The 221880-nt window shown below is 45.9% G+C and overlaps 1 protein-coding gene and 1 long non-coding RNA gene across 10 annotated transcripts; one reads left to right on the top strand and one right to left on the bottom strand.

Annotated features, from left to right (window-relative positions):
* Positions 1-50772: 50772 nt before the first annotated feature.
* On the bottom strand, positions 50773-157535 carry LOC140598490 (solute carrier family 13 member 1-like). Of its 9 annotated transcripts, XM_072755158.1 has the most exons (17): positions 157397-157530; positions 138180-138308; positions 129502-129638; positions 127240-127427; positions 126641-126698; positions 126511-126559; positions 108326-108477; positions 96157-96276; positions 91468-91566; positions 91037-91138; positions 87629-87735; positions 85057-85166; positions 83580-83700; positions 82823-82984; positions 81286-81423; positions 78987-79151; positions 60254-60866 (listed from the first exon to the last, which is right to left on the bottom strand). In XM_072755158.1, exons 1-13 carry the CDS (start codon positions 157493-157495, stop codon positions 83644-83646), a joined length of 1407 nt encoding a protein of 468 aa, XP_072611259.1. In that variant the 5' UTR covers positions 157496-157530; the 3' UTR covers positions 60254-60866; positions 78987-79151; positions 81286-81423; positions 82823-82984; positions 83580-83643. The 9 variants fall into 9 exon arrangements, with proteins under 9 accessions (XP_072611263.1, XP_072611266.1, XP_072611261.1 ...); XM_072755162.1 differs by lacking the exons at positions 60254-60866; positions 83580-83700 and adding an exon at positions 50773-50983; XM_072755165.1 differs by lacking the exon at positions 83580-83700 and having other exon boundaries at positions 60034-60866; positions 87108-87735.
* LOC140598491 (uncharacterized) lies at positions 98327-104710 on the top strand. Its single transcript, XR_012000905.1, has 3 exons — positions 98327-98484; positions 98574-98709; positions 100274-104710. It is a non-coding gene; the product is annotated as an uncharacterized lncRNA (long non-coding RNA).
* Positions 157536-221880: the final 64345 nt, after the last annotated feature.

Below are 221880 nucleotides of genomic sequence, written 5' to 3'. Positions count from 1 at the left end.
CAAACATCCGGGTCGGTCCCGGTGGAACAAGGGGATAAGTAGTTCTCCTTTTCTTTGCTGTGCCTGTGGGGTCTAACAAGGCACCACAGTGTCTTGTTTCTTTGTAATGAGGTGGCGGAGGGGTGTATCTCGATCACCACCATTCCAGGGCCCACAAACTGTGACGGGAGCACAGCGCATCCCACCGCCCACCCCAACCCCAACGGGGGTGGGGGTGGGTGGGGGCAAAGCTGGTCATCCGTATGAAGTGTGACGGTGATAGCTCCCAGGACACGTCTTTTTACAGGAAACCCACAGGGACCGCGGATACGCAGAGATGACTGAGGCCGATGTAAATCCGAAGGCCTACCCCGTGGCAGATGCCCACCTCACCAAGAAACTCCTGGACGCTTGTTCAGCAGTCCTGTAACTACAAGCAGCTTCGGAAAGGAGCTCACGGAGCCACCAAAACCCTCCACGGAGGCATCCCTGAGTTCATCCTGATGGCTGGCTGTGGACGCCGAGCCCCTGGAGGTCATCCCGCACCTTCCGCTGCCTGCCGCGCTGCGCCGCATGAAGAGAAGAGAAGAACGTGCCCTACGTGTGTTCGTGCGCTCCAAGCAGGCCCTCGGGCGGGCCTGCGGGGTGTCCGGGTGTCCTAGTGTCATTTGCCAATAGGCTCCTGCCGTCTGCTTCGGTAACGTGACGTCGTTCCCCTTCCCCCCCCAAATCCCAACCCATGCCCCTGAGGGTGGCAGGGCAGCAGCCTACCAAAGAGATGTGCTGCAGAATTCGAGGCTACCTGGGTGAGTCAGACAGGCGGCAGCTGACGTAAGGAGTTGAGAAGTGGCTAGGGAAAAAAAAGAAAAGGAAAAGAAAGAAAGAAAGAAAGAAAGAAAGAAAGAAAGAAAGAAAGCAAGAAAGAAAGAAAGAAAGAAAGAAAGAAAGAAAGAAAGAAAGAGAGGGTCCACTGATGATGCCGGAATGAAGTCTGAGCAAGTCACGGAGACGTGACCGGAAGCTACAGCAGAGACCTCGGAATCAAGGAAACATGCTCTCTGGTGAATGGAGTCGTCTTTCACGGACGCTCGGTACCAGGTCTGAGAGGCCTTATGCCTGTTTCCTGCCAGAATCGGATCAGATGTATGTATCCTTTATCACATCAGACGGACAGTGCCAGCCTGTCATTCTGGTGAGCATCCTAATAAAGAAATATCTTCAAACTCCACCGCACCCCCCCTCCAAAAAATAAAGGAAACCAACAACCATGCATTGGCTCCAAAGGCGTAGATGTCGCCCCAGCCGCCCCCCCCCCGCCGCCCCTCCGCCCCGCCGCCCCGCGTCCTCTAAAAACTCAATCTATGTGTTCCCCACTCCCACTGTCAGGCTCCCGTGGTGGCCCAATGGCTCGGGTGATTTTTGCTCCTTACAGGGGGGCGGCGGGATGAGGAGGGGGGCGGCGATGGCGTTGGAGGCACCCGGGATGATGGCAGAGGAGTTGACCACTCCATCCACAGGAGTGTTGCAGAACCGGGGGGGGGGGTGAGGGGGCCGCGGGGGAGGCGGAGGCGCAGAGGCGGCAAGGCAGTCCCCACCCCCGCCAGGACTGAGACAGATTTAAAGGTTTTTATTTTATTCCTTTTTTTTTTTTTAATGATTTCTTTATTTACTCCTGAGAGACACAGAGAGAGGCAGACAGAGACACAGGCAGAGGGAGAAGCAGGCTCCCCGCAGGCAGGGAACCGGATGCGGGCACAGGACCCCAGGGTATCCCTTCCACCTCCCCAACCCCCCCCCCCTCGCATCACACCCTGAGAGGAAGGCAGCCGCCCAACCACTGAGCCACCCAGGTGTCCACCCGTCCCTCTTGTCCCTCTTTTCCTTTCTCTATCCGTCAACCTTCCAGCCTTCCGCCTCCAACGCCGCCTGTTCCTTCATGTCGGCTTCCTCCTGGAAAACAGGCCTTGTCCGTGGTTGCCTTTCAGCCCTCTGAGAGAGGTGGAGGCGCAGGCAGTGGGTTGGGCATCGGTTCTGGTGCTCGTGCGTGGGTGCGTGCGGACTTCGGATTTCTGGCGTCTGCCTGCCTGGCCTGCTTTCCCCGTCTTCTTCATGATTTGGACTCATGGGAAGTGTGTGTGTGTGGGGGCGGGGGGGAGTCGGGTCCTTATTTCTCTGGACCACCTCTTGGGTCCCATCCCACGAGGCATCTTTCTGATGGGGTGACCTGGAAGTCGGAACGTAGGGAATTTTATTTTCTTTCTTTCTTTCTTTCTTTCTTTCTTTCTTTCTTTCTTTCTTTCTTTCTTTCTTTCTTTCTTTCTTTCTTTCTTTCTTTCTTTCTTTCTTTCTTTCCTTCCTTTCTATTTTTACCGGATTTTGAGAGAGAGAGAGAGAGAGAGAGAGAGAAAGGGGCAGAGACCTAGGCAGAGGGAGAAGCAGGCTCCAATGCAAGGAGCTCGATGTGGGGCTGGATCCCCGGACCCTGTGAAAACGACGTGCCCCTAAGGCAGATGCTCCACACGGAGCCACCCAGGCGTCCCCGGTTCTGTATTATAAGGGAGACAGACAGGCAACGTGTGTTCAGAGGGACGGAAACAGAGCCCGTGTGCTGAGGTTTCTCGGAGCCCTTTGGACCTTTGGCCGGTGCGAAAGCCAAGGGAGCGGGGCCCAGAAACGTTCAAGGCTGAGAATTCCCTTGCTCAATATTCATTTCGCAGATGCCTGATTGCAAGTGGTATGGTATGGAATGGAATGGAATGGAATGGCATGGAATGGAATGGCATGGCATGGCATGGCATGGCATGGCATGGCAAACGTGTCTGTCTGTTTGGGTTAGTAGCAGGACCCAGAGAGCCGAAGGTCTCGACCTCAGGGACTTGAAGTTGCAAGTTGGATGCCAGAGATAGAGAGGTAGGCTCAGGCAGGCAGGGCCAGAAAGCTGGCTCGCCCGCCCGGGGAGTCCAGGTGTGAGGCATATGGGATCGCAGGGCAGCTGGGACACAGCCTGGTCCGGATCCACCCAGGTCCAGTAGCGTTTCCCGACTCAGGAAAACGTCGGGCGCCCAAGCGGGGCCTTCCTTAGGGATGTTTCGCTCCCCCTCCCCCTCCCCGGGACGGGGACATCTGCACCGCTAGGGGGCGCACCGGCCGCCGCCGGTGGCGGCAGCGTCTGCCGAACTACCCATGGCGCCCCGGTTCCGGTTCCGGTTCCAGCCCCCGGGAAGGGCGCACTTGGAAACGTCATCCGAGGCGTCCTGGAGCCTTCACCCCCAAAGATCCGGGACACCGGACGGCGGGCGTCGTTCCCGATCGGTTGTAGAAATGTCCGCAAGGGGATCCCTGGGTGGCTCAGCGGTTTAGCGCCTGCTTTTGGCCCAGAGCGCGATCCTGGAGTCCCGGGATCGAGTCCTACATCGGGGGTTCCTGCAGGGAGCCCGCTTCTCCCTCTGCCTGTGTCTCTGCCTGTGTGTGTGTGTGTGTGTGTGTGTGTGTATGTATGTCTCATGAATTGTGAATTAAAATTTAAAAAAAAGAGGAAGGAAAAAAGAAACAAACAAACCTGAAACACGTTTACGAACACACCCAGGTATCGGCAGGTTTCCTGAATCAGACAAAAGAGAAACACAAAAACTGAGGTGGGGGGAGGGGGGGAAGGAAGAAAAGGGCAAGGGGTGGAGGAGGAAAACACAACACCACCAAACAAAAAAAACCACCTTGGGTGTCTCATTGACTCACACTCTAGTATTTTACCTTCTGTTGGAAAGACAGACGCCAGGTATCCGGTGAACTGAACCCAATTTATCAATTAAGCTAGTTACACCTTCAAAGTTCCAGGTCACCAAAGATTTGGGAAGGTATTGTAAAAGTTTAACCTATAGACCTTTTTTCATCTTTTTCTTTCTTTCTTTCTTTCTTTCTTTCTTTCTTTCTTTCTTTCTTTCTTTCTTTCTTTCTTTCACCTGCTTGCTCGTAACAAGGAAAAGTACACGAGACAGACAAAATCGATCATTTGGAGTAGTTTCCGTGGACAAATCCTCAGAGGCACAACTTAACTAATCCGTTGAGTTCACAGCAAAAGTTGAGTACGCCCGTCCCTCGGGGCCTGGACCCTCGGGCAAACATCCGGGTCGGTCCCGGTGGAACAAGGGGATAAGTAGTTCTCCTTTTCTTTGCTGTGCCTGTGGGGTCTAACAAGGCACCACAGTGTCTTGTTTCTTTGTAATGAGGTGGCGGAGGGGTGTATCTCGATCACCACCATTCCAGGGCCCACAAACTGTGACGGGAGCACAGCGCATCCCACCGCCCACCCCAACCCCAACGGCGGCGGGGGTGGGGGTGGGTGGGGGCAAAGCTGGTCATCCGTATGAAGTGTGACGGTGATAGCTCCCAGGACACGTCTTTTTACAGGAAACCCACAGGGACCGCGGATACGCAGAGATGACTGAGGCCGATGTAAATCCGAAGGCCTACCCCGTGGCAGATGCCCACCTCACCAAGAAACTCCTGGACGCTTGTTCAGCAGTCCTGTAACTACAAGCAGCTTCGGAAAGGAGCTCACGGAGCCACCAAAACCCTCCACGGAGGCATCCCTGAGTTCATCCTGATGGCTGGCTGCAGACGCCGAGCCCCTGGAGGTCATCCCGCACCTTCCGCTGCCTGCCGCGCTGCGCCGCATGAAGAGAAGAGAAGAACGTGCCCTACGTGTGTTCGTGCGCTCCAAGAAGGCCCTCGGGCGGGCCTGCGGGGTGTCCGGGTGTCCTAGTGTCATTTGCCAATAGGCTCCTGCCGTCTGCTTCGGTAACGTGACGTCGTTCCCCTTCCCCCCCCAAATCCCAACCCATGCCCCTGAGGGTGGCAGGGCAGCAGCCTACCAAAGAGATGTGCTGCAGAATTCGAGGCTACCTGGGTGAGTCAGACAGGCGGCAGCTGACGTAAGGAGTTGAGAAGTGGCTAGGGAAAAAAAAGAAAAGGAAAAGAAAGAAAGAAAGAAAGAAAGAAAGAAAGAAAGAAAGCAAGAAAGAAAGAAAGAAAGAAAGAAAGAAAGAAAGAAAGAAAGAGAGGGTCCACTGATGATGCCGGAATGAAGTCTGAGCAAGTCACGGAGACGTGACCGGAAGCTACAGCAGAGACCTCGGAATCAAGGAAACATGCTCTCTGGTGAATGGAGTCGTCTTTCACGGACGCTCGGTACCAGGTCTGAGAGGCCTTATGCCTGTTTCCTGCCAGAATCGGATCAGATGTATGTATCCTTTATCACATCAGACGGACAGTGCCAGCCTGTCATTCTGGTGAGCATCCTAATAAAGAAATATCTTCAAACTCCACCGCACCCCCCCTCCAAAAAATAAAGGAAACCAACAACCATGCATTGGCTCCAAAGGCGTAGATGTCGCCCCAGCCGCCCCCCCCCGCCGCCCCTCCGCCCCGCCGCCCCGCGTCCTCTAAAAACTCAATCTATGTGTTCCCCACTCCCACTGTCAGGCTCCCGTGGTGGCCCAATGGCTCGGGTGATTTTTGCTCCTTACAGGGGGGCGGCGGGATGAGGAGGGGGGCGGCGATGGCGTTGGAGGCACCCGGGATGATGGCAGAGGAGTTGACCACTCCATCCACAGGAGTGTTGCAGAACCGGGGGGGGGGGGTGAGGGGGCCGCGGGGGAGGCGGAGGCGCAGAGGCGGCAAGGCAGTCCCCACCCCCGCCAGGACTGAGACAGATTTAAAGGTTTTTATTTTATTCCTTTTTTTTTTTTTAATGATTTCTTTATTTACTCCTGAGAGACACAGAGAGAGGCAGACAGAGACACAGGCAGAGGGAGAAGCAGGCTCCCCGCAGGCAGGGAACCGGATGCGGGCACAGGACCCCAGGGTATCCCTTCCACCTCCCCAACCCCCCCCCCCCTCGCATCACACCCTGAGAGGAAGGCAGCCGCCCAACCACTGAGCCACCCAGGTGTCCACCCGTCCCTCTTGTCCCTCTTTTCCTTTCTCTATCCGTCAACCTTCCAGCCTTCCGCCTCCAACGCCGCCTGTTCCTTCATGTCGGCTTCCTCCTGGAAAACAGGCCTTGTCCGTGGTTGCCTTTCAGCCCTCTGAGAGAGGTGGAGGCGCAGGCAGTGGGTTGGGCATCGGTTCTGGTGCTCGTGCGTGGGTGCGTGCGGACTTCGGATTTCTGGCGTCTGCCTGCCTGGCCTGCTTTCCCCGTCTTCTTCATGATTTGGACTCATGGGAAGTGTGTGTGTGTGGGGGCGGGGGGGAGTCGGGTCCTTATTTCTCTGGACCACCTCTTGGGTCCCATCCCACGAGGCATCTTTCTGATGGGGTGACCTGGAAGTCGGAACGTAGGGAATTTTATTTTCTTTCTTTCTTTCTTTCTTTCTTTCTTTCTTTCTTTCTTTCTTTCTTTCTTTCTTCTTTCTTTCTTTCTTTCTTTCTTTCTTTCTTTCTTTCTTTCTTTCTTTCCTTCCTTTCTATTTTTACCGGATTTTGAGAGAGAGAGAGAGAGAGAGAGAGAGAAAGGGGCAGAGACCTAGGCAGAGGGAGAAGCAGGCTCCAATGCAAGGAGCTCGATGTGGGGCTGGATCCCCGGACCCTGTGAAAACGACGTGCCCCTAAGGCAGATGCTCCACACGGAGCCACCCAGGCGTCCCCGGTTCTGTATTATAAGGGAGACAGACAGGCAACGTGTGTTCAGAGGGACGGAAACAGAGCCCGTGTGCTGAGGTTTCTCGGAGCCCTTTGGACCTTTGGCCGGTGCGAAAGCCAAGGGAGCGGGGCCCAGAAACGTTCAAGGCTGAGAATTCCCTTGCTCAATATTCATTTCGCAGATGCCTGATTGCAAGTGGTATGGTATGGAATGGAATGGAATGGAATGGCATGGAATGGAATGGCATGGCATGGCATGGCATGGCATGGCATGGCAAACGTGTCTGTCTGTTTGGGTTAGTAGCAGGACCCAGAGAGCCGAAGGTCTCGACCTCAGGGACTTGAAGTTGCAAGTTGGATGCCAGAGATAGAGAGGTAGGCTCAGGCAGGCAGGGCCAGAAAGCTGGCTCGCCCGCCCGGGGAGTCCAGGTGTGAGGCATATGGGATCGCAGGGCAGCTGGGACACAGCCTGGTCCGGATCCACCCAGGTCCAGTAGCGTTTCCCGACTCAGGAAAACGTCGGGCGCCCAAGCGGGGCCTTCCTTAGGGATGTTTCGCTCCCCCTCCCCCTCCCCGGGACGGGGACATCTGCACCGCTAGGGGGCGCACCGGCCGCCGCCGGTGGCGGCAGCGTCTGCCGAACTACCCATGCCGCCCCGGTTCCGGTTCCGGTTCCAGCCCCCGGGAAGGGCGCACTTGGAAACGTCATCCGAGGCGTCCTGGAGCCTTCACCCCCAAAGATCCGGGACACCGGACGGCGGGCGTCGTTCCCGATCGGTTGTAGAAATGTCCGCAAGGGGATCCCTGGGTGGCTCAGCGGTTTAGCGCCTGCTTTTGGCCCAGAGCGCGATCCTGGAGTCCCGGGATCGAGTCCTACATCGGGGGTTCCTGCAGGGAGCCCGCTTCTCCCTCTGCCTGTGTCTCTGCCTGTGTGTGTGTGTGTGTGTGTGTGTGTGTATGTATGTCTCATGAATTGTGAATTAAAATTTAAAAAAAAGAGGAAGGAAAAAAGAAACAAACAAACCTGAAACACGTTTACGAACACACCCAGGTATCGGCAGGTTTCCTGAATCAGACAAAAGAGAAACACAAAAACTGAGGTGGGGGGAGGGGGGGAAGGAAGAAAAGGGCAAGGGGTGGAGGAGGAAAACACAACACCACCAAACAAAAAAAACCACCTTGGGTGTCTCATTGACTCACACTCTAGTATTTTACCTTCTGTTGGAAAGACAGACGCCAGGTATCCGGTGAACTGAACCCAATTTATCAATTAAGCTAGTTACACCTTCAAAGTTCCAGGTCACCAAAGATTTGGGAAGGTATTGTAAAAGTTTAACCTATAGACCTTTTTTCATCTTTTTCTTTCTTTCTTTCTCTCTTTCTTTCTTTCTTTCTTTCTTTCTTTCTTTCTTTCTTTCTTTCTTTCTTTCTTTCTTTTACCTGCTTGCTCGTAACAAGGAAAAGTACACGAGACAGACAAAATCGATCATTTGGAGTAGTTTCCGTGGACAAATCCTCAGAGGCACAACTTAACTAATCCGTTGAGTTCACAGCAAAAGTTGAGTACGCCCGTCCCTCGGGGCCTGGACCCTCGGGCAAACATCCGGGTCGGTCCCGGTGGAACAAGGGGATAAGTAGTTCTCCTTTTCTTTGCTGTGCCTGTGGGGTCTAACAAGCACCACAGTGTCTTGTTTCTTTGTAATGAGGTGGCGGAGGGGTGTATCTCGATCACCACCATTCCAGGGCCCACAAACTGTGACGGGAGCACAGCGCATCCCACCGCCCACCCCAACCCCAACGGCGGCGGGGGTGGGGGTGGGTGGGGGCAAAGCTGGTCATCCGTATGAAGTGTGACGGTGATAGCTCCCAGGACACGTCTTTTTACAGGAAACCCACAGGGACCGCGGATACGCAGAGATGACTGAGGCCGATGTAAATCCGAAGGCCTACCCCGTGGCAGATGCCCACCTCACCAAGAAACTCCTGGACGCTTGTTCAGCAGTCCTGTAACTACAAGCAGCTTCGGAAAGGAGCTCACGGAGCCACCAAAACCCTCCACGGAGGCATCCCTGAGTTCATCCTGATGGCTGGCTGTGGACGCCGAGCCCCTGGAGGTCATCCCGCACCTTCCGCTGCCTGCCGCGCTGCGCCGCATGAAGAGAAGAGAAGAACGTGCCCTACGTGTGTTCGTGCGCTCCAAGAAGGCCCTCGGGCGGGCCTGCGGGGTGTCCGGGTGTCCTAGTGTCATTTGCCAATAGGCTCCTGCCGTCTGCTTCGGTAACGTGACGTCGTTCCCCTTCCCCCCCCAAATCCCAACCCATGCCCCTGAGGGTGGCAGGGCAGCAGCCTACCAAAGAGATGTGCTGCAGAATTCGAGGCTACCTGGGTGAGTCAGACAGGCGGCAGCTGACGTAAGGAGTTGAGAAGTGGCTAGGGAAAAAAAAGAAAAGGAAAAGAAAGAAAGAAAGAAAGAAAGAAAGAAAGAAAGAAAGCAAGAAAGAAAGAAAGAAAGAAAGAAAGAAAGAAAGAAAGAGAGGGTCCACTGATGATGCCGGAATGAAGTCTGAGCAAGTCACGGAGACGTGACCGGAAGCTACAGCAGAGACCTCGGAATCAAGGAAACATGCTCTCTGGTGAATGGAGTCGTCTTTCACGGACGCTCGGTACCAGGTCTGAGAGGCCTTATGCCTGTTTCCTGCCAGAATCGGATCAGATGTATGTATCCTTTATCACATCAGACGGACAGTGCCAGCCTGTCATTCTGGTGAGCATCCTAATAAAGAAATATCTTCAAACTCCACCGCACCCCCCCTCCAAAAAATAAAGGAAACCAACAACCATGCATTGGCTCCAAAGGCGTAGATGTCGCCCCAGCCGCCCCCCCCCGCCGCCCCTCCGCCCCGCCGCCCCGCGTCCTCTAAAAACTCAATCTATGTGTTCCCCACTCCCACTGTCAGGCTCCCGTGGTGGCCCAATGGCTCGGGTGATTTTTGCTCCTTACAGGGGGGCGGCGGGATGAGGAGGGGGGCGGCGATGGCGTTGGAGGCACCCGGGATGATGGCAGAGGAGTTGACCACTCCATCCACAGGAGTGTTGCAGAACCGGGGGGGGGGGTGAGGGGGCCGCGGGGGAGGCGGAGGCGCAGAGGCGGCAAGGCAGTCCCCACCCCCGCCAGGACTGAGACAGATTTAAAGGTTTTTATTTTATTCCTTTTTTTTTTTTTTAATGATTTCTTTATTTACTCCTGAGAGACACAGAGAGAGGCAGACAGAGACACAGGCAGAGGGAGAAGCAGGCTCCCCGCAGGCAGGGAACCGGATGCGGGCACAGGACCCCAGGGTATCCCTTCCACCTCCCCAACCCCCCCCCCCTCGCATCACACCCTGAGAGGAAGGCAGCCGCCCAACCACTGAGCCACCCAGGTGTCCACCCGTCCCTCTTGTCCCTCTTTTCCTTTCTCTATCCGTCAACCTTCCAGCCTTCCGCCTCCAACGCCGCCTGTTCCTTCATGTCGGCTTCCTCCTGGAAAACAGGCCTTGTCCGTGGTTGCCTTTCAGCCCTCTGAGAGAGGTGGAGGCGCAGGCAGTGGGTTGGGCATCGGTTCTGGTGCTCGTGCGTGGGTGCGTGCGGACTTCGGATTTCTGGCGTCTGCCTGCCTGGCCTGCTTTCCCCGTCTTCTTCATGATTTGGACTCATGGGAAGTGTGTGTGTGTGGGGGCGGGGGGGAGTCGGGTCCTTATTTCTCTGGACCACCTCTTGGGTCCCATCCCACGAGGCATCTTTCTGATGGGGTGACCTGGAAGTCGGAACGTAGGGAATTTTATTTTCTTTCTTTCTTTCTTTCTTTCTTTCTTTCTTTCTTTCTTTCTTTCTTTCTTCTTTCTTTCTTTCTTTCTTTCTTTCTTTCTTTCTTTCTTTCCTTCCTTTCTATTTTTACCGGATTTTGAGAGAGAGAGAGAGAGAGAGAGAGAGAGAAAGGGGCAGAGACCTAGGCAGAGGGAGAAGCAGGCTCCAATGCAAGGAGCTCGATGTGGGGCTGGATCCCCGGACCCTGTGAAAACGACGTGCCCCTAAGGCAGATGCTCCACACGGAGCCACCCAGGCGTCCCCGGTTCTGTATTATAAGGGAGACAGACAGGCAACGTGTGTTCAGAGGGACGGAAACAGAGCCCGTGTGCTGAGGTTTCTCGGAGCCCTTTGGACCTTTGGCCGGTGCGAAAGCCAAGGGAGCGGGGCCCAGAAACGTTCAAGGCTGAGAATTCCCTTGCTCAATATTCATTTCGCAGATGCCTGATTGCAAGTGGTATGGTATGGAATGGCATGGAATGGCATGGAATGGCATGGCATGGCATGGCATGGCATGGCATGGCATGGCAAACGTGTCTGTCTGTTTGGGTTAGTAGCAGGACCCAGAGAGCCGAAGGTCTCGATCTCAGGGACTTGAAGTTGCAAGTTGGATGCCAGAGATAGAGAGGCAGGCTCAGGCAGGCAGGGCCAGAAAGCTGGCTCGCCCGCCCGGGGAGTCCAGGTGTGAGGCATATGGGATCGCAGGGCAGCTGGGACACAGCCTGGTCCGGATCCACCCAGGTCCAGTAGCGTTTCCCGACTCAGGAAAACGTCGGGCGCCCAAGCGGGGCCTTCCTTAGGGATGTTTCGCTCCCCCTCCCCCTCCCCGGGACGGGGACATCTGCACCGCTAGGGGGCGCACCGGCCGCCGCCGGTGGCGGCAGCGTCTGCCGAACTACCCATGCCGCCCCGGTTCCGGTTCCGGTTCCAGCCCCCGGGAAGGGCGCACTTGGAAACGTCATCCGAGGCGTCCTGGAGCCCTCACCCCCAAAGATCCGGGACACCGGACGGCGGGCGTCGTTCCCGATCGGTTGTAGAAATGTCCGCAAGGGGATCCCTGGGTGGCTCAGCGGTTTAGCGCCTGCTTTTGGCCCAGAGCGCGATCCTGGAGTCCCGGGATCGAGTCCTACATCGGGGGTTCCTGCAGGGAGCCCGCTTCTCCCTCTGCCTGTGTCTCTGCCTGTGTGTGTGTGTGTGTGTGTGTGTGTGTATGTATGTCTCATGAATTGTGAATTAAAATTTAAAAAAAAGAGGAAGGAAAAAAGAAACAAACAAACCTGAAACACGTTTACGAACACACCCAGGTATCGGCAGGTTTCCTGAATCAGACAAAAGAGAAACACAAAAACTGAGGTGGGGGGAGGGGGGGAAGGAAGAAAAGGGCAAGGGGTGGAGGAGGAAAACACAACACCACCAAACAAAAAAAACCACCTTGGGTGTCTCATTGACTCACACTCTAGTATTTTACCTTCTGTTGGAAAGACAGACGCCAGGTATCCGGTGAACTGAACCCAATTTATCAATTAAGCTAGTTACACCTTCAAGTTCCAGGTCACCAAAGATTTGGGAAGGTATTGTAAAAGTTTAACCTATAGACCTTTTTTCATCTTTTTCTTTCTTTCTTTCTCTCTTTCTTTCTTTCTTTCTTTCTTTCTTTCTTTCTTTCTTTCTTTCTTTCTTTCTTTCTTTCTTTCTTTCTTTTACCTGCTTGCTCGTAACAAGGAAAAGTACACGAGACAGACAAAATCGATCATTTGGAGTAGTTTCCGTGGACAAATCCTCAGAGGCACAACTTAACTAATCCGTTGAGTTCACAGCAAAAGTTGAGTACGCCCGTCCCTCGGGGCCTGGACCCTCGGGCAAACATCCGGGTCGGTCCCGGTGGAACAAGGGGATAAGTAGTTCTCCTTTTCTTTGCTGTGCCTGTGGGGTCTAACAAGGCACCACAGTGTCTTGTTTCTTTGTAATGAGGTGGCGGAGGGGTGTATCTCGATCACCACCATTCCAGGGCCCACAAACTGTGACGGGAGCACAGCGCATCCCACCGCCCACCCCAACCCCAACGGCGGCGGGGGTGGGGGTGGGTGGGGGCAAAGCTGGTCATCCGTATGAAGTGTGACGGTGATAGCTCCCAGGACACGTCTTTTTACAGGAAACCCACAGGGACCGCGGATACGCAGAGATGACTGAGGCCGATGTAAATCCGAAGGCCTACCCCGTGGCAGATGCCCACCTCACCAAGAAACTCCTGGACGCTTGTTCAGCAGTCCTGTAACTACAAGCAGCTTCGGAAAGGAGCTCACGGAGCCACCAAAACCCTCCACGGAGGCATCCCTGAGTTCATCCTGATGGCTGGCTGTGGACGCCGAGCCCCTGGAGGTCATCCCGCACCTTCCGCTGCCTGCCGCGCTGCGCCGCATGAAGAGAAGAGAAGAACGTGCCCTACGTGTGTTCGTGCGCTCCAAGAAGGCCCTCGGGCGGGCCTGCGGGGTGTCCGGGTGTCCTAGTGTCATTTGCCAATAGGCTCCTGCCGTCTGCTTCGGTAACGTGACGTCGTTCCCCTTCCCCCCCCAAATCCCAACCCATGCCCCTGAGGGTGGCAGGGCAGCAGCCTACCAAAGAGATGTGCTGCAGAATTCGAGGCTACCTGGGTGAGTCAGACAGGCGGCAGCTGACGTAAGGAGTTGAGAAGTGGCTAGGGAAAAAAAAGAAAAGGAAAAGAAAGAAAGAAAGAAAGAAAGAAAGAAAGAAAGAAAGAGAGGGTCCACTGATGATGCCGGAATGAAGTCTGAGCAAGTCACGGAGACGTGACCGGAAGCTACAGCAGAGACCTCGGAATCAAGGAAACATGCTCTCTGGTGAATGGAGTCGTCTTTCACGGACGCTCGGTACCAGGTCTGAGAGGCCTTACGCCTGTTTCCTGCCAGAATCGGATCAGATGTATGTATCCTTTATCACATCAGACGGACAGTGCCAGCCTGTCATTCTGGTGAGCATCCTAATAAAGAAATATCTTCAAACTCCACCGCACCCCCCCTCCAAAAAATAAAGGAAACCAACAACCATGCATTGGCTCCAAAGGCGTAGATGTCGCCCCAGCCGCCCCCCCCCCCCCCCGCCGCCGCTCCGCCCCGCCTCCCCGTGACTTCTAAAAACTCAATCTATGTGTTCCCCACTCCCACTGTCAGGCTCCCGTGGTGGCCCAATGGCTCGGATGATTTTTGCTCCTTACAGGGGGGCGGCGGGATGAGGAGGGGGGGCGGCGATGGCGTTGGAGGCACCCGGGATGATGGCAGAGGAGTTGACCACTCCATCCACAGGAGTGTTGCAGAAACGGGGGGGGGGTGAGGGGGCCGCGGGGGAGGCGGAGGCGCAGAGGCGGCAAGGCAGTCCCCGCCCCCGCCAGGACTGAGACAGATTTAAAGGTTTTTATTTTATTCCTTTTTTTTTTTTTAAGGATTTCTTTATTTACTCCTGAGAGACACAGAGAGAGGCAGACAGAGACACAGGCAGAGGGAGAAGCAGGCTCCCCGCAGGCAGGGAACCGGATGCGGGCACAGGACCCCAGGGTATCCCTTCCACCTCCCCAACCCCCCCCCTCGCATCACACCCTGAGAGGAAGGCAGCCGCCCAACCACTGAGCCACCCAGGTGTCCACCCGTCCCTCTTGTCCCTCTTTTCCTTTCTCTATCCGTCAACCTTCCAGCCTTCCGCCTCCAAAGCCGCCTGTTCCTTCATGTCGGCTTCCTCCTGGAAAACAGGCCTTGTCCGTGGTTGCCTTTCAGCCCTCTGAGAGAGGTGGAGGCGCAGGCAGTGGGTTGGGCATCGGTTCTGGTGCTCGTGCGTGGGTGCGTGCGGACTTCGGATTTCTGGCGTCTGCCTGCCTGGCCTGCTTTCCCCGTCTTCTTCATGATTTGGACTCATGGGAAGTGTGTGTGTGGGGGGGCGGGGGGGAGTCGGGTCCTTATTTCTCTGGACCACCTCTTGGGTCCCATCCCACGAGGCATCTTTCTGATGGGGTGACCTGGAAGTCGGAACGTAGGGAATTTTATTTTCTTTCTTTCTTTCTTTCTTTCTTTCTTTCTTTCTTTCTTTCTTTCTTTCTTTCTTTCTTTCTTCTTTCTTTCTTTCTTTCTTTCTTTCTTTCTTTCTTTCCTTTCTATTTTTACCGGATTTTGAGAGAGAGAGAGAGAGAGAGAGAGAGAAAGGGGCAGAGACCTAGGCAGAGGGAGAAGCAGGCTCCAATGCAAGGAGCTCGATGTGGGGCTGGATCCCCGGACCCTGTGAAAACGACGTGCCCCTAAGGCAGATGCTCCACACGGAGCCACCCAGGCGTCCCCGGTTCTGTATTATAAGGGAGACAGACAGGCAACGTGTGTTCAGAGGGACGGAAACAGAGCCCGTGTGCTGAGGTTTCTCGGAGCCCTTTGGACCTTTGGCCGGTGCGAAAGCCAAGGGAGCGGGGCCCAGAAACGTTCAAGGCTGAGAATTCCCTTGCTCAATATTCATTTCGCAGATGCCTGATTGCAAGTGGTATGGTATGGAATGGAATGGAATGGAATGGCATGGAATGGAATGGCATGGCATGGCATGGCATGGCATGGCATGGCAAACGTGTCTGTCTGTTTGGGTTAGTAGCAGGACCCAGAGAGCCGAAGGTCTCGACCTCAGGGACTTGAAGTTGCAAGTTGGATGCCAGAGATAGAGAGGTAGGCTCAGGCAGGCAGGGCCAGAAAGCTGGCTCGCCCGCCCGGGGAGTCCAGGTGTGAGGCATATGGGATCGCAGGGCAGCTGGGACACAGCCTGGTCCGGATCCACCCAGGTCCAGTAGCGTTTCCCGACTCAGGAAAACGTCGGGCGCCCAAGCGGGGCCTTCCTTAGGGATGTTTCGCTCCCCCTCCCCCTCCCCGGGACGGGGACATCTGCACCGCTAGGGGGCGCACCGGCCGCCGCCGGTGGCGGCAGCGTCTGCCGAACTACCCATGGCGCCCCGGTTCCGGTTCCGGTTCCAGCCCCCGGGAAGGGCGCACTTGGAAACGTCATCCGAGGCGTCCTGGAGCCTTCACCCCCAAAGATCCGGGACACCGGACGGCGGGCGTCGTTCCCGATCGGTTGTAGAAATGTCCGCAAGGGGATCCCTGGGTGGCTCAGCGGTTTAGCGCCTGCTTTTGGCCCAGAGCGCGATCCTGGAGTCCCGGGATCGAGTCCTACATCGGGGGTTCCTGCAGGGAGCCCGCTTCTCCCTCTGCCTGTGTCTCTGCCTGTGTGTGTGTGTGTGTGTGTGTGTGTGTATGTATGTCTCATGAATTGTGAATTAAAATTTAAAAAAAAGAGGAAGGAAAAAAGAAACAAACAAACCTGAAACACGTTTACGAACACACCCAGGTATCGGCAGGTTTCCTGAATCAGACAAAAGAGAAACACAAAAACTGAGGTGGGGGGAGGGGGGGAAGGAAGAAAAGGGCAAGGGGTGGAGGAGGAAAACACAACACCACCGAACAAAAAAAACCACCTTGGGTGTCTCATTGACTCACACTCTAGTATTTTACCTTCTGTTGGAAAGACAGACGCCAGGTATCCGGTGAACTGAACCCAATTTATCAATTAAGCTAGTTACACCTTCAAAGTTCCAGGTCACCAAAGATTTGGGAAGGTATTGTAAAAGTTTAACCTATAGACCTTTTTTCATCTTTTTCTTTCTTTCTTTCTCTCTTTCTCTCTCTCTCTCTCTCTTTCTTTCTTTCTTTCTTTCTTTTCTTTCTTTCTTTCTTTCTTTCTTTTTTTTACCTGCCTGCTCGTAACAAGGAAAAGTACACGAGACAGACAAAATCGATCATTTGGAGTAGTTTCCGTGGACAAATCCTCAGAGGCACAACTTAACTAATCCGTTGAGTTCACAGCAAAAGTTGAGTACGCCCGTCCCTCGGGGCCTGGACCCTCGGGCATCCATCCGGGTCGGTCCCGGTGGAACAAGGGGATAAGTAGTTCTCCTTTTCTTTGCTGTGCCTGTGGGGTCTAACAAGACACCACAGTGTCTTGTTTCTTTGTAATGAGGTGGCGGAGGGGTGTATCTCGATCACCACCATTCCAGGGCCCACAAACTGTGACGGGAGCACAGCGCATCCCACCTCCCACCCCAACCCCAAGGGCGGCGGGGGTGGGGGTGGGTGGGGGCAAAGCTGGTCATCCGTATGAAGTGTGACGGTGATAGCTCCCAGGACACGTCTTTTTACAGGAAACCCACAGGGACCGCGGATACGCAGAGATGACTGAGGCCGATGTAAATCCGAAGGCCTACCCCGTGGCAGATGCCCACCTCACCAAGAAACTCCTGGACGCTTGTTCAGCAGTCCTGTAACTACAAGCAGCTTCGGAAAGGAGCTCACGGAGCCACCAAAACCCTCCACGGAGGCATCCCTGAGTTCATCCTGATGGCTGGCTGCAGACGCCGAGCCCCTGGAGGTCATCCCGCACCTTCCGCTGCCTGCCGCGCCGGGCCGCGTGAAGAGAAGAACGTGCCCTACGTGTGTTCGTGCGCTCCAAGCAGGCCCTCGGGCGGGCCTGCGGGGTGTCCGGGTGTCCTAGTGTCATTTGCCAATACGCTCCTGCCGTCTGCTTCGGTAACGTGACGTCGTTCCCCTTCCCCCCCCCCAAATCCCAACCCATGCCCCTGAGGGTGGCAGGGCAGCAGCCTACCAAAGAGATGTGCTGCAGAATTCGAGGCTACCTGGGTGAGTCAGACAGGCGGCAGCTGACGTAAGGAGTTGAGAAGTGGCTAGGGAAAAAAAAGAAAAGGAAAAGAAAGAAAGAAAGAAAGAAAGAAAGAAAGAAAGAAAGAAAGAAAGAAAGGGTCCACTGAGGATGCCGGAATGAAGTCTGAGCAAGTCACGGAGACGTGACCGGAAGCTACAGCAGAGACCTCGGAATCAAGGAAACATGCTCTCTGGTGAATGGAGTCGTCTTTCACGGACGCTCGGTACCAGGTCTGAGAGGCCTTACGCCTGTTTCCTGCCAGAATCGGATCAGATGTATGTATCCTTTATCACATCAGACGGACAGTGCCAGCCTGTCATTCTGGTGAGCATCCTAATAAAGAAATATCTTCAAACTCCACCGCACCCCCCCTCCAACAAATAAAGGAAACCAACAACCATGCATTGGCTCCAAAGGCGTAGATGTCGCCCCAGCCGCCCCCCCCCCCCCCCCCGGCGCCGCTCCGCCCTGCCGCCCCGCGTCCTCTAAAAACTCAATCTATGTGTTCCCCACTCCCACTGTCAGGCTCCCGTGGTGGCCCAATGGCTCGGGTGATTTTTGCTCCTTACAGGGGGGCGGCGGGATGAGGAGGGGGGCGGCGATGGCGTTGGAGGCACCCGGGATGATGGCAGAGGAGTTGACCACTCCATCCACAGGAGTGTTGCAGAAACGGGGGGGTGGTGCGGGGGCCGCGGGGGAGGCGGAGGCGCAGAGGCGGCAAGGCAGTCCCCGCCCCCGCCAGGACTGAGACAGACTTAAAGGTTTTTATTTTTTTCCTTTTTTTTTTTTTTTAAGGATTTCTTTATTTACTCCTGAGAGACACAGAGAGAGGCAGACAGAGACACAGGCAGAGGGAGAAGCAGGCTCCCCGCAGGCAGGGAACCGGATGGGGGCACAGGACCCCAGGGTATCCCTTCCACCTCCCCAACCCCCCACCCCCGCATCACACCCTGAGAGGAAGGCAGCCGCCCAACCACTGAGCCACCCAGGTGTCCACCCGTCCCTCTTGTCCCTCTTTTCCTTTCTCTATCTGTCAACCTTCCAGCCTTCCGCCTCCAACGCCGCCTGTTCCTTCATGTCGGTTTCCTCCTGGAAAACAGGCCTTGTCCGTGGTTGCCTTTCAGCCCTCTGAGAGAGGTGGAGGCGCAGGCAGTGGGTTGGGCATCGGTTCTGGTGCTCTTGCGTGCGTGCGTGCGTGTGTGTGGACTTCGGATTTCTGGCGTCTGCCTGCCTGGCCTGCTTTCCCCGTCTTCTTCATGATTTGGACTCATGGGAAGTGTGTGTGTGTGTGGGGGGGGGGGAGTAGGGTCCTTATTTCTCTGGACCACCTCTTGGGTCCCATCCCACGAGGCATCTTTCTGATGGGGTGACCTGGAAGTGCGAATTTTAAATGTCCTTGTCTGATATAAATCCAGAGATAATCCAGCTTTGGAGGTGACTTAAACCTACTCTTGCTCCTATTTGTAGTAGGAGAAGCTTCTTTTCAGCCTGTGATGCTCTCATTTTTCCTGGAATTTATTTGCTCTGTGAAGGAAGATGCATCCGTCCTTAATGACTGTAGGAAAATGACTTCATCTTCACCCCAAAATGAACAGCACGCTCTGTTTACCTGCCTTCTTCATAACTCCCGTTCTTGAAAAATAGAACTCCCGTCATAGGCCTGTCATGGAGCCTTGTGCCTTTGACCCTGTTAGAGCAATCCCAGATTTGTCAAAACAAACACACAAACAAACAAACAGACAGTGAATTTAGATACTTCCCAATTGGTCAAATACATTTTCTTCCTTATTTTACTAGTATGCAGGAATAATCAGAATTAACCTTTTTCATTTGAAAGTGAAAATTAATCATTTTCATTTGAAAACGGTCAGCAGTGAAAGATTATCTAATAGTAACTGATGTCCATGCAGAAGGTTAGGGAGCTTTTTCCCTCCTATTTCTAAATCTGCCACTAACCTTTCTGGCCTGAAGCAAGTAATGTTTTTCTTTGCTTTTTTATCTCATTCTTTAAATAAGAATCATAGTGTTAATCTGTTTAGTCTCTAATTTATTGGATGTACACATTATTGGAACCCTGGGAGCATGTACCCAGTCAATTGGCAAATTGCAAATTATAGAAAGTGCAAGAACTATAATTTAATACTAAAATGATGCCACTCAAAGGCCTTAGGCAAAACTCTGACCAAAGGGAGTTGGACTCCACCACCACCATCAGCAGCAGAACAACCGTGTTTCGGGGGACGTACGTGCTGCACTGAGGCACTGCCTCTGTTTCATCGCCCTGACCGGGCACGACCCGTGATGCCTCAGAACCTTTGAACACTCAAGGTGTAGGGCTCTGGTGATCTGTGGGGCCGTGGATGAGAACAACCTCCCCCTTCTTCCGTCATATTCAATTCGAAATGTACCAAAGCCAAACACTCCAGAGCCTCAGAGACGTTTCATTTGCTTTGTCCCCGTCTCCTAGGACGTCGTGTAGATCCATGAGGCTGGAAGGGGCTGGGACAGAGCAGTAACACTGCCCTCAGAGACCCTCCTCTCCCGCAGCGTCTAAAGCCATGGTGCCCACCGATTAACAGCATCGTTAACACCTGGAAAATGCTTAGAAATGCCGATTCGGGGGCCTTACCCAGACCTACTGAATCAGTGATTCTGAGAGTGGACTTAATAATCTGAATTTTAACAAGGCTTTTAGGTGATTTTGATGGCTGATAAAGTTGGAGAATTATTGAAATGAACACATCATATCTGATTCCTTCTAACCTTGGAAGGAGTTAGGACCTTGTACCTTGTGGCTACCTTGTGGCCAGTCCTCAGGGTGTTCCTGTTATAAATAAATTCATAATAATTTAATAAATAAAGATAAATAAATTTATCTTGACTCTAAAGGAAGACACACTTTGGCCCAAGCTGAGACTCTCCACACATATAAAAAAGTGTGGTTTTGCTTTTGTTTTTAACAAACAACATCCCACTATGAAAGTATCCTTGTTCTAATGTGGGGCAGTATAACCTTTTCAGAGGTGGAGTACCTTAGGGAGAGGTTTTGGAATAAATCTTAATGATATATCATGAAAAAGAGTAAGAGACAGATGAGCTACTGAAGAGCTATGAGACCTTCCCTTGGTTTCCTTCTATATTTTTTCTCAACTACAAGGTCAGTAACTCATCAGCCAGCCCTGGATGCAGACAATGGTGGCAACCGTCGTGGAAAACTTGGATACCTCTGTACTACTCAAAGGATTTGAGTAGGAACAAAAGCAACAAGAGGAATGAAAATGCAAGAGGAGAAGACAGTAAGGTGAAAAAAATGAAAGGATTAATAAAGAGGACAAGAGTTCTCAAGCATCCTGGTTTTTGTCTTACCCCAGAATTCAGAGTTGTTCAGTCTGCCTGGACCCTCTTTGCAGAGGCAAGGAAGGCTCTGCTGGGCCTATGTTCCTGGAGTTTGGAAACAATCATTTCTCAAGAGTAGAGATGCCAACTACATGCCATTATCCTGCTGGGACCAGGCCCTACTTTCACGCCTATGCACACACAGAACAGAGGAATAAAAGCTGTTAATTGCCACTGGGGTCACAGACAGAGGGGTGTTGGTAGTGTCAACCGCCTTTAATCAAATCATAGCTGGTAAATATTTGTCACATTTTGTCTTAGAATTTCTGATGCTGGAAATATCAGGTGAATGTCCAATCTGACTCAATGTCTTTAAATCCAGTATTATGCTGAGTGAAGTACGTCAATCGGAGAAGGACAAACATTATATGGTCTCATTTATTTGGGGAATATAAATAATAGTGAAAGAGAATAGAAGGGAAGGGAGAAGAAATGGGTAGGAAATATCAGAAAGGGAGACAGAACATAAAGACTCCTAACTCTGGGAAACGAACTAGGGGTGGTGGAAGGGAAGGAGGGCAGGGGGTGGGGGTGACTGGGTGATGGGCACTGAGGGGGGCACTTGACGGGATGAGCACTGCATGTTATTCTGTATGTTGGAAAATTGAACACCAATAAAAAATTTATTATTAAAAAAATAAATCCAGTCCCTCCACCCTTCACGTGACTTAAAGTCAGTAAAAAACTACACCGCACCACTTTGACAGGGAAAAGTGCATGAGGCAGAAGCGTGTCCATAGGGTTAGAACTCCCCATGTAAGCTTTTCCATGAAAACTCTATATCAAATGCAAAAATAGGAGATACAACTTTCAAAATAATTTTTTTAAGATTTTATTTATTTATTCACGAGAGACACAGAGAGAGGCAGAGACACAGGCAGAGGGAGAGGCAGGCTCCCTGCAGGGAGCCCGATGCGGGACTTGATCCCGGGACCTGAGCCAAAGGCAGACGCTCAACTGCTGAGCCACACAGGAATCCCCAAAAGAATTTTTTTATATAAAGATTAAATTCTAAGCTTAACCTGAAGATTCATTAAAGCAATCTTCCTGTGAGTAAAGAGCATCTTATTCTTTCCTGTTATCTCAATTTTACAAACTAGCGAAGGAAGCAGTCATAGTTTAGCAGGTCATAGTTTACTTCACGAATGAGAGAATTTCCTCCCAAAAGATAAAACAATGCTAGTTAGGTTTGTGTTCACTCATTCATTCATTAGCAAATATTTATTAAACATCTATTATGAGCCAGGCTTTCTTCTGGGCCCTGGGAAAGGAGAAGGAGTTTGGGTATATCAAGTTAGAGAGGGTGATTTTAGGTACTGTCTTGGTGGTAATGAGTGGGCAGCTGAGCACGCCCATCTAGGGTTCAAGGACATAGTCTGGGCTGAAGATAAAAATTTGGGAGTCCTCAGTATAAAGATGTTATTTGAAAATCAGGGACTATACAGTATCACCTGGTGAATGAGCTCTGAGGACTGCGCTCTGGAGCATCCCGATCTTTAGTGATCAAGCTGACGAGGAATTGGCAAAGGAGAGCAAACAGAACCAGTGAGCAAGAAAATGAAAGTGTTTTAAAAAAATAAATAAATGAAAGAAAAGAAAGAAGAAAGAAGATGAAAGTGTTTCAAAATAAGTAAATAAAAGACAAGAAAGAAGAAAGAAGATGAAAGTGTTTCGAAATAAATAAATAAAAGAAAAGAAAGAAGAAAGAAGATGAAAGTGTTTCAAAATAAATAAATAAAAGAAAGAAGATGAAAGTGTTTCAAAAAATAAATAAAAGAAAAGAAAGAAGATGAAAGTGTTTCAAAAATAAAGAAAAGAAAAGAAATAAGATGAAAGTGTTTCAAAAAAATAAATAAAAGAAAGAAGATGAAAGTGTTTCAAAAAAATAAATAAAAGAAAAAAGAAAGAAGATGAAAGTGTTTCAAAAAATGAAAAGAAATAAGATGAAAGTGTTTCAAAAAAAATAAATAAAAGAAAACAAAGAAGATAAAAGTGTTTCAAAAAAATAAATAAAGAAAAAAGAAAGAAAGAAGATGAAAGTGTTTCAAAGAGGGTTGAGTTCTGAACTGTATAGTCTTGTTGACTGATGAAGTGAGGTGACCACTGAGAAGTGAGCGTTGAGTGTCAGCAACATGGAGCTTGTAGGTGGCCGTGTGGTGTGGGCTGGATGGGGTCTCTCAGAATTCATGGGGAGTCCTAACCCCTAGCTCCCCCGGAATGTACCTGTGTTTGGCGATAAGTCTTTAAAACAGGAATGAAATTAAGATGAAAAATAAATAAATTAATTAATTAATTAAAAATTAAAAAATTAAAAAAATTAAAAAAAAATTAAGACGGGGCTATGATAGTGGGCCCTAATCTGATATGGCGGGTGTTTTGATAAAAAGAAGAAATAGTGATATAGATGTGTAGGTGCACAGAGGGAAGACACCAGAGGGTGGCCACCCGGAGGCAAGAGGACAGGTCTTCAAAGAGAGGAATCCTGCAGACGCCTTGATTTCAGACTTTTAGGCTCCAGAACCATGAGAAAATAAATATTTGTTGTTCGAGTCACCTAGTTTGCGGTACTTGGTTATGGCAACCCCAGCATAACCCTTATGGTAATACACCGGGTTAAGAAGCGTTTTGATAGAATTGTGGGGAAAAATAATCTGATTGGCTCAAGACAGAAGGTGAAGAGAGGAACCGGAGAGAGTGTCGGTGTCCAGGGAAGCAGATACTCTGACTAGTACCTGGGGGCGACCGGGGTGGGGGGGGCGGAATGAGAACTTCAAAGGCAAATAATAGCATATTTTTGTATGATGCGATGATCTCGTGGAGGAGGGAAACTGAGGCAGAGGAGACACTGAGAGACAGAACTTCTGGAGCTTTGTGTTTAGTGCCCCAGAGGTTACGGGCCCTGTAGCCAGGTGGACGGGTCGGCTCCGCTGCAGGCAAGGACGTCTTCCCCAGGAGCAGGAAGGGGAGAAGTGAACACACGGTGATGGCCATAACTCGTACGAGGTCCTTTCCTATATTTTCAGCGAGGTAGGGAACAAGGCCTTGCAGCTGAGGACGAGGAGGGGACGGTTTGTGGAGCAGGTGCTGAGGCGGCAGAGGCACGGGGTCGCACCTTGCAGAGCCTGGGGCGCAGCATTCCTGGACGGGCCAGCAAGGAGCTGCAGGGGCAGCGGCTAGGGCAGCGTCGCTGGGCTTCCAGCCGCGGGACCTACCTGAGCCCCCGCCCAGGCAGGGAAGAAAGAGAAATAACGCAGGCAGGTCCCCCAGAGCTGAGGGACCCTGGTCGTGTGGCTCCGGCTCCGACGCCTCCCAGGCTGGCCAGGCCTTGCCGAGAGCTGCCGAGCCCCCGGATGCCCACACTGTACCCCCCGCCTGCTCACCTCCCTCGCGGTCGACCTGCAGCTCCTCCAGCTCCACCCTCGAGGGGCTCAGGTGCCTGCAGCAAACCCGGGGCGCTGCCTGCTTTCGGGAGGCCGGGGTAGCACGAGGGCTGGAGGAGCCGTCGGAGGGCCAGGGGGCAGGATGGCATCTGGGGACCCACTCCCTTCCCTCCCAGCAGGCAGAGGACCTCAGCGTGAGTGTGGTCCGGGGACACGTGGCCCCTGGTCAGCACGGCCTGGCAGCCGGAGGCCCCCAAGGTGACCTGGGAAACACGTCAGTGGAACCCACTGCCCGTGGGTGTGATGGTGGGTCACTGGGAGGGTAGCGGGGAACCGTGCGCCCCAGGTCGCGGCCGCCTGGCAAGGGGTGGGGACTCTGAGATCACGGACATGCGGGTAAGAGCCTGGCGTGGAAGCCAGAGGCACGTGCAGCAGCGCGCCTGTCACCAGGCCTCACCCACACAGCGGGGCTGGTGGCGGCTGAGCAGCCGGGGACCCGAGAGGGTGGCAGCCCCAGGACCACGAGCATGCATGGCCCAGACAGGTCCGAGGGGCCAGAGGCCAGGCCCTGCCAGGACGGGCGGTGGGAGCCATCAAGGGTCGGCGCCGGGACTTGGCGCTGCAGACACCAAGGGCCCGGCCCCCCCCGCAGGAGCTGCTGCACCTGCCAAGCTGCTGGCTGCACAGGCGCCTTCCGGAAGGCCCGGGATGCAGCCCTCAGGGCCTGGCCCGTGTCCCCTCCCACCACCAGGCTGTGAACAAGCTTAGGTCCCCAGCAGGGCCCCGACGGCCATGAGACGAGCTGACGGCAGAGCAGGGGACCTGCACCGGCTGGACAGAGCAATCACAGGGCTCAGAGGCCCGGGGACGGGCCAGCGAGTCACCCCGCGCCCGCCGGTGCCCAGAGGCGAGGAGCACAGTGCTGGCACGGCCACCAGGGACGCAGCGTGCAGGTTCCTCGAGAAACTAAAAGCAGAGCTGCCATGGGGCCTGGCAGTCCGCCTCCGGGTGTGTCTCCAAGGGGAAGGAAACCTCTTCCCAGAGACACATGCGCACCCCCAGGCCCGTCGCTGTGCTAGTCACACTGGCCAAGACGTGGGAACGGTCCACGCGGCTGCTGCCGACTGGAGGCCCAAGAGGGTGCGGGTCAGGTGGAGCGACGACGGATGAGGACCGTGAGGACGTTGCCGAAGGCAGAGGACGCATCTGCAGTGTCCACTTACACGTGAGCGTTAGAAAGCCGAAGTCACAGGAATGAGGAGCAGGACGGTAGTCGCCCGGGGCGGGAAGGGGAAGCGGCACCTGCTGCTCGGTGCGCGCAGGCTCCCGGCCACAAGCTGAGTAAGCTCTGCGGGTCCCACGTCACAGCGACTACGAACCCAACTGCGTGACCCACCTGAACGTTGTCAGGAGGGCAGGCTGTGAGCATCACCGCGGGGGCCCAGCTGGCGCCGTAGTGGGCCCAGCTCTGGATTTCAGGTCACGATCGCAGACTTGTGGGACTGAGCCCCCCGGCCCCGTGGGCTCCGTGCTCGGCCCGGAGTCTGCTGCGAGTCCCTCTCCCTCTCCGGCTGCCCCGCTCCAGCTTTCGCATGATCACGTGCCTCTCTCCCTCGCGACACAAGTAAATAAAAACATTTAGAAATAAATGAGCAAATGTCATCACCACACACACCGACAGGTTTATATGACGGGAGGCGGCGTCAGCTGCTCTGCTGGGCTGCTCACTGCACGATCCGGGTGGCGCCCAGTCACCGCGGTGCCCGCGGAAAACCCGCTTATGCTGCTCCCTGTCAACAGCATCTCAGTGGAGCTGGAAAAATAGATTCAACCCTGCAGATGAAAGAGTCGTGAACTTGGGGAAATAACGGGAGATAAATGCTACGACATCTTTATGAGTGACGAGGAGCTGAGGCTCGTGGAACAGAAGTCTGGAGACTGCGTCCAGTTAACGACGTATTTCGACTCTCAGCGGGCGGCCACACGTTTTCACATTCCCGTATCCTCTCCCGACTTGTGTGTGTCCATTTGCAAGTGAGTCTCCTGCACCTTCTCTTAATCACCTTCTGGAGAAAGTTATGGGGCTACAAAAAGGCTCAAGTGACTTAAAATATTAGCACATACATGTAACGTAGACGCATTAGAGTAAAACATATGGCACAGCAGTTGCAATGTCCCTTCCCAGGTTTTCACAATATGATCAGCTTTGGGTTTTTTTTTTTTTATTTATTTTATTTATTTTTTTATTTTTTGATCAGCTTTGGATGTGTTTCATTGGCTTGTGTCCTTCCTTTGTGGCCAAGTGACCATATAAAGCGCCCTCCCAGGCAATGAGGGAAGACGATTGTGACTTCGGTGACCAGCTGGTCACCCCGTGTGGCTGACGGAGACCCTGACCTGAGGGCGGCAGACACGGGGCTGCTAAGGGATCTGGGCCCAGACCAGGGTCTTCAGGCTCTGTGTGGCCCAGAGCTCGTCCCCGGGGACATCGCACAGCTGGAGGGCGGTGAGGCCACGGGGAATGGAGCACGCTGCGAACGTGACGGCCAAACTTTTCCATGTTGTCTTTGTTTTTGTTTTTGGCTTTTACTTTTTGTAGGATGTTTTAAAGACTGTCTTGCCTCCTAAAGGGGGGAAACAGGGAACCAGAAAAGGTCAAGCCTATTCAGGCTGGTCCTATTGCACTTGGGGCAAAGAGAAGAACATACGACTTTCACGGGGCCGTGAAGGCTTTGTTCCACAGTCACTTCACTTCACAAAGTGAGAGGATGCAGTCGGTCCTAAGGGGAAAATTACCCCGAGGTGCGCGATTTCCCTTGGGAATCAATAAGCAAAATAGAAGGAGCCCCTGCTCTTAGGGGTGGAACAGGCCTGGGGGGCAGCCTGGCCGGTGGGGTGCAGGGCCCTGCGACGCCGAGGCAGGAGGAAGCAGGGATGAACGGACACACAGCCCTGCAGCCTGCTCCCGGGCCCTGGCTCGTCGTTCCTGCAGCAACGCACCTGAGCCCACTCCAGCTCTCAGTTCTCAGCCTCTTTGTCGCTACAACAATGTCACCAGATGTCCCCACTGATGGCCAGGGGCCGCCAGCCTTACTGCGTTGCCTCTGTCCCCAGCCCAGAGGACACGCTGGCCAGGGTGGGGGGCTTCTCCTCGGACTCCAGGTGACAGGTAGGAGGACACAAGGGCTGAGGTCGCCCCCCACTGCGGGGTTTTTGGAGCGAGACAGTTGACCCTGGCCGTGTGTCTCTAGGTTTGGGTCCAGGTTGCCTGGGGCCACCGTCCTCCGCCCCAGTGCCCCTGGAGGTTGGCCCATGGGGAGAGGGCAGTGAGGTCTCCCTCTGCGTCCCACCACCCTCGAACCCCCAGGGTGACCGCCTTGCCCTGTGCACCTGCTCAGATGGCGACGCTGTCCCAGCCTGTCACCCGGCTGCTTCTGCTCCCCTGTGGACCCCATGTCCAAGTGGCCCCCACCACCACCTGCCCTCGACTCTCAGCCCGGCGTCCACAGCGACCCTCTGACCTGTGAGCCCAGTGGAACCCCCTGAGGTCCCCCGGGGTGTGGGGGTCTGTGAGGCCTTGGGTCCCCACCTGGTCACTCCCCCGACTGCGCAGCCCCCACCTCAGGGACTTGGGGCTCCTCGGGTACCCCATTCCTGGCCTCTCGTGGGCACCCAGGCACGTGGCTCAGCTCCGGGCTCGGTGTCCCCTCCCCAGGCAAGGCTGCTAATCCCTCGGGGACACCGGACACCGCCTCGGGCCACGCTCCGCTCTTGCGACCCACCTCGCTGCCCTTCCCCCATCCTCCTCTGTCCGGGCACTTGTCCCAACCCACGGACCATGAACCCAGTCCCTGCCCTTGCAGCTCCCTCTCCTCCCCTCCCCTCCCCTCCCCTCTCCTCTCCTCTCTTCTCCTCCCCTCCCGTCTCCTCTTCTCCCTCCCTTCCCCTCTCCTTCCTCTCCTCTCCTCCTGTCCCCTCCCCTCCCCTCTCCTCTCCTCCCCTCTCCTCTCCCCTCCTCTCCTCCCCTCCCCTCTTTCCCCTCCCCTCTCCTCTCCCCTCCTTTCCTCCCCTCTTTTCCCCTCCCCTCTCCTCTCCCCTCCTCCCCTCCCCTCTTTTCCCCTCCCCTCTCCTCTCCCCTCCTTTCCTCCCCTCTTTTCCCCTCCCCTCTCCTCTCCCCTCCTCCCCTCCCCTCTTTTCCCCTCCCCTCTCCTCTCCCCTCCTCTCCTCCCCTCCCTTCCCCTCCTCTCTCCTCTTCTCCCTCCCTTCCCCTCTCCTTCCTCTCCTCTCCTCCCCTCCCCTCCCCTCTTTTCCCCTCCCCTCTCCTCTCCCCTCCTCTCCTCCCCTCCCTTCCCCTCCTCTCTCCTCTTCTCCCTCCCTTCCCCTCTCCTTCCTCTCCTCTCCTCCCCTCCCCTCCCCTCTTTTCCCCTCCCCTCTCCTCTCCCCTCCTCTCCTCCCCTCCCTTCCCCTCCTCTCTCCTCTTCTCCCTCCCTTCCCCTCTCCTTCCTCTCCTCTCCTCCCCTCCCCTCCCCTCCCCACCTCCCCTCCCCTCCTCTCTCCTCTCCTCTTCCTTGGAGGTTACCTTTGCATGTTGTCCTCTGCTTTACAAACCTGATCTTTCACCTCATTTCCCCAGACGCTTTATACCTCAAACATTCTCAACCTTCCCAGATGTTAAAATCGAAATAAACAAAAACCAAACGATCAGAACCAAAATTGCACGAAATCCTGCTAAGCCTTGTGACCTTCTTTAACCTCTACTCTTGTAATGTAATGCAGAACCTAAGGGTATAGACTCACCCAACATTGCCTGCTTTCTTTTTCTGATCACAGTTTATTTTTTTTTTTGAGATTTATTTATTTATTTTAGAGGGAGGAAGAGACAGAGGGGGAGGGCAGGCAGGAGGGGCAGAGGGAGAGGGAGAGAGGAGCTCTAAGCTGACTCTGAGCCGAGTGCACAGCCCCATGGGAGGTTCCATGTCACGACCCTGAGATCACGACTCGAGCCCAAACCAAGAGTTGGGCACTTAACCGACTGAGCCATCCAGGCGCCCTGCCCACACCTCATAGTCTAATTCTCCCTCCACCATTCGGCTGACACCACTCGCCAGTACATTACCCATCGCTTTTTTCTAGCCCTCTCGTTCGCTGCCCCTAATTATTTAGTGAGCACCTACTTTACGCAAAGGACTATATCAGGCAAGATAGGACAGTGAAGACACTAACTAACCCTTCTTAGTAGAAAAGCTACGTTATTTACTGTTTTTTTTTTCAAAAATGAGTAGAAAAGGTAATTGGATATAAAAAGCAGAAGTCAAGAGAGATAGGAATTGGATGTACAAGTAGCATAAGAGACAAATGAGGATCACAGCCAGTGAATGGTGCCACCGTATAGCGAGAACGGAATTCCCTGCCGACTTGAGAGGGTTAGTCTTGGCTACACCACTTAATGGTTCCATGACTTTGGTCCAATCACTTACCTCCTTAAATTTGTTTTCTATAAAATGAGAATAAACTATAACCATTTTGAAAGTTTGGCTTGAGAGTTTTAAAATTTAGCTCATGGGATGCCCAGAGGGCTCAGCGGTGGAGCGTCTGCCTTGGGCTCAGGTCGTGACCCCGGGTCCTGGGATCGAATCCCGCATCGGGCTCCCCGCAGGGAGTCTGCTTCTCCCTCTGCCTCTCTCTGTGTGTCCCTCATGAATAAATAAAAACACGATCCTAAAAAAAATTCAGTCTTCTCTAATTTATATATATTCTCATCTAAGATTTCTAAAATTTACTTACAAAGGGCATCAGGCTCTCCAAATGAATTACATCTCCGTTTTCAAAATATGTTCTACTATTTAGTTTAGTGTTATAATGTTCTATTAATTTGGTAGCACCGCTTCATTGTTTTCTATATTACATTAATCCGTTCATTCCCCTGGAGGTAAAACAAACAAACAAATAATATTTTTTCTGGACGGGAAGGTGGAGAAGTGGATGATTAGCTGAACAGTGGAGAGAACTGTGAAGGAATAACACTGGTGAGAGAGGCTAAAAGGATGTTACTTTCCTCAAAGTGTAATCTGAAAAGGGGCTCAGTTATTTTAGTGTGGACTTTGTCATGAGAAGTGAGAAATACCGAAAAAAGTGGTGTTTGTGTTCAGATGCTTCAATCACAATGTAGGAAGGCTGCCCCCTTAGAAGCTATTGTGGTGTGTAGGTAAGAGGCCCCCACGGATGGAACATAGTAATCAAGATTTAATAAGCACGGGTCACAGAGGTAGCGCAAGCCATTGAGGCTGAATCCGGAAGATGAACAACACAGACCCGTAACCATGGAAACACGACGGGCCAAGGATAATTCTCAACCTCTGCTCGGCTTTTGTTTAGTATTAAATGCCACTTGGAAAAGAAGGAAAATGAAGTGCTGGAAATACCCAGATGTACACTTCACAAACCTTTTAAAACCAAATAAGCAGAGGGATATTGAATGTTTGCCGTGACTGAAGGCAAAGCTCATCCACCGACACTCGTCTAATCAGACACGGGCATGGATCCTCACAGAGGACTGCAACAGGACCAGCGAAGTTTGCATTTTCTCACTGGTATAAAAGATGAGAAAATCAAAGTTCCCAGCGACACATGGCCAGATATGTGATGCCATTGATAGAAATAAAGTCACGTGAACACTTACAGACCACGTAGGCTGTACCACCTTTATACGGAGGAGGACTGGGCATCATGCTACTGTTCCCACTTATTTCTGTTTCATTTAATTAGCGACCGTTACTGGCGTTTTTTATGTGTAGTTGGCAGGTGTAACCCACTTGAGACTCAGTTCTTACGGGGAAATATCGCGGAGGCAAGAGGCATGGGAAGGTGGTGGAACGGCTCTCAGTCCCTCACGCACAATATGTTTATTCTTATTTTATACACAATTGAGTTAAAAAAAATTTAAAGCCACAATTGAGTTAAATTCGCATCTCTGACTACCAAGCGTGTCAGCAGCCTAGAAGCAAAATCGAGGAAGAAAGAAACACAGTCGCAGATCCTCTGGTGGCGAGGATGCGTGCGACCATCAAAATGGTGAATAACGACACAAAAGAGGTTCTGAAATATTCTTAAAAGGATGATGAACACCTTGGGGACAATCGCCGGAATTATTAGCTTTAGGAATCGATAACTCTACGTACTTCATCAGCCATGAAATTATCGTACGTAACGGAGAACCACAGTTGACTCCAGCGAAAATTCGTTGTGTTCTTGGTATGTGTCAGGCACTGGGCGGACACTCTTAAATACATTTATTACCTCATTTCAGTCTTGTAACGACCGTATCCATTTACCACAGATATCGTAGTTGCCCTTGTACAGATGAGGGAAGTCTCAGCCATTTCAATTACTTTGCAGCAGGTCAGTAAGCTTCGGGGCTTGAATGGGATTCAAACCCTGGTCTGTAGGGCGGCGCGGCCCACGCTTTCTGAATATCCTCACGGCACTCTTCACTATCCTGTGCTGCCACTTAAAAGAGAAATGTTGTTTTTAACCCATTTTTCTTTCATCTTGAAGAAAAATGAGCTAGTGAAGTTATATTTGTAATAGCCAGATTTGCTGAGGGCTTAATGCCGGCCGCGGAGCTGGAATCCCACGCGTTGTTTCATTCGCTAGCCCAGCTATGGCAGGGAGCACAGTTAGTCCCCACGTTCCACTACCAAAGAGACTAAGTCTTGGAGAACGTTCATCTGTCCACATGTGCACACTTTTTAAACGGTGGAGTGAGGCTGGGAGTCAAGACTGGGGATTCCTATTTCCAGAGCGTGGTGTCTCTGGCTGCCTGGAGAAAACGGACCCTCTCCTTCACTTGACATCAGGCTTTCACCTCAATGTTTCCTAAGGTTCTCCAGCATCTTCTTTATTCCATCCACAAAGGCACTTCCCATATTACAGTCCTTGCACATTTGCTGCCATCTTGACGTCTGCTTCTCAGAAAACCTGGACCTAACATAGTTATTTGGTGTCTGCTCAAAATTTTGAGAACAGGAGACTCACCGGTAAAGGGTGGAATGTTATTTCAACAACAGTAGGTGTTGGAAGGTGTAGGTTGACACTCACTTTAACAGAATTCCATTGTTTGGTGTCCAAAAGTTTCCATCTCGTTGTTTGTTTAAAAAGTCAATTAAATTGGGACTTTCGTGAAATAAGTCAATTGGAGAAGGACAAACATTATATGGTCTCATTCAATTGGGGAATATAAAAAATAGTGAAAGAGAATAAAGGAGAAAGGAGAAAAAATGAGTGGGAAACATCAGAAAGGGAGACAGAAAGGAAGATAGACAAATGAGAGACTCCGAACTCTGGGAAATGAACTAGGGGTGGTGGAAGGGGAGGAGGGCAGGGGGGGGGTGACTGGGTGGCGGGCACTGAGGGGGGCACTTGACAGGGTGAGCCCTGGGTGTTATTCTATATGTGGGCAAATTGAACACCAATAAAAAATAAATTTTTAAAAAATATAAAAATAATACATTGGGACTATTCAAAGTGGGGTGTCATTCCCATTTCGACAGGGTCCTAAAAGAAGTTGGTTCAGGGCACTGCAGGGCACTGATTGATTGCAAAGGAGTATCTGCTCTGCAGAGGAGCGGGTCCGGGTGCCGGGGTGCAGCACGCAGTGTCTGTGCAATAGGGGCTGGACACCGTAGAGATACAATCCCTATGTCCTTTCTGTTTTGTGAGGAAAGCTTAGAAAGTACTGGTTGTTGCCTTCCCCCATCAGTTACGGAGTGTGACTTTTTTTTTCTAGGTTCCGAGTGGTTCCCCTACTTGTATTGTTGGGAGATTCTTTGATGATCTTTTTTCTGTTTTCATGCCTATAGAGCAGGTGATTGTGATTCTCGCCGTGACTTTGAATTAAAGTTAAGTGAAATGAAACTGTCACCTACTTGTGCATCACTTCTTCAAAACCTTAAAGTACCCCTCATGAGTAAAAAGATCTAGTTTTTGTGGGACTCCATATTGCCTAAACCCCCTTGGAGAGCTAATGGTCTTTGAGTCTACCTACACATCAAGGATGTAATGAAACCTACTTCTCCCATTGATGTAAGACCTATAATTCTATTCACTTGGGTAACACCAAATGGTCTCTGAATGCTGTCAAGTATTTTTTATGTTCATGAAAGCAAAAGCAAAAAAAAAAGACAATATTTTTATAGCCTAAAAGATGACCTGCAATAATTGAACAATAACCACAACCAATGAAAGCAGCTGTGTTAGCTTCTATTGCTGTCATAACACGTTACCACGAGTTCAGTAGTTTTGTTTTGTTTTTGAGTTCAGTAGTTTAAAACAACACAAGCTTATTATCTTATAGTTCTGGAGGTCAGAAGGGCCGTGTTCCTGCGTCCTAAGGTTCTAGGGAAGAATCTGTATCCTTGCCTTTTGAGCTTCTCAAAGACTATCTGCATTTTTTGGATTGTCGTCCCTCTCTCCATCTTTAGGGCCAATAGTGCCGCATCTTTCTCTCTCTCCCTCTCTGTCCTCTATTTCGGTCACCCCATCTTCTCTGCCTCTGCTGCCACACTGCCTTCTCTGACTTCTTGAGGCCACCTCCCCCTTGTAAGGATTCTTGTGACTCCATTGAGCTCATTAGGATAATCCGAGATGATCTTGACCCCCTCGGTGGAGTCTCTTTGGCCATGTCAGAGAATATATTCACGGGTTTTGGAGATGTGGACAAGGACATCTTTAGGGGACTGTTTGGGATCCTAGTTATTGGTAAATAAATCCTATTTACCACAATAATTTTGTTAGTAATAATGAGAGGTGCAAGTTAAAACAATGAGTTAAAAAAAATAGAGGAATTCCATATTTGTCTGGTGGGAGTACAAATCATTAAATTCTGTGAGGTGTTTTAGTAACGTGCACCAAAAAACTTTAAAATAGCTATATCCTTATGCCACCCCATATATATGTGTATATATGTATATAAAACATACATATATACATAATATTATTTACCGGAAAGAAATTTGATACAATAAATGGAAACAACATGATGCATAATAGGAGAACTAAACACATTTTGTATATCCATAATAATGTCTTGACAGTATTTTTAGTAAAATCATTTTTTAAGGATATTAAAAGATACAGAGAAGTCTTTATGGTATTTTCATAAGTGAAAAAAAAGTTACACTCCATTATATGTCACATGACCCCACTATTTCAAATTTATATGTTATGATATTTACATCTAGGCAAAAATAAAGGCTAAATGAATAAATGGCAGATTTGTCACTGATCTCCTTTGAGTAATGGAGTTGTTAATTTTAATTTTTGTAGATATGCTTCCTTATATTTCCCAGTTTTCTAAGTTGAATATTATTATCATAAAAAAAAGAAGAAGAAATGTGTTTTTTAGAAATTTCAGTGATCTTAATCCATTGGTAATAAATATTTTTTAGAAGTAAGCTTTAATTATGTAAGCATGTAAATCAGAGTTTCTAAGATGATAAAGCAGGGACAGATGGACAGACTTCAGCATTTTAATTCTGACCACCACAAATACTTTTTAAGCCTCTGGTTTTTCTTAGAAACACCTCAGACTAGGCAGCCCAGGTGGCTCAGCGGTTTAGCGTCGCCTTCAGCCCAGGGTGTGACCCCGGGGTCCGAGGATCGAGTCCCACGTCGGGCTCCCTGCATGGAGCCTGCTTCTCCCTCTGCCTCTCTCTCTCTCTCTGTCTCTGTCTCTCATGAATAAATAAATAAAGTCTTTAAAAAAAATAAACTCCTCGGACTTCTTATTTTTGTGATTTAAAAAAATTTAATTTTATTATTACATATTCCTTAAGCTTTTTACTTATGTAAAGTTTAGATGATTTATTTTTCCCGTGTGCCTACTTAAACTCCATTTATTATTTAAGGTCTTATTTTTTTATATGACACAGAGAGAAAGCGAGCGAGAGCACAGGCTGGGGGAGCCAGGGAGAGGGAGAACCAGGCTTCTAGGTTATCTTGTCATCATACCTTAGTTGTAGAATCACCGTATTTATTTTTCTTAATTTTAATTCCAGGGTAGCTAGGACAGTGGTAATTAGCTTCAGGTGTATAATATCGTGGTTCAACAAGGACAAGTGTACTCTTGGGGCACCTGGGGGCTCAGTGGGTCAGGCGTCTGCCTCTGGCTCAGGTCATGATCCCGGGGTCCTGGGATGGAGCCCCACATCTGGCTCCCTGCTCAGTGGGGAGCCTGCTTCTCCCTCTCCCTCCGCCCACCCCCCAGCTTGTGCTCACTCTCTCGCTATATCTCTCAAATCCATAAATAAAGTCTTTTTAAAAAAAAGACGAGTGTACTCTTAGTCTCCTTCACCTACTTCACCCAACTGCCCACCTACCTCCTCTATGGTTACCACCTTCTTTATTTTTTTTAAAGATTTATTATTTATTTATTATTATTTATTTATTTATTCATGATAGAGAGAGAGAGAGAGAGAGGCAGAGACACAGGCAGAGGGAGAAGCAGGCTCCATGCAGGGAGCCCAATGTGGGACTCAATCCTGGGTCTCCAGGATAGTGCCCTGGGCCGAAGGCAGGCGCTGAAGCACTGAGCCACCCAGGGATCCCACCCCCTGCTTTAAAACACATTGTTTAAAAATAAGAGCAAACAATTACACACACAGCATTTCTGTTGCAAATCTTTGCATTTCCCCAGCAATTTTACTACGTGAGGAGATGAATGCTCAGTTAGCCAGAGAGCTCGAGAAGTGATAAAAACCATCTATTCCTTGATTATACCAGCTAATGAATATTTGTATATTTAATACTTCCTTGTACCAAGACCTTAGAAATATACTGTAAGCATATGATACTCTTTTTTCTAGCATCCCCAGGTAGACTAATTTTAGTAACTGGGAGACACGAAGACATTTCTTCAGTCCTCCAGATGGTCAGCAACAGAGATTCAGTGATAGTCTTGGAGGTAATTTTCCCTGGAAGTGAGATGCACGATGTCATTCGACCCTTGGGTGTTAGAGCTACAATGGCTGGGGGTGACTTTCCGTGAGCGTGCAAGGGTTGCTTCTGCGGGAGCCCTGACAGTTCTCAGGGGTTAGCCCGAAGAAACAGGGACAAAAATGACTGGTTTAGTGCAGAATCACCTGAGAACATTCCTTTGGTGACTGTTTTTAACATTCCAGTGACTTTAGCGTTTCATATTTGTGGATCTAAGAAGAGAAAATCATTCGTACCATGATAATAATAGAATAATATTAGTGGATATTGTGAAGGAGCCCTGTGTTGACTTCTGTGTCCTTAGATAAGTTCCTCAGCTCTCTGAGGTTTTCTCATCCCTTGATGGAGGGCAGGAGTTTTAAACGTGGCTCTTCCAATGTCTTATAGAGAAGGGAGCTGGAATTTCAACTGGATGCTCCTTTGACAATTAGGAAATGTTAAAAAAAAAAAAAAAAAAAACAGATGCTGAGGCTAGAAAGGAAGCAGGTAAATGTCTTGTATCAGGATTTGGGGAAATGTACCTAACAGAAGACAGAATAGAGAGGAAGCTTGGGATAAAATGTGTGCAGAGCCAGCACACAGTAGGTGTCCGGGGGGCCACGGTAAAAGCCCTTTTTTTTTTCCTTGTGTGACTGCTTTATTCACATACCATTTTTTTAAAAAATTTACTTTTTCTTCGTGTTCAATTTGCCAACATATAGAATAACACCCAGTGCTCATCCCATTAAGTGCACCCCTCAGTGCCCGCCACCCAGTCACCCCCAGCACCCGCCCTCCTCCCCTTCCACCACCCCTTGGTCATTTCCCAGAGTTAGGAGTCTTTATGTTCTGTCTCCCTTTCTGATATTTCCCACTCAGTTTTTCTCCTTTCCCCTTTATTCCCTTTCACTATTTTTTATATTCCCCAAATGAATGAGACCATATACTGTTTGTCCTTCTCCGATTGACTTACTTCACTCAGCATCATACCCTCCAGGTCCATCCACGTCGAAGCACATGGGGGGTATTTGTCGTTTCTAATGGCTGAGGAATATCCCACTGTATACAGAGACCACAGCTTCTCTATCCATCATCTGTCCATGGACACCAAGGCTCCTTCCACAGTTTGGCTGTTGTGGACATTGCTGCTAGAAACATCGGGGTGCAGGTGTCCCGGCATTTCACTGCATCTGTATCTTTGGGGTAAATCCCCAGCAGTGCAATTGCTGGGTCGTAGGGCAGGTCTATTTTAACTCTTTGAGGAGCCTCCACACAGCTTCCCAGAGTGGCTGCACCAGGTCACATTCCCACCAACAGTGCAGGAGGGTTCCCTTTTCTCCACATCCTCTCCAACATGTGTGGTTTCCTGCCTTGTAATTTTCCCCATTCTCACTGGTGTGAGGTGGGATCTCATGGTGGTTTTGATGTGTATTTCCCTGATGGCCAGTGATGCGGGGCATTTCCTCATGTGCTTGTTGGCCATGTCTATGTCCCGTGAAATGTCTGTTCATGTCTTTCACCCATTTCGTGATTGGATTGTTTGTTTCTTTGTTGCTGAGTTTAGTAAGTTCTTTATAGATCTTGGATACTAGCCCTTGATCTGATACGTCATTTGCAAATATCCTCTCCCATTCTGTAGGTTGTCTTTGAAGAACATAGGCAACCACCCGGCGGTGGAAGGACAGAGGGAAGAGGTGCTTAGCAGAAGAGGGCAAGGAATAGTTGGTTCCACCCAGGACAGGGCTACTCAGGAAGGGAACAGGCTGCGTATATAGGTGGGATGCTCCCGGACACTGGCGTTTCAGAGGAATCTAGAGGATTTGAGATGTCATGAAAGAGATTTATGGATAGAGGGAAAGACTGGAATACCAGACTTTTCTCATTTTTAGAGTCTGCTTTTCAATGACAAATGTTCAGTTGTTTCTCAGAACAATAGTATTTCATGAATGAAGATAAACAGACTTTAATTGTTTTGGAATGCATAGAAAGGCAGTCTGGGGAGTGGGACCAGATGGCCTCGTTTATCAGCCGTTTGATTCCTCCAAGGTGTGTGACTTCGACCAAGTCGCTTGAATTGTCAAACTTCCTACACCCGTGATGTCCACTAGCGACCTGGAGCCCGAGGTGGTTTTGAGGGCGAATTAACCCCCCAGCGTGTGAAACCAGCCACGCTGCCAGTGCTAGGCAACCGTTGACTTCGTGTTAGTTTTATTCTCTCTTCTTTTTTTTGCCCATGTGGTGGGACCTTCTTCCAATCTCACGACCTCTCTAAAAGGATTATTTATCCCTCTATTTTATGTATCCCTCTATTCAGCTTTACAATTGAAAACTGAGACTGAGAGCAGATTAAATTATTAGTGATATCTAAGCCCAGAATGGGACGCGTGTTTTCTTCTCAGCACAGAAATGAAGATGCTCTCTTCAGGCACAGGAGACCTTGCTCTGAGCTTCTTCTTTTCAACTTTCCGTGCATGAAGTTGGTGTTCAGAGTTCCCAGTGTCTGACGTGTAATTTAGTCTGCAAATGGGTGAAAGCAAGTCACGGAGCCAAAACTAGGAGTCATTCACCCTGGTGAAAGGGAGGGAGCGGCAGGTCTGGGGGGCTCAGGCCCCCGCAGAGCAGTGGCGGGAGGGGCTCGCCTACTCTGACGGGCTTTTATCACACTTTCAGCTGCCTCCCTCCCTCCCTCCCTCCCTCCCTCCCTCCCTCCCTCCCTCCGTCTTTTCGAAAGGTCACAGTTTCAATTTCTCCAGTGGGTGAAGGAAAAATTGCCTTTCATTAACTTCAGACGTTTTCCTCTACTTTTGTGAAGGCCTCAAAGTCTGAGAATGAAAGTAAAAGACACGTTCGCGGTTTCCTGGCTGTCGGACACGGGAGAAGAAACTAGGAGGCAGGAGGAACAGAGGAGCCCCAAAAGGGTGACGCAAGTCCTGCCGAAAGTAGGAAAAACAATCTGAAAAGTCACCTGAGCTGCCAAGAATATTTATCACTTCAAAACCCGCAATCATACTGTTAAGGGACCACAGAAAGCCACGGGGTGTGAGGCCCCCAGGACCCCGGGGTGCCAGCCGCGGGCAGTGGGCGAGCCCGGGGGGGGCCACCGCGTACCCCCCACCTCCTGAACCACTGCGGCTCCTGACCCATCAAATGTCCTTTCTCAGGACGTGAACACAACTCGCACAACGGAGGTTAAGGAAAATAAAAGGCTTAAAGGTCTCCTGTGGGCTTATTTCCATAACATCGTCAGAGCCTTTTCCACTAAGTGTTAACCTAAAGGGAAAGCAGGATGGTGATAGACAGGGGAGCGTGGGCGTCGCAAGAGGACACCTGCCGGAGGGAGCCGGGTGACTGGCGGGCGTGATACGCCCACGGCAGGGACGTCAGAAGCCCACCTGTTCAGGTAAAGTCCAGGTGCATAAGTGCTCTTTCATCGAAGGGCCAACGGCTCGGACAAGGGCTGCCAGGCGGGGTCTGGGGGGAGCCCAGGGCCCCACGCTGGCGGCCGTGGGCCACGGGCACACCGGGAGTCACCTGCGAGGCCGACCGCGGCTGACAGGTACCGCAGGTGCAGGCGGGGGGAGCATCCGTGGGAGGAAGGCCCCCGAGCACCCTGTGGGGGGCGGCCCTGCCCCCGGGTCCTGGCAGGTGGCCCCGGCTTCCCCGGTAGGCTCACCGCAGCGGCCTCCCGGCCCCAGGCCTGGAGTGGCCGGTCGAGGTCGCTGGCCTGCCCGTGTGCCCTCGCCTCCGCCTGCACCTGCTGCCCCACGCCCGGCCTGTGCTTCGCACCCGAGGGCCGTGCACCTGCTGCAGCCGCCCGGAGCCTTCTCCCCCAAAGGAAGACAAACGCTTCATTCGAAAGAGTTCTCGAGCCATTTTGGCCTCCGCACTCCGGGCAGAGACGTGGCCCTCACGTGTGAGCTTTTAAACCAGGTGGTTCTTGCACAGAAACAGAGGTTCAGCTCGGGGATTGCTATTTTCACAAGTGACTTTTGCTGCTGAACACATTTATCACTGGACGGAGATCGAGTTTGCTGGAACACAGGATGCACCCCCCACCCCGGGTCCAGTAGCTCGGCCTCATGTGTGACAGGACGTGGGTGCCCGGGTGGCCCCTGGACATGGCCCGCGCTCACCAAAGCGGAGAATAGCTAAATGTTCCTTACGGGGCTCGGGTGGAGTGCGCTCGGTCCGTCCCCCCCTTACACGGACCGCACGGAGATACCAGAACGACTCCAAGTTACGTTTTTAGTGAATAACACAAAAATGTATGCTGCATTTGTCACAAACGGCAGAGCATTAGTGCCGTTTGTGAAGCCGCAACATTTGTCTAGGAAGATACACAAGAAGCTGGGTGAAGTGCTGCCCGGCAGCCGGGGGGCTGCTGACCCGAGAGGGAAGAAGAGATCGAGACCCACCTTTCGCCGTTTGGGTGTCGGACCCTTTGTGTGTCATACCAAATGCCTTCGTCACCCATCAAACAAATAAACAGGAACATATCTCAAAAAAAAAAACCATGTTCTTATTTCAAAAAGGGTGGAATTCACGTGTCCATAACGGGATCTCAGCGACTCAGTTGTGCGGAGCTGCATGGAGATTTTTTTTTTTTAACATGGAGATTTTTATGGCAAAAGACTAAGGACACAAAGTCTATCTCTGAACAGTTCCTGACCAGGGGTCTAGACGCTGGTGTAAGTGTGAAGTACGTGCTTTTTAGACATTTCGTATTTCCATAGCTTCACAAATCTACAAACCTGCAGCCCCGTGTATGGCCTTGTATTTATTCGTAGACACACGGTTTCCTTTCCAAACCAACCACCTTCAGGTCAGTGACTTTTTATTTTTATTTTTATTTTTATTTTTATTTTTATTTTTATTTTTATTTTTTTTTATTTTTTTTAGTGACTTCATTTTTATTTTTATTTTTTTAATGCATCAAAATACCTAACATAGTGTCTTACGTATGGCTAGACGTTGGAAATGCGTTTCCTGATTGTGCAAGGTAAAGATTGGCCACGGGACTTAGCATCTCCCGTAATTCCTACCCCTGGCTGCGTGGAATCAAAATGTAGGAATTTATGTCAGCGCCTGCAGATAAAAACGTAGCATGGGCCACCTTCTTTAGCAATTGAGTGACCTTAGAGCATTAGTAGCTCTTAACTGGATTTATCGAGTGTGCCCCTCAGACAGGCCTCTGGATATATTCATAAGACTATGAAATGCAGGTGGAACTGTTGCCGTTAAGGTTTATAATGAAAGTGACGCAGAAGCAGCTCGTCGAAGCGGGTACGGATACGACCACACACGTGCGCCCGCTGCTCCTTCAAGCTCCGCTTCCTTCCGTGAACTCACCTGTCTTAACGTCCTGTCACTGCCCTGCGTCCTGTGTAGCTTTTCTTTTTTTTTTAAGTGATCCACCAGAAATTCGGAAAGGTCTCCATAAAGGTCACGCGAAGGCAGGAATGTGTAGGAGCTCGGGTCATGGCCTCGGGGTTGCGGGTTTGAGTCCAGGTAGGGCTCCATCTCCGCACAGAGTCGGCGTGAGATTCCCTCGGGGCCTCGGACCCGAGGGTCGCCTGCCATCTGGTTTGGGAAGGGGACCGTGTGTATTCAAGCAGATACAAGGGGGGCCCCGCGCTGTGTCCCTGGTCCTTCCTGTGACTTGAGGTTCAGACGGGCCTGGAGGGATTGATCTTCTGAGGGACTGAGTGGCCCGAGGCATTTGCTCAGGCCCGGACGGGACGGGGAAGGAGGCTCGCAGGGAAGGAAGCCAGAGGCGGGGGCGGAGGGGACCGAGGGGAGGTCTTATTTATTTATTTATTTACGTGAGAGGGAGGCAGCGTGTGCACAAAGGCGAGGGCGAGGGGCCGGGAGAGGGGAGGGGACCTCAAGCAGGCGCTGCACCCAGCTCGGGACCCTGCCCGGCTCGATCCCATGACCCAGGGACCGTGACCCGAGCCAAAAGCAAGAGTCGGAGCTTGACCGCTGAGCCCCCCGGGCGCCCCTTCCCTAGAGCTTTCTTAATGACATTTCCTTTCGAACAGTATTGTAGGAAGAGAGGACATAACACACGCAAAACGCGTGCTCACGGGGCCCGACGGCACCGGCAAGGCCTCTGCTGGCCTCCGGGCCGTGAGCGGCCGAGCCTTGGAGGCGCCCACGTCCCTGCAGATGTGCAGCTGCCGGGGGCGGCCGCTCACGTGTCCGTGATGTCAGCCCCTCATCGTAGAGCAGCTGCGGGGCCGGACTCGAGGCCCCCCCACCCCGGGCATCACCTTGGCCCCATGCGCGTCACAGCTCTCAGAGCACGGGGCAAAGTCTCAGGAGGCTGAGCAGTGGACGAGCCCAGTGCTGGGCCCCGGCCGCCCTCGCTTCCTGGGGGAGGGGGGTGCTCCCCCCGACAGGGGCCGCCTGGGCACAGCCTGGCAGTTTGCTGCCCAAGTCCTCTCCCTTTCAGGGAGCGGGACCAACTCCAGGCCTTGCAGGCTTCCCTGGTCCGGGTGCACCTGCCGCAGGGGGTTTCGGGGGCATCTGCTCTCCGCTGCAGAGTTCCTGGCTGCTTACGTCACAGGGGACCGGGGTCACCGCCTGACCGAGCGACTTCATCGTACTCTGCATCGTTCAGGGGTCGACTGCACCATAATATGCCAAAACCATTTTTTTTCGGAATCAAAAAACATTAGACTGTTGTCCTGGCACGGAATCCGGATGGGCCCACTCGTGTGCAGTCAGGTCATGAAGAAGCATCATCTCCGCTATGAAACTTCATGGTATTTTCCTACTAAGAGTATTTTTGGGTTCACCGATGTAGTGATAAGAGATCCCGAGGTTTCTTTAGGTTCTTCTCATTAAAAAATCCTGCCCCTAGAACGCACGCGCACACAATCCACAAAATGGGAATATGTAGCATTTATGATCTATGATGGGTTCTTGGGGAAACTCCTTTTGATAATGAGAAAGGAGTGTCTTTATTTAAAAAAAAAACATTTATTTATTTATTCATGATAGATATAGAGAGAGAAAGAGAGAGGCAGAGACCCAGGAAGAGGGAGAAGCAGGCTCCATACAAGGAGCCCGACATGGGACTCGATCCCAGGACTCCGGGGTCATGACCTGGGCCAAAGCAGGTGCCAAACCACTGAGCCACCCAGGGACCCCCTAGGAGTGTCTTTCAAAGCAATGTTGTATTTTTAAAATATTTTTTCTTATTTAACCATCAGGTATTCAGTTTGCTTGAATCATCAAAAACCTTATTTCAGACGACAACTGACATTTTCTCATATTAAAAAAAATAAATCCTTGAGTTGACAGACATTCAGCAGTAGGAGGGAAGGCCCGAGCTGACAGCTGCTTCCTGGCACGGGCTTTTAATTACAGAGTCAGCACGCGAGCCCCAGAAGCCCCGGGAGCAGAGCGAACGCTGACTGGCAGCCCGGCCGCGGGGAGAAGCGAACGGGAAGGGGGGCAGCTCCCGGCTTCGGGGGGGGCATGAGGAGGGTGCATCTGCTCTAGGGCCGGGAGCCTCGGCGTCCTCTAGGGAAGACAAAGACCGTCGTTGCATCCGTGTAGCTTTATCAGAAAATAAATGGTTTCCCATAATTAAAATTTTGTGCTGCTGAGGTTTAGAATTTTTTTTTTTAGGTTTAGAATTTATTCAGTAACATTTAAGCTTTTCAGATATTTATGTCAAGTCTTTTCAACTTATGTCAGGCACTTTCTCGTCCTGTTAAGTACAATATCCTGAACAGAACGGAAAGTTCTCTCGTGCAGCCGGAGTGATAAATCGCAATTCTTTCAATTTTACTGCGGATGCGGCGAGACCCCATTTTTTCCAGCTCTGGGTTTTATATCAGCTCTTCTTGCTCAGCATCAGCTTCTGGCTCAACAGCCAAATTGACCTTTCTAAGAGGTTGTTTAATATCTAGGGGCACAGATGACCAAGTTTGTTAAATTAAAAAATAAAAAAATAAATCATTTCTTCATCATTGTAAATCAGTGGGCTTTTATCTGAGGCCCCAAAGAAGACTTCTTTTCCTGTGGATTTTCCTGTGCATTCAAGCATTTTATTATTTCCATTTTTCTAATCAATTCGCAAATGATTTTCAGAGCATCTGTTATGCCAGCGGTGGGAGAGTTTGCCAGAAATGTGTCCTTTGGGTGAGCAAAAGGCCACTGAAGTCCGCCACTGGGGGTTGGCGGGGGTGGGCTGCGGGTCTCCGCATTCCTGCCCAGGCCTTCACGCGTCCACGCATCGCCCGCTTTTTCAGACCTTCCGTCTTCTGAATCAGCAGGAGGAGGGGACGTGACCTCTCTGGCCTTTCCATCTTGGGGTCAAAAGCATAGGCCTCCTGTGGGGCCGCCCGTTACGGCCCAGGGCCCCGGGAAGCACAAGGGCAGCAGGCCAGACCCCACGGCACCAGGTAGCGGCCTGCAGCTCCGCGTGAAGGTGACACGGTTCGTCCGCAGTTTCTCTGTGCCCTTGGTCTCCCCCATAGGCTTGCTCGAGAATGAAGGGTGAGCCCCATGTAAGAGAATCTACGGGGAGAGGGGCCTGGGTGGCTCAGTCGGTGAAGCGTCCCACACTTGCTTTCACCTCCTGTCGTGACCTCAGGGTCACGAGATCGGGGCCCACGTTGGGCCCACATCTAGCGGGGAGTCTGCTGGGGACCCTCTCCGTGTCTCTCTGCCCCTCCTGCTCTCTCTCTCTCTCTCTAAAATAAATAAAACAATCTTTAAAAAAAAAAAAAGGAAATCTATAGAGATAGCAAACAGGGAAGTAGGTCGGGGTCTTTGCACCATTGGCTGGTCTTCAATCCTTCGTGGGTAAGGATGTACACTAATGCACAGACTCCTGGTCCTACAGTTTCTCCTGACCTGTCAATTGTCCCTGTCAGGGAAAATCAGTCGTTCAGATCTTGGCTCCTTTTAGAAGCCTCACTCTAGTTGAATTAAATTAAAATCTGTAGGCTCTTCCATTAATAATACAAAAAAAAATTAGATCTTCCCAGGCAACTCTAACGTACGGCAGCGAGTTCAGTTGATTTAAAACACACGATGAATAGACTTTGCTTCTTCAAAGTCCTGTTCCAAACAGGCATTTGCTATTTTAGCCGATCTGAGTTCTTTTTTTCTTTTTAAAGATTTTGTTTATTCATGAGAGACACAGAGAGAGAAAGAGAGGCAGAGACACAGGCAGAGGGAGAAGCAGCCTCCCTGCAGGGAGCCCGACGCGGGACTCGATCCCGGGACCTGAGGTCAGCCCCGGGCTGCAGGCGGCGCTAACCATTGAGCCACCCAGGGATCCTCGCCAATCTGATTTCTGGGACAATGTCACTTAAACAGAAAGTTGGAACAAATATGATTTAAAACAATCTTTGGAAAATTTGTAAGTCAAAGGCAACATATCAGAGCTTTTCTCAAATTAGCTAATCACAGAGTAAATCACAGGTGTGAACGGAGTGTGTCATATTTTGACACATCAATAATGGCTATTAATTATAGCCTTATATTTTACTATTGAAAAATGGCCATTTAAATGCCACTTGTGAATGATGCATTTTTGGCAGTCTCTCCGTACATGACCTAAGGGTGCAGGGAGTTCACAGCCTATCTTGAATTATGCATCCAATTGAAAAAAAACTTTTGCTAGAAAAATTCAGGAATAGGAAAGATACTGTGCTAGGCACCAAAAATGTTTGCTCTGAAAAGAAAAATAGGTGAGCTAGCTTCTGCTTATTTGGATTTTTTTCTTTACCAAGTCTTTATATAATTAAAAGGACGATTTATAAAAAAAAAAAAAAGGAAATAAGAAAGTTATATTCGTTCCTTTTGACTAATCTGGCAACTTTAAATGAAAGTGACACGACTTCCTCCTCAAGGTTGCCTGGAGTTCCTTAAAGAATAACATTTTAAAACCGTTGGAATTGAGAGCAAATCACTTTCTAGCTTCTTTAAAGAGATCTAGACTGTATCCTTAAATTGAAGAAAATTACATTATTTTCAGGATAATCATCATTATTTTCAGGATAGTTTCTTTCTTTCTTTTCTTTTCACGCATTCTAGAAGGTACAGATTCAATTCAGAAAGGTCCCGACCGGAGTATTCCCCTGAGTCATCGGCCCAAACTCTTCTGAAAGCCCCATGGTCACCTCATCTCCGGGTGGTGATGGGTGGGAGCAGACGGGGTGTGTGTGTGTGTGCAGGTCGGGGAGGTGAGGTGCCCCTGGGGCAGGTGGAGGGGTGGGGGTGGGGGTGCCCCCGGGGCAGGTGCAGGTGTGGGGGGGTACAGGTGTGGGTGGGGGGTGCAAGTCAGGGAGGTGAGGTGCCCCTGGGGCAGTTGCAGGTGTGGGCATGGGGGGTGCAGGTCGGGGCGGTGAGGTGCCCCTGGGGCAGTTGCAGGTGTGGGCATGGGGGGTGCAGGTCGGGGAGGTGAGGTGCCCCTGGGGCAGTTGCAGGTGTGGGCATGGGGGGTGCAGGTCGGGGAGGTGAGGTGCCCCTGGGGCAGTTGCAGGTGTGGGCATGGGGGGTGCAGGTCGGGGCGGTGAGGTGCCCCTGGGGCAGTTGCAGGTGTGGGCATGGGGGGTGCAGGTCGGGGAGGTGAGGTGCCCCTGGGGCAGTTGCAGGTGTGGGCATGGGGGGTGCAGGTCGGGGAGGTGAGGTGCCCCTGGGGCAGTTGCAGGTGTGGGCATGGGGGGTGCAGGTCGGGGAGGTGAGGTGCCCCCAGGGCAGGGGCAGGTGCCCTGGGAACCCCCCGTCCTTGCTTCCGGTGCGGGCCCGCGGCCTTGTAGAAGGGCAGGGCCGGGCCTGCGTGCTGGGTGAGGGAGGCCCCCGCCCCTGAGGGGACCCCACGCGACCAGCTCTCTCGTCCTCAGCGTGTCCCAGGGGGGTGCAAGCGAGCTTCAAGGTAACAGGTTTATTTACTCGGTCTTTCGTCTCCCTGAACGTCAGCAAGGTGAGAGCTCTCACAGGGATGCAGTATTTCGAGGTGCCAGTGAGACCGGGGCGCCGCTCGTGGAGTCCATCTCCGAGTCTGGGGAGATGCAACTGAAGGAATAAGGTAGCGCAAGGTAACAACAGCTGTGATGGAAGCGTGCGGGCGGAGCAGGTGAGCGAGGTGGGCCGAGACACCCAAGGCGTTCACAACCCGTCCTTTCCTCCAGCTCCTCCTCCACGCGTGTCCGTGCGTGTCCACGGGGAGCAGGGCGGGGAGGCCCCGGCGCCCAGGGCTTCCCTTCCCGCTGCTCCTGGAGTGGGGCCGGGCCGCGGCGGGCGGGGTGGGCCGCAGGCCGCCAGCAGCATCAGCCAAGGAAACGCACCTGCGAGAGGTGAGCCCCTTCCAGCTCCTCTCTGCTCCCAGACAATAGCGCGGTTAGAGACCCACGGAGGGTCACGCACAGAAAATCGTTCCTCGAGCCCTGTGGGGACAGGGGTTCCAGGGCCGAGGGCGGGCCTGGGCTGTCGCTCAGAAGCAGCTCACCGCCTTCCAGGCGCTGGCTTGAGCCCGACCCCAGATGCGGTCAGTGTTATTTATGTGACGTCTTCCGGCTTCCCGGCACCTAGAGAACGTAAAGTATATTCCAGAAGCAGGTGGTGAACAAGCTTCTCCACTTCCAAACAAAAACAAACCAGAAGTGCCCGGGCTGGGAGCTGGGGAGGGTTGGGGGGAGGAACGAGAATCAAAGTCCTTGACTCTTGGTGGGAAAGGTCACCCTGTGACCGTGGAAGTGGGCACGAACCAGCCGTCCCGTCACCGCCCGTCGTTAAACGCAGGAAAAGTGTCTAAGGCTTTGTCTCCCGCGCCGAGCACGAAGCGACAATTACGCGGACAGTAGTTGCTGCTCCTCGGGTCACTGGGGCCGTAGCGTAACTTGATGGCACTTGAAAATCAGTTTTGTGTTTTGATCACAATAGTCAGAGCACACCGGGAAGCATCCTGACACCGCATGGTCTTCAGCTATTGGGTGGAGACGCGACTCCCGACGAGGCCACCGGGGCCGCCCCTCCTCGTGCTGCTAGAATAAGGCATTTCCCACCCGATTTCATTCCGTGGAGGCCGTCCGGTGAGGGACGCTGTGGGTCGGCCGTGAGCCAAGCACACCCGCCCCGGCCCCGGACAGCCTGCCCCCTGGCGCGCTCCGGGCCCCCGCAGCACCTGCTCGAGGAGGCATCACGTTGCTCCTCTGGCCTCGAGGCCGAAGCCCTGGGGCGGCCCCGGCAGTGCTGCAGGCACCTGCGTGTCCGGGAGCAGGAGGTGGCCGCCTTGGGCCAGGCCGCAGCTTCTGTCGGGGCAGCTCCCGGGGACCCGGAGGGCCACGGCCACCGACTCGGGAGGGCTGGACCGGGCCCGGGGCTCCCCACCCTCGCGTCCCCGCTGTGCCCTTTGCCCGTTGTGAGCGCCCTGCATGGACCCTCCTCCTCTCGTGTGACATGACTGGTGGGGTGGCCGCGCCAACGTGGGGACACAGGCCCAGGCCCCTCCATTACCCAGTGTGACCACAGGGGCCTTGGCAGAGGCGGGGACGGGCCTGGACGAGGGAGGAGCTTATCTGCTGCAGTGACAGGTCTCTACCCTTCGTCCACTCGATCTGAACGAAAACCACAGAAGAAAGCCCCCGGGTCATTCCCCGGCGTGGGGACTCTCCACCGCCGCGGCTTTACCGCCCCTGGCGCTACAGATTCATCGTGTTGGGGATGTCGCCGGCTGGAGCAGGGGGTGTCGACAGCCTGGGTTGCCCACCCGGGTCCCTGCACACCTGGAGGGGAGCGGCCCGGACTCACGGAGCCCCCGAGGCCAGGCCGCAGCCACAGCGAGGGACGCCGCCAGCCCCGGGGCTCTCTGTCCCCGAGCCAGCCGCCCCAGCCTGGGGGTCGTGCCCTTACACCTGCCGGGGGACAGCAGGCGGCCGTCCGTGATGAACGAACTCCAGGGGATCCTTCAGAACTAAGGGGTTAGGGAGACGCTAAATACAGCATGACTGAAGCTGCTTTTTCTTGAGCTCTTGGTCTCACTGCTTGTCTCACAAACCGTCCCAGCAGGTATGACCCAAGCTGTGAAGACGGAGGCCGCGGAGGCCGTGGAGGTGCGAGGCACCGGCGTGGGGCGAGCCGCGGGGCTGACAGCAGTGCGGGGGAAAGCAGACGGCACAGGGGCCCTCGCCCTCCTCGCCTGGCTAGGCTGGGCTCTGACACGGTTCCGCGCGGGACACGTCAGACGGCTCTGGGACGTAGCTAGCAGGCGGCCTGCAGCCCTGGAGCCCCCGTGAGTGGCCCAGTTAGAGGCCGGCCTCCTGCTGGTGAAGCCCCTGTGCTGTGAGCCGGTCCGGGCAGCGAGACACGACAGGCTGCTGCTTGGGACAAAATCCAACTCTGATGCCCGAGGAAAAGGGTTTTCTCTGAATCAATAGCAAGTCAGGCCCAGACCGTGGCCGACTTCCTTCCGAGGAGCTCTAGCCGTCGGGGGGACGGTCCGGGCGCCTGCAGCTCCCGGCCGCTCACAGGCTCTCTTTAAAGAGCTGCTCCGGCACTGGGGGGGGGCGGGCACTTGCTGGGATGAGCACTGGGTGCTATTCTGTATGTTGGCAAACTGAACACCAATAAAAAATAAATATATTTTTAAAAAAAGAAAAAAAATAAAGGACAATGCTTTTACATTAAAAATAAATAAATAAATAAAGCAGGAAAACAAACAAACAAAAAAATTAAAATAAAGAGCTGCTCGGAAGCACTTGCTTCGCCTTTGGGAGGGTCCTCGGACCCCCGAGCCTGACCTCACGCGGACTCTGCCTGACGCCTGCACTGCTTGCAGCTCCGAGGCCTCACGCCACTTCAGGGTCTCGGAGCAAGTTCCTCCCCGGAGGCCCACGGACCGGGCACCTTCCTGCCGGGCCGCCCCCCAGAGGCGAGGGTGGAAGGTCGGGGCGCGCAGGCAGCTCCTGCGGGGTCTCTGTCAACCTCCTTCTGAATCACCGTTTCCACAAGGCCAGGCTTTAGCTTCCTGGTGCAGAAGCCCAGCCCCAGCGCGTGTTTCCAGGGAAGGGGGAGCACGGAGCTTCCTCTGCTCGGGTTGCTCCCGAGGGAAGTCTCCAGCTGCCGAGGAGCCCACTAAGCGCTCACAGAAGCCCTAAGAACCCCACATTGTCAACCCGTCGGGATTTAGATTCCCACCTAAATAAGCCCGGGTGGCTCAGTGCTTGAGCATCTGCCTTTGGCTCAGGGTGTGATCCTGGAGACCCGGGATCGAGTCCCATATCGGGCTCCCTGCACAGAGCCTGCTTCTCCCTCTGCCTGTGTCTCTGCCTGTCTCTGTGTGTCTCTCATGAACAAATAAATAAAATCTTAAAAAAATAAATAAGCATTAGAGAAAATGTCTTCAAAACACTGATTGATGATACTCTACGTTCTCGAACTGTCAGTCATTTAGAAAATATTTTCACAAGCATTATCTCAGTCTATGGATCTCGTGATTACCACCCACCCCTCCATTCTTATATTTATTCATCAATAATTTTGAGTCATTTTAAACCACCAGACAGACCTGTATGAGCTACATAGTAACAAATTTATTTCTGAATTGAGGAAATTGAAGGTGAGGTTGATTAAATGACTAGTTCAGCATCACAAGAGAGTAAATCCAGGGGGTGCACAGAGTCAGGCAAATCCAGTACCGTCCTCATGACTTTCAGAGTTGAAAACCAGTTTACTCGAGCAGAGCAGATGACTAAGACCAGTGACTATTGCTGCTGAGATAAGTTTGAGCTTTAAGTATTTTTCTTCTTTCTTCTTCTTCTTCTTCTTCTTCTTCTTCTTCTTCTTCTTCTTCTTCTTCTCCTCCTCCTCCTTCTCTTCCTCCTCCTCCTCCTCCTCCTCCTCCTTCTTCTTCTTCTTCTTCTTCTTCTTCTTCTTCTTCTTCTTCTTCTTCTTCTTCTTCTTCTTCTTCTTCTTCTCCTTTTCCTGATCCACATAGGTGGGAAGTCAAGCTCAGGAACCAGAAAAACATTCATTGTGATATCTATGTTCCATCATTTCTAGAAGGAGAAGAAGTAGAAGAGAGAGTCTATCAATCTCCAGCTCCTGATGATAGAGATTAACGATGATGGTACATTAATGGGTCTAAAATTACGTAATCACTCTTCTTTGATTTGTACGTGCCTGGAATGTTAGCCTTAGATGACACTTGTGCTGATATTTGTGAAATGTGTTTCTCTGAGAAGCTCACGACGTTAAAAAACTAGCCATCTTCCTAAGTTTTATGTCACCGTGGTAAGGAAGCCGTGGTACCTGAGATGAGTTGGACGATGTCAGAAAAACTGTGAGACATAAACTGATTCAAATACATTTGAATTTAGTCAGAGTATCAGTTAATATGGTGGTGCTAATTTTAGAACTTTATTAATTCTTGATTATATTGTGTTCATTCTGGGTTCACCTTATTATCCCTTTAGAGACTGTGACCATGTTCCAGAAGGGAATAGTCACAATCAACTTTTCTCCTAGTATTTCTGTTGGGCCCGCAGGAAGCACGGCACGTGTATTGGTCAGGACAAACGAGGCCACGCCCGGGCAACCTACTAGCCGTGAATTCCAGCGGTTAAAGACCATAAAGGTTTATTTCTGCGTCAGGGCCAGACAGAGGCGGGCTCTGCTCCACAGAATCACTCGAGGATCCTGGTTAAGGGAGGCGCGGACAACTCAGCGACAGGTCTCGGGGTTTGCTGTAGGAGGCGTAGAGAGCCTGAGGACCGCCTCGAACTGGAAGCGACCCGGTCATTTCCATTCACATTCCTTTAGCCAAGACCAGTCCCACTGGCCTGCCTAATTGCAAGAACTCCTAGGAAATCCAGTTTCCCTTATGTTCAAGGGCAGGAGAACTGCATGTACAGTATTTGTCTCAGCAAGTCTGCGATACTCACAGCACGTTGATGGGATCTGAGAGTAGAGAAGACGAAAAGGTGTGTAAACCAGTTGTCTAAATAAAAGAAAATACAGCTGGCTACTTGATACAGTGTATAATTCCTTTTATTCAAAGTATATGTCTCTCAAGCCATCTTCCTTCATATTGTTGATCATAATAAAGAATTTTTTAAAAGAATTTCATGACATACTGTATTACTCAGAGTTTTGTAGAGAAACAGAACCAATAGGGTGTGTGTATTTGTGTGTGTGCGGAAAGATACCTATTTTAAGGAATTGACTCATATGATTATTGAGGCTGGCAAATCTGAAACCTGCAGGGTGGGATGGCAGGCAGGAGATCCAGGAAGAGCCAACGCCGCACTTCAAGGACACAGGCCATCTGCCGCAGAATAATTCCCTCTTGCTAGGAGGTCAGCCTACAGTTCTCAGGAATTTACCTGATGAGGCCCATCACCGTAAGGAGGGTAATCAACTTTATTCTAAATTCCTATTTTAAATGCTGATCTCACCCAAAACAATGATTATCACAGAATTATCCAGAATAATGTTTGACCACATACTGGGCACCGTGGCTCAACGTAGTTGACACATAAAGTCAATCATCACACACACGGAAGTATAATCCCACCAGCTGGGGGAGCAAGGAGGATGGACTTGCCCTCATGACCAGCGCCTTCAGCATGAAATACTCTTTTCTAGCCACTTACAGATTTATAATTCCCTAAGAATCACTGTGTTTAGTAATAATCCCTTAGAATTACTGAAGATCACTTTACTTTCAAATATTAAGCTTTATAAATCAAGTGTAAAACCTAACAGCATTGCTTATCCTCATTAGTTCAGTAAATTCCTTTTTTTTTAAAGATATTATTTCTTCATTCATGATAGACATGAGAGAGAGAGAGAGAGAGAGAGAGGCAGAGACACAGGCAGAGGAAGAAGCAGGCCCCATGCAGGGAGCCCATACATGGGACTCGATCCCGGGACTCCAGGGTCACGCCCTGGTCCGAAGGTAGGTGCTAAACCGCTGGGCCATCCAGGGATCCCAGTTCAGTAAATTCCTTTACAGCATCTGCTCTTTTCAGATTCTTTTTTTTTATTATTATTAATTTTTATTGGTGTTCAATTTACCAACATACAGAAAAATACCCAGTGTTCATCCCGTCAAGTGTCCACCTCAGTGCCCGTCACCCATTCCCCTCCAACACCCGCCCTCCTCCCCTTCCACCACCCCTAGTTCGTTTCCCCGAGTTAGGAGTCTTTATGTTCTGTCTCCCTTCCTGATATTTCCCAACATTTCTTTTCCCTTCCTTTATATTCCCTTTCACTATTATTCATATTCCCCAAATGAATGAGAACATACACTGTTTGTCCTTCTCCGATTGACTTATTTCACTCAGCATAATACCCCAGATTCTTAATCACTAAACCATTACAATCTTTTATAAAAGCTTTCCTTAGATTTTTTTTCTTCAAGTATGAAAATATTTCTACCCACCCAGATCAAGTTTTTAAATGTGTATTAAAATCAGACTCCTTTTCTATGTTAAGAATTAGGTACTTACAGTTCAATAGCATGTTGAAAAGTAGGAAGTGTATTGTTGCCTGAAGAAAAGTCATCCAAACCACAATGAGATCCCACCTCACACCAGTGAGAATGGGGAAAATTAACAAGGCAGGAAACCACACATGTTGGAGAGGATGTGGAGAAAAGGGAACCCTCCTGCACTGTTGGTGGGAATGTGACCTGGTGCAGCCACTCTGGGAAGCTGTGTGGAGGCTCCTCAAAGAGTTAAAATAGACCTGCCCTACGACCCAGCAATTGCACTGCTGGGCGATTACCCCAAAGATTCAGATGCAGTGAAATGCCGGGACACCTGCACCCCGATGTTTCTAGCAGCAATGTCCACAATAGCCAAACTGTGGAAGGAGCCTCGGTGTCCATTGAAAGATGATGGATGGAGAAGATGTGGTCTCTGTATACAGTGGGATATTCCTCAGCCATTAGAAACGACAAATACCCACCATTTGCTTCAATGTGGATGGACCTGGAGGGTATGATGCTGAGTGAAGTAAGTCAATCGGAGAAGGACAAACAGTATATGGTCTCAATCATTTGGGGAATATAAAAAATAGTGAAAGGGAATAAAGGGGAAGGGAGAAAAATGAGTGGGAAATATCAGAGAGGGAGACAGAACAGGAGAGACTCCTAACTCTGGGAAACGAACTAGGGGTGGTGGAAGGGGAGGTGGGCGGGGGGTGGGGGTGACTGGGTGACGGGCACTGAGGGGGGCACTTGGTGGGATGAGCACTGGCTGTTATTCTATACATTGGCAAATTGAACACTAATAAAAAATAAATTTATGAAAAAAAAAAAGAAAAGTCATCCAACGTTCATAAGCAGAAGAAAGGAAGAAACTATCAACTATCACATAATAGCCAAAACAGAGGACTTCATGGAACATGTTTTTCAATAGTTTTCCTTTTTTAAGGAGCACTGGTAAGGCACTTAATCTGTGTCTCTGAATTAACAAAGCCAGTGGAATCGTGGTGTCACCTATTTGTAGAGCACCGGGTGGGGATTAACACGATCTTGTTGGTAAATCGCTCGGAGAATCTCAGCTGAAGGCAGTGGGTGAGAAAGTGGTCAGCTAAGCACTGATTACAATACACTCACGTGTGTGCAAATAAGTACACACACTTCTGATGTACACTTGTGTGTAGGGTGTGTCATGACGGCTTCTACATGTTCCTGTGTCGTCTGGAACAGGGTTCTCAACCTTCGCACTAGTGACATTTGGGGTCAGACAATCTGTTGTGGGGGCTGCCCTGGGCACCCCTGGTCTCTACTCACTAGATGCCAGGGGCACCCCTCACTTCAGCTGTGACAACCAAAAAATGTCTCCGGACATCATCCAATGTCCCTTGGAGGGCAGAAATCACTTCTGGTCTAGAACCACTGACATAGAGACTAAGGTAGAACTAATGGTGGGAAGTTAAAATATGAGAAAATTCATAAATTAGGCTAAAAGGGAGCTTTTAAATTAAAAAGAGAATGAAACAGTTTTTATTCAAAGTGATAGCTCAAAGGAGACTTTTTTTTTTTTAACTTGCTACTCTGGCCCCACAAATTTATACTGGAAGAAAAAAAGGACAAAAATAACGAAGATGATTTTGGATAAAATTGGCAGGAGAATTGCCCTTTTGATTAATTATTATATTAATTAAGGCAGAATTTTTTTTTCCGGGAGGGCAAAAACTAAGGTTTTATTTGCGTGAAGGAATGTGCAATTATACATGCAAATTTTGAAATGTCTAGTATGAAAATTAGGAATTTCAACACATTGAACTCTGCAAAGACATTTACATTTAAATATATATCCACTTACTAGTTAGGTAGTAAACAAAATTTTACATGTCTAAGCACAAATACTTTATATAAATATCCTAAATGTTGAAAAGATATGGGCACACATATGCAACCACTACATACCAACAAGTAATTAAACCATATATTCTGAATTCTTTTCCCCAAATACCTAAATGGTATTTTTATGGAATTTTTATGTTAAAAAACTCACTACTTAACAGTCAAGACCTTAAAAATAAACACTTTATGTATATTTGTTTGAACATTTAATGTTCATTTTAATAGCCTGAGTTCTTTTTTCTTTGTTTCTTTTTTCTTTATTTTTTTTTAATATCCCAAATTCTTAAGTAGTTATCTAGGGAATTGTTTTTTGAAATTTATTATTTTTTTAATAAATTTATTTTTTATTGGTGTTCAATTTGCCAACATATAGAATAACACCCAGTGCTCATCCCATCAAGTGCCTCCCTCAGTGCCCGTCACCCAGACACCCCCACTTCCCCTTCCACCACCCCTAGTTCATTTCCCAGAGTTCGGAGTCTCTCATGTTCTGTCTCCCTTTCTGATATTTCCCACTCATTTTTTCTAATGAAGGCAGAATGTTATTGATACAGGACTAGACAAATGGTCCAATGGAACATGATTAAGAACCTAGAAATATACACAAACACAAGATGCCCCTTAACCTTTGTAGGGTCTCGGGCAAGAGTGCAAACGAAAGCCCATATGCCATTTAATCAAGCTAGCAAACAATGAAGCGAAATATGTCTTACCTTTTCATTTTGATATATGCACATTTATATGTATATATATTTGGAAGGCAAGATCTGAATTTATAATTCTTGGATTCCTGGAGTTCTGTCTCAGGATGTGGTGCTATGGAAGGAGCAGACCTCAGCTCCAGCTCCCGAGTCTCAGCCTAACCCTGTTCTCTTTTCATCCCCGAGGGTCTCATGCACACCTGTGTGTGGACGCCGGGACCGTGGCCTGCACATCCAGGCTCCTGCCGTGGACAGCACAGCCCCCATGCTTACTGCGGTGTGGTCTGCCCTTGGGGCTCCCTGCAGCCACACCAGTGCACCCACAGTTGTCTGGGCATAAGATTCTGGGATCCCGGGTGTCTATCGCTGGCTAGGTCTAAAGCTGGGACACGGGCTCCAGGTGGGTAAGTCTCTTGCGTCGCTGTCTCCTCTCTGCATGAGAAGGGGTGTGGCTGGAGGGGAACAACAGCAGACCCCCTGAAGCACAGGGCCTAAGCTGGAGGCTCCCCCTTCTAGAAGTCTGTGGTGGCATCGCACAACCGTACATGGAAATATTTTATATGGCAGAGTCTTTCAAACTAGTGGGGTAAAATAGGGGCATTCAACAACCAGTTTTAGAATAGTTGGTCATTTATATAGAAAAAATTAAGTTGTATCCTGTCCTTATAGCAGCACAAAATAAATTCAAAGCTGTATCAAATACCAAAATATTAGAAGGAAAGCTTTAAAGCTTTTGCTTTTTCTTTTCTCCTTCTTTTTAATATAAGAAAATGCCCACAGTCCCAGAGAGAGTATCATGTGGAGCCACAGGGGAAAGTCAGACAGACGCAACATAAAATCTATCACCACAGGTTCATAATTGATATCCTGGTGAGAAGTTTAAAAGAATATTTAGTTGCTCTGTAAACATTCACCAGAATACAGTTTAGGGCCTCAATTCAAAGATCTTAATTTGTTTTAATGAACAACAGTAACCGTGATGGGCACCCTGCTGAGGCAGGATTGCTGGTCTCCCCTCCCCCTCAGACTTAGTTCCTATGTCAGGCTAATAAGCTACACAAGCACCAAGACGGTACGAAATGTTGTATTACTCACATAATGAAACTTTCTGGGGAGAGCAGGGCAGGCACCCAAGCAGATCAAAATACCTAGAGGCCCAGTCTAATCATGAGAAAAAAAAAACATTAGAAAAACCCCAATAGAAATATCAGAAAGGGAGACCGAACATGAGAGACTCCTAACTCTGGGAAACGAACTAGGGGGGGTGGAAGGGGAGGGGACAGGGGGGTGGGGGTGACTGGGTGACGGACACTGAAGGGGGCACCTGGTGGGATGAGCACTGGGTGTTATTCTGTATGTTGGCAAATTGAACATCAATAAAAAATAAATTTATATTAAAAAATAAAATAAAATAAATAAAATAGAAAAGAAAAACCCCAGTAGAGTGACATTCTACAAACTACCTGACCAGGACCTCTCAACATCGTCAAGATGGTTAAAACAAAGAGTGTCTGAGAAACTGTTGGGAGAGCCTAAGGAGATATGACACCTGAAGGTGGTCTTATCCTGGAGCAGAAAAAGGACATTAGGTAAAAGTAAGAAAACAGGATTAAAGAAAGTACTTTATTTAATAATAATATTCCAATATTGGTTCCTTAATTGCAATGCATCTTACCAATTAAGATATCAATAATAGGGGAAATTGGGTGCAAGACATAAATATTATCTGTCTTTGCAACTTTCTGTAAATCTAAAATTATCTGAAAAAAATCTTATTTAAAATTTATATTAAAACTTTATTTTTTAAAAAATAGAACCAATAGGTCAACGAAAGAGATGAAAATGCTAGCATGGGGATTATCCTAAGGGAGTTTGGCACGGGAGAAGACAGTCTTGCCAATCGCCTGGGAAAATATTAGACTTCTCAACTTATATTACCAGGGCAATAGGTTTATTCATACTGAAAGCTTAAACATAGGTGCTTATTCTCAGTGTTTACCAAAATACATTTTAAATGGATTAAAAACAAATGTGAAAAGCAAAACAAATATTTTAAAAGAAACTGTAGAAAATAACTTTCTAACTGGAGAAGGGAAGGCTCTTCTTAAATAAGATATGTATAGAATAAAAAAGAAAGGAGACATTAGTTTGATAAAAACTTAATGAGGATTAAAAGCTAATTTGATGAGGGTTTAAACCTAAAAACTTCTATTTAAAAAAAAAACAAAATAAACAAAGGCAAAGACGGTCGTTTATCAGGACAATTGGACGCGGCTTCAAGTGTCAAAGGATTACAAACAAGAAGGTACAAGGAGATGGTAGTTTGACGAACAGAAGCCCAACAGCTCAACAGAAACATAAATGGGAAAACATGAAGAAGCAATTCAGAGAAGAAATTAAAAATATTCTCATTATCAATCAGGGAAATGCAGACTCAAATCATCAAATACTGATTATCCATTCACCAAGTGGGCCGAGATTATAGGAAAGTTGCAAATATCAATTTTGGGGGGAAAAATGAGGGTAAGTGAAAATGGTCGGTCATCCCGGTGGGAGCGGAGTGTGGCTACTTCAGGGGTCACCCGTTGGCCGGGGGCTCTCACTCCCTAGCACCGTGGGCCCGGGCACTGCCGGCGTCCACAGGTGCCCCAGCGCAGGTGCCCCCAGCAGTGCCGCGTGGGCTCGTCGTGCACAGACGTTCTCTGCCGCGGTTGGGAACTCAGGGAACAGGCATGTCATGGTGTGTCGTATTATGAATATATATTAAGGGAAACACATATACGGACGAAGCACGAACATAAACAAGACAAAATTTAGAGTGAGACTCTCATTCCAGGTCGACCTCCCACTATCACATCCTTGAATCTGCTGGGATCATATCCCCCCAGTGGTGTGTGGCGGAGGGCGGTGGAGACAGGGCCTGGGGCTGGGCGTCAGCCCCCCGGGGGTCCCAGTATCGGGGACGGTGTCGCTGCACAAGGCTGGTGGCTGTGCTGTCGCCACCACGGCTCCGAAGGCCTCAGGCCACTTGGTCACAGCCACGTCACCCGTTCCTGAACCCTGCACTATCCGTGTCTCTTCTGCTCAGGGAAAACGGATTCTTTTCTTTTCTTTCTTTTCTTTTCTTTTCTTTTTTTTAAGATTTATTTATTTATTCATAGAGACACAGAGAGAGAGAGAGAGAGAGAGGCAGAGACCCAGGCAGAGGGAGAAGCAGGCTCCATGCAGGGAGCCCAACGCAGGACTCGATCCCGGAACCCTGGGGTCACGCCCTGGGCCCCAGGGAGGTGATGCTAAACTTCTGAGCCCCCCAGAGATCCCCAGAAAAAAGGATTCTATTTGCTTTTGTCCACATAGGATCTTAGACCTCGTGTCGCTAGGACAGCCTCCCTGCTCCCCGCCATCACGTCTCCTGCAGATTAGGAGCAAGACAGGTGTCACTCTGGGTCCGGGCAACAGGTGCTGGTGGCTGCCCCAGGTCCCCATGACCCCAGGGCCCCTCCCCAGGGATGCTCTGGCCCCGCACCCCCAGGCTCCTTCCCCAGGGATGCTCTGGCCCAGTGCCCCCCAGGGCCTCTGAGGCTGGAGGCCACGCTTGGGGCTCCTGGAGGGCTGCTCGGGGCACTGCTGCCAGGTCGGCGGGTGGGGGGGGCGACCACAGGCAGCGAGCAGCACCCCGGGATGGGCGGCGTCCAGGCCCAAGGAGGGCCACTGTCTGCGCGTCTGTCCCGCCTGAGTCCGGGGGCCTCCCTCCTGGGCCCCCCTGGCTTTGCAGCACCCAGACCCGTGGCCAGCAGATGGGGCAGGCCTGGCGCAGCCTCAGCAGATGGCCGTGGAGGGGGGGCTCAGTGCCAGGAAGACACAGGTCAGGTGCTCCCCGCGGCGGCTGGGGGGCCGTGCAGGTTCTGCCCCTCATCTATGTGAACCCCGCCGAACACCGCGGGATAAGTGTGCAAAGGCAGTGAGCGAGGCTTTAGAAAATAGCACCAAACGAATGAAGAAGGGAAAAAATAGCAACAACAAAATCCTGTGAGGATCATTTAGAATCTTCTATTGTCACCGGCGTGATTTTAGGCGTGTAATTCCAAATAATGAATTCTGTCCGGCTGCCTTTGCGTGTTTTTGCACAGGCAGGCGGTGCTGGCTGGCGCCCTGCTGACCCACCCTGCCTGGTGGCGCCGGCTGCACCCTACCGGGAAGGGCAGGAGGGAAATGCTGAGGATGCGTCCCCCACTGATCCTGCTGCCGCTGAATCGGAGTTAAACTAATTTTCCACCTTTAACAAAGCGGTGAGGTGACAGGGAATGGGCCCAGTGTAGGAAGCCCAAAGTGCCCTTAGGGCTGCCACCCCGAGTGGCGAGTGGGAGCCCGAGAGCCGTGGGGCCAGGCCTGCGCCCAGGAGGATGCTGGCCCTGTCATGGGAGCCGGGCCCAGGCCAGCCCCGAGTGCCCGCTGTCCCCCGCTACTGGAGAAGGGGTGGGGAGCGGCCCTGGCCCCCAAGTCCTCAGGGCCGGTGCCCGACACCGGGGTGTCTGGGGCCTGGGACACACACCAGGAGCAGCCGGGGCTCCACTGCTCTTCTCTGTGTGCAGCCAGTGTTCTTCGGGCAGCGCCTGGGCCCGGTCGCCAAAGGGTGACGGCCTAACCTGACTAGGAGCAGAGATCCAAGTCAGGAAAGCGGTGACACAGGCTGCATCCGACAGGAACGGGGGAGACAGCAGCTTCTCCCACAGTGCACAAGTGACAGGAGCAGGACGGATTACAGTGAATCGCTGGGCATCGTGTGGAATCCATGGGCGCGGCAGCTCGCGGAACAGGTGCTTGTTCTGACCACGACGTCGACAACATAAAATCCGCGGGGACCTATGAGGAGAAGACTGGAATCTTATGAAAGCACACACAGCAGGATCTCAACAGCCGTAGCACAGGGGAAAGTGCACAGGGCATACGAGCACAAATCACTCGGTAGCGACACGCTGACAGCACCGAGATGCTACTGGAAGCAACTTATGGAACATACGTAACAAACACACCAGCATGACTTACAATTCACGCCGTATGATCATTTATTAGAGATGTTTTTAAAACGTGTAACGCTTGAGGTTATTTTGAACTATCTTTATATTATTAGCTACTAATTTTATTACATTGTGGTCACAGAACATTGTCTCAAGTTGATTTGTTGTGATGTATTGAGAGGTTTTGTGAAATAGTTCATGATCAGCCAATTTGTAAAAAAAAATATAATGGAGAGATGGGCACAGTTACAGATATAATAGACAAAATAATAGGATCATAACAAAAACTTTATTCTGATAATACTGAAAACTGAGGTGAAAGTCATTCATAATAAAGTTTTTTAAATTCCGAATTGGTTTATTATATCAAGGCAGAATCAAATCTATTTACCCCCAAGAGTCTAGTTGGGCAGAGAGTTGGAGAGATGGACAGATCCGTGATAAAGCAAGTACAGTAAAATGTTAGTGGTACAATCTAGGTAGTAGGTACGGGGACCTTCACTTAAACTCATTTGACTTTGCTATATGAGAACTTTCACAGTAAAATTTTGTGGGAAAATTCTAGATACTTATGTAGTCAATTTCTCTCGACTCTTGGAAGAAAGATAGTCTATAGCAAACAGAAATGACTTCAGGGAGTAGAAAAAGTGGGAAAGATATTTAACTCACATGATGAGTATCATAACTTTGATAAGGAAATTGGACAAAGACAAAGAAAGAAAAATTATAAACTAATATGATAGATGAGATTGCTGCAAAACATAAGAAAATAGCTTTATGCCATTGGGGCACAAGGATGGGTTTCCTAAATGCATAGAGTATATCCATAAGGGCAAAAAGGACAGAAACCACAAAATGCTAAAGAAAACAACTCATAAGTTTTACTACATTAAAATTAACAAATTGGTTCAAAGATAATCCGTCATGAAAAACAACAACAACAACCTGCCAACCAGCATGAAGACTGTTATTTAAAATATAAATTAAAAAAAAGAATTACTATGAATTAATAAAAAGAAATAGCAAAACATTAAGGAAACCCAATTTATAGACACGTCAAAGAACATGAAATTCTGAGGGCTGGCTAATAAATATATGGAAAAATGGTCAACCTCAGAACATATTAGAAAAATGTTAAAGCAATATCAAGACAGAATTCCTATGAGAATGGCGAGAATTGAAATATCTAACAACAAACGTTGAAAAGGATGTGGGCAAGTGAGAACTCCTGTACGTTGTGGGCAAGTGAGAACTCCTGTACGTCGCTGCCGGGAGGATAGATGCGCACGGTCACTCCCGAAAGCCGGCTCGGTGATGCCTAGTAAAACCGGAGGTGTCCGTACTCTGGAACTGAGCAATTTCAATGGTACCGATCTTCTCTGGAGAAATTCATACGTGCGCACAATGAGCCATGGGCAAGAATATTACAAGGGAAAAAAATATTGTCCACAACTAGAGGAGTTGATAAGATTGTCTTTTAACATAAGATCTAATGCTATACAGAAATTAAAATGAATAAACTAGGTCTATCAATACAGTTATTATAATAGTTATCTGTTAATATCTAATAATACACATTGATACAGTTCCTAAGAAAAATATATTGTAAAAATACACTGATAGAATGAGAAAAGTTATATAAAACTTAAAAAAACCCACTCTCAACATAGCACTATAAATTGCTTATGGATACACACAGATGTTGAGGACGTATGGCATCGTGGATGGATGGCAGTGAAGCCAGTGATTACCTCTAGTGGAAATAATGAGTTTTGGGGGGCTTTAGATTTTATTTGGAATATTTATTTCTTTTTGGAAAATATACATGGAATGAGCATCATACATTGTTATTAATTTTAAAGATCTGCATCATGGATTCATGGGATAGTGGGTGTACTGGTATTGTTACTAATATTTTCTGTGCTTTTCTATATATTTGAAGTCTTTCATAGTAAAAATAAAAAAATAGATAAAAACAATTGATTAACATGGAATATGTTTCAAAGACAATGATGAGATGAGCATTGGGTGTTATGCTATATGTTGGCAAATTGAACTGCAATTAAAAAAAAAGACAATGATAGTCATTCTTTAGATAAAATATTGAGTCAAGCCAGTAGGATACCAAACACCTGAACTAAATGAAAGTGTGTCATTCCCCCTCCATCTGTCCTCCCCACCTCAACTCACCCCCACTGCCCACCCGGTTGTAACAAGACTTGCTTTTCCTGAGTGATATCTTGTGATTATTTTATAGGATTTTATTACAGAGCATTCTAAGAAACAGCTCAGGAGCTTCACTATTATATTAATGTCATGAAGGCTGGGATCCTCTTTAGCACCAAGGTAAAAAGACACCTGACTCTGTGCGACATTATCTTAAATGCACTGTAATGCATTTAGCTTCAACTGATATTCCTGTATTTATTTTCCCTATACTCTTTCTTCCTCTATTTTTAAAAAAATTATCTTAGATTGCAATATCTATAATCCAATCACAGTCCTTTTTGGAAGGAAGTCCAGGGTAAAAGTTTAAAAATAAACAGAGTAAAAGAAATTATCAAGAGGATTCAACAGGAGTTGATTTTCTGACCCTACTCTTGTATAAGAGCTGCGATCCATATAGGCAAAAACGTATTTTTTAAGGAATAATAAAATAGTGAGGACGATTTTAAAGTGCTTCCTAAAAACTAAATACAAGCACTATATCTTGTACTCTGAATAGTATGACATTTTACAGGGGCGAGTGGCAGAGACAAAGGGAGAAGCAGACTCCCCCTGAGCAGGGAGCCTAACTCAGGGCTTGATCCCAGGACCCTGAGATCACGATCTGAGCGGAAGGCAGACACTTTACGACTGAGCCACCCAGGCGCCCCAGGCCTTGGGATTTCCTACTCTCAAACCAGGTTCTTAACTCATATATATATATATATATATATATATATATGAATAAACTAGGTGTATTAATACAGTTATATATATATATATATATATATATATATATATATATATATATATTTTTTTTTTTTTTTTTTACTTTCCTAATCTTAAATTAGACAACGGTACTCTGGCAAATAATCTAAATCCAAGGCATCTCGATAGTGTTTGTTTATTTTAAGGATTTATTTATTTATTTTAGAGAGAGAGGGGGCGCATGAGGGCTTGCACGTGGGCAAGAGTGGGGCGGAGGGAATCTTCCAGCAGGCTCCTCACTGAGCGCAGAGCCCTTCTCATGACCCTGAGGTCACGGCCTGAGCAGAAACCAAGTCGGTGACGGAACCAATTGAGCCCAGGTGCCCTGGATGATACTTAAATATTATACAAACATGGTCCTACCTTATCTTGTACTTCCCCACCTCAGGCTTTCATATTCCACTCACTCGTTCAAAACAACTTGGTCACACCTTCCTTAAAATCAGCTGGTCAACGAGCTCTTCATATCAAAGATCTTTGAGCACCCACATTTACACAAAAAATGAGAATGTGGACTAAGTGATCTTTTCCGGATGATCATTGTTTATTCTGATTTTTTTTCCCCTAAGAGTGACAGAAATATTTATTACAATGATATGTTCTCACAAAGAATTCCTAGAACCGATTGCAAGGTCTTGCTTGAAAATAACGCTTTGCACAACAGGCTGAATCAGCCCCCAACTAATTCTAGCCTCTGAACGGGAGTGGCTGTGCGTGTGTGTGCGTGCGTGTGTGTGAGTGTGTGTGTAGGGGACGTGGCTGATTTCCCAACTCTTCCTGGAATGTTCGCACGTAAAGCTGATAGGAATTAAGAACAACACTGGGGAAACAGAGAGCAGCTCTTGTTATATTTTTTTTCTGAGGGAATTAAAAAAGGGGATAGAAAATGTCAACAAGAAAATTTTGGAAAGTCTAATTCACAAGCTGACATTTTCCCACAAGCCGGAGTCAGAGGATGAGCCGATGGTTGCGTTGATGGTTCAGCTCCTGCTGCTTCGCCTCGCACGTGGCACGTCCCTGGACTCCGCTGAGAACGAACAATGCGAAGGTTCGTGGAAAACAAGAGGTCACGGGGGGATGCGTCTTCCAACTCACACAGACATTCTGCGGGCTTGAAGGAAAGGTGTCAGCCCCCAGATAGGAAGAATGAGAACAGACGGGTCGTGAAGGATGACACTGGGAAGGGAAGAGGAGGCCCAGAGCTGCTCCCTCCAGGGTCACTGGGTCACTGCGGTGCCTGCGCAGCCCAGGCGTCTGCACCTCTGGGTGCCCCACTGCCCCGGCACCTTGCAGCGCAGCCTCGGGCCCCACACCCCTGCTCACCGCGATCTCCCGTTGGCGGTGGGGGGACTCAGAGCCACGTCAGCAGCAGGTGTTTACAGGGACTCCCGCTAATCTCCTAGCACCTCGGGAAGTGCGACCCCACGACCCTGAGAGGCGCCTGGGCCTTTCCACTGGGCGGCCACGGACACTCAGGGGCTTAGGCCCTACAAGGCCCCAGCTCGGTGCAAAGCAGTTGTTCTTTTTCAGTGCTGAGTGATGTTCCCTGGCACGAGTGTGTGGCTCTGCTCCACCAGACGTGTCTGAGGGTCAGCAAGGCTGTTTCCAAGGTCTGACCTTCGCTCCTATATAGGTTTTTGTAAGAACATACATTCTCATTTCCCCCAGAATAAATGTCCACAATTGCAATTTTTGGGTCATATGGCAGTATTGTGTCCAATTTTTTGTTGAGAAGCTGCCGCTTAGTTTTCCAGGGCAGCACCTGTACGCGTGGCCGCCTTCCTCCGCTCCTCGCCAGCATTTTGTGCCGTCATTATTCTTTATTTTAGCCATTCTGTTGCAGGGCTGGTAATATCTCACTGTGGTTTTAATTTGCATTTATCTAACGGATCATGATGTTGAAGTTTTTTCCTGTGCTTATTTAACATCCGCAGGCGCGCCTCTGGGAAGAGTATCTTCCTATGTTTTGCCCACTTTCTCATTGGATTGTCTGTTACTGTTTAGGCGTCCTTCATCCATTATCAGTATTATTCCCTGTGGTTTGCAAATATTTTCTCATTTCGTGGCTTGTTTTTTTGTTCTCTTAATGGGATATTTGTTGAGCAAATTCAAATTTTAAATTATTAAGTTTTGCTTTTGCGGACTATACTTTTGGTGTTAAGTCTAAGAACTCTTTGCTAAGCCCTAGATCCATAAAGATTATCTTCCATATTTTTCTCTAGATGTTTTAGAATTTTATGTTTTTCCAGTTTATGCATTTAAGTTCACGATCAATCTTGAGCTAAATTTCATACAAAGTATGAAGCTTAGGTCAAAGTTTTGTTTGTTTTGTTTTCTGTTTTTGTCCATGGATGTTCACTTCTCTAACACCATTTGCTGGAACGGCTATTTTTCCTTCATTAGATTACTTTTGTAGCTTTGTCAAAAATAAGCATAGTTATGTGAGACTACTTATGGGTTTTCATTTCGTGTCAACCCTACTTGTCCATCTCTTTCTCAAGAGCACATAGTCTTGATTACTATATCTATTTAATAAGTCTTGAACTTGGGTAAACTATCTAGTCTGGTTTTGTCCTCTGTCATGACATTCAAAAATCTAAATTTAAAGTCTATTTTGAATTTCTTTGAATGTTTTTTGTTGGATATACTGAGCCACTTTACTACTGATTCAATATCCATAATCTTTAGAGAATAGATTCAGAGGAGATTGCATGAGATGCAATAGTAATACTAGAATCACCGGTACTTGTGTGTTTAGTTATCATCTCTGCTTTCCATATAGGTTTTCCCAGGAAAACTCATCAAGGATTACTAGTTAGAACGGCTCTTTCTTGGAAACTTGCTTTATATTTTGCAAAGTACTTGGCTAATGACAGATTTTTAAAAAGCAAGAAATGCTCAAAAGTGCTTTAGGGAATTGCATACAATTGCGTTTTTTTTTTTGTTTATATTCTTTAGTCAAATGAATATGTGAAGATAAAGGAGATAGATATAGGGGATGGTATGTACACAGAGGCCAGTGGGACTTCTGTCTCCATGAGAAGACTGAGGTTCTTTATAACCTTCAGAGTTCTGGTTTTACAAAAGAAAAAGAGGGGGGAGGGAAGCAAGCACAAGGAACAATAGCCCTCAGTAATATATTAACTACAAAGCTGCTTTAAGGGACACCTGGGTGGCTCAGTGGTTGAGCATCTGCCTCTGGTTCAGGTCATGATCCTGGGGTCCTGGGATCAGAATCCCACATCAGGGTCCCCCGCAGGGAGCTTGCTTCTCCCTCAGCCTGTGTCTTTGCCTCTCTCTCTCTCTGTGTCTCTCAAGAATCAATAAATAAAAATCTTCAAAAAAATAATGAAGCTGTTTTTAACTCAAAGTACAAAATATCTAGCACATTAAATCATGCATACAGTCCTGACTACAGATGCAATAAAAGAATTCGAATTCCAGTTCTGATGATGGATTCTGGCCTTGTTCAAATTCTAGGGAGGGCCCATGAGTAGGTTCTGTATGGGGGAGGATGAGGACCCTACTAGATTCTGTGAGGAAAGGACTGCTTGCTCCTGTGAACCCCCAGCTCTGGCCAGAAGCAATTACTTTCCCAGCTGAGATGGAGATGAAAAGTTTATGGAGAGCAATATCAAGGACTGCAGTCAAAAATGCCTTCCCAGACCCTGAGGAATAACCTGCCATTATTTATTATTCATTTAACATTTGTTAGATGATCTACCCAGAAAGCCCCATGGCTGTGAAGATACAATTTTCTTGCCAGACCACAATCTCTGTCAGAGACCTAATCTTCTCAGGTTGAACTTACTTTGGGGCTGAATTGTTCTCTGAACAATTTCCCCAGGATTTTAAACTTGCTTATTCCTTAATTATTTTTACATAAAAATAACAACAACAACAAACACGAGTTACATTTAAGTAATATTGTACAATTATATTTCAAGTATGGCCATAAAATCTTCAGTTTTGTATTAAGATAATAATTAAAAATATATCAAACAACTTAGGACATTAGTATTAAGTAGCTGTCATAGTATTGAAGTTGATGAAAAAACAGAAAGGTTGTTCCTACACATTTTTTCTATTTTCTAGACTCCATCTTATATTTTAAACTAGAATGCAGGTCCGACCATTATTCTGCATTTCACATTTGGATTATTTAAGTGCCCATTAGTTATCTCTTCTTGAGTCTCTCATGAGTGGTGAATAAATCTCAAACTCAACAAATTCAGAATTGCATTCCTGAGGTAATAGGAGGAGTAGGCTCCTCATCCAGGGTTTGCTCTTACTTAAGAGCTGCATTATACACCAGTGATTAAAATTGGAGACTTCATAACCATCCAATTAACTCAACTTGTTCTGATTCCAACCTTACTAGGAAAAATAAAAATAAAAAAAGACTGTAATGAAATCTGACTCTTCTAGATACTTCTACTTTCAGCAAAATGCAGCATGAGGAACAGGAATACCCTCTGCCTGAAACAACTACAATAGGAGAAATTATTTGAAATGGCAGTTTTCAGACATTGGACATCAGGCAACATAGGCAGTGATCGCTGAAAGAGAAAAAATAGTTGAGTCCTCTGATTATTCCAACTTACAACAAGGAAGAGTTTCCAGGCAGCAGTTCAAAAAAGGAGGAATCCAGGCAGATGCTGATGATCATGTGTTGAATAGTTGGAGCTGGGAGTCTGAGGAGAGGTGGTGGCTACAGTTTTCAGGCAGAGAATCAGAAAGGAAAAACAGGCACGGACATGGGACATGTGCATAAAGATCTGTGGGCATCCTGTCCACTATTCTGCAGACTACTGATCAACACAAGTCCCAGAGGAAACTACCTGAGGGTGAAGAAAGAACTAATCAAAATTATTAAATGGAACAAAGTCCAAAAGCTAACACAGGGCTGGGAATAATTCATGTTCCCACCAGCCACAATGGAAAACCTTAAATTTAATGGAGCATTAAGTACAATGCTCAAAAGGGCATTGTCTTAGTAGTGAGGCAAGTGTAGCTGTAGACTAAAGAGTGTTCTAGTCTCACTCGATAAATCTGAAGAGCAGGACAGCCCGGGTGGCTCAGCAGTTTAGCACCACCTTCAGCCCAGGGCGTGATCCTGGAGACCCGGGATCGAGTCCCACGTTGGGGTCCCTGCATGGAGCCTGCTTCTCCCTCTGCCTGTGTCTCTGCCTCTCTCTCTCTTTCTCTCGCTCTCTCTCTCTCCCTCTCTGCATGTGTGTGTCAAAAATAAATAAAATCTTTAAAAAAAATCTGAAGAACAAACCTCAAAAGGATCAAATTGTTTCCAAATAATGCAACTGTGTCCCAGAATAACATTCAAGTATATAGGAATAAAAATATATCTGGTATTAAACAAAGCAAAATAAGCAATGTCTTTCTTTCAATTGAAAAAACATATCAGGCAGAAAAAGCAGGAAAATCTGATTCTTGAAAGAGAGAAAAATCAAGCAATAGACAGAAAGGCAGGAATGAATATGTGATAGAATTAGTAGACAAGAATATTAAAAGTTATTAAAACTATACTATGTATGTTCAGGAAGGTAGAGAAAAATATACATATGCTCAGTAATGACAGGAAAAATATAAAAGACCTAAGTCAAATTTCTAGAGTTGAAAATTACATTTCCATTAAATGGAAAATACACTTGATGGATTTAATAGACGATTCAGCAGTGCAAAAGAAAGAATTGGTGAACTGAAAGATGTAGCAATAGAAACTATTCAAAATAATACAGAGAAAATGGTGGAAAAAACAAAGAACAAAAACAGAACCATTCCAGCAAGTGTACTTTGGGATAATTTCAAGTGACCAAATATGTTTGTAATTGTAGTCTCTGAAATAAAAGGTGTAGAGAGAATATTTTAAGGGATAGTAGATGAAGATTTTCTAGATTTGATTAAAAAACAAACAAACCTATAAATACTTCAAAGCCTAATGAACCCTGAACACTAGAAACAAAGAAAATGACATCAAGGTACCTCACAATTAGTTTACACAAAATCAGTAATAAAGAAAAATATCTTAAAGGCAACCAGAAGAAAAAAAATACACATTACACTAAAAAGAATGGAGTTAGGAATTAAAGTACATTTCCCATCAAAAAGGATATAAATCAGAAGAAATAGAATTAGAAAAAAATAGCAAAATGGTAGACTTAAGTGCAATTATACCAGTAATCACATTAAATATAAATGACCTAAACACCCAAATTAAAAGACAGAATCTGTCACTTTTTATTAAAACATAAGAAAGCAAGATTCAATTATATTTCCTACAAGAAACTCACTTTAAAGACTCAAGTAGGTTAAAAATAAAAGGCTGGAGAAAGATAACTCATGCTAAAACTAATTTAAAAAGTTGAAATACCTATATTAATATCAATGTATTTCAGAGTGAAGAATACCAACATTGATAAAAGAGCATTACATGGGGATAAAGGCATAATGTGCAACTTTAAACATTGGCACATTAACCAAAAAATACAGCTTTGAAAAACATAAAGCAAAACCTGATAAAAATGCAAGAATTGGTGAATCCACAATTATAGGCAAGGATTTTAACATTCCTCTCTCAATATATCACTGATAGAACAAGTAGGGGAAAAAATCAGTCAGAATATAGAATATGAAAAAAAGTAGCAACCAAGTGGACCCAATTAACACTTTAGAAGACTCTGCCCAATAATAGCAGAATACATATCTTTTTCAAGGCAGAATATCAGAATGTAAATTTCATAAACAAATCTCAGTAAGTTCAAAAGGATTTAAATTCTACAACTCTTGTAGACAACTGAAGAGAAGAAATGCTTTCTAGCTCATTCTCCAAGGCAAGCATTACCTTAATACAACAACAAGGTCTGAAAGCTTCAGACCAATGTCCCTCCTGAACATTGGTGCAAAAATTCTTAATGACATTTTAGTAAATAAAATATAACAATATATATAAAAATACAAAATATCATGTTCAAAGTTTGTTTAATTCAATGTAATTTAGCATACTAACAGACTTATAAAGAAAATCATAAGATCAGCTCCAAAGATATAGAAAAAGCATTTGACAAATTCCAACATCCATTCTTGGTTAAAAAACAAACAAAACCTCTCAGCAAACTAGCAATAGAAGTTTCCTCAATCTGATAAAGAGGCTCTGAAAATTCTACAGCCAACATTCATGATTAACGGTTAAAAAAAATGCTTTGCTACTAAGGGAAGAAAAAAGACAAGGATATCTTAAGATAAAATGTGAAATAAAAATATCTAGATTGGAATGGATAAATTTCACTGAGTTTATTCACAGAAGATATTATTAGGTACAAAGTGTTATGAAATCTATTAAAAAAAAAACCCAAGTAGAAATAATAAGTTAACTTAGTGCAGGTGCAGATACAAAATCAGTTTATTAAAATGTGCGGCATTTCTAAATCCTGGTAACTGTCAATCAGAAATTGGTGCCAAAAAACAGACCACTTACAATAACGTCAAAAAATGAAATACAGTGATATCAAAAACATGAAGCACTTAGGGATAAATGTGTTTAAAGATGAACAAGACTGCATTGAAAGCTCTATGGCATTGCCCAGAGAAGTTGAATACCTAAATAGAGAGATACAGTGTGCTCCTGGGTCAGGAGGCTCAGAAATTTTGTGATGTCAATTCTTCCTGAGTTGATTTATCTGTTACGACTAGAGTTCATTGGGCTCCTGTGCTAGTCTCAAATTTTTTTTGCGACTGGTACCTGCTTATTTTCATTGTCTAAGGTGGTAAAATCCCTAAACATCATCAAGAGTGTTAAGGAAGGACCCTGGAAGCTAGTCTGGAGGGCTGACGTCTAACAGATACAAGAGTGTTTGAAGAATCAACGTCTTTTGTCAAACTGGAAGCCAATTTCATGGCAGTCGTGTGAGGATAAATCAAACTTGCTTTATTCAAAACATCTCGTCTCTTCTTTCCTAGCTTTTCCAGCAAACATTTCCCTCACTCTCTATCAAGATGATTTGGAGTTTGAAAGCCATTGCACAGAATATAAGGTAGGTAATTTTCAAGCTTTATTTGAAAATTTATCCATAGGCCACAACAGAGGTTGGAATACATGGATGAAGTGATCTATTTGTAATTTTTTTGTGTGGAAATGCCGTCAGAGACCAGTATTCTTAGAGATTCTAACAAACGTAGCATCCGACTTTCCGAGAAGTCCAATCGCATTTGCTTAAATAAAAATAAAAGACAATATGTTGAGAAAGACAGCTGTGCTGATAAAAAAAGGATAGAATGAAGCAATTAGAATAAATAAGGAAAAATAATGGAAATGCTGGCTGTTGCAAATGGAGGCAAGAGCACATACATTTTCTGGGAACGAAGGAGGAGGCTGCGTGACATTTCCGATGCTTGGTCCATCTTCCGGTCATACTTTTTACAGAACTGTAGCCACAAAGGCAGGTGTGGACTCCACGGCCACCGGGGGTCAGAGGGCACGCGGGCCCCAGCAGGTGCGCTACAGGTGGGCTACAGGTGTCAGGATCCATCAACACCCCGCGGGCAAGCTCTGGGGGTACCAGCAGCAGGGCGCGGGGGGGGGGGGTGAACTATCTGAACATCCCTGAAGTGAGAACAGTGATGAGAATCATTTCATGGAGGGAGAGGCTCATTCGACACCAACATGCCACTATTATTATTTCACTAAGTTATTGAACTTGGGTTGCAGCATCGCATGTGGGGTGGAAACCCTCCTAGACTCTCTCCCTGAGCCGGGCTCTGTAAGTGGGGGCCCGTCTAAAAAGATACATGCTTCGTTCACCCTTTGACCTCCAGGGCTCTCTCTCAACCGAGGACTGATTTTGTAAAAATGAGATTTTCTGGAAATCTGCACTTAGGCGTTATAAACAGGAGTCGCCCTTCTACCGTAAATCCCAGGCTCCGGGGAGACCCGGCTAGCGTCTTCCAAAGCAGGGCTTTGACCCAGGTGGTGGGTGCGACTCCTGGGGGGACCTGGGGCTGACCCCACTGCGCCTGCATGAGCCCAGGGAGGGGCCTCCGCGACCCCTCGTCTCATCCCTGCGGCCCTAGAGGCAGTGCCCAGCCACTCCAGGTGAGGACCGCGCAGGTGAGGGCTGGGGGCGGGGCCTCCTGCGGTGCGAGGCTCCCCTCCAGGGCACAAGGTCACACTCCTTATTTTTGCTGTGAACCCCTTGCTACTAGGACTCAGGGCAGAAGCAGTGAGTACTTCCTGGGGCGGGGAGGGGCCGGGCTTCTGGGTGCAGGTGGGGCTCCATCCTGGAGACCGGGGGCCGGGGTGCAGAAAGCACGAGGCTGGCTCTGCAGAGGTGGAGCGACGGCGCGGATGAGGCGCGGGAGGCACAGTCTGGGGTCAGAAGCTCCAGCCAGCCTCCCAGGGGGCTGCGGACGCACCCACTACACAGTTTAGATAAAACCCCTAAGCGAAATCAATAAGAGAGAGGCTCTAAAAACCTAAGGCCGAGTTGACTAAATTAAACTCTGACATCCGTTAAAACACAGACATGGTGAATTCGACTTGGATTCAACTAGATTAAGTGTTCTGCCGCCAAGAAAAATGGGGGCTTCAGAGAAAATTAGAATGTTTTGCCTCCTTTGAACTGTATGTTACACTTTTGCAGGATTTTAATTCTAGTCGGTTTTTTAAACCCACGTATAATGTGTCACATTATCTTCTTTGTTGGATTATCTTTTCCTTTGTTATAGACGTTGGAAGTAACTTTGGAGCTTTGGTTGGTGGTAAACTCCCTTAGTTTCTGCGAGTTTGAAAATTCTTGAGTTTCCTTTTATTCTTAAAATGTAGATTTTCTAGATGTATGATTCTAGGTTGACAGTTCCTTGTTTTCGCACTTGCGATACTTGTTTCCAGTTGCTCTGGAGAAGGTAGCCTTAGGCTAAGCCTTAATTTCTCTGTTAAGATCTTGTCCTTCCTTTGGGGGTTCCACTATTCCACAATCATGGAGGTGAGTGTACATTTACTTTTTTTTTTTTTCTTTTTAAATCCCGCTTTGGATTCTTTATGCTTCCTGAAAAATCCTGTTTCACTTATTAGTATTGGAAAATTATTACTCATTGTGTTCAATGATTGTCGTCTCCCTTGTTTTTTAATCTAGTCTTGGAATTTCAATTAAACATATGTTATATTTATCATCCTGGCTTGTATTTTCCTTAATGTCCCTTTCAGAGTTCCTTTTGTCTATCTCTGTGTTGCGTTCTAATTAATTTTTTTGGAATGTGTCCTCAAGTTCACACACATTTTTTTCCTAGTTGGTGTAATGTGCTATTTAATCATTTCATTACATTTTTAATTTAAATTATCATGCTTTTCATATCTAAAATTCCTATTCAATACTTTTTCAGATATGGTCACTTTTCACAGTCTCTCATTCTTTATTATATTTGATTTCTACTGTTGTCATGAAAAAAATTACCATAAATTTAGTGGCCTAAAACAATAGTCATTACTATCTTAAAGCTCTGTAGATGAACAGGCCGGTCCAAACAAGTCTCATAGGACCAAGATCGAGGCCTCCCTCTGCTGTCCTCCTTAATGGAGGCTCTTAAGGAGAAGCTACTCCCAGGCTTCCCACGTGTTGGCAGAGTTCAGTTCCATGCGCCTGTAGGACTGACGACTCTGTTTCCTTGCTGGGTTTCAACCAGGGATCATTCTCAGCTTCCAGAGGCTTTCTGCATTCCCTGGTTTATAAATCCTTTCAACTTCAAAACCGCCAATATTGGGTCCATCCTGCTCATGCTTTCAATCTCCCTGATTTCCCCTTGTCTCATCTTACCCCCTTGATCCTTCGACCTTCCTCTTTTGCTTCTTAAGGCTCATAGGATCACACTAGGACCACCTGAATAATCCAGGATAATCTCCATCGTTTAAGGCTGGTTGAGTCCATGTGTAAAACCTCTTCACAGCAGTACCTAGATTGGGGTCTGACTGAGTAACCAGGAGCCAGAAGTCTTAGAAGACATTTTCAGCATTCTTCCTACCACAATTACATTTACAATACCCTCTTTTATATTCTCAAACATATTTCCTCATCTTATATTCTCTATCTGATAATTAGAGTATCTGTTGTCTTTGCACTCGGATTGTTTCTTTTGTTCATGTGGCTCTTGAACAGTAATGTTTTCTGTCTTGGCATAATTGACAAGTTTCTATCATAATCTCTTGCTGAGCTTTAATCTTAGTAATATGTTGAGCCCCAGGTTGAAGAAAGTGTTCCTTTTTTTGCCAGGTACTTAGGCACACTATCAACCCAGAATTGTTTTAAAATAAAGTTTGGGATTAAGGGTTTGGTCTCCCCCTACCCCCACCCCCACACTGGTATTGGCCCATAACCTGCACATTGTGAATTCTCCGGGGAGATTCCTTCACCCAGTGCATAGGCCAAGACATCAAGGTTCCCTTGAGGTTTCCCTTTATAAGATGGGATTTTGTCCTAGCTCACATCTTTTCAGAGAACACAGTCCTTTGAGATCCTCACTCATAGTTTTTCACTCAACCCACAACTTGCTTGGGTCCTGGCTTTGTCTCCCATCCCTTGTTCCTTGTGTTTCTGTTAAAGAAAATGTTGAGCTCTCTAGGGATTAGCAGTTGCCATGTCTGCATTCTTGCTGATGCTCCATCATCTTTCTCTTTGGAGGATTTCCATTATTTTCTTGCTGACACAGAATGCACGTAATGCAATATTTTATTATTATTATTATTATTTGGCTTTAAGATCTACTCCCCTCAAAACTGCCCCCAGTATCTCTACCACTATACTATAAGTAAGAAAAGTCCCTTTGTTTCTTTTTAAATGCTGTGTCTTTTTCTTCCAAGGTAAATGAAGATCCCCATATTTGGAAAAACCCTTTAGCTTCTGCTTTGGTTATGTGCTGTTTCACTGTTTGCTCTTGGGCTAGTCTGGCCTCGCTTCTACAATGGGGACCTGTGTTTTTGATATGTGTGTTTTCAAAACTTACCTAGCAAATTTTTCCTTTGACTAAAGTGCTTCATTTTTGAATAGCATGGCTAATGGTGTCCTAGACTAACAATTTTAACCTTTCCTTTTTAGATTATGTTAGAGTACTAAAACTGACCCAGTTTGTTTGAGTTTATTCTTTTGTTCTTAGTACAACCCTCCCCGTCCTAAAAATTAAAAAAAAAATTTTAATTTGGTGAAATTCACATAGTCGAGCAAAGATAGTCATTCATTAACTGAATCAGTAAAATTTTGGAATAAAAGGATGGATGACACAGATCTTTATCATATATTTAGTCATGGCAGAGATAGAATAATATATTTAATAACAAATCTTTGAAATATAATCCTATGCAGTACACATGTCAAGAAACAGTTCAGGTATCAGGATAATTTTTTTAAGTCAATTTTGGCTAATAGGATTAATTAGTACCATTGGCAAAAAGCATACTTTCCTAATGTCCAGGCTGAAAGGAGAGAACAAAGCCTTGGATACCAAGTGAGGTGGAAAGAGTGCAGACATTTGAAAGGAAGGAAGTCTGAGTTCTGGAGATGCTGACATGCTCAGAGGCGGTTGGGGTGAGTGAGGGATCCACACATGTCGGTGGAGTCTTCCAAGCACTTGCATGAACAGACAGTAAATAGGCACTTAGTGAAATTGCTACTATTATCTAGACAAGATCCAACCCTAAGTGAGATACTGGGATTTAAAGTGACAAAGATTTCTCATTAACCTTTAAGTAAGGATGAGGATAATGACAAAAACACTATCTACCATAGAGTGGGAGGACAGAGATTTGTTTGATCATCTTTCCAACTAAAAGAGCTTGAGAACGTTGATGTAAATGGAACAAATGTGAAATGGATGAGTTAAGTCATTTTTGATATATCAACTAAACAGAAAGATGTAGCAAGAGAATGATATGGCTCACTTAAACAAATTTTGACTAAGTATTACTTTTCCTGTACTCAGCTGGCAGCTGTTGGAAGTAATTCATTAAAATGATTCAAGTTGAAATGTTTATATTATTTTCTTGAGAGCAAAACTTACTCATTCTAATTTGAAAAGTCATTTCATTTTTCATAATTAAAATGTATTCATCACATAATTCAGCAGTGATAAATTGAATGACTAGAGAAAAGCCCAAAAGAAATACTATTGATCTTAAGTAAATATGTAACATATGATAGGGAAAGAAACAAATGAATAGAGGGGGAACTTAGAAGATATACATAAAGCGGCAGTATATTTTAAGGTTTAAATTGACAAATTTTTAAAAAATGACAAATTGTGCATTGACTAATTAATAAATAGATAATAGACAATGTATCATGTATGCTTTTTAAAGAAATGTCTTCCTTTTTAAAAATACTTTTTACTATATTTAATTTTTAAGAACTTTATAAATACCATCATTTGCAAAAACAAACAAACAAACAAACAAAAAACAAAAAACAAAAACAAAACAAAACAAAAAAACCCCAAACCAGGTCTGATGACTTCTATGAAGATTAAAAATACCAAAGATATTTTCTTGGCCTCTCTTCCTTTTTATTTTTAGAATGAAATTTGTTATGTTTTAACTTCTCCATCTTTTCCTAACTGCACATTATTTTGTTTTTGATTGTCATTTTTCCCCTTGTAGTCTGATTTTGGAATGTCAATAGATCTTATTACTCTTCACATCCCTCATATTAGGAGACTATTCTCTTCCACTTTTTGTTTGAATGTTTAGATCTCCTTTTTTGTTTGTTTGCCCATGAATAATTCATTTTCTTTTTGTAAATTTTTCAAGAGTTTTATTCTTATTTTCCATCTGATATTTCATCTCAATGTTGATAATAATGGAGTTGTGTGACCTTTTTCTGTCTCTATACATAGTGATAATTCATTTAAATTTCTGAGTCTTTTTACATGACATTATGTATTTCTATTTCTAAACTTTTAAAAATTCATTTTATTGTTTACTTATTTATTTTTAGACAGAAAGAGAGAGAGAAAACAGAGGGAGAATGAAAGAGAGAATCTTAAGCAGGATCCAGGCCAGGGCTCAATCTCATGACTGTGAGACCATGACCTGAGCCGAAATCGAGAGTCAGATGCTTAACTGACTGAGCTCTCCAGACACCCCTAACTTTGTGTATTTCTGAAGTAAGATAAACACTAAAGCAAAATTGCTATACAGCTACATAAATGTGTTAATAGTTTTATAGTGTTTAGCTTTCTTTTATAACTATGCTGTGCTAACAGTGCATCTCACAGCAAGCATTAGTCACAGCCCTACAAAATGCATTTCTTAGCACACTGAGATATTAAAGGTATGAATTACATTAATCTAACCACAGGGTCAAGTAGAAATTAATCCTTATCTACAAGTTTTCTGTTGTTTAGTTGATTCAATTATAATTTTGAAACTACTACTTCAATTTCAATTTTTCATGCCATATCTATACATGAAGAATAATCTGGCATTTTCTAAATGGGAGGATGCACATTTCATTTAGACTAAAACGTTTTTCTGCAATACAGTGCAGATAACCACAGTGTTGGTTTTTCAACAAATTCCCTTCAACAACACAACAGGAATGATTTATCCATGTATTAACTAACTGGTATGTTTTATTTCCTATTTCTAACTTTACGGGAAGTTTTTGAGATAATAAATTGATGTTTGAAATGTTACACCAAACCCAAAATGTAAAATGAAGTAGATCGCCTAATCTTTTTGCAGGTCATGTTATAAATTATTCTTATGATGAAGCAGGATGCATATGGTCCATGAGCAGAATCTCAGCTGTGGGCTTCTTGATAAAGGGACATGGTCGCTCTTTGGTTGCGTCTCAAAGGAATTGTGAACTCTAGGTTACGACGGCAGGTTTTGGGTGTCTACTGGAACCACAGCAGCTACAACAGGACTAATTTAAATGAGTCACCAATTTTCCAATGCCGTATCTGCAGTGAATTCTCAATGGTTTCCAAAACTCACCAAAGGATAGTCATAGCATCCAGCTTGTCATGGCATGGTCTCATTACTGACTGGAGGAGCCCAGGAAGGGTAAGTAGAGAGGTCAAATAGAGCCCAAATCCAGGTGGACATGCCAAGCATCACCACAGCAACACCCACAATATTAACGCCAAGTCCAGCTTTAACCTTGAATAGGGAAGAGCATAAATGTCAGTTTCCTGAAAAGAAAACCTATAGGAGGATCCGAATACTACCGCAGAAAGCAGATGTCAGACTTACATACGTCATAAATGATTAGCATAAGTTGCTGTTACTTCACAAAACAATGAGCTCTCCATTCGTATCAAAACAGAATCTATCCTCAACTAAATGACATTTAGTTGCAAATTCTATGAGGTTCCTTTTAGGAATATACTGGAATCACTCTGATTCAAGAAAAATCCCTTTAAAAATTTCCCATTTCATGTTAAATCAGAATATGAGTTTTGAGGTCTTGTATTTCAGTGGATAAGGTTCAGGTCACTATATGATAACTGGATCTTTCAAATTCACTCAATACCATTATTAGTTTAGCCTTCAGTATTCTCTTTTTGAGATTTAATGAAATGCCACTTCTATTCATCTTCTTTAGAGTTCTCATTTTTCTAGCTCTTGTGTCATCATCCTGGTGTCCACTAAAAATTTCAAAGTTGCTTTTAATCCATTAAAACAGAGGTTGGCAAACCCCTGCTCATGATCTGTTTTGGCAATTAAGTTTTATGGGACCACAACCATGGTGGTTACATATTTTGGCTGCATTCATGTACAATGGTGGAACGAGCAGTTGTGACAGAGAGCATATGGCCCAGAGAGCATTAAATATTTACTATCTGACTCTCTACAGAGAAAGCTTATCTCTGCATTCTCTGTATTAAAACATGGAGCAACAAAGCAAAAGGGGATACCTAGCAATGTTTATTATAGAGGCCCCCTTTTCTGTCCATGCAAGCCACTCATTTAATCCAGAATCCTGTTTTTTGTTTGTTTTTTTATAAATATATTTTTTATTGGTGTTCATTTTGCCAACATATAGAATAACACCCAGTGTTCATCCCGTCAAGTGCCCCCCTCAGTGCCCGTCACCCAGTCACCCCCACCCCCCGCCCACCTCCCCTTCCACCACCCCTAGTTCGTTTCCCAGAGTTAGGAGTCTTTCATGTTCTGTCCCCCTTTCTGATATTTCCCACTCAAGAATCCTGTTTTTATTTTTTAAATTCACATACACCCAACACTGGTTGTATTCTATTATGCACATTTTCTTTTCCAAAAGGATATTATGTGACTTCTGCATAGAGACCTTTCCAGAGTTTTTACATTGCAGGGTTGTATGGACAGCACTGTGTGTGGGAGGAGGCAACTGAGACCTTGGAACTGAATTTTCATAGTAAGCTCATTGAGTTTACTTTGGTTATATTCTTTTTTTTTTTTCCTTGTTTGGTTTGGAAGTTGGTAATCAAGGTTAGGGGGAGACTAGAATATTCTCAAACTAGTCCTTGACAATCACTACTTTTGTATTTGGGAAAAATGACCATGTTTTATCACTTGAATGTCTCATTATTGCTTGTGCTTTTATGTCAGGTGCCACCATTAGAATCAGAGCAAGAAAGATGACCTTTCATCAGCAGGTACTGAGTCCAGTGTATTATGTGAAGCAAGTATTTGCTGCAAAATATTTGTGGTAGAAAACCACAGCGTGGGGATCCCTGGGTGGCTCAGCAGTTTAGCACCTGCCTTCAGCCCAGGGCGTGATCCTGGAGTCCGGGATGGAGTCCCACGACAGGCTCCCTGCGTGGGGCCTGCTTCTCCCTCTGCCTGTGTCTCTGCCTCTCTCTCTGTGTGTCTCTATGAATAAATAAATTGAAAGAAGAAGAAAAGAAAAGAAAAGAAAAGAAAAGAAAAGAAAGGAAAAGAAAAGAAAACCACAGCGTGTAATTGCTGAATTTCATTAACCCTATTTCTTCCTTTTGACTAGGTCAAGTTGGATCCTGATCCTGATATGCGAGTTTAAGCCATTGTGTTGCACATACTCTGTGCTCTTCAGTTTTCAAGTACATTACTGATGCGTTCAGTATCTCTGTGTTTGTGACTGCAAATCCTAATGGTAAGTTTGCTTCTAGTTACCATTTTTAAAAACAGTTCTGTGACCAATCATGCACTCACCTTCAGAAGCAGAACTAAAGCCTGGCTTTTCCTGGCAGTTGATAGTGTGTAAAAAGAGCGATAACCCAGGACATCACACACACACAAAGATGTCTATTGGACCTCATTTCAGCTCACTCACCATGTCCATAACTTTTAGATGTCCATAGGAAAAAACAATAGCATTGGGTGGATTTGCTACTGGTAGGAGGAATGCAAATGAAGTACACAGAGTAGAAGGTATCAAAATATAAAGAGGGTTCACTTGAATGGCTTCAGCCTGTTGGAAAAGATAAGAAGGAGTTTAAGTAAAATTTTGAGGTAGGCACCAAGCATCAAAATGAACAAGATTATTATGATAAGCTTTCCCAGAAGCAGGTTAAAATCTAAAGACCTAATACTATATACATAAATGCAGTTATCACTTGAAGAATATTTTCCTCTTGTTTTTATATGGTAATTAGTGCTATTTAAGTGCTATAGCTCAGTTCATATAGAAAATAAAGTATCATTTACTTCAAGAACCATATAAAAACAAAAATAGTTTTTACTTATATAGCGCCAGGTGCTCTGTGTGTGTGTGGGGTGTGTGTGCATTTATATAAAATAACTGAATTTTCCCAGTGACCTATGAGATGGCTACTATAGCCCCAAATAACAGATGAATAAATTAAGGCACGGAAAGGCAAAAGTAACTTGTCCAGACACAAAGCTGGCAAGCAGTAGAGTGTATGTAGGGTCTCAGGTCCCTCTGGCTTCAAAGCTTCTCATTATTCCATTAATTGTCTGCCCCTGTGCCATATATAATTTAAAATTGCTTAGGGATCATCATAGAAGAAGAGTTACTACTACCCTTAATTCATCACATAATTTTCTAACTGTGCCTTGTTGAGAAGCAAAAAAGAGAAAAACCAAAATGATATTTTACCAATCAAAACTGCCTACATTTCTTCTCTAATTTGAAGCAGCACCTCAAGAAGGCCAACATATGCCCCTTGAGTTGTGGCAGAACAATCCCAGAAGGGCGATCCTTCTTAATTTGAAGTGCTATCCTTTCACCAAACTCAGCTGTCCCCATAAAAAACACTTTACTTAAGGCTATTTCTTGTAATTGCTAGCTAGGTGGGGAGACAGAAGTAAAGCTGTCTTTTCCTCTCTCTCTCTCCTTGCAAATCTGCTTTTTTACTTCTCTTTAAAAACTATTCCCTGGGCCGCAGAGAACTGTGTCTAAGATATTTTAGCTTAAAGCCTGAAGTGTAAGCCTAGGTTTTCATTCATTTGCAAATCACTTATATGAACCACTTCTCAGAAATTGAAGAATAATCCGAAGAGAGAAGTGTTAGTGTCAGAGCCAGAGTTGCCAGGAAACATGGATTCCCAAAGTCTTACAGCTAGAAAGGATTCAAGCTGACCCTCCCGATGATCTGCAAATATAAAATCCGGGGAGACAGAAGAAGGTAAGTGCTTTTCTTAAGATCCTTCTACTTGAATGTGGAAGAAAAGAGTTCTCTGGATTTAAGGTCTCCTAAAAATGTATTCATGCAAATAAAGACCACCCTATAAGTTACTTACAGGAAGATCATTCACACCCGAAATGATTCTATACCACAATATGAGAACAAGCAGAGTGGAACACTCTTCTTTTGATGAATATAAAAGCAGATGAATGAGATACTCACCAATGGAGATAATATAGGGAGAAGGAGGGTAATGGTAGCTGGATTGCTGGCTACCTCTGTTAAAGATGTGACGAGCAAAGAAGATATCAGAATTATCAGCCAAACTGGTAATGAACCTAGAGGAGATCATTTATTTCCTATCCACTTAGATAATCCTGACTCCTAAAAAAAAATTGCAATATTATTCATTAACAATCATTTTAATCAGACACAATTTAAATGCATAAGATGTCAGTTGCTCTAAGAACTTGGTTTCTAAAATACAATTTTAATCTTTCCTATTTTCCCATGGTTTGGTGGATCTAGGCGGCTTTGACACAGAGAAACTCAATTATTCTTATTTCAAAACTACTGACATGCTTTAGGAAATTCGAATTGTCTTCCCACATTGTTTCAATTGAAACTTAATTTTATCTAATTAATATATGTGAATAGGTTAACAAGTCATGTGGCACTATACGGCTTTAGGAAAATGGCAGCCTCTGATCTACCTCTCTCCCCTCCTAAGTTGTGTTCCTCAGACACAATTTTCAAGCCATATTAGCTATATATAGTTTTTAAAATATGCTTTTTCCTAATTTTCACATTTAGACATTGTTTACTAACTTTCTAACATGTTACATAAGGATTTAGTTTTCTTACATCATCAACCATATATATATATTGTGTCCCCCTATTTCTTTTACTCTTGTATCCGCATTTTTATTAAGTCAATGTTTAAAGTTTGCCATTATGATTATATCAATATTGCTCGTACCTGAATCACTTAGTGTACTGTGAAGAATAAAGTTGCTACTTCTTTGTCCTATGATCTATCCAGTTTATATAAAGTACAAGTCTGGGGAGGCCTTTGTCACTTGAAAGTCATTGTAGGACTCCTAGAAGGAAAGTATCTTCTCAAAACGTCCATGAAAATTTTTTACTCCTTTGACTAATTAAAAACCTCTCATTTCTGGATTTTGAAGCCTTCTGTGAAACATTTAAAGCTCATGGCTGTTCCATTTCCTTATCCAGTCATCAAAGTAAAAAGGTTGGTGAGAGAGATGTGTTGTATCCACCCTTTTAGCTTCTGGAGAGTTAAATTTTTATTCTTCTCAAGACAAATAACTATCAGCTATTTTCTTAACAGCCTATAGGGAGGGTTTTTTTTTGTTTCTGACTTTATTGTCATTTTTTTTTATTTGGACACAACTCTCAGCAATACGATTTAGTAATGGGTGAAAATCTTAGAAATTGTCTCAATTCTGAGTGCCACTTACAATGTTGTTTGATGTCTAGATTTGGCTTGCTTCATAGACCACTCAAGTTTAAATGATAGAAATATAAGACAAATACACTTTTCTACTATTTCAGCAAGACTGAGATCTGGCTTCTCAGAATCAATAACTTCCATTCTTTTGACAGATACTTTGAATTGTGAGGGAATCAGAATCAGCAATTGCAACCTTGACATGAATTTTATTCCTTATGTTGGTTTTATTTCTCTTTAAAATTGGACATAATATATTAGCCACGGTTATATAAAATTCTGACTTCATTCAATAAACATGTACAAAGCACCTTTAACATACTTAATATGTAATAAATAAATGATGTAATAAAGTACTATTATATTTCTCCTTCTCTTTCTCTGACAGCCTTAGGACTATGATATATTGAAAAGAGGTCCGTGAGCTACTCAAATTCATCATGAAGTAAGATAAGGTTATAAACAGAATGTTTTATGAGGAGTCATTGTATATATGATTTTTATATTTTTTCTTTTTAGTCAAGTTTCTAATACTATTTCATGGATTAAGAATTCTAATCTTCAGGGTCCTGCGTTGGATAAGGGTCTGACTTTTGATTTTGGCCCAGGTCATGATTGCAGGGTGGTGAGACTGAGCCCCATATCAGGCTCTGTGCTCAGTGGGGAGTCTGCTTGAGAATCTCTCTCTCTCCCTCTCCTTCTGCCCCTCTTTACCCCCTTCCTGCAGAAGGGGGGTAAATTCTAATTTTCTCTGCTTTATCCCTTTCAACATACTGAGACATCATTTAAAAACAATGTTTAATGCCTGCAGCCTGCCAAAATTATTAAACTCACTTCATCTGTGTGGTATACTTACTGCATGGCTATTAAAATCTGCATCATTAAAATGATAGGATAAAGTTGAATATGCCAAAGCTTGAATGTCTCCTGTTTTTCTTTTAAAAAGTCTAGTTAATTGTTAAATATCTTAGTCACAGCATATTACCTCACAGCCATCTGCCAAGGCAAACCCTCCACCAACAAGAATGGCTATATCCCAGGGCATGAATGACTGGAATTCTTTCCAAGTAATCAGTGGAGAATAATCAAAAGCAACTGCAAAACACAAGCCCAATAGTTATACATTGCTTGATTATGACCATATTACATTTTTTTTCTATTATCCTAAATCACCATCTCAGGAGAAGTTTTTAATATCCCTATCTTGAGGTGGAACACTGCATTACAAAAAAAGAAAAAAAAAAAGCCATATCTTGGAAAAATCCTTTGGATCATATTACAGAGTAAACTTAGAAAGACTATATCATTGTCCTTTATAATGTCATTCATTCATTCCACTAACATCTTTGCCTACTATGAGCGACACAGTGCATTGGACTGTACTCTTCTTTGCTATACAAAATGTGTATAATATGCCATTGGTTCTAACATCATCAGTGTGACATTATACTTTTATTCATTAATATTTACTTGAATCTTTACTGTTTTTTTTTTTTCCAAATCATGAGGAAGGTCATAATAGATTCATCAGGATTTCAGTTTAAAACAAAGCTCAGATTAAATAATTGAAGTATCATTTATAAGACTCTTAAAATTCTTATAAAGCAATTATCATGAAGATTTCTCTTGATATTTGGGTCATAATGGCCCATTTGATTTATTGAAAAAAAAGTCATCCATGAATATATTATTAACATTTAACATTTGTGTGTAACAAGCAGCCTTCTACGGTAAGATTTTAGAGTTACTGATAAGATCCCTTCCTATTTCTTTCCCACAAACCTAAGCCAAACCTACCATCACTATTGATGGAAATTTTGTTATTTCTTACTTGAATTAAGGCATATTCCTGTTATTATGCAAACATCTCTGAAATGTACCTCTCATGTAAAATTTAACATATGATATCATTTTTAAACCTAGCGTGAGTGGGTTTTCAGGGAGAACAAGAGTTGAAGAATGAGAAGAGAGAGAATTATGGATAGGGGTGTGGGGTCTAAGGGCAGGCTGTCCCAAGATGGGCCTCTTTGGCATGAACATTATTTTGAGTTAAAAGCAATCAACACCCAGCAGATTCAGAAAAAGCTCTTGGCCTCCCCCTCAACTACCCAACTACCCTCTTGTACCAAGAAGAGAGATTAATACAGATTCCTTTTTATCTAAGAACCTTATCTTCATAATTAGGCAGCCTTTGTTTTACAAATATCTCCTTTCACCTTCCTGCTCATGGTCTTTCTCCTCTTTGTATCCTCAGACCCCTACCCTTCTTCGCAGCCCATCAAAGTGTCATGTTGCCTCACTGTCTTTGGAACTTCCACGTCTATGTGGATTCCTTGCCTGCACACTATTAAATTTGATTTTCTACCATTAATCTGTCTCATGTCAACTTGATTCTTAGTCCAGCTACAAGAATCTTGAAGGGCAAAGAAAATTCTTTCTTCACAACAGAAGCAAGGCTCTTTCTCAGTGGGTGATTCAGATATGGGAGCCAGGAAAGTTAAGCCAAGCATTGGTTCTTCAACATTTGCCACCGACAGGCCTTAGGGCTTTGTGCAATGGTCAGTACTCAGGGTCTCATAGAAATCGTTACTCTGTACTTTAATATCTCCTTCTAACACGCTTTGAGATGTTCTAGTGTCAAGTAAAGAACAAAAGGCACTTATATCTATGCTGTGGTATTTACATATATCATGTCCTAGACATCTGACTCTAGTCATTTATCAGTTTGGACTCAGGGAGTCAGAAGGGCCCACCCAACTACATGAATCCCAGTTCCATCTAAGTAAAAAAAAAAATGGAAAAAGAGAAATAAAAGAAAAGCCATCAAGAAAAAAGCCCACAACTATACTAGACTATTTTCAAACAATTTTAAGCTCTTTGTCCCACAATAATAACATAGAAATCTGACTACCCAAAACATACTGTATTAGTACACAGCATAGATGCAGATGAACCCTATGTTTAAAAGGTGTGTGTGTGTGTCAGGCAAAGGAAGGGTAGGTTCACATAAATGTGGGTACTTCTTTATTCACGTACCACAAAGACAACGAATGATCCCACGGAATACCTCATCTTTCATTTGTGACACTAGGTTCCGGCTAAGTGTGGGCTGGATTTGCATTCCCTCCAGGATTACTGTGAGGCTGTAATAGTAGTTTCCCTTGAAACTCCTCATCTTTTTAGATCCTTAGCACTTATTACCAAGGGCTCCTCATGAAGTGTGCCTTCCAAGTTCTTGTTCCTATGTTTGCCAATAGTAAGATTAATTCTGATTATGGCAGGGGAAGTGGGTTTATTGTGGACCAAATAGTATCACTCGTAATGGAATCCTAACCATGGTACATAAGGAAATGTACTTCTCACTTCTGCCAAGAAAGATGATCCTTCTTGTAGGGGGAGAACATGTGCTGGCTGAATCAGGGTTGCGATGTGCACACAGGGCATGCCCAGACAGGGTGAGCACGTCCATTCTTTCTAAGTACTAACTGAAACCAATGGAATTTTGTAATTTTTTTCTCTTCTGTCAAATTCATTCAGAATTATAAATAATACTCAACCAATTTCTCCTGTAGGTGTAGTTTTAGTCAACCTCTTAGCTGGGATAATAAAAAATAGGATTCCTATAAGCAAGGCAACAGTTGAATCTGTAGCAAAACCAGGATACCTGAAAAAGGACAGATGGATACATTAAAAGATTGCATCAAGAATTTGCATGAACTGAACAACAATTGACTATGCTAATAAGCATACAAATAGTAGTGATGTTATAGGTTCTTCATTCTGGATAATCTGGTCTAACATCTATGGATTTCCAACCAAATATTAAAACTTAGTAAAGCCAAAAATCTCAGACCATGTTCCCATTGTTTCCATATGTTTCCAACATATAATGTTTCCTTATTTTCAAAACCATGAATACACATGCTGACATACAAGGGCGACATGGCAAATTCCTTTTAAGGTAAAGCTTAAGGATTTGATACACAAGTTTTTCTTTGAATTATTTCTTTTAATTATATTGGCAGAGAATTGAGGCCAAAACAATTGCTAGCCCAGGTTAAACCCTGTATGATTGTTGTATAACATCCTACTATTGCATTGTGGCAAGGAAAGGGTATTTCTGGAGTCCTCTAAAATTCTTCTGAAAAGAAATTGATCTGTTTTTCTAAGATGCAACATCTGCTACTGTGATTATAGGCCCTAGCCATATCATACAAATGAAATCAACCCATTTAATGCTTTGCACCCTATGAAACTCAATCAAGAATATTAATTATTAGAATGGTTTATGAGATGCTCATAAATGATCACTGTGCAAATTAAGAGTGATTCAGGAACAGATGGGGTCTTAGAATCACCAGGCCATTCCAGCAAATAAGACAGGCTCCCAGAAGCCTCAACAGTTAAGAAGCACCTGGAAACCAGATATGAATGAAACCGACGTAAATAATTAGAATTCAGTTCTAAGACTCAGCAATATTAGCTAGTGAATATTTGCAGTCTGAGAAGAGCTATGTACACCCCGGAGATTATTTTGCTCTCCTGTGACTCAGCAACGTGTCCACAGTATAGAGGCGTCTACATCTGTGGTTTACTTGAGCAGTCTAAACAATCAAGGAAATGGACTATTTTATTCAACCTGACAAAGGATAAAGGAGTCTGGTAAAGGAGTCTGTTTTCCTTAAATATAGATTTTATTTATTTCTTTGCTGAATAAAAAGCTATCTTGGTGTAATTCATTCAACAAATGTAACCAATATTTATTATGTTGTTGTTCCTTATTTCTTTTATTTGAGCTGTAATTTTTTACGGTATTTTTGCCAAATTAGGTCAGGCATCATGTAATCTGATTTTGTTTTATATGAAAAGACACATTGAATTCAGTCCAGGTTCAAACAGATGGAATGAAAACATTAGGTGGTAGCCATAAATCTTGATATATCATTCTAGCTTTGGAAATTCGAAATGCTTAAAATCTCTATAATGTACATTCTACAGATTATACTTTAAATAAAATCAAGCTATAAATACTGACGTAATTTTGTTCCAAAAGACTTTTAACACTATAATTATTTTATTGTTATTTTCATTTTATTTTTAGTTTATTAGGAACAAAGGTTGTCTCACCATTACAAAATATTAGGCTTACACAAATTTTATTTGCTTTGGCAATTTATGAATCAAAGTTGATTAGATTTGTATCCTCAAATCCCCTTTTCTCTCAAACCTTTGTTCCTTTTCCTATTGTTCTCTCAGAATTCTAGGTAACCTGAGCACCTGCCCATAGCAAATATACTCTGTTCTCCTGCTGCAAACAAAGTGTCTCCTGAATTACACTCTCCTTCAGGAAGGAATAGAAATTAGAAACTGATTATATTGAATTTTCTACTGGGATTTCTTCCTGGTTTTTATTAGCTACTGTCTGATTTCATTTGGTTTTTACACCCTGGTGTTTAGAGAAGACTCTCCCTTCCTAAGGTAATAGGACTAGGATTTTATTTTATTTTATTTTTAAAGATTTTATTTATTGATTCATGAGAGACACAGAGAGAGGCAGAGATGCAGGCAGAGGGAGAAGCCGCTCCCTGTGGGAAGCCTGACGCGGGACTCGATCCCGGGACCCCGGGGTCACGCCCTGGGCCGAAGGCAGATGCTCCACCTCCGAGCCCCCCAGGTGGCCCAGGAGTAAGATTTTAAAAGGATAATAATCACTTTATGTTGGTTTAGGACCTATTACAAGACCAAAAAGTAATACTCAACGCGTTAAGTGCCAATTTGCTATGAACAGCCTGCTTAGCACAACCGGATGCTGCCTCGTGTTTGGACTTTGCAAAGTGACAAGTCTTAGTTCGAAACACGAAGTTCACCGTCTGAAGCCGACCCCGTGGAACCCGCCCTCCCGCGGCACCGCTGCGCCCGGAGGGGACCTGCGCCCCTGTGGAGCTCCCAACAGCCGTGGCAGGGCCCACGCAGTCGAAGGTTCTGGCTCCGGGGTCGGGGAATTCTTTACCCCACGTGGGCCGGGTACTTCTAACCCCAACAATTTTGGTTTCTGTCCCCACAAACGTGGATTCCCGCTGTGGGGTGTGAGGCAGGAAGTCCCCACCAGGGATCTGCTCAATTTAAGAACCCGAGCACCTCAGTGAGAGATGGATTAACAGCACAAATCCCAAAAACCCAAGTATTTATATTGATATGTAGGCTGGTCCTTAATTTAGAAATCACAGTCTCGTCGTCCCCCTCACTTCATGTGACTCAGCATGACTGCTGGCCTGGGAGATGCGAGGAGGTAAAATTAACGTGACCCAGCTTCCAGCTCCCAACGTCAGTTTGTAGAATCGGTGCAATTATTTACTTGGAAATTCCCGGTCACAAAATAGGGGCAGGGATGGAGTCATAGGGAACTAGAGTGCAGGTGAGCACGATGAGAGGACAAGACGAGATACTGAACTGAATAATAAGCTGAAGAATCCCAGAATGTGAGCCTCTCTCGGGGGCCAGCGAGGACAGGGTGGCATTCATGTCACCTAAGAAACACGTGTCTCGCCCCCCCCATCGTGGAGCGACCATCGCCAGTGTCCCTTCCAGGCCCGAAATGTGGGGGACTCGCCCCAAGCGAGGAGCCCGGTGAGACCCAGAGGGGCCCCGGAGCTCTGCTCCCACCCGGGGCTCTGCTCCCACCCGGGGCTCTGCTCCCACCGGCACCCACAGGCCCGTTACGGCCTCACCCCTGGGGGACCAGCAGGGCCTGTTCAGAGGAGCCGGCTGGGCATAGACCTCTCGTCTGCGGTCACCCCTATCGTTTCACTCCTTCCCACCTCTTGTCCCGAAAAGATTAGAACCGAGCCAATCGAGCCACTTCCCAGCAGAGAGAGGAGTCCCTCCGACCCTCCAGTTGTGGGGCCACCGAGGAGAGAAACGGGGCGAGACGGAAGGGTCACGCCGGGGCACGGAACGATGCTTACTTGGAGAACAGCGCCGACCAGCCGGGCACAAACCCAGGATCCCGGCTGAACCAGAGCAGAGCCATCACGATGAAGAGGATCAGGGTCACGATCTCCTGGTACCTGCGGGAGGAGTCGGTGCCTAGTCGGCCCGGGCCAGGACGCCCGCAGGCACCCGGAGCCCGGCCGAGCCCACACCGTGGCCAGGTGACCGCGACCAGCAGCTGAGGGCGACCGTCGGGTGAGAGGGCCCCGGCTCCCTTCCACTCTGCCTGGGAAATGTTTGTATGTGCTTTGTCGTGTCGAGTCCTATCTACAAGGGTCAGCGGGCTCCAGGCCCCCGTTACGTGTTCCAACACGTTAAATCACGTTAAGGTGCACGTCACCTTAAACACGGGCCGCATAGGCCTCTGCGCGTGGAAGGTTTGCACGTGCGCCCACGCGTGTCTCACCTCATTGGCCCGAGTTTCTGGTATTCCTGTTTGATCACCTCGGCACAAGCTTTTTGTTTGGCTGTTTTGGTCTTGCCGCATTTGAACATCTCCTTGAAGCTGCAAACAACAATAATGGGGCCCGTTAAGCAGAGGATCCGCCCTAAAGAGGAGATTTGCGCCAAAGCTTCACAAATACCAACCTCCCGCCAGCCTCAGAGATCTGGGCGCAACGCCGATGCCCCCGGGTCCTTCTTTGAACGTCCTCTCCCCTTTTCCCGTCTTGCCTGGTTTGCTCCGTTTTCAAGGCCTAATATTTTTAATTTTTTTTTTTTAAATTTTTATTTATTTATGATAGTCACAGAGAGAGAGAGAGAGGCAGAGACACAGGCGAGGGAGAAGCAGGCTCCATGCACCGGGAGCCTGACGTGGGATTCGATCCCGGGTCTCCAGGATCGCGCCCTGGGCCAAAGGCAGGCGCCAAACCGCTGCGCCACCCAGGGATCCCTCAAGGCCTAATATTTGTTCCGTATTTCACACATCCTGCCCCGATCGCCTCCTTCTCGAAGTGTTCACATCACTGGAATTTTGCCACGTGCTGCTCATCTCCGACCTAATGGGTTATTCCGTACCTGAGTGTTAGATTTTGATTTCTCTATTGTCTACCTTGAGTGTCACTGGCTGCACATGTGTAGGCCTTATCCCTGTAGGTGATGAAGGCTTGGAAGGCCGGGCAGCGCCGCTGGTGTTTGCCCCGGTGCAGGAACTCTCAGCGCTGGCACGCACAACAAATACTTGACTCGTCAACTCAGCAGAACCTTCCTCAAACTTATGGGACAGCTGGTTGTCAGACCCATCAGTTTGCACAAAATATACCAGACTCGAGCCATTCTCTAGGGCAGAGAAGTCGTGTACGCTGATTGTCAGGCGAGTCGAAGCTAGGGCTCTTACGCTCAGGACGCACACCAACTCTATTACATTTTCTTTTCTTCAAGTTTCTTTCATCCTTTATGTCCTAATAGAATCCACTAGTTTCCCATCTTCTGCCAATGGTAACTGCCAGTCTCCGTTTTTTACTGACACTTTCCCTTGTGACTAATTTTGCTTTCCTGAAGTCTCAGATCTTCAAAACTTTTTTTTTTTTTTTTTAGGTGAAGTACTGCTCTAGGCCTAGATTTAAAAAAAAAAACTCCTCCAGTGGAACAAACAAATGAGCAAATGGTTAGATTCTTATGGCTTTTTTTTCCTTTCTTTTTTTGTTTTTTTTTTAAGATTCTTATGTTCTATCTTTTGGAATGTCTATAAGTAGCTCAGTTAGATCACATTATGTGTGGGTAGGGAAGGTATTTCTGAGTGGAGGATTAAGGAATTGAAATCTGGATCTTGAAGAGATACCTGCATTCACGTGTTCACGGCAACATGACTCACGATAGCCAAGGTGTGGAAACAACTCAGATGTCCGTCGACAAACAGGTCGATAGAGAAAAAGCGGTATAGAAAGAAAAGAAAAGGTGGTATAAACATACACTGGAATATTAGCCTTAAAGAAGCAGGAAATCCTGCCATTTGTGATAACGCAGATGGACTTGGAGGACCTTGCGCTAAGTGAAATAAGCCAGACACAGAAAAACCGAATATTGTATGGTCTCCCCTATAGGTAGAGTCTAAAATAGTCAAACACCTGAAAGCAGAGAGTAAAACAGTTGTTTGTCAGGGAATGTAAGGAGACAGAAATGGTGAGGTGTCAGTCAAAGGGTGCAAAGTTTCAGTCACCAGAAATAAGTCCTGGAGATCCACCGCACAAAGTAAGGCCGATAATTCATGACACTCTACTGTCACTTAAAAATTTACTGAGAGCTTAGCTCTTACATTAAGTGCTTTGACTATAAAAGGAGAAAAAGAAGAAAAAGAACCTCAAAAAGCAAAGGGGGCAACAGGAAACTTTGGGAGGTGATGGGAAAGTTTATGGGCTTCACATTGATGATGGTTCACGAGTGTCCACGTATCTCCAAAGACATCAAGTCGTATACGTTAATTATCTACGGCTTTTTGTATGCCAAGGGAGCCTCAGCAAAAGCAGTTTTAGAAAAAAGAATGAGTGCAGAAGCATGTTCTCCTATAAAATTGCTGGGCTAAAAATAAATAAATAAATAAGTAGATAAATAAATAAATAAATAAATAAATAAATAAAATTGCTGAGCTAAACATGGATATATATGAGGGAAAAAATAAGAAGTCTAAGATGGTGTGACCGTAACCATCACACACATTTTTATTTACTTATTTTTTCCGTAGCTCTGCTATTCAGATATGTTTAAACTCTTATTCCCTTTGAATGAACAGATTTTCCTCAATTCTACATCCATCGTACGTATTGAAAATCATTCTCCTGGACACACTCCAACCACTGGACAGAATTACATGGATGTTGTCATATTTAAGATCGATGAGGTAATATTTAACTTTTATGATCTCAACTAAACTACTGACCAGTGCCAATCTTGAAATTTTACCCCTTGCCACAATTTAAATAAGAGTATTGTGAGAAACGGATCCACGGACCACTTTGAGATCCACCTAGAGAACAGAAAGTAGAATTTTAAAAATTCTCAGGGTGCCCGGGTGGCTCAGCGGTTAAGCGTCTGACTCTTGGTTTCGGCTCAGGCCATGATCTTGGGGTTGTGAGATTGAGCCCCTCGTTGGGTTCCGTGTAGGCTGTGGAGCCTGCTTAGGATTCTCTCTCCCTCACCCTCTGCCCCTCCTGACGCTCTCTCCCTCTCTCTCTAAAAAAAAAAGAAAAAAAGAAAAGAAAAAGAAAAAGAAAAAAAAGGTGAGTCTCCTTAAAAAATGTTTTTCGCCCAGTGGACTGCATGCGTACTTGGGCTTTTTGGTTGAAGATGATAAACAGTGAAGACAAATGAAGTTGGTGCCTTCGAGCGGCCGGTGACAGGGCGGCAAGCTCTTGCTTTGAGTAGGTTCAGGGCGCTGACGGACGAGCTGCTCCCGCCAGGTGTGCTGGGGCCACTTATAACGGGGCGTCAGCCGTGTCGCCCCCAGCCCCGAGCAGCCCCGTTGTCCGGGGAGGGGCTGATCATTTCTGGTTGTCGCTCTTAGGCCTCCGGAGGTGAAGACCCTGCCGCCCTGAGGCGGACACTGCAAACTTAGCAGAGGCAAAGCCGTGAGCGGCCTAAGGCACACGGCGGCGGCGGGGGCTGCCCCAAGGTGCCCGGGACCGTGGGTCAGGGCCTTGCCTAGCGCAGGCACCTCCCCGCATTCTCGACCTACACAACCCCCTTCAGTGCGCCTGCCCTCTATTTTCTTGGTTTTCCCTTCAAGCACGGTGGGCCACTTCAAAATAATGACCATGGTCGCGTACGTTTTTTATAAAGTCCTTGTACGTAGTCAAAGGGAAGGACAGCGCTGTGGGTCTGGGCCTGGGCGCTGTCCCACGGCTGGCACTGCCGCCCTTCGCCTCCTGCTTTGCCACCCGTGCGGTTGAAGCCACCCCAACGGCGTGCGTCTCCAGGAAGGGGTGTTAGGATGCAGCTGGCCTCCCCGGGCCCCTGCTGGGGTCCGTGACCTGCCACACATTTGCTTCAGCGGGAGACGGCCGCATGCTGGTCCCACAATCTGCACAGAGTGGGCTGTTTCGTTTTGTTTGTTTTAGAGCCATCAGTACCGTCTTCCGACTACGAACAAAACTGTGGCCGTTCTGGAGAAGACCCGGGAAGGGGAAAGGAGGGGGAGGAGCACCTTCCTGGTGGGGCTCGGAGGGCGGCAGGGAGCACCACCTGGTCACTGCGCTTTGCTTTGCAGAGCGAGGCTGCGGAGCTGACCGCGGCCCCCTGCCCGGCAGAGAGCGTGTGGCTTTGCTCACAGGTCCTTGAAATTATTTGAATACAAGACAGTAAAGATGAATTTGAATTATTTTGTTTTTTTTTTTTTCAGGAAAAGATCCTCAGGGATTGATTTATAGTCATTTCCCTGGTCTTTCGGGGGTTTTGTTATATGTGCTCCAGGTATAGGCTGCATTCGGATCTGCCGTGGAGCCCTTCGGGATTTTAGACGCTGCCCGTCACTGAGGTCATTTAAGTAGCTCATTAGCTCCAGCCACAGCCGAGGTAATATTTGCAGATTCTCCTTGAACACAGAGATTTGACCTTTTTTCAGCTGGCACCCATGTGCGTTAGAACCGCAGCGTGGGAAGCGGGCTTACTCATCTTCCAGTTAAATTCCATCGTTTTATGATGGAAACACTGAGACCGAGACAGATGGCTCGTCGCGAAGAGCCACAGCTCTGTCCCCGGTCTTCCGGCTCCTCGTCCCGGACACACAGGGCGCGCTCTCGCTCTCCCTGCGGCTCTTCAAGGACGTGCCAGTCTTGGCGGCGGCCACGGGCACTGGACGGCGCAGGCGATGCCCGTGTACACGAGGGGACAAACGTCTCGGAGCCCCCCCGGACGGGCTGGCCTGGCCCATCAGGAGGAGGCCTCAGGCCCGCCGGCGCTCGGTGAATCACTGCGTGGGACCGAAGGACGGCAGGACGGGCGGGGTTCTACGGGCCCCGTCCTCCGCCGACCTCGTGTGGGGACTTGCTAGGGGCCTTCAGCTGGGCCGGGGGCTCTGGGAGTCCGGGCACCGCGGGGCTCCGGCGGCTCTCGGGGAGCCCAGGCAGCCTCGTCCCGTCATCAGCATGGGGGCTCTACTTACTTGAACCCTAGGAAAAGCCACTGGAGCCAGATCCAGGACAAGAGCAGAATGATCACAGCAGCCGGGAAGGAAAGCAGAAACCAGGATCCGAAGTTAATGCAGCGGCAGTCAGGGTAGCGCCTGTGGAGACACGGAGGGTCACGGGGGTGCGCCCGGAACCCGGCCTGGGGCCTGGGGGGTCTGGGGGTCTGGGGGTCTGGGGGCCCGGGGGCCTGGGGGGTCTGGGGGCCTGGGGGGTCTGGGGGCCTGGGGGCCTGGGGGCCTGGGGGTCTGAGGGCCTGGGGGGTCTGGGGATCTGGGGACCTGGGGGGTCTGGGGGTCTGGGGCCCTGGGTGGTCTGGGGGCCTGGGGGCCTGGGGGGCCTGGGGGGTCTGGGGGCCTGGGGGCCTGGGGGCCTGGGGGCCTGGGGGGTCTGGGGGCCTGGGGGGCCTGGGGGCCTGGGGGGCCTGGGGGTCTGGGGGCCTGGGGGGCCTGGGGGCCTGGGGGGCCTGGGGGTCTGGGGGCCTGTGGGCCTGGGGGCCTGGGGCAGTGGCCCGCATCTCCCCGCGGCCCAGCCAGCAGGAGGACATACAGCGGTCGGTCTGACTCTGCCCTTGGGTCCCGATTCCGTGAGTGCTCCCTTGTGGCTGCTCCCCTCCAAGGACGGTGGGAGCTGGGGCTCGGGGTCTCCTGTCGATCTGTGAGGCGGCGCGGCCGAGCCGGCTCAGGCCCGGCCGTCACCCAAGGCCAGGGGATGGGAGTGCGGCCTCCGGGGGCCTTGCCCTGGTCCCGGCCACCAGAACGGCCACCGGAACGAGCCCCAGGATCCGACCGGTGCTGCCACCACGGGGCGCACCTGCCCCGCGGCCCCCGTGGCTCTCCCCCTCCAGGTCGCCCGCCCTGAAGCAGCCGTCACCACCAGGCGGGCCGAGGCTAGCCCTGGGCTCGCTTGAACACTGAGACCAGTTAAAAACAATCCAAAGTTCTGTGGAGAGCGTGAGCTCGGCCGTCACTCCTCCTACTTGCAGGTGTTCAGGCCACAGTCACGAGCAGTAACAGGACACTTGGGGGGCGTCAGACACCAGCATAGTTTCTTTGGTAACCTCACACTTATTTTTGCGAAATGTAGTATAAATTCCAAGTAAAATCTCATATAGTTATCTATTTTGTGACAGAAGAGGGAAAAACAGGTAGTTCGAGAGACAATTGTCCTTGATTTTGTTTCTTGACACAAGGACACAAAGAGTTGGAACTTTGGAAAGTATAGGAAATATTCAGAAGCAATAAAAACACCATTAACGTACTTTTATTATTTTTGAAATTACAAAATATAGAGAACTTTCTAGGAATGATAGATTTTTAAATTGTTATTCTATTGAAATCACACCTTGTATTTTTCCATTTAAAAAATTCATGTAAATAAATGAAACGTTTCATACCACGTGCATCAGCAGAAGCCACATCTTTTTGTACTATATGAATCGTTTCTTCTTCCATTTTAGGATGGTTGCTAAGTAATGCAAAGACTTTTTAAAAAAAACAACAATGGGTTTTTAAAACTCTAGGTTTGTAATGTTTTCTAAGATTTCTTTGAGGTTATAAGAAGTTGTCGTGGATTCTAGAGTTATCATTATCAAGTTGAGGGCGATTATTATCGACCACGAAGAGATCTAAAGCTTAATTTACGTATTATGCAATTAGAAGCGACAAATGAAAATAAATAAATAAATAATAAATAAATAAATAAATAAATAAATAAATAAATAAATAAAAGAAGCGACAAATGATGAATAAGACATGCTAGAGAACACAGAAAATTGATGAATGGAAAAATGCTTTATCACGTCCACAAGACTGTATTGGGAATGCTCACTTAAAAAAAAAATGTTTGTTGTCTTTAGTTGGAAAATGCAGTAAGGAGGAAATGCTTAAGCTTTTTTCCCATCAATTTATTAGACTTGGATTACAGGTCGATGACCTAGTTACTCTGTCCAGCCTAAAGGCATTGAGAGATGCTGCGGTTCGCCCGCCCAGCTGCAGCTGTCACCACTGCGGCTCATACCTTGAGATCAGGTTCTCTCCACCCAACCCTGTTTAACCGAATGGGGGTTTTATTTGGAATTTTTGCCTGGAGGGATAGTTCAGGTAGAAAAATGAAAGCCTGCAAAAGCAAAATTCTGTTTTGTGTTAGTTTCTTTCTTTAGTAAGGAAGTGAACACCGCGCAGGACAGTGGCCTCCATGATCACAACCTTTACGCTTCCATCTGCAGTGACTGTTTTGAACGATAATGGAACGAATAACTGTGAGGGATTGGTTTCACCGTTTCTTTTCCCACTTCCTCGTACCCTGTAAGAATCTGCCCAAAGTGAATACAGAATTCTTTCATCATGAATTATGTGAAGTACGATTAATTCTGATAGACTCTTTCGCCCAACAGCATATTTTGAGCGTCTACCATGTGGACACCTACCAGGCGCTCTTCCAGATAATGAGGAAATAGTGGTGAAGTCGATGGATGCAGTCCAGCCTCTCATAAAGTTTACATTTAAATGAGGAGCACAGGCAGTAAATAGGTAAGCATAAAAAGAATCAGAAAATATACCAAAATAATATAATAGAAGGTTGCTAGGGGGAAGGAGAGATTTTACATAGTGTGGTTAAAGAGGGTAAGATTCGGAATGGGATCTAAATGGCAAGAAGGAGCCAGTCATGTAAGTAACTGGGAAACAGCATTCCAGGCGGAGGAAATAGCAAGTCCAAAGGCCCTAGGGTAGGAATAAGAGGAGCATGTTTGAGGATCAGAAGGCCGTGAGGCTGTGAGGTGAGCTAACATCAGTGAAATCGAGTCTACGGAGTAGCCAGTAGGGATCAGACCATATAAAACCTTGTAGGCCGTCAGAAGAAATGTGAATTTTAGTATGAATGCAACTAGGCGTGATCGAAACAGGAAATACGTTAGTGACATGATTTAGAGTCTGTAAATTTGTGATTTACTCAAAACATCCTGGCTGGATGATCCTCAGGATTGAAGGCCACGGAGTAGAAGCCACAGTGCGATAGGTGACCCCCTATCTGGCTCTGGTATAAATTTTTGTATAATCCTCCCTCCTTCTGTGCAGGCGGAGTCTGATTAGGTTCTTTCATGGGAAAGGTGAAGGGATTTTGTTGCGGAACCAAGGTCCCCATTGAGATAGACTCCGGTTACTCAAAAGGGAGACTTGGACGGGTCTGACTTCATCAGGCGAGCGCTCAAAGGACAGCCTTTCCCGCTGGCCTAAGGAAGCGAGCTTTCCTGTTGTCAGCGGAGGGCTCAGGTGGCGAGGATCGAGGCACAGCCTCTGGAAGCAGGGAGTGACCCCAGGCCACCTACAGTGGGCACCTCCGTAGTTGAGCCCCCGGGGAACTGAATTCAGCCAGTGGGTGATCTGAGAACAGGGCCCTGGCTTCTGTGGGATTCGAGGCCCCAGCTGCCACCTCGATTTCCATCTAACGAGATCCTAAGCAGCAGACTCACGTAACCCGGGCCTAGAATTCCTGACCTGGGGAATTATGAAGTCATAAACTCATGCTTTTTTAAGCCACTAAGTTAATGGTAGTTTGTACAACAGTCACATAAAACAAATACGCAAGGAAATTCATTAGAGGACAAGGAAGCTTGGCAGAGGAGGAGGGTGCGATGGCGTAGGAAGTAGAGCAGATTTGGCCGGAGGCGGATTGGTGGCGGTGAAGGTGAAGAGAAGACCATTGGTTTCCAATATACTTGGGACAAAATGTGGAGAAGCGGGGAATAGGTGCCATTTATTGAAATGAAGTCTGAGGGAAGAACAGGTTGGCAGACGGGGAGGGAGCAGCTGGGCACACACCTGAGGTGGGAACGTCCGCAGGCTCCTAAGTGCTCACGTGGGTCTGGTCCCGAGGGCAGAGGGCAGGTTACATATAAGATGGGTAGGTAGCGACAGGTAGGTGACACCGCAAACCAGAGGAATGGGTGTGATGGTTTCAAGAGTAAATGGAGGCAGGAGGAAGGGGGCGCGCACCCCGGGCGTCCGGCCACAGGTCACACCGACGGTTAGGACGAGCCGGTGAGCCACGCACACTACGCTCTAACCGTGTCCAGCATCTTTCCACTTTCCGCAGGATGACACCATCTCCCGAGCTTCGGTGGACTCTTCAAGGTCGCAGACTGTGCAGAATTCTCGCCCCAGGGGAGCGCTTCAAGCGCAGCGTGTTTGCATCGAAGCCCACGTCCTCAGCTCCAGCCCCGGTGAGAACACACGGTTCCGTGTGCTGCGGGACGTGCCCGGGCCGGCCCGGACCTGGTGTCCTCAGGACGCGGGAGAGCCCGTGGAGATGCTCTCCCCGCCACGAAGGCCAGCCCCGGCAGCTGGGGGAGGCCTTGCTGCCCTCCTCGGCCCACGGCCCGGCCCACGCGCCACGGCCTCCCGCGGGCAGCTGGGGAGGTTTGCGGCCTTGAGACCACGTTTGGCCTTTCGGGCGCCGAAGCCGCGGCCACGCTCATCCGAGCCCTTTTGATTACGGGCTGCCCTGGTGACTCCTGAGCCCGAGCCACTCGTTCGGGTCCGTGCAGACGGTTCTCTGCGAATGTCAGCTCCTCCCGCTCACGAGCCAGCGTGTCTCCGGGCAAAGGCCTAGAGGGCAGCCGGCGGCTCGGTGCCGGGCGGGGTCCCGCAGGCCAGGCCCCTCGCCAAGGCCCACGCGCGTCCTCCAGGCTGTCCTCGCAGTCCTCTGACATTGCCCCGTTCGGCAGAAGGAGCGACGTTCACAGACGTCAAGCTCACATATGGCAGGACTGAAACCTGAGCCAGTCTGAGTCCAAACTCTGCAATGCCCAAATCTCCCCTGTGGTGTTTGCCAGAGAAATTATTTCTGAGAAGTAGAATTGCTCGTCCCTGCAGGGGAAAATCGGGGTGACCTCTGACGGCAGCTGCTGCTCGGTAAGCGCTTCGCCCTCCCCTCTGCAGGGCGCCAAGAAGAAAGGGCGGGAAGGTGGGCTCTGAGTTGGCGCCCCTACGAACACATTTATTTTGCCATTTCTTAGTTTGTGAACCTAGAGTAGTCATAATTTAACACGTAATTAGTAACAGTGGTTGCGCTAATTATTGATAACAAAACTTCCTTCTGTGCTTCTGGTATACCCACAAGCTGACACCTGAAGCTGAATCATACTCTGACCATTAGCCAGCTAGGAGAGGTTTCTCGGGATAATCTTCCATTTTAATCCGGTAGATTTGTTTTTTGAGTCTAATAGCTATTCTGTTTGTTAACTGCTATCGATGCACCCGAACTACCTGCTGTGAAAGCAGTCATTGTCTCTAATAATATTTCCCTCAATAGCACAATTTTAATATCAAAAGATCATTTCGTTGTTTAGGTGATTCCCAAGAACAGTAAACGCTTCATGTAGGTCTTGGACGGTCCATCTCAGACAGCGCTTAGTGGTCGCCCTTGGTGTGATGAAAGGATGAGACCGGTCCCTGCGCCCTCGACGAGATTTCAAATCATTAGGGGTGATGGCGTGAGCGTGGGTGAGACAGGTTTGTAGAAACGCGAACATCTTCATGGCAAGAGGAGCTGGGAAAGGTGGCAGAGCAGCACCTGAGCAGAGGCAGACGAAACAGCACTACACAGGCCGAGGAGGACGTTGGAGCGTCGGCCCACGCTCCGGGAGCCGGAGTGGGAGGAAAGGGCTTAGGGACAGCGTGGTGGAAGGCGGGGGCTGGGTGATGACTGGGGGCGTTATCCCTGGAGCAGGAGGGAGTGGGGCCAGGCAGAGGGCACCCAGCAAGCAGGATTTATCCACTGGAGGCGCCAATAAAAACCTAACAAAGCAGCAAGTCGTAACAGGAGGCGAGAGAACAAAAAATATTTCCAGAATGCTCTGTTCCAAGGATTAATTAAGGCCAACGATGAATTAATGTCAGGTAAGTCGGCGCTTAGGTACCTCTGGAGCTCGCTTCCAGGATTAAGAACGTGAGAAATGTCACCCTTAGAGTTGAGTTGGACACGTCGCTCCGTCTTGATAGTATCACCCTGAAAATCACCTCCCGAGCTGGGTATGGGCTCATGACCAGGGGATGGTTCAGTCTAACTCGGAGCTAACTGAGCTTTGCAACTACTTCACATAAGACGCGCATGTTTGCAGGCTCACGTTTTATAGGAAGGAAATGCGACCCATGAATGTGAACACGGATGTAGCCCTTGCTACTGGCAGCAAACTCACTTGTTTTTCTAGAACTTTACAGACTGGCACCTTCTCCATGGTCTGCGAGGCAGGCCGTGGGGTCGAGGGAGCCTGGGACTCGGCCGTCTGCCCTCAGCTGGCAGTCCCTTCGCTGACTAGGGGTCATTACAGAGTGTCTGAGCCATGGGGCCCCAGGCTCACTCAGTGGAGCATCAGACTCTTGGTTTGGGCTCAGATCATGGCCTCAGGGGCTTGTGAGGTGGAGCCGAGTGGGGCCTGGCGCCCAGGGCAGACTCAGCCTCAGATTCTCTCCCCTGCCCACCCCCCCCACTATCTGCTCTCTCTCAAATTAATAAATAAATAAATACATCTTTAAAGTCTCTGTGCCTCAGTTTCCTCATCTGTGAAATGAGGGAATCGTATACGTAACCTGAAGTTTCTGCGTCTTCCCATTTTTCTACTTCCCCCCATTAGTCCTCAGGACGACACGTCCTTCTTTTCCAAGACCGACATTTCCACGCTTGTTTCTATTATCTTTCTGCTTCTACCTGACACTTAGCCACTCATTTCCTTCTCTCTCTCTCTCTTTCTCAAAACGTCACGTATCTGTTTTACAGTTTCCTTCCTGAGCGTAACACAAAACTGACGTCCTCCTTGTCCGCGAGGGCTCTCCGCCTCTGGGCACACCACGCTCTGCTCTTTTCTTCTTTGCTTCCTCAGCGTCTCAGGAAATCATTCCAATTAGCTGTTTCCCTCCCTACTGCTCACATCTTCCCTCTCCCAGGCCTGGCTCTGCCCCACCTCCCACGTCTTACGGGAGGGCGCCCATGAGAAAGGAGCCTTCCCTTAGCCACGGTCCCCCTTGACCCTTCTACCGCGCGGCTTGTTCCAACTCATCCTCCATCCTGAAAAAGGTCTCATTTAGCCCTCAGAACACCCCATGCCCGTGGTTCTCCACCCACTTTGATAAACTTTTCTCATCTTCTTTCTTGTCAATAGTTCCCAAGAATCTATTTATGTCTTGGTTCTTTCAACTTTCTTCTCTCTATGTGACCATTTCTACATTCAAGACGCTAATTTCTGGGTTTATATATACATAGCCCTCAAAGTTTTCCACTCCATTTGCAAATGCCTACTAAAAACCCCGTGCAACACAAAGATAAACTCAAAATGGATGAAAGATCTCAATGTGAGACAGGATTCCATCAAAATCCTAGAGGAGAACACAGTCAACATCCTTTTTGAACTCGGCCACAGTAACTTCTTGCAAGATACATCCACGAAGGCAAAAGAAACAAAAGCAAAAATGAACTATTGGGACTTCATCAAGATAAGAAGCTTCTGCACAGCAAAAGGATACAGTCAACAAAACTCAAAGACAACCTACAGAATGGGAGAAGATATTCACAAATGACCTATCAGATAAAGGGCTAGTATCGAAGATCTGTAAAGAACTTATTCAACTCAACAGCACAGAAACCAACAATCCAATCATGAAATGGGCAGAAGACATGAAGAGAAATCTCACAGAGGAAGACATGGACATGGCCAACAAGCACATGAGAAAATGCTCCGCATCACTGGCCATCAGGGAAATACAAATCAAAACCACAATGAGATCCCACCTCACACCAGTGAGAATGGGGAAAACTAACAAGGCAGGAAACCACAAATGTTGGAGAGGATGCGGAGAGAGGGGAACCCTCTTACACTGTTGGTGGGAATGTGAACTGGTGCAGCCACTCTGGAAAACTGCGTGGAGGTTCCTCAAAGAGTTAAAAATAGACCTGCCCTACGACCCAGCAATTGCACTGTTGGGGATTTACCCCAAAGATTCAGATGCAATGAAACGCCGGGACACCTGCACCCCGATGTTTCTAGCAGCAATGGCCACAATAGCCAAACTGTGGAAGGAGCCTCGGTGTCCATGGACAGATGATGGATAAAGAAGCTGTGGTCTCTGTATACAATGGAATATTCCTCAGCCATTAGAAACGACAAACACCCACCATTTGCTTCAACATGGATGGACCTGGAGGGTATGATGCTGAGTGAAGTAAGTCAATCGGAGAAGGACAAACAGTATATGGTCTCATTCATTTGGGGAATATAAAAAATAGTGCAAGGGAATAAAGGGGAAAGGAGAAAAAATGAGTGGGAAATATCAGAGAGGGAGACAGATCATGAGAGACTCTTAACTCTGGGAAACGAACTAGGGGGGTGGAAGGGGAGGTGGGCGGGGGGTGGGGGTGACTGGGTGGCGGGCACTGAGGGGGGCACTTGACGGGATGAGCACTGGGTGTTATTCTATACGTTGGCAAATTGAACACCAATAAAAAATAAATTTATAAAAAAATTAAAAAAAATAAAAACCCATGCATAGGCTCTGAGCAGCCATCCCGAGATATCTAAAATCAAATTTGTTAATTTCTTCAATGAACCTAAAAGTTCTTGGCATCACCATCTATCTAGCTGGATCGGCAAAAATCCCAGACTTGCCCTAACGCCTCATGGCCCTTAAATCCTCACACCTGATTACTCACCACCTTCTGCCTGTACATTATCTTGAGTCTAAATCCTATCACTTCATAACTAGTTTAGTTCTGCCCCTTGTCACTTGTCAGCACTTTGGTAGCAGACTCCTAAATGGTCTCCTATCCCCAGACTCTTGGAATGCCAATCAATCTGCACATTGTTATTTAAACAGTGCAAAACAAGGTAAAGGAAAAAAAAAAAGAAAGAAAGAAAAGAAAATCCACAGGCTCTTTTACTGCCTTGAGGGAAAAAAAAAAAGAAATGATTACAAACTTTTTGTGCTTTCATTTTATGAATATTTGCATTCACTTTCTCCATAAATGTGGTGTTTACCTCTTAGGATTGAGCCATGTTGCACAAATCTCTAGTGTTTGAAGGGTGCTGCATACAGCTACAGTCCCCTTTTGGGGTGTATATTCAATTATGTTTCTAAGGAGGTGATTTTTTAGGGAGACAGACTTTGGGGTTTGAATGACCATAGTCCGAACTTCAGTCTGCTAGACGAACATCAACTTTCTCAAATCTCATAGTAATAACCAACATTTACTGAGCATATTCTCTGAGATAGGTACGATTTTAAAGTGCTATTTATTTTTTAATAAAAACTTTAAACAATTCTCTAAAAGAGAGTTATTAATATTCCATTTTTCTGGCAAGGTAAGAAGCTTAAAGAGAGTAAGTAGTGTAAGATCACCCAGCTTGGAAATGGAAGAGCTGGGATTTGAACAAAGGCAGTTAAGCCCAGAATCTGTGCTTTACTCACCTCCATATGCTGCCCTCACAGCAAGGGCATATAGAGTAAGTGTGTACTGCGGAGCAGGTGGAATCCAACACATACCACCTACCTACTGGCCTCCATGTGAAAAACCAAACGTTATTATGTTTTAAAATTTTTAATGGTTTTCACAGATGTACATTTTGTCTAGAACCCAGAGAGAATCTCAAAGCTTCCTGGCAAGTTTCATTTTTTCATTCTCCAAAAGAATTCACAACAGTGCCTTGCTTGCACATCATCAGTCCTAGAACAAATGTTTATTCTGAGGAAGCTAAATTTTATTCAGTGCAAATAAAAATAAACCTTTACCCATTCACTCGGTCAATAAACATGATACATTTTATATCTGCAAGTGATAGGTGAATAGATGGATAAACAAAGGCTTTGAAATCCGTTCCCCTCTTCCCACTGTTTGTAAGATAGCACCTTTCCCTAGATGTCAAGTCACTGATTCTTAGGATTCATGCACCCATGGAGTTAGGCAAGATCCAAATGAAATTATACAAAATGACTCTTGATACTGCTTTAAAAAGGATGGCAAGCAGTGTCAAGAGGAAAAGGTGGACGTGCATAAGATTTGGAAACAAAGGGCAATTTCTTTCCAGGTCCAAACATCTTGACAAAGAGTATAAATATTTTTTCCCTGTATTTCTAAGTTCTTGGCACATTTTCCAATGAAATTGAATGCATTTCATTCCACTGTTGCTTTGAGATGTGGTTGTATCTTGGGGCCAATGTTTAATAAAAAGTGGGTTAAATATCTGGCTTGTTTAATAGGATCAATCATATTTCCTCATATAAGTTTGTTTTCCCCCTCTATTCTAGTATTTTCTATCAGGAAGGGATACTTTGAGTTTCTTTCTGTTTGTGTATAATTCTCTAATGTTAAAGCAAACTTTTGAAGAAAAAACTTCACTAAATTTCAAGTACATATTAAGCATTTTCTAAATTAAAGAATATTTGGCCAAATTCCCATGAATAGGAGAATTGGAAGATTAGATAATTAGGGAAAATAGTTACTGAAACATTTTGCTTAAAGTGCTGCAATGCTCCCAATCTGTCATTGCAAATGGATTACTGCATACAAAGAATCAAGGGAACAGATAAATAAAAGAAAGAAAATTTGGTTGATACATTGTGCAAGACCGCAGACAAAGGGCAAGTCAGCATGGATTACTGCAACAACATCGATCTCATGAGAATGGTGGAAACCATCAGTTCTCTAACACCAAGAGTAAAACAATAAAATTTTGGTCTACATTTTAGAAAAAGATTTTCAGAGAAGACCAAAATGTGGAATCTCTTTCTGGGGGAACTCATGGAAAAGGATGGAAGTCTAGTTTTCAGAAAGAGATCAAGTACATCTCCTGTCTTGAATTAGGAGACACATTAGATAAATCCTCTCTGACACAGAGAGCTTCAGAAGTCTCCCACTTAATAAACCAGATGCCATTTTAAGGTTCCTATCGACGTTGGCCGCTGGAGCATGCGTGATGGACGTGCAATCGTGGAAACAATAAATACACATGGAGGTCTGTATTAGACGGTCTTCAGCTGCTAGCCCACTGCTCTTTGCACACAGTTCTTGTTCTTTTTAGGACAATGGAGTGTGACTTTTTTTTTTTGTCTTAGGTTCCCGAGAAAAGCTATGCATGCACAACATTTTGCAAATAATTTTAGAAAGGTCATAAAATCTGTGAATCTGCTTTGAAGAATGTAGTCTTCCTGACTCTGAACCCTAGTCTTTTTGTGAAAAGACGTACATCCTGTTCCAGGGCATCCTTAATGTGGCCCACCTTGCTGGAACTCTGATCATCTGTCCTGTTAGTATTTGAAAACACACCGCGGGTGTAGAATTCAGTTTGAGTCCTCACGTGAACGCATGGACTTTCAAACTATTATATCAGTAATTCTTACAATAGCTCTCAGAAATAGCATCAAGTATTTTTACATGGTTTACTTCATTTAAGTCTCACAATAAACATCTGAATTGTGACTGTTTTAGATATGAAAAATTTAAGTCTTGGGAGAGTAATTCACTTTTTGTTGTTCAAATTCACAAAGTAAGTGGCTGAAAATTACAGATTTTTTAACCCAAGTTATTTGACTCTACCCACAGATTCCCCATGTTCTCTAATAGATGAATATCATGGTTGCAAACTTATATTTAGAGTCCTATGTCTGTCCTTAGAATACTTTATCACTGACATTTCTTGCAATTGCCCAATCCTTCAAATCTTTTTGAATTCTAGGCAAGACTTCTGTAATAAGCACCTTTGTGCGCAATTCTCATCTTTTATGTTTAAATGCTAGTTCCCGAACCCTACATAAATTTTCCTACCCAGATAATCCCTATTCACATTAGTTAACTATCATTCACAGTATTATTTGTAACAAGAGAAGTCTTCCCATTTGATTAGAATGGTCCGCCAGACATAACTATCTATTGTGAGCTGATTTGGGGAATCTTAAGGCACCTGTTAATTCACTACACCCTCCATATTTAACTCTTAGTGGAAGGGAAGGTCTCTAGACCTATAGATGTCCTGATGAAAAAAAAAAAAAGGTTAACTCAGTACAGCAATTTCCGTTCCTGATTCTCTGAATCAGTGAAGAATAAGCCTCGTAAGTTATGTGCTGCCTATTTATTTAATCAACGATCCAATCATTTACTTACGTATTGAAATGCTCAGAGAAGATCAAGTTGGTAGAAGTGCCTGTGATCGTTGTGAGTCCACCAATGGTAGAAGAGTAAGCGATACACAAGCACATAAGTTTACACATCATGTGGTCCTTCTTTGTTCGGTACTTGGTTCCTGTGTCTGAGTTCTGTTCAACAAGAAAAAAGTTTACACATCATGTGGTCCTTTGCTTAATATTTGGCTTCATGCCACCAACATTTCATCATTTTCAAGTCATCTTTACAAAAGAGAAAATGGCGGCCTTCGTTACCTTCTTCTCAATTAAACCACGGCCCTACCTCACCTCCATTTTCACAAACTACGCAAAAGAGTCGTCTACATTCACTGACTCTGTTCCTTTAACCACTCCAATCTGGCTTCCGTCCCTTCAGGCCACCCCAACCGCACTTGCTTTGATTATCAATGTACTACTAAACCCAACACATACTTCTCAGTCTCAGTCTTGTAGACCTCTTGACAGTACCCAGAAGAGTTAACCACTTCTTCCTGCTGTAAAACTCTTCTTGGGGCTTCTGTGATATCTCACTCTTCTGGTTTTTCTCCCACATCTCTGCTTGTTTCTCTATTTACCTTGCCAATTCATTTTCATTTATCCTTCCTGAAAACTGGAGTTTCATGAAACTCTGTCACGGCTACCTCTTTTTTCTGAAGTATTTACCCTTAGGAAATCTCATATATTTTCACTGATTTAATGCCTGTAGATACACCATACCATCAATTCTGGTCTTCAGCCCAGACTTCTCCTTTTAGACCTATATATCCAATTGACTATTTAACATAACTTGAATATCTTAAATAAAACTCCACTCCCAAAATGTTCAAGACCAAACCCACTATTTTCTTCCTCAAATGTAGTTCTTCTTTAGGATCACCTATATAAGCTAATAGCATCATCATCATTATAATTACAAACACAGTGTGCTCCGTATATAATAAACACTATTCTAAGTTCAAAGTAAATAAACAATTTAATCCATGTTATTCTTACAGTGGAATGAGGTTAGCGCTGTATTTATCACATTTTACACATGAAAACATGAGACAGAGTAAAGTTCAGGGGCTTGCCCAAGGTCACAGAGTCTGGAAATGGCAGACTTGGATTTTGAAACCATGTAGTCTTGCTTTAGAATTCATACCCTCAGCCACTATACTATATTGCTTGTCCTCCCTGAGAGCATTCTCTTCCTTCCCACCAAATTGGGTCAATTTTATCTATATAAATGTGTCTGGACTATTTCATGTTCATCTCCATCGCTATCACTTTGGAATAAATCAACATCACCTCTGATTTGGGTTACTGTAATAGCCTCCTTATATTTCTTCATGTATCAATTCTTGTCTATTTATGATCTGTCCTTATTTAAAAATATACAAATAGAAGAATCACCCTGTTTCATACAGAGAGGTATGCTGTCTGTGATATATACACTGAAGGATCTTTTTAAGAAATCATGGAAAGGAAGTATTTATTTATTTTTTTTTTATATTTTTTTTTGGAAAGGAAGTATTTAGTACTCACTGAAAGCCATCATGGATGTGGGAATGACCTAGCATAGTAGGGTCAGGTGCATTGGATTATAATTTGCCTTTTATGTTCTAATTAATTTAAAAGTTAGCTCCCTGGGGTGTCTACTCTTCACCCCAAACAAATTAATTTATAAATATCTTGTTTGTCTTATATTTTATACATGGGAATGTTTTATATTTTCCATGGTAACAGTTTCCATTGAAAACTTGAAAAACAAATGGTATGTAAATAAAATAGCAAAATAAGTTTAAAAATTCTTATAGTGTAGTACTAAGTGGCAACTGAAATTTGGGGCTTAAATATTAACTATTTTACTGTAGAAAAAAGCAACAGAAACCAGGAAGTGATATATAATTTGGATATTATTAAACTGAACATAAGAATGGGAACTTAAAGATGTAATGTACATTCTCACCACACTTAAACTTTCTTAATTGCAAATATATGCATATGCATATATATGTGTATATAAAACATAATGATTAAAAGGTATGGGTAGATACAAAATTAAAGAATCAAAATAAGAAAATACTAATATATTTGCCATGCTTTATCCTTTGTGGATTTCTCATACTTTTTCCTATGTATAGACCTTTAAGACATATATTAGGTGATATTTATGCAAATATTACAATTTAGAAACACATTAAAAGTTCAGGGTGAATTTAAATTCTGCAGTAAATTGTAATGCTAATATACCATAATACATGTTGAGGAGTAAGTGCAGGCGTTGGGAGGTGGGATCGAGGGCAATGTCTGTATTATCTTGCCAGTAAACATGAACGCCTTCTGGTCAGCTCTATTACGGTTTTTCGCTTAGGGCATGTGATTGCTGGGCTGGTTGAAGAGATGATGCTGTAGTAAGGGGTAAAGACCGAGGACCAGAGAGACAGTTGGGAAGGTCAATGGCAGAATAATAGAGCTCTTAGGAAAGCCTGAGATGAGCCGTTAATTGAGCCAACTATTAGTACAGAAACTACAAAAACAAAGGAAGGGTGGATCATCAACAGATTAGTCTTTTGCCTAAGACACTAGTTTCAACCTGAGACCAAGAGTTTGACCTAGGCCCAAAGGGATCTGGAATAAATCATTTGGAAAGTTAAGAGCATGTGTTTGCAGATATCAGGACAACAGAATAAACACGACATTTTTCCATAAGTGGAGGAGGAATTTGGTGTTTGTGTGTGTGTGTGTCTGTGTGTGTGCATGTGTGTGGTATATCTTTTCCCAAGAGTTTTGGAGAGAAAAAAAGATTCCTACCCAAGAAGGGAGGAGAAGCAAAACATCTAGAGGAATGAAGCTGTTGGGGATGAGGCAGTCGGGGATGGCATGGCTAGAGGGAACCTCCTGTGCTAAGGTGACCGAAGGGCATTGCCATGGACACACTGTGAATGGGAAAATGCTTGTTTTATACTGTTTCACAACAGAGGACTTATGTGAAATTAAATATACACAAGGATGTAGTTTTTATGATAAAAATATGTCCACACACATAAAATGCCCAGGAATAGACTAAACTGAAATATGTCAAAATATTAACAATGGGATTGGGGATATCTTCTGCCTTCTTGATACTTTTTGTATCTTCTACAACCATAAAAAGTCTTTCCAATATATGAAAGAATTGTAGACCCCTTAGTGCAGAAAGTATTCAGAAATTAATGTGGTACGAAGAACAGGGATGCCTCACTATTGCTACCTGGTGGTTAGGGGTGCAGACCCAGGGGCTTACTCAACACTCCATCCGTGAACCGCGGGGGCTAAGCCCGGGGTCTCCAACGCTGTACAAGACAACTCACTGGGGGGACAGTGGCATGAAACCGTTAGGGTTTCTATTTATGGTTGAATAATAATGTGAGACGACTTGTAAGAAATATCACTAATCATTTTCTGCTTGCCAAAAAGCCAGGTTAAAATCTAGCTCTTTTTGGATATTTACTTGCATTAGATCCATCTGGTATCACATATTGATTTCTCAGTTGTAGGCATTATGGTTAGATTTCCACTGTTAGATGATGAGGATTTAGCTTTCGTTGATACACTCGACCACCCAACACACTTAAACTTCATGTCCCCATCCTCCTCCTATTACAGCTACGTGATAATCCTACTTAGAGCGGAGTTCAACATTTAGAATGTTGTCGAGTAGAAATCCGTGAACTTCTGAGAAATATGACCTATATTATTTTTCCTGTTCCGTACTCCTGCTCTACCCCTCCTGGCTTGCTTGGTAAGTTTCGCTTGGTTTTCTGAATAACCACTAAATGACTCCAAACATTCCATGGTTGTTTAAATCTTCTCTCAGAACAATCAAGTAAGATACTTAATCTACATCAAATATTCTACCCATTTCATTGTCTTAGAGCCTGTCTTCCAGGACGTTCCTAACCTGTCCTAACTCCGAGCATTTTTCTCTCTGGATCTGCAAAGATTTATCTCAACTTCAGTCAGTCTTCCTACTTCATTGATAGCTTGGTTGGATATTGATTTCAAGTTTGAAAATAAACATCATGCCAAATGTTGAAGGCATCCTTTTCCGATTGTTTGAGTTTCCTGTGTTGCTATAGAGAAGTCTTTAAGCATTCATATTTTTTATCTTTTTTAATGAATCAGTGTTGTCATTTTTCTGAAAATTTTTAGGATTTTCTCTTTTCTCATAATATTCTGAACTATCAATAACCTTCTCAATGTGTGTTTCAACTCTTGGCTGGCACCCAGTGGGATTACATTCTTACACTATGGAAATTTCCTTCAATTTTTGATGTAGTCTCCTCAGTTTCCTCTATTCTTTTTCTGAAATTTCCTATGATTCTCTTACTTTGTTTCTTGACATTTTTCTACTAGATTTTCCATTTACGATATATTTTTATATCTTTTTAACTACATTTTATATATTTATTTTATTTATATTCATATTTCATTTTTTGTCTTCTTGGTCCTCTTTTAAAGAATGCCACTCATGGATAAATTCCTAGAGTCACACATTGTACCAACACTGAATCATGATGAAATAGAAAATGTGAACAGACAGATTACTAGTAAGGAGATTGAGTCAGTAATCCAAAGTCTCTCAACCAAAAAAGTCCAGGACTAAATGGCTTCATTGATAAATTCTACCAAACATTAAAAGAATAATCAATGCCAATCTTTCTCAAATTTCCAAAAAATAGAAGAGGAGAGAATCTTCCAAACTCATTTTACTAGGCCAGCATTACCCTAATACCAAGACCATTCAAGGACACTACAAAAAAAAAAAGATAATTACACATCACTATCCAAGATGAACATAGATGCAAAAATCCTCAACAAAATTGTAGCAAGCCAAATTAAAGAATACGTTAAAAAAATCATATACCATTATTAGGTAAAATTTATAAAAATAATATGATCATATCAATAAATGTAGAAAACATGTTTAACAAAATTCAACATCAATTCATGATAAAGTGGGTACAGAGGAAATATATCTCAACATCAAAAAGACCATATATGACAAGCCCACGGTTAACATCATACTCAAAGATAAAAAGCTTAAAGTCTTTCTCCTAAGATCAGGAACAAACAAGGTTGCCTGCTCTCACCATTTCTATTCAATATAGTATTGGAAATCCCAGCCAGGGGGATCCCTGGGTGGCGCAGCGGTTTGGCGCCTGCCTTTGGCCCAGGGCGCGATCCTGGAGACCCGGGATCGAATCCCACATCAGGCTCCTGGTGCATGGAGCCTGCTTCTCCCTCTGCCTGTGTCTCTGCCTCTCTCTCTCTCTCTCTGTGACTATCATAAATAAAAATTAAAAAAAAAAAAAAAGGAAATCCCAGCCAGAACAATTAAGTAAGGGAGAAAAAGCCATCCAAAATCAAAAAGAAGTAAAACTGTCACCATTTGTAGATGAAATGTTATTATATATAGAAAACCTTAAAGACTTCATCAAAACACTGTTAGAACTAATAAAAAAATTCAGCAACACTGCAGGATACAAAATCCATGTGCAAAAATCTGTTGCATTTCTATACACTAAAATGAAATGTCAGAAAGAGAAACAAAGAAAACTACATCATTTATAATTGCCCACAAAAATAAAATATCTAGAAATAAATTAAACCAAGGATGGGAAATATCTGTATATTGAAGACTATATATTGTTAAAATTGATACTACTCAAAACTATCTTTAGGACCCAAACTACCCAAAACAATCTACAGTTTTGATGAAAATTTGATATCAAAATTCCAATGACATTTTTCAAAAACAAGAGCAAACAATCCTAAAATTGTATGGAACCACACACAAAAAAAAAAAAAAAAACCTGAATAGTCACAGTAATCTTGAGAAAGAACAAAACTGGAGGCATCATGCTGCCTGATTTCAAACTATATTAAAAATCTACAGCAATTAAAATAGTATGCTATTTGCATACAAATAGACACAGATCAGTGTAACAGAATAGAGAGCCCCAAAATAAACCCACATAGATATAGCCAATTAATTTATGACAAAGGAGCCAAGAATATATAATGTGGAAAGGACAGACTCTCCAATAAATGGTGTTGGAAAAACTGGACAGCCACATGCAAAACAATAAAATTTTACCACAATCTTACAGCATACACAAAAATTAATTCCAAATAGATTAAAAACTTGAACATAAGACCTGAAACCATAAAACTCCTAGAAGAAAACATAGATGGTTAGTTATTTGACATAGGGCTTAGTGATAATTTCTTCAATCTGACACCAAAAGCAAAAACAACAAAAACAAAAATAAATAAGTAGGACTACATCATACTAAAAAGTTTCTGCACAGCAAAGGAAACCATAAAAAAAATGAAGACAACCTACTAAACGAGATAAAATATTTTCAAATTGTATTTCTGATAAAAGGCTATTTACCGAAACATATAAAGATTTCATACAGCTCAATAGCAAAAAACACCAATTTTATTTTTAAAATCAACAATTTGATTTTAAACTGGGCAGAAGGGGGCACCTGGGTGGCCCAGCGGTTGAGCATCTGCCTTTGGCTCAAGGCATGATCCTGGGGTCCTGGGATCGAGTCCTGCCTCAGGCTCCCCTCCTGTTTTTCCCTCTTCCTATGTCTCTTCCTCTCTCTCTCTCTCTCTCTCTCTCTGTGTGTGTGTCTCATGAATAAATAAATAAATTCTAAAAAAAAAAAAAAAGGGCAGGTCTGAACAGACATTTTCCCAAAGAAAACTTACAAATGGCCAATAGGCACATGAAAAGATGCTCCATATCATTAATTATCAGGGAAATACAAATCAAAACCACAATGAGCTATCACCTCATACCTTTTAGTATAACTATTATCAAAAAGACAAGAAATAATAAGTGTTGGTGAGGATGTGGAGAAGAAGGAACCCTTGTGCACTGACAGTGGGAACGTAAATTGGTGCAGCCACTATGGAAACCAGTATTCAAGATCCTCAAAAAATTAAAATAGAACTACAACATGACGTAGCAATTCTACTTTGGGGTATTTATCAAAAGAAAATGAAAACACTAACTCAAAAAGAAATATTATGCTTGTGTTCATTGCAACATTATTTGCCACAGCAATGATATGGGAACAACCTAAGTGTCCATTGGTGGGTAAATGGATAAAGAAATTGTGGTAAATGTACACAGTGGACTATTACTCAGCCACAAAAAAATGAACAAAATCTTGCCATTTGTGACAACACAGATGGAGATCAAGGGCATTGTGCTAACTGAAATAGGTCAGAGAAAGACAAATACATGATCTCTCTCACAAGTAGAATCTTTAAAAAAAAAAACCCCACAAATACAAAAACACACAAAAGAACAAGCTCATAGATGCAGAGAACAGATTAGTAGTTGCTGGAGGCAGCGGGTCAGATAAATACGTGAAGACGGTGTAAATTTATTAAAAAATTAAAATTAAAAAAATTAAAATTAAAAAAAGGAGTGTACAAGACAGCATATCGTATGCTACATTTGTTTGTAAAAAAAAAAAGCAAAAATAAAACAACATATCTATGTTATGAGAAATAAAAGGATATTCATATTCCATGAATGCAATTCCTTTGTTTTCCTCTGAATATATTAATGATAGTTTCCTTTCCTGTGTTTTCCTTCTTCTTGCATAGTCCCTGTTTCCTGCAGCTTTCTGCTTTCTTTTTGCTTCTTTGGAACTTTCATGCCCGAGGTTTTCTTCAGCTATCCAGGACCTTCTCGCTGTTTGCTTATATTTGAGACCATGAAAAGCTGTCTGGAAGCTCTGTACCCCTGCTTTGGGAGTTGTTGACTGTGGGCTTCGCTGCAGTACCTCTGACTGGGCCTCTTCTTTCTCTGAGAAAATCCAATTGTATATATTTTCACCTTTTCTTTTCTTTTTTTTATTTTCACCTTTCCTTTATGCTGATTATATTCCCCAGGAGAGGATCTCCTGACGTCCTGCCTGCTGACGCCTGGAAGGGACAGGCCTGGATCCTGGAACTAGTGGAGTAGAAGCAAGGTTTCCCCCATTCTGCAGGTAAACTGCCTCTCAACGCCCCCCCCTTCATCGTGAAACCCTCTGTGACCTGAACTGTGCCTGATTCTCCTTACTCTCTGCTTTACTGGTCTGAAGAGGACACTGGTGTTTGGTGGAAGAGAAGCAGTTGCATCTGTGTGGAGTTGAGGAAAAATCTGGGAATTCATCTGTTTTCATAAGCAGTTTTTTACCCCTGATTTTCAACATTTTAAAAACTTTGAAGGCTGCTGCTATGTAACCTGGATTGTTCATTGCCTCTCCTCACTGTTGATTTAGGATTCCACTTTTATGAGATAACTGAGTCATTTCATATCCATCCTTTTACTTTCCAGCTTCCAAAATGATTTTGCTGTCATCTCTTCTCTTGACATTTACATAATCATGACTTATGACTTAAAAGGTCTATTTGTTCCTGTTTTAATGGAGATTTAGGAGATACTGAAGGTAAATGGGTGTATTCAATCTAGCATCTTACTGGAAGATGCAACCTTTCTCTTACATTAAAAAATAGATTAATCTTAACTAATAATCATTGCACGGACTGACCTCCGTTCATGGTCTATATGTCAGCGGGTGATATAGGGAAAGATGGGGGGAGGAAAAGCTCAATAGTGTGAGGAGCGATTGACAGCGGGGCCCTATCTCCCTCTTTGCTCTCAGCATATTGAGTTTACATGTGCTTGGTTAAGTGAATAACAGTTACACTTTCTAGTTTTAATTAAAACAGCCCTCTCATAACGTGCATGTGGCTTTAAATGATTTCTATAGGAAATTATTCATGTAAAGAAAGCCCAGAATAAAGATAATACATAAGTGAACGGCAAGAAAATAGCAGGAGAGACCCTTCTCCTACTGTTGATATGAACTCATCATGAAGCTCTGGTAAGAATCTAGTCTGTAATAACCTGAAAAACTCAGAGCAGTTGGTAACAAAACTGAAGTTATCAATAAGACTCCTGGAAATATGATTTATATACACTGTAGTTAATAACGAATTATGCTGCATATTGTGAATTGGAATATTAGTTTACATAGTAATAGTATGATGAATAGAAAGGTCTTTAAAATTAAACACTTAAGACCTGAGGACTCTTTATAAAAATTCTATTTTTTCAGCAATATCAAAAATCATAATTAAATCAAAGATTTATTTTATAAAATGCTATTATCCTATATGTTAAATATTTAGAAGCTTCCTTTGTAATTTATTTGTGAATATCCAAAAATAAATATGTATTAGAAAAAAATCTTTTTCTTTCTATAGCAGTAAAAATGACTGACATAATATATAATAAATAATATAGTATTTTTCTTTTCCACAGCATGACAAATCAGATTTCCTGTTAAATAAAATGTTTAAAAAGCACGTTAAAAATGTATCTCAAAACTATGCAAAAATAGGGAATTTGCCTTGACCCTAAATCAAGTGAAAGTGGGAATCTTAAGTGAGTAACTAGGCAGCTTTTTGATCTGAGAATCTCAATCTTTTTTTTCCAGAAAGAGCTGGATATGGCAGATAATGCCTAAGGCCCATCATCTATGAGGAACCCTACAGGAAAATACGCATAAAGCTGGTGTCCTCTGCAAAAGTTGACAATAAGGAAATCTCATGCTGACTTACAGGAAAACAAAATGTAGCCTAAAAACTCCTAATCATGAGCATTTTTAGCCTAAATTAGTGTTACCTGTCTGTTAAAATAAAAACAATAATATAAAAGCTCTTCTAGGAAGCTGCAACTCAAGACTTAAGGAATTTCCAGAGAAGTCTCAAGGAAACCTACTATTTCAATACTTACATAGCTCAATATCTCAAAAGCAAACAATCCAGTTAAAAAAAAAAGGGCAGAACACATGAATAGATATTTTTCCAAAGAAGACATCCAGATGGCCAACAGACACATGGAAAGGTGCTCCACATCCCTCATCATCAGGGAAATGCAAATCAATACCACAAGGAGACACCACCTCACAGCCCTCAGAAGGGCTAAAATTAACACAGGAAACAATAGATGTCAGTGAAGATGTGGAGAAAGGGAAACCCTGTCGCACTGTGGGTGGGGATGAAAACTGGTATAGCCACTGTGGAGAGCAGTGGCGGGGGCGGGGGGGGCTCAAAGAGTTAGAAATAGAGCTACCCTGTGATTCAGCAATTGTACTACTGGGTATTTACCTAAAGGATACAAACATACTGATTCAAAGGCGCACCTGCACCCCGATGTTTACAGCAGCATTATCAGCAAGAGCCAAACTACACAAAGAGCCCAATGTCCATCAACTGATGAATGGATAAAGAAGATATGACATACGTATATGTGTGTGTGTGTGTGTGTGTGAATATTAGCAAAAAAAATGATATCTTGTCATTTGCAACAACATAGATAGATCTAAAGGGTATAATGCTAAGTGAAATAAGTCAGAGAAAGACAAATATTATACAATTTTACTCATACAGGGAACTTAAGAAACAAGACAAATGAACAAAGAAAAAAAAAAGACAAACCAAAAAATAATCTTAACCATAGAGAACAAGTTAGTTGTTACTATAGGGGAGGTGGGCAGAGGGATGGGCGAAATAGGTAAAATAGGTGACGGGAGCTAAGAATACACTGGTCATGATGAGCACTGACTAATATAGAGAACTGTTGAATCACTGTGTGGTACACCTGAGACTAATATAACACTGTATGTTAACTATATTGGAATGAAAATAAGTACCAAAAAAAAAGAAAAAGAAAAAGAAAGAAAGAAAGAAAGAAAGAAAGAAAGAAAGAAAGAAAAAAGCAAGCAAGCTGGCATTGCTTCATTAGCATCAGACAAATAAACTCTAAGACCCCAAAACATCGGGGCACTGAAAAATGTAAAAGCATTAATTAACCAGGAATATATAAACATTCTAAACTGGTAGGGACACAATAACATAATCTAAATAAGTCCAAAGTATATAGAAACCAAAATTGACAGAACTAGCAGGAGAAAGAGTCATATCCATAACCTAGAGGGAGATTTTTAACAAAACAGTTTCATTAACTGCTGGGTTAAGTAGACAAAAAATCAGGTCACAGACAATTTGAAAAACAACCAGCAAACTTGATTTAACAGACTTTTGGAAAATATTGCTCCCAGTAAGTTGAGAGTATACAATTCTTTTTAAGCACGACGAGACATTTATCACAATTGACCATGTGCTAGCCCATAAATCTGCCTCAACAAGAACTGATGTCATATAAACAATTTCTGAGCACAGTAAAATGAAGTCAGAAATAAAAACAGAAGAACAAAAAGTATCACAAAAGTCTCATTTATTTCAGATTTTAAAATGCACTTCTAAGCAACTCATGAAGGGAAGAATCTAGTATAACAGAAATCCAGAAGATACAAAGAACTGAAAAATATGTGATGGAGCTAAGTTAATGGGAGAAAATTCATCTCCTTAAATCCTTACTTTGGAAGAGAAGAAAAGCTCACGTTTCATAATGTGAATGTCTAATTTAAAAAGTAAAAGAAAAAAAAATAATAAAAAAATAAAAACTAAAAGAGCAGCAGAATGAATGTAAAGATAAAGTAAAACAAAATAATAAAGAGAGGAAATGAATAAATTAGAATACTTATAAAATATGATCAAAGAAACAAAAGTCAGTTCTTTGACAAGACTCGTAAGACTAATAAAACTAATTTTTGAAAGACTATTGAAAAAAAAAGCTTAAAAGATTAAGTAGAAATATTAGCAATGACAAAATCTATAACTAAAAATACTTTAGAAATTAAATTGGTCTTGGTGATATTATAAACACCATATGCTATTAGCCGCAGGACGGAAGGCATACGGATCCTGGAAAAATACAACTCAAGAAGAAATAGAAAATGTAATTAATCCTAAAGCCAGGAAAGTGATAGAGCAACTCCTGGGAGCCTCTGCCTTTTGCGTTCTCCTCTTCCTGTGAGCTGGAGTAGAGGATGGGGAGGGCGAGGGGAGGCAGCGATCTTGCCCCGAGGGGTTGTTGGTGATCTTGCCCCGGGGGGTTGTTGGTGCTGAGGCCTCGGAGCTGGGAGGCAGAGTCGGGCAGGTGATGTGGAGCCGCCCTGCCCGCTTACTTCTCTCTCGTTAAGACTCTTGCTATTTGGGGGCTCTGTGGTGATGAAGGGGTAACCAGGACGAGCAGAAACACCGAAAAGAGGACGAGAGAATGATTGTCACGACCCTCCGGCCTGTGTGTCTGGGCGAGGGGACCGGTGAGTGACTGAGCAGAGGAGGCGGAACCAGACAAGGCCCCGAGACTTTTCGGAATTAGTTAAGCTGGGGTGTGAGGTACACCATTTCGTGCATTTTTATATCCTTTAAATTCTTTCTGTTGCGTTTAATAAATGTGTGTCTATTTCACATATTTCATGATCAAGTGCAAAAGCCATTTGGGGACAAAGCAAAATGAATGTTTTCCTGCTTTAGGGAATGCTCTTGGAGGACGCTCGGAAACACGCTGCTGAGGGTGGAGAAGACAAGGTCCCCCGGAGAGCAGACGCGGCCGTGGGAGGCTCCCCCCGGCCCCCCGGCCCACCCTTAGCTCCAGATGCCAGGACTCCCATTTCGGGGACTCACAGATGGAAGACTCGTGGGACCAAAGCTCTTCTCAGCGGTCGTTTCAACAGCACAACGTTGTGTGGAAACAGGCCTGAGCGCAGACACCGAAGGAGCCGGGCCTTTGACCTTGACGACGACCGGGACCACGGGGAGGTCGTGGGCCCGGGCTGCTGCCGGGTCCCCTCTCCTCGTTACAGCGAATGTCAAAAAAATTCTTCACTCAGGAGTGAATTCACCTCACCCGCTTCCGTCCTGAATCGGGAAGTCCTCGGGGTGTGATTCCAGGCGGACCGGGCCGGCTGCTGCCCCACGCGCTCTCCACCGTGGCCGGACGAGCCCAGGCTTCTGCTACACACTGGGGGTGACAGGCACCCGGGTTCTGGACGGAAATGTGATCTCCCTGTTGGTCTAGGAAGTAAGGGGGCTACGGTTTCTTCTAGAAGCCCCACTTCTCCTCCCAGAGGCCGAGGACGCTGCCCCATCAGGAGAGACCACAGGGCACACGGGTGCACACGGCCCGCCCTGAGATGACCCGGCTGGCATCCGAGACCACGCTCGGCCACTGCAGGGGCCCGCACTGCCTGCCCGGCCGGAGGTGCCCAGAGCGCAGGCCCCACACACACACGTGCAAGAGCCAAACACGGGAAGTGGGTGAGCACCCAGGTGCTGCCGAAGGATAGGGGCGATCCTCTCACGGCCACACGGACACCCAGCCACCTGGCTGTGACCTGAGACATGTAGACATTACCCCAATCCAGCCAATCAGCACACCCTCCACGTCCCTCTCCGTCCTTCCTTCCTTCCTTCCTTCCTTCCTTGTCCTCCTCCTCCTCCTCCTCCTTCTCCTTCTCCTCCTTTTCTTCTTCTTCTTCTCCTTCTTCTCTTCTCTTCTTCTTCTTCTCTTTTTTTTCTTTCTTTCTTTCTTTCTTTCTTTCTTTCTTTCTTTCTTTCTTTCTTTCTTTCTTTCGTCAGACATTCAAGCACCATCACCCCACCTAACCAACTTCCACCATACAACACTGCCAAGTATACTTTAACTTTATACGCTTGGAGCTTATCCGTCTTACAGCCACAAGTTTGCACCCCATCCCTCAACCCTTGACAACCACTTCTTTACTCTTTGTTTTTATGAGTTTGACTTTTTATTTTCTTTAGATTCCACATATAAATGCTACCGCACTATATTTGTACTTTGCTGCCTGTCTTCTTTCACTTAGTCGAATGTCCTCAAATTTCATGCATGTTCTTACAAATGGCAGGATTTCCTTCTGTTTCCTTCTGTTCCATAACATTCCACTGAATACGCATAACGCATGTATCCATCCATCCGTCGGTGGACACGTTCTCCGTATTGTAGCTAATGCGAATAATGCTGCAATGAACATACGCGCAGATATCCCTCTGGGATCTTGTTTTCATTTCCTTTGGATCTATACCCAGAAGTGGGATTATCTATTATCATATGGTAATCCCATTTTTAATGTTTTAGTGAACCTCTGTACTGCCTTCTGTGGTGACTGCACCAGTTTACACCACCGAGAGTACACAGGGCTCCTGTTTCTCCACATCCTTGCCAACACCTGTTATCTACTGTCACTTCGATGCTGCTCTTTCTCTGTCATCATCTCTCTATAAACTACAGGACTTGGCTGGATGAGTGAAAGAAGACACGTAGGTTGTGTCAGGTGAGGACTGACATTGACCTTGCCACCCAATTTCACCCAGCATTGAATTGAAGCATAATCAAGGAGGATAAACTCCTGTTTACATTTGATAGACACCAGAAATTCTAGATTTGATATCCCCTAACTTGGCAGAACCAATGACCCTAGCCCATGATATTATGAACCGTGCTTATTACCGTTAATACGGCTCTTTGAATTCTTGGAGAACATTAAACAGTGTCCTTTAACATAATTCGGTTTTCAAAAATAAGGAATTTCACCCCCAAACTAAACACTCAATTAAAAAGCAATATTTAATTTGTTCAAAGAAATTTTTCCTTTGAACTTTTCCCTTTAGAGAACTACAAATTATATAAGATGAATGGAAAACAATTATCTTAGACCTTTCATTAAAAGCGAACCGATTCTCCGATTCCTTTCATTTGAAGATGCCTGGAGTTTAGAAATGGAGCTAGTATAAAAATCTGGGATATCTCTTTGAATGATACTGGTGCTTGTGAGGAAGGGAAAAATCTAGCAATTTCATTCTTCTTTTGGTATGTAAAAAAATGGAAATAATATGAGTGATGATGACTGGTCTCTCAGTTTTCTCACTGGAACCTGACAAATATATTTCTCCATGTACTGCCAGTGTCCTTTTAGTGTATTCCATTCTTTTTGTCCCTTTTCTTCTCAAAAAAATATTTTAACTTCTTTTGGAATCATGCAGGATTTACAGGCTAAGTATCTACCCACCACGTTTATTCTGGACACAAGTAGGAAGCTCTGCTAATCTTTGGGTCATGGCCTATGATAAGAACAGAACTTGGCGAGTCGTGGAAAACATCTATGTTTAGATATGCAGAATTGGAAGATGACTATTCTTTAATCAGTTTCTGGAATCTAAGGGACTAGTGACTATCCACCATCTTTAAAACCAACATGTAATCATCACCATCAGCAGCCAAAGTAATGGCAAAAATATCATCATCATCATCATCATCATCATCATCATCATCCTCATCATCTGCATCAGAAGTTTGCAGTTTTATTAACAAGAATTTTAGGGCTGATAAATTTTAGTTCCCAACCCTTGCTTTCTTTCCACCAAAAACGAAACTGATCTCCATAAATAGCCAAGACAATCCTGAGATAGAAGAACAAAGCTGAAGGTATCCCACTTCCTGGTTTCAAACTATATTACTAAGCTGTATAATCACAATACTCTGGAATTGGCATAAAAACAGACACACAGACCAATGCAAAAGGATTGAGAGCCCAGAAATAAATCCTCACGTATACAGTGAACCCACATGTGTCAAGGAGCCAAGATACCCAGTGAGGACATGTCTCTTCAATGAATGGTGTTGGGAAAATTCAATAACCACGTGCAGAAGAATAACATTGGATTCCTATCTTGTACTCCTCACAAATATTAACTTAAAATGAATTAAGGACCCCAAACTGTAGAGCTCCTAGAAGAAACCATAGGCACATACTCCTTAACATTGGTCTTGGCAACACTTTTTTAATGTGACACCAAAAGCAGGTAATACTTTCACGTATCTCTAATAAAGAACACTTTTGTAAAGTAAAAAGTCATCCTTTAATTTTTCTTTTACACGAAACTGAATTTTTATACCTTGAGTTCTAGAAAGACCATAGAATCATTGTTTAAAGGCCTTCCTTGCTCTCTTCCCCCAAACTCAGAAGTCAATCCTTATTGCCTATGATGTACCCAAATTGCCTTACTTTTGCCCCCCTGGAGAGTTATTCCTCCTTCTGCGTTCCCCTTCTCAAGCAGTGGCGTCACAGCCTACCTTTAGCGAGTTTATTCCAGCAAAGCGTCTTCTCTACGTTTCTCTCTCTTGTCTTCAAAGTCTGATTAATCAAAAAGTCCAGTTAGGTTCACACCCTCTGCCCTTCGAATTGTTGCCATGGTGAGTCTCTCAATGGCAGAACCTACCGTGCTGCTCTCTAGCTTCAGCGATTCCTAAGGTCTCTGAGACAAGCTCTGCGCTGTCGGCTGCCTTCACCAACCGTGTCTAACGCGGCCCGAGCTCTCCAGGCATCTCACTCACCACAACTCAGCCCTGGCACCTGCAGTACAGACGTTTCCTGAAGGAGCCCTGCTCTCTACATACTTGGGTCCTTGAATTCATTGTTTTTTCTAATTAGAATACCTCTTATCTTTCCACTCGTTAGTTAATTAACCAGGATAGGGATCTACTGAGCATCTACCCTGTGTTAGGGGACGAAGCGCGCCAGGGGATGAGGTGGTCAACGACGCAGACAAGGCGCCTGCATACACGGAGCCTGCACTCTGCTGCCGAAACGTGCTGTCTCCTCCTGGACTCACGTTCCTTTCGCTCGCACCCCATCCTGCGATACCCCGATTCAGTGAGTCCCTCCACCTTTGGAAGACTCAGCCGCTGTGCATGCTTTTGTCGTAGAATTTATTTATGTCACACATTTTTTTCTTTCTTTTTTTTTTAAGTCCATGTTCCCCACTAGACTCTGAGCTGCTTACAGTAAGGGCCAGGTCTTTTCACCAATGGACCCTCCTAAAATGCCGAGGACAGTGTTAGATGTCAGGTTGATTTGAAGGGGCTTGACCCAAAATTTAGGCATCGTGCCAGAAAAGTGGGTTTCTAAAGTTAACCGTGAGGAAGTTACTGTGTGCAAGGATATTCTTTCTGTTTATGCTTGCCAATTTTCATGATATTTAAAGCTCATTTGTAATGTATTCTTCTGTAATATACCTCACGTACTATTGATTTTCTGTTTTAAAAGAATTGTTTCTATTCCTAAAGATGATAATGTTCTCATAAATATATATTCAATACTCATCTTTAAAGCCCCTAACCCTTACACTGTAGCTAATGGCTTAAAACGTATCTTCGTTATTTGTATTCTGTTTACAAAGAAATCATTCTTTCCCTGAAGATTTCTGTAAATAGCAAGAAGGTTTTCTTTCTCCTAGTGAGTCGCAAGTAAATGCATTGTAGTCGAAGGAAGGACCATATGCCCCACTCCATTCCTAATGCCATGGTTACCAGAAAACCATTTCTATGCAGGATTATTTTTCAGTGGTCTCAAGATCTATTGCTCCCAATACAACTTAATATAGGATTTTTATATTGATTTATTGTGGGTGCAATGAATTCTATGCGATAGTTTACAAGAGTCTCCTTCCTTCCTTCAATAGCTAGAATGACTACGACTCCTTCATCTGTTTGACAAGAGCGATTCATAAATTCTGTACTGAATTTTTTACTGGGGACACTAAAGATAACTGGATTGTAATTAGGCAAATAAGAGTTGCTCTAAGTTTATGACCTGAAAGAAATAAGGATAGTTCTAGTGAAAATCAGGCTTTCGGGCTGATAAGATTTTACTAAGAAAATGAGACATTCTGAGACTGGAATTATATTTCTTTAAACTGCATATGCTAACTCCCATCACCATGAACTCAGTGGAAGGAGAAACTAATGATGCTAATCCTCAAACCCAAACATGTTTTCTACCAGAGTGTTGATTTTAGTCTATGTCTGCGAGGACTCATCAAACCATTACACCCGCTTTGACTTAGGCAAGGAAGGAAGTAACAGGTTTTAATGTGCATACATCTCAGGGCGCCCGGGGGGCTCGGCTGGTTGAGCATCTCGCTCTTGATTTCAACCCAGTCATGATTTCAGGGTCATGAGATCGAGCCCCGGGGATGGACTCCACACTGAGCTTGGATCCTGCTTAGGATTCTCTCTCTTTCTCTCCCCTTCCCTCCTCCCTTTCTAAAAATAAAAGAAAAAATGCATGCACCTCTAACGGCAGGTCTAAGATAATTTCACATATAATTATTTAGAAAGAATCACATTTAAGGTACCTTTTCTGGCTCCGTCTTGCTCGAAACTTTTCCTGCATCATTACCGTATCTGAAAAATAAATTGACCCAGTTTATAATTTTATTAAAATGTAATTTAGAAAATCCTGATCAAAATGTCAATATTCCTTACCCTGGAGCTGGTATTGTCTTCTCATTCCTCTCATTTGTTTCTTGTCCATTAACACTTTCTGCAAAGTAGTAAAGAAAAACAATTTAAAGGGTTATCAGCATGTGCCTGTGTGGGTGTGTAAAGATGCAGGCATTACTAGAAACTGAAAATAAATTCACCTGTACTGACATAACATTCATTTTAATAAAGCATTTTATAAATATAGATATCACCCCACCATTTTTCACTCCACCAGGGCAATTTATCAGAGCCAGAAATAACCACGGCCAAATGTAATAATACTCTTTCCAAATGGAATGTCGGAAGTAACGATTCCCACCATTATGCAGGAAGGTCGATTCTGTCTGAGAATCGGGGCCCATGAGAGGCGGGAGGGAGAGAGCTCCCTCAGGGGCTGGAGGCTCCGACGGGGATTCTCTCTCTATTTCCAGAGCATGTGGATTCAACCATTAGAGGAAGGTAAAATATGCGGCAATGCCGCTCCCTTGCATTAATACTGGGAACTACAGAAAGGAGAGAGTTAAATGCACGTCCTGCTGGTGTGGCCGGTGGAACCCACGCCAGGCCTCTTGAGCTTCTGCTGGGGCGCCATGTGATACCGTCGATCTCCAGTCCATGGTTGGTGGATCCACCGAGAGAGGTCATCTGAGTGGCCTCCACCTCCGCCTGGGCGCTGATGATCTGCTGGGCCACGGCCTCCACGATGGGCATCACCATGGCAGCGGTTGACGTGTTGCTGAGCCACATGGACAGGAAGGCGGTGCTGCTCATGAGCCCCAGCGTCAGCCTGGAACGAGAGGGCTTTTAGGGGGAAGGGCTCTCCAGCGTCCCCGCTCTGTGACTCTACTGGAAGGGACGCTGCTGCTGGGCTGGGGACAGTTTCAAGACACACGTCGGTTCGGGCTCCTCTCAGATGAGGAACCCGAGGATGGTGGAGCCAGGAGGGGACGGAAGCGGCATTTGGAAGAGGGATGTTCTTATGGGATGAGACTCTCTCACCCCAGGAGAGGGGTCAGTTATGACCAACTGCAAGTCAAACTGAGTGTATGACCGCTTACATGTCACGCCAATATCTGAAGGCCCTTGATGAGTGACACTTACCTTGAAATACTACTTAGATGAAATCAAATCAGTCTTTCAATTTAGGGCCCCTTACTCTTTCTTTGATCTTTTGGTCACATCTCTGTATTAGTATGTGTGCCAAGGAGGCACAAGGACAAGCGGAGAAATTAATATTTGTAAATCTACTTTTTACCTTTGCCTGCCCTGGTTCGATATACGGTAGGTGGAGGAGAATGGTTAAAATTGCCAGCTGAAACGCAGTGTCAGAATTTCCTGTAGATTCTATTATTTGTGCTTTCCCGAATTCGACACTCCTGCCTGTGGTCAAGAACTGGATGTGTGACATTGTCTTCTCTTATAAATAGAGTAGTTCTTCTCCCTTAAAAATAGCACCCCTCAGATTGTAGGGTTTTAAATCATATTTTTAAGCTTTCAAAATCACACTTGGGGAAAAAATATCCTCTCTTTTGAGTTGGAAATCCCAGAAAATCATTCAGAGGCAGATCTTTCCATATAGAGCCACTTATGAGATTCTGTGACTCCCTTTGTAGGTAGATCTACAAGACAAAGTCTGCACTCCAGGTTTCAACTTCAGATCAAGTGAATGATTTCTACATATAAAACTTTTTAGATACCTGTTTAAACAAGAAATGGTTCTCGATAAAAACTAAACTAGAAATACTTTTAATTTAAGACATTGGCAAGACGTGAAATCTTCCTGTAAAAAAAGATAGCGCGCAGATAAGCCTGCGTGGGGAGAATGCCTTCAAAGCCACGTAGTGGCACAACGGGGAGGACTCTGCTCCGCTGTGCAGCTCACTACCCCGTCCCTTGGGGTCACTGAACAGGTGGTCAAGGAAAAGATACACATGTCTATGGCACCCCAAGGGGCAGGAAACACCATTTCATCTCAAGAATGAAATTCTATTAATACATATATGTCATAAAAATTAAAGTAACGAATATTTTTTTTAAAAATTGGCTCATCTAAGTTATTTTTTGTATTTAACAAAACTGTTTGATTCATAAATGATAAATACAGATGAGGATATATTCTAGGAGGAATTATGCAACATGAATCAATACAATTTTCTTGTTTTCCAAGAAAAATGAGAAGGGAAGAACCACCTAAGGCTTTAGAGCTTAACGCTATGATGCAAGTGTTTATGACACTGGAAAATATTTTTTTTTAGCTCACATCCATGTTCTTAACAAGAGCTAGAATTAAAACTAAAATAGACAATGTAAAGGAAAAAAAAGTATTTCAGCGGGGAAAATCAGTCAACTGAGCGATTTCACACTCTGTAGATGAAATTTCTTAAGTTGGTTGTTTGGTTTCGCAGCGGTTCACTTAAAAAGAAGAATGTTCACCCTGGAATTTTCCTGCACACATCTGCATTTTGTCAGTCACGTCTTTGTCTTTGGTTCTGAACGTCCTCCCTGTGATCAGGGATGCTCTTGAACAAGCCTTGCATGTGAAATCGGCCAAATAAACGAGGTAGGCCTGAAATCTACTCTGAAGTCTCCTCCCGTCTGTTGGGGTTCAAGGCTGCTCACTGCGTGTGGAAGGCGCAGGGGTCCTGTGCACTTAGCCCAGCCTCCGTGTAATTAGACCTGGAAGCTCTTGCTGCTATTGTTTCCTCCTACAACACCAGGGCACTTTACATCCCTCTCATATTTGCAGAGGAAAAAAGGCATGAATTACACGGAGATATGAATGACTGCCTGGATGTGCATTACCTATTTAGCTATTTGCTCTGTTTGGAAAGCACACCTGGAACAGTACGGGGAGTACTTACCATGCTGGGTTCACACCCACTGTCATCACCATTCTCAGAGCAATCCTCTTGTGCAAGTTCCATTTTTCTATTGATGTTGCTAGACAGATGACTCCAATTAGCAGTAGGTGAAAGTCTTTGAAATAAGCAGATGCCACCTGAAATTATAAACCCATGATTATTTATTTATTTATTTATTTATTTATTTATTATTTTTTAATAAATTTATTTTTTATTGGTGTTCAATTTGTCAACATACAGAATAACACCCAGTGCTCATTCCGTCAAGTGCCCCCCTCAGTGCCCACCACCCGGTCACCCCCACTCCCCGCCCACCTCCCCTTCCACCACCCCTAGTTCGTTTCCCAGAGTCAGGAGTCTTTCATGTTCTGTCTCCCTTTCTGATATTTATTTATTTATATCGGTAGGAAAATAGTATTGCACAAGAAAGCATTGTCCACTTTGCTCTATTCAAACGTTACTACCTTGATGGAGCTCCTTCCTGCTTCTCGCACGGTTACTATTGGATCTGTGTCTTCCTATTCTGCCCCTTACCATTGTCACAGCTAGTTTTCTGAAGTGTAAATCTAATCACATCATTGTGCTCCTTGTACGCCTTCACTGGACTCCACGTCTTTTAAGACTTTATCCAAATTTCCCACCCAACATGTCTTCTTCTTCTTTTTTTTAAGATTTTATTTATTTATTCATGAGAGACACACAGAGAGAGGCAGAGACCCAGGCAGAGGGAGAAGCAGGCTCCATGCAGGGAGCCCAACGTCAGACTTGATCCCAGGTTTCCAGGATCACGCCCTGGGCTGAAGGTGGCGCTAAACCGCTGAGCCACCCGGGCTGCCCCCCAACATGTCTCCTAAGATTCTTCATCACCTAGTCCTATCTCACTTTTCCAGCTTAGTCTGTTAGTGCTCGGCCAACTTTTCCTACGTGTGACATTCTCTGGTCACAGAGATGCTCTAACACTTGCCTGTCATTTAACCTGGAATGACTCTCTTCTCTTTGGTGATCCAACATCTTCCTTCACGGATGAACTCAGGCGTCAGTTCTAAGATTCCTTCCCTGACTGTCCTCAACTTGGTTGGATGCTACTTCCTTTTGCCAGAGCACATCTTAATCTATACAGTGATCATTTATTTACTTAGTTATCCCCTTTATTAGACTAGACATATTTTAAAGGCAGAGATGTATCTTCCTAATCATTGAATTTGTGGACTTGGCCCATGCCCGACACACACTGGCACCCAGGAGAGATTGAATTACTAAGTCCCTAGACTCAAGCTTAGAGGTTATTAGGCGATAAAAACAAGTTAACAGACTGCAGTAAGGCATCATAGGTGGATGGGACATGTTTCTTCAAGGTAGAGTTGAGGCTCAAAGAGTAAGCGACCACCTTTTTCTAGGGGAATTGGCAAAGTCTTCTTAGAGGACCCGATACTCAAGTTGACTCTTAAAAGATGAATAGACATTTGAATTTTTCTCTTCTCATCTCTTTTACAGTTTTGCTCATGAAAATAAGACCCACTCACCCTATTATCACAGTCTGAGAATTCAATGAAAAAAATAAATGCAGAATGACTTCAAAAACACAAAGGAGCAGCAAGCCATTATTAGTAAGTACTTAAACACAGAAGGAAGGCCAGGACCATGAGACATTCTTATTGTGATCTCTTTAGATTATGCTAACAGTTGGCTGACTTGGTCTGTAAAAGGTCAGATAATAAATGTTTTAGACTTTGTGAGCCTTATTGTTTCTATTGCAACTACTCAACTTGTCTTTGTAGCAAAAAAAGCAGCCAAAGAAAATATGTAAATGGATGGCCATGGCTTTGTGTGTTTCCAATAAAATTTTATTTTAAAAGTTGGGTAGCGGGCTGGATTTGGCCCTCAGATTCATAGTGTGCCAATCTCTTAATAGACTATGTAAACAAAAAATGGCCTCTAGCCCAATTGTCTAAATGAAATCAATTGCAGTTTAAGGAGGAATTTTCACATTCTTTGCTTTTCATTGTATTACCCATTCTTTGGGTTTCATCAGGTTAGTGTATTTGTGGCACATTAGTCACAAGCATATGTGTTTCTTTATAGCCTACAGACATAGGAGGTAATAAGAGAAAATGCTACTGGTTTGAAAAGGCCACTGATATTTTTGAGGCAAAGTAGGCATGTCAAATAAAATTCCTAATGAAATTTGAAATCTATTTTTAAGATCAAGATAGTCCTATTTCTGTCTCAAAATGGGATTTCATAAAAAAAAAATTGCAGTTTTGCAATCACAGCACCTGGGTTCTCTCTTGGCTATAAAATGTACCAGTTCACAAGCTTTCTACAAGTCAATATGCTTGCCCATAAAAGTTTAATAATACTGCACATCAAGTTTGTGAATTAAATGAGATTTTTTAGAAAAGCTCTTAGTAATAATGCATATGATTAGAAATAATTCTATTATATCGTATATATTTTGCTGTTTTAAAAAATATTTATTTATGCTTTGTTACTAATTCCAATGGTCAAGTCCCAGTTTTCACATTAATTAACCTATTAGCAGATTTGACACATTTGATCATTGCCTCATCCTTTTTTTTTTTTTTTAATTTTTTTTTAAAATTTATTTATGATAGTCACAGAGAGAGAGAGAGAGAGGCAGAGACACAGGCAGAGGGAGAAACAGGCTCCATGCACTGGGAGCCCGACGTGGGATTCGATCCCGGGTCTCCAGGATCGCGCCCTGGGCCAAAGGCAGGCGCCAAACCGCTGCGCCACCCAGGGATCCCTGCCTCATCCTTAAAACATTTCTTCACTTGGATTCCAGGATTCCACACTCTCCTGGCCTTCCTCCTACCTCAATAACCTATCCTTCTCATTCTTCTTTGCTAGTACTACTCTTCTCATCAATCTCTTAATATTTTAGTTTTCCAGAGCTTGTTCTTTGACCTCTTTGATTTTTTTAAAGATTTATTTATTTATTCAGTTATGATAGACAGAGAAAGAGAGAGAGAGAGAGAGAGAGAGAGAGAGGCAGAGATCCAGGCAGAGGGAGAAGCAGGCTCCATGCCGGGAACCCGACGTGGGACTCGATCCCGGGACCCCAGGATCCAGGCGCTAAACCGCCGAGCCACCCAGGGATCCCCGTCCTCTTTGATTTTGTTTTGTTTTGTTTTAAATCTTCACTCACTCTCTAAATCACCTCATCAAATTTTAGGGCTTTCCATACCATCTATTTGCTTGACAATTCTCAAATCTGTATTTCCAGCTCAGGTCTATCACACAAACTCTGGACTCATTTGTATTTAACTGCCTAATCAACACCTTCACTTAGACATTAGTTATTTCAAACTTAGTGTCAAGCTTTGTACTCCCGGCGTCAGCCTCTCTTTTGCAGGAAGCCTACTCTGCTCATAGTTTTCCCCATTTCAACTGATGGCAACTCCATTTTTCCAGCTGCCAAGTCAAAGAGTTTTGAAGCATCCTCGAATCCTTTTTATCTTCCCTGTCATATGCCGTATCGAATCATACAGGAAATTTTGTTGGTTTTAATCTTAAAAATACATTAACAATAGATTCAATATCCCCATTACTATCCCTGCTCTGAATTACCACGGCCTCTCAACTGGATTATTGCAATAACCTGCTACCCGTTTCCTTCTTTCTGCCTTATTTCTCAACACAGCAGTCCAAATTATCCTTTTAAATAAAAGTCAAACTGATAATGTCACTCTTCTACTTAAAACTCACTAGAGGGTCTCATTTCATTGAGAGTCACACCTTTGAGGTGGCCTACCTTGGCCCTCGGGGGTCGAGGCCCTCTGCTAATGATCTCCCTGGAGATCAACACCTCCCTCCTGTCCTTACCTGCTCTCGTCACACCGCAGACACGTACCCGCCTCGACATCTTCATGGTGGGTGTTTGCCCTCAGCAATGGGTGTTCCCCCGATGGCCACACGACGAACTCCCTCATGTGTAAGTCTTTGTTCAAGTACTGACACCTTATCGAGGTCTACTCCGATCATCCTATTTAAAACTGAAACTCTCCTGATCTCCATTGTCCTGTTGCATTTTCTCATGACACCAATTACCTCCTAACTCACTGTAATTCACCTATACATTAAGGTATATTGTCTCTTCTCTCCTAGGAAGACGAGGACTCTTGTCTGTATTTACTCATTAATGTATTCCCAAGAGCCTAGCGCGTATTTATCAAACGACTGAGGAAATATGTGACATGACATCTGCATATGCATATGCACATATACCTCCACAGTTATGGGTGTAAAATTCATGTATAAACATATGGTCAATGACAATAATAATGATGTCTGTTTTGGAATATCTAACCGGGCACACTAAATATTTAGCATTTCAGATTTTATTCAACAGACACGAGAAAATTCAATACTTGTTGATATTCTTTGGTACAAGGTGCTCGGTAAGATATAGACATTTAGCATTGTCTTAATAAATACAGAAAGTGAGATTAAAACTATGGTGGCCAAAGAGGAGGCTGTGGAGGGCTCTGGGCTTAGGGGAGGATACCAAAGACTCACAATTGTCAATGGCTCTCAAGGAGCTGAGATTCAGTACGCTTCCGTGCGCTGGCATGAGAGTCCAACACCTTTGACTGTGGGTATTAAAATTCATAAGAACACTTGATGCATCGTACGCATTAGCATAACACATCTATATTGGCTTGACTCTCACAACCACCCCTGGATTGTGTGGCATTGTCATTCCCTACTCATACGTGGAAAAAAAGAAGCATTGCCGAGGGACAGATCAGGGTCATATAAGTAATTAGTGTGAATATTGGGTGGGTTTTTTATTATTATTTATTTATTTGACACAGAGAGAGAACATAAGCAGGGGAAGCAGCAGAGGAAGAGGGAGGAGCAGGCTCCCGGCCAAGTAGGGAGCCTGACGCAGGACTGGATCCCAGGGGCCTGAGATCACGACCTGAGCCGAAGGCTCAAGCGACTGAGCCCCCCGGGTGTCCTGAATATCAGGTTTTAGGCTCAGATCTTCTAACTCTCTAGACCTTTCCCTGTACCTTTGGTCAGATATTTCCTAGTAAAAGATCAGTCGTACTGTCTGAAAAGAGGATCACAAGGCTGAAGAGAAGTCGTCTACACTAAAAGACCTAAGGACTTTGATTTGCTGTAAATTCCCATTAAGCTTAAAAAATCACACGAAGTTTAAAATGAATTTAGGCTGAAATAGCGGAGGGGAGATAGACTCACTTAGCTTTGCAACAGTCCGAATGTGTCTAGAGTGGCCTATTCACTGCTGCCAGTGTGCAAATAATAGTGCTGACTCGTGTGCACCGAGCGCTCCCCACGTGACCCCCTACACTTATTAACTAGTTAATCTGTAAGCGTCACTGACGAACCAGAGGGGGTTCCAGGAAGGGGAGTGAAGATGCTGGTGATGCTGCAGGCAGAGGCCGTGGGGGTTGAGGAAGGGAGGCGAGGGCTGCGGACCATAGGACCGTGCAGACGAGCTGGGGAGGCGGCAGAAGGAAATGACAGCTATGGGCATCCAAGCAGCACTGCCCCGCGGAAGGCGAGGGGGCTTTTGTTGCTCTTGTTGGGTGTGTGCGTGCGTGTGCGTGACCTGGGATGTTTAGAGGAACGCTGAGCGTCAAAGTGACGGAGTTTCACACTTGAGCTCAATAAAGATAAGTGACTTGGGCCCCCGGGGGGCTCGGCGGCTGAGCATCTGCCTTGGGCTCAGGGTGTGACCCCAGGGTCCCGGGATCGAGTCCCGCATCAGGCCCCCTGCAGGGCAGCTGCTTCTCCCTCTGCCTGTGTCTCTGCATCTCTGCGTCTCTCATGAATAAATAAATAAAATCTTAAAAAAAATAAATACAGGTGAATGACTTAAATATTAAAAGTTTTGAAAAATAATACGCATTTTCGTGTGGGCTGTTGTAGGCCCCCACACAGGAAGCCTTATTTCCTGAGTGACCTCATCTGTCAGGAATCCTGGAGGGAAGTCCCCGCCTGGCGGCCAAGGTCCGGCTGGCCAGCGGGCGAGGCTGACGTCGGGGTGCCGGCCCGGCCTCCGCAGCCCGCGGGGCCAGGGCCAGGGTCCCTCTGGCAGCTGTCGTGCTCCCCGGCTCTGTCTCCTCTAACCTGTGGGCACGGAAGTGCCCCGACTCCGGGGAGCCGGTCTCTATCTCAGCCTCTCTCTAAACATTCACCCTCAGTTCTGAAGCCCGAAGAGCCAAGCATGTCCCCGCTGAACCTGAGGGGCCTCGGGGCGAACCCCCCAGGCCGCGGGGCGGGCCCCATAGGGACACGTCGTCCCCGAGAGCTCGCCAGGCCCTTCACCGGGAGCCCACGAGCACTCCCGGGGTTCCAGGGCCGGGCCCAGGCGCTGTGGGGTGGCGGCCGCAGCCCTGGAGACCCTGCCCCCCGCGAGCAGGCCGTGCAGGCCAGCGTGGAGGTCAGGAGGGAAGGGGAACGCAGTGAGGACAGTGAGGCGGATCTGAGATGCAGAGAGATGAAAGCAAAAGGAGGAAGGACGGCGTGAAAACGAGGGAAAACCCAGAAAGATTCTTGTCCTGCGTCACGGGTTGGTAAAAAGAAAAGTCTGCACCCCGTGGCCAGACAGGCGCCCCACGGCGTTGGGCTGTGGCCTAAGACCTGAGTCCACAGGCGCCGGACTGCGGGCCTGGTGCCCCAAGGACCTGGGCGCTGGGTGCTGGGCGCTGGGCATTGGGTGCTGGATGAGGGCACCCTGGGGCGGCTCCTCGAGCCGGGTGGCCAGGCCTGTGACGGGAGCCCCGAGGTCACCGGAGCCTCGGCCTGCGTCGGAGGTTGCACCTCCCGGCAGGACTAAAGTCCTTGCAGCAGAGCAGATGGGTCACACAGCAAAGTTCATTGGGCTTTGTCTCTGGAGGTGGCAGGAGCATGGACAAGAGAACACGGTGGCTTTGTCCTCATTAAACACAAACATTGCTTTTTTACATGGTGTAAAGCCAAACTGCTGAAAAGCAGCTGCTTATGCAGGATGTGAAAGGCTTGGTCCTGTCGCTGGGAGGTGGGTGCAGGTGGGTGCAGGCAGGTGGCAGGTGGGTGGAGGTGGGTGGAGGAGGGTGGAAGTGGGTGGAGGCAGGTGGCAGGTGGGTGGAGGTGGGTGGAGGAGGGTGGAGGTGGGTGGAGGCAGGTCGCAGGTAGGTGGAGGTGGTGGAGGCAAGTGGAGGCAGGTGGCAGGTGGGTGGAGGTGGGTGGAGGCAGGTGGAGGCCGGTGAAGGCAGGTGGCAGGCAGGTGGAGGTGGGTGGCAGGTAGATGGAGGTGGGTGGAGGCAGTGGCAGACAGATGGCAGGCAGGTGGAGGTGGGTGGCAGGTAGATGGAGGCGGGTGGAGGCAGATGGCAGACAGGTGGAAGTGTGTGGGTTCAGGTGGGTGGAGGTGGGTGCAGGTGGAGGCAGATGGAGGCAGGTAGAGGAGGGTGCAGGCAGGAAGATGGAGGCAGGTGCAGACAGGTGCAGGCAGGAAGGTGGAAGCAGGTGCAGACAGGTGCAGGCAGGTGCAGGCAGGTGGCAGGTAGGTGGAGGTGGGTGGGTGCAGGCGGATGGAGGCAGGTAGAGGCGGGTGCAGGCAGGAAGGTGGAGGCAGATGGAGACGGGTGCAGGCAGGTGCAGGTGGGTGCAGACAGGTGGAGGTGGGGGCAGGTGCAGGCAGGAAGGTGGAGGCAGCTGCAGGCAGCTGCAGGCAGGTGCAGGCAGGTGCAGGCAGGTGCTGGTGGTTGCAGGTGGGTGCAGGTGCAGGCAGGTACAGGCAGGTGCAGGCGGCTGCAGGCAGGTGCAGGCAGTTGCAGGCAGGTGCAGGCAGGTGGAGGCAGGTGCAGGCAGGTGCCGGTGGGTGGAGGTGGGTGCAGGTGCAGGCAGGTGCAGGCAGGTGCAGGCAGGTGCAGGCAGGTGCAGGCAGGAAGGTGCAGGCAGGTGCAGGCAGGTGCAGGCAGGTGGAGGCAGGTGCAGGCAGGTGGAGGCAGGTGCAGGCAGGTGCCGGTGGGTGGAGGTGGGTGCAGGTGCAGGCAGGTGCAGGCCGGTGCAGGCAGGTGCAGGCAGGAAGGTGCAGGCAGGTGCAGGCGGCTGCAGGCAGGTGCAGGCGGCTGCAGGCAGGTGCAGGCAGGTGCAGGCAGGTGGAGGCAGGTGCAGGCAGGTGCCAGTGGGTGGAGGTGGGTGCAGATGCAGACAGGTGCAGGCCGGTGCAGGCAGGTGCAGGCAGGAAGGTGCAGGCAGGTTCAGGCTGGTGCAGGCAGGTGCAGGCAGGAAGGTGCAGGCAGGTGCAGGCAATTGCAGGCAGGTGCAGGCAGGTGCAGGCAGGTGCAGGCCGGTGCAGGCAGGTGGAGGCAGGAAGGTGCAGGCAGGTGCAGGCAGGTGCAGGCAGGAAGGTGCAGGCAGGTGCAGGCAGTTGCAGGCAGGTGCAGGCCGGTGCAGGCGGATGCCAGTGGGTAGAGGTGGGTGCAGGTGCAGGCAGGTGCAGGCCGGTGCAGGCGGGTGGCCGCAGCCCTCCCACGCAGCCCTCCCGCCCCAGGGGCCGCAGCCCGGGGGGTGTGCGGCCGGGGGCGCCTGCGCTGCGGGTGCTGGGAGGGGGCGCGGGGGGCTCCGGGCTGGGTGTCGGGGTCCGGAAGCAGCCGTGGGGCCCCGGGTCCCGCGCGCTGTCCCCGGGGAGGACCCACCTCCTTGGAGGCCGTGATCCCGAAGAGCGGAAACAGGAGTCCGGGCAGCAGGGCGGTGACGGGCAGCGGCAGGGCCTCCGTGAGCCAGAGCGCGGCCACCACGGCCAGGGTGTAGGCGCATTCGGCCTCCTGCGGGCGGAGCGGGCGAGACAAGGTGAGGCGCGTGGCGCACCCGCACCCGCACCCGGACCCGCACCCGGACCCGGACCCGGACCCGCACCCGCACCCGCACCCGCACCCGCACCCGGACCCGCACCCGCACCCGCACCCGGACCCGCACCCGCACCCGCACCAGCACCCGCACCCGCACCCGCAACCGGACCCGCACCAGCACCTGCACCCGCACCCGCACCCGCACCCGCACCTGCACCCGCACCCGAACCCGGACCCGCACCCGGACCCGCACCCGCATCCGCACCCGCGCCCGCACCCGGACCCGCGCCCGCGCCCGGACCCGCACCCGAGCCCGCACCCGCACCTGCACCTGCACCCGCACCCGAGCCCGGACCCGCACCCGCACCCTGCCCCCACCCCCGCAGCAGCCCCGCCCCCCGCAAGCACTCCTGGCCTCCGCCCCAGCACCCCGCCCCCAAACCCCCCGGCCCCCCCCCAGCACCCCCCAAAAACGAGCCCAGAAGGCGGGAAGCTGCAGGACCCAAACCCTGGAGGCCGCGAGGAAGGCGACGCCAACCAGGTCCTCCTCCGCGGGGCTCCTTCACCTCCCCGTGGGGGGGGACCGCGCACAGCTCCGGCTCCCCCCGGAACGTGCGCCCCTGAGCCTGCCCCCCACGTGCACCCCCGGGCCCCAGAGTGTGCTCCCCTGAGCCTGCCCCCCACATGCACCCCGGTCCCGGAGCGTCTGTGCCCCTGAGCCTGCCCCCAACATGCACCCCCGGCCTAGAGCCTGTGCACCCCTGAGCCTGCCCCCCACATGCACCCCAGCTCCGGGCCTGCACCCGGTCACGGGCTGCCTCCCCCCCAGCCGGTCCCACGCGCTGCCAACTGCACCTCCCGGGCCCCGGGCCATGGCCCGCCTCTCGTGGGCCTCCCTGTCCTCCCATCACCAGGGAGATGTGGACCCAGAGAGAACTTTGCTGCTCATGGTCTCCGAGGAGGGAGGCCAGCACCCCACTGGGTGCCCAGGTGAGGGGATCAGGCCCTGAGGGGCCCCCAGGGTGAGGGCCTCCCGCGCCGCGTCCTGGGGGCTGAGCCCCTGGGCAAGCACAGGAGGCCCAACAGAAAGAAGATTCTTAGTAGTGTCTGTGAAGGGATCAAATTGTGCGTTTCTGTTTTAGGGCAATGATGGGAGAAGGTTGAGATCTGGATTCAGGGAGGGGGCGCGGCCTCACCCCCTCCCACAGACAGGACACACCCACAGCTACACGGGAGATCATTTCTCCTGAAAGACTCTACGAGTCGCCCAAGAAACTAAGAAATCCCCTAAGAAGCAGCTGAACGGCTTCCTTCGTCACAAAGGATGGAGGAGCCGCATCCAGAGGGACGGACAGACAGATGCGGTCCTACCAGACCCCCCATGTGCCTGCGGGGACCCAGCATTGGGAGGAACCTCGAGGTCTGAGGTTTCTTCCTGAGCAGTGGGAGGTTTTGCGCCCCACCCCAGGCGCCTGACTCCGGGATCTGCACCAGGGAGACCAGCTCCCCGAAGGTCTGGCTTTGAAAACCCATGAGGCTGAGGTTCCGGGGAACCGGGGGCTGTGGGCATGGAGAGTCCCCTCTGCTCCTGCCCCACTCGTGCCCCCGACACTGAGCCCCAACAGCAGTTTGAAGGTGCCTAGAGCACCCGGGCAGGGGCGGGGTCTGGGGGTGCAGGTGCCACTTGGCGCCCCTCCTTAGCCTTGCTAACGCTAGTGGGCCTGCCCCACTCCCATCCTGCCTGCACCCCGGGGTGGGAGGCCCAAAGCCCCGACTCCCAGGGGCGCCCAGGCCGGCGGGCACGCCAGTGCGGGACAGGCCCCTGGGCTCCGGGAGGACAGCGCTCCTAGGCCCTGGCGGCCCTGCGGGGGCCTGGCTGCACCCGATGCGGGGCGTCACCCACAGTTCAGAGTCGTGTGAGCACGTGTGGACGGAGATGGGATGCGTGTCACGTACACACGGACGCCGTGCGGGTTTTCTCCCTACGTATAAACACATGCACACGCAGTGGAATCCCCTCAGCCCTACAGAGTGCTAAGCTCGCCCAGCTGGGCACCACGCTGGCCCTCAAGGTCCTATGGTCAGCGACGTAAGTCACACAGAGAAACACAAGTGCCACACGACTTACTTATGTGTGGGAGCGAATAAGCACGGAAACAAAGGAAATCAAGCCAAGCCAAGCCCATGGACAAAGAGGACGGCCTGAGGCTGCTAGAGGGGAGCGCGTTGGGCAGGGCCCAAAGGCGCGGGAGGGGGTCAGACGTGCCAAGTTCCGCTTGTAAAATAACGAAGCCACAGGGATGCAACGTACAGTACAGTGACCGCGTCGATAATGACGCATTTCGAATTTGCGAGATGCTAGGAACGTGAATCTCGTAGGTTCCCATCATGAGGAAAAACATGCCGATTCTGCATGGCTGCAGGTGGCACCAGGGCTTCCCGCCGTGGTCGCTTCATGACGCAGACAAACGTGCCATCGTTAGGCTTCATCATACCTGAAACCAGCGCAGGGTCGGTATCGGTCACACGTCGATGCAAACGCTTGAAATGTTCCCTCTGTGTGGCTGACGGACACAGTTCTGAGGCAAGCACCTGGCCTGTCCTAAGGGGTCAACAAGTCGCATCTATTCTGTGGCTTCGTTTTGCTCTCTCGGGGCTTAATCTCTGCAAATTCTGAGCTGCCTGTGACAAATGTACAAAACTGCTCTGAGATTAATGAGGGGTTTTATTTGTGGTTTTCCCAGGGCAGCAAAATTTCTAGCTCTGCTCCCCTCAGACGCCCCCTCGTAGGGTGTTTGCTCACCCAGCAGCCCTGCACCTCCGGGCTCCCTTCCGAAGCTGCGACCACGCCACGTCCTCACTATCTTTTGAAAGGAGGAAGCAGAAAGGGGTTCGCAGGCTGACAGTTTTATGGAAAGTCCCGTAACCTTGACAATAAAGCAATGGAACAAAGCCGGGCCTTGACTGAAACTTCCTAATTTGCCCTGGAGAGAATTTGTGAATACGAGCTCAATTAGGTCATTAATTGATTTTTAAAAATATATTTAATTTATTTATTTTAAAGACAGAAAGAGGTGAGCAGGGGGAGGGGCAGAGGGGGAAGCAGATACCCTCCAGCAGATTCTGAGTTGAGCCCGGAGGCCGAGGCGGGGCTCCATCCACAACCCCGAGGTCATGGCCTGAGCGGGGACCCGATAGCCTGGGCCCCCGACAGCCCCCCGCGCCCCCACACCAGCCTAGCTGTGCATGCCCGGGCCTGTGGTCCCCCTGGCGGACACGCGGGGACTCCCCGAAGTGCCTCCTCCCGCCGGTGCTTCCCGTCCTGCTGATGAACCTGGGTCTCCAAGATGAGTGGACCCCGGCACCAGCCCGCCGCCCCGTCCTCTTCGTTCTCCCTCTCTGACCCGCCCCCCAACCTGCACCCCCTTCTTCCCAGGCCGCCCCACAGCCACCCCGTCTTCCAAGGATCCACTTGGAGTTTAAGGGACCGGCCGCCTGACGACGCTGGGAGCACCAGCTGCAGCTGAGCGCCGGAACAGACAAGTGAATAGGAAACCCGGTGCCAGCGGCCACCACCCCGGCCTCATCCCAACACGGGCCTCCTCAGCGGGACGTCACCGGCCGCTCATGCGTGGCCACTTTAAAGCACGATCAAAAGCAAAATTCCAAGTATTGAATTATTAGTTTCCCTAACAACGTCCCTATTTCACCTGGCCCTGCCCTGAAGCGAAATCAAGTCAGGGATTTTCAGTCGTTGATTGGAAATGATCTGAAATCCTCATCTTGTATTTGAGGCCCCGACCACTCTGACCGTACGAAGACCTAGCCCACGACCTCCTGGCATCACGTCTCTATTCCTACAGTTGATTTACATCCTTCTCGGTGTCTGGGCTCTGACCCCCGCTCCTTATCACGCAGCCTCCTCCTGAACTTGAGTTGGTAATGGTGAGCCAGGATCCTGCAGGGAAGTCCCCAGGGGCCCTTAGTCACGGCTCGACCTGCCCGTAACCGCACTCTGGACTCTTGGACCCTGCTCCACAATTTAGATGAAGCAGTTGCAAGCTGATGACCAAGCCCAACAGGAAAATATGACGTATTTGACTCACAATGGAATGTGTGTGAGTGTGTGTTTCCTTAGAATTATGATTTATGAACCAACACATTTCATATTAAAAATAAAATCGGAATTTCTGGCTTTCCTTGAAAAACTCAGGAATTTGGTAATGCTAGGACCATATTCTACGTCAACAGTTCTTTGCACTCAAGGGGAGCTCCCCCTTTAGAGACAGGCTTGTGCTTTTCAGTTGTGCATGGCTCCCCGTCACTTTTCCGGCTTCCCTGCTCGGGCTTTGTGGGCATTTGAATAAAATCTCTCATAGTAAAAATGCTGCCCAGATACCCTGCCTTGCGAGTAGATCTTGCCCTGCCGTTCCAGAATCAACACGCGGGCTGTCCGTTTGCACTTCTCTGCGCCCCCCCATGTGGCCCCTGGACCCGCAGCTCACGCAGGCAGACATCAGGCCCTCCCCAGACTGAATCAGGAGCAGGTTTCCCAGGTGACTCCTGCAAAGGTTGGAGTTTGAGAAGCACCGGGTTACCTCCTCCCCAGACCCTCCCCCTTATCTCTAACTCTGGGTCCAACTCGGAAACCAGACACTTGCTTCCAGGCCATGTCTTGCCTAAGTTCAATCCCTACACTCAGACCTTATTTTGAAAAGTTGCCCATCCCTCAGAGTTAAGGTTCAAATTTATATCTTGTCTATGGAGCTTCCTCCAAACACTCATGCAGATTATATATATATATTTTTAAAAGATCTTATATATTTATTCATGAGAGGCCCAGAGAGAGAGAGAGAGAGAGAGAGAGAGAGAGAGGCAGAGACCCAGGCAGAGGGAGAAGCAGGCTCCATGCAGGGAACCCGACGTGGGACTCGATCCCAGGTCTCCAGGATCACAGCCTGGGCTGAAGGCAGACGCTCACCTGCTGAGCCACCCAGGCGTCCCCACATTTTATATTTTTGCATATAAGTCCCAGGAGATTATAATTGTAGTTGGCTAAGGTACCACACCTGCATTGTCCTTAAAGAGATGCCTTCCCAGAATCTGTGGGAAGTGCCCCATTTTTCATAACTTAATGAAAAATCAAAGCATAGAAGAGAAGGAATCGGGGCTGAGTGGGTAGGAGGGCAATCTGCCTCAATTTGGGGGGATAGTGCTGGTTTACCCCTGTTGTATTGGTGTCTTTCCGATTAGCAACCCTCTTCATTCCTAAAGTGTCTGTCTTTGATAAACGACAGTCGTCCTACTGATGGGTCCACCATCCCAGGACGTCCACGTCCTACTGATGGGTCCACCATACCTCCTTCCAGCTTTCTGTCCTGTGATCCCTCTTGGTCAGGCTGGGAGACGTGGGCAGGAAAGTACTCTTTCCACCAACACTCTTCAGGCCTTTAACAACAGAAGGCCAATCCAGATACGATGCTTTTAAGACTCTAATATTAAAATATATAGAATCCTTTTTTAAAACCAAGATCTAAAAAAAATAAATAAATAAAAAACAAGATCTACAAATATCCTTAAGAAGAAGTAACAAGGGATCCCTGGGTGGCGCAGCGGTTTGGCGCCTGCCTTTGGCCCAGGGCGCGATCCTGGAGACCCGGGATCGAATCCCACATCAGGCTCCCAGTGCATGGAGCCTGCTTCTCCCTCTGCCTGTGTCTCTGCCTCTCTCTCTCTCTCTCTCTCTCTGTGTTACTATCATAAATAAATAAAAATTAAAAAAAAAAGAAGAAGTAACAAAAGATAAAGGAAAACATTCCATTGTTTTCTGTTATTAATATATATCCAAAAAAAACCCCACTAATATCAGGGTGAATAATTTTTGGCGAACACATTCTTCTGATGAAGGAGAAAACTTGTCAGTTGTCTGTGCTACCACTAGAATTGTGTCCTGGATAAAATTCCTTCATTCCGTCAGTGGAAATCCGGAGACTAACCCATTATCTGTAGCTATAGCATCTTTGTCTCCTGTGGATCCCTTTCATTTTTTTCTCTTCCCTCTCTTCACCTTCTCAGCAAGCGCCTTACTCCTAAAATAGAGCCTCTCTACCATCATCGCCGCTGTCCACCACGGCAACCGCGGCCACTACTGTGAACAATGGTAAAGCTACGGGAAAAGAAGGCCAGTTGTCAAGTCCCCCCCCCCCCTTCCAATTCCTCTTGGGTATGGGGAAGTACTGATGTCTTTATTAAAATGAACTCTGCAACCATAACAAGTAACAATTTGAGTAAAGTTTTGTTCTAGAAATAGCAAAGAGCTTTAGTATATGAGTTCTTGAGCTAAAGTAGAGCAACACGTTAATGTCTACTTCTTTTTTGTTTATTGTGATGGGAAATACAGAAAGAAAAGGAAGGTTCAAAATTCTAAGACCCATCTTACAAAAAATATTTTTTAAATCATGATTCATTCTAGGACACCTGGGTGGCTCAGAGGTTGGGCATCTGCCTTAGGCTCAGGGCATTACCTGGGGTCCTGAGATCGAGTTCCACATCAGGTATCCACAGGGAGCCTGTGTCTCCCTCTGCCTGTGTCTCTGCCTCTCTCTGGGTCTCTCATGAGTAAATAAATAAAATCTTTAAAAAAAGAAATAAAATCATGATTCATTCTCAAAATACCACACACATGAAACAAGGGGTGGAGGGAGCTGAGAGGGCTTCCCTAAATAAAAATACTTCAAAATAAAATAAAAGGACAAAATTTTCTGCTCAAAAATGTATACACTCCCTACCACTTCCAAAAATTACATGGACAGAGGTAGTCGTGCCAAATGCAGATGTTGCAAATTCGGTTACACAGGATGAGGCAGTGGCACTTAGCCATGGTTTCCCGCCTTGGTGGGTACAACATGCCTCCCTGGCTCCGGTGGGGCCACCTCCACCCGAGGGATGAAGCCAGGACGTGTAGACTGATTACCCATATGGATAGGAAATTCCTCTTCCCTGACAATAGAACAAAGTATTAGAACCCTTCTAGCCAAATGTCTTTTAAGGGTTTTTTTTTTTTCAAATTTTTATTTATTTATGATAGTCACACAGAGAGAGAGAGAGAGAGAGAGAGAGAGGCAGAGACACAGGCAGAGGGAGAAGCAGGCTCCATGCACCGGGAGCCTGATGTGGGATTCGATCCCGGGTCTCCAGGATCGTGCCCTGGGGCAAAGGAGGCGCTAAACCACTGCACCACCCAGGGATCCCTAAGGGTTTTTTAATGAAATACCAAGAACATATGAAAAATAATATAACACACTTTATGCTTCATATTTTTAAAATGTGGCAAATTTGGCCACATTTGCTTGAAACTTTTTAGGAAAATAAAACATTCCTCATATAGTTCAAGACATGTAAGCCACTTCTTCATTTCTTTCTCCTCTGTCAACCCCAAAGTCAGCCACCGTCTATGGTGCGGGTCGTATCCTTTCCATCCATGTTTTTGTGGTTTTCCTACATGTAGACATGAACACACTGACAAGCGACGCACGATTTTAAGACTAAATAAGGTTTACTGTATATGTTATTTTTCGGCTTGTTCTTCCACTTGTAAAAGAAGAAATATATTATTTTTCACTCTATCATTTTACTCATGTATTGCAAATGCATTCATAGTGATGCACATAGACGTAGTCATTCCTTTTAAATGGACATGGCATTTCTTTTTATGAACATATTACAATTCATTTGTCCATTTTCCTACTGAAGGCTATTTAGGGCTTTTCTCCCAATTGTTCATTATCATAAGGCTATGAACATCTTCGTACGTATCTTCGTGTGGATAAAGGAAAGAGATTTTCTAAGCTAGAGTATAAAAGTAGTGGTGAAGTTTCTGAGTGGAAGAGGAGTCCAACTGTAGGGATATTTGCCCATTTGGTATCCAAGATGGTTTATCAGTTTGTATCAGTAGGAATAATGGGAGAAAATTCCACCTCGCCAACTTTGGGTATATTGGGCTAATTTATTTATTTGACAATCTGTTGATATGGAAAGTTCCTCTTAATTTAATTTGTATTTGCTTGAATACCTTAAAGTATTTTTTCATGGTTATTGAAACATAATTGTTTCTCTCATACAAATTACCTTATTTATAGCCTCTTACCATTTTTCTGTTGCTTGTTTGCTTCTCTTTTTCATGAATTTGTAGAGTTACTTTTAGAATTCTTATCATTTCTTTATAACTTAAATATTTGCAAATATTTTTCTTGATCTCTGGCTCCTCTCTGAAATTTGCTTTATTCTATTTTTGGTTGTAGTGCAGTTATTGTCAAATTCTTTGCTATGTTTTTACTACCTTGTATGAGAAATTTTTCCTATATTATACACTCCCATGTTTTTTGTCTAAAGTTTATAAAGTTTCAAGTGTGGGGCCTTGATTTATTTGTATAGGAAACAGACACCTTATTTTTCATAAATGGGTAGCCAAAATGCCTGGCTTTTTAAATTAGATGGTCCATCTTTCCCCCATCACTTCCTATTGCTCTATATTTCCTGTGCCAAATTTCTACAAATGCAGGCAGATAGGTTACTGGGCTCTTTATTTTGTCCCTCAGTCATCACCACCTTTTGGAAATCACATTTCGCAAAATTATTAAACTCTTTTAATTATTACAGCTTTTCAACAAGTTCTGCAATCTGTGTCTCAAGCCGCCATCTTATATTTTTCTCAAACTTGCCTTGATTCCCCTTTGTTTTCATTCTATTTGGAGTGCTTTCATCACTGTGCTTCCATTCTCAGTCTTAATTGTCTTCTTGCATGTTGATATTTTATTTTTAATTTTTTTAAAAGATTCTATTTATTTATTCATGGAAGACACACAGAGAGAGAGAGAGAGAGAGGCAGAGACCCAGGCAGAGGGGTAAGCAGGCTCCATGCAGGGAGCCCGACGGGGGACTCAATCCTGGGTCTCCAGGATCATGCCCTGAGCTAAAGGCGGCGCTAAACCGCTGAACCACCCCAGCTGCCCGAGATTTTATTTTCATATTTATCCTGTGTGGTAGTTGTTTTATTTTTGTGCATATTCCTTCTGTATTTTTTATTCCTCATCTAGAATCTTTGCAGTTGCCTCCAGTTAAGTCCCTAGCTTCCCACCTAGAATGTCTTCTCCTGGCAGCCTGGGGTCCTGTCCGACCAGGACCATGCAAATCCACTCATCTAGCCGGACCCAGTAGCTTGAGTCATGTCCTAGCTGGGAAGCGCCTGCTTCCTGTGAATGCTGCACAGACAGTTGTCGATGTAGCTTTTTTTTTTTTTTTTTTTTTCCTGGTAGCTACAAGAAAATTACTCTCTGGCCCTTAGTTCAGGTCATTGAACTTGCCTGAACCCAGGATGATGGGAGAGCATTTTCAACCATAAGGTTCTCACCTTCACTACCCTTGTTTGCTTGTCTGACTCACTCTGGTCCACAGGAAACATGCATCTGTTTAGAGTGGAGGGTGGTTGGGGTGGAGGAGCCCTAACTGTGTGAGCTGAACTGCTGATCACAAGCTTTGTAGATGCAAGAACTTACTTAAAAGGTAAAGACATCTAACAAGTAAATAGACAACGCTGCTTTTCTGTCTTCTGAATAAGTAAAAGGATGCTTTATGAGGAGGCCACCACACACCAGGTACAGTACTTGGAGTTCCGCAGATTCCTCTTATTTAGTCTGCACCCAAACTCTTCGAGGTAGGCATTGCAATTCCCTGTTCAAATAGAGATCAATGACCACATTGCTAAGATGAGGTAGAGCCGGGCTTCAATCCAAGCAGAAACGCCACAAGAACATATATTTTGTCATTTATTGCTCTGTTCCCAGACCTTAAGGCAAGGCCTGGCGTGTAGTGAGCACCAGTAATATTTGTTGAGTTGTTTTCCTTTCACAGTTTTGCTGTGTTCTTCCTACGGTTGTTTCTATTTATATGTCTTGACCCCTATGTAAAAGTCTTAATCACTACCCTAGATATAAAATTCTTCAGCATAGGAGCCTTGCCTTCTTTTCTGCATCCTCTCCTACCTGCTGGCACTGGATATCGTAACCTCACCCCACAGGGGGAATGTTTCTCCGTGTTTCCCGGAGCTCTCATCTCTCTTGCCAGGAAACAAGAAGTAGAGCTAAAACTTTTCCTGCGTCGAACACTATCTTCCCTAGGCCCCACTTAACAATGATGCAGTCGTACCGCGTCTTCACCACCTCAACCGAGTGCAGCCGGGGCGCTCGCTGCAGAGGCAGGAAGGCACACGAAGCCATGACTGGGCAATTTGGATAATGGCTTCTCCCCCACAAATTCCGACTGTCAAACTGTCTTGGGAAGTGCGGCTGATTATATTTAAAAATCACCTTGTTTCTCTTTTAAATTATACCTCCAGACGGAATTGAAATAAAAATTAGTCTGTAAAACATAGGTTTTTTCACCCCTTCCCTCCATTTTTTAATGACACTCTGACGGATATTAGGGAGCAATTTGGCTGATGAATTAGTACACATGTGGGCACGATCGGTCAGCACAGCTTGAGAAAAGCAGGACCAATCACGGGCCTCACTCGCTGCAACTGATTTTCTAAAGAGAACGCAGAGCAATTAAGAAAGGAGAAAAATCATGCATTTTAAATCTGGGTGCTACGAGAAAAACACTATTATTATTTGACAGAGCCTGTAAAGGGCTTGCATCGTTTGTGATACACCTACCCCTTCTGCAGCAGGGATTTCTCAAGACTCAATCCATATTAATTGCAAGGCTTAAAATGATTAGAAATATTCTCCTGTCGGAAGATGAAGAGTAAGGAGGAGCTCAACTTACAAAGTCAAGGAAAAATAACTAGCATTTCTTGTTACTTTTTAGCCCAAATGGATGGCAAGGAAAGGCCATGGGTGGAGTCACTCTGCCAATTACTGGAGAATGTTTAACTCCCTCTTTCCATTTGACCCCTGCAGCTAGTTAGCGAGGGGGACGTGCTGTCCGCACCTGCTGTGCACACGGTGGCACCAGACGGGCGGCCCAGCTCACTAGCCCCGGCCTGGGGGCCAACGTGCAGGGTGCTCCACCGCCTCCGGACCCCGGGCCGCCGCGGCCTTCACACCCACAGCCGCCCACAGATGCCGCTGGAGGCTCCTCCAGGGCCTGGTCCACTTTACAGACGAGGGGGGCCTGGGTGGCTGCAGCCCCTGTCGCGGAGGGCCATCGGGGCCTGCAGCCGCTCCTACTCCTCCCGGGTTGTGGTCACCCTGCGGCCCAGGCAGGGGACGTTCCCTCCTCTCTCGCTTTGTGATTGAAACCCAGAGACGATGGAGGGAGGCAAACTGGGCACGAGCTCCTAAAGGTCGGACACAAATCCTAGTAAAGACGCAATGTCCCTGATGGGCTGCCCAGACTGCGTTTGAACCCCCTCCCTTCCTTCAGGAGGCGGTGAGCTGGGCAGATTGCTCCACCTGTCATCAAGTCTCTGCTCATTGGGGATGATGATGGGGATGATGGGGATGATGGGGTGATGGGGATGATGGATGATGGGGTGATGGGGATGATGGGGTGATGGGGTGATGGGGATGATGGATGATGGGGTGATGGGGTGATGGGGATGATGGGGATGATGAGGGTGATGGGGATGATGGGGGTGATGGGGATGATGGGGATGATGGGATGATGGGGATGATGGGAATGATGGGATGATGGGAGTGATGGGGTGATGGGGATGATGGGGTGATGGGGATGATGGGGTGATGGGATGATGGGGATGATGGGGATGATGGGGATGATGGGATGATGGGAATGATAGGATGATGGGGATGATGGGGATGATGGGGTGATGGGATGATGGGGATGATGGGGGTGATGGGGGTGATGGGGGTGATGGGGATGATGGGGGTGATGGGGGTGATGGGGATGATGGGGATGACGGAGTGTTGGGGATGATGGGATGATGGGGATGATGGGATGATGGGGATGATGGGGATGATGGGATGATGGGAATGATGGGAATGATAGGATGATGGGGATGATGGGGATGATGGGGGTGATGGGGATGATTGGAATGATGGGGATGATGGGGATGCTACTGAGGATTTCTCAGGTTGCTGTGAGGTGTAGAATGCACAGTCACCTTTATAACTGTTGCCAAGCCAGGCATAAAAATGGACCTCCTCATCCACCAGCACTTGCTGCGTCCCCTTGCTACACTTCCACTCTATCTGAACTCCCTTCCTTTCCCCATCTTTCTTCTCCTGTGCCCTATCTTTGCCTCTGAGGCTGGGGAAGCTCCCCATCCTTCTGCGGGGACAGGTCATCCTTCTGCGGGGACAGGCCATCAGCCCCCATCCCGCGGAGCTGCCAGCATCTGCTCTGCAACAGCTGACATCTCCAAAGCCTGTAGGCCCAGGGGAAGCACACTGTCCCCAGGCCCGGGCCGGGCACAAGGGAGTGGCAAGAGGACGCGAGGCCACGGCCACAGCCCCCTTGTCCGGGACAGAGCGAAGGAGAGGGTGCCCCAGGACCAGGGTGGAGCAGGTGGCCCCAAGACTCCAGGCAGCCGCCCAGAGACTTCATCCAGGGAGATGATGCTGGTGTGGGAGCTGTGAACGTGGGACCAGGTGCTGGGCTGGCGGGCTGGTTGTTAGGGCAAATGAATGGCAAGATCTTAAAGGCCCATCAGTGTAGACACGGCTTGTATAGACACTTTTTCCCCCGTAGGCAAAGGGAAATCACCGAAGAAGTTGGACCAGGGGCGCAATAGGACCAGGCTGATATTTTGGAAGTAGCGCTCGGGCAGGACCCTGGGGGAGAAGACTGTGAAATGGTCCATGGGAAAGAGAGGGGGCGGCCTGAGGAAAGCAGGGCCGGGGGAAGGCAGATGACGGAGCAGATGGGGCAGCCCGGGGGCCCAGCGTGGAGCACCGCCTTGGGCTCAGGGCGTGAGTGATCCTGGGGACCCGGTCGGGGCCCACGTTGCTCCCTGCAGGGAGCCTGCTCCTCCCTCTGCCTGGGTCTCTGCCTCTCCCTATCATGAATAAATAAATAAATAAAATCTTTAAAAAAAAAAAAGCAGATGGGAGGGGGTTGGATTTTGGAGATGAGGCAACACAGCCCGATGACCTGAAGCACCTGAGATGACACAGGTTTCAGGCCTGGGAAAGGGGTGAAGGCCAGCAGGTTCTCTGAGATAAAGAAAGGGGCAGCAGGTGGTGGGCAATGGGACTGGGTGTGGCTGGGGGCGTGGAGGGGCTGGAGGAGGATGACTCCCCGGAGATTAACTACCTTTTAATCACGCGTCTAGACACTAATGATTTGTTTAAATCACTTGGCACATATTTATATACAACCTTGTTTTGTGATAAATATTTGCCATAGCGTAGGTGGCAACTGTGCAAGCTGCTTGGAAGCTGAAGCATTCCTTTACACTTACGCCAATATCCCACAGTTCACTTAGCGCAGCACTTTGGGCTTAGCAAGTTCTCATAAGATATTCGTGGAGAATATACACCAAATCTGGATTTCCTGGTTTTGCTCATCGACCATATTTCTGTTACCATGATTTCTCTTTTTTCTTTTTCCTCACCCTCCATCATTCTGATGCTCTTTTGTGGCTAAAATGCTTACTTTCTTGGAGTTTACAGCATTTCCCCCTTATCTTAAACCCCTACCATATTTTAAAAGAACATTTAAAACAATATCAATTATTTCTGTTAATATGCTTAGTTGACTTGTCCCTTTCAAAGTTCATTATGTTTTGCTTGGAATTCCTCCCTTTCCTCTTCTTCCACTTGTAGTCTTTTTAAATTCTATCCCCTTCATTTTCATTTTCTCTGTCAGACTTCCCTCCTTTTAGCACATTCTTTATCACTTACAGGTTTGTATTTCTCTATGAGCACAATATTTCTCCCAGATTTTTTTTAGATTTGGCACCATAAGTCTCTCATTATAGATCATTTCTTCTATTTATTATTTCCATCATAACTTTGAAATTCATGATATGGGGACATCTGAGTGGCTCAAGTCATGATCCCAGGGTCCTAGGATAGAGCCCCACATTAGGCTCCCTGCTCAGGGATAGATAGAGCCTCCAGCCGATCAGGGAGCCTGCTTCTCCCTCTCCCTCCTTCTCATGCTGTCTCTCACTGACTCTCTCTCAAATAAATACATCTTTAAAAAAAGAAAAAGGAGGGATCCCTGGGTGGCGCAGCGGTTTGGCGCCTGCCTTTGGCCCAGGGCGTGATCCTGGAGACCCGGGATCGAATCCCACGTCAGGCTCCCGGTGCATGGAGCCTGCTTCTCCCTCTGCCTGTATCTCTGCCTCTCTCTCTCTCTCTCTGTGTGACTATCATAAATAAATAAAAATTAAAAAAAAAAAGAAAAAGGAAATTCATAATGAAACAGATGAATATATTGTGAAGGAAACACAGGTAGCACATGACAGCTGCAGAAGTACCGCCGGCCCTTCATGCTGTGGTTCCTCCCTCCCTCACCAGCGCTGTGCCTGTGCACTCACGCTCTGCTGTGTTGACTCTCCTGTCCTCTCTTCAAGCCTCTCCTCATGTAAAATATTTTGCAGAGAAATCCTGACATATCTGAGAAATAACTGAAATCTGGTTTTGGTTTTACAACCAATCAACTGAGGCAAGCAACTCAATATCCGTGTGCCTGTTTCCCTTCCCCTTATCTCAGGAAGGGGTCCTGGAGCACCACCTGGGTGGCTCAGTCAGTTAAGCAGCTTGAGGGTCAGACTTTTGGTTTTGGCTCAGGTCAAGAGCTCAGGGTCCTGAGATGGGATGGACTGGGCGTGGGGCTCTGCTCTCAGGGCAAAATCTGCTTGCAATTCCCTATCCCTCCCCCTTCACTTATGCTCACATGTGTATTCTCTCTCTCTCTCTCTCTCTCTCTCTCTCTCTCTCAAATAAAAAAATAAAATCTATAAAAAGGAGGGTCCTAATTAGAGACAAACCAGGGATAAGCCAGACAGAGTGAGACATACCTGGAAGAAATGCACTATACACACGGAAAATATTATTGCTCAATTTTCCCCACTTACAGCTCCTCAAAAAACCCGGGCCTTCTTTCTATCTCTTTGTTTTATTAATAGAGAGACAAAGAAAAGCCAAGAATTGAAAAAAATGAGTAAAGACACAGTACAGTGTACTGAGAAAAGCAAAAATTAACAAGATACTTGAAATAGTAAAAAAAAAAAAAGAAGAAGAAGAAAGTTGCAAGAGGATATCATTGGAACTATGGCATGTACTCTAGGCCAATTTTAACTTTTTTTCTGGGAATACTTAAGAAACTTCCTCTCCAAAGTGAGAAAAATTCAGTGCAATTATTAATTCCATTCAATTATTTACATTAGTAGGAATAATATTACAGGCTTGTTTAATTGATCACTAACAACTACTTGGAGAAAGACTAAGACTACCTCTGTGCTTATGTGACAATAAAAAAGACAGCATTCCTGATGTTTTAGTGTAAAGCAATGAGAAAACAGGATTCCTTTAGTAAAGTGATATTTATCCCAACGTATTATGGGTATACATATCACAACACCGTGGAAGCCATAAACACATAGATATTCAGTTGTGGTTGAAATCTTGGCTCTAGAGTCAGACAGATGCTGATCGGAAACATCTATATAGCCACATTTTGGCAAGGTATTTACTTGTTTCTGTCTCTGTTTCTAATCTGCAAAATTGGGCTAATAATAATAATACCCAATTTACAAAGATTAAATTAGAGCTTCTCTTTGACTTATGCCTGGGAGCATATTCTTCTTTGTAATAAAATATTTCCAGGAAAACACTGAAAACCACAATCTTAAAATTCCTTCCAACTAGAAGATAGGAAGATGCCAACCTAATGCTGTGACCCTGGTGGACATCTGGGCACAGGTGTGAAGGGGGGCAGCATATCCTGACAAGCCCACGTGACCTACTTGTGCAGCTGGGACTCTGGGACTTCAGCAAATGGCACAGACGACTGCTGCTTCGGTGCAGGCCCCTCCCCGTGGTTAGAATCACGGCAATGATCTACCTTCCAGACGTTGGGTAGCATGAGGTCAACTGAGGAAATGGCTGAGATATACCTCGCCTGGGGTTTGACCCGTCCGACGTATTAACTCAGAGAAACACCCGAGCTATTGATAGCGACTCTCCAGTCACACGTTATCTAACTCTGCAAAATAGGGGGTCAATCTTCAAAGTATAAGTACGGAAAAACATAACTACTGCTTAAGCATGAGCTCTGAGTTCTGACAGAATGTGGGTTTAAGTCCAGTTCCTACAGTATCTGGGTGGGCGACGTTTGTTGGGTCACATATCTGTGAGCATCAATTCTGATGATACGATATACGTGATTGTCTTATGATTAGTGATGAAGGTTAAATAAGATAATCACGCAGGATGCCGAGCAGAGAGGTGCGCTCCGCGAACTCTGAGTAACTCTCCTTCACTCTGAGTAATTCACTGTAAAACCACGGAGGGCTTCTTGTTGTTGACGCCACATTTCTGGACTGAGATGGAACTAAAGTAAGGGTTAAGGCCAGTCCATAGAAACAACCCAATAATCGGTAGAAAAATGGGGAAAAAGTCAGTCAGTAATTCATTGTTCATTCTACATTGTGTAGACTTATTGTGTCTTTACAAATCAAAATTGATTTTTTTGTTTTGTCTGGATTCTTTAGTTGTTCTATTACTGAATGTTTAGAAGCACTGAGTTCTCTAGTTCAGTAACCTAAAAGTCATAATAGGTTGATTTGCATCCTCGTCGCAGTAGCCTCTACTTTAGGTTCATACCCTCCCAAGGCCCATATTCTTTGGGGGAAAAAAAAAAAGTTCTGCTTTCATTGTAAGGAAGAGTTAAAATAATATTCTTTGAGTTTATTCAGCAGTTGATTGAATGATTGAATATGCATTTGAAGCAGCCAAAAATGAAATCATGTTATTGTACTAGGAAAAAACCCTCACATTAACATTGATTGAGTTTTAACAAATGAGTTGATTAGCGGAAACGGAAAGAGGAACAAAGTTCATCAAATGCAACTTGGTGCCAGGTCTCTGGTCTCTCCACAGGCCTAATGTACTCGTATCATAACACCTTGGGGAAAAAATCAGTGACTGCATTTCTTGGCAAGAAAACACTTTCTGATTAATGAATCATGCGCTGAAACCACCGCTTTTTATTTATTTAGTCGTTCTCCCTTTCAAAGAATTTATATTCACGGTCTCTGAAAATTACGGGAGATCATCAAAGTGTCATGTATGAGTATGTCAAGGAGCAGCACAGAAGATACGCAGCCGCAGCCTAAGCTTGCATCCACTTGTTTGGTTTCTCATTTTCTCCACCATAAGTAAGGACTCACACTGAAGCTAACCAGAAATATTAAAATATAGCAAGGTCCGGGTATGAACCAGGATGCAGTCATAGTAGAATGGCAGTAGTCACCAGATCGGGGGGGGGCCCAGGCCCAGGGCAGTTAAAAGGGAACCACCACACATGCTAGCCAGAGGAACAAGTCTATGAAGCGGGCTTGGGCCGAGCATGTGGATGAGAGCCCTGTGTCGTCTAGTGGCCACCGGAGACTCCTAGAGGAGTCCTCAGGAGTAGCTAGATTAGGAAGGGAAGAGGGGGGAGAGGGGAAGATTAGCCCCACAAAATTGGAAAAACAAAACCAACCAAACCAAAACAATGGACTGTGCCTGTTGCTATCACTAGACATTCTTTAGGGCTGTGAGGGTTCAGAAGGATGTTTGACCAAAAAGGGCTGGGGAAGGTCCCTTCTCCAACAGGGAACTGTGAGACATTAGTGGGAAGAGAGGCCCAGCCAGGGGCGCCGCTAGAGCTGGGTGGTTGGCAGGTAGCCAGGGCAGCAGGGGCCAGTCCCTTCTCCAGCTACCTTGGTAGCCTTTCCATTAGCTCACATGAATTCCTTCAGAGTCCCAGCCCAGGGGCGGACTGCCGAGGCGGCTGAGGATCCCCTGTATCGTGATTACTGTGATGCTATTTTAACCCAGACTGGTAAAACCCTGGTTGATGCTTGTTGGAAAAGAACATCAGAAAGGCACCATGGGATGGTGGGAATTGCCCCAGCTGTGGGTCAACACATTTAGGGAGACTCTTGCAGCCCAACTTACTATGTGCCAGCCGCGCTCCAAGGAAGTGAGAACTTCCTTGAACTTATGCATTTAATTCTCACAACAAGCCTGTTTCTACCCCAATCTTACATATAAGAAAATAGAAGCATAGGGAAGTTAGCTGGTGTGCCTGGGTCCCTCAGCTTGTGTACAAGTGGTGGCCCTGGGACCTGACGCAGAAAGCCTAGCTCCAGGGGTTGTCCTCGTGCCAACTGACAGTCATCATGCTCATGCCTGGCACAAAGAATGCTCACTGTTTGCTGATTCAAATCATTTTACCATGGAATTAAAAATGTCTTGGGTTTATTGTTCCTGACTAGTAGACTATTAAAAGTAAACAGAAAAATGCTTGTAAGGACACCAAAATGAAATAACACCTCAGATGATCAGAACATGGTGCAATAACTTAATTTTCTGATTAACCAAGGAAAATTGCTTCGTGCTTTCAATGTTGTCTCATCCCACAAGGAAACTATATTTCTCGGGGGGTGGTGGCCCACACCAGCCAGGGAGCTGACACGTAAATTAGTTTGTGCTAGACCCTGGGGCTCCCGGGTGCTTTTCCAGCTCTTCCCCGTATCGCTCGGCTGCCGGGGCGCGGGGCACGGGACGGTGCTAATCCAGGATCTCCTTGGAGATTGATGACCGGAATGGGAAGGTCCCAAGCGATGTGCTGCTTTTGCTCTTCCTCTCAACTACTTGCCAGGCAGAGAACAATTCTGACTGAGTATGTTATTTAATTATTCTAGTTAGTCATACTGAGAATCGATCAACATTAACCACGGAAAAGGAGAAAAACACAATGTATGACCATCGTGACTTCAGCTGGAAGCGACAGCTTCCCTTCAGCTCTGAACCGGGCCATCACACAGAAACAATAAGGGACAACGAAATAGCCCAGGAGCCATCAGCCTCCTCTCCAGGTTCACTCACCTTGGTGCGAACGATGATTGGCAGCGGCAGTAAAACCAACGGAGGGAGAACTATAAGGAGAAACCGGCGATAAACTAAAATATAACTGAAGATTTTCATTGTCCCGAGCAGGAGCCTTTGACAGTGCTCTCCTCAAAATAAGGCAGACGTTAAATAACCAATGTGGATTAATATTTCTCCAGCCCATCATCACCATTTCCTGCGCTAGACTGATCAACATGAGTTAAAATTAAATCTTGATTTTTATTGTTTTACTGTCACAATTAACATGGAGAGATAAGCCCAAGAGTATTTGCAAGAAATCACATGCTACTTGCTGGTGCGGCTTTTTGAAAGATACAGTTGTTCTTCCTTCATTTAATTTGTTCACATTGGCTAGAACACTTACCGGCCGTATCTAGGGGAAGGCAGCCTTGGGAGGTAAATTGGGTCTGTCTACACTGCGGCCCCTCTGCCCCTCTTGACATTCCCACTCTCGGTCTCTGCACTTGGATGGTACCTTGGGCGTCTCTACCGGCTGCCTCCGGTGCGCTTGCAGGGTGTGAATTGAAACAGCAATTCCCATACTAGGAGCTTCATGTATGGCAGCGTGAAAGGTAAGGGTCTTGGTACAGGTGGATTTTTCTAGGGCTTCTCAGATAACGCACTGAGCCAGCCCTCGACACTGCCTACGGGAAGCCTGGCTCAGAGAGGAGCTCCTGACCTCTCTCATTCAGGAATTCTCGGCTCTCGTTCAAGAGGTGGATAACACGGCTCCTGCTGTTGAGCAGCATTTCCTCCCCGGTGCCACTCTCCGCTGCAAAATGATTTATTCACCATTTAAAAGCCAAGTTCTGTGTATTTCTTGAACCCTATTGCCTCTTTTGACAGCAAACCAAAAGTTACCATCAAGCCTTTTTATTTTATTTAAGATTTTATTTATTCATGAGAGACACAGAGAGAGGGAGGCAGAGACCCAGGCAGAGGGAGAAGCAGGCTCCATGCAGGGAGCCCAACGCCCGACTGGATCCCGGGTCTCCAGGATCACGCCCTGGCCTGAAGGCAGGCACTAAACCGCTGAGCCACCCAGGGATCCCCTATCAAGCCTTTCAAAACCCTCCTTCGTTCTACTCCTTCAGGATTGAGCTGATGCTCTTGTGCTGATATGGACTAGATAATTAACGGGAAATCTGCACAGAGATGAGTCATGGGGGCCACCCACGGGGTGAGTCCGGGGTGGGGTGTACGTGTGTATAAGCACAACTGTGAAGATGGGGACGTTTATGATAGTGATATGGGGGATATATTTTAATAATTATATATATTAATTATCATATACTTTATATAATTAATTAATAATATAAGTAACATTAATATATTTTAATACATTTAATAAGGACTCTGGTTTGTTTCTCATTATAATGTAAATTAATAACCCAATACACTTCAACTAAGCAACTACTAAGCACCCAGTCCTAGGTGTCAACAGAACACATTTCTTTCTTTCTGTAATTTATAGTCACTTTCTCTTGGCATAAATAACCTTGCTCCGATGCAGTCTCTAGTTGGCTTCGAGACCTTATTTCTGATTCCACACTAATGGAACTCTGCTTTCTTTTCCTACAAAGAAAATAATTCTTTTGCCAACGCTTACTTTTTTTTAAATGTAGGTGAAGAAGCATTTTTTTCCCCTCTGTCTAAATTTCTAAAGATACATAACACATAGTGATTCAGGGAAATCAGCAGAGTAAACAGGAAAAAAGTCTCCAAACCAGAAAAGGCACATCATGTCTTGAATTTCTCAGGTGAAAAAAGAGAGGGGGGGGGGAGAGAGAGAGAGAGAGACGGTAATTAGAAATGATAGTAATAAATAGCAATAATACTAAAAAGTGTTAAAAAAAAACACACACACACGTTAAAGGAACAGAATTACTCAAGACCGTCTCAACACTTCTTTTTTTTCCTATGTAACACCCTGTACAGTTCACTGGATGCTTTTTTTTTTCTTTAAGAAACCATTTCTGGGGATCCCTGGGTGGTGCAGCGGTTTGGCGCCTGCCTTTGGCCCAGGGCGCGATCCTGGAGACCCGGGATCGAATCCCACATCGGGCTCCCGGTGCGTGGAGCCTGCTTCTCCCTCTGCCTGTGTCTCTGCCTCTCTCTCTTTCTCTCTGCATGACTATCATAAATAAATAAAATTTAAAAAAAAAAATTAAAAAAAAAAAAAAAAAGAAACCATTTCTGTTCTTAAATTCCCTTAGGCCACCTGGTAAGACCATTTGAGCCCCACTTTCTTACCTTAGAGGATTTTACTTTATGAGATGACACCCAAAATGAGAAGGCATTTGTGTGACAGTTAACAGAAATGAGGGGACAGAGGCACCCAACCCAGACAGGGATGAAGGGAAAACTCGACGTCGCTCGGTGCCTCCCTGCCGCCTTCTCTCTCTTGCTGCTGTTCTCACCAGGCTGGGGCTGCAGGGCGGTCCTGTGGGCGGAGGCCGGGCCCCCCCAGGGTTCTGCGGGGGCCCTTGATGCTAATGGCTCGGCCTTTCCCTTGTGTCTATCCGGTCTCCGTGCCCCCCACGCGGATCAGGGGGCGGCAGGGATAATTCACGCCCAGCATGTGTGTGCGGCACCCTCTGCCCCGGTCACCAGGGCACGACCCTCTTAATGGGAGACTCTGGGCCCCTTAGAAACATATCTGAGGGTGCCCTTCAAGCCACATTGCATTGCCACCTAGGCCTGCCATCGTCACACTGCACCCGCCTCCTTGGCACCTAAGCAAGAAAAACATGAGTCTCGCTTAATACATCACAGCTGTGCTGTTTTACCTGTTTGACCTAAGATGAATTACACCATGTGCAATCATGGATTAATTCTTAGAAAACATGCTCTTTACAAATATAAGACTATTATAAACATTATTCACTCATTTACAGTTGTCTGCTTTGTGCCGGGGAGTTTACTCACCACTGCATTTAATCTTCCAAACCCGATACAAGGTATTGATATGGTAGGTATCGTTATAATTAGTTCTCTTTTATAGATTTGGAAAATGAAATTCAAAGAGGCCAAGTAAAATGTTCCAGGTACTCTGTGATATTATGATGATTTAAATCCAGTTCTTTCTGGCTCTGAAGGCAATGATTTTCGTGTGTGTGCTAGTCATATGTCTACTATAATGACTGTCAACGTGACACTCAACACCAAATCATCCGATCTAGCATTTGTACAAAGGCACATGATTCGGTCAGCTTAGAAGTCGTAGCTCTAGGGTTTGCTTTTTTTTTTTATGTTTCTTGAGCCTTAGGATTGAACAAGACACATGAAACTCAGGTTCAAGTATACGGAGAAAGAAAGCCCCCTTCCTTATGTGCTCTGAGTAGCTTCGTAAAGAGGTTAGACTGTCCAGGATACGTAAATAAGTAAGTTGTGTAGACAGTCACCCTGAAGGGAGTGGAAACCAGCTTCTAGGTGGCTATCCTACATGCTTCCCCCAGCCTTGTTCTCTGGGTGTCTCTTACGCCATGTTTGCTCCCAAATTGGTGCTTTGCTTCAGGCCTTTCCCTCTTCCAAGAATAAGCTTCCCTTATCTATTTTTAAATCCCACCAATCCTCGAAGTGTGACTTGTCGACTCATCTCAAATCCGTGGCCTCTGTAGACCCATCCTGGCAATTCCTGACTCTCCATGCACCCACCCAAGAGCCTTACTGGGCCAGCTACATCCAAATAACCTGGAGCGCCTGACGAAGGTACAGACTTCCTGCCCTGTTGTGGCTTTATGTTTAGTTGGCTCCCTGCGTACTTTTCATGCACATTCATATTTGAGAACCATTGACTTAGTATCTGTAAGATATTTTCTGGCCTGGAGCAAACTGACTTACATTACTTACTCTTTTGATAATACATGTCAATCCTAAATCCTCAGTAAGACTGCAAACTCCTTGAGTACAGGAGACATGAATTCATTTCCCTCATGTCTCCAACAAGGTGCTAGGGACAAGTGAACACTCCGTGAGAACTTTCTCTAAGCTTAACTACAAATATAGATAAATGAGAGCCACTTAGCCTCATTGCTGACACAGGATGGTTTATAAGAGCAGTTCTTCAACAGAGTGTCAAGTTTGCCAAGAGATGTGGCTTGTTTAATGGAGGAATATTTGCTCCGTTGCAAATGTACCCATAAATGCTTAGATAAGAAAGTGTCTGTACTCAGTATAGACTTCGACAAGGAAAAAATAATGCTTTTATGGTGTGTTCCTATTTTCATTTTTAAAAATTTTAGAGTTCAAAGTGCATGATGGCACCTTTAGTCGACTGCTGTTCTTGAGACTATCGACTCAAGGAATGTAGGTCGGATTGTCTCCCCACAGTCATTTGTTTCTAAGCTTCACCTAATCCCTAATTCTGACACTGACTCATGGTGCGTCTCCATTTATATGTTCTGGTTACAGTATAAATTCCATAACTGCCACACATTGCACTGTGAAGCGTTTACTCCCTGGTGCCATATGTGAACTGTGCCCCCAAACCTTTTTAGATGCTGTGGAAACTAAGGTAATTTGTTCCTTCCTAACAGGCATCTAAAGATCATTTTCCCTAGTAATTTTTAATATTTTCAATTTCCTCTGGCCCTTTTTTATTCTTTAAGATGATGAATTCTCTTGATGAAAATGAAACATACAGATAATGTATATAGTATAATTTCCCAGCCCACATCAATTAACTGTGCCAGTTCTAATTTTTGTTTCCTGATATAAGGAATAAAGTCATTATCTGGGAAGGAAAATCTACCCTAGAAATTCCAGATTCCCATGCAATGGCTAAATACCTACATTGGTACACTGATTATTAACTACAACTTCACTAATCATTCCTCCACTGTCATGAAGTAAATGGTTGACTGAACAGTGAAGATTGAACTGTGTCCTGTGAGGTGAGGACCTGAAGTCCCATAAACTGAGAAGCAAAGCACATTCCAAAAAAAGGACCAATTCCCAGCAAAAAAAGCAGTTGCCAAAATACCTTAGTGCTCCAGACCAGACACAACTGGTCACACCCTCTACTGGGGAGGGAGGAATGTGTTTCCTTGACCAAGGCTGACCATATGTCTTTATCTTGGGCTCTCTGGGAGATAAGAGGGAAACATTGGGGGATGGAGGGAGGAAGAGGGAAGCGTTGAGAAGAAAGAAAGAGGAGAAAGGACTTTCTAGAATACTTAGCATAACCATCAGAGAAGAAAGGTGAATTGTCTAGAACTCTGTTTACTGCCCCTGCCCATCCCTCCCTGCCCTGCCAATCCCCTTACGTAACAGTCATGTTCCAGCAGTCTGCACACATGAGACGGTATTGTCACCCTCGTGATACTCTGTAGGGTATCCAGAGGTGAGCCCAGGACTCCTGGGTGTAGCAGGAGTCGGGATCTGGATGGGAAAGCAGACCAGGGCTTACTTGGGCTGCTCTGGTTAAAGAAGGGCCGCGTATGATGGATTCCAGGGCTCCCGGCCATGAAGCTGAGGAACCACAGAAGCACCACATGACCCCAGCTGATCCATGAGTCCAGGCTTCTCGTCGAGTCAGAAGGGTTTCTTAGGGTTCAAAGCAGGCGGTCAGAAACTGCCTTGGGGTATAGCTAGAGAGACCAGTTTAAAGAAACCAGTGAGGTAACAATTTTTCCCCTGGTTATCTCCATTCTGCTACGAATTCACTATTGCTCCACAGCCTCGTGTCTGGTCTTTTTTGTTTTTTTTTCTCTCTCTCTCAGAAAAAACATTGGTATTTCTCCCACCATTTTTAGCACCAAAAATATTGCCCATTTGAGGTTGGAACATCTCCTGTCCTTGATGACAGTGAAAAGAGAAAGGGTTAACATAGCTCCTAATGGTGATTTCATTTCAAGTGTAGTAAGCGGCACTGACATAATGCAGCTTACTGTCAAGCTGACCCATCTTCCTTGGGAGTTATTTTTTACCTAAGTGTAGGATATTTCACAATATGTCATTAACGTGAACACAGGAAGTTAGCCAGGCTGACCTGTCGCAGTAATTTTCTGTTGGCATAGCTACAGCATTCACTGGTCTTCACCCCATGGCTTTTGTTGTTTGGGTTTGGCAGTTTTGGGTTCAAAGTGGTTGCTTATAGAAAAAATTCATTGTTTAGAGGAAGTTAATATGTGCCTTGTACCAACTGAAGACCTTATGAAGAAACATAACCAACATTTATTCCGACAAGTTATATATACTTACGTTTTCGTCCATTTTTTTAAACCACAGATTCACAGAGGTACATTTTCAGAACAACATTTTCCTCTCAATTTATATGAGTGTGCAGTTAAACCACATTCATGTACAGACCATGAGGACACAGCTTAATTTAGGTGTTTGGCCTGGATAAGCATGATATAAAATGACAGTGGTGAGTAGTTTGAATTCTGGGAGATTTTAAAAGAAATGAGGCTAATAAAATGGACCCTTCTAGCAAGTGAATTGATGTGAATAAGATACTGTGCCTCCGCAAGAGCTTACATCAAATGGGGAAGACACCATGCACATGGCGAAGACCACCTCATGGCTCGGAGCATGAGACACACGCTGTGGGAGGGCGACTACCGCCGACTGGTCTGTTGTCTTTCACAACAGCCTCCCTGTTCATAGTCCCTAAAATAACTACTTAGAAATTCTCACAGCAAGAGTCTTGACCTAACGTGGTTTCCTCTACATGTGGAGAATCATAGTATCTCTGGTTTGGAAAATTGTTTAGGCCCCTGTGACACACCGGTGCTGAAAAAAAGCCCTTGTTTGCTTGTTCATTTGAGCCCATTTTACGAAGTAGATAGGTTCTACAAATATGTATTGTATCTGGGTTATTACTGCAAGTTTTAAAGTTCCTTCCATTTTTCGGCTCTTTCAAGACCTTAGCTATAGTCTCCTACCATCTTTCCTCCGTGCCTGGTTACTGCTCTGTGGACGTTCCCCAAATAGATAAGGCTTCCGGCTTCATAATAAGGCTTGTAGGCCTCATTATTCTACCTTTAAAAATTAAGGATTTATATGATCTCATAGCTCTTACATTCTATATTTCTAAAACTGACTTCTATTCGGAGAATTTCTTTTCAGTATATACATTAAAATTTTTCTTTCAAAAAATACAGAATTCTCAAAATTTTCTAGAAAAATGTACAGATTTCTTTTGGTGCGGTTTCTCCTAAAAGTGAAACAAAACAAAACAAAACTCTTAACAATACAAAAGAAACTATCCAAAGTCAATCGAAACAAATAGCCAAGAGATTTGCTACCTAAAACGGCTTTGGACAAACTTATTGCCATATAGAACCTCAAGAAATCCAATCTAGATAGTATAAATGTTCAGATGATTTTATACGGAATCATTCGTCTTTCTATAGACCCAGCAGCTTGCTGTGATTACTCACCCCGGAAGATGGTTCATAGACACTGAGTAAACTGTCTCCCACAATTGACTTCATTGTCACATGTTTTCACTAATTACCTGGCAGCCAGCACTCTGTCCAAGAATGTGCACTTTGAATTTGAGTGAAAGCACAAGTAGTTGAGACTGACTTGGAAGTAGTGAAAATAGAGGAAAAAATAAAACTACTCTGATGAAGGTGAGGAAGATAACTCAATGGGGAAAGAAGAGTCTTTTCACTAAGTAGTGCTGGGACAACTGTACATCCACATGCAAAACATTGAAGTTGCACCCCTGCCTCACACTATATACAAAAATTAATTCAAAATGGATCAAAGAACTAAATGTAAGAGCTAAAACTATAGGATTTCTAGAAGAAACATTAGTTTAAATATTTGTGACCTTAGATTTGGCATTGTTTTTCTTTTTTTTTAATTTTCATTCACTCATTCATTCATTCATCCATTCATTCGTGGTGTTGTCGTTGGCTTATCTAGTCTATTTTTTATTTATTTATTTTTTTTCTAGTCTATTTTTTAATTGAGATATAAGCGACTTATCATATTAGTTTCAGGTGTACAGAATAATGGTTTGGGATATTTGTACCTTTGAGAAATAGTCACCAGAGTCTAGTTAAAATCCATCACCACACAGTTACGAAATTTTTTCCGTTGTGATTAGAACTTTTAAGATCCACTCTCTTAGTAACTTTTAAATGTACAATGTGGTCCATTACATGCCCATAGCTTATTTATTTTATAATTAGAAATTTGTATCTTTTGACCACCTTCACCCACTTCTACAACCCTTGACACCTCTGGCATCGTTTTTTTTAGACATGATGCCAAAACCATAAGTAACCAGAGAAAACCTAGACAAATTGGGTTTCATCAAAATTAAAAACTTCTGTGCTCCAAAGACACTGTCAAGAAAGTGAAAACACAGCCTACAAAATGAGACAAAATATTTACAAATCATATACCTGGTAAGGGTGTGGTACTTAGAATTTATTTTTAAAAATTACAACTCAATAATAAAAACATAAATAATACATTTTTTAAATGGGCAAGAGGCTTTAATAGACATTTCTATTAATAAGATACACAAATGGCCAATATGTTTACAAAAAGATGCTCAAGATTATTGGTCGCTGAAGCAATGCAAATCAAACGATAATGGAGTATTACTGCAAACTCACTGGGGTGGCTACAATAAACAACAATAACATCAATAACAATAAACAATAAACATCTAACAAATGTTGGCAAGGACTTGGGAACTGAACCCTATACGTGATGGTCCAAACGTAAAATTGTGCAGAAGTTTTGAAAAACAATTCTGAAGTTCAAGTGTTAAACATCCAGTGGCCTTACGACCCAGCAATTCCACACTGAGGTACACACCCAAGTGAAACAAACACTTGCGCATGAGCCTTTATAAGAGCATTTTTTACAGGATTTCTGAAAAGTGGAAACAATTCAAAAGTCCACTAAATGATGAGTGGATAGACCAGGGAATGTCCGTACAATGGAATATTAATAAGCCACAAAATAGAATGAAATCCCGATATATGCTAGGACACGGACAAAGCTGGATAACATCCCGCTAAGTAAAGAAGCCAGATACAAAAGGCTACGTATTTTATACAATAACCTGCATCCGAAATGCCCAGGATAGGCAAATCCACAGAAACAGAAAGTAGGTGAGTGGTTACCAAGAGTTGGAGAAACGGGAGAATGGGGATTGACTACTAAGGGCAATGGGGCTTCTATTTTGGTTATGAAAATATGCTGAAATTGGCAGTGATAATTGTACAACTTTGTGGAAAAACTACTGAATTGCACACTTTAAGAGTGAACATTATGGCATGTGAATCACATCTCAATTCAAGAAAAAAGTAAAGTGACTCGAAATTAAATAATAAATATGAAAATTACTTGAAAAGCACTTTGTCAGCAGTTCTCAGACGTTCAGCCTCAGAACTCCTCTGTACTCTTACCTCAACGCTTTCTCACACGCCGTTAGAAAATAAAACTGAGAAAGATTTTAAATGTTTAGCAATTTGTTTAAAGCCAAAAATAATAACCCCATTATAGGCTAACGTCAATAATACATTTTAAGAAGCCTGAATTTACTCTTTAAACAAACAAACAAAACAAAACGGTAAGAATGGTGATATTGTTTCACATTTTTGCAAATCTTTTTAGAGCCTGAAAACAGTAGGATTCCGAATTCCATCTCCTGGCCTACAGGCCGTGTTGCCTTGGGAAACGCCACTGGACACTGGCGAGGGAGCAAGGGAGGAAGGGAAAATAAGGTCTTTGGCTGATTATGAAAATAGTTTTGTAGACCCACAGGAGTCCCTGTACCACATTTTGAGAAGCGCTAACCTAAACAGGCGGTAGACCATTGCTATTAGACCATTTGCCTTCCATGCGAGGAAGGCGGTTAGAAGCATCCACCCAGTTTGGTGTTGATACAAAGAACTGTTCATGCTCAGAAAAGACTGCTATTAGATAAGAAAATCATTAATTGTTGAATCCTAGACCATGGACCCCTCTGTGTTCCCGATAACCACGAACACAGGCATCATTATGGATCGAGGTAGCCGCCGGAGTGGGAGCCACATGTTTGATTGCTGAATCTGGACACTTTTGAGAACAAAGGGATGTGCTCAATAATTACTCGGGCTATCCCAGGAAGATTGCATCATGCGGTCCCCTTTTTTTATTTTTATTTATTTTATTTTTTATTCATGAGAGAGAGAGAGAGGCAGAGACACAGGCAGAGGGAGAAGCAGGCTCCGTGAGGGGACCCGATGCGGGACTCGATCCCAGGATCCCGGGGTCACACCCTGGGCCAAAGGCAGATGCTCAACCACTGAGCCCCCCCAGGCAGGCGTCCCTAGGTGGCGTAAAGTAAAGATCTGGGATCTTCGGAGGGTCTGAGGTGAGGGTTCTTGTGAAAAAAAAAAAAAAAGGAGATTGACTTGAGTAGATTAGTTCATAGTACAGGATTTTAGAAATCCTAAGAGCTACCAGAATCCTAAGATGAACTAAAAAACTCACTAAGTGTTTTGAACACTGAATCTATTTTTGAGTGTCAAAAATTAGTTTGTGTGACAAGACGGTCTCTAGGAGAGAGATTTTATTTATGATTCTGATAGATTTGCTGATTCCCAGGCCGCGGAGCTTCATCTCACCAAGAAAATAAAATGCAGTCACGGTGAAAGTTACTGCGGAATTCACGCCCCTTCCATCCCGGAGGAGGAATTGCTTTCATTAAGGTCAGGGTCCTCCCTGTACAGCAGATACAATAGCCCGCAAGCAGGGCTGCAGACCCACAGCCTTTAGTTCAGGACTGCCAAGGATGAAGGGGAAGAAGAAGCGGAGGACCTCGGGGAGGCCGAGCGCCGGCCCACTAGGCCACGGAGCATCCGCAGGGCCAGTCTTTGGCGTGACACGCCACAGGTCCCAGGGTGTCAGACTTCTCTGATTTTCTAAAAAGAAAAACCCTCACAAACCCAATCTTTTATGTGACATATCCTGATATTTAAACGTTGGCAACCGATTCAGTGTGACACTAATGGCATTGGAGGCATGAATACGATCCCGTTTGTAGTTGTTCCTAAAGCTCCGTCCTGTGGCCCAGGACAGACCTATGCCTTGCTCGTCCCATATCCCAGAGCGCGCGGATGACTCAGAACAAATCGTTACCATTAATTAAGAAAGAACGTCAAAGTCAGGTCTAACTGGGAGGTCGGCGTCATCCTTGTGTCCCAAGAGATGCACGTTGACGGTACGTGGTGGCCGAGCCATCTCTGACTACAGACGCGCTGCCTTAGGCTCAGGAGGGCACTAGCGGGTCACGACCCAGCAGGGACGGGAGCTGAACACACAGAAGCCACACTGCAGTGGGGCCTTCGGGCTCCTAACTCCGATCCTTGTGTCCACGACGAGCAACTGGGCTTCGCGCTCAGAGCGGACTCCAGCCGTGGTCACGCTGGTGCTGCCTTTGTCCCCTCTCCATCCCACTGGATTTAGCATCGTGTCACAGTGGGACATGCGAACAGCCCCACAGCATAGCCCGTGTCCACTCCTTACTGATAAATAATGCACATTAAGAGGAACCAAATAATCTACTGCTTTTTGTAGGGAGAAAGCTGCAGGGCTGACTTTGCCCGACGTCTTCCCCTGCGACCGCCTCTGCGGGACAGTCTAGGGCCTCAAAGGCGACACTGCCAGGATTCTGCTCCTTGGGGGCAGGGGGATGCGATGGTAGGTCGGGGTCAGCGGCTGAGGCTACCCCACAGGAGGGTCCCAACGAGGTGACCCGTGAGATCACCCCACCTCCAGCGGCTTCGAGAGCCGAAACGTCAGAGCCGAGCTGCACAGCTTAGCAAGAGAAGGGGAAAGAGGGGGGACAAGGGAGAAAATAAACTGAAACCTCTGCTGTAGAATCATTTTCCGTGACTGAGTTTGGACTGAACTCCCGCAGATGCCCAAATGAGCTCTTCGGGGGCTCCCCCTGGAACTCGGCAGAAACACCAGCAAGCAAGGCCTGCGACTGGTTCGCTGCAGGGCCCTGTGACCTGGACCCCTACGTGCAGGCCGCTGAGGGCAGCTGGCAGTGGGCCCTGGAACCTGCTGGAAGGTGCCTCTGCTGGAAGGACCCAGGGCAGACCACTCATCCGCCCAAGGAAAGGGGTGCTGTGGGGACCAACCACCCTGGCACAGCATGGGCACTCTCCAACGGAAAGACAGAGATGTGGGATCCCCGGGCGGCTCAGGGGTTTAACCCCGCCTGCAGCCCAGGGCGTGATCCTGGAGAGCCGGGATCCCACGTCCCACGTCGGGCTCCCTGCAGGGAGCCTGCTTCTCCCTCTGCCTGGGTCTCTGCCCCTCACTCTCTTTGTGTCTCTCATGAATAAATAGATAAAATCTTAAAAAAAAAAAAAAAAGAATCTTCCCCTTATCAGCTTCCCAGGTTGGAAGGGAGGAAGGGTTAGGTTATACTTAAACTCTATAGGTCTTGCTAAGATTTGGGTCAATGGAAGATTTAAAGCATAAAAGCAACTTAAATAGATAAGCATTTAAGATTGCTAGTTCTGGCCACAGGTTTCAGGACGAATTAGGACAGGGCCTTGTATTTTTTGAATTTTAATTATTTGAACTATCTCATTTCTCGACTGTGTGTTTTAATTTCTTCAGTTAAGTTTCAGTGCTTTGTAATTTTTAAAATTTCTTCTATTATGTTATCCTATCTGTCCGTCTATCTATGTATCCATTCATCCATCCATCCATTCCTTAAAACTAAATATCAAATTCCACTTTCTCTGGAAACATTGATTTTTTAGTGAAAGAGTAGATAGGGGAAAGAGAAAAGAAAGAGAAAGAAGATCAAGAAAAAGAGGCCAAAATACATCTTTCACTAGAAAATATGTGGTAGCATCATTCAAGGAATTTGTCAAACTTTCATTAAGTCTCTTTCATTTATGAGGCATTTTGCTCGGTGTTGGGGATACGAAGATGAAGAAGACCCAGTCATTGGTCCCCAGTGGCACACAGCATAGGAAAGGGAAGCGGACTGTGGGATTAACGGCACGGAAGTATTTTAGAGACTGATGAAACCTCTTTAGGGGACAGTTTTTTTTGTTTTGTTTTGTTTTGTTGATGGTGGTGGGTTTTTTTTTTTTTTAGGGGACAGTTTTAAAACAAAAGAGTGAGTGGTTCAATCTGTTGGGGAATTTAAAAAGGGGACAGACGGGATCCCTGGGTGGCGCAGTGGTTTAGCATCTGCCTTTGGCCCAGGGCACGATCCTGGAGACCCGGGATCGAATCCCACGTTGGGCTCCTGATGCATGGAGCCTGCTTATCCCTCTGCCTGTGTGTCTCTGCCTCTCTCTCTCTCTCTCTCTGTGACTATCATAAATAAATAAAAATTTAAAAAAAAAAAGCATTTCCTTTTAAAAAATAATAATAATAAAAATAAAAAAATAAATAAAAAGGGGACAGAAATGCTCAGTATGAAGAAGACAACTGAACAGCTTCGTTAACTGTGTAAATGTTTCCCAGAGAACATCCAGAGGAAGGACTTTACGGAAAGGAACAAAGACGTCAGGCGCCCTCGGTAGTGGAGGTGCTGAGGGGAGCACTTGGCTGGAGTAGGTGGGGTGTGTGGGGGGTATTGAGGGGGTGAAGTTGGATGAATTAAAAGGACTGGGTAAATTCATCATCTATTCGTGATATATAAAGTTTATATATAAAGTTTATATCAGGCATCAGCGACTGTGCCGGAAGTGGGCATACAAGGGTAAATAGCACAGTTTTTGCCTTTGAAGGGCATACAGCCTGGCTGTAAGGCCAATGTCTACGCCATTTCTCTAATGTGATGAGTTTCAAAATAGAGACACGTAGGACGCACCTTGAAAGAAAGAGGGAAAACACGTAACTCTGCCAAGGGGGTTGTGGGGAATAAAGGTCAGGGTGAGTTAGGACACGGAGAAGGAGAAGAGCGCTGCGTACTGGAGAGACAGAAGTGGAATTAGGGGCATTCCAAGCAAAGCGTAGAGCCCTAAAAACAGCCGCACATAGAGGGTCCTGCATGTTGTTTGCTGTACCTGGATCAGCGCCCGTGTGGAGAGAATTAGAGGGCACGAGGCTGGAGAAGCTGATGGAACCTAAATTATGATGAACCTGGAATAAACAAGCTAAAGAATCCGGACCTCGTTATGTAGGCAGTAGAGAGTCCTGAAGAAGTTTAAGTAGGGGAGTGCAATGATTGGGTTTACCATTGAGAAAGATTACTTTGGGCTTATAAGGGGGCAAGAAAAAGAGTGGATTTTACTGAAAGAACACTGAGGGATCCATGGAACCCCCAGGCAAGCTGAAGAACTAGCCTCCAGGCGACTTTGAAGAATGACACCCCGAATCGTGCTCAGAACTGGCTCCATCGGAGACGGCCGTCTCAAATGCCGCCTCTGGACACCACAGTGACTCTGTTTCCAGAACCAGACTTCCTGCCACAATTGCCCTCAAAATGGAATGTACGTAGAGCCTCCTTCTTTCATTTACACACTTGGGAATCCAAGTGTTGCATGGATGAGCCTAAGTAATGGGGCCCAGTCCCCATGCCTGTGCCCTTGCTACCAAGAAGCCAGAGAAGGTAGATTTCTGGGATTTCTCCGGGAAGGCAGACTCCAAAACGTTGGACATTCTCCAAGCACAGCAAGCCTGGCCCCAAGGTGCTGGATTCTCATGGCAGACGGCCATCCCACCTGGTCATCGCGTTAGTTGGAAGGAGGCAACCATGAGAAGAGTTGAAGACATTTTGCAGTGGTTCAGGTGATATCTGAACTTTGACACCGACAGTAGAAATGGAAAAAAAGAGGAATCGAGACTAAATATGTAAGCTTTCAGGGGGTCGAATCTATTAAGACGGAAGACTGACTGGATTAAGGGATCTGGAGAAATAAAGGGCCACAGGGAGGCAGCCTGGAGGGACAGGAAGAGTGATAATCCTAACCAGATGTGGTAAAACCAAAGGGCAGTTATGCTAAAGGATGGTAAAAAGTGAAAATATGGGAAAATATACCCAGCCATTTGAAGGGTCTGCTTTTAATCCTCCAGAAATTTGCTTTTCGGATATTTTGCCTTCTAAGGACACTAACCAAATGAGGCAATAATTTATAATTATATAAATAATATATAATTATAATTAATAATATATAATTTTATAATTTATAAAACCCTTGGTTATGTTCAAGGAGTCGAGATGCTCACTCAAACATATCTGCCCTCCATTCCCTGGAATATATGCGTATTACAGGTCTTGCAAACTTAGGATATAGGGACAAATATTAAGGATTTGATGTTTTCAGCCGGTTATCAGATGTTACTTTTTCTGGCATTCACTCTACCTAGGTAGTGGTTTACTTATTTAAATATATAGTTTGTGTCCCAATTTAATGTCTGCAGAGAACATTTCTCTCTGAATCCTTTTGTGGTAATAGCTACTACGATCCGGTCGGCCTGGACTACAAGCAAAAGCGCGGAGGATGAATGGCCTTGTCCAGCCTACCAGGGATCTTTTCCACCCCAGCAGGCGCTCGGTCAATCCCTGAGAATGTGGCCTGGGGGACATTTGGCCCCCACCCGGTGCTACCCACAACACGGCAGCCAGTGGCCCGGCTTCCCTGCCTCCCAGAGCCCCGCAGGCTCCTTGGGCTCTTCCTCCGGCCGGGCCAGGGCCCTTCTCCCTCAGCAGTGGACCCGGGCGGTGGGAAGCCGGTGTCCACGTCCAGGCCCGGGGCTGGGCCCACTCACTCCCCCGGGGCGGGCACCGAGTGCTGCAGCGCCTCCCGCTCTGGGCCCACAGCTGCCTGCTCTATCCCTTCCCCCCGGGTCTGCCTCTGCCTCGCTGCTGCTGAATCTGCCCTTTGCTTCGGGTTCCATCGTTCCTATAAAAGCGACCAGCAAGCCACAAAGCGCTCCAGGCCTGTCGGGCGGGCACACGGCCTGGACCAGCGCTTCCCGGGTCAGCAGGGTGCCCGCACGTGGCCGCATGCGGTGTCCACACTCTGCCCGTGACGAAACACCAGCTGCGACGTGGGGGGAAAGGCTCGGGTTTGCAGTCACCAGCCCTGGGGGCCGCTCACTGACCTATGACCTACGTGGACTGGAGCAAGCCAACTCGCGTCTGGGAACATCATCGAAGAGGCAGGACTGCTCTGAGGACATGAGGCAGCCGTGGAGACACTCGGTGAACTGCCAAGAGGCGCCCACACTGATGCGGCACGAGAACAGAAGGGACGCGACACGCTCAGGCCCCGCGTGGCCGACCGAATCCTGGGCCCTCGCCACACGGAGGGAACATTCCCCCAGAGCCCCCCCAGCTGTTGTTGGAAAAACAGGGCCTCCAGGAAAACCAGGCCCCCCGGACCACCTGTGAGTAAACAGTAGGATGACAGTAGGCTCTTTAGGAGGGCCCCTCTTTGTTTCTGTGTATTTATCTACAGATTATATTACTCTTCTGTAGCCAGTTTCCATCTTTCTACTCCCACTGTGCATCCCACACCCGGGCTTTTCACAGCGACCCTCTCCGCTAGCAGTTCTCTGCATTCCCACCTGTGCTGACCACCGTTTGTCCATCCTTCAAGTTTCGACATAAGCATCAGTCCTTCTGGCAAATCTTCCCAGCCCCCCAGAGCCAGCTGGGTCTATCCCAACTAGATCCTCACAGTTCCTGTGTTTTTCTGAGGTTTTCAAAATTGTGATTCAACTATCATTTCCACAATTAATAGTGTGACGTCAGTGTTTGCCGTCGTACTATAATTTCTGTAAGAGCAGGAGTGATTTCTGGTTGGTTACTGGGAACTGGTTCTTAGGTCTTTGGACTGTGCCTGGGGTATGATATTACTAAGTATTTGTTGAATGAAGGCAGGACTTTCCTGTTTTGCCATATTCTGACGCATCTGGTTGGGCGAAACATCTTCCTGATTTAATTAGATATTTTTCACTGAATGAATCAATCCCATCAGATATTTATATTCGATCCCAGGCAACTCCCAAATGCTTTCATAGTACCCAGTATTTTCCTCTATTACAGATGCTACTAAATTTACTTGTATCTTGTTTTAGAAAAAAAAATGCTGATGTCCAGGCACTGCCTCAGACCAATTAAACTAGAATCTCTCAGTTGGAACCCGGTATCATTATTTCTTGAAAGGTCTCTCTGGTGATTCTATTATGAAGCCAGAGTTGAGAACCACTGACATTCACCAACTACTGGCATGTCTTATCTTGCCACGAGGCTCAAGCCTTTGAAATAAGTTTTATTCATTGTCCTATTCTCTGGATCTAGCATAGAACTGAATATTTTAGAGATTACTCAAAAAAATTTTTTAAATGAATGGTTAGATGAGTATGTATCATTGGGGTACAAGCAAGTGCATGCCAACACCAGGCCACCCTTAGATATGGGCGTTAGATATGGGCGGCAAGAGAACGCTCTAATAAAGACAATGATTTCTAAGTAGTACACCAAGGCATTCTCCACTGAGTGGGAAAAAAAAAAAACTATAGTAACCTATTGTTGACAAAATCCGAGATTTTTTTCCCTTCTTGGATAATAATACATCAGTATTTCAGTCGTATAGAGGATATTTCCAAAAGTATTTAAAAAGTAAATACATGCCAGTAGAACAATGATGGTATTTTCTTTCTGGCACTGAATGGAGAGCAGCTGGACAGGATAGTGTTTGGAGGAGAATGAAAAGGAATAAAATTCAGTTTTTCCAAAACTCTATGGCTAAGAACTACACTGGTTTTGTCAATGAGGCTTTATCCATAATTTTGCACACTTTGGTAGTTTTTATTCTTTTCTAACCTCTGAGTACTATTTGATTTATGGGCCTACCATACACCACAATTTGTTTATCCAGCCATCAGCTGGTGGACGTATGGATTGTTGCCAGTTTTGGGTTATTCTAAGTAAAACTACTATGAACGCTTGCATACATGCCTTTTACAGACATATATTTTCATTTCTTTCGAGTAAATACCTAGAGCGTGTATAATAAAAAATAACCTGCCATACTATTTTCCAATGTGCTCGAATCGTTTTTCATTCCTACCAGCAGAACATGCGTTCCGGTTTTTCCAGAGCCTTGTCAACACTTGGTATTCTAGGTTTTTGAAGTTCTAAGCATTCTGGTTGGTATGTAGTAGGACCTCAGTATGGCTTAAATTTGCATTTCTTTATTGAGTAATGATGTTGATTATCTTTTGTGTGCTTATTAGCTATTCTAGCATATATTCTTTCTTTAAATCTTGGTCTTAAAAAAAATCAGAATGTCTAGTCTTCCTACTATTCCTATTACTATGATTGAGTTGTAAATATTCTTTATATATTCTCAATACAAGTTCTTCATCAGATGAATTTTCCTTCAAGTCACACTGCATATGCTGGGTTCACTTACATTAAAGTGCTCCTTCTGATGTTTCAAGTTCCTTATAGAAATTCTACCTCAAAAATAAAAAAAATAAAATAAAATAAAATAAAATAAAATAAAATAAAATAAAATAAAATAAAACAAATAAATAAAATAAATAAATAAAATAATAAAAATAAAAATAAAATAAAATAAATAAATAAAAATAAGATAAAATAAAATAAAATAAAAAAGAAATTCTACCTTTGGATTTCCCCAAAATACCTCATTTAAACTCATAGTCTTCCTCCCAGAACGTGGTCTTCTAGAAAACAGCACCATCATTCATCAGTGGTACAAGCAAAATCTAATTTTCCTTGGTACTTTCCTCTTCTTTTCCCCTATATCTAATTTACTGCGAAGTCTTCCTTGTTTTACCTTATAAATAGATTTCGATTTTTTTCTTTTCATCCCCACCCTACCAGCACTATCAACACCACCATCATTTAAGCTTTTGCCTCCCAATAGATCTTTCTGCATTCAATCTAGTCCTTTCTCCACGTTGTTGCAGATCTGATGGGTCACTTCCCTCTGTCCCTGTTCTTCGGCTCGCCACTGCTCTTAAGATAGAGACAATGCTGCCCAATGGCTTCTAGATCTTTGTTCCGTCTTCCCTCCACGTCTCACACAGTATGATCCCTTGTGCTCAGAGGCTCTGGCCTTCAGTTGTTTACAGCTACCGCACTTATACCCCATGCTCAGCATTCATGTTTGCCCTTTCCTTTGCCCAGAATAATGTTCCCTCCCTTCTGTGTCTGGTTATTCCCTATTTATCCCTCAATCTCAATTAATTTCTTGCAGGGAAACCTTTCCTGACCCTGTAATTTTATATTCATCTGTGAGTTCATCTTATTAACGTCCACCCTTTAACCACATCTAACTTTTATGAGGACTCCATTCTCCCCCAACACCTAGCATAAGATATGTGCTCAAAAATAGTTATTCAATCAATCAATCAATCAATCAATCATTCCTCTGACTGAGCTTCCAGCTGACTTGGAATCTTTAGGTCTTCCCTCAAAGATCTTTTCCTGTTCCACGTTCCCGCATACATTAACAACCCCAGCTCAAGTCAATCCTGTCTAGACCGCAAATCACTTGAGGGAAGAAATCTGCTTTTTTTTTTTTAATCTCTATAATTTTTACAATGCCCACTGCAATGTTTTGAGTGTAGTAGATGCTCACATACAGCAGCGTGAATGAATGAAGGGAGGATATGAATGAACGCATGACCTACCCTACCTATTCTCATTCTGTTACTCTGATTCTTGTGTCTCTGAGTCTCTTGGCCATCAAATTGGATGTAAATCTTTTGCCATCAGATATTCTAATTTCTTGCACTGTATCACCTGTTGCCCGTCTGACTCAGCTTCAGGCTCCAAGCCTTGGTTTGTGTTGATGCACAACACAAGATCATGCAAACCAGACCCACTCAGCCTTTGCGGTCCTCCGTGGAACCAACCTTCTGCTGTGGACATGCTCTTTGCCGCTGCTCCTCACAGATGCCAGGCTGCTTCTCGTGTCAGGGTGTGTGCTTACGCTAACCCTCCTGTTGAGATACCCTCCCTCTTCTCTCCTGCCTTTTGGAATCTGCACATACTTTTTAAGACTTCCTCTGGGTGCTTCATTCTGCTACAAGGCTGCAGGAGCTCGCTGTGCATCACGGTTCGGCTGTCGGACAAACTAGCCCTCAAATATGGATTCGGGCGTTGCTAACTCTGCTATGGCTGAATTACGTAACCACCCTAAGAGTAATATCCTATTTATAAATTAGGAATAATAAGGGTATGCTGTTTTCTCCTGGTAAGTGGGACTAATAAAGGGGGTTGTTGGGAGGATTAAATCAGAGAAGATACACAAAGTGCTTTGCATCGTCCCTGGGATACGGTGAGCACACGATGCTCAGCAAATGTTGTTATAATGGTAGTGACTTATAATAATGATTTAAAATTATAAGAAAAAAATTTTAAACCTATGTATTTCACACTGCTCTCTCTTTCCTGTGAGTTCCTATTGCACTGAGAGTCGGTCCACACGGTTCTCCGGCTATTTCCCATGTGCAGGCTGTGGCTCCACGGTTCAGGGGTGGGCTCTGGAAGGCACCAACACAAAGCCAGCTGCATAGTGGGGACGCGGTACAAACTGGCGGATTGGTCGAAGGGCTTCACCTCTGGGCTGCTGAAATAAGACTCAACAACGCTGCTACCCGGAACAATCAGGTCAACAGTGGGACCTTCCTGAATCCTCCAAAATCTGATTAAGGGAAGAAGATTTGTGCCGTAGCACTAGACACGCGCGGGAAGAGAACGATGAACACGCTTGCTGGAGTCAGAACGGAAGCGATTCCTCACAGTGACCGTCCCCAAGCTGGGCTGCAAGCACGGCGGGGGCTGTTCTCCTTATAAATTTGAGATTAGGGGCAGCCTGGGGGGGTTCAGTGGTTTAGGGCCACCTTCGGCCCAGGGCCTGATCCTGGAGTCCCGGGATCGAGTCCCGCGTCGGGCTCCCTGCATGGAGCCTGCTTCTCCCTCTGCCTGGGTCTCTCCCTCTCTCTCTCTCTCTCTGTGTCTCTCATGAACAAATAAATAAAATATTTTTTTAAGAAAATTTGAGATTATTACCCTTGCAGTATCTCTTCTGCTTTGGTAAACATTCATTCGTCTTCAGACTGAAACTTCCTTTTCTGAAACCACAGATTTGTTTGCTGTCAACACCTGTGATATGAAAACTCTTCCATCTTTCTGACGACCACATCTCACTGCAGGGTGGAGGATGATCACCAAACACCCAGAAAACAATGAGGAATATAAGTGCAAAAAAAAAATCACTTCATTTATTTGTTCTTTGAACTTATTATAAATGTTCCCACTGTTTATTTTTTAGTACATATAATTCAACATACATAAAATTTGGCTTTAAAGGGATGAATGGGGGAGCACCTGGGTGGCTCAATTAAGTGTCTGCCTTTGGCTCAGGTCATGATCCCAGGGTCCTGGGATCCAGCCCTGCACTGGGCTCCCTGCTGAGTGGGGAGCCTGCCTCTCCCTCTCCCTCTCCCTCTGCTGCTTCCCCTGCTCATGCGCTCTTTCTCTCTCTCTCTCTCTCTCTCTCTGTCAAATACATAAATAAAATCTTTAAAGGGATGAATGGGGCACCTCAGTGGCTCAATTGAGCTCAGGTCATGATCCCAGGCTCTGATAGAGCCCTGAGTCAGGCTCCACCCTTAGGAGACTCTGCTTGAGGATTCTCTTTCTCCCTCTCCCTCTGCCCCTCCCCCTGCGCTCTCTCTCTCTCTCTCTTTCTCTCTCTCTCTCTATTTCAAATAAATAAATAAATCTAAAAAAAAAAAATAAAGGGATGAATGGGTCACCAAAAACAGTTCTGGGAAAGCGAATTATAGCAATAGTTGAAAAGGAGGGAGCAAATATCCCAAAGGATTTGGTGAGTGCTTTGGAGGGTTTTACGCTCCTTTTCAAGTAACCACATATTAAAATTCTCAGTTCGCAATCACTAGTACCACCACCAGCTACTGTTTCCTGCTTGTTCTTTGGTCCTGTCCTGCTAGACCCACTTGGGTCTACAGCACGTCTTCAGCAACTCGTTTATGGTTTTCCTTTTAACCTTCCCATCCTTATCCTGGCAGCTCCGAGTGCCACCGAACACCCTACTGACAGCATGTGCCACAGTCCTCAGTAGCCTTCGTGGAGCGATCAGTGCCGCGAGCCTAGTGTGGCCCTGAACACTCACGCACGTCACCTAGTACAACCCTCCAGTGGTCACGCTCACTATCTCCACACAGGGTGCTCGCGGGTGTTGGGCAATTCGTTTATCCAGCTTTTCCTGACTTGCTGGTACCCTCCGTGTCCCTGGCCACAGAAAACTTGAAAGTAGTAGGGTTTTAAGGAAATATCTTTGAATTGACAAAAGAAACTACTTGGGAGTTCTGTACTGCTTTTAATTTAAGGTATAATTTATCAATCATAAAAGTATAGCAGAGATACGGAGCATATTATTTATTCAATTTATAAATAATGCTTCATTTTTATATAACTTTAAAAACTCCTTGCAGTAACTCTGTGTTCCACAGATGGAAGAGCTCCTGGGAAATAGGCAATACGATACATTTTATTTTATTAATTATCCCATGTTACCCATTCCGCGTGTTTATGCCATACTTCCTACCCTAATTACTGAACTAATTAGTAGGCTTCTTGATTTTAAAAAATGGTTAAGAAAATAGGGCTTGAGGGCAGCCCCGGTGGAGCAGTGGTTTAGCCCCACCTTCGGCCCAAGGCGTGATCCTGGAGACCCAGGATCGAGTCCCACGTCGGGCTTCCTGCATGGAGCCTGCTTCTCCCTCTGCCTGTGTCTCTGCCTCTCATTCTCTCTGTGTCTCTATGAATAAATAAATAAAATATTAAAAAAAAAAGAAAATAGGGCTTGGAATAGAAATGGTAAATAATGGATTTAATACAAACTGTGTGATGTTGGGAAAGTTACTTATTGCTCTGTGCTTCCATTCCATTTTTTTAAAAAATCAATCTAACGATGATAAGAGCATTTACTCTGTAAGGCTGTTGCAGACCTTTAACGAGCTAATGCATGTGAAGTGCCCAGCGTGTTACCCGGAGCACGGTGAGCACAAGCATTACCTGGAAAAACTACTGCTCCCATTACTGTCATTGCTGAGTCTATAGTGGCTGCTCAATAAATACACTCGGTTGGAACTCACACGGTTCATCCTCCTCAAACTGAGGCCACTTCATGGTAGTCATGATGACCCATGAGTATATATAATTTTTTTAAGTTTTTATTTATTTATTCATGAGAGACACAGAGAGAAAAGCAGAGACACAGGCAGAGGGAGAAGCAGGCTCCATGCAGGGAGCCCGACGTGGGACTCGATCCTGGGACCCTGGGGTCACGACCTGAGCCAAAGGCAGACGCCCAACCACTGAGCCACCCAGGCATCCCAGTACAATTTTTTTAATCCAATCGTTATACTTTTTAGAGTTAAAAGGGATCCATTAATACGTATGTTGGTACAGCAGGTATAAACTGAATCTGCACTCTCGAAAGCAGAGGTGGGGTCATGGGAAATAATATCCTTAGGGAATTTAGGGAATTATTCCTAAACTATTCCTAAAGCTGTCCCAGGGAACAGCTCTATTCAACAGCTCTGTCTTCCTTTTTCAAATTGGTTTTAAAGATCGAACCACTTAGCAGCTCCAGAACTTACTGTTGTCTATGGTTTTATTATCCAGCATGAATTACAGTGCCAAGTCATTAACTCCACTATCAGTAACTGTCAACTGTTATTTATTCCTTGGTGTTTTTGCCACGGGTAGTTGCTCATACGTGTTTATTTACAAGTGAAAACCTCACCCCAAGTATGTAGAGGTTTTTAGATTAAATATCTTTTTTAGATTAAATATCTCCTTTATGGTAAAGGCCATATCCTGAAAAAGGGCATTAACATGCAATTTCCGTGGGGCCCCTGGGTGGCTCAGCGGTTTAGCACCTGCCTTCGGCTCAGGGCCTGATCCCACGGTTCCCAGATCGAGTCCCACGTCGGGCTCCCTGCATGGAACCTGCTTCTCCCTCTGCTTGTGTCTCTGCCTCTCTTTTTCTGTCTCTCATGAATAAATAAATAAAATCTTTTTAAAAAATGTAATTTCCAGTTATAATAGAAATGTAGGCAGGGTTGATACCAGAGTCTTGTGGGTTCTATGTCTTTATTCCAACCTAACCTCCTTTCCTCTCATCCTCATCCAATTACTTTAGGGAGAAAACACATTGATGGCTTCATGAATATTTGTTAACAGATTCTACCACGATGGGATTGGAAAAGTTTAGATTATGAGCAATATAAAATATAATCCAACTCATACTGACTTGTTTTCATAGAATCAATCATTTTCATTCCTGTCACACTGAATGAATAGAGCAACGAACTCTCGGAGTCTCCACACACAGTTTTCCTAAAGGGATACTCACGATGCCAAAAGCAAAAGGAAAACAAATGATTTTCTTCTTTTACAAGGACCCCCTTCAGAGAGTCCAAAAGGCCATTTAATTTCATTTTATTTTATATATTTATTTATTTATTAAAGATTTTATTTATTTATTCATGAGAGACACAGAGAGAGAGAGAGAGAGAGAGAGAGAGGCAGAGACACAGGCAGAGGGAGAAGCAGGCTCCATGCAGGGAGCCCGATGTGGGACTTGATCCCGGGTCTCCAGGATCACGCCCTGGGCTGAAGGCAGGTGCTAAACTGCTGAGCCACCAGGGCTGCCCGGCCATTTCATTTCAATTAGTAATTTGTAAATTTTGAAAGATGCCCTTCCTCTCCCCACACCTCCATTCTGTCCTGACTCCAAGCTCACCACCATCATAAACCACAACAGAAAAAAGAGAGCCGGTGAAGACCAGCCTTTGTCTCAAACCCTCACTCTTATCTTTTTAGTGCTAAAGTAAGGGGGAAAGGTAGTTTTCCTCCCCATAACCAGCGATACCTTGTGACTAGTTAAAGCTTTCTATTGGGGCAGGAGAGGGTTTTGTAGGCCCATTATGGGGAAATCAGAGATGGATGATTTGTACTTTCTGCTCCATCAACAGCCTCTCTTCAGGGGTCCATTGTGGCCAGATGCAGAGCATCCAAGGATGATGGCTGGTTTTAAGGCCACTCTGCACAAAGCCATCTTCACCATTAGAAATAGAGCTCATGGGACACCTGGGTGGTTCAGCAGTTGAGCATCTGCCTTTGGCTCAGGGTGTGATCCCAGGGTCCCGGGATCGAGTCCCCCATGGAGCTCCCTGCATGGAACCAGCTTCTCCCTCTGCCTATGTCTCTGCCTCTCTCTCTATGTCTTTAATGAATAAATAAATAAAATATTTTTTTAAAAAAGAAATAGAGCTCATAACTCAATGCACTCATGATAGAATCTTAGCACTTGAATGCTCACCGCTGTCATGATTTGTAAAGACTAGGACATCCAGGCAGGTGACACAAAGACCAGTTGACAGATTCAGGAGAAGTGAGCACAAACAAGCCAAAAAGTCGCCTGCATCCCCTAACTTTCTGTTTTGAGCATTATAAGTTCCGTACTTTATGCACAGTTTTTGATGAGAGTGGAAACCCTTATCCTTTACCTTTGGGTAGTCAAGCCCTTCATGTAGATTATGGTGTGCAGTAAGATCTAGATGGGAGGACGAGGACAGGAACGGAGCTCCCCCAGCCCCAGGACTGCTCCTAAACAGAATTCCACCCACATTTCCATCCTACTCCTAACCGTTTCCAGTTCATCTTCACGGCTGGACCTAAAATGTGGCCTCTCCTGGGAAGCTTTCCCTCATCTCTCAAAAAGAGATTAGGAACTCCCGTTATAGGCTTCAAACGACCATATATTTCTCTTGTTTGTGATGACTTGTGGAACCAGGGCCGTCACAGCTCAGACACCTAAGATGTGTTTAATTCAGGGATCGCAAACTACAGGCACGGCTCTTCCTTACTCATATCCACTTGGTTTTCGGGTTCTCGCCTTCTACTAATGGGTGTCCCAGTGTATAACGTGTGCTTGGGGGATCAGGTTATCAAGAAGACTATCCACACGCTAAAGGCACAAGCAAAGAAAGGGCACACGGCAGGAGTCGAAGGAGACAGAGGGGTTCAGCTTCAGTTCAGTTATATAGAAATTTGCAATCAAACCATCTGTTATTTGAATATCTGCATATATGTCAAGTTTGAATCATCAAGAGCTATTTTGATTAGGATTATGAAGAGCGGGACGCACCCAAGTCTTGTTATTGGTCCAGGGTCCTGCTGACCAGGCTGTGGTGAGGTCCTAGTCCATGCCAAGAAGGGAAATCAACTGGAGGAAGCCCAGGTGTGGATGATGGACCATCTCTTCCGCGTAATGGTGGGCAAGGACTCAGCCCCCACGGGACTTCTGAAATCTTGAGCACGCCTCTCATGGTGATGTTTTCCCTAAGTCCACTCAGTTCTTCCAGAATGTTCTTGGGAAACTTCTCAGGCATCATCCTCAGGCCTTTCCTGAGTATCCTCCCCTCAGTGTGCTCTTTCCCCCTTTGCCCTTTTCTCTTTTATTCCTGTCTCAGGTCCTTGTCCCCTTTATCCTTACAGCCGCCCCTCCCCATTCCCTTGTTCATTTTCAACAGACCACCCCACATAATGACTGTCATATAAGTAAGGAAGATTCTGGAAGAGGTTGTCTGGCCACATTTTTCTCCGTTAAGTTTCTGCTGCTAATAACTAGGAATAAAAAGTGGAGACGCTTATCGACCTCTCAGTGACTATTTTTTACCTGACGCTGTTCACTACCTTGCCCTCTGCCAAGGATACTGCACCTGTGGGTTGAGTGAATGGTTAGTCTTTACCGTATTATGTGCAATATTCATTAATTTGACACCGATTTGAGAAAAGTTACTTGAGCGCCTTCTTGTCCTCATCAAACTTGGAATCTGCAAGGCAAACTATGCACCAGTGAAAACAACCCGCTAATTGCACATCATGACAGTGCTTTGGTAGCGGGTATGGGTTATGGTCAAGTGAGCCTGAACTGTCAGGGGGATGTGTTTGCTTCAAACAACATTAAACCTACCTCTGAGTCCCCAGTACATCAGCCTGGTGGGAAACTCCATCTCAGCGGGGTTAGGGCCCACCTCCTCCTCCTCCAGGCTTCAGGCCGGCGAGGCCGGGGTTGGACAGTGGAAGCCACTGGGCCCACACGGCCCGGGGAGGGCGGGCAGCCCGTTGCCCCCAAAGCTATATTTGAGCTCAGAACTCTCGGCTGAGGCAACGGGTCTGGTTCCGAGGGACCGACATCCCCAGAGACCCAACAGGAGGCTGTTCGGCAGGACTTGGAACCTCCTGTGAGGTCCTGCCAGGAACTGGAATGGAACCACCGTGTGGATTGGCTGCTCTGTCCCTCGCCCAGGGTTTGGGGATGTCCTCCCCGACCCCGTAACCCCGACCTCACAGACATGGCCTTCCCGCTCTGCCTCCTGGAGTGCCCAGCAGAAGCTCCTCCTTAGGCCTTCCAGAAACCTGGGAGAGAAACATGGAAACAAAACACAGTAGCTCCCAGGGTGCTGATTCTTCTACAGCAACGAAAAGAAAACACGAATTAGTGTCTTAGGAGGTTCCGGTGGCACAGTGCGCAGGGGACAAGCGGCGCCCGACCCCGATACCCAAGTGGCCTCCGTGACTAGGAGGTCAGAGAAGGTGCCGGAGGCCGGGGGTGGGGCATGGGAAGAGGGGCCCAGGGCATCGCCCACCGCGGGCAGAGGCCTGGACGGGGACCAGGGCCCCGAGGCTCCCAGGCTGGGACATGGAGGACGCTCACAGGTGACGCGGGGCGTCATCCAATCACGCTGGAACCGTACGGGGAGTCTTTACAAACCCAGCAGGTGTGCGACGGTCTCGTAGGCTCACACCCGGCCTTGTTGGGAACCTCTGGGTGACCGGCACGAACACAGTCCCCGCTCTCGAGGTGCCCCTAGTCGGAGTAGACGGCAGTGGACTACCACCGCGGGGTTGAAGGCCAAGGGCAGGGCACCAGGGGGACGGAGACACGGGAGGACACCTAGTCCATGCTGGGGAGACCACAGAGACCCAGGGAGACCCAGGGACACCCAGGGAGACCCACGGAGACCTGGGAAGACCCATAGAGACACAGGGAGACCCATGGAGACCCAGGGAGACCCACGGGGACCCACGGAGCGTTGTGCAGGAGGCCCATCTGGGATGCACCTGGAGGCAGGTGCGGCAGGAGGGCAAGCACCCGGCCAGGGGACCCCGCGCGGGAAGGATGAAGGCCTGCGAGCCCCTGCCAACCCAGGAGTCCTGGCTGTTTCGTTTTCTTTCTTTCTTTTTTTTCTTTTTGAGATTTTATTTACCTGAGAGAGGGGGGCCCAGGGTGGGGCTCCGTCCCAGGACCCTGAGATCATTCCTGAGCTGGAGCAGACACCAGGCCGACTCGCCACCCGGGACCGGGACGCTGGGGGTGTCCTGCAGTGTCAGTAGAGCCGGTTCCTGGGAGTCCGTGGAGGCCCCACCCGGTGCAGCATGGACCCGGCCACATCCCTGGCCCGGAGCCCTGGAGCTGCTGCTTCCTGGCGGACGACGGCGATGCCTCCGGGCTCCCGGGTCCCAGCGGCTCCAGCGGTGCCACCTCGTCGCTCACTGCTTGACGATGAAATAGTGAGTAAATCCAAATAAAAACGGGGCATGCACGTGTGCCCTCCCATGTATCTTCTACGCTTGAAGACTTGCAAGTAGATCCCAAAAGATTTTTTTCATTCTTCTTTATTCTTTCGAAGCTGCTCCCGCCGCGTCACACTGCCTCGTCGTTAAGTCACTCCCAGGGGAAAATAAGGTACAATATTCCGGATTTCCTCCTGCTTCTAGGAAGGCGAGGTGCAGCGGTTCCCCTGTAGACGCTCCAGCGAGTGCGCGTCTCACATCCCTGCCCCGGCAGTGCACACCCCACGTCCCGCTGCAGCTTCGACTCCTTCCCACGGGCTGCTCAGGCGCCTCCCGGGTCCGCTCACCCCGCAGCTGCCACTCGGGGGTCCCTCACAGCTCAGCGCGGGCCTAGGCCCCCCGAGCGGGACGGTGGCCAGGGGGCGGCAGGCAGTGGGCCTGCGGAGCCAGCAGGATGCGGGGACCCAGGGGATGAGGCCACAGGCGCCACTCGCCACCTACCCGCTGAGGCCCAGCCTGTCGCTCGCCACCCCACGGGTGGGTGTCTGGGAGGGCGATTTAATCTACCCAGACCCCGCGACCCCTAGTGACCTGTCACCCTCACCACCTTGCTCATGTGTGTGAGACACAGGAATGAACGGAAGCTGTGGCAAGTCATGGCTACAGAGCAAGGAACGGGGTCCTCGCATCCAGAAGCGACTGGCCACACACAGCACCAGGGCTGAGCCCCCTCCAGGACAAGGCCTGAGTCCCCTCCAGCACCAGGCCTGAGCCCCCCTCCAGCACCAGGCCTGAGCCCCCCTCCAGTACCAGGCCTGAGTCCCCCTCCAGCACCAGGGCAGAGCCCCCTCCAGCACCAGGGCTGAGCCCCCCTCCAGCACCAGGCCTGAGCCCCCCTCCAGTACCAGGCCTGAGCCCCCCTCCAGCACCAGGCCTGAACCCCCCTTCAGCACCAGGGCAGAGCCCCCCTCCAGGACCAGGCCTGAGCCCCCCTCCAGCACCAGGCCTGAGCTCCCCTCCAGCATCAGGGCAGAGCCCCCCTTCAGCACCAGGGCTGAGCCCCCCTCCAGCACCAGGCCTGAACCCCCCTCCAGCACCAGGGCTGAGCCCCCCTCCAGCACCAGGCCTGAGCCCCCCTCCAGCACCAGGGCTGAGCCCCCCTCCAGCACCAGGCCTGAGCCCCCCTCCAGTACCAGGCCTGAGCCCCCCTCCAGCACCAGGCCTGAGCTCCCCTCCAGCACCAGGGCAGAGCCCCCTCCAGCACCAGGGCTGAGCCCCCCTCCAGCACCAGGCCTGAGCCCCCCTCCAGCACCAGGCCTGAGCCCCCCTCCAGCACCAGGCCTGAACCCCCCTTCAGCACCAGGGCAGAGCCCCCCTCCAGGACCAGGCCTGAGCCCCCCTCCAGCACCAGGCCTGAGCTCCCCTCCAGCATCAGGGCAGAGCCCCCCTTCAGCACCAGGGCTGAGCCCCCCTCCAGCACCAGGCCTGAACCCCCCTCCAGCATCAGGGCAGAGCCCCCCTCCAGCACCAGGGCAGAGCCCCCCTCCAGCACCAGGCCTGAACCCCCCTCCAGCATCAGGGCAGAGCCCCCCTCCAGCACCAGGGCAGAGCCCCCCTCCAGTACCAGGGCTGAGCTCCCCTCCAGCACCAGGCCTGAGCCCCCCTCCAGCACCAGGCCTGAGCCCCCCTCCAGTACCAGGCCTGAGCCCCCCTCAAGAACAGGCCTGAGCCCCCAGGCCCCAGGAGAACACTGGTGACCAGGTGGCCTGCGCCCACAGCCGGGCTGGGACGTACACCATCCAGCCGCTGCCCCCGAGGCCCGGGGCCCCTCCCGGCTATGCAGCAGGAGGCCGCAGCAGGTGTCTCTAGGCAGGTAGGTGCCTCCGGAGTGACTTGGGTGGAATGACCGTAGCACCCAGGGCTGCTGCACCCTTCGCCAGATCCTCTAGATTTGTGGGAAGCCTGAGAGTTTAAGGGCACATACGAATCTTAATTGGGAAACAGAAAATCAATAATTTGGGAATTCAGTAAAACTGTGCTCAAAAGATGATTTTAACTAATTAATCCTCCTGTTCGGATTTTGTGGGCCCGCCGTTCTGTAATGGGGAGAGATGAGGGCTTCCTGTGGCCGAAGGGAAGCCAGGTGAGGGCAGTGCCTTCGGAGAGGCGGAGAGCTCTGGAGCCAGAGAGCAGGAGCAGGGGAAGGGGAGCGGGGTCGGTGGCTGGAGCGGGAGGGGCCTGGGGAGGCGCAGAGGACCTGGACCCAGGACGCCTTCCCCATTAACCGTGAGCAGAAGGGCAGTGGAGGCGCGCGGGGTCTGGGAGGCCCACGGGCTCCCACCTGCATGACTGCGTGGGGACCAGGCCGGAGCCGCCAGCTCAGCGGAAGCAGCTGCCATTAGGGAGTTCAGTCCCACTGGTGCCACCCGGTCATCTACGGGCCAATCATCTCATCCTGCGACAGCAGCAGCCTGTCGGGGTTGGATTTATTTACATCAACAGTATTAAAGTATCTCTCTCTCTTTTTTTTCTTTTAAAGATTTTATTTATTCATTCATGAGAGACACAGAGAGAGAGAGAGGCAGAGACACAGGAGGGAGAAGCAGGCTCCATGCAGGGAGCCCGACGCGGGACTTTGTCCCGGGTCTCCAGGATCACGCCCCGGGCTGCAGGCGGCGCTGAACCGCTGAGCCCCCCGGGCTGCCCTCTACGTGCTTTAATACGTGTGTTTGCAACATGATTGTTAAATACCCGACACATTTATTCTTTTTAATTCAGTCCAAGGCATCGGAATCATATAGGTTAGCCGACGGGTGTCGTAAGAATATTTCTTTTTACCTTCCCTCTAAATCATGTTTACTTTTTTCTTATTTCTTGTGATGGAAATCCTCACACTTAAATATTTGTCTTGACACACATAATTAAATTTAGGACAAATAAAGCTTAACTGGCTGGATCTTGCAGTATTAAGCTGAATGCATGGACGGCAGGGCCGGCCCGAGCCGACGCGTGACCTGAACGTCCCCGGAAAGCCCCGCCGTGGCCGAGCCACCGGGCTGACGTGATGGAGTTAGGAAGGAGAAGCTCTCTGGTTTGGAAAGACCCCGCGGAAAATCAGTGAGCGTGATTCTGGCCTTTTGTCGCTTGAGTGAATTGATAGTGATGGTGTCATGAGGTGAAATGGTCCCGCCTCTGCCACCGAGGGCCAAGGTCGGCCACGGTCCCCAGATGTTCGCCAGCTGCCACCCCAGCCGCCACCGGCCTGTGGCCCAGCGACCTGGACGCCTGCGGCGAGCGGAGCAGGTGCCGGCCCGACCGCTGCCAGCGGCGACCTCCTGGTCCAGCAGCCACGGCCACCTGCGTGCGCCCGGGGACCTGCTGGGACGGGCCCCCGCACCGCGGCCGGGCTGACGAGGCAGTGGGGCCGCGACCTCCGCGCCCCCAGTGCCCGGGCTGCCGTGCAGGGACCCTCCGGCCGCCGTGCGGGTCCGATGCTCCCCTGTTGACAGGCCCCGGGCTATGCGTGGGAGCCGAGGCCCTGAGCGCCCAGCGTCGGGTCCCCCCTCGGGTGTGTTGGCCCCGGGCGGGGCAGGGACACAGCCGCAGCTGCCTCTCGTCCTGCCAAGGTGTGCGCCCGGCGGCCGAGCAGCTCCCACCTGCCGAGGGGAGGCCTCGGGGGCTGGCAGGGCTTTGTGCGGGCCTCGAGGGGACCCCAGGGTGCAGGCCTTCCTCCCTCGGGCCGCACGCAGAGGGCCGAGCTCCTGGGCCCCGGACACAACGCGCTTTGCACCCCGAGACCCGTAAATCGTGCTTCCCTGAGATCCCCTTCCATTGGGACAGGACCCCCAAGTGGCCCTGGCGCGTCTGAAGCAAGACCCTGGCCACGCAGCCGGGCCGGCCGCCCGGGGGAGCCTCGCCCCAGAGCCCTGGAGGCCTCTGGGCCAGCAGGAGCCACGGGTGCCCTCGACCCTGGGTCATCTTCACGTGTGCACGGGCCTCACGGCCTGGTCACGCGCCAGGGCCTCTAGGAGCACCGCGGAGCACCTGTGGACGCCAGCGGGTGGCCGCGCGTTTGATTTCTGTTACGTTCAAAAAAAAATCAGTCTAAGTTTCTTTGAAAGAGATGCAGAAAGGACGTTCAGGGTTTTTTCTCTTGTGACTACTCTCTATTACCATTTTTTAGCGTTTTTTAAAAAGCAGCAATTCTTTTTTTTTTTTTTTGGCTATTGTTAGAATAGTTTTAATATAGAGAAAGGACAAATTCTACGAATTGTTTTAGTTACTGTTCTCGTTATTTCCAATACAAGGAGTCGGGAATGATTTATCGGCCTCAGTTATCATTCTGGAGGCCCGGGCTTATTATTTTTTTAAGATTTTATTTATTTATTCATGAGAGACCCAGAGAGAGAGGCAGAGACCCAGGCAGAGGGAGAAGCAGGCTCCGTGCAGGGAGCCCAACGTGGGACTCGATCCAGGGACCCCGGGGTCATGCCCTGGGCCGCAGGCGGCGCTAAACCGCTGAGCTACCCGGGCTGCCCGAGGCTCACCTGGCCTTAAACCCTGACGGAGGACTCAAGACATTTCTCCTGGATGTGCAGAGTTTATGCCAGTGTAAAAATCGGGCTACCTCTGAGGGATGCCTATAAGAAATGAAAAGGTATATTTGGATGATAAATGTCAGCATTTGCCAGAAAATGTCCCTTTTGTTAGGAAAGCTTGGCAGGTGCTGTTCAGAGCCAGGCGTCCACTTCAAGGAATCTTGGGTCATCATCTCGGTGTCTGGATCCTTTCCTGGTTCAAACAATTGGAGACTTTCAAATGAACTGAAATTCAACATGTGAAGCCTATTTTGCTTAACCGAACGTAGGTCTGTTTCCCGGGTTTTCTCACGCTTCAGACAGCGTCATTGCAACCTCGGGGCTCCGGATCAGGCCCATCAACCGTGGGTCCTGTAAGTGAAGGGTCCTGTGACGTTAGTGTCGGGTCTCCAGGCCTTCCTGGGAGGGCCGGGGCTACAGGTGTGAGCGCAGGGCCGAGCAGGGGTGCCCGCCTGGCCGAGCGGCAGCCGGCGTCGGGGCTTCGCACTGGGACGGGCAGAGGAAGGACCCCCGAGGGCCGGCGTCCCCCACACCTGGTCTAGGCTCGGGCTTAGGGGCAGAGAGCCAGCCTCGGTTCAAGGGCTGCAGGGACTCCGCTGGGCGGACGGCCGTGGTGGTCACGGCCTTCCCTGTGCCAAACGTGGTCTCCGTCAGCCAGGGCTCCCCCCACGCTGCACGCTGCGCCCCACATAATAACTGACCCTTTCCTTTAAGGTCTGATAAAATGCTCTGCCTCCAGGGTCTCCCTTGACCCCATCCCCTTCTCCAGTCCCCTGCTCCCTCTGCCGTCGCAGCCAACTGCCTCCCGCGGCCTCCTCGCTCGGGTGCCCCGTCACCCCCTCCTGCTCACGGCCACCCCGGCCCCTCCGTTCCTCACACACCAGGCAAGTGACCTGCTGCTCCGATCTGCTGCTTCTTCCCCTAATTCTCTCCTCTTGGAGTAAAACCCAAACTCATGATCAGCGGCCTGCCTCCCTCTGCAGCCTGCCTTGTGTTCTCTTGCAAACCTTTCAGCCACACGGGCTTTCCGGGGTCTCAAGCTTGCAAACCTCGCAGACCCCCTAGCCCCGACCTCCAGACTGTTGAGTCAAAATAACACTGTTCTCCCCCGGAGGCCAGACGCAGAGATAACCCAGAAACTATGCATTTGTTAGTCTCCCACTTATCCCACAGGATCCTCGTGACCATTAAATACATAAACACTGACGGGCGATGCATCATGTCATGTTCAATCCTCCGAGAAGACAAGCACATTAGGGAAAAGTACGTGTGTGTGCCCGTGTGTTCTGAATGCAATCAAATGTCATTTTAAGTTACTTTTCAACAAGTTTGGCTCTAAGCAGATTATAAGGATTCCTGGGGGTGGCTGGCAGAAATTCATAAACCAGCAGCAGCAAGAAAGAGATGACAAGCAGAAATGAGACTCAAGCAGTTAAAAAAAAAAAAAAAGAAGAAGAAGAAGAAAAGAAAAAACACTGGGCTAGGCTTATTTAGTATTAATGCCAACAGCCCCTCCTACATCAGTAGCCTGAGGGGTTCATCTCTACTATTACAGCCCCAAATTTTTATGTTCATAACTACGCTCCACAGTTATTAGGAAAGCTAAATGGTGATCAGTGTATCCTGTTCAACGTAGTAGGGAAATGCGAAATGTATTTAACAAATATTTCCATCTAAAGGATTAAAACTGCCAAACACACTATTATACTTTAATTACCTAGACCGATCACTTGTGTGCAAAAATCCGTGTTTTATGGCTGCTGTGATAAATTCCCTCAAACACAGTGGCTTAAGACCGTGCCAAGCTCACGTCTTTCCACGTGGTAGGTCAGCGGTCGAAGGCAAGTTTAATTGGCCTGAAGTCAAGGTGTCAGTAAGGACGATGCTCCCTTCCGGAGGCGCCGGGGGAGAACCTGTTCCCTGGCCTTGTCTCTAGCTTTGGGGCCCTTCCTTCGTCTTCAAAGCCGGCACCCGCAGGTCAGGTCCTTCTCAGAGAGCACCACCGTGACCTCTCCCGCCCGTTCTTCGCCTTCTAAGTTCCCTGTGCTTACAATGCCCCACCCCCCCAGTAATTCAGAATAAACTCCCTATTTTAAGGGACGAGTAGCTGATCCGGCAACCTGAATTCCACCTGCAGTCCTGCTTCCTTTTGCCTTAGCAAATCCAGGCTCCAGGGATTGGGATGACGATGTCCTTGGGGCAGTGTGTTTGGGGCCATTACTCTGCAGACCACAGGAGTCGTGTTAAGTTACATGTTTGTTGAAACAACACGTAAGAAAAAATACATTCGAGGCATCATCAGCAGAATAACAAGATCATCTTCAAAATAATAATACCCACCCCGCAGGAGTATTACGAAAATTAAGTGAGGGGACACTCATGAAAAACGTTTTGCAAACTATGAATAACCCGGAGAGTTAAGTGCATGTCGGGCGTCTACACGAGGCAAAGAAGGTTGTGGGATCCACGCGGCCAACGCTGTCGACTTGCCCAGGGTGCGCTCCTGAGGACGACTCCACCCCGAGGCTTGTAGCTCCGACTGTGTCCTGGGCCCGTTCTCCTGCACCCCTCCCTGTTAGCACGCCCCTGGGGCCAGGACCGATGGCACCTAGGGGTCACAGGGATTTTCTGGAGGAAGGCCGCCCTGGGAGCAGGCCCGTTCCCGAAACATCCTGGGGGCCTGCGGCCCAGCAGTGGGGCCCAGCCATGGGGGCCCAGGGTGCAGTGCAGCAGCCCAGCCCGGAGCCAAGTGGCCACTGCCCCCTGGGGACAGCGTGCTCTGCACAAGGGCTCAGGTCCCTGGTAAGAGCGGACCATAGGCCGCAGGGCCACCAGCAGCCAGAGCCCCTGGGCCCGGCCTGCTCCCCTCGTGTGCAACCACTGCCTGGGGACTGAGGTGCACAGAAGAAGCCCGAGGCAGCTGAGCCTGGGGTCGGAGGACAGGTGGCGCCTTAGGACAGCCAGGGAAGTCTGAGAGGAGAGTCTGGGAGGACAGTGTGGGAGGACAGTCTGGGAGGACAGTGTAGGGGGACAGTCTGGGAGGACAGTGTAGGGGGACAGTCTGGGAGGACAGTCTAGGGGGACAGTCTGGGAGGGCAGTCTGGGAGGACAGTGTGGGGGGACAATCTAGGGGGACAACCTGGGAGGACAGTCTGGGAGGACTATCTGGGAGGACAGTGTGGGGGGACAGCCTGGGAGGACAGTGTGGGAGGACACCTGGGAGGACAGTCTAGGGGGAGAGTCTAGGGAGACAGCCTGGGAGGACAGCTTGGGAGGACATTGTGGGAGGAGAGTGTGGGAGGACAGTCTAGGAGGACACCCTGGGAGGACAGTGTGGGAGGACAGTTTGGGAAGACAGATTAGGGGGACAGCCTGGGAGGACAGTGTGGGATGACAGTCTGGGAGGACAGTCTAGGGGGACAGTGTGGGAGGACAGCCTAGGAGGCCTCCTACAAGAGCTGGACCCGAGGGCGACTCGCTGGACCCGCCTCAGCCCTGGAAGAGCTCGCAGCTGCGGCCTTCGGGCCCGCTCGGTCGGTGAAGCCGGCGTGTCAGCCTGAACCAACCTGCGCCAGTTCCGGGTGAGCGAGCTGTGCCTCGACTACCCCACGGCCACCCTGACTTCAGCTGCAGCTCGCCCGGTTCCAGGCTTCCACTGACACGAACGGAGCCTAAACAGCTGCGAGTTCAGCAGTCCTGCAGGCCGCCCTACGTGTGGGTCCTGAGCCGGGGTTACTCCCAAAGTGTGGCCTTGAAGGGACCGAGTCCACGAGCAGCAGAGGAGGGCGACCCCAGGGAGGGCCAGGTGCCCGTGGGGACCTAGGGTTTCTCCCCGGGGCGCCTCCCAAGTCCTGCTGACGGTGACCCTACGCGCATTTTGCAGCTCAGGATGTGTCGCAGTGTGATGGTTGCATTGCAGAGGGACCGTTTGTGAGGATAAACCTCCCCACCCAGACTTTAGTGACCATCTGCTTTATTGACAGTGCTCTCTCTAATCACAAAAAAATGTAATTTTTTCCTCCACTCCTCAGTGCTAACGCATCCCGGTTGATACGTAAACTGTTCTCTTTTCAGGGAGCTTTTCCCTAATGGTTCTCTTCACTGCTGCTAAATTTCCCGGTGCAATCACTTCATAGAATCCAGTGATCCGGGGTGTTTAGTTGTTTGGAGTCAGACAATTCTAATCGATGACACTATAGAAGAGCCGGATCCCTTATATTCGTGTGTGCTTGTGTGGGAGAGAAATGAGCCTTAAGCTTCCCCGAATCTTCTAATTTTGAGCTCCCAAAATTCAGATACTGTTCAGTTCAGTATCTTAATTTTTAATAAAGAGCAAACAAGCCCAGAACGCCACAGCGACAGGGGAACCCAAGCACATCTGTTCAAACCAAGTCGGCTTGGTCTTTTGTAAAATGTAGGGGGTTTTTCCCAGTCCTTGGAAGACCTGGCCTGGAGAGCACTCTCCAGTCTGAGTTAGGTCTGATTCTTCCCAGGAGAGTGCGAGGAAGCAGCAGATTACGTTCCAAATTGCTTTTGATCACTCTCTAGAGCTTGGAATCTAAACCCTGGACCACCCACCGTTATGAACTGCTTAAAATTTCTAAGCCCCTGTTGAAAGAATGAAAAATTATTGGACAATTCTACCCGCCGCGTGATTCACTCATCCCCATTTCCTCACTTGTAAGGTGAAAATAGCACCCGCAGAACAGGCTATTGTGAAAATTAAATGAGAAATATTTATAAAACACGCACTCTATTGCCTCGCACTAAAAAGGTGCTTTATATCGATGGCAGCTACCAATGTTATTGCAAAGTGCAGGAGAGGGACTTGGCCTGAACCAGAAGGTTCTGTATCTCCCTTCCTCCTCGTTCCTATTCAGGAAGAACATTGCTCATTCCCTTTGCTTTGGGCCTAATTATGTATTAAAGGTTTCATCATCCCTGATTAAAATGGGATATCTTACTACTTGGAGTACGGTCTATCATGATTCTGAGATGGTGAGCCTCTAGTATGAAACCAAATAAATAAACCAAATAAAGACCAAATAAAACAAACAGCAGCATTTACATTACTGGCTAGGTGATTTGATAATTAATAATAATAATATTAAAAATAGTACATAATAGTAATAGATAATAATAATGGATAATAGTACATATTTCATAAAGTAAATAAATAAATTTAAATAAATAAATTTATTAAATAAATTATTATTAAATAAATAAATAAATAAATAAATTTATTACAATAAAATGAATGAAAACACACACCTCCTAGAATATTGCTGACATGTGAGCACTACGTGTTCACTATTATTGCTACTCAGTTTTAATCAATAAATACTGAAAATACCAGAACAGGCAAGAGCATGCAGTACAATCCGGTTAGCAGTCCTCCATAGTGTGACCCTGACGGCCAAAGCGCCAGCGACAGTGAGACCCATTCCTGACTAGTTTACTCTTAGGACCGCAGCTGGGGCCAAAGAATGTTATCTGGCACAAGATACCACATGTCCCCTTAAGTGAGTCAGGAATTATAAGCCTGTGAAGTTTTGTTTTACTAAAAATGCTTCACTCTGCAACAGCCAACTTTTTATTATTTATTTTATTTCTTTTTATTATTATTTTTTTGGAATTCAATTTGCCAAGATTTAGCATAACACCCAGTGCTCATCCCGCCAAGTGCCCCCCTCAGTGCCCATCACCCAGTCACCCCAACCCCCTGTCCACCTCCCTTTCCACCACCCCTTGTTCATTTCCCAGAGTTAGGAGTCTCTCTCGTGTTTTGACAACCAACTTTTTAATAGGAAGAAAAGAATAGAGGATATTTAAAATTTAAGAACCACAATAACAAATGACTTTCAAAGAAGAATTTCACTTTAGGAACAGAAATGGAAGAGAGAATTATTTACGTGGAAACAATTTTCTTACTTTGCTAGTGACTTTATGAAATCCCATTGCCATATCTCTGAGCTATTTTCGATTTCTCCATCAAGTTCCCCTGTTTGTTACATCAGAGCTTGTTGCCATGGAGACAGCAGGGCTGGCACAGACTCACCAGCATGGACCATTTTCCAAACAACTAAGCGTCTATCCCTCCCATAAAAGCAATATATGCCTATCTCAGACATCCCTTGTGTTTGCATTCTGAGAAATAAAAATATATCTCACATTTTCCAAGGAATTGGGGCATTCGGTGGTATGAATTTCTTAATAAAGGTGGACCTACTGCTACTTTGATTTATTTCAGCGTAAAGCTTGACTAACCACTATACTTATAGCACTTTTACAACTCACAAGATGATGATCGCATATGCTATGCCATTTGATCCATGCAGCCTCCAGTGACATGGGAGGACGTGATTTATCCTCCCCTCTCGATATGGGAGCACTGACGGCCCCGAGAGACTAATCTGCTCAAACAAAAACGGCAGATACTGGACTCGCACCCAAGCCTCTTCAACTTACTGCGCCTCCCCTACCTCGGAGCACGGTGCTACCTTCAGAGCTAGTAGTTACTTAGAGTTCTCTGACCATCATCTTTACCTTCCCCCACCTCCTAACTTTTTTTGACCCGTCACGTGTTCAGACAGTGTTTCAAGGACTATTTATGTATTTCAAGGACTATTTATGTATGTATTATTTAGTTATCACATGGAGGTGAACGAGGAAGTCCTAACTGCTGGGAAAGCAACGCATTACATTCAAATATATTTGTAGTATATTTTCCTTAACTGTTTGCTGCTAAGTACTTCAAGGAAAGCAGAAAAGCTGACTTAGAAACCAAAAGCTTTAATAAAAGTATAAGCAAACTACACTCTAAGCTGAACTTGACTTATCCATAGCTTTATCTCCAACACCTAACGTGGTGCCTGGCTTGGAGCAAATGCCCAATACATATTTGTTGAGCACTAGGTTTGTCACCATTAATACTTCTCACACACACACACACACACATAATTTATTTATATAATATGCCCATTATATGTTATATGTGCATTTCTACAGCTCTAAGTCCTAAAGAAAGAAGTGATTCTATATGTTTGAAAGTGAAGTTCTAAGCAATGTATGTAAGTCCAGGGCTAGGTTGTTCAGCAGGCTTCAGCTAGCCTGTTTGCTTAGAAAATCGGCAGAGAAACATCACTGAGAGACTTATATACAGCGGAATATTTGCTTGTTGCAGACTTTCATACCTCCTTCTGTGTCTTTTCCCTTTCTGTACTTCTTATCTCTGCTTCATGATCCATTAGTACATTGAACTGCTGCTGGAAAAAGCTGTTTATAACTATATCAGAGTAAAAAAAACTTAGGTCAGCCATTAACTTGGTTTTAAGGAGGACATTAGATGAGAGACCAGGTTTGCCCTGGCCCGTTTAGGGGAAGGAGGAGATGGGTGGAGATTCAAGCTTACAACAAAAATAATCTCAGAGAAAAAATATTTAAGATAGGAGAGGAAAAGAAATGTGAGAGATCAAGAGGCAAGAACATAGCCGTATTGAGGCAAAGCTAGTGAATGACTCCTGGTGCATGTTTTGAATGGCTCTGCTAAATGTTGACAACATACAATTTTGAAGTCCAGACTAAAATCAGTTTGATTTCCAATTCTGTGTTTGGCTTGTTACTTTCTCTTATTTCTGTCCATGTGCTCCGTTTGTTTCCCTCTAATCAGGAAGGCAAGCGTACTGGTTAGCTGGTGCAGGGTGACTCCAGCTATTTTTATTTATTTTTTTTATTTATTTATGATAGTCACAGAGAGAGAAAGAAAGAGAGGCAGAGACATAGGCAGAGGGAGAAGCAGGCTCCATGCACCGGGAGCCTGATGTGGGATTCGATCCCGGGTCTCCAGGATCGTGCCCTGGGCCAAAGGCAGGTGCTAAACCGCTGCACCACCCAGGGATCCCGACTCCAGCTATTTTAAAAGAGAAGAGCCAACAGGGAGCAGACCTAACACAGGACCCCCTAACAGCCACCCTCTGCTTAAAGGCTTTCCCGGCCTGTGAGCCCATGCTCAGTGCTTGGCTAATACGAGCACATTCCTTTTGTATACTGGCATATTTTAAGCTTTTCGTATCAGTTCTTATTTGATCCTTTTGAAAATCTGTGAGGCCAACACAGCAAGGAAACATTACCTTCCTTTTACAGATGAATAAACTGAAGACCTCCAACGTGACATAATGTGTTCAAATTGCCACTAATAAGTATCAGAGTCAGGTAAAACCAAAGTGTCCCTGCCTACATTCTCCTGGGCAAGTGGAGGTGAGCAGAGTAGTGGCCAGACCTGTTTAACAAACCGTTAACAGACTGTTTGGAATATGACAGGATAAAGCATAAAGAAATCAGTGTGTCGCCTCCAGTTATGCTAATTGGTTTTTATTCATTTATTTTACATGAAACACACAGGCCACCATATTACATATACAGGGGGATGTAGTGAGGTTGGCACGTGGCTCCTACCAAGGAGGCTATGAACGTGTGTCCGAGGTAGATGGAAATGTGGGAGGGCAACACTGTGCTTCGGAGGCCCTGGGAACCTGAGGGCTTGAGGCCACCTTTTGCATGGGGACTGTATAAGAAATACTATGAGACACGGGTTCCACGTTCAAAGAAATCTTGTGTTTTTCTTGAATAGACTTTTGTTGGTTCTGAATTCTTTCTTCTCTCAAAAAAAAAAAAAAAAAAAAAAAAAAAAAAAAAAAAAAAGAACCCTCATAATGTAAATGTCAGGTTTAATCCAATCGGTAGTGAAATGGAACAGAGAGGCCTGGCAAAAGTTGGTCAAAACAGGCTTTTCATGGGACGTGCTGTTGGGTGAGGTTTGGCGGCCGCAGGGGAGGGAGAGAGCAGGGAAGTCGGGGTCCGCAGCAACTGCAGGGGGGTCTATAAGGAGTTTTCTGAGGGAAGATGGGGGCGGGGCGGCATTCCAGTTAGGGCCAGGGTCACAGGTCTTTGTAAGCTCAGTTAGGGTAGGGTGACAGGGCGGTGTTGGCAGGAGGTTGCTGGCCTGGTGTTGGCCGTTTTGAGGTCCCCAGTCTCACCAGCCCAACAGTAAATACTTTTTTAAAATTTGACCTTAAATGGTATATGCTGCTAACGCATGTGATGCTAACCCCAGGAGGCTGGAGACTCCTGACATCAGCAGATGTTCATATTGTAATACAGGGATTGGTTCTTCTAGATTTTAGGGCTCAAGGCCTTAAAAATAATATATTTACCTCCTAGAGAATGACATGCCACATTTTATCTTTAAATAAGATGAAGAGCCAATAATTAGAGTTGTTGAGAAGAGTTTAAAAGGGATTAAAACAGAAGTATAATTTTTTCTTGTCTTCTTTGTCTTTGTTTCTCGGCTACTGAACATATACACTCTCAGTTATTTAACACATTCTGTTGGACATAAGGGAGGCTGAATATGAGTTGGTAGGACTGGTCAGGTTTATGCAAATCTATATCCACTAGTGGGAAAAAGAAAGGGAGACAAAAGTTTGGTGTACATATCTAGTGATGTACATGTCATGTAAATTTTGTATATAATGGATAGTGTGTTTAGTTCACATTTTCAATTTTCCTACTGTCCTTTTTGCAAAATGTAAAATTACATTGAAAACTACAAAGATACCCTGAAGTCTTTCTATTAAATTGCTAAAAGCCTATGTACATCTGGAGAAAGTATAGTTAATTCTGGTAACACCGATTCAAAATAGAAACCAACCAACCAACCAAAGAAGGAAACAGGGCATAAGCCGCCAAAGAAGATGAAGATTTAGTGACTACTGTGAAAATCTTTCTTTGTTATTAAAAAATACTTTATTAGGCAATAGGGATAACATATAATAACATTTAGTATAAGCCAAGTGTTTGTATGAATTATTTTAATTTTTCATGACTACCTTATAAGATATCTACTACCAGTATTCCTATTTAGAAGATGGAAAAAGAAGATCTGAGTGTTTAGGTAACTTGACCAACTTTACAGCTAAATCCCACATCTCTGGCCTACCTCATTGTCTTGAAACACAAGAAACAACAAGTGTTGTTGACAATGTGGAGAAAATGGAACTCTTGTGCACTACTGGTGGGAATGCAAACTGGTACAGCCACTAGGGAAAACAGTATGGATGTTCCTCAAAAAAATGAAAAAATAGAACTACCATATGAGCCAGTAATTCCACCACTATTTACCCAAAGAATGCAAAAACGCTCATTCAAAAGGATATACCCACCCCTGTGTTTCCTGTAGCACTATTTACAACAGCCAAACAAAGGACGCAACCCAAGTGTCCACTGACTGATGGACGGATGAAGAAGAGGGGGCATATGTATACAATGGAATATTACTCAGCCATAAAAAAGAATGAAATCTTGCCATTTGCAACAACATAGATGGACCCAGAGGATATAATGCCAAATAAGTCAGTCAGAGAAAGACAAATACTACATGCTTTTACTCATACATAGAATTTAATAAAACAGACAAATAAACAAAGAAGAGACAACCAAAAAGAGAGACTTGGCTATAGAGAACATACCGGTGGTTACCAGAGGAAGTGGGTGGGGTGATGAGCGAAATAAATTAGCAGGATTAACAGTAAGTTGACACTAATTGTGATGAACAGTGAGTAATGTATAAAATTGTTGGATCACTAGATTATATGCCTGAAACTAACAGAACACTGTAGGGCAACTACATAGAAATTTAAAGAAAAAGAAAGAAGGCAGGTTACCTTCAACACAGGTTACTCTCAGTAGGAACATGGAAGCTGGAAGAACATACAAGGACACTGCCCAAGTCCTTGAATGAAGTGCAGTTACTTACAAGACCGTGAATCAGTTCACAAGAAAATAATGTCGCGTGGACGAATCCAAAGAACATATACTGCATGTTTTCATTTGTAAAAACGCAAACTAGGAAAAGCCAACCCATAAGGGTAGAGGTGAGAACCGTGGTTATCTCCGGGGAGCAGGACAGTGTGCAGAGCCGAGGAAGCACAGGAAGGTTCCTATGATGCTGGTAATATTCTGCTCCTTGACCTGGGTTGTGGCTTCTTGGATAAGCTCCCTTTGTGATAATTTATTGATCTGTACTCATGATTCAGTATTTTCCTGTATGAGTGTTTTTTTCTCCCCTTCCTATTTCCTGCTTCCTGGAATGCAGTTGTCATCCGTAAATCTCCAGAAACCACTTGGGTCCTTGAGGAAGAAGGCAACACACTAGCATGGCAAAGCAGTGATTTAAAAAGTATAGGACCCCACGTACTTGATGGAACTTCCAATTCAACCTGGGTAGTCCATCTCTCAAGCTCATTTACCTGAAGGGAAATAAACCTACTATCTGTTTAAGTCAATCTCCTTTTGTATTTTCATTTTATATACGACCAAGCCTAATCCTAACAGATACAACTGATCCGGCACTCTTACACCATGATACCTGTTTCTCCTTTCCCCATTTTTCCAATTTAGTTACATCTCAATTTTTCATTAAGTCAGTACCAGCATTTACATTATCATTACTATAGAAATAATAAAACAAAATGCACTTCATTCCCCATGGCACGGCGCAAGCTGCGGTATTTGTTCACTTCCTCTCTGGCCATACTAATGCCTCAGCAGTTGTCCTTTATCTTGGTTCTCTAGTTATGGTGTTCCGGTAAAGAACCATAATTTCAGTGCCTAGAAACTGCTGGACTGTAGGTTTACCAATGGCACTGACTGAATAGTAAAGAAACAGGCAATTGGACTTTAGGAACTTATCATGGTAGTCCAAGTACGGTCAGGGTTCCCTTGTGTACCCTTTAGGCTGCCTGTTTATTGAAAAGTAATTTATCATAAAGCATGTTTGACAGTAATACACTGGTGTTTATAAGGATTTGAATAAGAAAAAGTCTTTTACATCCAAAACAAAGATCGTCAAAATCATGATATGTCAAAATTGCCTTCAATAAAAAAATATTGAAAATGTTATGGTACAGTATTTAAGAACTTGAAAAACGTTGCATATATGCATTTAAGTAGAAGGAAGAAAATGATAACACAAAAAATTTTATTAAAAAAACTGGAAGACTATATTCCTAAAACATTAATGATAATTCTCTGATTTATAAATTATAGTTAACTTTTATTTCCTTGTTAATGCTTTTTAATGTTTTCCATTGTTTTACAGTCATGGTTCTCCCATTTTAAAGCAGGAGAATATATTATTACAGAAAACTGGGTGGAAATTATGAAGAAAGTTCTCAATGCTAACAAAATAACTTCGGATTCCCTGGCAAAACAAGAGTGAAGGCTGAAACAGTTCTCCTACATATCTCGGTTATTTTATGTAATAATTAGAAAATGCCAAGGGAAAGCATTTAAATACTTGAAACCAAAGCAATCAGAATCTTAAACGCCAGGATGGAAATGCCCAATTAACTTAAAAAACAACAACAACAAAAAAAAACTTCTCCATTGAATTTCATGTTATGATTAGAACAAATGTAACACTCATTGTGTGCCCGGATTTTAAAAGACATAATGCTGCATCCCAAACCATAAAAACAGTTTTAATTCAAATTAATTTGCATAAGTACATGCAGTAAATATCAGCTGAAAGACATTGAGAAGAAAACACGTAGACTATGTGTTAGGTTGAATGGCAAGATTTCTAGAGGTATTTTGCACAGTTTACTATAAATATCCATAATAATGTAATTCCCACATATTTACTAAGTAAAGCATTATGCCGGTCCCTGTGGAAAATGCCAAGCTGCATAGCCTCCACTCTAGAGACACTGACAATCTCCTAAGGAAAATAAACACAACTAATCATGTGCAAGGCTGCCTGGGAGGTGATAAGAGAAGTAGAAGCATCGTTCTATAGGAGCTAGACGGGAAGAACAACCTTTGTCTTCATTAATCATCTGAAATAAGAGATGAACTTCTCAGAACCAACGTTGGCTGATGATTCCAAATTGGCGGTTGTTAAACAAACCTAGCGTGGAAAGAAAGATGATTTAAATTTCCCAAAGGAGTCTGGAAATGGGAACAGAAATTAAAATAAGAGTCGATTTGGAAAAAACTAACAGGGGGGTTGGTGGTGGTGGAGAGGACACAGGGACGTCTAACACACAGTCCCTCAAGAGCGTTGGGCTCCCAGGGGGCGGATCCCTAGAACACAGCCCTACCTCAAACCCAGGTGTGACTAGATCACACACCACACACTGTTGCAGCTCGTGTTACAGCCCAGAGCCGGTGTTCACCCGTGAAGGTGAAAGGGCCTCCAGGAGACAGCAGAAGAGATTTGTTAGTGAAAACACGGCTAGAAAAACATCACAACGCCTCAGGAAAAGACCATAACCACCAAGATAACCAAGACAATGGTACCATTTAAATAAAAACAAGGTGTAAGCATAATGGAAAGAAGAAGTTGCCAAAGGCGGAATTAGATGGGGAAGAAAAGAAACCAACGGATGCTATTACGCCCTCGGCTGAGACAATACCAAAGCCACCTCCCGCAACACCCGCAACACCCGCAACACCCGTAGGTTGATCTAGGAACGGCTGCTTTACTAATTATTGATGAAGTTGGACTGCTGTTGAGCCAATCAAATCAAGGACAGAACAAACCAAGAAATAAAAAATAAACCAAAAAATAAAAATTCAAAAAATTTTAAAAAACAATTAAAAAATTAAAAAAAAAGAACTTAACTGTATTCTTGCTCCTGAACTGTTTTTTTTAAAGACCCACATTTAATAGTATCGAATTAAGTAAAGTTTTGATTCTAAGTCAGGAAGCTATCTGAAGTAATAAAGAGTAAGCTGTCTGTAATCATGGCACCCAAGAATATCTGGAATAGTTCTTGGCTGGTAAGTAGATTTTTTCCTCAACACTCATTTCTCGGTGCTTCTATTGCACGGCCACCAGCTTCTAGGTCTGGTGAGCGTCCTCACGAAGGCGTCGGCTGGGAGTAGCTTGATCTCTGGCCAGGTCAGAGGGAACCCAAGCAATGCGTCTTCCTAACTGGGAGGTTTTTTCTTCTGTTTTCCCCCTAACCATCTATATTACACTCTCCTCTGTATTACACTTTTTTTTATACATTTATTTTTTATTGGTGTTCAATTTGCCAACATACAGAATAACACCCAGTGCTCATCCCGTCAAGTGCCCCCCTCAGTGCCCGTCACCCAGTCACCCCCACCCCCGCCCACCTCTCCTTCCACCACCCCCCCCAGTTCGTTTCCCAGAATTAGGAGTCTCTCATGTTCTGTCTCCCTCCCTGATATTTCCCACTCATTTTCTCTCCTTTCCCCTGTATTACACTTTTTTTATTGCAGATTAGTATTAGCCTCACTACCATGTATCATTTAGGAAGAAAAGGTCAAACTGATGCTTGAGATGTAAACATCTTATGGTCACGTCATATGGCCAGTTTAAAGTTGTCTTCGATTCACTTGGCCTGAACAATTACCTTAGTTCAACGGCCCGTGCACATCGTCACAGGTTTGTCAAAACTGTAGAACTTTCTGTCTAATAGGAAGAGTTAACCCCGATAGAAACTATGCAGTTTGATTAGTAACAACGTATTGACATCGGTTCACTGATGACAGCGCGGGGAGCACACTTCGTGTGAGAGGTTAGTGCCAGCAGACGTCCCCTCGGGGACGCCCTGCGCTATGCGCTCAACTTACAGGCTTAAAGCTGGTCTATAAACAGTCCATCAATTTTTAAAAAATAAAAGTAAGCTCCCTGAAAATAGCATTCAATAAAATACTCTTGGGCTGTTCCCTGAGCCCATTCAGCAAAAGAGAGAGCTTTATAAGGCAAACTTGAGGTAGTGTCCAAGTTTGAGAAAGATGAAGGCATCTAACCCCCCCACCTGCGGTACCAACCTCAGGCCACCAGGACCGGGACTCTGAAGCACCAGGTGAGGTTCACTGCAGCTGCCTAATTCTAGCTAAAGTAGGACTGACTAGCTCTTTTGTCCTGGATTCCCAGGGATCATCCAGGATCAGGTCCGTTTGGTGTTTCTAAAGTCTTCTCCTTATTTTAGAAGAATCTGAAGGACCTTCCTACCTCCTGCTTCTGATGTATTTTTTTCACGTTGCTCATACCTGAACCCCTGATTCTGCTTCCTTGCCTCGGGCGCCTCAGCACCAGACCTGCAGAGCACGCTTTCCATGGGGCACGTTCTGTAGTCATGAGATGGTTCAGGGCGCAACAGTACCACCAGTTTATAACAGTACTTTCAGTTTATAGCCCGTCTTTTTTAACGTTTCTGAACTATCCTGCAAATAACTAATGGTCTACATAGATGAGAATATAGTCACACTCCACATTTTAACAACTTTGCAATAACGTAAAAACTTACTAGCTTAATTTCTATTAGGTCAGACAGTAAGACACATTTTATTTTTTATTTTTTATTTTTTTTATTTTTTATTTTTTTTACACTTTTTAAAAAAACAAAACTGGTGGGAAACGATACAGGTTTCTTAAGCAGACACAAGACCTCAATTAAAATGAGAAGTTTTTACAAGATTATCGACTATGTGTAGTTAGAATAGATACAGCAGATGCTAATCTATTCCCAGACGCTGGATCCTAGAGTACCACTTTGCTGAAAGGAAGACCATACTGGGTGCCATTAAATAATCACTTGGTTGAAATAATACCATAAAAAGGGCTAAACCAACCAAGAGAACTCTAGAAACAAAGCGCAGATAGTGAAGTAACGCCAGAGAGCACTGGTTTAGAACGTGTCCTAGCGATTCACGAGGTCGGTGCCCGTGGGCTGGAGGACCAAATTAGTATTGCAAATTAGTATTAGCAAATAGACACTGTAGTCTCCACCGTTGTCGAAGCTCAGTCTTTTCTTAGACCTCCTAATGTTTTCTTTTCCAGACTTGAGTGTTTTCTCCTCGTTCTTTGTATTATGCTTGCTGGTGCTTCCGGTTTTTAATATCACAAATCGTTACAAATTTCCATCATACTTGCTCTGAGTTTGAAATCTTTTTAATCAGCCCGGAGTTTGAACATGTTTCAGCATATCATTTGTTAATACCTTATTTCCTATGAAATAACCCTCAAGGAATTACTACCTCCGATAATAGAAATAAATCTGTCGGCTGACGCCACTGGTTATTTTAATAACTGACTAGATTGTGAAAAGCCATTGACTTCATTTCAGGCCTTTATCTCAGACTGTGATGAGCTCTTAGGTAACAGTTGGCCAGACTGTCACTGTCATGACCAAGGGGTTTTCATGGTGGGACTGCTATTATGTCCAGGACCATACTATTTCTATGTCTAATAGTTGAGGATTTTAGAAAATATGTCTTCGCTCTCCAACACACCAAGCCAAAAAGCACGCGTTCATTCACTACACAATACTAAGAGTCGATACACAAAGGTAGGACAGAGAAAACTCTATTTTCTGAAGAACTGACCAAGGGAGTGTCCTGGGCCACCTACTCTACTGTTCACTATGTGGACTGTATACACCGGCCCCAGCGGAGTTCACTGATGCTCCCTGGCTATCCAAACATCAGGAGAGAGGAGAGAGTCAGGCAAGGTGTCGGACTCCGAAGCCTGAAGCCGACAAACAGAAAAAATTCCCAGGCGCTTCGCTCTGCTAATGTTAGTTTTAAGATCAACACCACAGAAACTCTTTTCCACTTCAATCCCTTCCTTTTCCTCAGAGGATGCACAGGTCTTTACTAATATAATCTTTATTTACCAGCTGCAGTATCCATCTTGCAAATCCTTCCCTGTTGAAATATAATACCAGGGAGAAAAATATTGAGGAAACGCCGACAATCAGTTAATAGTCCATGTTTTCTTGAAAGCAGCATTAGATTCACCATCTGTGAATGTTAGAGGAAGATATAAAAATAAAGTCACCAGGCCATCAACTGAGGCTACTGGAAAACTTGTTAATTGTCGGATTAGCGATGACAAGATCGAGTAGTAATACCAGAGCAGAAAATAAGTTCTATTCTGAAAAACGAAGCGTTAGCTTCTATCTTCTTAGTCCTAAGATGTTGATCTGACTCCCTCACTTCTTGACTTATAGAGGCGAGAGGCCCTGTGCCTGTAGCGTAAGCTTCCATCTGGAGGTTAAACATGAGTAAGAGTCTAACTTTGATTACTAAAGCCCCATATTTCTAGTTCTCACATTGATTAAAGAAACAAAGCAAAACAGTGCTTGCCAGAGAAAAATCCCACTTGCTCCACCAATAGGCTGAACCATAGGGAATTGTAAATATTCAACCATTTTTACCTGCAAGAATGGAAATTTCCTATAGTCCAATCTAACAGGTGATAGCAATTTTTCTATGAATTATACCTTTTGTTTAACATGAGACTTTTCTAAATTCCGATGCAAAAGCTTTCTCCAACTGAGAATTCCTGAGTGCTTTGCCAAATCCTTTTGATTCCCCCAAAGTCTTCATCCTATTTCCCAAAATAGGAAATAGACCTCTTTGTGGTCATGGGAATGTAATTTGTGAATAAAGTGAACTTTAGACACGTCTTTTTTTTTTTTTTCCTAGAATGTTGCAAGAGCTTTGTTGTGAGAAGCCCAGGACTACCAAAGCAAAGCCAAAAGGCCACATGCCTTGTATACATTGAATTAAATTCAGCAGTTCACCAGAGGCTCTCGTGGCAAACTGCATTTGCCGAACTCTCTATGAGTCTGGAAAAGGAAAAGGATAAATTGAATGGGAGGAAATTTTGAAATAGGTGCATCGTTTGTACCAATGCTATTGTGTGTGTGTGTGTGTGTGTGTGTGTGTGTGTAACACCCTCACAGGGGTGCAGTACTGATGTCTCTTAGATAACTTGAATGGCTGAAGACAATACAGTATTGGGATGAAGTGGAATCAGAGGCAATGATTAAAATCTCTGCACACATAATGCTCACTCGGTGGTAGTAGTGGAATGGAAGTCTACGTGTTTTGATATATGGATTTTTAATGATTATTCAGGCATGGCAAGGCCAGCACGGGGATGTGGGCTCTGGCTTGGTTAGTTTGCAACGGAAAAGTGTGCTGGTAAGCAGGTTACTTACTATCTCTAGAAGTTGGCTAGCTCTGTAAGGTGCAGCCTCTCCAGGGTCAAGAGGGCTCCAGATGTCAAAGCATCAGAATACAGAAAATAAAACACAGAATCAGAATACAGAAAAAAAAAAACAAAACACAGAGTTAATACCTGATCTTGCCCAGTAGACTCCCTAGGTGTCAAGAGTCATAGGTTCCTATCACAGCTCTGTCAGTAATTATTTATGCGATCTTAAAAGGTCACTTCTCTAGCCTTTAATTCTTCCAATGGTGAATTAAACACTGTTTGACTAGATAAATCTTTAATATGTTTAGGTACATATTTAACATTCCTTAACCTATGATCACAGGTCAAAAAGGAGATGCTTATTACATTCGACAAGATAACACTCTCGCTCAGGACAAGAATTCAGACTATAAATCCCCAGTAAATCTGGTCTGATATGGGAAAATCACATTGAATACATCTGGGTGTTTTTTTTTTGTATTATTGGTGTTTTGTTGTTGTTGTTGTTGTTGTTGTTGTTTTAGTCAATCTCAAAGTAGACAGGTTGCTCCTGCAACATGCAGCTTACAAGCACTGCAACGCAAAAGCTAGAGTAACTGCTTCTCTCAAGGCTTCCTCTAATCACAATGAACTTGACGGGTTTGTGGGCACCGCCAGGTCTGGGCCTCCTTCAGCACCACTATCCCATGTTCCCTGATCACTGACATAAATAAACAGCAAATATAGTTTATCTTCCTCTTATTCAGCTTTTATATAGCAACAAGGATACGGTTGCTAATAAACCCAAAAACCAGTAACTAATAAATTCATGCATAGCTGCTGGTAACTAGCCTAGCAATAAAGTGTCTTAAAGCAAAATACAAATGTAGATTTGAAATTGTGAGACGGAATTCAGAATTGTTCTCAGCCACAGGGACCCGTCCGACTGCACTCTGTGTCATCCCTGAAATGACATTTTCCTCAAGACTCTGCCTCGGTGCCTCTGTCATGTTAACCCAGCTTTGTGATCCTTCGGGGAACATACACACTTCTGGTAGTTCTCATAGTTAAGTAGTAACCCTTCCTCCTCCCACTCCCAACAGAAACCCCTCAGATTAGACATGATATTCAACTTCTTTAGGTTTTGGTTGTCTATAAGCACGTTTTTGAAATAGAAAGGTCCCAGTGGGGTGTGTGCAGGGTTATGTGTGTGTAGGGTTAAGGGGCAGCCGTGGGCAGGGGTTGGTCACAAACAGCATCAGATCACACAACAGCATATATAATATGATCATATTTCTGTAAGACAAATAGTGGATATATTGAAGAGTCTGAAAAAATACAGAAATTGGCTTTTAGTGATGAGATTGTGATGATTTTTAATTTTCTTTCATATGTTTTGTATTTTCTGAATTATTTGAAATGAATGTATATACACATTCCTTTTATAGCAAAAAAAATGAAGTTATTTCTACTCGCAAAACCAGTATTCCTCCATTTAGAGAACTTATTGTGAAGACATTATTTACTATTATAAAACTCGGGTCAAACATAACACGTTCACTTTCTTGGAGATAGGAGATCACCATAGATCACTGTGCCCCCCCCCCTACTTTATGTAGGACGTTCAGTCCCTAATTATTAAATCTCCGGCATGTGGATAATACTGAAGGCAACAAAACTAGACGTTATGATGGAGATTGTTCTTGGTCCCAGCTTTGCAAAGCAGTCCCGTATTCCTCGGGCCACAAGAGGTGAACTAAACAGAGAGAATTTCAGAATTAACATAATTCATCAGCCACTGCCAAGGTCTCCGTTCAAAAGGTTCCTCAGCCCTCAGCCCCTCGGGGCTCACTCTAGAAGGCCACTGGGTTTGATGCTTGTATTTATCAGCTTCGTTTGTTTGACTAGAGAACCATAGTAAGGAGGTCATGGTCCCGAGAACATTCCGTTCGCTGGGTAACTCTGCAGCCCCAGATTGTGGTGCATCCAGCGAGCCCTTCTGCACACCCCGGGCTCACAAACAGGAGCCCGGGACTAACGGCCCACAAATCTGTAACCACTACTTTCACGTACCTTAAAGTTTGCTCCTGTACTCATGGGTCCGACGAATACTCCTGCGACAACAGCTTTAACTACAAATAGTGGGAACGCTAAGGCGGGGTTAAACTATAGAGAAATCCTTCTAGGCTTTTAAGGAAACCATCCGAACGCCCCTGCGGAAAGATCCGGGGATGCTCGTGAGGCCCAACAACCTACACCACCTGATTCCAAAGATGCAAAATAACTTGTGAGCTTGATGCTTTGTATCCCTCCTAGCCTCAAAGTCCTAGAAGGGGTACGTAAAATTTGAAAAGTCAGAGAATAAAGTAAGGTCCTGAAGGGGCAGTCTTCATTTGACGTCCCTGTGCCCTTCCCCAGTTGTTACCTATGTTAGATTCTGCTGTTCTCGTTTACTTCCGTGGGTTGTTATAAAAGAAAAGATGGGAGAAATGACTTTAAATTGGAAAGTTTTGCAAGGAGCCATATTAGAGTAGCCCTCATTGCCTACAACACAGCCAACTTTCAAAGTCTGTATTTTAACTGTGAAGCATGTCAAGAACATATATCACAAGTATTTGACCAAATGTGCTTAGAATTGAAATTATTTTCACTAATTAATTTTACTTTGAAATTCCCAGTCAAAGCTTAATGTCACAGATGAAAACATTTTTAAATTCACTGATCTAGATAATTCTATTTTAAGTGAGTATTATTAGCCCTAGTCCAAAAATGAGTCAACTGAATGGCCTTAAAAGGATGCATTTTGATAGACGGAGCCAAGGCTGTAACGCAGGTGTGATGATTCATAGGCCACAGTCCTCAGTTTTATCTACTCAGTATTTTTATAAGCTCTAAGATGAAAGGTCTTATATCTTCGCCTAGGGAGGTCACCTACGGCATAATATTATCAGATGGAATGAAGAGGTCATTGACTGGTACGTTGGTAATTAAGCTTGAGGTCTCTGCCAATGAATTCAATTTATGAAGTATAGTATCATCACGGAGTAAGATCATTATCTATAAAGTAAAAAGGTGAACTTTTTAATGAGAATTGTTTGGACAGTAAACTGGCTGACCAGATTACATAAGACGCCTGAAAAGATTATAACTAACGTAAAATGAATGATCCTTGGTAGAGTCATCACTTACGTTCTTCATCAAAAGATGCAAAATGGTGACATGACTTCATTTTTTAAATTTATGTGACATAAGAGCTACCCTCTTAAGTTCCTAAGTGCACAGTACTGTGTTGCTGACGCCAAGCGCAGTGCGTCCTGCAGGCGTCCAGACGCCTTACGACCTAAGTAGCTAAGACTTTATGTGCCGAGCAGCTACTCCCACCTGCACCTTCCCCTGGCAGCCGCCACGCTGCTCCCCCGTCTGAGTTCCACCACACGAGATGCCTCATCTACACAGCCCTGCATCGGATCTGGCCTGTGATGGCCTCGTTTCCCTTAGCCAAGCGTCCCCAAGGTTTCGGGTGTTGTCCCTCCTGTGTTCACTGCGGCGCCATTCATGCCAGCCGCACCTGCAAGCAACCTGAACGTCCACTGACAGATAAATGCATGAAGAACATGTGTTATATTCACACAGCAGAATATTATTCAGCTTTACAAAAGGCACGTCTTTATTTTTAACTTTGACTTTTTATTGTGGAAAATTCCAAAGCACGGGGCAGGATGAGTCCCTGCGCTCACAGCACCCTGACTCCGCAGTCACCACCCGCAGCCAAGACCGTCTCCTCTCTCCCTTTCCGACTGGAAGCCAGTCCAGGTGTCTCAGGATCGGCCCACAGCCAGGTCACACGGGTGCCCAAGAGGCGAGGCACGGGCTATCCACATGGCAATGCTACCATCCAACAGCTAAAAGATGAGATACCAACGCTCCATATCATCAGTATCTCGGAAGTTTCACATTTCCAATTATTTATAGATATGTCTTAGCTGCTACTCTGAATCAGAGTCCAACTGCGTTTGGATTCGTGTTCCTCTGGACTCCACAGTCCTTAAATTGGTAACTGGAGCACCTCTGCAGGTCCTGCTCACACCGCAGCACTTACCTGTCTATCGCACACTGTTCCACCAAGCGCTATCTCTGGTTCTTCGACTCTCAGGCCGCAATGAATGTCCCCCTTGTGGTAGTTGAGCTAATGGCCCCCAAAGACCCACATCTCAATCCCTGAAACAGTGAATATGTTACCTTGTATATGAAAGGGGAATTTAGTTTGTGAATCAACTGACTTTAAAATAGAGACATTATCCTGGATTATCCAAGTGAGCTCAAGGTGATCACCAGAGTCCTTACATGTAAAAGAGGAAAGCACAAAGTAGATCAGAGTGATGTGACGTGAGAAGAACCTGACTCATCGTTTCTGGTTTTGAAGATGGAGAAAGGAGGCCACCAGCCAAAGAATGAGGACAGCCTCTTAAAGATGGAAAACTGCAAGGAAACAGATTTTCCCAGAGAGCCTCCTGCAAGGAACATACACCTGCCGACACCCTGATTGTGGCCCTTGAGTCCTGGTTGGACTTCTAACCTAGAGAACTATAAAATAATATATTGTGTGGCTTTAAGCTACTAAATTTGTGGTAATTTGTTACAGCAGTCATAAAAAACTAACATACCATTCCTTTTGCTCACATGGTATTTTGCGCCACTATTTAGTTGGCGGTAGGTGCCTCGGAGTAAGATTATACCTGGATTCAAATGTCTGCTCTGCGTTCTATTTTTTTTAATAATAAATTTATTTTTTATTGGTGTTCAATTTGCCAACATACAGAATAACACCCAGTGCTCATCCCGTCAAGTGCCCCTCTCAGTGCTCTGCTCTGCGTTCTAAACTGTATGGTCTTTGGCAATTAAGGCCAAAGGGCACCTGGGTGGCTCAGTTGGTTAGGCAACCAGCTTGATTTTGGCTCAGGTCACGATCCCAAGGTCATGAGATGAAGCTCCATGTGGCGCCTACTGAGGAGTCTCTCTCTTCCTCTGTCCTGCCCGCCAACTCTCTCTCTAAACAAACAAAAAACAAACAAACAAAACCTTACTTAACCTCACTTTACCTCAGATCATCTGTTTACGCCTTCCGTGGCATTCAGCTCCTATGAGGTATCTATCACAATTATAATGAAATAATCAATTGAGTTTCTGTCATAAAGTTGTGGTGTCCCCCAGGGAAAGAGCCCTATTTTGCTAATTACTTATATCCTTAGCATAAAGTCCCGGGCTAAGCAAAACCAGACCTTTGCCAATTGAATGAATTTGATTAAAAGCACCACCTTGGGTGTGATGTAGATAATACTGCCCAAAAAAATATCAGTACATTCAGAATGTACAAATGAATTTTGTACTTAAAAATTAAAATTTTGGACTTAAAGAGCCATGACTCAAGAGACTCTTTCCTTTTCAACCCCCGTTTTTAAAATTATTTTATTTTATCCCCTGGTCCCCTTGGCCCTACCTTTCCTAACAATGAGGCCTTCTCCTGGTAGGTTTATCTAGGACAGATGGAAGGGTATCTTCACCTTGATAAGCTCCCTGTGAGTCTAGGGTCAGATACTCATATTTACAAGTAAAAAAAAAATATAAATTTGATGTGATAAGTTCTAGGGGACTGATTCAGGTCAATCAAACAAAAAGATCATTCATTAATTTATAATAAGAACTACTCCAGGGGCAAAAAAAGAAATTTTTTTCACACCGGATCACACCTTCGTTACCCAGTAGGAAAACTTACTAGGGAAAAGTGTTCTTGAGTTTTAAAAAAGTGAAGAAGACACAATTACTACGTACTTAACAACTTATAAATACTAGGCACATGTAAAGGGAACTCTAACAAGCAAGTAATACTCGTTAAAGAACGATTCTGAGCTTCATTTGAATGTCTGCAGAATTTGTATTTGCTGGTTGCTGTTCAGGTATAAATAGTGAATAGATCATGTAAGTGTCTTGCATCCAGTCCCAAGGAAAAGAAAGAGGAAAAATCTCTTAAAGTTGGTAACATTGCCAACACTGTACAGTACATCTTGTCTCTACATCTTAAAGACCTTTCTTTCAATCAACACTCTTCAGCCGCTCTCTGGAAAGCTTTGTCATGAATGGATCCCTGCAGAGCTCTTGACACAAACATTATGGAGGTTGTTAGTATTTGAAAGTAGAACATGCTAGTGATTCATTGCTCTAGGTCCCTGGGAGTCTAGCCTTGAACTGAGCCCAACCTCCAAAATGCCACATTTTTGTGCCCAGGATATTTGGGTCCTTTTATTTATTTATTTATTTTGTTTAAAAGATAGTTTACTCTTTCTGGGGTGCCTATTTGGGTCCTTTTAGAAGCAGTTTGCTTGCACTGTGTTGGGTCTTTAGCAGCTACGAAGGTTGTCCATAGGAACGCAGCAGCGCCCTTCCTGAAAGAAAGTGGGAGATGCTGCCGCCTACACGGTTCACTATTCCTGCACAGTCACAAAGGCCCGAATTATCAATCCATAAAATAAGAGTCTGCCTCAGCCTCAAGCTTTATTATTAGCAAAAAGAAAAATCAAAGCAATAATAAAGACAGCATTAGGATCTACGAAAGCCCTGAACATCAGCCGCAGCTCTTCGAGGACCCTTTTCTGCACCTGCGTTCTTTGGTTTCAGAGTTATGCCACCTATTGGGTGTCAGCCAGACACAGGAAAACCAATGAGTTTGGGATATCTTATATATTTCATTAATCACATAGACCCGTTCTAGGTACATAATTAAATCCTATTCTTCATCACAGCTATGGCACAGAATTACATAAATTTCAGATTTATTAATAAGAATCAAGCTAGCTAAACCATGTATAGCCTTCTAAAAGCATTCCCGTTAGGCTCTCCTTCGTCTGCTAGCTGCACGTTACAGAAGTCATTGTTTGCAAGAGTTCAGGTCAATCATATTCCCCAGGCAGCTCTGAGGAAAGAGGAAACTAGTTACAGACCCACTGTTAATGTTTCCTTCCCTGTTCCTATATAAGGATCCTTCTGATAAACAAACCTCTCAAAGAATTTAACAACAGGAAAAAAAACAAAAAACAAAAAAGTCTCTCTCCTAAAAAGATGTCCCAAAAATAAATAAATAAAAATAGAACTATTACTTAAAAAAAAAAAAAGATATGCTTACTTTTTCTTTCTTTCTTTTTTTTTTTTTTTTTTTTTTTTTAAATTTTTTATTTATTTTATGATAGTCACACAGAGAGAGAGAGAGAGAGAGAGAGAGAGGCAGAGACACAGGCAGAGGGAGAAGCAGGCTCCATGCACCGGGAGCCTGACGTGGGATTCGATCCCAGGTCTCCAGGATCGCGCCCTGGGCCAAAGGCAGGCGCTAAACCGCTGCGCCACCCAGGGATCCCTTTCTTTCTTTTTTTTAAGAGAAGGAGTGGGTAGGGACACAGTGAGAGGGAGAGAGGATCTTAAGCAGGCTCCACACCCAGTGCAAAACCCAACACGGGGCTCGATCTCACAACCCAGACCTGAGTCAAAATCAAGAGTTGGATGCTTAACCATCGAAGCCACTCAGACGTCCCAAGACGTGCTTACTTTTAAATGACAAGGAGAAACACATAGCTCAATATATTTCTGTCCTCTTTTTTGACTTTTGCCTGATACGACTACATAACTTATAAACTATTCATCTCCAAGGTATTACGTATAATTATCCTCAATCTCATACACCATTATGATTTTTTCTTTGTAAACGCGTCTTTTATCATAAGTGAATTCAAACCATCTTTGGAAGAAATATTTTACGAGTAGCTAAACGTTGTATACTTATCTAGAAAAAAAAATCACGATTAGCTTCTGTTTTCCTTCAAGCTCTTGTAACTACAGTCGTCATCACTGACAAAAACAATTCATATAAAAATATTGCTCCTTTTGCACGTGTGCCTTTTTACCTTCTTACGCTTCCTAATCATAAACTACCTTTTATACACCCAGAGTCAGAGGTCACAGAACTTAACTTCCTGTTGCTGGATATTGTCCTTTCCCACCACCTTTCAGAAGACTAAAGCTCCCTGGATTAGCTGTACGACCCTGCACTTCACAGACCCGGGGCCTTAACCAGCTGTTGCCTGGTCAGTCCGAAGGTCCACAGCTCCTCAATGCTAAAAGGCACGAGGGAACAGGAACGCTGACCCGTGAGGCCGAGGAGCTGCTCATGGGCCAACAGCAGGACTATCACATCGAGAGGAATGAAGAGGGAAGGCTGTCGGTGAGGGCCACACAGAAAGAAGCGATAGTAGGAATAATCCTGTATTTTATGATTGGGCAAAGAGATTAAACAGAAGCGGTCCGGTTATCAGAAAACAAAAAAGAGACCAAGATTCATTCTAAGAATATAAGCTTTTTTCTCTCTGATTTAGGGAGTCCATGCATACCAGCATTCTAGGATACCGAGGTTAAAGAGACTTTAGACATCATTTTATCCAACCTCTTTACTCAAAACCTTTTAAGATCAAATTGAGATGAAGAAAGACAATAGTGGCAAGGCAAATCTTCTTTTCCTTTACTTTCTAAATCTTTTATATTTCAATTTAGTTTTTTTTCTTTGCCTTATACATTCTTGAGGGTGAATTTATCAATCTTTCCCCTAATAATTTCAGGGAAAGTTTTTTATTTGTTTATTTTATTTATTTTTATTTTTTTCAAGGAAAGTTTTTTAGTCATAATTAGGAAAGTTTTTCCATTTCCAATTAATAGAGGAATTCCTTTTTTTAAGGTACATGTATAATTTTTTTTCATTTTCATTTTTTGAAAAACTGAGATCTCTGATCAACCAGAGGAGATTTTTTTATTTTTTTTTTTAAGGTTTTAAAATTTATTTTAGAGAGTGAGAGAGCATGCGCATGTGACGGGGACAGAGGGAGAGAGGGCATTGAAGCAGGCTCCCCCCCTGAGCACAGGGCCCCACGTGGGGCTCCATCTCCCCACCCTGAGATCAGGACCCCAGTGGAAACCCAGAGTCAGACGCTTAACTGACTGACCCATTCAGGCACCCCAAGGAGTCTATTATTGTGTGTAGTTTAAGGTAAGGATCCAACTTAATTTTTTCCCATCATTTCTCCAGTTCACCCAACACAATTTGTTGAGTTATCTTTTCCCCAGTGATTTAAGAGGCATAAGTGATCTTGGGTTATTTGAGTCTCTTTGGGGATTTCCCATTGTGCTCCTTTGGATCGTCAGTCCGTTTAGGTGCCAGTCCTCACTGCTTTAACTGGAGGCTACACAGTATGTTTTAGAATCTCTCATGCTGGCCTCCTCACAGCCTGTTGCCCTCTTCTTTCCTTGTTTTCCCCTTTAAAGCTATCAGAACTAAAAAAATAAATAAATAAAGCTATCAGAACTTGATTGATTTTTTTATATGAACGTCATATATTTATCTAACTCTGTTCTTTTAAAAACCTGGTATTTTTATCGGGGTCTTATTACTACCTTGGATAGAATTAACATCCTGATGATCTTTTCATCCTTTCTAAGAAAATGGAATACCTTTCCAGTTTGTTTAAATTATATTTCATTCGTGAGTACTTAATGTTTTCCTTGTACATTCTGTACAGTTGTTGGCTTTATATCTTCCTCTCCCGTTTTTTAGTTATGACATTTCTATCTATTCAGAGGATTTGGCATTTACATTCTAATCTTATCTTTGTTTTACTCTTAGATATACATACAATTAAATATATGCAACAATACACACTAGAAACATTTTGGCTAAAATTTTCTCCTGATTGGATGAAGACTGTTCTCTAAAATAGTTCTCAGGAAGAAAGAACTTGCGAATGCAATATTCTCTGAATTCTTACATGGTTAAAGTGGGTTTTCTATAGCTGTGAAAATTGAAGGACAGCATATAAAACTCCTGGACTACACATTCTCCCTCGAACCTCTTAAAAATGTTATTCTACTTTTATCTAATCTAGATATCTAGGATATCTAATATCCTACACAATTGTTGACAATTCCAGAGTTTTTGAATTTCTGAAATGTGGTTGTCTTTTACATCTTCAGTTAGTTGTTTAATTATATTAAATTCACTTTTCGATATTGCGTTACAATATTCCTTTGCTTTATGGCTTTGTCTCAAGGCAAGACAATTATTATCTTCCACAATTCTTCCCTTTCTTTTTCCTTTCTTTATTTTTTCTAACAAGGTAATAGTGCTCACCATCTCATTTAGAGCAGGATAAGAAATGTTTCACAATCAAAGTAAAAAGTTGTACAATCTCCCATTTTTACTGCATGGTAGCACTTTGCCTCTCATACAACTTGATTTTCTCTCCCTGGGACTCAGACATCTCTTTTCTATCAAATAAACCCTCTGGCTGATTGTCCATTACCTATTTTCAATTATTACTTCTAATGCTGCCTTCAGTATGAGAAATGATGAGAAATTGAGCATTTTCCCTTGGAGGATACAGCTTGACCCTATCTTACTAGCTGAGCTCTACATATCCAAAATCGATACCTCAGTTTCTTCCCACATTCCCTAAGTTTTAAAGAAAAATTAGAATGCTGTAAATAAATGTGGTACCAGATGCACTCCAGCAAATGATAGCTCTTAGAATAGCATCTGAAATGACAATATGTACTCACTTGGAATTCAGAAATGAAAATGTCCCAGTGCCTTGCTTCATTACTGAAGGGAATCAGCCTTAGAGCACAGCAATTGCCTGTTCCCACCAGCTGACAATGAAATGAATACTCTGTAGGAGCTGAGATGATTGTGGCATTAAGCTTAGCAGTCTCTCCATGATCCTGCAAGACTGCTACTGAATCTAAACTAAATCAGTTCTGAGAAGAGTCTGTACAGAACTTGTTCATCATTTAAAATCTGGAGGGGGAAAAATGACTGAAATCAAATGAGTTAGGAAAGATATTATCAACTAAGAGACAACTCAGGGATCTGTTTTAGATCAAACTGAGAAAATAGGGCAGAAACAGCCAAACAGCCTGAGGAGAGCTGACATCATTCGCAAAAGCCTAAGAGATTGTTTTATTATTGTCATCAGTTGCAATGATGATGATAATAACAGTGACCTGGTGTTCGGTGAACACAAAACAATGCAATATCAACACCGTTGGCCATAGAAAGAAAAGCATAATGTGGCTTCCCTGGCTGGTAAGCTTGATGTCTAGGTTACCTGGACTATGACCCGTAGCAGAGACACCAAAGGAGTGAAGGGTAGATCCCGAGTTAGGGTGAGCATATAATATGACAGCACAGATGCAGACCTTTGCTCTTAATTCTCTTACCTATTCTCTTGCTCAGAAGGGTAATGAGTGAAAAGATAAGTCCTGGGGTATTAGGAGTGAGAGGTGCAAGGTCGGGGTGGGAGGAAGAGAGAAGAATATTAATATCTCTGGGTAAAGCTTTTTGAATATGTCTCACTTAAAATTCACAACAATGCCGTCAGTTAGATACTCCGACTTCCACTCTACGTCGAAAGTGTTTGAGATTTGGAGAAATTAAAGTTGTCCAAGTGCCAGGCAAGGAGAGCAGAGTGCCACCTGGACGCCCAATGAGAAGAGACGTGACATCTGAGACGGAGGGCTTGAGGCGAAGCTGAGCAAAGAGATGAAATGGGAGACACTTGAGGATGGGATCGCCTGCATCGGGAACTTCCGCACCGATGTGCCCTGCCACAAGCCCTCCTTGTGCCTTAACGCAATTGGAGAGTATATGAAGATTGTGCATCACTGTAAGTGCACGCTATGGAGAATCTTGTTGCAGCTCTTATTCTTGCCTGAGCATGACTAGGCCCAGAAAGACGCAAGAGACTCTTCAAAGGTACATACGTGCAAGGTCTGTTTGTTAAGACCGAGTTTGGCTCCGGTAACTGATCTTCGGAGCCGAACTACAAAACCATTTGCAGAGCATGAAAACACTTCTTGTGGTCAGAAGGCACCTTATGTTTGAGGTATCCAGCCTCCGTGAGTGTTGACTGAATTGTAAATCATGCCAAGTTCCATTTTCCAACAACTATTAATTATAAGAGAATTATGTCTGATATGGCGCTGTCTTGTCATTTCTGTTTGGGTCGGTTTTTTTGTTTTGTTTTGTTTTTTGTTTTTTACTTCTGTCCAGAGTGCATTTGTGAAAGTCTCTTGCAACTAGTTATGTTTTGTGAAAGCACACAACAACTTAAGCACGGGACCATTAGTCTACGTTTTTAATAAAGGTATGAATTTTTTGTACCCTTGATTCATCAATTACTGACAAATATGACTAAGTGTCCCATCATGCTTTGGGACGTTTGTCAATTTCTGTTGCGGATTGCCAGTCCCCAGGACCCTGGGATCATGAGCAGAGCCAAAATCACCGGTCGGACCCTTAACTAATAAGCCACCCAGGCACCCCTTGTTTATCTTTAACCATGTTTTGTTTTTTTTGTTTTGTTTTGTTTTGTTTTGCCTTACAGCTTTCTCTGTATGTTAATGTAAGTATGCTAATTTTCATTTTATTGGGAATATCTTTTTCTGCTCTTTGACCTTTAAATTTTCTTTGTATTGTACTAGTATAAGTACACCAGCTGTTGCTCAGTTAGGAATATCTTTTCCTATTTTATGGTTTTCAGAACTTCTGGATCATTATGTTTTAGATGTGCTTCTGACTGATAAGACAGAAAAAATTAACTGGTTCAATCTGCCAATTTTTCAACAGAAGCATTTATCTTTTTCTATCCATGATATTTATTGATACCTTTGTATTTATTTCTGTGGTCTTATTTTTGCTTTTAATGTTGCTTTCTTTTTTCTCCTTTCTTGCTTTTCCCCCACTTTGGATTATGGTGTTTTATTCCACCTCTTTCAACTACAAATTTAGAGAACATACACCACAATCCAATTTTGTTGGTAAGTTAAACTTTCTATGATGAGCTATTAGCTCATCAATAAATTTCTTTATCATCCTCTCAAACAATGTAAAGACCTTAGAACTCCAAACCTGTCTGACCTGTGTGATTTTGTCATCGAGTATTTCAGTTTTCTGTGGCTTTCCTTTTATCCCACATTATAGTATTATGGTTGTTGTTCCTGGCTTATATTAGGTGTTTGATGATCATTTGGTAAATTAATGAGTAACAATGAAATGTGTGGTACACTTAGAACAGCATAATGTCCATTGAATATGTTATAAATCTTGATATGAGTCCACTTCTGGGTCACCCATGTCTGCTCATCTCCTCTGTTT

This window comes from Vulpes vulpes, chromosome 4, assembly GCF_048418805.1.
Source record: "Vulpes vulpes isolate BD-2025 chromosome 4, VulVul3, whole genome shotgun sequence".
Taxonomy (NCBI): domain Eukaryota; kingdom Metazoa; phylum Chordata; class Mammalia; order Carnivora; family Canidae; genus Vulpes; species Vulpes vulpes.
The sequence above is the reverse complement of the archived record's forward strand: the minus strand, read 5'-3'. Positions and strand labels throughout refer to the sequence as shown.

Bases quoted from the DNA above. Each gene is read 5' to 3' on its own strand.
- LOC140598490 (XM_072755158.1), bottom strand. From the start codon at position 157,495: ATGAAAATCTTCAGTTATATTTTAGTTTATCGCCGGTTTCTCCTTATA. The intron at 85,167-87,628 runs GTTGAGTATTAT...TGTGTTTTGCAG, and splicing joins TACACCTACAGGAGAAATTG to TTGCTTTTGATTATTCTCCA. The intron at 83,701-85,056 runs GTAATATGCTGT...CTTTCCTTCTAG, and splicing joins CCTTGGCAGATGGCTGTGAG to GAGTCCTACAATGACTTTCA.